At 44.3% G+C, this 288358-nt stretch overlaps 1 protein-coding gene across 2 annotated transcripts; it reads right to left on the reverse strand.

Moving 5' to 3' along the window:
• Positions 1 to 6095: 6095 nt before the first annotated feature.
• On the reverse strand, positions 6096 to 203148 carry KIF16B (kinesin family member 16B). Of its 2 annotated transcripts, XM_087818884.1 has the most exons (26): positions 203054 to 203148; positions 180010 to 180079; positions 177874 to 177987; positions 173179 to 173295; positions 171151 to 171248; positions 170307 to 170416; positions 167666 to 167808; positions 166068 to 166236; positions 165769 to 165900; positions 163475 to 163650; positions 160626 to 160691; positions 157689 to 157748; positions 104595 to 104714; positions 103666 to 103717; positions 101687 to 101824; positions 94982 to 95064; positions 93530 to 93618; positions 78802 to 78855; positions 76022 to 77404; positions 72816 to 72965; positions 70853 to 70949; positions 69787 to 69837; positions 56110 to 56232; positions 48940 to 49029; positions 32929 to 33012; positions 6096 to 7239 (listed from the first exon to the last, which is right to left on the reverse strand). In XM_087818884.1, the coding sequence occupies exons 1-26, from the start codon at positions 203098 to 203100 to the stop codon at positions 7081 to 7083; spliced, it is 3975 nt and encodes a 1324-aa protein (XP_087675010.1). In that variant the 5' UTR covers positions 203101 to 203148; the 3' UTR covers positions 6096 to 7080. The 2 variants fall into 2 exon arrangements, with proteins under 2 accessions (XP_087675010.1, XP_087675009.1); XM_087818883.1 differs by lacking the exons at positions 6096 to 7239; positions 32929 to 33012; positions 48940 to 49029; positions 56110 to 56232 and adding an exon at positions 65931 to 68522.
• Between the last annotated feature and the right edge of the window lie 85210 nt (positions 203149 to 288358).

A 288358-nucleotide genomic window follows, 5' to 3' on the forward strand; every position in this document is an offset into this window, starting at 1 on the left:
TAGCAGGGGTTTTTCAGGAAGCAGCAATGCCCCCAGGCTTCAAAAGATGCACCCTCTGCTCACAACTCTTCCACACTGGGGCGCAAGGAAGGCCACCAGGCCATTCTGGTGCTCTCTGCCCTTCTGAAACATCACTTCCAGCTCACACACAATAAAAGGGTGGGGGGCAGCAACACAAATTAGTAAATTCTGAACTAGAGATTTTTGTTATAGGGGTGATGGAGGAAGATGAACCTAAGTGCTTGAACAAATTTTCTGAATTACCTCTATTTTGCCATTCCCAAGTGGATTGATGGCTAATTTTAGAGATTGCTTGAAATATGTTTTATCTATTCAGACTTCCCCTTCTAAAAAAAAAAAAAAATCACTTTTATTTGAGTTTCCTTAAATTGGTAGGTATGATTTTGGCTTATCTCCACTGATAGCCCTGTGACAGCCTGCATCTCAGATGGCAAACTGTTGTAACTCATGCTCCTGGCACCTTTCCAGGATGAAGCTTTCTCTGTGATCAGATGTACTCTCAGCCACTTGTCATCCCCAACACTGACAAGCCAATGGTCTGTCATTGACACCAGGAGCTATAATGAAAACAAATGAAGTTTTTCCAGCTTCCCAGACAGCATTCATCTTAAGAGGAAGACAGACAAACGCCAGCCCAGCTATTGTGGGCTGGCTGGAGGGGTGAAATATAAAAGCAAGCAAGTATTAAATGTTCATTTCACTTCTTGGGGATTTTATTATGGCCTTTGGTAAGTTTCAGTCCCAGAGCCAGAAGGCTCTTCTATGCCATCGAAGTTATTTCTTGTAATTCTGGGATCTTTGGCCGGTTCTCTTCCAGAACTCCATTCTTACCTGATTCCTCCACTTTCCAACCCTGCCCGCTCCCTTTAGATCTACCTCCTGGCATAGATGAGCAGAAAAAAGCTCAAATGGGAAGACAACCCTGGGTTCCATGGCTAAGCAGACCTGGCTTCCACATTAGAAAAGCAGTCACACAGAAAGGCCAACCAGAACCTGGGAGAAACAAGACCAAGGTGACACCTGTCCCATCTATGCTCATGGGATGTTACATGTCTTCAGGAAATAAATATCCCCAAGCTCTGAAGCTTCGAACAGCCCAGAAAACAGCCGTTTCAGGTCTCTGAAGGTCGTCGCTGTCATGGTCCAGTGCCAGGAATGTTATGCCTGGTCTTGCCTCGCATGGGGATAAACACAGAGAAGTTATGTCTCAGGTGAGTAGCACGTCAGATCAGTCCAGCAGAAGGGATGAAGCTTCCCACCTGGAATGAGGAGTCCATGGGGAAGAGAGGCAATTCCAGCACAGATTAGTGAGGGTGCGACTGCCAGGTGCGAAATGGCCACAAGGAGCCACTGCATTTAATTAACAGCACATAAAGTCTGGGTCCCAAAGCCCTTGACCATAAAGCTTACTCCCCTGCCAGATGCTCTAGAAACATTCTTACCTTTGCCCGAGGGGCCTAACCAGACTGCAGCTCAGCCTTACACGGCCATGGGCTTACAGTGAATCCTCCCCAATCCATTTTCTGAGTCATCAAAGCAATTTTCTTGGTCACTTAAGGGAAGAATTTAAAAAACTAATTATTGTTCTTGTCCAGGGATGGGTGTCCTAGGATGTTTTGGTTCCTTGCCTTTTAGCAGTTTTTCAACAGTCCTTTCCATTTCCGGAGAACTGGCCTGTGGCACAGCCCAGGTGAGGCAGGAGATGCTTGCAGCATCTTTCCCATCTGACGAGCACCGCGCTACGCAGGCACCGCATGGCTTCGGCTGCTTCGAGAGAGAAGATCCAGTCTCTTGGGCCACCTAATAAGGTTTGGAACAAATTTTACCCTTTCAGGTAAGCTCCCAGAGGGAGAGGCCTTGCAGACTGACTCCCAGGTTAGAGTGGCCTTGCCCAGCAATTGGCATACAACTCAAGGATGCCCAGGGAAGGGCTGTGGTAGGGGGCTGGAGACACAGATTCCAGATTGTTCTCCCAGAATTGATAGCTGATGAGTTTAGGTCCAGGCTTCAACTGCGCTCTGGGGTGCTGGGGCTGGGACTCTGCAGACTGCTTTCTGCTTTGCCAGCTGCTCCCAGCTGGGCTCTGCCCAGATAGGGCACTAGAGGGAGATGGCGAGGCTGGAGGAGAGAGAGGGCCTTGTTCCTTCTGCTTTCTGCTCCTGTGAGCATCACCCCAGCAGCACTCCTGTCTGCCTCCTCCTGCTGACTGGATGACTCCCTGTTCCTTCAGCATCACCTCGGCCTCGCTTCTTCCCCTTGCAGTGCATCCTGGTAGCAGTGGCTCAACCCAGTTTGCAGTTTTCCCAACATTTGCCAACAAGCCTCGTTGTGGCCTGACCCTCAGAGACGTCAGCACCCCCTCCTCAGAGACCTGGGTCCCAGCCCCTTTCCCCATTTCTGATGTAATTAGTTCTGTGGCCTTTCCCCCAGCTCAGAGACACCAGCACCAGCGCGGGCGCCCCTCCTCTTTGGGGGGGCGCAGTTTCAGCCCTGTGGGGGGCCTCTCCTCAGTGATTCTGTTTTAACAATCGCAGCCCCCTCCTCGTGCTCCCCCGGCCCTCAGTGTGGCAGCTGCTTCAGTTCTCTGTCCTCACACCTTTGAGTTCTCATTTTTACTCTCGCAGTTAACTATAGTAACTTTTAATTCCTTTATGAAAACAACTCCCGTTTTTCCTCCAATCCAGGCAATGGAACGAGTTAACACAGGACATTGAGACTCAGGCCCCAAATCGCTCTGTGACTTGGGTAAGCCACAAGCCCCTGCAAGTGGCTTTACCTTCAATAAAATTAAGAGATCAACTGAAATCAGAGGTGGCAAATAACAACCACGGGCAGCATGCAGCCATAGAGGTGACAGGCTTGCCCGCGCCTGCGTGCGGGCTTCTGCAGCACAACCTGAACGTGCTTCGGTGGTGCCTGTCCTCTCCGTGCACATCCGGACGGTCGGTCTAGCTCCTGAAAGGATGCTAGATCCGTGTTCCCAAGGCTCCTTCCAGCTCTGATATCCTTTCACCTCCAGCCAGGTGCAAAGCTGTCCTGCCCCTGACCTGCTGTTTTGCTAGGAGTTTAGGGAATGTCCCAGGAGTTTCAACTGCTGTAAGTTCTGCCCGGCCAAAGGCATAGAAAAAATTCAAGAACCAACTGCCCCTCTGTCCTGGTCCCTAGGGACTCCCTGGAGGTATTAAAAGCATGTTAAAGTTGTGCTCTTTGGGGTCCGCATGGATTGTAACCCATTTCTCATCCATAATAGGTGCTGCCTTCCTGGCGGCTTTGCCAGAACAGATGGAGACTTCCCTTGTGTGCTTGGAATGCGTTGCCCGGCCCAAGGATGCAACAAGAGTGGAGACCTTGGCCACGCTGCTCACCTGTGTAGGGCCGTCCTGCGTGGGACATAGAAGATGTTCCTGAGGATGTGCTGAACGACTAAATGGTGAAGTGTGGGTGCCGCAGGGCCAGCTGCTCTCTAACACCCAGGAATGAAGACACGGCCAGTTGCTCTCCATACTCTGCCATGCTCCCCCTCAGCTAGGACCATCACACACCTGCGGCCAGTGGGGTCACAGGATGGCCAGAGTTTGTTCCGACCGTCCCTTTACCCTCCCCACTGCAGGTGGGGGTGGGGACGGGGGCTGCCACATGACAGCAAGCGTTATTGCCACCTAGGAACTTCCCGAGGCTTATCTCACTCTGCCCATCCCTCCCTCAGCCCAGCCCCCCAGGAGTACAGAGCAAAAGGGGTGGGAGGGGAGGAGAATGGCTTATCCTGGGTGCTATGAGGTGAGAGGCCCTGCGTTGGTGGGGTACACAGTGGGGGCCAGCTGCTGGGACCAATGTTCTGATCAGATGTGCACACGGACATGTCCAGCAGAAGTGAGCCCAGAGGACCGCCAGCTCTTCAAATGAGGGGTCACCTGAGAACACTGCGCCTGGGACCCTGAGCACCACTGCACCCTTTGGCCATGAGCTCCTCACTAAGAAATCCCAGGCTGCAGCCCTCGGTGCAGAGACTTGGAAAGTCCTTTACAAATGCAAATGACCTTCCCTATCTGCTTATGGCAGATAAATAGCCAATATTTTAATATTACTTTGCACCCAAAGCCTTGCACCCTCTGTGAATCGACCTTTCTTATTATAGTCATTGAAATTATGGCTTAAAACACTATACAAAAAAGGTCACGTAAGGTGGTAAGCCACCCCCCCGCTTTTCCATGGGGTCCACCTTGTTTTCAGGAGAAAAGCTAACAGATTTTAGATTCAACTGAAGTGCAGACCTTGACGAAGGTCTGGGGATCTGCGCTTCTCCCCTGCAGGTGATCCCCTGGCAGCTGCCCTCCCTCCCGCCCTCCTGCCCCCCAGGCCTCCTGCCCTCCCTTCCTGCAGGGCTGAGGGGGAGGCAGGGGCTTCAGGGAGAGCGGGCTGCTCTTTAGTGAGACGCTCTCAGGCACAACTTTAAGTGATGCTGAAAAGACACAAACACCCGCAATTATTAACTGTGCACAAGAGTTCGTGACACTTTCAGGGAAATCACTCTGCTTTCAAGTAGGGAAGATGTTTCATTACATTTTCACGTTTTCCCCCCTGTACTTTTAAATTCTGAGACCCGCCTTGATGGTACCAAGCAGCGCTGCGCAGCCAACCCCGCGGCTCTGTGCAGTCCCCACGCGCTGTCCGCTGCGTCTCCAGGTCTGTACCGAGCGCAGGCCCCTCCTCGAACTTTAGAGAGAGATCGCTCCTGCATCTTTTGCAAACACATCTACGTGTCTGTCTCCGAGGAAGAAGCAAATCCAAACTGGTGCATCTCAAATTCCCACAGAGGAGCCCGTTTTTGAAGCCCTTAGTTAAAAAAAAAGTTTCATTATTACATTTTCAAATAAAAGAGTACCCAATGAATACAGTCAAAAAAAAAAAAAAAAAAAAAAAAAGGACATGTTGTCTTCATTTTGCAAGAGATGCACAGAAGGAAGAACTTTCTAGAAAGGTGTGGGGTAACCCGAGGAGACAGTGCCAGAGCTTAGGGTTTGTAATAGCTCAGGGAGGACTGCATGTAAATGCTACTTTCAGGGAACAAGGGTGAACTCACAGCCTTGGACCCTTTCAGTTCAGGCAACTGCCCTTCTGCCCTGTCCCTCCCATCATTTAAAAACGTAACAGGGTTCTCCTGGGTTCCCAAGTGAAAAAGACTTCTACTTGTAACCATGGGCTGGAATGGAACCCACAGGTCACCTGATGCCACACCTTCCTTTTCAGATGGAGAGACTGAGGCTCAGAGAGGTGAAATGACTCCCTTATACCCGGCCTTACCCAGAGCCAGCCGGTACCTGACCTCTAAACTCAACCCTAATTACTTAAGATGAGCATTGGAATCAAAAGACCCTCCTGGTTCCTGCATGTCTCACAAAGCTGTCTATTTATTCTTGCTGAGTTACTGTTGTTCCCTGTGTCACTTTAATGAAATGCTTGCCGTAAGCCTGGCCTCCAAAGCAGGTCCCAAAGGGCAGGAGATAGATTATCTAGCCAGTTGAGAAAACTATGAACCATTCAGTCACTCAGCAAATGAGGGACAATCTTTAATTCCTTTTAAATAAATGACCTCTGGTTAATTATTATCTCCTAGCTTTAATCTCTAGGTTTAAATTCACCAGTAGAAATTGCCCCTAAACCTATGCCTGTAATCCCAACTGCAGACAAAAGCTAGTCTTTCTGTAGCAATTAAAATTTTCCCTCACTTTTTCCATATTAAACTATGATATCTAATTAGTGCAATAATAGTTTTTCCCAATCAGGATAACTCCATCTTTAAACATATTTTTCTAGTTGGCGAGCTCTGTCTCACGGGTGTATTCTGGAAGACTGAGTGTAAAATGTCTTGTTACCCATTCATTTGTGACTTCAATCATTATTATAACTGCATTTTCTGCAATGCAAATGCTAAATTGTATATTATGGATTTTCCCAAGCACATTAGGTAAATTTTTAAACAGGCCTGTCAAATGATCATGTCACAAACTTAAAATAAACTGAGCTACATGTACATTCCAGAACTTCATTTAATATTGACAGCAACTCAATTTAAATTTTGTAAAGCAAATACCTTTAATAAATTTGATGTGAATGATTATATACTTCGATAAAACTATTGTACAGGAGTATGTACATATATAAATCTATAGGTAGAATTATATACATTTCAATATAAGCCACATATATATTTTTCTGCTTCCATATTTTTCTCTTTGTTAAAGCAAAGCGATTTTACTTTACATAGATGTGCAATGCTACAGGAAGTCCTGAGTAACTTAAGGGATCATGAATAAGCCACGGCAAAATTCTAGTTTTTCAGCTAAAGATCCAGTAGGTTCCCTGGCCAAAAATGTGAAAATTATGTTTAAAAATGTGCCTTCAGCTATGCACTCGATCTGCGATTAGAGGCGAAAGCTCAAGAATGCATAGTAGCCATTTACATTTGGGAAAATTTTTGTGAATATTCAAGATTAAACAAATATCCTGTTTGTATGGATTTATAGAAGTTTTAAGTGATGTCACCTGCATCCATTTGTCAAGCAAGGAAGACTCCAGTCATGATCAGGCTGAAAATCCCTTTTGCAGAATGTGAAATTCTGTGTAAACATCAGTGTTTAGGTATTATACAAAAATTCTGGCTCGAACCAGGTGGAAGTCATTTAAGGGAGGTCTGGTGAGCCACCCACTTTGGAAGGTCCCATGCTGGCTTGTCTCAGGGAAGCCAAGATCATCAAGCCACATCCATCTTGCCGCAGGGGACAACTCCTCTGCACGAGAAGGAAGCACTATGGGGAAAAGGCCACAATTCAGCCGCAATGGGACAGTAACAGTCACCCGTAAGAAACACCGTCAGCGAGCAAAGCACGCCACCCCAAGCTCAGGCACTGGGTGCGAGTGGTGAGGCCGCGGCTGCTGTGCATCCGCGCACAGGGCAGGGGCAGGGGCAGGCCCAGGCCCCGCCCTGCCGGAGGCTGCCCCGCACCCGACGGCCGCGTCCACGAGAAGGCACTGCAGTGTGGGTCCTCTGTCGCCCCAGCTCTACCCTGTCCCGTGGCTGCTGTAGTCGAAGACTCCTTTCTTGAAGAATGGCGAGAACTCACAAACGGTGTGTTTGGAAAGCGTCAGCCCCACCTTGTTGATGTGGAGGGGCGACGAGGCCGACTGGAGCATCACGCTGAAAAAGTCCCTGAGGTATTTCTGAGGGAAAGACAAGAGTTAAAAACACGGTCAGGGCGTTGCTGGGAGTAGAAATATCCAGAATCAACTTCCCATCCAGCTGTCGCCGTCATCAGGAATTGTGTTTGGGAAATCTCCTCGGGGGCCTTTGCTGTCCTGTCGTCAGAGCAGCCGAGGACATGAGGACCCAGGGCCATGGGACCCACCAGGCAGGTGACAGGGCTCTGGCTCGGGCCTCTCATTCACAGCCACCCGGCCTCCGGCCTAGAGGTGGGCAACACCCGGCGCCTGGCCCACGGGTCTGCTTCTCAGCAACACTGTCACTAGGTAATATCTTTTTTCTTTAAAAGTCATTTCCCCCAATTACTCAGTAAGGAGGAAGGTGATTAAAAGGTAAGACAGGCCAGCATCTGCGTAGAGCCGAGCACGCTGCAGATGGGAGTTTTTAGGAGGGACAGCCACCGTCTGCTTCGGATCCTTCTTACAAACAAGGGGAAGAAGTTCTGGGGACAAGAGGCTCAGTGCCAAGCACTGGTATTTACAGAGCATTTTGCAACTCCTTTAATCACCAATGAAAAGAAATTCTGACTCAGATTAATTGCTCTGGACCCTTTCTCTGCCCTTGCCCCCCCTCCCCCCCCCCCCCCCCCCGCTGCTCCTGTCTGTCGCAGCATTGGCGGCCTTTCTGGCACCGAACAGCAAAGCGCGTCTGAGACTAGGGACTAGGGCCTGAGGTGCTGGGGATGGAACCAGACTGGGTGCCGGGAAAAGATGACCCACAGAAACAGTCACTACCTCTCAGGGCAGGCGAATCTATCCACAGAAGGTGAGGCAGGTGGTTGGGGTGGGAGGGAAGGGGGAGAGGGGCTGGTTGGGACTAAACCTTTATGACTGTCTCAGCTTGTTTAAAAGATATAAGCAGTCCTGTCACAAGCTGAGAATTGAAACGTACTAATTACAGACTCTGAGGAGCAGAGACTCATCCAAGCGGTGTGGCCTAGGCCTGCAGCCGTGATCTGCTCCACGGGAGACAAGCAGCAGTGTCCGCAGGCATTTCTGAGTGTCACTGGGGGACAGTGGCGGAGGGGGGCAGAAAGCATCTGGTGGGCGGAGGCCAGGGATGCGGCCACCGTCCTACAATGCACAGGACAGAATCACTTGGCTCCAAATGTCAATAGTGCCCCAGCTGAGAAACCTTGACCACAGCAAGTTGGATTCAGCCGCCTCTGTGAATCGCTAACCTAAAACTGACTGCTGAATGAAGACACATTGCTCGAGGAAAGCTTCTTAGCTACCTTCTTAAAAATAATGACTAATTGATTGCTAATAATTAAATTTGCATAGTAACTTACGGTTCCTGAAAGTCTTCTAACATCTGGGTTTTTAGGTTTTATGGAAGAATAAATGACAAACAAAACCGGCGCATTCTTCAGATGTGCAATCTGAAGTCCTGACACATGCACCCCTGTGAAACCATGGCCAGAGCAAGATAAACATTTGCACCACCCCAAACGTTTCCTCAGTCCTCTAATTTCATTTTATCATCATACTGTGCCTAGAATTACCTTTTTATTACTGTAATGTCAATTTTGGGGTGAGGAACCTGTTGTTAGAAAGGTGACCAAGGCTAGTAATCAGGACAGGAAGAGTGATTTAACTGACTGTTTCCCGTTCAGTATCCTAACTTGCTGGTCTCATGGTCATCTCTCCTGAAAGGTTTTCAAAATAGCCATCGGGTGGGGGTAAGAAGGTGCCAAAACCAACTGCTAAAGAATGAAGATCCTACTCCAGCATCAGAGGCAAAAGGGAACCTGAGCTCAGCTTTCCTGGGGGAAAGGAAGCTGAGAATGAATATCCACTTTACAGGGACCCAAACTCCACCCAACACTTCTAGTCCTTAATGCAGACCACGCCTGACCGGCCAGTGCTTACAGTGACATGCGTGTGCGCGGAGGACTGATTTGGGGAGGGCAGGAGTGAAATGCTCTGGAAGGAGGGAGATGAGGGCTTGTCCTCGGTGCATGGAGCCGCAGCAGCTTCGCAGAGCTGGGCTGCCTCGCAGGCGTCATCTCAGTAGCCCCTGAGCGGTTCCCAGTTGGGGCTCAGGTCTCCCGCAGGCTACATTAACTGGGGACTAATGCTCACCGCAGAGCTGCCTTCAAGATGAATTCTGACAGAATGGAAGGTATTTAAACCTGCGAACAGGTGCTGCATCAACATTTGTCATAATTAGTCCACAAAGCAGGGGTCCCTGGAAGGGCAATAAAGCCTGAGGGCGATAACGAAAAGAGAAATGAAAGCTAAAAATTATAAATAAAAGAAAAAGAGAAAGTGTTGGAGATACCTTCCTGGCGAGGGCACTACCATAAAAAGAGAACAGTAAACGAGCTGCAGGTAATGCCTCTTTCTTTAAATGAACTCACCAGCATGCCTCGATGAAAGAGCCAGGCAGAAGGATCTGCCTCAGTTACTTATAAACATTACAGAAGAGTTTTTTCTTTGCTTTGTAGAATTCAGCAGCGCTGACCTCCCCCTTTTTAAATTGATTTCAGAGAGAGGACAGGAGAGGGAGAGGGGGAGACAGAAACATCAATGATGAGAGAGTCATTGATCAGCTGCCTCCTGCACGCCCCCTGCTGGGGATGGAGCCCAAACCTGGGCACGTGCCCTGACCGAGAATCGAACCTCGACCTCCAGGTTCATGGGTCGATGCTCAACCACTGAGCCACACAGGCCGGGGGCCTTGCTTCCCTTTATACACACTGCTTCCTTGGTCAAAGAAACGGTCCGCGGAGAGTAGGCAGCATTCTTTGCAGCGCCCTCCAAGTGCTCTAAAGTGTATGAGGTGAGGTGTGACCTTGGTCGGCTGTGTCCAGAGCCACCTGCTTGACGTGGGCTGGGCAAATTCCTTCTGCTGAGTGACAAAACCAAAGCCCTAGGTCTAGGGCTGGGGGCAGAAGACAGAACTGAAATTCGAGACGGTGCTGGGGGTCACAGACAGCGTCTCATTCGTCTTCATAACCCCCCATCATCCCGGCACACTGGCCTCCTCACACTCGCTCACAATCCCTTTCTCCAGTCGTCCGTTCGGTTGGCCAGGTTTTGAACTTCACATTAACGGGCTCACACCGGGCCCGCTCTTTAGCGTCTGGCTTCCTCTGCTTCCCACGCTGTTGGTGAGACCCGAGCACAGGTGGTGGAGCTGCACCGCGTTCGCTATCGCTGCCGTGCAGTACTCCGCGTGCGAGCATCCCCGGCTCCAGCAGAGGCGCATAAAACCATGGCTGCTTTGGTTCCTCTGTCTGAGCTCTGCTTCAGTAACGAAATCTACTCCCATGTTATGGTGTCTGGTGAGTCAAGTTTACTACTATTCCTCCAAACAAACAAACGAAAATAACCGGCAAAAAACTCTTAGGGTTTTGGGCTCAATCCAAGATCAGCCAATGTACTCAGACTCTATTTTATATACAGGGTGCCCCCAAAACACATATACCCACTTTAACAAGCTGATGGCTCAATTGGTATTTCTTTCTTTTCAGCCAGACTAAGCTTTGAATAGAGGAAATTCATCCTGAAATGCTACTGGAAGTTTGAAAACTCAGTTGAAGAACAAACACTGCTTTTACAATTATTTAAAGTGCGTATATGTGTCCCCCCAAAATATATACACACTTTAACAGCTGATAACTAACTTAATTTTCACTCCTTTTCAGATTTAATGGATTTGAAATAATGGGTGAAGCCAGACTAAGCTTTGAACAAATAAAATTTATCCACCAGACTTTTTTATGGGGATACATGAAAGATAAAGTTTACGGTAGAAAACAGGCAACAGCTGACGAATTGAGGGCTCACAAATACCAAATGAAATGATTCTTGATATTTGTGATTCCACTGCTTTGCATTATCAGCAGTGCATGGCCCAGAACGGTCATCAATTTGAAAACAGGCGTTGACAAAAAAATTATTCATCTCTGTAGATTCTTTTAAATTTTGAAAATAAACTGTATATTAATAAACACTGACTTTATAATCATTCAAAGTGTGTATACATATTTTTGGGACACACTTTATTTACTATATAGAGTAATTACATATAAAACACATGCTTAAATATACACATATTTATATTAGTAATTTTTGTCGTCTGTGCTCACAGTGTTTTCCACAGCATCTATCGCTGGTGGGGAGAGGATCCGAGTTCTTCTTCTCTAAGCCCTCCCTTTACTGTTGCACCAAAGACATGCCAGCCCTCACTGGCATGTGAGAAATAAGTCCCGATGCCACGCTGCATCCCCAGGGCAGCACACTTTATAAATGAGTTTTGCAAAAACCGAAGAACATTAGGAGTTTAAATGACTTATCAGGGTTATAAGGGCAAAGTAGGAAGAGGGTTTGTAAAATCCAATATCCAATTTCTGTTTCTTTCATGTGGCATTTTCTCCATTTAAAAAAGAAACGACAGCAGGCATGTTTAAGTATCTGCAGCCAGTAGGGACCACAGAAGGCCTGCCACCCTGCCCACCCTGGTGATGGGTGTCCCACCTGAGCCTTTGCTTGTTAAACACTCTGGATCCGGGCCACCCAGACCTGCAGTCACGCCCCCTGGGGTCCTGTAAGGCATCAGGTCTGCCTCAAATACTTGGGGGATGAAAGTCGGATTAAAACAAATGCTCTTTCAAGAAGACTGCAAATGGGAAAGGGAGTGGCAGAGCAGGCAGGGCATCTGGGAGAGGGGCTGTCGGAGGGTGACCGATGGGGGGAAGGGAAGGGGCCCAGAGGAGAGCGGGCCATGGACTGATGGGAGGGCTGGCGGGGGAGGGAGAGAAGAAGGTCTGGGGTACTGGGGAGAGCAGAAGACATAGGGGAGAGAGGAAATAGCACAACAACGTTGGGGACAAATGTCCATGAGTTACTTGTTTATCAAGTTGGCAAAAGGATTTAAGAATATTAAGAAATATTAGATATTTATCTAGGGTATTTATTTTTTGCTACTTGGACCAACACTAAATTATAAGGTGTTTTCTTATCAATAACTTCAGAAAATCAAACTTAGATGGCTAATCTTTATGGCGAGTTTCAGTATGGATGCTGTGTACCTTGTGGTCATAAAGTGCCCCTCGAGCAGGCTGCAGGCATATTTTATTTTAAAGTCAATCTACACAGGTACAGTGAGCAGGTGGTGGAAGTAACCGGGAGACACCAGCTCCAAGGGTCTTTTCCAAAGTGTTAAGCTGGCGCGTGCCTTTAAAAATAACCACGTCACAGGCTAAATCTTGTAGGGACCATGACTTGTTACGGGGAGGCCGAGAGACCAACGGAAAGATGAGAGGCCTACAGATTGTCAGAGACACCCCACCAGGCTCCTGATCCCTCTTCCAAAGTGGCGCCTTTTCCTCCCTAAAACTCTTACCTGCCAAGACCCCTGAGTATTTCCTCAGGCCTGTGACCCTCATGCGCACACCAGCCTGACCAGTCAGTCATCTCATTAGTCTTATGCAAAGGCCATTTATCAAGGGCTTGCAAAGTCCTGGGCACAGTGAAAACTTTTAATGGTACATCTCATTTAATTACCACCACAACTCTATGAGGGAGGGACCACGCTTATCTTAATTTTCTGGATGAAGAAACTGAGGCCCAGGAGATTTAAGTAATGTCCCCAGGGTCACAGAGCACAGAAGTGGGAGTCCCAGAACTGGCATCCAGGTCTTCTAACTCCAGAGGCTGGGTCTCAATCACCAGGCTGCAGCCCAAGGGCCTACCTTCCCCTTTCTCCAGCTGGGCACCCCTCTCCTGAGCAAGGCCGTCTACACTGGACACCTCAGCTGCTTGGGCCGGAGATGCTGCTTTTCCTGGGCCTGCTGGTGCTCTCATGGAGAGGAGGCCGGGGCACTGGGTTCCACAGTTAATGTCCACACAAACATGGGCATTTCCTGGGAGGTTCTACTCTCTACACGGAGTCCCAGGCAGCTCTGCCCATGGTCTGATATCTTACCCACTGTGCCTTGGCCATTTGACTGCCCTGCCTCCATTTCCCTTTCTCTTCTGAAAAAGGACCTTTCCCTTCTTTGAGATTGCTTATCTGGCTGATTTAGGGCAGAGAACTGGTGAACTTTTCCCCTTCATATTCTGGGATGGGCACCTCACAGCCAAACTAGTCATGGGTTCCTGCTGGAACCAAGGTCTCCTAGGGCAAGGCCCTCCCACACTGAGGAGCTGCTGCCACAGGGCATTTGCAAGTGTAAGTTCAGGGGCCTGGGGGGCGGGGGGCAGCTGCAGGAGAGCCTCTGGTCTGCCCATCCCCAAGCCTAGGAGTTGATGTGGGTGTTTGCTTACAAAATGGCCACAGGCATTTTCTACCCTCTGCAATCAAGTAAAAGGACAACCCCTGGGGAGCTGGAAAGTGGCAGGAACCACTCAGGAATCAGAGGAAACCTTCCATCTGCACCACCCTCAAGCTCCTGGGGGGGGGGGAGGAGGGCTAGTCTGCTGTCAGATCAAGGCATCTGCCCAGGGCACCCTTCTCTTAGGAAGAAGTCAATCCGAGGAGACTTTGAATAGCCTTGCAATGGGTTCAGCACATCCTAGTGGTACATCTCAGCCAAGTGTGAAGCTGGGAGGCTCCTGCCCCAAACCCTGATAGAAACACAGACCAATCTTTAAAATTCCAACACCACTTCAGAATGTAACAATGAATTATTATTAAGCTTTGAACCAAAACACAGGCTAACATGGTCTATTGGCTGTTACTGAGTTCTGAAAGGCAAAACATTCCCCACAGCAATACAGGGTAATTCAGCCAAAATTTAGTCAGTTATTTTAGAGCTTTAGCCTGGTACCTCAATCAATCCACTGCAATAGAAAAAAAAAAAAAAAAAAGAATATAATGTGCTGGTACACGCCATTTCATTTTAGACACTCTTGGTGACGGTCATTTTGTTAACATGACTCATATGTGACCTACAGTACAGTTTCTGTTTCAGCCCTGGCTGAAAGGACAAGCACTGAAGTTACTGGAACAGCCTGGGTAACGCTGGCCTTCAGACAGCCCAGGCTGGGTGCTTCTTTTCACCTCTGGAGCTTCTAGACGACATTCTAGTCTGGTCGCAGGGACTGACCCTATGTTCTATAGCCCATCCAGGCAAAACCCTGTGAGGTTCGCAGGGTATTAAACGGTGTGGCCCTTCCCATCCTGCAGTCATTTCCTTCAGGTCTGGGATCTGGGAAGGAGGGAGGGGAAGGAGTGTGTAAGATTAGCAAACTCTGTGAAAAGGGAGCCAGGCCAGCACGCACAGGGCCCTGTGGGGGAACAGGGGGACCTGAAGGAGAGCGCGGTGGGCCTTGAATCTGGATTCGGGTCTGCAGACACTTTGCACAAAGCTTTCCCTAGATCATGAGCGAGTATGACCCTTAAGACCAGCTGAGGAGCAGGAGGATTGGTATGGGTATCCTGTTTGCAGATGAAGAAACTGAGGTCCCAAGAGGCAGTGACTTAGCCAAGGTCAACAGACCCTAGGAGGCTGACAAAGTGTCTGGTTCCTCATTCAGGAGAAAGTCAGAAGGGCCTAGAATTCTCACAGTGCAATCCTTTAAGCATGAAATGTAATGTGACGACATAAAGGCAGCCCCTATTTGAGGCTGCCCAAACCATGCTCATGTGGGCTCTCAGGATTTACCTTGAATTTCAGTCAGCCACCGTGTGTGTGCGTGTGCGTGTGCAGAAGGCGTAGTTATGAAAACAGGGCCTTGGAAACATTTGGGAGACCGTACCTTCTAATTTTTGGCTCCCTTCCTTCTATTTTAATTAGCAAGGGGATAAAATGATGGCCATCTTATGTTATTAAAAGTTTGTTTTAATAGGGCTCATGACTAACTGCAGTCTCCTGCTTATTTCATGTGCAATATATCACAGTTGTGTCATTCGAATGATTTTTCCAGCCATCTCATTGTTGTAGAGCCCTCATTATTTTTCCAAAATTTAACATAAATCCTTAATTTAATTTAAAGTTATTGAAATTATTGAAAATTTAATGGTCTTTAAGACTATAATAGGGCTTTAGCAACCTTTCCATGGTGACATATGAACAGGGAAGACGGTTCAGTGGCATTGCTCATTTCCAGAAGTCGTTAGCCACAGTGGCAGCTTAAAGACAACTATCAGTCTAATACAACTTAGAGGTTTCATTTACCTTGAAGCACTCGAAAAATTCATCATCGGCTGATGGGCTCTGAAGGCAGGTCAGGCCTTGATAAAGGCACACTAGGATATTTCTAGACCTGACAGAGTCTGGTTGCCACTGGCCATATGGCACAAATCGACCCAGTGGACTTAATATCATTCACCTGGTCGAGTCTTCCTCATGACAAACTCTCATAAATTCTAGTCTGAACACCTGCCCCTGGCTATCCTAAAATTTGTCTCCACTGGGTCAGAGATGCTGGATTGCTTTCCCAACATGCCCCAAGTGTCCAGCATGCTGATGAAATTAGGACAGTTTGGCGTATCAGGATGATGCTCTACCTGGCCAGGGTTAACGAGGACGGTTTGATTCAAGCAACTCTTTCACCCCGCACACTTTTCTGCACACCTGCTCTACAGGAGGCAGTGTGCGGGGCACCGGGCGCCCGGTGTTGAATGACACGGACAGTGCCCGCCCTGACACTGAGCCCGGGCTGGCCTGCCTACTCCTTCTTGCTCAGGATCCTTCCTACTGGTGCTCTGCTTCCAGCACCTACAGTCTGCTTATCTTTTAAGGACTGGATAAAGGCTTGTTCTTTGCTCTCTACTCTCTCTTCACACTTCATTCATCCAACAATATTTACTGAGAGCTTTCTGCATGCCCGCGCCGCTGGGAATCCAGTGGAGCATAAGACCAGTTCCTGTCCTGAGAAACCTGCAGGCCTTTCAGGGAGATGGACAGGTAAAGCAGCAACCAAAATACGGCTGCAAGAAGACAGGAACAGGGCGCTTTGGGAGCACATAGGAAAAAGGCCTCCAGCCTAATCCTGGAAATGGATGGCACACATGCCAACACCCTAGGGGTGAGTAAAGATCGAGCAGCCCGGCCGGGCGTGGCCCAGCGGTTGAGCATCGACCTGGGATCCAGGTGATTGGGGTTTGATTCCCAGTCAGGGCACATGCCTGGGTTGTGGGATCGATCAATGACTCTCTCATCATTGATGTCTCTATCTCTCTCTCTCCCTCTCCTTTCTTCTCTCTGAAATCAATAAAGATATATTAAAAAAAAAAAAATCGAGCAGGCAGAGGTACTGGAGGGATATGCTGGAGAAGGCCTGTTCGAGACAGTGGGGAGAGCATGTACAAAGCCCCGCGGTGGGGAAGCCGAGCTTGGGGCACCACCAAGAGTCCAGCATGGCTGGCCTGGGCACCGTATGTGGCCACTCAGAGTGGGTTATGCGCTCCTGGAACGCACTGCTCATTGGATCAGCTCTCTACCAGTTCTCACACCGGGGGTCCTGCCTGTGCCCTGGTGACATTTCTTCTCTGGGACCAGTAGAGTACTACCAGGCCTTCTGGGTAGAGCTGTTACTTGTTTTAACCAAGAGAACACACTGGAAGGTAGCGCTGAGAGTGAAGAAATCGCCTTGCAGAGTCCAGCACCCCAGCTGAGCCCAGTCCTCAGTGAAGGCAGGCTCAGAATGCAGCCATACAGGTGGCCTGACCTGACATACCTGGAAAAATGAGCCAGCCAGCTGAGCCCTGCCCAAATTCCAGAAGCACAGAATCCATAGCAATACAATGGTGGCTGCTTTAAAGGCTCTAAGTTTGGGGTAGTTTATTACACAGCAATAACCAAAATACATGTGTTTTGGAATAAAGTAAGACATGAGGGAATAAATGACATTAGTCAAAGGAGAATGAAAAAAAAAAAAGAAACCTTTCTTTGGTTTTTATTTATAATTTATGACCAGCCATAAATTACAATCCTATTCTACTTTATGCCAACCTCTTCCAACCTTTTTAGTATTTCTAATGAATAATTCAGTCTTAGCAAGTAATTCTTTTCTAGCTATCCTAGGTTTTAAAGTAAATACTTGAAGTAAGTAGTCATCATGTAAAATATGGCATTTATGTCTTGATGTTTTAGAGAATTCTGCAAGCTCCCAGTTAAAACTCATCAGGGTGAAATGTTAGTCTGTGATTACAGAATCAGAACTACTCATTCCAGCGATGCGGAGAATATTCTTTATGAGTTTAATGACATAAGCATATTGTATTGAATTATTATGGTCCTGCATCAATTGGACTCATAAATTTAATATACTCAGTCTGGTTCAAATATTCTAATAAAATCCAGCAAGCTTTAAAATTTTATAAGAGATGTGCATTTAAAGCCCACGTGATATTCAGTTTTCACGGGTTGATGCTCCAGCTCGGGGTATTAAGTAGCTCAACAGTTATGATGATTCAGCCTGGCCACTCAGCAAGCTTAGGGCGAACCCCGCAAACAAGCCCCATGAGAAAGCCCCAGATCTGCTTAGATTGTGAGGCAGATTGAGCTTTTCTCCACAGCACAAGTCAACAGCAGGCTCATCTCTTCGGCTCACAGAAGGGGAGAGAAAAATTGAGTTTATGCTGCACCTGGGAGCCAGAAGTGACAATATCCATCAGCTATAACGGAGCAGTAGACAAATAGCTCCCAGACAGTATGACAGGCCCTGCTCTAAACTTCATTTGTTTGAAGCAAAATATGGAAGGACACTGTGGGAGAAGCCCAGTTCCCAGGCCTCACCCCAATTCTGACTTTTGTTTATTGGATCTAGGTAAGAGATGGGTAACAGGCTAGGCGCAGACTCATAGCAATGCCCACCGTTTGAAGCACAAGGTCAGTGCAGTCGATCAAGGCTGGAGCACTGTGCGCCAGCTCCGGGGACACTCCGTCCCTCTGCAGCCACCATGCTGGGCACAAGACACATCGCAGCACAGGGGTTTAAGTAAGTCCCCGAACTCTGCTGCACTGTGGGTTTCCCCATCTGATTATATTATCATTTCAGGATTAGACGAGTAAATGAGCTCCTCTGTAAAGTGCTTAGGTAGATCCCAACTCACAGTGTGTACTCTACACAGCTTTCTCCTCAGGGAGTTAATCTGCAAATCTGTTCATTTCCCACCCCACCCCACCCCACCCCACCCCCTTTAAGTTGTTTAAAAACACATGGGCTTAAAATGTGGAAATATTTAACTTGAATGCTCTCCCCTTCAAAGGAAAGTAGAAGATAGCAAGAATCCCCAAGTCGCCTCATATACTATAATGACAGACCCCTTATTGTAAGAGTTGCTTTAAAATAAAAAATTGATTAATTAACCTGTTTTTCAAAATGGGGAATCATATTAAAAATAAGTTAAAAATCTAGTCTATATCAGGGAAATTAATTATCCCAAGATACATTTTGGATACTGAGATTCTGAAAAGTGCCATCTGGAGAAAAACAAAATTCTCTCCTTTGTTTCCAAGCTCGGTGATTCCTTCCTCTACTGTATAAACCTTCAACCAGGCTCCTGACATCTTGAGATAGAATGACTGCTTCCAGTGACCGATTTGACTGACAGACTTTCAAATGACAATCTTGCTGTGTGGTACCTCTAGGCTATAATGTACTTCAACTCAAATTCAAAGAACTGGGTCCTGAAAAACCTGAGAATCAAGAAGTCGTTGCATATTAATTCCTGGCATCTCCAAGTTTCCCTGTTAGTGGGACTCAGAACTGGATTCGCTGCAATGCTGCAGGGACCCTGAATGGCTGTCTTGATTCTTTCCCAGGCTGTGCCAGTGGCCGAGCAGAACAATCCTTCCCCTCGCTGGCTGACCTAGGTCATTTGCACATCAATGGCAAGTTTTCTTTGTGTGGCCTTGCACTGGGCCCTCAGAATAACACTCCAGCTGAATTCTAGGGCAAGGGGGCTTGAAAGAGACTCTAGGAGAAAAAGACCCAGTGTCCCTTTTTGTTGTCTGGGTCAGGGGCTCCTGATGATCCCTGTGGGACTATTTGCCTTGCGGATTACCCTCTTGCCTGGGGAGTTAGTCCCCATTGTCCACACACTGCCCTATGTCCTGCGGAGCCACAGGCACACCCCAGGTGCGATGAGAACTGTGGCCCCATGTGGTGGGCCTATGATCCCGCCCCACAGAGAGGATTAGCTGGGGATTTGGATCATCTACACCAGTGATCCCCTTCACCGGGGACAATGACTGAGATGGACTATGTCAGGGAAGGTGGAACAGGGAGAAAAGCCGGCCCAAAACTTCTCTAATATAACATCTTTAATTCTAAAAAAAGATGGGCGAGGCGTAGATTTCATCCAGAAGAGGTACATGAAAAAGTTCCTTCACCAAACAGGTAATATCTCCAGAATTAAGCATCTAAGTTAAAAAATATATACACTGAAACCATGCACTTTCTGCACAATACTCTGCTCATACTAAATCATGATAGATAACAAGAAGCATTAGTTTTCTTTCCTTAGGATCTCACCTTGCAGCAAAGCTTCACAGGTTTATAGTGTCTCCTTTCTCCTAAACTAGGGAAGTTTGCTGAATTACTGGAAAGAAGAAAAGTCTATCGAATCTTAATTTTCGCTTCAAAGCCAAACTTCAGAACCTTTTAAAACTGTCCCTCTGTTACAATCTGAGAGGTTGCTACAGAAAAGAACTGAGGAATGTAGCTGACCGGGCAGCTGGTCAGTCCTGTGCCTCCTGGGCACTCAGGCCTGGCCGCGCTAAACACCAGGCGAACCGGAAACCGCGCAAGCATCAGTCTTTCAGTCGCCAAAACTTTCAGCACCCGTTTGTTTTCAAGTGAAAGCCTGTGAAGGCAGGGCAGAAAGAGCTAAAAAGAAGTATCCGCAAAATGTGGACAGAAAGAAGATCTGGAAGATCAAGGGAAACCCCACTAGCTAGGGGATCTTGGAAAATGCTCTGAGGCATTTAACCTAAGAAATAATGGGCTAATTTGACATCCACAGTTTCTGCCGCAAGGAAACAGCCTTTCAAAGTAAGAAATGACAGTTTATATTGGCTGAGCTATTCCTTAGATATGCCCAGAGTCTTTCAAATGAGAAACTGCAAATAAATGCAATTTTGTGAAGTGGAAGATAAGCACTATAATGGAAAAGAAACGGTGAATCCACAGTGACATGTACCAAGAAGCATAAATACCCCAGACTGTGGAGTTTAGAAAGAGCAGAGTCCCCTTCTGCTCACAGAGCTCTGAAATAAAAGCGCAACAGTCCCCTGCCTCTGTCCCAGTGGCTAAAACATCCATCTAGTAAAGGTGATGGCTTCATTTATTACCATTGCAATTCTGATTAGTAAAGGCTTTCTGATTTCAATATCAGTTTCCTAACTTTATATAATATATATTATACATATCATGTATAATATATATTATATATAAAACAGGTGGCCTAAATTAGAAAACAGATTAGAGAAAGTCTTAATTTCGTTTTTGGCTGCCTGGAATGCATATCATACATGTAAATGTAACGGCATTGTAGTGAATTCCGGGGAATAAAAACAAGCCTAAAAGTGAATGGGAGCTTTACACAGGCAAACAAGAAAAACAAATCGTTGTCTACAATTGAAACAATTTGTTTCAAATTATCCATTTTCCCCTCAAAATTGTCTCCAAGGGCTGCAACATGTGCTGTATTTATTACCATTATGAAATACAGGGGGGAAAAAAGGGTTGTCCAGGGAAAAAAATAGCTGAATTCTGAAATGTAAATGTGCTTAGAAAGGCAGCCGAGGGCGACGTGAAGGTGCACTGCAAAGGCCACCAGGAGCACCTTTTATCTCAGAAAAAGCACAGTTTATTTGGGAAACAAACCTAAATTAATGGAGTTATGGGAATAGAAGCATCTTAGAGCCAAGTTCAGATTTACATGACAAAAGATGATTCCCAAATGCTGATGTAAACGGTGAGCAGAGAACTCAGTGGAAATAACAGAGCGACTGGTTCTTAAAATACACGAATCGTAATAATAATTCCGAATGTGTCTTTCGGGCTGTTGCAACAAAGGAAGAGTATGAAGAGAAACAGTGCCAACATCATGGAAATAAATGCAACTGATTATTTCAGGAAGCACGAAGCTAGGCCTTCGGGTTTAAACCGCCACTAGGAGTAACAAGGGCGAGGTTCACCCAGGGGAGGGGGTGGACCACGGAGCACGGGCTCCCCTAACAATCTGCAAAGGGCCAGCAAAGGGCGGGTGCAGGGAGCGGTGGGGGGCGAGGGAGAAATGGAAAACAGGACATGAAGCAGAGAGTAGGTGCGCGCCAGGAAGCTCATCCCGAATGAACTTCCAGAAAGGAGCGACAGGAAAAACCCGTAAGAGAGGAAAGCATGGAAATCCCCGCCACGTGAAGGGCGTGAGAGAGCGCGCACGCGAAGCTGAACGGGTGGGGTGCTCCCCAAAGCCGAGCCGGGGCAGCGGGAACAGAGGCCGAGGGGAGGCCGCTGGAAGGGCTGAGAGAAGCAGCACGTCTCTCACAGAGGATCAAGACCAAAAGGCTTGGAGCTGCTCGGCAGCCCTGCGGTTAAAGGACAACGGAGCGATCCCTTTGAAATCTGAGCGAAAATGATTCCCAAGGAATAGGCTCTGTCCAGCCAGGTGCGGGGAAGAGGGACATTTTCAGACACGTCTCTAGGAAAGGATTTGCCTCTTACACATCCCCGGTCTGGAAGCTTCTAGAGATGCGCTCCATCAAAACGGGGAAGTAATGCAAGAGAGAGGGAAACTTCGGGCGCAGGAGGCGGGGGTAACAACCAAGGGAAAGCAAGGAGGATGGCGGGGGGAGATTGGGGTACAGGGGACCCGTCTCACTGGAAGCGGCCAGGCGTTTCCAGGAGTTCGTCAAGGAGGCTGAATTCATGAATCCCTGAGGCTCGGACAGTTTCTGGGGAGATTTGTAAAGCTCGCCACGCATTTGAAATAGAGCCAGCGATCAGTAGGGACAAGCCAAGCAAACAGGCCTGAAGACCTGGCTCTGGGCATGTCTGCAGAGGGCGGGGGGGGGGGGGGGGGGGGGGGGCGGGGACTGGGGGTGCATGGGCAGGGCTGGGTGTTTGCAGACGGCACCTCGCAGTCAAATGAAAATCAAGAAGCAGCAATGCATGAATGCAATTGCAGTGTGAAGAAAAATACCGAAAGGCACTGGAAGAGCCGCTGCTGGGGCAGGGAAACGGGGGTGTAGAGGAAGGCAGGGGCTGCGTCTCAGAAAGGCCTCATAGGACTCGGAGCATACCCAAAGCTGACATTTAAAAGCGGGTCTTAGAAAACATACACACAAGAAACAGGAGCGAGCACACATCTCTCTCCCTCCTGCTCGCCCCCTCCTGCTCCCTCCCCGCAAATGGTCAGAAGGATGTACGTCTAACTCTTAAGAGCAGCTGCCTCCGGGCGAGTGACTCTGTCTGAGACCTTCTGAAAGCAGAGACTGAGGTGGCTGATGTGGGGGTGACCCTGGACACAGAAGCAAAGGGGTGGGAAAGCAAGAGAAGGAAAGGAGAAGTGCCAGCAGAGGGGATCTGTGCGGTGGGTTACAGCTGTCCTGCTGGGGACCCTGGGAGAGACATGCAGAATGCGCTTCCAGACCATCCCAGTAAAGGATGGGAGGCAGGCACATTTATCCATGCCCTTCCGCCCTCAGAGTTACCTCCAGGACCCCACCTCCCTCCAGCTCTGGCCTGGTGCATCAGGACTTCGAAGGCTGAGGGGGGGAAAGCTGGGACACCCCGTGGGACACTGGGACACCCTGTGGGACACTGCCAGCACACACTGTAACTGTCCGCCAGGGCCACAGCCAGTATCACGGCAGGTCAAGGGGACGTGGAATGGCGTCACTACTGGACAGGGCTGAGCTGGTGGTGACTAAGGGGAATCCCGGCTTTAGCTGTAAGGAGGGAGCCCTTCGCTTCGAGGTGCCTGCTAAACACCCTGGGAGCCGGTATGACCGGGAGTTGATCTCTGCTCTGGGCTCTAGCTGCTTTGTTTCCTCCCCCGTGTTCTTACTGTGTCTTCAACATCCAATTTTCTAACAAGGGCTTTTTGATCCACAACAAGCTTATTCATTATTTTCCTAAAGATAAATAAGCATTTTAAAGTACTTAAAATGCAAGTTTTATTGCAACTGCTGGTAATAAGAACTCAGGTAAATGTGGCTCATACCCTGGCCTAAGAGAATCCATCATCAAAATGATTCCAGGGCATTCAGAAGATGAAGAGCCACCAGTAAACTCCCAACCTGCCCCACTGTTTTAGCTGATATCCCCTCAGCCAGACCGGGGCGTGTCCATGGGAGAGTGAGCCAGATGGCTACCGGTGCTGAGGTCCCTGGGGACTCGGTGACACTGCGGGCATTTCAAAGATCTCCTGTGTTTTATGTTTTACAAGAGTGGATTCTTACCTCACTTTAGTCTCTTATATAATAACTCTATCTATATGTCTATATAATTATACATATATAATAATGAATTATATCTATAATTGGCATCTCTACCCATAGCTATAACCTATAGAGCTATAATCTATATCTATGTTAAACTTATATAGCATAACTATTTATAATTATACCTATAATTTTATCTGTTATCTATAGAAATTAAATCCATATAATATATTATCACAGCATGCTTAATCTGATTTTATAATTAATATATCCTTGCATATCTCCTCCTTCAATGGGTATTTTACAATTCTGTGACTGCACTTACAACAATGCAACCTGGGAAGGTCTAAATGACAACCCAGTCACCTGACAGTTCCAGGAAGGGACTAAGAACTTTACTGGTGGGCACTCCCTTTATCTTCACCCAGGACAATATGTGCACACTGGGGGGGGAGAAAAACAGGAGGCTCTGGCAGAAATGAGCAACTCTATCAGAATAAACAGGAATTCTAGTTAAAATTAGTGGCACAACCATAACACTATTGTAAACATGATTCAAAATGGTCACTAATTCCAAAACCATTTTAATAACTCGGGCATCATTCAAACATGGTCGGTGGTTTTCCTACCATCAATCACACATCTCAGGTAGGGCTATTCTTTTTCCCTTTTAGCTCTGTTTCTACCTGACACTTCCCCAGGGGCCCACGAGCTAATTAAGTGCTTCAGTTTAAAAGACCTCTCCTCACCCGTCGTGCCGCACCATGAATGTGAGATGTAAGGGGTGGCAGGCTGAGAAAATATTAAAATGGTATTTAATTAAGCCGAGTAAACAATAAGGTCAATAGTGACTTGAAGCTAACATCTGTCTCTGAACAAGGCAGGCAAGCTCCCTCCAGGTGCAGGCGACAGAGAAGGGAGCTAATGCTGCATGTACCTTTGTCTATGACACTGGTGATATCTACATCTGCCGCAGAGGCAATGAGACATTTAATAAAAAGAGACAAACAGGGGTGCCTGGCTGTATCTAGGAGGAGAGGAGGAACAGCCCTCCAGCTATTCAGCACTGCAATGTTCAGGCTCCATTTCATTTTGCTTTTACAAGTAACCAAGGAAATAAAAAAATGTTCTATACCACCTCCATAAACAGAGCATGCACAGCTCTGAAGTCTCCCATCTTGAGCTGTGCTGTGAAACCCTCATCTGATGCTATTTCCGTAAGTAGGAAAGGGTTGGAGAACCTCTGTTATGTATCTGTCAAGCCCTAAACACTCTGTAAATGAATATGGGAGTTGGGGAGGTGACAGATGTTACAGTTTTAGTGCTAGGACTGCACAAGAGGTTGGACTGTGATTGGGCTTGATATTAGAACATCAAAAGCCCAACAAATGGCAAAATTGCCACTATCACTATATCTAGGGTGAACAGAAATGGTTTCTGTCATGGTTAATTGCATGTGTCAACTTGCCTTGGGCCACAGGATGCTGAAACATTATTCTGGTGTGCCTATGAGAGTATTTTTGGATGAAATTAACATTTGAGTCAATAGATCAAGTAAAGCAGATTGCTCTCCCTAAAGCAGGTGGGCCTCATCCAATCAGTTGAAGGCCTCGAGTGAAAGGGAGCTCCTCCTGCCTGACAGTGTTGAGATGGGACATCAGTCTTTTCCTGCCTTGGGACTTGAATGGAAATACTGGCTCTTCTTGGGTCTCAAGACATATGGTTTTCATACTGTAACTTACACCATCAGTTCTGATTTTCAGGCCTTTGGACTTGGGTTAGAACTACATACATATCTGGGTCTCTAGTTGCCAACTGCAGATCTTGGGTTATATGCAGAAATGCAAAATTCACAAATATATTTAAAACCAGATTTCACTGTCTTGTTCAGATGAATTTCTAGGGTCTTTGGCATCCATACTAATTCCATCACTGTCCCTGGATGCCATTCAGTTGAGTGAGAAGCCAGGCTGATTCCACCTCCTCTGTCTCTCGAACCCACCCAATATTTTCCATCAAAACTGCGATCACATATTCCCTCAGGCCACTGTCACGTCTTACCTGAAGACAGCCTCGTCACTACCCTTCCTACCTCCTGTTTCCCCTGCTCCCACCCATTCTCTCTACAGTAGTAAAATGTCACCCCTCCACTTGGCTTAAAAGACTCCACTGGATCCTCACTGTGCTCTGAAGCAGGCCCAGCGTCACGACGACAGCTTCGGGATCTGGCTTTCCCTTCCCTGTCTTCCGCCACAGCAGCCTGATCTTCCACTACCTGGGTCCCGTCCTAGCCCTGCCGAATCAGAATATACTGGAACAACGTCTGACTATCTGTATCTTCCAAAAAGTTGCTCCAGATAATTTGAAAGATCGGCCAGACAGGTTTAAGGACCACTGCTTTGGGAGTCATGTCCTCTGACAGCTCAAAGGTCATCCGTGACCATCCGTGTACTATGACAGTGGCGTGTGCTTATTGCCTCTGCTCCGACAGGATTCGGAGCTGACTGTCGCACGCAGGGCAGGCTCCACCCCAGCTCCCAGCCGTCCCCGCAGACGGTGCCGCTTTGCAATGAAGAGAGACGGAGAAAGCGGCAGTGAGCGAAGCTGCTGGACGGTAGAGTGGGTGCTCCCTTCTCCTCCGGGCCTCCCTCTGGGTTTGGAAGTTGTTACTCACCTTGCAAACATTTGTTTCAATCCCGGTTTCTTCTTGAGCCAATAACTTCTCATGAAAATCAAAGTGGGATTCTCCTTGCAGTTGGAGACTCAAGCTCTGTGATGTGATCATAAAGCGCCAACCTACACTGATGCCGTAAGTCCTGTTGTATAAAATGCTTTCTTTGCTGGCACTTTGCCTCTAGAGTTCCTGTCCTCACACTGCCGTCCCCCCTCCATGGCACTGCCTGCTTGGGGTTCAGTATGTGTGCTTTCTCCCGTAATGCCAGCGAGTCTACACAGTGGGTATGACTTCTGCCATTTAATAAGTACAAAGCAGAAGCAACCTGCTAAGGTCACACATACACCGGTGTACCACAGAGCTGGGTTTCAAGCTCAGGTCTCACTCTAGAACCTTCCGCACTGATCCAGGACCACACTGAGTTTCTCCCTCCTGAATTTAGCCCCAGGATCACGGCATTTTCAGCTCCTCTGACTCCACAGAGCAGAGATGGAACAGCCCCCAGACTCCAACTGAGGGTCCTCTAACACACCTGCAGTCGCCTAACTCCCGTCACAATCCCCGCGAACGCGAAGACCAGATGACCAGAAAAAAACCACAAAGGAGGAAGAAAGTGTTTCCTTCTGTGAGGTATTTCTTAAACCTCTGCCTGTTTGATGACGGTTCTACCATCACGCATTCTGAAGGATGGGCAGAGTACATAGAAAGTTAAACTAAGCGCAGAATCACTAGATATCTTTCAGACGGCCCAATGAATGAAAAACTCAAATATCTTTACCTCCTGAAATTAACTTTGAAACGGAAAGGGCTCACCCTATAAAATGTCTAAATCACATGATTCTATTTTTGGAAATTTAAGGTTTCAAAGTGACATAAAACTAAATTAGGATGAGGCACGTTAGTCAGAAAAGCACAAAGCTGTACATGTCACAGGCACCATAAGCCAGAGAAAGGACTCCTGGTGTGTGTTGGGGGGGGGGCTGAGGCAGAGATATGTCAACGCTGACAGCCCCTACTAACACCTATAGTTGGCGGGTGAGGCACTGGAGCCATCAAGACCTTACTCGGGAGCAGCTCTCCATTGATTTCCCTGCTCCTGCTACAAGGAACGGCGCCTGCAAACCCGCATCCCCTTACCCTTTATTGCAGGGAAAGGGCCGAGCCGCCGGAGCCGTCCTGGAGCTCGGGGCTCAGCTGAGGTGCCCTCCTGCCCACCTTACACCATTTCAGAGAAGCCAGCTCCAGGCAAGGTTGCTCTGTGACCATGAGGGAGGGTGACCAAAAAACCCCCCAAAATCCATGGAGAAATCAAGTCTGAACAGACGACACACGACCACTGCACAACCCATGGACAGGATCAAACATCCCCTATCCTGGCTAATGAGCGTCTGCTATGGTTTTTAATCAGCCGTGGCTTTAACCTCACTCTGCCTTTTTGCCTCCTATATAAGAATTACTAAAACAGCCAGTCACAGAATTAGCCCAGCATCCCATCCAGAGCAAACCCCACTTCCTTGCCCTCATCTCAGCGCCACTAAAACTAGCCCAAATCCTACCAGACGTTCTTTGTTACACCTTCTTGCTGAGATGCCCCTAAGCTTCCCATGCTATGTGGTTCTCCCTTAGTGCTGTGAGTCAATAAATCTAACACTGTTTTTAAAAAATAGGTGTATTTCTGGGGGTCTTTGCTGAAAGAGCATTGGCACTTTTCTGTTTTCCCCCAGGGGAGCTGGGGGCTCTGTGGTGGATGGTCTTGCAGTCAATGGCCTGAGATACGTGCAAAGAGAATTAGCCAGCTGCGAATGGTAAATGCGGAGGAGTTACGCTCCATTTCATAACAGCCCTGAGCCTCTGATCTTTGTTACCAGGAACAGAAGCTCGACCTTGCTCAAATGATCAGGAAGCATTTCCGCTTCTCAGATTACAGCTTCACAGGTGGAATAGGCTGGTATTAGAGCAAGAGATCCTCGGTATCTTCCAGGAGTCATCATAAGAACACTCACATAATGTTAGGGTCTTTGCCTTCTGAAGCTGATGTGCCCAGCCCAGCCAGCGTGGCTCAGTGGTTGAGTGTCGACCTATGAACCAGGAGGTCACGGTTCAATACCCGGTCAGGGCACATGACCAAGTTTCGGGCTCGATCCCTCATAGGGGGTGTGCAGAAGGCAGCCAGTCAATGACTCTCATCATTGCTATTTCTATCTCTCTCTCCCTCTCCCTTCCTCTCTTTGAAATCAGTAAAAAATATTCCAAAAAAAAAAAGAAACTGCTGTGCCCAACTGAGAAATGCATTGTTGTACTTTATGCCACTGGTGGGCAGTGCCCTCGCCCTTCCTTGGCTCCTGCACTTCTCTCATGGCTGCTGTCATCACCACCACCACACCCACCCTCTTCACTGTCACCACCTCACCACTCAATGCTTTTGAGTGATTTTCTCTGTACCAGGGTCCAGGTTATATACATGTTCTCATTGAATCCTCAGGCCAACTCTAGGAAGGTGGTGGGGTAACGGATCCGATCCTCATTTTACAGGTAAGGAAACTGAGGCAGAGACAGTAAATAATTGCAAAAGAGCAGAAACAGGATTCAAGACCGGAATGTTCTGCTCCGAGGCTCACACTCTTAGCTGCCACAGTAATTTTTATCCCTTTAAACAATGCTTTAGCTCATGAGATGAAAATGGAAAAGTGGCCTAGGGTAGCTGTGTGCTCAAGTGCTTTCAAGAAAACTTCCTAGAAATGTGTCAGGTTCAGTAATTCCGGCAGGAAATAAATTTGTGTAGAGATAATGTGACATCAAGTATAAAACTATGCTTTAAACGTAAACAAAGCCATAAGCAATTGAGATTCAGAACCTCTGATGAGCCATAAAGTGAATATTTAAAAATCAACAATTATAATAAGCATGTTTCCCTAATAAAAATGATGAGATTATAATGAAAAACCATCCCTTCAGCCATGGTCTGTTACAAGACGGGGAAAAGGGACAGGGACACCGTGTTGCCACAGAGCTTCCTCAGTTCCAGATTACTGCCTGGCACAGGACAGGTGCTCAATGGTTGCTGAATGAATAAATGGTATTTAAGAATAAATAATCAGGTGATGGGCCCTGGTTAACACTGTGGTGGTAATGCTGGAAGATGTTTCTTCGAGAAGGAGCATTTTGTTGCAGGAAGACCCAACTTCATTTCACACTCAGAGTGTGCTGATTATTAAGAGGGGGCTTGCTCTGAAAGACCCTGGTATAAGCTCAGCCTTGCCACTTACCAGCGACAGGGCTTTCTTTGCTCTCTCCAATTCCCTCACCTATAAAATGGAGGTAGCAGAACTCACCCCACAAGCTAGTCAGGCGGAGCAAATGACATGTTGTAGGACATATTTTGCTCATGCCTGGCACTTACACTGCCAATATGCCACCTCTTCGACATACACTGGCGGTTTCCTAGGATTCAACCTAATTAACCGTAATGGGATCTGGCTTCAAATATGGTAAAAAGCACCTTTCTGCTCAAAATAACTCATGAGGCAGAGGCTGATGTATTCTTTCCTGCTACCTCCACAGCCTCATCTGCCAGCCTCTGTCTCCTGGGCTGTTGTCTGGGTTATCAGAAGGGGGGTCACACCTGGGAGTGTGGCTGCCATGATCTTCCAACTGCCTGATGGCAGGATGTGCCCACGACATGCACTCTTGCACTGAACCGGCTCCGGCGGGCCATGGTAGCAGCGAGAGGAAGACATGGCCACATAGAAACCTTTAAAGACTCTGTGGCATGATTCTTTGATTTGAGCATGAAATGCAAATCAATAACTAACAGGCCAGATCCTGGCACCGCTGGCCCTAGGTATAAAGTTGGCTGATAACTTGGGGTGGAGCTGTTGCAAGTTTATCAATAAGAGGTCTGGAGGCCCAGGCTGGACTCCTTCATTTACCCTCGTCATATGCTCATTTGCTCCTGCCTTTCATGGCACAGTATGTTCTAGTCCTGTGACCACACAGTGCTAGCACCACCACCGCTACACGCATAACTAATATTCCTCTCTCTAAGGCAAGAAAATTAATCTCCAAGATAGCTCATGGAAATTTCTGCTGCTACCCATCATTTTTACAAGTCATTATTTTAACATTTAATTTCTATAACTTGGTAAGTGCAAACGTGTTATCTGTGTCTTTAATGTGAAAACATTTTATACTTTTTGGTGATAAACACAAGGTCAAAATCTTGGACATATTTTAATAGCAAAGAAGATTAAAACAACTGAATGCTTGCTTAAAACTCTGCTTTATAGCTGACTCAAGGTGAGGAGGTTTATAAGGCTGTATTTCTGGACTTTAAAAACTGCCAGGTAATTCCTTTTGAGCATACTATGTGTACCCGTGTGCACCAGTGTGTGTTCTGATGACACCCACCTTTCTGTATGTGTGGGTGTATTAAGTTTTACCTCTATATAATTTCATGTAGGAATTTACGTATATGTTCTTAGAGGAAAAGCAATGTCCCATTTATATTCCATATAAAGCCTAGTGCTGTCTTTAGCATGTAATAGGAATTAAATAAATGTACAAAGAATTGAATTAATTAGGAAGTTCAAGGAAAATAATTTTGTTAATTTTCACATAAAATGCACTGAAACAGTGATTTCTGGTGTCAGAGTAAAAAAAGAAGAAAAAAGTAGCGATAATTGCAGGAAATTAACCCAAGAATTTCAGATTAATTTTCCATTAAAGCGAAGCTGAATTATCTTTCTTCTTGGAAAAAACAAGCCATTATATTCTATGATTTAACCATCAGTAATAGATGAAATATATTTAATTTAAAACGTAAGCATCTATTTCCATGAGGTGTGTGTGGAATTCATTCTATAAGGGGTAACGCCACAGGTAAGCAAGTCACAGGCAACAGACGGGATCCTTCCATTGTAGAGACGTTAACATAGAACTCTGTCCATCAGCAGCTGACGGCTCAGTGATTAAGGAGACACTGAAAGAACAATCGAGGTACCAGGAAGGAAAGACTGCCCTGAACTTTGCTCTGACTCCAGAAGCCAAAATGGAAAGACAAAAAGTCAGGGAAAGCTATGCTCACAGATGCACAGCATAAAAAACGCCCGAGCTGTTGTGGCACAGCCGGGTACCAGGTGAATTTCTTTAGAGCCCTGAGTAGCTACGAAGGACAACAGTCTACTTTCTGTTGTTTATAAACTTGTCTTTATACACGATCATTCTCTGTGTTTTCATTAAGGACAAGTCTAGATCACTGAGGCAGGTTAGGGCTAGGTAAAGAAAATCATCACTAGTTCTACTAGTTATGTTTACATTTATTGTATGATACAATCAAACCTCGAAGAGAACTTGATTAAGCAGGCTCACCATGAGAGTCCTTACCTTGAAGGCAAGTCCTTCAGCTGGACAGTAGGGTCATGCCAAATCATGGGATGATTTTAGAAGCCTGCAGTGACTATCCAGAGTTCAGCCTCAGTAGTTCCAGGACTTCTTCAAAGGTGTAACTTAACTCAAATGCCTGCCTGGAAGCATGGCCACACCCTGACACTCATTCTTCCTCAGAGCAGTTCTGTATTGAGGATCTCAAACCTCTAAAATGCCCTCATGGACTGCAATCTCCTCGTCTTCAATTTCTCCATGGCCCCGACTTCGCCCCTTTTGCTCTCACTGGAATCTCCAGCCTCTGGAAGATTTCCCTAATCCTTGGCTCACTTGCATTAGGTGGCCCCTTGGGCAACCGTTTCAAACTGGCTGTCACGGGAATGAGAATAATACCTAATTTTTATGTGGCACTTTACAATTCAGAAAAGACTCTCTTAGGCCTTCTTTTATTCGATTTTATTTGCAGTAGGTCTTAATATTATTCCTTGTAAAGAAGTAGCAAAGGGGGCTTTAAGAGACCCCCTGAAAGCTTGCTGACACATTGTAGTGAGCTATTTGTACCCTTGCACTGTCTTGCCTCAAGGGCTCACAATGGCAAGAGTAGCCAACGGCCTAGGACTGCCTGTGGCCATGCCTCAGCACACAGGCTCAGATACTAAGCAAGCAGGCAACTCTACCCTGAAAAGGAACACAGACTATATAAAGCCATCCACTATGTATATCGGCAGCGAGGCCACCAGAAAAACAAGTTGTCCTGAACCGAAGTTCTACACGTGGCTGGCTCAAAAGACTACGTTAAAATAAATCTAACAAAACCTAACCATGGCTAAAATAGGTATGAGTCTTTTTGCTTCCAACTATCTTAAAAAAGTAATGATGAAACACTATCTTCAGTTAATTAATTCAAGGTTTTTTGCAGCAAACTTCATGCCCTCATCTTGTATTACATACCATCTGTCTACAGTGAAGGCTGTTCTCACCTACAACCTGCTTCCTAACCCTTAAAATAAAAGCATCTCCTTAAACACCAGAAAAGCGTTCTGCTCGACCACAGGGGGATGAGGGCTTACGTTTTAAACCAACAGGTATCATCCCTTTAGAATCCACTGCTGCCATCTTCTGCGTTCATGAGGCAGCACCTTCGTGCTCAGAGCAAGGTAAGCGTTTAATAGGAGCAGTGCCCACTGGGCAATATCAGAGGGCAGGATTCCTACCCCCAGGGAAAGGAAGGCTTCGTTCTGTTACCTCCAAGTGACTCCGCCTCTCAGCAATCACACGTTCATCCTTGTTTCCAAACAGTTTCTTTGGAGGGAATTCAAGGGTAGCGAGCTGAAATACACGTTTTACAAGAGATGCATTAATATCACACCTGTGGTCCCCAGGCCATTAGTAACCTATCACTTGGAATGTCTATCATGGGGTGACAAGATGGGAGGCCCTGGCTTGCTTTGCCACCAATCGACTGTGTGACTAAACAGATCAGGCAAGGTTTCCCAGTGGTCAAGTGAGAGGGCGGGACGATGGGAACTCAAAGGAAGAACAGACACGAGTCTCAATTTTTTGTCTCAGGCATTAGGCTCTTTGCCAAATGGTGTTTCACAATTTTTATTTACTTAATTTATTTTCTTTTTAATACATCTTTATTGATTTCAGGGAGAGGAAAGGAGAGGGAGAGAGAAAGAGAGAAACATCAATAATGAGAGTCATTGATCAGCTGCCTCCTGCACATCTCCGACTGGGAATCAAGCCCGAAACCCAGGCATGTGCCCTGACGGGGAATCGAACCTCAACCTCCTGGGATCCTAGGTCAGTGCTCAACCTCTGAGCCATGCCCGGCTGGGCTCACAATTTTTATTTTTAAAACATAAGCATGTCCTTCTTTTCATCTCCTACTTACACTAGGATTCAATTATTTTTGTGTTGAGAAGATGAGAACTGGGAAACTCAAACTGCATGCTACCTGAGCATTGTGTGCATTACCTGTTTTTCAACTACTACTGCAAATGAGGACTGCTCCTGTGAAAAGAGGCCTTCCTTCAAATCCTTTCACCTTGTTTCCTAAGGATTAAAGGTTCAGGACTTGTTTTAGCCTGGTCTTATAACTTCATAGCTTTTTTTCCTTATGCTTTTCTTCTTGGCGGTGTAAACATCATAATAAAAAGGTAAGTTTCATTTTAGGCTCTAAGGAAAGAGACTCTACACTCTGGTGAAAACTTGACCAGTCAGTGTTGCCTCAGTTGAATGAATGCTAAGAGACATAATTGCTGGTGTTCATGGAATTCACCATTTCCTTCCTACCTCACCTTATAAGGTTCAGACAAATTGAGAGTCCAATGAAGCATTATCAAGAAAAATTAACAATCTTTCTCCCACACTATAGGTCCACAATATGCCACACAATTCTTATTTTATACATATGCAAATCCCCTAGTTGATTTAAGTTTATAATGCCACAGCACAAGTCAAAAAATAAGAAATAGCACTTATACATATAATACTTCAAAAACTTAGTATTAAGGTAAAATATACATACAGCAAAATGCACATATCCTATGAACAACTTGATGAATTTTCAACATCCCAATACACTGTAACCACCACCCAGATGGAGAAACAGAACAAATCAGCCCCCCAGGAACCCCTCAATGCTCTCTTCTGATTGTTCCCTCCCACCCCCCACACAGGCTGACTGGCCTTCTAACAGCTTGGTTTCGTTTTTCCTATTTTTGAACTGCACATAAATGGAGTTACTATAGCATGAACTGCCTGCCTCGCTCTACCTCATGTCTGTGAGCTCCACGCATGCTGTCATGGGTAGCGATACCTTGCTCATCCTGTGGTTGTACAATATTCCTTCAGGAACGTTCCACCGTTTATCTGTTTAGTCTCTTGTTATTGGGCTTTTGGTTAGTTTCCAGGTTCTAGCCGTTAGAAATTGTGCTGCTATACACATTTTCCTATAAGTCTTCTAATGAACATATGTAGGGTGCTCATACTCTTAGGAGTAAAGATGCTGGGTCACATGGTATGCAAGTGTCTGGTTGTATTTGAAACTATCAAATGGTTTTCCAAAGTGGTTTTACTTAGGGACACTCCCCCCCAGCAGTGACTGAGGGATCCAGTTGCTCAGATATTCACCTACACTTGGCCCTGTGGCCTTTTTCCTCTTAGTACTTCTGGTGGGTATGGGGTGATTTCTACTGTGGTTTTAATTCATTTATTCTAAGGACTAATGATGCTGAGCATCTTTTCACATGCTCATTGACCGTCTGGCCAGTCATTTTAGGGAAGTGTCTGTTCAACTCTTGGCCATTTTTTATTCAGTAACCTGCCATTTTCTTATTAAGGGTAATCCTCCCCTTCACTCTGTTCAAAGTCTCTTTGATTACTTTATGGTCCCCTTTTAAAGTGACATGAAGTCAGGCAGACGTTTGCCGCTTCTTACTTTGGGCTCTTTCTGCCACAGCGGAGAAGTCCTGGGGGGGGGGGTGGTGTATATAGCCCTTTATCCGTTTCTCACCCATGTTCCAATTTTGTTGCTGACATTCAACTTTAAAACCAGTACAGGTCACGTGGAAGCCCATGAGTACTGAAGTAAGTCAGACCCAGTGTGAATCCTGGATTGACCAATAACCAGCCAACTACCTCTCTTTCTCTCCACCCAAATAGTCTCTGCTGAAAAAAGTGCAGAGAGTAACACTGAACTTCGCTGGGGTTCTGTGACGATTCAGTGAAGCAATGCCACATGGACCTCAGCTACTGCTATTACTTGTTAGAGATCTGGTAATCATAAGAAAGCAGCGTGCCACCTTTTCTTGCACCCTCTCCCCACCCCTGGACTGGTGATGTGGCTTCAGGGAGCAAACAGCTTTCTGGAATCCTGGCCTCACTGGCAAAAACACGCTTCCCCTGCGTTGCAGCTTGGAGAAGACAGGTCACCCAGAGCTTGTCTTTGGGGCTTCACCCAGCCTCAGTTTCATCTTGTACAAATGTTTTCCCACTCAACGCAGTGAAGCTGTAAGCTTGGCAAGCAGCTTTCACAGTTGGTTGTTTAGTCATTTTCTTATGTGGCTGATGAGGTGATGTGGTTTTTGTCAGGGAAACTTCTAGTCACACTTGCACACTCAATCAGAAATGGTGCCCTAGGAGGACTTCAGGGAGCTGAGCTGGGTGGGGGCCAAGCATTTATATATCTTGGTAGTCCACAGTCCTACTCCATCCTGAGATGGAGGCTAATATTTTATGCTATTTATACCCACCCTGTGAAATAAGGATTTATAAATTATGTGTAATGCTGTTGTTCAGATTTTAGGAAAAAAGAGGCAAACTTTATTCGGCTTTTAGGCATATAATCACAGGACTCTGATAGGCAGCCATCTGTCTTTAGAGATGAACACAGGTCCGGATTTAAGTGACTTAGAAAGGTTCAAAGTCATGGATAGGATGGTAGACTCCAGATGAGGAATCAGAACTCTAGGTTTTTCATAATAATGCTGTAAAAGATGTATGCAGTGTACCGAAGAGGCCCTTCTGAAGCCCTTGGGATCTAGGATTCAGAGGAAAGACAGTAAACGCTCCTTAAGTGTATGAAACCAGAAAAATGACGCATAGTTGCTAGGCAGCGATCGACAGTTCCAACAAGAGCTGTCAGTGGAACCCCACTGAGGCCTGCACCCAGTAAGGGGACAGGAGAGTGACGGGGGTCAGCCACAGCAGTGGGAATGACAGGAAGCAGGGTGGGTCTGGAGGCGGGCTCCCAGAAGGCTGTCCTGGGACATTTAAGATTAGCTAGTTCCTATCACCTTATGCCTCTCATCATAAAACAAAGGGATGGCGGTAGATATCCTTATACAGAGCCGGAGCACTGCAGGGAGGGGGGAGAAAGGTGGGAGCAGAGCTTCCTGTGCGATCCACGACAGAAATGCATGCTACTGGGTGCCCGTCCTATTGGTGAGGGTAGGACACGGACAAACCAAAGTAGAAAGGCAAGGCCACGAGGCAAAGTCCAAAAAAAAATATATGGCCTCCATTAAAGTCATTACATTTATGTCAGAAACAGCTTTCCAACTCTCTTCTTCTGATAGAACGGAAACTACCTTCATTTCTCCTCCTTAGGGACTCTTAACAGTGCTATTTAGGCCTTGCTCTCTATAAACTCTTAGGACGAACAAAATGAAATTTCCAATTTTGTAAGTTAAAAATGGTTGAATATCAGCAATTTCATCTAGTTAAACCCTGTATAAACTTTGACATTTTTAAGGAACCATTAGGGCAAAGATACATTTCTACCTGCTTTACCTGCCAAGTGTAAATATTCTCAGTTGACAGATTATTAGTTGGTTAAATCTAAACCAATATTTGTTCAAAGGAATTATTTCTTGGAAAGCACTCAAAAATAAAAACTAAAAATACCTTAACTTAAAAATATATATGAAATTGAAATAGCTAGAGTTGGGAATGCAGGGGAGGTGGCACATTTAGGGACTAATAGTTGCTGACATAGAACATGTAGTCACACTCAGCCATCTGAGTCAGCCCATCTTCCAGAAAGAAAAGACCAGCATAGTGTTTACTTGGATTAGAGAAGAGAGGGCAGGAGCTGCTGCTCCGTTCTTGAAATCGTAGTATTATAAAATCCTCAGGAGGGTTTAGAAACCTGATGTAGAAGAGGCTTGCATCTTGTCTCTCCACAAGCGCAAAGCAACTGCTTCAGGTATTTTAAAACAGGCAGCAAAGCAATCGTCTGTAAGTTTCATTTCTGGACTATAAATAATTTCAACTGTCAAAATATTTTGAAAAATGGACAATTTACCAAGGTCGGAAGAACCACTGGTCAGGACAAATAATGTGCCTGGAGAGTCAAAATTTTTAAAAATCTCTTCCATTTTTGCTTAAAGTGTTGCTGTCTGAAAAGTAATATTTCCCACAAGTCAAGAATACAAGAGGCTCACAGAGACGGTGATTCACAACAGTCCCTGGCCCTCCGCTCACGGCCTACATACATCAGCATCTTTTGTTCATTCGCTTGGTTGCTTTCTCAGGGTAAACAGAAATGTAAAAATCAAGCATATTGCCTGGGTATTTTCATTTCTCCTCAAGTGCTTTCTATTTACAAATTTTCATTTTTACACCCTCATTTTTCAGTCTAGCAGATGTTCTAGATTTGATTTCCATGAGAGGCACTGCCAGGAACAGTAAATTGCAATCTGTAGGTGGAGAAGAGACCCCTCTTTGATTTCCTTTGTAACCTCTGACAAAGGAAACAGTGTGTCCTACATTTCTAAAAATGAAAGTTCCTGGAGTTCTATATTCCTCACAAGAAGTACATTCTAAAGGGGCTCAGGTAAATATTTCTGATTCACGTAAAAGTTACCAAGATACTTGGGATTCAGTAATGAGAGAAAAATAATTTTCTTTCCTTCCATGAGATTTCATTTTCATAAAGAGCAAGCGCCCTTTCTCCCCTCATAACTTGGAGAGAGAGAAGCATGGTGAACAGTGTGACTGCAACCGAATAATCTTTCCATATAACGTCAAGTTTGATGGACCGGCTCTAGCTAAAGAAGGTGGAACTTTCTTTGCTCCCTTCATCTCCTTCAAAAGCCCCAAAACAACAAAAGAGATGCAAAGTAAAGGAAACACTGTCTCCAAACTGGGAAACTTCTGCCCCCACATCCCAGGCCAGGCAGCACCCAGGTATAGCGCTGTGGGGAGGGGGTGGGGAGCAGGGCTTCCGGGGGCCCCCTCTCCGCACCTCCAACTGCGGCACGTGAGCTGTCCCCCAAGTTCAGCATGTAAACTCTCATGCCTTCCACTAAGCGGTAATTAAAGGGATGAAATCTGGCGACAAGGACGATGTAGGGGACATCTGCTGCCAAGAGAAAGGCGGGAGGGGGCTGTGGGAGGAAGAACCCAGAGAAGCTCACAGTGTCCAAGGGAGAAAAGGCCAGAGGGCAAGTATTTGGCCTTATGGCCATAGCCAGTGGTCCTACAGCCCTTCTGACCACCAAAAAATAGGAAAGGATTTGTCTCAAAATGAAGGAAAAAATTGGTGGGAGAAAATTCAGAAATATTCCTGGCAAAAGTGTAGGCAGGTAGCAGCTTGCAGCCCGTCTCCTCCCCGGCATCTGTCCTCTCGCCGGCCCCATGACACACCGGTGTCTTCTCCCAACAATGAGTCCACTTCACTTAAAGATGAAGGGTAACTGGAAGCAACCCAAACTGGAACTTGAATAAAAAGGGTGGTGTGAGGAGAGCTGGATGAAACATAAGCAAGAGGCAGAAAAAGAACATACAGCCCAAGGATTAGTCCAAGACAGCAGGAAAGAATTCAGATAAGAAATGATTCAGACTCTTACAGGAACCACAGAAAACAACTCTGAAAAAGAGCCAGAAGAGGAAAGTGATACACAGGTTGAAAGAAGAGAGTACGCGGGTGAACAGGGTAGGAAAGCAAGTGAGCTCCTAGAGAAATAAACGGCCGATTCTAGGACTGGGGCGGGGAACATATAAAATAAGCCCGAAGCATCTGTGGCCCCAGAAGTAAAAAGTGCGCAAAACCAAAAGTCCACTGATGGGAGTGCTGGAAGGAACACATCTGACAACCGAAAGAACTCCTAATGGCCACGCTGTAATAATTTGAAAAACAAAATAAAAAATAATAATTTGGCTTATAACTCAAAAAATAATGATTTGGATAAACAATTGAATAAGTCAAGAAATGGGAAAGAACTGACAAGCATCCCATGCAGAAGAATTTCAAAATATTTATGGAGACACTTCGCCCTGGAGGAGGTAGAGCGTGTCTCCCCATTACTAAAGAGTGTGCTGTGCACAGTAACTTCCTCCAAAGAACACAGTAGAGAAAGAGGGAAAATCAGGAACATTTCCAGTGGAGAAAGCTGAGCCGGGTGACCAAGGTGAGAACGCACAGTGGAAAGTCAAACTGACAGTGCTTGTATCTTTACGTGATGTGATGACAATGGCACTTCATTTACCTCTGCGGCATTCCTCCCCGAAACCCGTAACTCTAATCCAATCGTGAGGAAAATAACAGACAAATCCCAGTCGGAGACATCCTCTAAAACACCTGACCAGCACTCCTCAAAACTGTCAGAGCCATCAAAAACAAGGAAAGCAGGAGGAGCTGTCCCTAAGGAGACACAATGACTGAACGCAATGTGGTGTCCTGGGTGCGATCCTGGCATGACGGGCATTAGGTACAAACTATGGAAACCTAAAAAATATGCTTTAATTACTAATAATGTTTCAATATCGGTTCACAATGATGTAGCAATCATTGTGACAAATGTACACAATGACTAAGTTGCTAATAATAGGAGACTGTGTATGGGGAATATGAAAACTCCCTGAGCTAACTTCACTTTTTTCCCCCTGTAAATCTAACACTATTCAAACAGAACTTCTGGTGTCTGGTCTGATACATGAAGAGCTAAGAAGCCATCACTCCTGTCTTCAGGACAAAAAAGAGGAAAAAAAGCTGAACCAACAAAAAAATCAACAACTCTGCCTAGATCCGTCAGAGAATTGAGGTCACGGGGCAAACTGCTATCCCAAAATTGGAGGGGCAGACAGGCGAAGACAGATAATCACAGCTTGGCGAGCATAGCCCAAGCTGGAGCCGTAAAATGTGGATGACCAAAACCAACCAAGAGACACTACAATATAAAGATCTCGGGAAGAGGAAACCACAGTAAAGGAAATACTGCCTCTACTTAAACCCTCAATTAAAATGCAATGATGTCTAATTTATATCTAGAAGTGTGAATGTTCTATATCTTGACAATGTAAAAATAATAATATAAAATAATAATATAATTTTTTAAATGAGGGAGATGGGAGTATATAAGGTATGCTAATGTTTTCTCTGTTAGGAGAGTCAACTGATCATTTATAAAAGGAAAACACAATTGATCATTTATAAAATGAAAACACTGAAAACCAGCAACTAACATATTAATGGTTTTGTAATCTTTTATCTTAAAGTCATATATTTTAGAGATCTTAATACAGATTGTGGAGAAGAAACATTTAATTTGAAGTTCAGCAATTTCTTCAATTTTACTGTATTTTCTTTCACTTCTGTGACATTCAAGTAAAATTAAATTTAATGTTTGTAATTTACAAAGGTGTATCTAGAATGAACACACTGCTATAAAGCTATTACATTCTTCCTAGTCTTCTTTTCCTTATTTTAATTTTTTATCAGTCTATATATCTATGCTTTTATCTGTGCCTAATCACTTAAGAACTTAAAATAATGCCCATTAAATGGTAACACTGATTGTATTTAAAGAATTATTTTGGATAATCTATTGTTTTCTTCTCAGATTATGTGTAAGTTTTATAAATAAGCATGCATCGTTTTTACAGAAACAATAAAAAGTGATTATTCTTTTTAAAGATCTAATGAAACAGTATAATTAATACAATGTCTTTTCATTTTAATAACCTGGGGCTGGGGCAATCACATTTCAAGGCTCAGCTCAGCAGCGAGACGGTTGTATAATCTTGAACAGTGAGCAAAACCTCTCTAGTTTCCAGTCCTATCATCTGTTAAAATGAAGGAGCTGAACTAAGACGTTTAAGTTCCCTTTCAGCTCTGAAATTCTATAACTGAGGTGCTGGTGATTCAAATCTCTCCATCTCGAGTCAGAAGCGGGCACTTTAGCGACCGTGGAGGTATTTCACCAATTATCGTGGCCATACTGCTTTTGAGGAATGCACCTTACATCCCGGAAAATCTTCACAGCATTCTTATTTGAAGCAAGGTAACGATGGGTAGAGGGAAAATAGAACCCAACATAGCGATAAAATATTAACTTTTAAGAGATTGTGGAGTAGAAAAAGGAGAGACACAAATAGGAATGCAGCACACATGAGAAAACCTTAAAATGATCTATTTTCCTTCTATAGCCATTACCTTTACAGCAGGAGTGGGAAATGATGCAAAGATGTTTGAGCTCTTATGGGAAAATTGTACATTAAAATTAAAAATGATGGCTCGGGTCAAATAAATTGGGTATTTGTGGGAGACACGAGAGGCCTGGAGAACACTGGAAGAAAATTTAAGAAGAGCCCTGTGGTCTACTTTGTATAATTATGAAATTTGATTATGCAGAGTAAAACACAGGCAACAAACAAGTATTAAGAGAGCACTTTCTTTTTGGCCGAAAAGAAACATAATGACAAGCTTGTTCTGCAAATCAGTAAATAAAACACATTCTAAAGACCAAAGAACTGAAAGAAAAGCCATTAGGAAAACATAATAATTTGGGGGCTACTGATTTCCAGTGAAATTTGTCTTCCTCTTTTTCGGTGCCTGTGAAGTCTAAAAACCCAATTTATTAACTTGACTTTGCCTGTGAAGTCTAAAAACCCAATTTATTAACTTGACTTTGAGTGTTCGACCAGCAAGCCTCTAATTTTTGAGCTGATAATAGAGCTGTGTGAAAAATCATCCAGAGTCGGATAAGAGAATTAGTAGCCTCTTATAACGAACACAGGCATTTTACAGAATCATCTGTGAGTCTCGGTTTTGGGAAAATGAAACATTGAGTACCCATCCACTCGTCCATCAAGCTCGCAGGCTGCGTGCATATTAGAAATGTAGTCAGCATCCCCTGTTGCTTTGCAATGTGTCTTAACGATCTTAATGCTCTCAGGGTGAAGTCTCCATCTACGAGCTGGTTTTTCCTTTCCTGGTCCCAGTGAACTATGCAGTCAATTATCTTTTAAGAACCATCACATTCAAATCCTGACTACAATGCTTATTGCATTATAAGATAGGTCAGTCAGTCTGTTGCTGTCGCAAAGATAAACTAAATGTAATGGAAATGTTTGCTCCTATTAGAAGCCTTTCTCTCTCGGCCAACTTTACTTTTAAGGCTAGACAGACCCCATATAAAGTCCAGGTGGTCTCAGAGGTGACAGATAGCACAGGTTTTGATAAGTGGCAAGTTATTCCTTTGGATATAAATAATGACAGCTCTAATATAGAAAAGAAATTAAAATGAGCAATAAAAAGCCTTGCCTATCTTTTATGCTTGTCTAACAATTAAACAGCTAAAACTGGATTATAAATCACCGAAAGAAAACCGAGAACAACTAACAAAGCTTTACTAATAAAAACATTTGACTTCTGTTACCACCTGATAAAAGTGTACTTCCCTGGCATTCCTCATTCACTAGGCATTTGCTTTACTCATGTCATACTTGACCACCTAACTGGTACCCCGTTTTTAAAGATTAGAAGGAATAATCCTATATGGCACTCTGCCTGGTCAAAAACCCAATTTGTTAACTTTACTTTGAGTGTTCGACCAGCAAGCCTCTAATTTTTAAGTTGATAATAAACCTGCTCTAACCTGTCTTTTGCAAGTAGGTGAACCTACATGATAACCAGCAGCGCTGGAACACCCACACCCTGCAGGTTTGTGGCTATAAATTCCAGCCACTCCAGCTTTTGAGAAATGCAAATAATAAAAATTCATCAAAGGGATGCTGTAATTCTCACAGCTGACGAGATGGAAGCATTTCTGACTACTCAAAATTAATAGCAGCTCCCAAGGCCTTATAAGAACAGCTGTCACCGAGAAATACACTCACAAATAAGCAATTCGCCTCCAAGTTTGATTTGTTAGAGGCGCGAAGCAGCAACTCTTCGGGACAACCTGGGTGGGTTATTAAAGGAGCAACGGGCTACCTTTATACCTCTGACACGGTAACCCGAGTGTACCACACACTATGAGCACCTGCTGTGTGCCTAGCCTAGAGCTTTAGGCTCTCATGATTCTGCTCAATGAAGGAGGCAGAATTCTTTGCTGGTGGTCCATGCAGAGCAGCCAACAGTTACAGCCAGGACACACCAGGGATGGAAGCTACTGTCCTGATGCCACTGAAGTGCTAGAACTTGGAGTCATCCCAGGTATAAAACCACAGTTGGAAATGCAGTTAGGGCTGCACTGACTTCCTTATATTTGGTATACAGGTAGTAACTTCTCCACATAAAACCTCACTCCTCCCAAAGCCAGTGTTGATTTTATCTAGGCACGAGCCAGTGAAGACAGATTACAGGCCTTTCATATATGTCGCAACAGTTTTTGGAAGTGACATTTTAGATCTCTGAGAATTAACATTGCATTTTTAAAGAATAATTATGCAGTTGAACTAATTCAGATGCTTGCATTTCCCATCTCTTACGGTGATGTTAACCATCTCTTTCAGGGACTGAGACCTCACAGGGACCTGTCATTGTCACAACATTCAAAACAAGGAACCCCATGTCTAGGTACCGTCCATGGGGTCTAGCTATTCAGCAGATTTTTACAGGGACTGTATTTTCCCCTCTTTGGTCTCATGTGGAGCACTCTGAAAACTCACCTTCCCCGAATGAAGCCCTAAAGAGGGAGACTCAGGACAAGAAAGGACCAGGAATCAAGAGACATGAACCTTGTCTATGCCCAAGTCTCAATGAGTTTTGAATAAAACTCCCTCTGCGTATATGATTTCTCATTTCTAAAAGGAAAGCCTGGGCTGCCTATCTAAGTACGTCCATATCATAGCACACAGATGGCCCCAGACCACTGCTACTGAAGTCCCCTCGCTGGCGCAGAGGGAAGCCTGACACAGTCCGTTTCACAGTCTTTGGTGATCAAAGAGACAATCAAAGTGTTTTCATTGCCTAGGTTTAAACTAGCCTGTCATTAATTCTGACAAGATTATTTGTCACTGGAAATCACCTTCTAGGTTTGGTGACACATAATAATGAAAAATCGACTGATGCTCCCAAGGTGGGTGCAAAAGAAACGACAGGCAGTGTCTCAACCAGTGGTCCAGGAAGCTTTTTCCCTAGCCCCACATTCTCAGGCCCCACATCAGATGTACTAAGTCAGAATTTCCTAGTTGAGAGCCTGGATCCACATATCTTGGAAAAGCTGCCCAGCGAATTCTGATGCATTCTGCAATCCCTCATCCACCCTTGAAAACAGTGATTTACATACTGTTTATCTGTCAAGTGGAGAGAACGGTGAGGCAGAAATCAGACAGTGAGATAGCTCGGCCTCTGATAAGGAACCAGGTCAGGAAGCTGGCGGCAATCTATTCTTGCCTACATAGCTGTTTGCTATTTAAAAATTCAAGCAGGCCGAGGGCTCGATGCAGCTAAATTTATCTGAAGCTTACTGGATGCTCCCTGTGGCTATGGTTGGTAGCGTTATAATTTGGGTGGTGAGGAGATTTGCAATTTTTATATTAAATTTGGAATGCTGTTTACAGAACTGTTTCAAACGCATTTCAGTGATGGATGGTAAGTAGCTGTCCAAGACAAATACAAGGCCAGTGGCCAGTTTCTTTTCTTCCCCTTTTCCGGGTGCTGCTTTGGGGAAATTACTTGGAAAATAAAGAAGACGAGAGATGGTTCTGTCAGCACAAACTGAAAGTCTCATATACAAATTACATAACCTCTCGCCTAACCATTTCCTTCGGCTCACTGGTATTTACTGGGCACCCAGGCACTGCCAGATGGGAGACAGAAGAGTTGCTCTCGCACAGCAGTCTTTCATGTTTTACTTAAAGGCTTTGAAGATGTTTCCCCTCAGCCCTGCAGGAAGAAGCCCCCTAGGGATGCGGCTGATGGAGGCTGATCCTGTTTGAAACTCGGGGACTCTCATGACATCATAGCTGAGTCGCGATGCAGAGGCAACACGGCCTGTTCCACTAGCTTATGCTCTCACCACACAAGGCCACTAAAGTTCCCTTAGCATTTATTTTGTTTGCATGTTTTACTGTACAAAATATCCCGCTTGCACGGCTCATCCTCTTGACTCCAGAAGGACCAGCGCACACGTGCTTCGGGCTCATGCTCAGCCAAGGTTACAAAGGGCCCCCAACGACGATTCCGGCGCTGTGCTGCTTCCCCCGTGAGGCGATGCTCCGGGAGGGGGTGCCTGTTGGGCCCCGGCACTCAGAAGGGAGGCCTCCTTGTTAAATGCACTCAGAGTCCTCTAAAAATCAGGCAGAGGCTGGCATCTCGGAACCTCTCAGTGCCCCTCTGACCTTCCCGCCCCAGGTCCTCCGACTTTGTTAAACACGTTCACAGCCTACTCGACACTCACTCAAAAGGGGGGCAGGGGAGAGGGGGCACTAGGTCTTCACTGTTCATTCCAGTGCTTGAAGGGGATGTGGTTTTAAAAGTGTTTCTTTTCAGCTTCTTGATGAGCAATGTTTTTGGGTTTACAGACTCTCTATGATCCAGATTTCATGGGCACTGAACATAATAAGTAGAAACTCTGCCTCTTCTATCAAGAGAAGAAGACACTTAGGCTTTATAGCAGAGCATGTACCTTTACTGATATTTAAAAGGATTATACTGATTTTAATACAGTAAAAAATTACATAGTTTCATATAGACAGAGTACTGTGGAAATGGTCTGCAGGAGAAAATTTCAAAGACACCCTCTCTAGCAGATGCTGTGTAAGACTTCATAGTGCTCTCAGTAACATACTTTATCTGAGCCTCTCCCAAGTTTTACAAACTAGCTGTGGTATTATCATTTTACAGACCTGGGATTTGAAAACACAGGGTTTGATTTGATTAAGATTCCATACAAGCTCATTGAAGGGGAACAGAGAAAAAAGACAGAGGACCGATTCTTTTGCACAATACTTGTCAGTGTATCAAGAAGACAAATTAATTCAGAACTAAAGGGAAAGCTACTTAGAATCCAGAAGAAACTGCTAAAATTAAAGAAAATGAATACATAAATATAAAAGGATAGCTTTAAAAATCTTGAAGAATGCAGTACATCTGGTGAGAGCTCAGCCCACGTACACGGTGGGGGGGTAGGGGGCAAGCAGAACAGCAGTGGACAGCTGCAGGCACCGAGCAGGCTGCTCGCAGGCACTGCTGGGGAGCAGGGGGCCCTGTCTCACATCCTTCCTGGTCTCTCGACGCCACCAAGTATGGCCTGTGGGAGTCCTGGAAGACTGAATGCCTAGTTGGACCCAGGAAGACCTTCTGAGGGCACTACAAATGGTTACCCCTGAGGGTTAGATTAAAAGAAACTTTCACATTCTATGCACATGTCTTTGAAATTTTTCAATCTTTTATCATAAACATGTAACTTATCTGAAAAAAAAAAAATATTGAAAGAAAAAAAAAAAATCTCCATAGAAGGAATATCAATCCCCCAAGAGAACATGACTAAAATTCCAGAAGGAAATGTGAATGAATAGGTATAATTTTAGACTAAGTTCCAAAAGATTATAAGTTATAACCAGAACTGAAGGTGAACAAAGATTCTCTTTCTTGGTAAGTATATTACAAACTCCATATATTTTATACTCATATGTGTTTTTTCAATATTTTTTCTGGACTAGCAATTTTATGAGTAGGTAATTTTAATATGTATCATGAAAAAAATGAACATTAGCCATTTTGTTACCCTTGAAATTAAGAGAGCAAGAGTTCTCTGTTTTCTACTCCCACAGAAGTACTGAGCCCAATTTGGAAAAGCAGCGAGGTAAGTAAAACACGTTCCCCTTGGCTAGGAAACAGTCATCCACAAGAGGAACTTTCCAGCACCCTTCTATATGAACCCTCTGCTTTCTGAAGAAGGTATGTCCTTAACAAGTTCAGTGATTTCTAGGATGTTATCAGCCCAAAAAGGCTACTTCAAGGTAGTTGCTTACCTCAAGAAGATTAACATTATCTATAGAGCCAGCAATGGTGAGTACCTAATAAACACATTATTGATCTCAACTGCCAATAAACACTTAGCAAGTAAGACTATGTGAAGTCAGGCTACACAAAAGAAAAATGAACTTTACAGAAAAATATAGCTGATATCCAACTTGACATATAAGCTTCATCTTGAAAATGTTAAATGGGCAATGCTGTTCTCTCTCTGAAATAAGATTTAGCTAGATCTAGAATGAGATGCTAATGCATTTTTAGATATTTCCCCCCACATTTTTATTTGTATATTATTGTGTGCTTAGAAATAGAAAATAGAGTCAAACTTCCTGGGATTCTATACTAGCTTCTGCTAATCTTTCATAACAAGATTTTTTATTTGTATGAGAAAGAAATTAAGAGGTCACAAAGTTGGACTCAACGTGGAAAACAATGTTCAGTCTTGGTAATCATTTAGATCATGAGTCTGTCTTCAGGAAAAGGGTTTCTATGAGAAGTCATCTATGAATAGAGTGAAAATTCCAGCTGAGTTTCAATGCTCAGATCTTTCAGTGGTTTCCCACAGCACTAAGAATAAAATTCATGGACCTGCATGGGAACCCTGAACTGGAATTCATAGCAGAAGCTTCTTCCATTTCAGGTAGAATACTATATGATAGCTCAACAACAGAATTCAGGGACGTTGAATTTTACCGGGCCTCAAGCTTTTTCTACCCATCAAGGAACCACTTTACTTACCAAAAGGTATTTCTCTTTATACTGTGTATCTTATAAGAAAGAGTGGAAGGCATGGGAATGTCACGGAAATCCTTAGGAAAAGCGGCCTACCTAGGCAGTGACTATTGATTGACTTGCAGGCAGTTTAACCCCAAATTCCCAAAGAGCTGTGCCTTACAAGGTTTCGTTTAGTGGAAGTAAAAAAATAAGTAATAATAATAATACATTCACTTAGAAGATATGCATTAATTTTAAGAATGACTTTCTTTGTTTAAAAGTATTTTAAAACTAATCTTTGCCCCCCCAAAATTACTACTGTCTCACCCTGGCTATCTGGTCTAATGCATGCTGAATCTACTACCTAGCTCCCCGTCCCTGTCTGAGGGCAAATTAATTTCTATGACTTTACTTTTCATTAAGAAGTCTAAACATTAATGTAGTCTTTTTTTTAAGAGGAAAAAGGGGTAAATCTATACCAAGGAATTTATTAATATTTCATTTTAATAGGTGTCACTAACAGTTGAGAAGCTATAAACTGATTAAAATATTTATTTAAAATTGATCATAAAATTTATGGAAAATAGTTCATTTACTGTCACTTTACTATCACTTGCAAAATTTTATATTCAGAAAATGTTTAAACTGTAGAACAGAAAGGAAACAAAGGAGAAAAATTAAAAAGCTATCTTTGACAGATGAGTAACTGAAATAAAACTTGGTGACACATAAGCTAATGTCTAAAGGCGGGACACTGATAATGCAATCAGCTCATTTACTCTATAAAATCAATGTTCTTAATTGGAGATAATAACTTCAGAACTCACCTCTGCATACTTTAACTTCAATGTTTTATGCATTTCTCGGAAACGACTATAACGCCTGAAGACAGTCCATGTCTCATCGAGGACAGTAATCTATTAACCAGGAAAATCAAAATAAATCAGCATTAATTAGAGGAAAGTCACTAAAAAAATTGTTTTAAACGATTTACGAATTATCAGAAAGTGATTAGCATGTCAAATTTCTCCAGCTGTAACCTAGATGAAGACAATGATGATGAAGAATGAAGATGGAGGGCAAGGCAACCACAGGTGTCCTCTCTCCACAGGACACGGTCAATCTCTTCTCTATAACAGAGACACCTCATACCTAGAGCTGGAGAAACAGCGCATATGAGGTTTGGAAAAACTATACATAAAGGGAAAGTATGTAGTAAAGGCCTGTTTTGCCCTAGATTAAAACTGGGCAAGGGATGAGCAGTGGATGCAGAGAACAGAGACAGAGGATCGCTGTGACAGATAAATCAGATCAAAACACTCAATTATTTCCTTCGATGTTGAGACTGTAGGGCATCGTTACTACATATCATTGAAGAGCAAATTCATTACTTCTCTCTCACTGAATGGTTCTGCTGACACAAACCCATCTTTTCTGGGCCATAAAATGATCAAGCACAACTTAAACACCATAAACACAGCCAAAGATGAACTGCATTTACTTATAAACAATTCTTAATTGAGTGCTTTCCACAGACTTATGTTATATACATATTCTGCTGGTTTAAGGATTGCCGATTTTAAGATCTGTCCTCGGTATATATTTGCTGTGTATATCTATCTGTGTAAGGAGGAAATAACAGTTTTTATACAAAGAAAAATATTCTGGCTCCAATTTAAACAGTTACTTACAGAGTTCCCTTCAACAACATTTATTTATATTTAATGTTTTTTTAATCTTCACCAGAGGATATATTTATTGATTTTTTTAGAGAGACGGAAGAAGGAAGGGGGGGGAGAGAAACATCAATTGGTTGCCTCCATACGTGCCCCAACTGGGGATCAAACCTGCAACCTTTTGGTGTATGGGGCGATGCTCGAACCAACTGAGCCACCCAGCCAGCGCAACAACATTTATTTTTAACAACATTTGAAGGGGCTATATCAAGCATACAAAAATAAATTTCCTTGTATTTAGCAATACTTGGGAGGAAATGGTCTAAAATCGACCGAGTATATACCAAAACAAGTTTTGTCAGATTTTTCCAAAATAGAATCTTACGGAGCAACATAACTATGAACGTGTTTGAGGAAACAGGAAATAGTTTCCAAATGTTTAAATCCGTTTAGCAACATTCATTAATGCATTATATTCACTTAAAATTTCTTCAGAAAACTGTTGCACGTGGAACCCCACGGGAAGTGGTAAAAGAAGCCAACGCCCCATTAATGTCCCCTAGATATCGCAGGCTGCCATTCGGTTACCCCTGGCTCTGCTCAACCTCTGAGGCCACCAGGCCTCTCTGCGGACAGGCGACACCGGCGACTCTGGGTTTGCAGCAGGCGCGCTCGCCCTGCGTGTGCTGAACCTGCCGCCTGTCTTTGGTGCCTGCCCTGAACCCCCCCGGCCTAGCTCACCTCCAGGCCCCGGCCGGGTGCCCGGTCAGCCTTCCCGCCCCTGGGCGATCAGCGCCTCAAACCCACCAGCTGCCTAGGCCTTCTGGTGGGTCCCCATCAGGACCTGCCCCCAAATCAGGCAGCCTGCGCTGTTGGCGCTCTCTCCCGCCTGCTGCCCCTTGAGGAGCACCCCCGCCAGCACCCCTGCCGGGGAAGGCGGGCCCCCTGACATGAAACGGATGCAATTTTAACTCGGCAGGGTCACAGGCGCTTGGAAAGCCTTCCAAATGACGTTCTCTGTGATGCGTAAGCAATGACAACCCACAGGTGAACTAAAAAAATGGGCCGCAACTAGCAGAGTGCTTGGCTGCTCAGTAAACGGTAGCTCTTGGCACCGTGTCACGTTCCTAAAAAGAGGCCTTTGATTCTGCACCAGGGAAAGGCAAGGGCATCCACGGACGGCAGTTGCAAAAAGGGGAGTCAAACCATTTTGTGGGTTATTTTAAAAGAAATTTATTCTAGGAAGAGATGTAAAACTGCCAAAATTCTGAAATTAAGAAAAATATTAATATACTCTTATAGAAGAAAAGAGACTGAAGTGGCAATTGGAGGTACGGCCACAAGGTAACAATTGAGTCTTCTGTGCTTGCGACTCAATCTCCTTTCTTCCTCATTTCTCACACGTGCGGGAATTACTCTGCGACGATAAACACACGCTCATGTGACAGTAATAAAAGACAGTAGCTGCTCTGGTGAAAACAGGGAAAAGGAATGCTTTTTTCCTTAATTTTTTTCAGTGAAAGACAAAGTTCTCAAAGAGATGGGAGGGGCACTTAAAAAACACACAACAAAACATGAATAAAAGTATGATTCTCCAAATCCCAATGTTATTTCCTTCACTTGTTATTTATGTTTAAAAATAATACACAAACTGAATACTTGAGTCTAGATGGACCACACCCCATGCAACCTTTCGTCTACCCGGGCTACGCTAAAACACGTGCAGGGAGACAATCTATCAGGGTTCTAATAAGCAGGGACTCCGACGCCAACTCACAGATCCTTCTGAACATTCCGCCCCATCAAGTCGGGAGGATTCCTAAAAGGTGTATTAGTGCACCGCTTATCTAACAGGCTGGGGTGGCTCTCGTTTCTGTCCTGCCAAATAAGTAGAGATTTCTCTGGCTGTAGGTGTGATTGTTTTAACTCCCAAACTGCAAGTTTTCTGGGCTTTTCCCTTCATGCTTCCTGGCAGGTCTATCAGCCATCAGATTCCCCAGGTGGGTCAAAGCCTCAGCCATCGCCCCAATTTACAGAGTGCCTGTGACGCGGCCAGAATTTAAGATAAGTTAAAACATTCGCAAAAATGACAGCAAATGCTGAGAACAGGCAAGGATTTGGAAGCAGCCACCACCTTTAGGACAAAACTAAAATATGGCCTCAACTTCTAAAATGTGCAGAAATCAGTATATGTAGAAGGTCCATTAAAATGAGTAAGTAATGAATCCAGTGTGGCTCAGAAGACTTAGATTTGTTTGACAGATGCTAGTGTCCACCCTTGAAGAGATGCTGCAAACCCAGCTGCCTTCAGGAAGAAAACCCCAGGAGGCCCGTGCCTGTAAGAGGACAGGGGCACAGCGGGTGTCCGCGCCCTGTGACGGAGGATGGGTGAGAGCGTGAAAAAGGCTAAGCGCAGCCCATGGGTGAGCTGGAAGCTAATGCAATGGGGCGAATCCCACAGAATGTGTAAGATACCGAGTAAGCCAGCAGCTTGTGAGACCCAACAGGATCCGTAAGATGTGCTAAATACGGGCCTATAACCGGTAAGACACTGAAATAAATATAAATATGCCAAACTTAGAACAAACAGGACAGAACCGACCAGAATGCTCCTTAGAAACAGACAGGGCTAAGTCGTGATCATGCCCACTCTGGGCTGACATTATGCCAACTCTAAATTGACTATGCGCAGTGACAACTGGCCTGGTCCCATGCTGGCCCGACACATGCTCTACACAAGAAATGCACGTGAGAACCAGAGCTGCTCAGCGGGCCACCAGCCAGCCACTCTCCTACAGAGCAAGTGTGAGTTGCTCCAGGCACCCTGTGTCTACAAAGGCTCTTTGCTCAAAACTCTGTTCTGGCCCTAGCCAGTTTAGCTCAGTGGTTACAGCGTTGCCTGCAGACTGAAGGGTCCCAGGTTCGATTCCAGCCAAGGGCACATACCTCGGTTGCAGGCTCCATCACAGGCCCCAGGTCGGGGTGCATGCAGGAGGCAACCAATCAGTGTGTCTCTCTCACATCGATGTCCGTCTCTCTCTCCTTCCCACTCTCTCTGAAAAGCAATGGAAAAAATATCCTCGTGTAATGATTAAAAAAAAACTTTTTTACACTCCATCCTGGAAAGCACAACAGGAAAGGCCAAGGCAGGTGGCAGGGAGAAGACAGGAGAGCATGGTGTGTCCCTGGGTCAGGCAGTGAGCTCTGCCCACCGCCCCTCCCTCCCCCGGCTTCTCTGTGTGAGTTTAAACTGATGAGGAAACTGCGTGATCAGAGACTTCGTTTGGTTTATGAGCCCTTCTGTAAAGTGCTTTGGACTTTGTGGGAAACTAGAAGCCACCCCTCTAGCAGATGACTGCCTCGGAGACAGGGAGCTCTGAGGTGAGTGGCAGAGCAAAGGAGGCTCAAGCCTGAGGCCAAGGGGCCACCGCTGCTCCGCTCTGGCCAGTGCTGCGGCCCGGGGGGTCGGCCCAGCCTAGGGTGCCTGTGTTTTCTGATATTTTACAGAAACTTGGAAAAATCTGGATTTCCATGCCAAACCTCCCAAGTTTTAAATGTTGACAACTTCTTCAAATTTTAAACACCTGTTCAGGCCTAATAATCAACAATACTCACCACCAGTTTGCTCCCACTGCCTTAAGAAGTGCCACCAGACCCAGTAGCACCATCCCTGTCATTTGGTCCTTCAGTTAGAAAAGCAAGATACCAAAATTTGAAGTTTACAATTCACAGCATCTCACCTCCAGGGGCTGCTCTGTTGGGCAGGCCCAGCAGCTCTGAGAGGGCCCAGCGTCTCCCCGGCGCCAGGGCCGCAATAATGGGTTTAGAAGGGAGGGCTCGCCACGTGTCTAAACCCCCGTGAAAGGACGGGAAGCCTGTGCTGGAAACCTCCTCTAGGTTCTGCTTTCCTGCTGTCACTCCTCATCCTTGCTGTCTCTGCTTCTCCCCTTCTCTTCAGGCCGCTGACCAGGACTTACAGCCAAACGAGGTGGCATTTTGGGGCAAGAGGAGACTGTCACTATGGCACCTTCAACAACGGTCGCATGGTTAGAATTAGGAGCAGGTGGGTTTGGATGTCATGTATTCGAGGTAGAGTGGGGAGCTCTGGTCAGCGTGTGGAGTGAACCCCGTGGTGGGATGGGGGGGAGAGGCTAGAGCAGAGGTCACCACTCCAGGAAGGGAACCGGAAGACAACCTTGAAAGATTACTTTCAGTTTTTACAGGAATAAAAACTCAGGAAACAAAATATTTTTAAAAAAACACCAGTGTTGGCTTGTTTCCTTATTTTACCATGTTGATATGTAAATTAAAAGGCAGGGACTTTAAAACAATGCTGGAAACATCAGCTTATTTCTATAACAAGAGTATGACATCCTTCATTAGCCTTAACCACTGAGTTCCTAGGCCGGTGTTTTGGATCATGCTGAAATGGAATTTAAAAATTAAATTCTACCCACTCTGGTCCCAGTAACTGGAAATGGCAAGTGTAATGTGGTCTAATTGATTTCACATACCAATCACCGAAAAGCACTTGGAGCGGGAGTGTTAAAATGACTGCTGTAAGCCAGCTGGCGGTGCTACCTGCCATTTGGTGCAACATGTATTGTCCAGGTGCATTCTGCTGACCAGGGGGGACATTCAATGATATTCAGCACAGAACATGCTCTTCTCAGAGAGCAGACAGACTGGCACGGCCTCAGCTTCCCAGCCTGCCTCTGACATCGGCTGGCAGGACATACATCTTCGGAGGCAAATACAGACACAGTCCCAGAAGGGACTATGTGCTATTGGGATGCACTGGAAGGTGTAGCTTTACACTCCCCAGAAAGCCACCCCTGCAGATTGCTGGGGGAAGGGACTGGGCAGGAAGGGGAATAGACACATGTCTTCCAGTGCTGTGAGCTCTGTTTTGGAGAATTCACATGTTGAGCTAGTAAAAGCCAGTCTTTACCCTCTACTTAGAAATATGGATATAATACAAACACAGCTTCAGAAATTATTTTCATATATGCATAGAGCAGTACATGCATACACAACAGGAACTCTGCATACACACACATACACACAGTTTCAAATGGCTGAAAGAGGAACTGAGCAGAAGCGAGGCTGTAAATCGGGGGGGGGGGGGGGGAGGTGCTGGATCAAGGACACAGGATAACAGCAGTTACCTGCACTTTCTCCAGGACTGGAAGGATGTAGTGTCTAAAGGCGGGGGGGTCACCTAGGGGTTCTGGAGGCAGGTGCACTGGAGCAGGGCAGTGGGGAGGGCTGGCTTCAGGCTCCTCCCCTGCCACGCTCCACCAATAGCTGCTCCACAGAGGGCTCAGCTAAGAAGAAATTTGGAAAGCAGAGGTATTATCCAATTTCCTCATTTTACCCATGAGGAAACTGAGGCTCAGAGGGGGTGAAACACTCAGGGTCGCTCAGCAAACTGCAGCAGGACCAGGGCCTAAAGAAGCTAGCACCCAGGTCCCCAGTCTGGTGTTGATCCGACCAAGACCACCTCTGAGAACACCTTCACGCAGCCATGTGCCTGTGACTTTGGTGAATGTCATTACATCAATACCCTCGTCTATCCTTGAAAATGAGGAAATGTGATTAATCATTAATTCCTTGAGGAGGGGATGGTGGCCAACAATATTAATGAAGTGTTTGTTATGAGTCAATGGAAATAAATTAGGAAAAAGATGAAGTCATTATTTCTCAAAGTATGCTATAAGGAAATAGGCACATCTCTTCCTGAAAAGTTGTATAAATAAAATAATGCCTAAAACAGATTAGGAAAGTTTCCTAATCAGTAATAATAAAAACAATAAAAACAGCAGTAATAACAATAGCAATAGCTATAATTGTTTATCACATGCCAGACACGAGACTCAGTGCTTTATATGCATTAGTATCCCTGTGACATAAATATTATTATTCCCATTTTTATAGTTAAGAAGATTGAGCCTAAACCCCTGGGCAGGGTGACCAGCTGTCCTGGTTTGCCTGGCACACAGGGTTTCCCAGGGCATGGGCTTCCAGTGCTGAATGCAGGAAAATCCGGGGCCCCCCGGGATGGCTGGTCACCCTGCCTGTGGGGCTGGGGAGTGACAGCAACTTCCATGTGTGCCTGACCCCCCAACGGCCACTACCTTCCACAGGACAACCTCTCTCCGTGCGCTACGCAGTGAGGGCTTTCACACGCTGGTTTAAAGAAGGGCGTGACCGATATCTTACAAAACAAGATTTGCACAGGTAGCTTCCTCTCCTTTTACAAAAAAGACAGAGAAACGCACTGCCTTGGCCTCAAGCCTCCAGCAAAGAAGGGGCACTTACCTTGACCTCAAACTCAAAGTGCTCGTCCTTTCCTTGCCCGCAGAGAACATAGCGTGGGATGCTGATTTTAATTGGGTCCTTCAGGTCATCTGGATTTGCTCGCAAAGACCGAGAAACCATCCGCTATCAAAGGCACATCAGAGATGGGGGAACAAAGAGAACCAAGATCACTCAACTGCAAATACCCTGCCTGGGCAGGCAGGAGGAAATGTGTTTCAACTAGAGAAAAGAGCATCAAACCAGTAGAATTCATTTAGAAAAATGATGTCTGCCTTTGAAAGGAAAATGCTAAGTCTCTCTCACAACCAAAGACCAGTTCTTTAGGTGCACTGTTCCCCAAAGGCAGGGCAAGAGCACTTCAAAATGTTGCTTGGCTTTGAAGTTCCTCCCCATTTATAAGAACAAATGAAGACAGGGACAGATTACATGTCCCGACTTTAAAAAAAAAATTGGTCTAAGCCAGATTCCTCTCGGAAAAGTCTTATCACCTGCCTTCTTTTTTCTTCACAGACCCTCTGACTGTGGTATACAATGCTCCAGAAGTTGGGAGATTTTACTCAAATTTACTTCATTTTTAACATGCAGGCATTTTTACAAGCCAGTGTAGCATGGAAAGCTCTTTAAACCACAGTTAAAACAAATCCCAAGCACTTCCTTCAGGCTCCATTTGATTAATAACCTCCTTGGCCCTGACCCATATGTATGGTCTGGATGGTGGGATGCCAGAAGGGTTGGAGGAACAGGCATTATGAAAAAAATAAATCTTCCAAATGAGTCCTCATGGGTGTGAATGGGAGGAAACCTCTGAATAATCCTTATCATCTGTACTAACCTGGAACTTTAGAAAACATTAGAAAATATGATTTTTTTAAGCAATAGCAGAAATAAAACAATTATAATCACACTTAGAGTTGCATTTATTGAATACCTATTATATACCAAGAACTGCACTTAATAGTTTATATGCATCGCTGCACTTGACCCTGGCAGCACCCTATGAGGCATTAACCTTTGTTAATCCTATTTATCAGACGAGGGCCCAAGACTGAGAGTTCAGCAACCTGACTGAGGTAAGCGGTAGGGGCAAATTTGAACTGGGGATAACCTAAAGCTCAGCTATGTCACCTCTGTGCCATATTCCTACAGTGAAGCTTTACAATTTCATCTGCCTCAGATAAGCTGGGCTAAGGAACACTTCAATATGCTCAGAATTTAAGATGAAAACTCCATAGTTATGCAGCGTAAGCCACTGTGACTAAGAAGAAAACAGTGGGCAATTTGCTCCCTTTCTCTCAGAGAGAGAGGGGTCCTGGCTCATTGGACCCTCAGCCAGGTGTGACACGGAGGGTCCCACCTAACTCAGTGTGTGTGTGTGTGTGTGTGTGAGAGAGAGAGAGAGAGAGAGAGAGAGAGAGAGAGAGAGAGAGAGACAGGGAGAGAGCTCTGATTCCTGTATGATACAGGGCTAAGCTTCGTCTCATCAGATTATTGCTTTCACCTCGCAGACGGTGTAAAGATTTGGGCAACACATGACGTTACCTTGGCCTTTCAGAGCACCTTACTTTTCCCTGCGTGGCTGGCCGCACAAACAAGAACCTTTAATTTTATCCCAGTGGCGCACCTCTCCGGTTGTCCCAGATGTCAAAAACCCTAGTGGAAATTCTTCAAAACCGAGTTTCTCAACACGTGGGTGCCCAAAACCTTTCAATTCCCTGAGAGTATGTTTCCAAATTACTTTTAAGTGGAGACATTTCCTGAAACGTGAAATACGTTTTTCTATTTAAAAGTGTGAAAAGGCAGAGAAATAATTTGGTGGTTTTATTTCCTTTCAAAGAACACATCTGATGTTAAGAAATGTTTCTGACGTACAAATGATGGTTTACCCACGAAGTTCCAGCTCGGCGGCCTAAGCCCTGAAACCTTCTGTGTCACGCTTAATAACTGTGTATGTCAAGTAGGAACATAATCTCTCTTTGAAATCAGACACAGTCACTTGGCAACTCAACTCGTGTGTGTGCACGCGAGAGTGTGTGTGTGTGTGTGTGTGTGCCGGGGGCTGGGCTGGGGGCAGGGAGCACACGGTAGACTGGAACGACTTTGGCAAAAGGGAATGCTGCTGAAGGGATTTTAAGCAGCAGCTAGCAACTTGAGACCTGGGGACCACATGCTCTGCCTTAGAGGAACCTGGGGGCCAGCACCGCAGCTGCCGCAGGAAGAGCCACCTTTGCACAGTCACGGGCTCTCTTCCTAACAGGTGAGAAGACGGGAAGGGAGAAAGGCAATTCGGTATTTTCCCTTCGCTCTGCTAGCAACAGTGTATTACATGCGCTTTAAGGTGCGCATGACACTATGGACAAGGGTAACACACCTGGCGCTGAACATCTACCGGGACCTGCTGCCCGGAAGCGATCAGCTGGCTTCAAAACCTCAGAGCAAGAAAGAGAGACCCCAAACCAGATGCCACCCGAGGGCGAGGTCTCCGAGTTACACTCTCCCAGCCCCTCGGCCCCTCAGTGTCCCTGCGTCTATGGAAAGTGCATATTCTCCAAACCCCAGCGACACTGCAGGATCCCAGCTCTGAAGAGGCCGAGCCGCCCGTGGCGCTTCCCCTGAGGCAGATGCTGACAGTCCGCTGCTCATCACAGCAGGGGACAGAGCTGTGACGGGGCGCTGAGGGAGAAAGGCTATGAATCGGTACATTGCGATCCAAAGGTCGTGGATTCTGCTGAGGAAGAACTGCAGTCAAAACGGCCCAGGTGTACTGTTAACCAAGCAATGGAGACCTCACTTCAGCTTTCTAAATGCCTTTTCTTATAGGCACCCCTAGGACACACGATCAACACTCGTGTCTTTTATTGAGCACCAACTACGTGCCACACACAGGGCCAGGTCCTGGGAGCACAAAGTAACTTACAAAGAATCTGGGATTTCTAAGTCTTTAATTTTTTTCAATTACATTGTTTTGAACAAAGATTTGGTTTTCCCACTCTAGATGGGTTTCATTCTAAGGTTAGTAAGTGCCACCTTAACTTTCTCTTTTTATAAGTCAACTTTCAAAGTGAGATAAGACTGTGTTACCATATACGCCTCTCAAGACTAGAAAGTTCTCGGTTTCTAAGAATATATAATTGCAAAATCAATCCCTAATGAAAAGAAAATTGTTTGAAGCTCAGGCTGATAGATCCTTTAAAGAAAAAATCCTTTGTAGTTGTGGCCAAGTGGGTAAGGTGATGGACTAGAAAAAAATCCCTGCCTTGGATAACTGGGTGTATGAATTAAGTAGGGACCAGTGATCAAAAGTGGATCTTATCATATTCATGCAGTTCTCCTGAACCTAGGATGAGATGGCCCTTTGCATACCAGCACTTGCACGAGTAGCTGAGGAAATGGTTCTAGATGGGCTACAAGAGATGCTGCCAGTTGGGGCCAGACAGGGAGGTGTGACAAAGCCCTGTTACTCTCTTCTTGATGGCACACATTGGAGACTAAAAATACTGTTAGCAGCCTCTGCTCTCGCCAGGGGTCACAGTTTGCTTTGACCTCACTGATTCCAAAGTAACAATATTAAGTGTAGAGAAAAGAAAAACTGCAGAACTGAATAACTGAATAACTAGAGAATAAAGCTAGAACTCTGATGGCATCAGAGCAAAAGTATAAACAGAAGAAAAGTCAAAGGAGTACATGTCGCCATCTAATCACTGCTGCAGCGTAAGTTTTAGAAATTACTTTCTGAGTGAATGGCATGAGAAATGCAGAAGTCTCAGGATATAGTGTGAAAGGTTCCTGACCTTTTCCTGAATGCAGGAGGGAAAGCTCACCTAACTGTCCCCCAAATTTATTTTTTTATTTGGAAGTGGCTATATCTTGACTATCTTGAGTTTCATACGAGACGAGTAAGTGCGCAGTATCATATTTTATCCCATTATTTAAAGGAGCTTTTAAACTTCTATGTAATTATTTATTTTGGAATCAGCCACAGTTTCTCTACATGTAGCAAGGAAGATTGCTAGACTTGGAAGGGAAGCTGGTGACACATCAGAGGGACATGAAAGGCTGTGTGTCAGAGCACTTCTTACAGCAGAGCTGGCGGGGACACTTAAAGGGATTTTAAATGAACTGTGGAGCTATTGAGAGGTAAAAGGTCAAGGGAAAGCACATAAGTAATGACTTGGGTTACATTTCTATACATAAGAAATATCTTTTAAGATAAAAGGAAATGTTTTTCAGAAGCTTTCAATGAAGTAATGCTCTGTGCCCACAAATACGCTATTTTTCAGTTGTTGGGGAAACACTATAGTCGGGTCCTCAGAGGAAGGCAGCAGGCAGAACACAGCCTACATTGTAATACCCAGATTAGAATCTTCCTGCCCGCTCTCCTCGGGAGGGAAGGTTCAGGAAGTTAATAGCAAGGGGCTTTAGCATCCACTGGGATCACTGTCGGCGGTGCAGAGGGCCCGAACGGACCAGTCCTCCGGGGGGGCCACCAGATTTCTCCCTGAACACCCTAATTATGCACCAGATGGCTGAATTCAGTATATGCTCCGACTATGTCGATGTCAGACCTAAGGGCTGTTGTCTGATAGCTTAGAGCCAAAGATCCAAGCTTTGCTTCTACAACACAGGTTTTCACCAGATCTAACAAAGCTATTAATTCTCCCTTCTCTGTCCCCAACATAGCACATATTTCTAATCCCCCCTTTTTAATAGTAATAGTTCTAATTAGGGCTACTACGTATCAGGCACGTACAATGCCCTAGCAGCTTGAAAAGGGCCTGGGGCAGGGCTGGTAAGGACCTGTTACATTCTCAAGTACACGCCATGGTACAAGGAACAGGAAATAAAGGTGACCTGTGTGAGCAGGTGCAAAGTATGATTACGGTAAGGGGCCAAGATATTTATATTTATCTCCCCGAGGTGAAGCCTGCCTGTGCCGTGAAGGAACCTGTGCTAACACCAAGCTACTCTGAAGGCTTAGTCCATACAGCTGAATTGGATTTTGCTAAGACATCTGGCCACACAGGCTACAGGTACCGCTGACCAATCTCGGCCAAGTGAGGCCTGGATGGCAGCCTGGCATGAGGAAGTGATGTTAACCTTCATTTATTTTAAAGCGAGTTCAAAATACATCAGGAGACAGAAATAAGGGTTTTCAAATAAGGAGTATTTCTTTAATTTTGATATTTATCTTTAAGGATAAATCACCCAGAAAATGATGCTTGTGGAATATCTTTTTTATCCTAGTGGCCTTTGGGTAAATCCAAAAGGTTTGGCTAACATTTCAAATTCATGATTCTTACCACAATAGGTTATTCCACCCATATACATCTGAGTTGGTCAACACTGTTTCAGGATTTGGAAACACTGGATATCTGATGAATGTTTCTATTTGAAACTATTAAAAATGTCGCCATCTATCTCTAGATCACCAAAGATCAGTCCCTTTAATGGTCATCATTTCCAGATAACTCATCATTAAGTAGACAATTTAAAAGATTAAATTAATGGGTCTAGAGAGACTGAGAACATGGTGACAACTGCTATGTGGCTCTAATCACCAAACACGATTACAGAGTTTAGAACCCGTAGAAGGAAAATCGAGTTCTCCCTTCCAGTTCTACAATGTCTTCCACTAACCATGAAAAGTCCCACTCAGTGGCGCTCACTGGTTTTTGCTGAGACCTGGTTTTGGTTCAACCTGGGCTGAAGTTTAAGCAGAAGAAATGACAGTGGGGAGTAGAGATTCTCTTCATTGGGTTTCTGTAGAGCACACTGTTTAACCTTCTAGTTAAGAAACAACATTGACCACACAAGATCATCACAGCCAGGTTATGACTGTATCCAGATTTTCTTCCATAGCAGTTAAAAATGTATAGAGCCGGGGGGAAAAAATTAAAAAAAGACTGACGTCCATACAAGGAAAGTATGGAATTGCAAAGAAACTTATAAGGCAACTCTTGAAAAAAAAGTCTCCAAAACTCATGAAAAGAATAATCTTTAACATCTAGAAATTCCAAGAGAAAAACGTACAAGTCAGAAAAGAATCAACTCAACAATTCTTCCAAATATTCATTCCTAGTACATTTTCATTTTTAAAAATCAATTAAAAAATGTACCCCATGTCAAGAATCACCGTGACTAGAAGGTGACGTTGGCATTGTGGAAAGAACATACATATTCTGGAGAAGGTCTGGGTTTGAGTTCCAATTCCCTGTCACGTGATCCTTTCTGAGTTAAATTCCAAAACATGAAACTGAGACTGATGATGACAATTCCTCCACCCCAGGAGAATCACTGTGAGCTCTCAGGAACAATACATGAGAAAGAACTGTACCTTGTCAACCACAATATAAAGGGTGCTTGGGGCTATTAATGCTATAATCCACTGTATCTTCAGCAACAAAAGATTTTAACCAGATATTAAAGAAAAAAAAAAAAAAGGCAGGAGGAATGATTTATAATGAATGTCTTTCCTTCCCACAAACTGGATTATTCAGCTCTATTCCTTATAAAGGCTTTACAAAATTACCAGGGTGCAATCTCTGGTTAAGGAACAAGAGATTGGATGGTGGTGGCTTGGAAAGTGTTGTGCAAGAAATAGCAGAGGGACTGACGGGTGTTGGAGGTAAAGTCAAAGGAGAGGAGAGAGAGATGACTGTCTCCTCTGATGGGCTGTGATACAGTAGATTGTGGAACAGACTTGCTCTGCTCTGCTACAGATGAGTGCCATGGACAGACAGATTCTGAAAATGGGCATCACAATAAGGAAAGATTATGGAAAGAATAGTCTAACAATGAGAGCAGTTCCCAAAAAATGAGCTGCTTCAGAGGTAGACAGTGGTCAGCCCAGCCATGGCAAGGTCAAGCAAAGACGGAACTGGAAAGCAAGTTGAACTAGCTAACTTTAAATGTCGTATAGCCTATGTTCTTCCTGTGACTGACTACTTCTGTTAGGAAAAAGTCTAAAGTTTTATGTGAATTTTATCTTCAATAGCCTTGGGAACCTTGACATAGTACATCTGTGGTAGATTGAAGTACTGGTCCCAGTTTTTCTCTCTCTTGTAGTATGTAGCCTTAGTCATGTCACGGCTTCTTGGTAAATGGAGTGCATTGCCTTCTCCTTGACTTTGGACTCAGCCATGTGACTTGTGTTAGCCAATGTGACATTAGCAGACATGAGGCATGGTTGCCCTTTTCTTCTTCTGTCATCATTGTGATGGCCACTGGCCCTTCAGCATAGGCCCCACAATGCGACACGTGGAGCACACCGACCCTCGCTGACTGCAGATGACCTGTAGTTTACAGCAGAGCCGCCTCAACCTGTTTGTAAACCATCAGTGAGAAATAAAATGGTGGGGTTTTTTTGTATGTTGCTGAAATTTGGGGGGGATATTTGTTGTTTGGCAATAGCTGACTGATGTAACATCTGTTACAAAATATATTTTAAGGAATGATGCAGAACTGTCCAAGATGCATACTGGAGGCTGTGTAAGTAAGTTAAAATGACCTCATTAAAAACTGGTCTACCAGTGAGACTGCTTGACCATTGAAGAAGCATTAATAAAAGTGCTCTAATCTATTTATCATTCAAAACATTACATCATGTAGGAAAACGAATGAAGACAAAAATTACCATAATTACTATTGCTGGAAGGCATAAGTATTCTCTTCAAAGGATGCACATACATTTTTTTTAAGTAACGAGAACAGGGAGACAACCTGTTTTGAAAAGTTTTTCAGCAAAGCCTAAATAAATTCATCTTACCACAAGTCTGCAAAATAGGGAGCTGTGAGCAAAATGGATTTTAATCAAATTCAGATGAAATCACTGTTTCAAAAGTATTCAAAGAGGTTTTGTGTTGAATGCATTAACAAGCCACACTGTAAATGTTTATGCCTCTATTACAACAAAGCAAAATGCTACATAAAGTATGTATGAACCTTTTTTCCCCCTGATGCAGGAACACATTACAATGGAGATGTCGCATGAAGCTGGATGCTGAGACTCTCATGCCCGCTCCACTACAGTGGTGCCGAGGGCACTCCCATTCCCGAGAAATGAGCCAGTGGAGCCAGAGGGAGGCTGCTGGGATGGAAGCCACAGTGGATAATGGCACCGACACTATTCCACTGGCTTCTATAGGCATTACGACAACCTTAACACTCACTCCATGGACAGTAAATCAAATTCTGGTATCAAAAACCATATTTGATCTCAAGGTAAAAAGCGTGTTTAGGTGAGAGAAGTGACATGCAGAATCTGAATGCCAGAGGTTACTTCTTTTACGTGGTGGGCTCCGAATGTAATCCTCATGGTGGCCTGCTTGCACCATGAAGCGGACTGAGGAGTTATAATAAGGTGATTTTATGCAATGCTTGCATTTGCTGCATGCTCCATGCATGAGCAATGCTGAAGACCGTAATTTATCACATGAGAGAGTTCTGCGTCTTAACCTATGAGGACAAGTAAGTCTGTCAAATATTTATCACTCCTTGTTAAAATTTTGTACTACTTATGTATTGTTTCCTTTCCCACCAGAGCGTCCCTGTGCTGGCTTCTTAAATTCTACTCTCTCAGCTTGTTGTGATCATGAAGAGAAAATACTCAATGGGACAATATGAAGAAAAAGGTCATGGAAAGTACATTAGCTGAAAAAAGTAAAAAATATGAAAAAAAATTAGGAGACATATTATTAGGATATTAGAAGACTACTGTGGGGTTTTTATTAATTTTTTATTTTATTGTTGACAGTAGTAGAGATGAACCCCAATTTCCCCCACCCTCACCCCACCCAAGACCATCACCACACTACTGTTAGCTCTGCCTGGGCAAAGAGGGAAGAGCCTTCCTTCACCAAAGAGAGATGGCAAGTTTCTGGATGGGTTAAGCTTTGACACTGTCTCCATGATCAATCAGGAACAGAAATGGGACGGGATACGACATTGTCACTGCCCGTTATCCAGAGATCTGACCAGAACAGAAAAGGACCCCCCCATGAAATGAATGGCTTAACGGAACAGCTGGCTCACTCAACTGCGTGCATCACTCGATGAGCAGCTACGGTGAGCTGGGCACGATCCCAGCTGGAAGGGGAAGCAGCGCGGATGGAGGAATGAAGGCATCAGCCCCCTTCCCTCTAAGGCTCGCTAATTTAGTAGAACACACACACCCGAGACACAGGAGCACGCTGGCAGGGCAACCCAGGGTCAGATGACATCATGAAAAAGACACAAAACATGCCACCGGATTCCTTATTGAAATGTTCAACAGAGGTGGGCAAAAAGGGTCAAACAGGAGACAGGGAAATTCTGAAGAGGCTGGTTTTAAGCCTCTGTAGAGGAGGAGGGCAACTCACAACTGGATGGCACTTCGTGAGGAGAGACCAGAGGCCAACATGGGCATGAATTCAAGTCAGAAGGGAGGCCAGCTCACCGACCAGCACGGCGCCTGGTCAGAGGCCACGGGCGATGGGTTAGGTGAGGGGCGAGAGGGAGAACAGCGGGGAGGGGGGCTGAAAGCCGCCTGAGTGGGCCTGTGTCTGATAAGACAGCGCAAAGGAGCAGACACGGCGGTGGACAGCCTCTAGGAGTGAAATGCGAGGCCCAGAGAAAGGGTCGGGATGCGGGGCAGGCTGCAGGGGGGCGGCAGGCAAAGCTAAACCGACAGGTAAAGAGCTGAGATCACAGAGGCTGGAAAGGGACAGTCACAAAGTCTGAGAGGAGAAAGGAGGGAGGCAGGTAGCCAAGCGAAGACGCCGCAGGGCTCGCAGCATCTGCATTCTACCTACGACGGTGAGGGGAGGGCGCGAAGCCCCCGGGGCCTTCGGGACGCTGGGCCGTCACTAACGGGCTCTGCTACGGAGCTGTCCTAACCACAGCGGAAACGGGGGGCCCATGAAGGTCACTGCCAGGCTGGGCACCTTGCAGGCTGCACAAATTAGCCTGCCAGAGGCCGGCAGGCAAAGAGAGACTCCACACCACCACGCTGTGGGTCACCATGAAGCCAAACCATCAGAAAGGCTTTCATGGCCTCACAAAAAATGAGGCAGACCCAAATTTACAAGGCTGGGGTTCAAGAAAAAGAAGGAAGGCGGCAATGCGGATATCCGATCAGCACTCAGCCATGATCTGCTTTTGTTTTACTGCAGATATTTAATATATTGGGACCCTTCACTTCAGACATCTGCCTTTGTCCCGTCTCAAATCAGTTAGCTCCACTGAGATACTGGTAGTCCTTGGCGGCTTTCCTCAAGTTCATTTTATTGCAGATCTCCAAGAATACGCAGAGTGTTTTCCCAGGTCTCCCCCTAGAGCCTTGTCAAATGTGAGATCAGCCACAGAGCCTCATCCTGCGAGTTGAGGGTCAGCTTCCAGACCTCGGGGGCCCCGTGCCGACTGCCCTGAAGACACGACTGGCTGGTGAGCAGCTGGATGCTCCGGGTGTCTTTCGAGGGCTCAGAGAGACTATTTCTTGAATCGGACGGAAGTTTCCGCTTTTGACAGAAGACCAGCTGTACTGCTGGCAATGCCTCCTTCTCTGGAACAACAATGCACCTGAATTCACTCAGAGCACGAAATCTGAGGACATCAAACTGTGTTCGTGGAGGAGGTGAGTTCAGAGACTGAACGTGCGGGTAGAAGACTGGATCCTGTCTCACGAGGGCGATGTGCGTGTTCAGCAGGGCCAGGGACTGACACGGGTCTTGGCCAGAACCGTCCTCAGCCCGGACGGTCGTGTAGAGCAGTAGCTGAACCTCTGCCAGAGAGGGGATGCTGACTTGCATGTTTCCGTGGAGAAAGTAAATCAGGTCAACCATGGTGTTCTGGAATCTGGATGACAGCCGGACTCCATTCGACAAAACTAAGTCAGAGGTTTCTGCTTTCCAATCAAGGGACAGCTGGACCAGATCTTGCTGGAGCAAAGGATGGCTTGTGCAAGCAGCAGCCTCGGACTCGGGCACCAGGACACGCAGGAGGTCGCGGCATATTTGCTGACAGAGGTGTTTGTTGTAACCAAAGACAGTGAGCAGGAGACTCTCTGAGGAGCCCAGGAATCGAATGCTCTGCCCACCGAAGCCGATTTGAATCTCCCGGAGTCCAGAGAGAGGCAGAGTGTGAAAAATGCCCATGGGGCCCGGGGGGGTATCTGACAGAACCAGAGCACACAAAGCTGAAGGGAGCAGGAGCAAGCACGCTGGCCGGGGGTCGGGCTGTGCGCAGTTGGCAACAGCGAGCCAGTAAACGCCTCTGACTTCAGGCGTGTCGGCCAAAAGTTCTGGTGGGAGGCAAGCCACGTGCTCAAGAAAGTCTTCTACAGGGAGCTCCTGAAGTTTCAGCATCTGATCTGGGAACTGCACAAGCGTCTGCTTAAACGCGGGGATCCTTCCGGCCCCTCCAAGTTCCAGGCGGACAACTGAGCTCGGCGAGGAGCCTGGCGCCTGGGAGGCCGAGAGGCCTGGCGCTCGGTAAGGAGCCCCGCTCTCCGCTGGCCCGGGGGCCCCGGCCTCCTCGCTGCCACCAACCTGACCTTGGGCAGGAAAAGAATGAGACTCTGAGGGTGCCTGGTGTGACTGCAGGGGCAGGGGCAGGGGCAGGTGCAGGGGCAAGTGCTTCACCAGTGGCAGTCTTCCGATGAGTGTTGCCACTTGGGAGGTGAGCCCGCTGGGGTCCCACAGGCTCCCCACGTTCCTAGCTTGGCTGATGGCCTTTGTGCCAGCCTGCAGCAGGTGACTGCTCGTATCTTTATAAAGGTTCGAGAACCTGTGGTAAAAATATCCCAGCCCACTGTTCCCTTCTGCCCTGATATTCATCAGTGACTCTGGAGGGCTAGCTTTTTGAGAAGCTAACTCTTCCTCAGTGTGCTGCTCGCTGCAAAACTCTGAGGCTGGTGACCACTGCGACATGCTGGCAGGTGCATTCTCCTCACTAGAAACACTTTCAGAGAGAACACAGTAGAGTAACTTGCTCTGCCTGGTCTGCTTGTTCCCACTGTTCACAGACACTTCTCGGCTTGTATGTTGCAGCAAAGTCCAGGTGGACTCGATTCCCAAGCTGCGTTCACCTTTATGAGTCATCAGCTCAGTGATGTTTTCTGAATTAACCCAAAAATGGTCTGCATTGCTGGTGTTGTTTTCAGTAAGAAAGGTTTTAGATAGATTGAAGCCTTCTGACCGACAGCCACCTGTGTGCTCAGGAGGAGGGCATTTGCAGTCACTGTTCTGTGGCATCTCAGGTGCTGAGGGCTGATCCCTTGGCTGGTGGGTTCTCTCTCCTGATACTGAAGAGGAAGGTGCAGGGCCTGAGAGGCTCCAAGCCATGAGATCACTCTGGTGGTTGTTCTGACCCACTTCCCTCTTCTCCTCTCTGCTGAAAGTGTCAGTGACATCTTTGGGCACCAGCGGGGCAAGACGCCCTTTCTGTTCAAGATGTCAAAAAGAGTTGAAATGGGGATGTGGTAGCAGCTTTTGTGATTCTTTTTCCCATGAACACTCTTGCGGTCATTGGTTTCATTGTGAGGACTGATTTGGAGGTTAAATCAAAAGCTGAAGCCATTCGTATTGATTGACACATGATTTAAAAATATATGATTGGATTCACACATGGAATATCTAATAAGCTACTGAGTAATTTTACAGAAGTACCTTGTATGGAATTGATCTACAGTATCCATTTCTTGGTCTAATATTTCATTCACTCTAAAATAAATCCTAAGTCCTTTGGGTCAGTTTTCCAAAGGTCAAATTTAGTTGTAAAAATGAATCCATGACCATATGTCCAAAATGTAAAAGTAATCGGGCCATATTTAATGAAAATCAGACAGTGAGGCCAAAAGAAATTGACAGGCATTCCAACCTGAGTCATATTTCTCTTGCCTCTTGGTTCATTTCATGAGATTCCTTAATTTTATCTGCCCTGGATAGATTGTTATTACCATATCTACAAACCAGCACCGTGAGAGGCCAGGCACCATGGATATAAAGAAATGAAAGGCACCATCCTGCTCTTCACAAGGTTATCAGCGAAAGGGACGGATGCCCATTACTGGATGACTGGAACACCCGGGCTTTCGCCTTTCACTCTCTGTTCAGTAATTTAGGATCACCGTCTGGAAGATTTATATCACCTAGCAAGTTCTGTTTCTTTTTTTTTTCTTCTTTTAAGGAATATATGGGAAGGACAAGCCCCTCAGTGGAGAAAAATACAACTAAACCCCTTACAAATCGTATGCCCAATACACCTTGGTTTGACAATCCAACAGAGAACTAAGCTAACCAACCAAGACTTATTTCCTTTGTACTACTGCCAACTCAGTCTATGAAATAAGCAGGGTTTTAAGATATCGAGAAGTACTCAGTTTCACTTCCAAACCCCGTATCTGATTCTGATTATATAATTCTGCCTTTTAAATGCAAACCAAGGGAAAGGATACTGTTGCCAATGAAAAACTGGGCAAAGCACCTCCACCCCAGCTACATGCCATTCAAATAAAGTCAGAGCGGTTTTGAACCTTCAGGATTCCATTTAATTTTTAGTCCATATAATAGCTTGCCTTCCCCATTAGCCATTAATCTCCCTGGGACTTCAAGATTCTAATTATGCAACTAAACATTAAGAAAATTTAATCACATGAGCATGCCATAATTTAAGGAGACCCTATCAATCTGAAAAGTCATTACCTACCTCATATTTTAGCTTGCGTTGAATGGTACCATTGTGAAGCTTCTCATTATTCTGAAAAGAAAATAAAGAGCCCTCTGTATTAAATTATAGTGTGTTCATAGAGGAGGAAAAAAACTGATTTGATTAGAAATATTTATGGGAGCAAATTTCTAAAGAAACATACTTGTCATTCAACAATGACAACCTTTCAATAGAATTTATACTCCACGGTAAACATGACTCTATCGATCCCTCTGCTTGTAAGAGAACTGAACCATTTACTCTGAATCTTAAAATTCTAAGAATATGAAAAGCAAGATTTCCTAAGGACAATTCTTAAATCTGCAGGATAGAAATGCAATGCTTTTAGTTTGATAAAAATCAACTTGTTGCAAATATGTATTTTCTCAAAAGCAAAATTATATTTCTATTTGGGATAATTTATCAAGCAAATTAAATACTTAAGAAAGCTGGTTGTGCTTCTTTATTTTTATTTAAAAAATTTTTTTTCAATGACAATTTACATTCAATATTATATTGTATTAGTTTCAGGTGAAGCTTGTTGTATTTTTGGTGAAAACAGAAAAATGTTATACGTAGAATTTTTATATCTATTTTTTAAATATATCATTATTGATTTCAAAGAGAGGAAGGGAGAGGGGGAGAGAGAGAGAAACATCAATGATGAGAGTCATTGATGGAGCCCGCAGCCCAGGCATGTGCCCTGACCGGGGATCAAACACGATCTCCTAGTTCCTAGGTCGATGCTCAACAGTTAAGCCACGCACGGCCGGGCTATATGTAGAATTTTTATAAATCAAACAAAATAAAACATTTTAGGAAACTTTATATTCACTTAAGAATTTCTGCCAGAAGTTCAAAACCTTCAAATAAATAACGTTACCTTTGAACACATACTATTTGTTAACTGTTAGGCTCCACCCTGTATTTAATTTTTCTAGCACATTGGCATCTCAATTTTTCCACTGGAAAACAGTAACAGAAGATGCCACCTCCACCGCCACCAACCTGTTGAAAGGCGATCTTAGAAGGGAGGGGCTGCGTTACTTTTGCTCCCCCAGCTCACCTTCGTCGTATCTGTAGCTGTGCTGCCGTCACTGAAAATCACACGATGCAAATCCTGGAGGCGCCTCTGGACCTCTTCTTCGATGTAAGCGCTGACCCTGGGAACAGGGAGGCGGGGGACTTGAACACTTCTAATCGGAGCATTTGAGATACTTTTCTACTATGCCCTTCATAACAGACAACGTTCTCATTCTAAATGCCAAACGTAACAGCATCTCCGGACCTTAAGCATTTCTCTACTTCCTAAGAAATCTAGAGCCACGTGTCACTATCTGTGTTTCCCCCGGGAGAGAGGACTGGCCAGACAGCAGAATCTGAGAACGGAAGGGCAGCTCAAGGATCCCACCCAGCTCTCTCCCGGGCATCCTGCCTGGAAGCCCGGCTGCAAGGCGGGGGGGACCACGTCCACTGGTGTCTGAAGGGCCCAGCCTCCAACCATGAGTCACGGACTGAGACCCAACACTTCACTCACTGAACCCCAGTTTCCTTGCCCAGAGAACGGGGATGGTCATCACTCACATCACAGTCATTTAGAGGATTAAAGGTAAAAAAAAAAAAAGACATAAACAAAAGCAGCGAATGTAATCTTCATGAATTTCACTATCTGGTAAAACAAGGCCTTGCACTGTTCCTGTTCCGTCTTTTCTCTTCAACTGGGTTCCCTATACCTGGCCAGGATAGACCATATTTTAAAGGTCTCTATCTTCCAAAATGCCTGTCCCAGGACCAAGACAGTGGAAACCAGAAACAGGTGACTTCTGAGGCAGTTGTCAACTGAACATTTCACACCTCATAGAATGTAGGTGAACTGTATGAAGTATAACCATTCACGCAGAGAAACCAAGGAGACTGTGAGTTTCATTTCCATCTAAAGTCCTTCTAGTGCTTCCAGCCACTCAGATGGAAGTCTTACTCAGCTCTAGGCTCTCCCTCCCCCAGCTCTACAGACATTGATCAGGTGGATTAGTTCAAATGAACTGCTTGGCATGTTTTTATCTTACCACATTAAAAAGAAAATCTGGTTTTACCTTTCTAAACACATGCATAGTCCCATAAGTATTTTTTGTAGTACTGACCACAGCAAAATGATTTTCTGAAATGCTAAGTAACGAGATTAATATTTCAGGTAAGAGAGCCCAGAAGAATGCAGTCAGGGTAATAAAGTGCAGTATTTACCTTTCAGTATTGAAAATAAAGTCATGTGCAACTCAACCTGAGCCAGGGCCACTTACAAATATATTAGCTCCCTGGACGTGACTTTAATTTTTAAACTAGCCCCGTGGAATATGCAGCCCTAGCTTTAAAGGGCTACAGAGGCTCATGCTATTCCGAGTACATTTTGATATCCAAATATACACCTCCTGATACCCAGGGCTCAGCACTGTCCAATCTGAAATGTCCCGATGACATAGATGGGGCTGAGAAAAATAATCATATTCCTTATAGCTAAAGAATGACTGTGTCAATTTATCTGAGAGTTCTGAGCCACAGAGCAATTGGCAGTGCCACCCAAGTTGAAAGTCATTTCACTGTAGTAACATCTGGTATATATTTATGCTCTTCATGATCATTCTGAATATACTGGGACAGCTTTTGTAACCGACTCCATCTATTTGTAATCAATGACTCCTATTAACGCTATTTCTTTGTTCCTCTCAACTTGGCCTTGCAACACTCTTTCTGGATGAGCTGGTTTCCCAGGACCTTTTATTTCTACCTTCTCACACAAACTACTTGCGCCAGCATTACTTGGATTTAGCTCGGTGGTTCTCAGAATTTTGATTCCCTTTAAATGAAACTCAACACACCATTGGCCAGGCAGTGGTTGATGGAGACAAAGCACATCTCAGCGTCATGAATTGTCACCTTTGGCAGACCCCTCCATAAGGAAACTGGCCAATATGAGTGAGGTACAGTGACTCACTGAATCACAACAGAAATGGCATCAGTTTAACGCCCAGTACCTGGCATCCATCAGAGGAACCGGGTGAGGTTTTTCAGCATTGGATGAGCTAGAAGGAGCAGCCTTTCCCTCCAAAGTACCAACATGCCCCTTCTGAACATCATCAACCTCATAGATCTTCTGTTTCAACTGCTGGATTTCATGTTCCAACCTGCAGAGATGGAAGTTGCATGAATTCATTCATTACCAGTATTTCCTGAGCATCATCAATGATTGGGACATTGCTCTAAAAACCATGGAGGATCCAGACAAAAACTCTGTGCAAAGAGCTTTACCTTCTCATAGAAAACAGACCACATACCTAAAAGATAAGGTATATGGTATATGGAAAGCAATATAAACACAGAAGCTAAGCCATGAAAACCAGGAATCTACTTTAGCTAAGGCAGAGGGTGTGAAAAAGGCAAAAAGATGAGAGATCTAAGAAATTCATATAAACTATAAACTCTGAAACCAAACATTTATTTCCTATGATAATCATGCACTTAACATGAGGTCAGGTGTCTGTAAGGCTATTCTGCCACTTGGATCCAGGGCCGTCAGGCTAGAGGACCAAGTTTGCCAATGAATTTTGTCCCAGGAAACACAAGACCCAGCTGGGGGCCGCAGCCCACGTGGTGTGTGAACTGGGGCAAATTAATGAAATCTGGGTCTCTATGTCTTCAGGTATCAAATGAGAGAGTCAACTAGTCTCCCTTAAATTCATTCAGCTCCACAAATCAGGGATTCTAGCTTCAGACGCTGATGTCACCAGCAGCAATCTGACTGCTCTGTCCTACACGTGAAAGCCATGTTGTTAACTGATGAGATGGGATTATGGGGTCACCAGGGTTAGCACTCACAGGTTCCATGGGAGGCCATGCCCTGCTTAACTCAGCCCTTCATCTGTCCACTGATTAGCAAGTACTTACTGAGCATCCTCTTGCAGAGCACACAACATTTTCAAAGGACGAGGGAATGAGTATAAGAGAGTGATATTAGGGGCCAGGTGGTAGGCCAGCAACCAGGGAACAATATTAACAGGGTCTCAGAGATCGTAAGGAAAATGAGCCGGATATAAGCAGGTAACTACCAATGTTTGTAATGAAAATGATGGCCAGCGGAGTTGTTCAAAGGCATCTTTCAGGGCTGGGACCATGGAAGAGACTCCACAGAGCAAAGGGATTTGAGTGGGTCCCTGAAGGCTGAGCTGGATTTTTAGGCAGGGCTCCAACACATGTGACGAGCTGCCTGCCCATGGTACAGCTCTCGTCAGCGGACAAGAGGACAAGAGGCTAAGAGCTGGGAGGAAAGCGGCCCTAGGTTCAAGTTGCAGCTCTGCCACTTTCTGCCTGACACTTGTCCCCAATGCTTATATAACCATGGGGTAGAAAAGAAAAAAACACACAGAAAATGGATTAAATTTTGTTCACAAAGCAACCGCCAAGTTGTCCAATCTGGAATTTAACATTTCACACTTGTGGATCTCAAGTCAGGCTGCATGGCAGGCCCTGGCTCAGCCATGAGAGCAGAGAGATAATGAAACACTAAGACACCGCAGGAGCATCACAGCCAGAGCAAAGAGCTCAGATTTGTGGGCCTGAATTAGGTTTTAGCAAAGTCTACTCCATCAAACACATGAAGCTAAAAGCCTCCTTTGTGTGGCTGTTAGAGGAATGCTGACTGACACTGGGAAATCACTTCCATGGGAATCAAAATGCTGTATCCGCTATAATAGAGTATTAATACTAAATGGCCAGGGTGCGAAGCCCGTTGACAAAAGCCAGGGACATCAAGCTGAAAGCTCACGCTGCATTCTTACTGCACACTGCAGGATGCAAATTGAGAGCGTGCTCTCCACTACTTTAGATTTCCGGGGGCTGGAGCTTTGTCCAGCAATTTCGTTTACATAACACACCTGCAATCATATACTTAAACCTCCAACCTATTTCCCTAAAGTAATAGCATTATGGTTTTGACTGTTATTTGTTGCTGTTTTGCCTGCGGGAATTACCAGAGAGTAATTGTAAATAGAATTCAGAGTATAAGCAGATCATTTGAAAGGAGGTTGTCCTGACCTTTTCAGGCAAGATGATGGATGGATGGAGGCTCCAGCAACAACTCAGAGTAGGCCTTGCCTGTCATTAGCATGGACCCCAGGCCTCCGCCAATGTCAAGCTGGGCTCCTATAGGGCAGCAGACTGGGCTTCTGTTGCAGCCCCTGCAGAAGGCCTAGGGGTGGGAGGAATGCTGGGGAGGGGATGGCGCTCCAGGCCCTCCAACCTGGCTTCACTAAGATCGCAACTGACCAAAGGCCTGGAGCTAAGAAAATGCTCAGACCCCTGGTCTCATCCGCCCCTTCCTATAGGGTGAGGACACTGTGGCTCAATGATGAAAGATTCTGCCCTAGATCACCATGGCAGAAAGGGCCAGGCCAGCAATGAAGCCCCCTTGCAGGATGACAAATCAGGTGACGTGAGTCTTGGCATCATGTCTGCAGGGCACCAGAGAAAGCGTTCTCGAATTCGTGTCTTTCCTCATTTTGAGAACCTACTGTACGGGAATTAGTGAGAGGGGATAGGTGAAGGAAGGGAATATTCTTTGTCATGAAAATAGTGCTAATTCCCAGTTTTACTTTTCACAACACCAACAGTAATATCAGTAAAAGATGGTCAAACATACTTGAACATACCAGTGTTCAGAATCATCTGGTGAGTTTTGTTTGGTTGTTTCTTTTAAAATACAGAATTCTGGGGGCTCCCCTTCAATACTGTGAATCATCGGGGTGGGAGAAGCACTGTTCTGTTCCCTCCTAGGTGTGGAAATCAGTACGCCCCGCAATCTGTGGGCACAGGGGGTGCCTTACTGTAACTTGGACTAGTCAGGGAGAAGGGAACCAAGGCTGGAAGCTTTCAGTCCTCTGCATCTACCAAATGCCAAAACCTACACACTCCACAGGTCAGCGGGGGGATGAACAAGGGCTTTGTTTTTGTTTGTGCCTTTTCAACTTTCGGCCAACGATTCTAAAACAAAGATCCCAAAGAGGAAGTAAACAACGTCGAGGGACATTTTTTCTAAGGCAGGTACACATTTGCCTGTGTAGTAGAGAATACAAAAGCTGAAGGAATCGCTTTTAAGAGACAGAGGGAGGCACAGTGCGAGGCGCTGACAACGCGCCCTCTGGGCACCGGCACCAGCGCTTGGCCGCGCTCCCCCTGTGCGCCTCACCTCTCCCGGTCCTTCTCCAGGGCGTCCCGCTCCGCCTCCAGGCTGGCCTCCAGGCTGGCCTCCAGGCTGGCCTGCACCCCGGCCGGCTCGCCGCCGCCCAGGGTGGCCAGCCTCCGCCTCTGCTCCTGGGTGTCGGGGCCCGGGGCGGCGCGCCTCTGCAGGGCCGAGTGCCTGCGCTCCAGCCCGGCCACGGCGCGCTCCAGCGCCTCCCGCTGCTGCTGCTCCCGCGACTCCAGGATCTCCTTCTCCTTCCTCCGCACCTTCTCCTCCTGCCGCGCCACGTTGGCCGTGAACTCGAAGGTGGCCTGCAGCCTCTGCAGCTGGCTGGCGCTGGCCTGGTACCGCGCCAGCTGCTCCGCCTTCTCCTCCATCTCCTTCTCCACCTGATAGAGCGTGTTGTCCAGGCCCAGGGGCCCGCGGCCCAGGGTGTCCAAGGCCCTCTGCTTCTCCTCCTGCAGCGCGGGCAGGTGGTCCTGCAGCAGGGACTGGAGCTGGCGCTCCTTGTGCTGCAGCCGGCACTCCGCCGGCTTTATCTTCTCCGCGTCGGGAGCGGCCGGGGCCACGGAGGTGACGCTGTCGCCGCCGCTTCCCGGCAGCCTAAGCCCCTCTCCGGTTTCAGATCTGAGGCGCTCCAGGGCTGCCTGCTCTCCTTCCACTTCCGTCCTCAGGAGGTCCCTCTGCTGCGCCAGGTCCCTCTCCAGGTTGGCCAGCTTCACCAGCTGCCTTCTCTTGAACTCCAGGAAACGCAGCTGGGCCCTTTCCAGCTCCTCGTCGCCGCCGTCGTCGTCGCCCTCGGCGCGGGCCTCCTTCGCCCGCAGGAGGGACTCCCGGATGCCCTCCAGGTCCCGCCGCTCCTCCTCCACGCGCTGCACCTCCCCTCGCCGCAGCAGCCGGATCATGTCCTGCTTCTCCCGCAGCTGCTCCTCCAGGTGGGCCACGAGCAGCGCCTGCTCCCGCTCCTGCTCCTCCAGCCGCTGCTTCTCCAGCGCAAGCTTGGCGTGCTGCTCGTGCTTCTCCCTCTGCAGCCGGTCCAGCTCTCGAAATATCTGGATCTTCTCGGCCTTCTCGTGGCTGCTGAGCTCCTGGAGGCGCTGGAGCTCCTCCTGCGCCCGGAGGAAGCGCGCTTCCTCCTGCTGCTGCTTCTGCAGCTCCAGCTCCTGCTGCTCCCGCAGCCTCTCCTCCTCGAACTTCTCCTTCTCGGCCAGCAGGTCCTTCAGCCGGCTCTCGATGTGGAAGCTGCGGCGCTTGAGGCTCTCCTCCTGCTTGCGGATCTGCAGCTGCACGATCTCCGTCTCCTTGCGCTGACTCTCCACCTCCTGCTGCATCCGCTCCAGTTCTGCCTTATCTGATTTCTGCTTTTCCTCCATCTCTTCTATGAGTTTCCTGAAACGCAAGATGGTCACCGATCGTTACGGGAGCACCGTGTTCAAACGCTGCTCTTTCCCCTGACTGAGATGCCCTGAAATGAACACGCGATATACAGCCAAACCCTCTGCAGCAATGCCAAGGAGGGGGAGCTGCTGTCCCCGGCATTTCCAGTAGCAGACTGTTTGATTTCTTTACTCTGTACCTGTCCAACGTATCATTTGCCCAAGCCCTTCAAGTAGCCTCTGATACCATTTCTTTGTGGCGTCTATAAGCATCTTGTGTTGTGCGTGATGTAATTTTAAAAGCCCCCTGAGCTCAAAGAGAAAGAACTGTGCCCAATTTAAATTGAAATGTGAATAATCTTATTCAGCCCAATGGTTAAAATGCAACAAAGTCAGTTACGAGATGACATCAAATAAAAATGCTTATGCTGTCTTAAGCTCATTGGGGTCAAATATCCAAGCCAAGATAATCGACAATCCACTGCTCCTGCTCATATAACTACATGTTATTTAGCATTTAATCACCAGCTTAGGAAAAATGGTAATCACCAAATGGCCCAAAATATTCGCTTATTAATACATGACATTGAAAATAACACAGTCTTCATTAGAAAATGTAAATGCGTGACTCCAGGGGTTATGTCGTGTTTTGTCTAGTGGAACAAATGACCCCCACTGGGTGCTAACTCAGTGTTTCCAGGGTGGGGTTGCCTCCGATCTTATATGATGCTGAAAACTAATTCATCTGTAACACCTAACCTCCAGATTTTAGAAAATATTCATTTTGTAGATTTTCTATGGCCTAAGTTCCTACTCCAATATCTTAGTCTATTTCTTGGACCGTTAAATAGAAGAAAAAAAGGAGATTTTTATCAAATAATTACATTCAGAACATATAAAAACTCTCCAAATCAATAAATTAACCAGACACACACACACATATACCAAAAGAAAAGTGAGCGAAGACTACGAAGCAGATTATAGGGGGAAATACAAATGGCCAACCAGGGCTGGAAAAGATGTTTAAAGAGGGGGGAGGCATAGGAAGGGAAACTGTCCTTCTTTCAGCTTTTTAAAAACTCAGCTGATATTTTTAAGGAAGATATACTTTTGAGTTCAACTTAAACAAGTATATATTTGGCCTATTAAATTAAATGGGTACATTAAATTTGTCTACTGACTCTGGTTGTCCTTTCTCACAAGTATTTGAAGAGGAACTATTTAAAAAATTCAGACGTGAAATAAAACTAACCGGGTACAGAAAAATGGCCCCCAGTCATTAGACAGGTAAATAAGAGACACAGAGTCAGAGGGGGGCTATTGAACAGACAGAGATGAAGTCAATCTAGACATTAACACAAGAACCCACAACCACAGGAGCCTCAAAACTCAGTAACCCATGTAGCTTACCTTTTGCTTTCTAATTTTTCAAGTTCTTCACGCTGTTGCCGCTCAAATTCCAGTCTAATAAAATCAAATGAAAATGAGTCACTTTTCTAAAAGAGCTCTTCTCTCTCTCTCTTACTCTTTGTATAGGTAAGTAATTACAAAGGGCATCAGTTATTTGAGTACGATTTTTCATTACTATGGATTAGAGAGTTTAAAATGTATACATTGCTCTATGACTATGATTAGAAATGAAACATACTTTTTTAGGTGCTTAAATTCAGACTAAAAGGAACATATTTTACTTAAAGGGAAACAAACAAAACACCACGGTACTGAAAAAGCAGAGTTAAAGGAGAATTCTAAATAAGCATGTCTACTCCATGCAGCTTAGTCACCGGTGAGCATATAAAAATGGAGAATCTCTACCTTAGACAGATGGGTCCTTTTATAGGGAAAAGACTGCCAGGGAGGTAGAGAGAGAGAGCACAGACATCAATTAAGAAAAGAATTAATTGAGAAAAATATCAGGAGAAAAGCAGTAAGATACAACAGCCAACAGCCATGCACAAACTGAAACATCTTTTTATAAATACCACATTTCCCAATAGTTTCTCGAAGCAAACACTCCCATACTCCAAAGAGTTAGCTCTGTTATGTTTTGCACACTTCCCATGATAATTAGAGCCTAATAATAACTGAGTATCAATAATTGCAAATAGTAGTCAAATTCATACTTTCTACTGTACAGATAGTTATATTGCAGGAAGTTTGTCAAGATGCTCCTTAACTAGTGTTTCACTAAAATATTGATAACAGAAGCTGATTTTTTTCTCAAGTACTAGATTTAATTACTGCAAGATTTCAGTATTTCTATGAAATAGCATGAACTATAATTCGCACATTTTCCTGTTTTGGTAGGTGGCAGATATATCTAAAAAGTTGAACTATGGAAAAATTCAGCATGAATTATTTTCCTTGGGTAACGTGCAAGTCTAAATTGACCACAGTTACTTTTACAGTGAGTTAACAAATATTTCAAGCAGATCTGTTACCAATTTAATTTGTCCTGATATTGAGAATAAGCTGTCTGAGGGACTTTGTGCTGAGTGATTCAGTGTTAGCTTACACTGTGTTCCTCGCAAATCCTTAAAATAGCAAATGGTACCTTCAATTCACAGATTAGGAACCAAAGCTTGGATATGTGAGTGAACTTGTCCAAGGTCATAAAGATAAGATGTGGTGGAGCCAGAATTTGAACCCATGACAGCCTACTTCCAAAATATCCTCAATTCATTTTATAAGCAATGCTCAGGTTTGTGATATACTGTAAGGAGAGGCAAAGCATGGGAGAGGCAGATGCCAGAGTGAATGGATCAGGAGTGCTCTACGGGTCGGGGAAGGGTGGCCTGAGAGCAGCAGGGGAAGACCTAGGAGTCTCTGGGCTGCTGAGCTCCCCGGTTCCCCCTCGGGAGATTTCATTTTAGAACATGTGATTGGGTTGGGGAAGGGAAAAGTATGTGAATGAGTGGTGCTGTGGCCCTCAGATGTATGAGCCACAGCTCTGATCTCTCCCGAAGGGTACCATCTATTGAAATGTAAAGTTCTGAGTCAAGAAATCAGAACTATGTTGTACCCCTGAAAGTAACATAAAATTGTATGTCAACTGCAATTGGAAAAAAGTTTTAAATATTTTAAAAAGTAATCAGACAGAGATTCCCATTTTAATTCTTAATGAAAAAAATGTATGACTTCATTTCCATGACCTGTTTCTAAATAGGAGCAAGGTTTGATTGCTTTCTACTAAAAGCAATGTCTTTGATAAATAATGACTCCCATTTCCTCAACAATAAGAGCAAAACAAAAAACCATAAAGATGCTCATTCTTAACCTAAAGCCCCAGTCTGAGGAGAGTGTCATAATTACAAAGTTAGGAACTATATTTTAAAAATGAGCTGATGTGAGCTCTGGCTGCTACTGTATAACCTCTGTAAAATATTACTTATTTACTAATTATACTTTAAAATGTCCCTTTCCATAACCAATGATAATTATTTCAAATAGCACATCTCAATAGATTGTAAGATATTAATGTGTGTTAATATCAAGGAAAAAATATCAACTGTAATTGTATTTTAATGTGGCTTCATTTTCAATATGTGTCACTCACTATCTTACTTTACTCGAATTAACTTGGCCCCAAATGCTAATTTCCTAAATGTCCCAGTTAAAAGGAAAACCACAAAAGGATATAATTTTTGCAGCTGTTTTTAGCATTTTAAAATGACATTTGGAAGTACTATACTGTGTTAGGGCCAACAAAAAAGCATAGTTTACTTTTGCTTTTTATGAGAAATGGCTCTTTGTTTTTGCATTCAAAGATATCTAGCATTTTTAGGTCTAACTGCACATCTTACAACTTATATTCCTGTTCCCATTGGGAATGAATTAGCAAGCAGAGGGGTGGGGACTTCTCAGCTAGCACCGCTGCACTGAACTGAGACTATGATTAACAAAATAAGGAAAGGAAAAGAAAAATTTAAATGAGACGAAAGCATAAACATTTGAGTCCTGTGCCATCCCAGTGGCGGCTAGTTTTATGCCTCTGAAGTCACCGCACTTTCTAACGGGGGAAAGTGGGTCCTCTAGTCCAGCCAAGGCCTGCGCTGGCAGCCGCAGAGGGCGTGGGCAGGGGGGTGACGGAAGCTGAGCTCCAGCCGCGAGTGGCTGGGAAGGAGCGTTCACCCGGCCGCGGAGGGGAGCTGGAGGTCGCAGCCCCCCACGTGGGTATCTTCAGTAGGTATGTGGACAGGCAAGGACAAAAATCCGGTCAGTGGGCAGGCCTGGATCTTTCCTCTGGGACCCAGGTTTAATCAAACATAGGAACGCCTGCATGCGTGTGCAGTCCATGAAGTTGCAGGGCCCTGCATTCACTTGATGCCCTTTGAAATTCTTAACATGGGAACAAGAGGCCCCACGTTTCATTATGTACTGAGCCCTTCAACCTATGTAGCTGGTCTGGTCAAGTATATGTCATTTTTTAAAGAACTCCGGCCTGTTCCCTGGAATGCTGGGTGACGTTGAGATCCCGATTCCGGTAAGGGGTGGATGGAAAGGAGCTAGAGAGGACCGGAACTCAGTGTCAGATGGCCCAGCTCTCCCCCATCCTTCAGAAGGGATTAGGTTCTGAGCCCAGTGGATTCTGTCATAGTTTAGACAGAATGACTGACCTTCTCACCACCCTCAGAAACTTCCAGTCTCGCGTTGCCTTCTAAATGAGCAAATCCCAAGGGGGAATCTTAAAGACTAAAGAGAAAGCTTGAATTGGGATGCTGGAGTTGGTTCAGGTCCTCCCTGACCTTGACAACTCTGGCGCCAGGTGTTCTTTAAGGGCTGAGCAGAAGCCAGGTACCACCTACCCCAGGGCAGGCACAGGAAAACCTGAAAGAAGACGCGGCCATTCATCCAGACTCCAACTCTTAGGCAAAGGCCTTGCAGTCTCACTGTGTTCATCCGTTCGCATGAAAGCTTTCCTTAGAAAGCTAAGAACAGCTGCTCTGTAGAGGGCTGTAAGTGCTACACCACTCAGCCCCGTCTCCTTTCCCCCCAAATCATGACGGAACACATCCTGATACCCTACCGCAGAGTGACTGACATACAACTGCACTCCGAGGTGTGCATAACAAGACGGGGGCTCACAAATCCAGGAGGTTGTAAAATGAAACCCCGTTTAGGTAAAAGTCAGAGTTTATAACACAAGGATCCCGAGTACTCTGGGAATGGCTTTCTAACAAACTTTCAAGTCCCTGGTCTAGCAAGCACTCACTAAAGACTTCCCAGAAACCAGTCTTAAGCCTTTAATATTGCAAATGAAAGTCCTCAAAGAAACAAAGATCATTTTTGAAAAAAGGGTAATATTTGATACCACAAGCATTTTAAGCGACTTTCGCTTTAGCGTATTTTTCCTAACAGTGCTCCTAAATTGCTCTAATAAAGAGGGCGAGGACCACATGATAAACCCAGGAGACCCCCCATCAAGCCATAGCATCACAGGCAGTTATAACTCCATGGAGACTCAAAAGAGCATTCACTGAACTCAGCACACACCCTACATCCTGCTCCCCCCTTTAATTTTACAGGACAAGAGACAGAGGCCCCGAGAGTTTGAGAGAGAGGTGTCAACCAACGCAGCACTCTCTTTGCCTTAAGAAATAACAACTTTTTGTGCCTCCCACGCTCTCAAGAGGAAAGTAATTAACAGCAGCAAATGCAGATAAAAGCAGCACACCCCTCTCCATGAATGCCCCATCTTGGTAGACAGCCTTTAGCCTTCGCAACCATATACACACACACGGATGAGAGTCTACAACAGAGTCTTTTTTTTGGTCATCTTTTTCTCTTAATATATACCTTGAAAAAAAATCCCCAAATCATTAACTGTTATTCTACAACATAGTCTAACATCAAGCAGTTCTGCAATATGGATGCACCGTGATTTATGGAAGCAAACTCCTCCTGCTGGAAATGCACATGGTAGATGATTCTGACAAAACAGTCCGGTGGGCTCTACACTGGGAAGCCCAAGGAGAGGTTTGTTCAAAAAAAGAAAAGCTGTGCATGTTTGTGGGCAGAGAACACAGACACCAGAGAAGGGAAGTTTGAAGATGCAAAAAGACCAAAGTGCCCCACAGTTCCCCTGCGTCCATACATCCTGGAAGTGAAGAGCTTCACAAGTCTGTCCCACACATTTGTACTCCTTTGACGTTGCCTGTTGAGGACCAAATGCTGACACACTCAGCGAGCAATGTCTGAAATGTGCACCTGTCTGGGACTGAGGCCAGCTGAGGTCTGGGAGTGCCTCTCGGGCCTCCAAGGGCCGCCCGACTGCTCCCAGCTCTCCACGGTCCTGCCTTTCCTTTGCTGGGCCTTGCACCCTGCCTTCCCCTGACTTCTCTCCATCTCTCTTCATTCTTCCCCTGTTGCTGGAACGTAAGCCGCAGCTCCATCAGGTAAAGAATTCAGGGAGGTGTGGATATAGGTGAAGAAGTAACCAAGTGGAAAAGGCTTATATACGTGGATTAACTGCAATGTAATCAACAATTTGTGTGTGGGGGGAAAGGAAATATGCCCCAAAGTATTTAATAATTAAGCAAGCATTATATTATGATATAAACAGAAAAAAAGGCATGTTCAATGGCATGGGAAAAGTTCACAATAAAATGGTAAGAGAAAAAGCAGAATACAGAACTGTATATCTAGTGTGATCTCTATTTATTTTTTAATACTCTATATAACACATAATTACAATATCTGATGTACAACTAAATACATATACTATAAAATGTAAGTAGATGTTACAAATGTAAACCAATCATTATTTCTTGGTAGAAGGACTATGAATGCTTGTGATTACTTCGTTCACTCCTGAATGCTTTACTTTTTGTAATAAGCATTTAAATTTATAATGAGACAAACTACCTGTTTCAAAATTTTTTCTTAATTTACTGTGATTACAGCAACCATTTCACTTCCTTTCTGCTTCTATGAATCTCTGATTCATTTCCATTTATTCCCAACAGTGATGATGATTAACCTTTAGAAAATCACAAAATATGGGGGTTGTTGACAGTGACAAAACATCTGACGTCACTGATGTGGAACATAACTATTCAAGGTTATAGAATTATGGTCTGTGATGAAAAAAAAAAAGGTGAGGGATGGAAGTACCTCATTATGTGGTAGGCAGACAAACATGTGCAGAGCAAGGGCCATAGGCCAGGTACAGAAGGTCACCAGGGTGGAAAGCCCCGGTGCCTAGAAATGGGCAAACAAGGCCCTCATCCCAGGATAACCTTTCCTCCCCTAGCATGTTGCTAGTCATGCAGTTTAGACCCCCTTAGAGGGGGAATGAACATGGTGACTGGGCAGTATCCCTTAAGCATTAAGCCCCCAGGACAATAAGGCTCTGACTGGCATCAAATACATCTAGGCCTCAGTAGTGTTTCAGTTCGACGCCCAGAAAAGCAGCAAAACCAGACAAGTGACACCACAGCTGACCTCAGGACCAGGTGCACTGACTAATGACCCCCTGCTCTGGTGTCGACCAATCAGTGGAGACCATGAACCTGAAAGGACACACCTGGGAAGCTGATGAATATTCTATTCAGATCCTCCCCTGGGACCGCCCCTAATATCTCCACCCTTAAAAACCCTTATAGGACCTGAGAGCACACCCATGTCTTTCCCCTTCCCTCCCAATTTTCTTCCCCCCCAAGGCATGGTTTCCTTGCCTTTCTTTCCCCTAAGCTCCAAGTGCCCTGCCTTTGCTTCTGTAACTTGTTTCCTGAGCCCATTTCTTCTACCACTCACTTCTTCTACCTCTGTGACTTTCTAAATAAACTTTCTATTATAGTTTAGGTCTTGGCTCTGAATTCTTTCTTAGCCAGAACTCTAGTGCGGAGGTTGTTGAACCGAAGTCTAACACCTGGTGCTGTTTCGCCACCAACAGGACATAACAGTTCTCTCTCTCTCTCTCACACACACAGACACTCGCACACACTCAATCAACAATTATTTTTCAAACCAACCTACTTAGAAGCGGGGATACAGTATTAAGAAAATCAGATCCTTTCAGTTTACCACAAAATATACAGACGAAGAGTCGACCAACAGTTGCACCAGCAGACAAAATTACCTACAATTTAACGTGCTACTAAGAAAAATAGAGGTTGTTATGAATGAATATCCAAGGAGATGAAATTTGGATTGGGGCTGGTAGGGCCGCTACGAGGAAGTAAGACTTAAACCGAGGGTTTAGCCGTGTGAAGCGCCGGGAGACCCATGCTGAGTCCCAGGAGGAGGAAACGGCATGAACAGAGACCTGGAAGCAAGAATGGACAGGCACAGCTGAACCCTTGGCTAAATCTGCACCAGGCTCTAATCAAAGAGTTAAAGTACAGAGAGCTGGTGGCACGTAATTAAGTTAATACAATATGTTCCTTGAAAGAAAAACTGGGCTGTCACGTAGGACTAAGAGGAAAGCTACTAACTATAACTACCTAGCCCATAACTACCATTCATCATTTCACCAGGAAAAGTCTCATCTCCTCAGCTGACCTTTACAATCCAGCTTGACACTGTCTGTGCACAATGCAAACCTAAAGTGACTGAATAAAGACTAATTATTCTTTGAATCCTATAGCTCACTTTTCTGTCCCCTCTGAAAACAGAAGACACAGGGAGCTCATCGCTTAAAGTGGCTCACCGTGAAATAATATTTAAGGACAAAAAAGAAAAGAGCAAAGCCAGTAATTAACACTGATCTGTTAATGGGAGGAAGAAACTCACTTCTTTCCTCTGCTTTCATCACAAGCTCCCCATGACTGTATGTTAACAAGCTATTTAAGGCACTCTCTCTCCAGCAACTGTAAAGCCAGTACACGGTCCATAAAAAAGCAAGACAACTGAGACAAAGAGCTGGAGAAGACATCAGCCTTGCAGCAAAGCAGACTTGTGAAAAATGGTAAGGCCCAATAAAATAAACCGGCAGAGATAAACATGGTAAAAAAAAAAAAACCATCCACTAAAGCTCAGGCTAACTTCCTAATCACCAGCAGCATAAATATTGCCAGTCACATATAGAAGAGGTTCATGCTTGAGGTCAGCAAGGAAAAATAAAAGGGATATCACAATGTATAGAGTAGCAAAAAGGAGAGAGAAGGAGAGAGAAAGCAGACCTCGCAGGGCGCTGTGTTTATAGGCAACGTGACCTCGCCTCCCAGGACCTGCAGTCAATCCTGACCTCACGCAGACCAGAGGTGCAAGGTCTCGCCAAGACCCCCTCCAGCTACGACCAGACTGATTCTGAAACCCCTTGCTCATTGGTATGAATTACGGGGGAACTGAACTCAGTTCACATTTATTAGATGTCTATTAAGTTCCAGGTACGAAGCTGGGCAATGATGAACAGCAAATTAGATTCTGTGTTTGTTTTCTGGAAGCGTCAAGTCATCTCTAGTGAAGCTAAGACTCACTACAACAGAGGATGCAACCCTGTTATTGACGCTTTCTCACTTCCTCCCTAGTGGGATGTATGTACCCATTCAAATGGAGGGAGGGAGGCAGGGAGGGGGAAAGGAGATGGGGAGGGAGAGCTTGAAGAAATAGGAAGAGGCAGGAGACAGGAAGGAAAAGGAAACTTTTTTTTCGTATCTTGAGAGCTTTATATGCCGAAATTCCACCCCTCCTCTTAGTGTGAAAGGACCAGCAAGGCTGCCGCTCACAGCGTGCGCATCCCAGTACCGCTTTTAGCTCAGCACAGGACAAAGGATGGGTCCCTGGTATGAGCAGGGTGCCCAGGACACACTGCCAGGGAGCGCGCTGCTAGCAGGGTTCCCTAGGCTCTGGTCCCTGTGCACACAGCTCAGAGCTGCCTCCAGGAGGCACAGTCTACACTTCCAGGGGATTCCCTTCCAGCCTGCAAGCGGATGGGAAGGCTCAGTGTCCCGGTGGTGATATGCACAACCATTCTACAGAGCAAACTGCAAAAATGTATCAAGACAGCCTTAACACCGTGCACACCCTCTGGCCTGGCTATGCCATTTCTACTTCTTTTTCCTTCCCTGAGGAAGCAGTTGTGGATAAACACAAAGATACAGCTACAAATACGTTCACCCAGTTGCTTGTGATAGTTCAAAACTGGACAACACAATTGCCTAATGATAGAAGTTAAATGGTTAAATAAGGTATGTAACAGCCGTACAATGGAATGTAGCAAAATATGTATGAAAAGAAAAGATCTCTAAATGTAAAAAACTCTTAAAAGTCCAGTTTGAAGCCATCTTTGTAAAACAACACATATAAATATATATAAGTATAAATGTGTGTATGCACATATATGTATATGTATACATACAAATGTGTGTACATACAGGGTGGGGCGTAATAATACAAGAATAAACTGTATTTCACATACACTGTAAAGCTACTTCTGCGCCACCCTGTCTACACACGCACATGCATACAAAGACGGAGAGCGATGACTAGCTAGTGGAACAGGCAGAGGTAAGGCTATAATATACAACATTTTTAACTCTGCAGTAATTTCTTCTTTTTTGTTGGTGATTTCTAAATTTTCCATACTGAATGCATTAAAATAGAAAGTTACGTTAAAAATAATTATCACTCATCTGCCTTCATCCCCTGATTGCTGGTGACTTCGGGCCATCTGGAGTCAGGGGCCTTCCACAGCTACCAAGGTCTGTGTTGGCCAAGCAAAGGCCATCTCAAGCAAACGTCACCTTCTTGTCACACTCCAAGAAGCACTTGGACGGCTTACCAAATACGGGTCTAATTTTTTACTTTTGATTTTTTTGGGGGAGGGGTCCAATTGGATTTGAAACCTGGGTGTTTCTCCTCTTTAGAATTTAATTATTCAAATATATCCATTTAAATGAGCTGGCCACTGGTCAGGGTTTAAAGGAAAACAGTGCACAAGTGAAAATCCCTTCCTTTATTTTCAAGACTGGAATGAACTTGGATTGTAAATAAATGTGCTGAGAGTACTTTCGTGAAGCTGTAAGAGCTTCCACATCCTGCCAAGTTAGCTGCCTGTTTGCAGTGTCAGAGCAAGAGAAAGGAGGCCCAAGGAGTGGGCCTGGTTTCTTCTCAGAGACACTGCTGGTCGAGGAGGAATGTTTCCCTAGCAGCAAGATTATTTCCTGGCAAAGACCCTGGCTGGGCTCTTCTCCAAAGTGAAGCTAAGTCTCAAAGGAAGTCACCAGGCTGCTTTGCCTCATCCAAAAATTTTCTGGCACCAAGCACCACACATGTGTGCATACAAATCCCAACTTCCAGGGAGTCTGAGATGTGGGCCAACAGTAGGTTCCAAAACTATGTTAGAAACGAAACACCCAAATTTATGTGCCCAGTGGGCTGATGAAGTTCTTGGGTAGCAAGGAGTTCACTTTTATTAACTCTAACTCTTACTATAATTCAGAGCATGGTGGGGTTTTTTGTTATTTTTTAGCTATTGTTCTTTGGAGATTTAGTAGGTTGCCCACTAAACAAAGATTAAAAAAACTGGTTGCTTTGAAAATGAGTTGGATCTTACTGGATACATTATTTTGTAAAGTAGACCTAATTCTTCAAGGGAGCTTTGCTCTAAGAGGAAGAGACTACTAAGCAGTAAATTTTTAGTCTACTGCAAAAACATACTTGAGTGTATATGGCACCAAAGAAGCAAAAGATAAACTTTAATTCCCAACATTGAAGAAAGCCACAAAACATGTATAAAGTACATCTGTGTGAGTGAGAAACAAAAAGATAGGGACCGGCCAACCTGGAGACCCTAAAAAGTGCACAGGACCCATCTGGAGTGCAAGGCACCTGGAGACCTGTGAGCAGACCCCCGCTGTGTCCTGAGAGCACATCTGCTGGCCGGGACCCACAGCTCACTGCCCACTGTGTGCGAGCCTCGGGAGACCCAGAGGGAAGGAAGGGATGGTTCCTGCCCGCAGGATGCCTCCTGGGAAGGCAGGCAGGACCATCAGTCAAGTGCATTTGGAAAAGGCGATAGTAAAGGTGTGCACAAAATGCCTTCCAGGGAATAAAGAGAAAGCATTTAGCTCAGACTGGAGGTGCACAGAGCCCTTCCTGAGGAGACAATCCCTCCACTCAGCTTAAAAGATTAAGAGGACTGACCAGGGAAGACGAGTGGAAAGGTTTTGTCGATGGTTTTGTAAGATTGGTTTTACCCATAGGCTTGACCTGCAGAGAGGTGGAAAGGACCTGTTTTGTTCACTTAAGCCAAAGCATGAAGTTCAAGGTGGAAAGTGACAGTAAACGGTGTCAGAGAACAAAGTCATGGGTGCCTGTGTTGGAGTCTGGAAGTCATCCCACAGGTACTGAGGCCCCAGGCCAGATGCTGGGAAGAGAGGGGTCAGCATGAAGGGCTAAGGAGGTGAGGTGAGCTCCACCCTCCGACTCAAGGCTGGGACAGGATTCCAGGGTCAGGTCCCCAGGTCTTTCCTGTGTCATCTCACAGAGGAAGTCAGGAATCAGTCAGGGTCATGCCTCGCCCTCAGCATGACTCTCTCCTTCCAGGGCTCGTCTGGCTTGCTCAGGAAGGAGTCCTCTCCCAGACTATCCTCTCTGCCCAGCCTGCCTCTCCTGCTTGGAAACATCTCAGGGCCCAGAATCCAGTTGATCTGTGAGAATTGAAGAGAATTTTCAAGCAGGGCGAGGCGAGTAAGAAAGGGTTCCTCAGGGGTGGGTGCCAAGAGCCAGACCTTTGGCTAATATTCTTCCTTCTAGCATCTTCATGTCCCCAACTGCAGAGGAGAAAGCGGAGACCAGAGGCTTCCGAGAGGAAGGCTCCTTGTACGCCGGCAGTCGCCCCGGGCCCCTTCTCCTGACATGGACTCTGGCCACCCACTACGGGCTGTGTGTGCTGTGGCCCCCAGGGGGGGCCGGGCAGGGTGGAAGCTGGGCAAGAGGCCCAGACAGGTTTGGGGCCAAGTGGGTTCCTGCGAATTAGGCTTATGACAGATTCCATGATGCTCACTGGAGGTGATCTGGGCGTCAAGGAAGACTCTTTCTGGAAGTCTCTGGTTCTCTGTTACCCCACACATTACAAGACATGGCTACAGGAAGAAAATCCTTCCTACACACTTCAACGCCCACCATTTCCTTCTGGCTGGAGACAGACCGTCTACACCACCCTCTGCCCTGAGTCACGGATGGCCTTGCCTTCGCTCTAAACAGGTTCACAGACACGTGTCCGCTTCCCTAGGCACAGAGAACACTGTTCGACACTTACAGGCTCTCAAATACGTGCTCAGCTGTGAAAGCATCTCAGTCCCAGTTTTCCATCCTGAGAAACTAACATGCTCCTGTGTCTAAGCTGCTTATTACCTAGATTTCAGTGGCAAGTATTTAGCCAGGGTCCCTATTTCTCTCAGTGTTCCTCCAGTTCATCGCACGGCGCTTACTTTAGGCTGAGGGTGTTTACACCTGAAACATCAAAACGGGTACGAAGACCACGGCTACAGGTGGAATTCTGCTTCGCTCTGCAGGGTGCTGGAGAAGGGCTGCAGGGGCGTCGCTTCCTATAAATCAGAGTAGACACTCTTCCTCAGTTACGTTTCAATTCAGGGGCAATTGTTTGCTACAGCAGGTGGCAAGTTGAGGGGAGCATGAAGCCAGGGAGATGAAGTATTAAGTAATTTTAACCTGAATTTTTACAAATGAGCACTGCAGGGGTGGCAGAGACAAAATGTGTCTGTTAACTGAAGGCAGGGAGGCATGATAGTATCATCCGGCGCCTCTAAGCATCTCCCCAGCCAACCGTGACGCAGTCTCAGACGGACTGCCTCTCACCGCAGCTTTCTCACCGCCTCGGCCTAATTCCTCACTGTTTCATGAGGCCCTCTTCCTATTCTTGGCTTGAGGATCCTGAACATGGCCTTGAGATTATTCAAAAACGACAGTGTAATTTGGGAAGTGACCCGTGCTCCAGAAATGCATTCTTTTGTGCAATATGCCATCTTCTGTTATTTAGAACATCGATACCCAGGGAAATTAGTAGGAAAACCTTTCCATAAGAGAAATCCATGGGTCTCATTAAAATTTCACTCTTAATCTGTTGGCTAAACATTTACTAAGCAGGTTTTGAGAATGATACTTGAAGATACAGAAATTAACAAGACAAGCCCTTTGATCTTGAAAAACTTCCGATCTAATAGGAAAGACACTCACGTAAGCCAAATTCTTTCCCAAACGCCAGCCCAAGCTGGTCCCGCCTGTCTTGCCACATCAACAACGACATGCCACCTTTACGGTTGTTTAAGCCCAAACCTGGGAATCACCCTGGATTCCATTATACGCCATGTCTATGGCTACAGCCCACATCCAAGCCACTGTCCCCTTTCACTTGGACTAAGGAAATCGCCTTCTAAATGGTCTCTTGCTTCAATGCTACTTTCTCCAAATGACACACATCCTGTTTGCAATATGCACATCTTCACATAACTCTCCTTCTCAAGGCCCTCGAAGGGCCCCCCAGCGCATTTAGAAAAGAGGCAGCTCCTTCCAGTGGCCTTCCAGGCCCTACATTAGCTGTACTGACTCACTCTCATCCACTCTCCTCTGTACTTACTGTCCACTGTCTACCCTGACCCTCTTTCTGCCTCTCGTTTTGAAGCCACTGTGCTTGCTCTGTACTCTGCCTGAAATACTCTCCTCTCTCCCCCTTTCTGTTGAGCATCACCTACTCTGCACTCAAGTCTTGGATTAAATATCCTCTCCAGGGGCAGCCTTTCCTGATCACTGCATCACACGCTTCCTAAGACATTTTGTGTTAATTTCATTTTTACTTTCTGCATTTATTCATCAATTATCTGCCACTGCTTCTCTCCTGCAGCTAGCTGTAAACTGACCTTCTTGGTGTTGTTGAGCCACTGTGCTAGAACCTGCCTGCTCCACAGGACACGCTCAGAGGGACTTGTGGGTAGACGAGTGTCCACTACAAAGAACAAAATAAAGATGACAGAAATGGAGCAAAGTACCGTGAGGAAGGGTCTCATTTTTCATTGGGGGACAGACGCTGCAAACAGCTTTCAGAGGAGGGATGGTCTGCACTAAGCCTTCCAGCACAAGAGGGTGCATCTCAAAACACAGTCCAGGCTCTGAAACTAGCAAAGGAAGAGCGCCAAAGGCATGACTGGCCGGGTGAGTCTGAGCTACGACCGGGGTACCAGACATGTGGAGGGAGGTGCTGAGGAGAGCACAGCGGGTGGAGGAGAGCCTTAGTGACATAGTGAAGGGTTAGAATTTTATTTTTCAGACCATGGAAAGTCACTGAAAAGTTTTGAGGATGAAAATTAGTACACTCTGACTTACATTTTATAAACACAGAGAAAAACAAGCAAAAACAAAAAATTATCTCTATGTGAACCAGGGAAGGAGTCATGAGAATTAAGGGATGGAAGTGAGGTGCTTAGTACAGTACTTGGCGTACAGCAGCTGCTAAAACCTGACAGTTCTGAACGTCGCTGTCAATTTTCCCTCATTTATTTAGCTATTAGATTTAACTTCATTGTTTTACATGATACTACCCTTATAGAATGATAAACTTATAGAACCTCACAAAACTGGGAAGGACCCACACAGTCCTTTCCTTTAGTTCCCTGTTTTAGGACATCTTCATTATCATGAAGCACCTGAGTAGTTAAGCCCCTCGGCCAAGGTCACCCATCCATGAAGTCCACTTGAAACACACCGTTTATGTCCTCAGAGGCCCCCAGTGCTTGGAGGCTGTGAACAGAATCTCCTAGGCTATGCCGTGCCCTAGGAACCAAAGCTGTCTCTGTTACCACAATAAATTTATAAGATGAGATCAAAGTGCTTCAGCCAAAGATAGATCGTGCACGGAGTCATCGAAGTGCCAACTCTAAAATATTAGACAGTTAGGAAAATGCTAATGAAGCTTGTAACAACCCTTAGTAATACTTATTATGCTGTTTAGAAAAAAAAAAAAACAAAAACGGAATATATAATCTCATTTATTTTGTGATTATAACTAAGTAGAGTTATGTACACATATAGCAAGGGCTGGAAAATGGCTGCGGCTGATTGGATAAAGAGGCATGACTGCCGGAGAGTTATTTTTATCTAGTGACTGACTGGAACAGAGTTGACACAAGAGACACCACCAGTGGGGATCACAGGGAAGGAGAAGAAGCTGTCCACTCACCCCGGGTTGTATAACATGACGGCGGAGAGGTTCTCGCAGGACTTGGAGAGGTCGGTCATGGACAAGCTGAAGGAGGTGAGAAGGCCACTCTAGGGAGACACGGGCAGAGCGGTTACCTTGGCGGGCAGAGGCCAGTGCTGTGGACTCAATGGTCTCAACTTAGGAGGAGCGGTGAAGAGCATTCGTTCCTCAGTAGCACGCACACCAGCTGGTCTGCCTGAGGGCGGCAAACCAGGGACAGTCCCAACCCGAAACCCTCCGCTAAAGCAGCAGGGCCCCCGCATGCCTGAACTGGGGAGACGAGCCAGAAACGGGAGACCCGGCGGTCTCCCCGGCCAAGCTGCATTAAAGTCAAGGGAAGGGGTCATGACATCTGTCACCCTCATTCCTGGCAGGAGTACTGTCCGGTTATCAGCAGCACTCACGGACACTTACTGGGTGACACAGATGGAGGAGGGACAGGGAAGGGACACCAAGAAATAAGAGCTTGACCTGTTTTGCTCCCACGGAGAGCTATTGGCAAACATATTTTCTGCAGCTGTGAATCAAAAAGGACCCTCCAGGGAGTCCCTGGGCTGGGACAGATCAGAGGTTTCAGGGGCTGGAGCAGGCAGCCTGGAGCAGGCTGAGGTTTGCAGCTCTCCTGTTCTTCCCCGTTTACAGCACTGGCGCCTCCGCAACCCTTCCCAAAGCCAGCTGAGCCGTGGGGCTACGTCGCTCAGAGGCGAGGGGCGGGGCAGGGCTGCACCCCGACTCCCCACCCACTGGCTCAGGGCCGGGTGTGTCCGTCTCTCACCTCCGTCATCTGTGAGATGGGGACGGTAACAGGTGCTGCACAGATAAAGCAGTAGAACATATGTGGGAGCTTCGCGCAGTGCCTGGCTCAGAAATGTCAGCTGCAGTCGTAACTATCTCCCTCAGTCTAAGGACAGCACCATGTCCCCACACAGGTCTCCCTCCCTCTCAATTCTTCCCCTATCTCGCTGCTCCTCGGCCCACCTCCCCCATGCAGCACCTTAAGTGCCCTCGGGATGTCCCTGCCCAACCAGGATGAGGTCCCCCCGCTTGTCCTAAACTCACTCTCTGCTTCACACCCCAAGAAAAATCCAAATAAACAAAGAAGCAAGCTTTTGGATGAAAGTGATTCTGATACCGGGTCAGCTCCTCACAGAGCTGCTCCTAAGTGGAAGCCACTCTCCACTTAACGCCCAACGACACCCAACTCCTCTGCGGGCGGCGGGTGAAGAGAGGGCTCTAGAAGGAGCTCTTCTCCTGCCCCGCACTTTACTTGCTCGCCCTCCCACTTCATCAGCCGGGAAACGAACTCCCCAGAATCGATCCAGGCTACAGAACTCTTGCGGTTCTGTGCTCCAGGACATCAAACTTCGGGAACCAGAGCGGGGGCGCCGGCTGCAGCCCTGCCGGGCCAGGCCCGGGGACTCCCCTGCTTACCTTCCTCTTCTCCCTGAGCTTGGCAGCCTCCTTGGGATGGTTGAAGCGAAACATATTGGTCCTCCCCAGGAGAATCACGGCACCTGAGGGCACGACAGGAACGAGTTCAGTGAGCAGCCCGGGCAGTTGGTGCCAGAACGCGGAATTTTATCGCGGAAACGCAATTTACGGTGGACAAGACAATAATAATAAGGGGAAGGTTTAGTCTCAAACGCCTGCTTTCATAAGTTACTCTTAAATGGGCAAACGCTTTTGTTTTTACAGCCAAGCATCACAGTGCTCGTGTTACCCACGGAAGAAGTGATGCATGCAGGCATTAAAGTACGTTATGACATGCAAAACTTATACTTTTGATTTTTGAGAAGAAAAAAAGGAAATCAGTCCTTCAAAGAGATGTAATACCAAGCAAAGCATATGATCACAAATTTAGGAAATATTTACTAATGCCGGTACAGGTAGAAATCTCAAAGGAAAGTCTTTCCAAAGAAAATATGGTAAAACTGACAGAGTACAGGAAACTATTACTAAAATCTTCCTCAGAATTGGAGAGAAAAGAAATTGTGTACATGTAGTGTCTATTTCCATGTAAAAACATTGCTTCCTGTTAAAATTGAGATGGTCAAATTAGACACATACAAAAAACAAACTCTTTTGATTGACTAAGGTCCTGCTTATTCAGAAAATGACTGCACAAGGGGAAAAAGAATTCAATGTAAATGCCTAAGGGTAACGAAATCGCTGGGGCTGGGAGGCAGATTTCAGCTCGATTAGGCAAATAAGCCAGCAAACACTTTGGATGGTCAGAGTCGTCCAAAGCTGTACAAGTACCAGGGAAGATAGTGAGCTACTGGTCACTGGAGGCATCCAAGGGAAGTGATGTTCCCGAAGAGATTCACTATCTTATCTGGTCCCACTGACACCTATGAGCCTACCATGCTCAGAATGAACCTCCATGTTCAACCTTTGCCCTAAAAAAAAATACAACTTCTTTGGGAAGATAAGACACACGTACTAGATGTCAACCATGAAGGATGCCCTGTGATGAGGTGCTGAGCACCTAAGTGATGAGTGCAGGCTGCAGTAGGTGGGGACAGGCTTTTGCACTAAGGACCTAATAATCTGGGTCTCACCGGACAGCTAGAGGACAGAAGAGAGGTTCCACTTTGGGGTAACCACAGGGAAGGGCTGGGACTTAGACAGGAGACCAGCCCGCTATGTCTGGAGAGGGGAGGGAGTAAAGTCCACCCAAAATGCAGGACACCTGAGACAGCAGTAAGAACCAGTACGGGAGAGATGACACAGAAACAGACCATGAGGACCTGGACAGTCAGGAGGGAGAAACTGCACCCAAGCTCAGAAACGGTGGCTAGAACAAAACTTCAGCTCATAGACCTGTTCTGTGTGTTCTGTGCAACGTTTAAAAAACAAATTAGTTGCCAACAGTTAAAAGCCCGCAGCTTTCACTAAGTCTGAGTTTCTTTCTGGGTTCCCTTCAAAAATTGGAAGCTGTGGTATCAGTAGGTCTGTGATGTCACTTGGCAAACACGCCCGGGCTGCTGATGGCTGCTTCCTTTGGACAGAGCATGGCACATCTGGTTGACCACAGCCACCAACTTCTCACCAGGACCCTGCAGGTAACATCATAACCCCAGACAGCTATTTGGAGCTTCACGCCAGCACATCTCGACCTGCCTATTCAGCATATTACCTCAGGTTCTCCAAAAGTTTCAACATGAAAAGGAAAACATGCTTCTAGGAGCCTGAGGAGGGTGGCGGCGGGTATTATCCACTCTACACTCCGCTCATCCCCTCATATAAACCTGCATTCGCACAGTTTCCTGAGGAAAGGCGCCACTGCCCTAATGAACAAAGGTGTTTCCCGTGCCTTTGATGACTAGGACTCAGAACTGTGCTACCCAGAAAGTCAGAAGTTAAACCTTGTCTAGAATATACGTATGTTTGACACGCTTAAAGTGACATTAGAGATTAATAAGGCAATCGCAAAACCCAACTTTCTTCGCTTTAAGCAAATGCCCAGCCATGCAAATTGAAAATTGCTAAAATACATTAATGGAAAAAATGAACAGTATTTCAGAAACCTATTTCATATCACATTAAATCACTGAAAATAATCTTGCCACCCTTGTGTTTGCATGAAATACATGTAAAAATCCCTTTAAGGAGTTATAAAAGAAAGCAAAACTACCCATGGCCATTCCTTGTTTCCATCTCAATAATGCATGTAAACTACCTGGGGCACAAAAGAGGCTCTGCTAAGGCTGGTTTCCCTCTATTTCCTCTATGCGTTCCTTCACTCAACAAACCTACTGACTTTAAAAACGTGCTTCATTTTTACATGACGCTGCTGTTCATTCGTTCATTCAACAAATAATAAACACCATATGCTAGTCACTGTGATAAGCACTGGGGACACAGAGTTGAACAGGTCAGACATATGCTTTGCCCTTCATTATAAACAAGTAGGCGAGAGAAGTAAATAATCAATAATTCCACAAATAAACGCAAAGCTACAGCTGAAGGAGAGCTACTCTGCCCAGTGTTCAAAGGGGGGGCGATAGGGTGGAGGAGAACCCTATGTAAAGGCTCTTTGGCAAGTAAAGACGATGACTGATTAGAAGACAGTTGCATGTCTATGGCAGAGGGAACAAGAGGGAGCACTGCGCAAGAAAAGGCTTGAGAGAGAGGGAGCAGATGACCGAGGATCTTCCAGGATACAGTAAAGCACCTTGTACGTCACACGGGTGCAACAGAAGACACTGGAGGTCTTTGCAGCAGCGTTACGCAATTAGATATGAGTTTCCGAAAGGCCATTCTTTCCACTGTTTGAGGAATGAATCAGAGGGCACCAGTAGATGTAGATAAAGAAGACAGGAGGCTGCTGCAATGGTCCAGGTCAAAGACAACGGTGGCTCAAAACTGGGTAGGTGGGGTAGGGAAGAAAGGAAATAAACAAATCCGAGGATATTTAGGAATTAAGATTGACAGGACGCAATGATGGGCTAGATACAGGCACCGGGGGGTAAGGAGGCTGGCTCCGGGGGATTGGCCTGCAGTAAGTGCTTGGGTGCTGAGTTGCTCATACAGACTGAGAACGCTAGAAAAGCACTAAGATTGGGTTAGAGGAGAAATCATAAGTCTGGTTTTAGACATAATGAATGTGAGATGCCTTTGGCAGCAAGAAATATGGGTCTGAAGGTCCAGAAGAAAAGCCTAGGGTACCTATCTATCTGTCTACCTACCAACCTACTTACCTACTTACTACCTACTTATAAAGGTATATAACACACACATATGTATTCATATCTACCTAACATCTGTGTTTATAGGTATACATACATATACAGGTATCATATATGTGTGTACATACATGTGTGCATGTAAGAGTGTGTATATCACTCTATAGTTGAGAGTCATCTCTAATAAATGAAGCCGCAGGTGTGGGAAGTCACCTGAGGAGAGAAGAGAGAGATGGAACAGGTTGGGCCCCCTGAAGAACACTGGCTTTTAATGGCCAACTAGAGGAGGGGGACCTGCAAAGGAAACAGAGTCGGGGCCATCAGAGAGGGAGAGAGGAAGCCTCAGAAGCCAAGAGAGGGAGCGGTCAAGGATGAAGGACACTTCAGAGGGATCAGGCAAGGTGAAAAGACTGAAACCCGCCACGGGGTATGGTGGCATGGGGGTCCCGAGTGAGGTCACGAGTCGCCTCTGTGAGAGCATCTGCACAGCGGTCAGAAGCCACACTAAAGGGGTTGAGGAGTCCTAAGGATCTGAGTGCAGACAGGCAACTCGTTCAAGGAGTGTGTGTATAAAGAGAAAGATGGAGCTGGCAGCGGCTGGATTGGGGTCATGGATCCCATGGGATCCCAAAGGAGGCTCATGAGTATATCTTTAAAAGCAATATGAGACCTGAAGGAAAATAAAGAAGTGAATGAATGAGAATGATTGACGGTGTGAGGCCTCTGGGTGACACCCAGAGCATGTGTATTGCCCGGAAATCTTGGTGTGGCCAAGGTCGAGTCACTGCTTAGCCTCTCCAGAATTCAGCCTCTTCATTTAGTCATCAAACTGGACAAGGCTCCTTCCAGATCTTAAGTTCTCTATGACTATAAACTGACTACTCCTTGATCTGAGGTCAATGTCATTAAGCACAGCAGATGGACTTTGTGTGATGCCCTTAATTTGTAAGCGCTAGAGTATGTTTAAACCTTTTTGAAATATGCGATGCCTTCTTGGAGATGACTTCAGGGCCTGATAAATACCTGAAGATGGACACATTCCAGATGGTCTTAAAAGGGGAAATGACGTTGTAAAAGGGTAGACAAAGACACTTGTTAACAACAACAAAAAGGCTTCATTTAAATCTCTGAATAAAACCAGTGAAGGCTGGTTTCACCTGAGATTTCCTATTTTAATATTTCAGGTACACTGGAAAATATTAAACATGCAAGCATTTCTAGTGACTTTCAAAGAGGTTAGTGAAAATAATCCTCAGTATCACTATTCATTACTTTTTCAAATTTTATGTGAGGTTTTCCAATTCTGCTACTACACGAATTCCTCACTTTTTTCCCTATTAAATATCATATGAATATTTCTGAGGTGGTGATGTATGAATATTTCATTCTGGGTAACAATTAATACAAACATAAAAGACAACTGTATTCTCAAAAGTGCACGGTTCAATGTAACATGAGCTTAGAAGCCAAAAAATGGGGGCCCTTTGAAATTATGCTTCAGGGCACCACATTCGAAATTTAATTTCTTTAGATTCCTCAACCCCCCATTTACAGAGACAAGATATAACACACTGCTAAAGTATGCTCGGTGGAATGCTACTGAGTAAGAGGCTGGGGTGAGGTAGGATGTGTGAAGTTCTTATTTCATTTCCTAAGTCAAACAAAAAGAAACTTACTTGTGTGTGATAACTTTCTTTCTTATTTAAAAATGTCTTTAAAATAGCTGTATCACCATAAGTTATGATGATGGCAGTATTTTGGGGACCTGATAAAGACAAAGTCTAATTTCCACTAATATATGCCAGTACTTAAGAAAACATTAAATATGTTCTAGGGCCTTGAACTCTTGTGACACTGACTTTATTGTTTACGATAACTGAATTATACCAATTTTTCTCTATAAATTATAGAGAAATTATGTAATTTTTCTCTATCATTGGATTTGGCCAGGGATATCAGGAAGATTAAGATTTGCCATGGTATTTGTGGCAAGTAAGAAAATTTCATGTGAGTACTAATGAATTCACACAGGACAGAAGGCTGGCACCCCGACAGGCACTGGGAACCAAGGGTAGTGGTGTCAGCATCAAAGCGGCCATCAGGCCATCAGCTGGCACTTGTGAGTGATGGAAACGTACATAACATCTTACCAAACAGCCACATGGTAGCCAACATACTGCTGTTTGTGTCTATGAATTTTTTGTTTGTTTCATTTGCTCTTTTCAGTTTCATATCAAAAATGCAAAACAAGAAAGTAACGTCACAGTGAAGAAGCCTAGCAATCTCTACTTTAATCAAACGATCACCACGAGCATCATTAAGATGGCAACAGACACCGTGTAATGGGAGGTGAGAAAAATACAGCATCGTTTCTCTGGCAGTCTACTCATGAGGAAGCATCAGATCAGTCTTACACCCTGTGGAGGAACATTCTATAGCATACCTGACGTGCAGTTTTCAAAACTGTCAGTCATAAAAGTCAAGGAAATACAAGGGGTATCTTCCAGAAAGAAAGAGACTAGAGAGACATAGCAACCAAATGCAACCCAGGGTGCAGGACTAAACACTGGACCCATAGGGACATTGTTGGGACAGATGGCAAAGGCAGGCTGAGAATCAGAAGGTAGGAATGTATCAGCGTCGGTTTCCTTTGGATGGCTGCACCGTAGTTACCTAGAAGACGCCACTGTTTAAAGGAGATACACACTGAAGTATTCAGGGGTAGTGGGGTAGCATGTCAGCAACTTACTTTCAAATGCTTCTGAAATTAAAAAGTTCTTTCTTGGTACTATTCTCGCAACTTTTCTGTAATACTTGAAATTATTCCAAAAGAAAAAAAAAGATATGATACCATATCCTTTATGCTAAGATAACTTTTCATTTAAAAATATAAATAAGGTAATAAAATTATTAGAGGAAGCCATTGTGTTAAGATTTTACACTTGAAGGGTATTTTTTTAACTTAAAAAAAAAAATCTGCCCGAGCCAGTTTGGCTCAGTGGTTAGACGGAAGGGTCTCGGGTTCAATTCCGGCAAGGGCACGTACCTCCTCCGTTGCAGGCTGTCAGGGCACAAGCAGGAGGCAACCAATTGATCTCTCTCTCTCTCTCTCTCTCTCTCTCTCTCTCCCCATTCCACTCTCTCTAAAACCAGTGGGAAAAATATCCTCGGCTGAAAATTTTTAAAAATCTGTTAAAGTCATATTTCCACCACAGAAATAATTTCTAAGAGAACTACATACAGATTCCTGTTTAATTCAAGACAATGGATATTATAAAGAAGTCCTTCGGCACAATGAAAGAATAAACAGCATAAGGAAGCAGTCTTCACTTTCGATACTCTTATCATCAGTAAATAATTCTAAGACACACATGTTCCCCCATTATGGAGCCAACTTGTTTTCTAGCAACAATATATGCAAAAAACTCTAAAAACCAAACCCAGGTACCTTGATTCAGGTGTGTGGCCTCCATGATCTGAACGCCATTCACAGAGCACTGAGAGCCACTCAGGGGTATCAGAGTAACTGTCCCCCCGGCATTTTCAAAGATGCAGTGCTCACTCTCCAAGTCGAGGCCATGAAGAACTAAGTTGGAAAAACAGAGAAAGAAAGTTTTTTCTTTGGTATCTAGTGCAATGATCCCAAAACTTTATTTTTCCACAATGAATACCTTTCCTTTTCCATGTAAACATTGTGAAGTGAACATTCACGTTTAGTGAGGAAACTGAATTCCAGGAGTTCCTGGCATGAACTGATAGAACTGAAGGTATCCCTTGAATGTTACCTTAAAGGGTCTGAGTATCACCTGTATAAGGAAATAAGTTCTGGGATGTTTACCTCATCTTCAGAAAAAAAATTATTGAGTAACTTGTCTTAACTGAACACCTTTGAGTCACTCTGATGCTGAATAAATTTCCTTCATCAATCAACCAAAGTTCACAGTAAAATGGAGATAAAGGGGCTCCAAGGGTCAAGAACTTATTGTGACCTCCACAGTCACAGACCCTGTGTTCCAGGAGCAGAAATCAAAGGTGAACTTGCCATGGCATGGACCTTGGGAGGCCCCAGAACGTCTCCAGAAGCTGTACCTGGGTGCACAGGGCCATGGCCTGTGCCAATTCTCAGAGAACTTGACCTCACAGACCTCTCAGAGCACGTGGCTGCTAAGGTTTCCCTAATCACACATGGCCATCCTGAGCTATTCTCGTCTAGTGAACGGCCAGGCATGCATGTGAACGCCTATCGAATAAACCTGCATGATTCTAGGCCCAAATCTTGGGCAGCTTCTCAGGAGTACAGACCAAATGGCTCCCCGCTTCTCCACAGAACTGCACAACTACACTTCTCTGCTCACAGGAAACATGGTCTTACCTCTCACAGTCACTTACAGCAGCCTCAAAGGTCAGACACATGATTTAACAATTAGAAGAAGGGGCCCAAGGCCCAGTTCTACTCAACAGCAGTTGATCCTAAGGACTTCTGGGAACTGGTTTTCAGCTCTCCCAGTTTCACAGGCACACAATAAATACACATAGGAATATGCTAGGCCTGGCTTGAGTAATAGCTGACACTGGCGGGAAAGCAAATCCATCGCCAGCAATTCTAAAAATAGCTGAAAAGGTATAATTCTTCCCCTGCCAACCCCCACCTTGCCACACACACATACACACCCCACCACCGCCGCCATGAGTTCCCTAAGTTACGCCTGCAAAGCCTGGCAAGTCCTTACCCTGCTCGGGGAGAATTACTGAGCTATCTGTGCGCCTCGTGCAGACTTTCGGAAACCCAGGGAGCCGTGCCTCCAGGTGTGCATGCTGTGTGTGTGCACCCTACTTTCCATTAGCACCTTAGTGCAGGTACAGGTCTGTATTCTCCCCATTAACTGGTCCTATCGCCTTTCCCTGTGTCTGTTGACGTATTTCCATCAACTGTTGTCCCACTGTGACAAGAGCAGAGTGATTAAATAACTGCACTCTTAAAAGATGTGACAAAGTGTAGAATGCATGTAGTGTGAGGGGAAAGGATTCAGAGTTTCACTTTATTCACTAAATTAATCGTTTCATTAGTTTGAGTTCCACATTATAGAAATACACATACGGATTAAATGCTGTATTTTTAAAAGTTTCCTTTTTTACAATTACTTCCTGTCTGCCATTCAAATGAAAGGTCTCCGTTAAATGATTTTTAAAATCATTGGGGTCCTGGCTGCGTGGCTCAGTGAGCTGTAGCAGCACCCTACACACCAAAGGTTGGCGGTGCAACCCCGTCGGGGCTCATACAGAAGGAAACCAATTGATGTTGCTCTCACATCGATGTTTCTCTCTCTCTCCCTTCCTCTCTCTCTCAAATCAATTTTTATAAACATCCTTGGGTGAGAATTAAAAAAGAAAACTCACTGGGAAGAGAAAACTGATAAAGATTCTTACCAATATCTTGTTCTGTTGAAGCATCTTCTCTACCAACATATGTCTGACCTTCCTGGGAAGAAAAGACAAGTAAAATTAATTAGTAAGGACATGAGAAGCCATCTGTGTCTCCATTTTTCATTTAAGCCCAAGCAGCCTGATGACCTGATGAGCAACGTCCCAGGGAAGGCCACAGAAATGTCCTGGGAAGACCACATGTGTGATTAGAGTTCACTGAGGCTCTGAAACGATAGTGAATGTTATCTGGAAAATGACAGCTGGCTGGGGCTTACTGTCCAACAACGGGTAGGCTCCTACTTCGGCATGTATCATAATCTGCCCACGACAGTAATCTCAATGATGCTCCTAATTCTTACAGGAGAGTTTCCCCTCCAGTGGAGAGGGTTTTGTTTATGTGTAAACGTTGATGGGAGCCCACAAAGCACAATGCGATTCCATTTTCATTTTAAGCCCTGGATCAGAGAGAGGATACTAAAAGTCAAGGTTACAGAGGCAGCCACTGATGCTGAGGTAGAAATTCTGCTCTCTTGACTTGAATAGCCTGTTCAGGACCAGGAGACACAACTTTAAAATTAACACAAGGGCCCAGGAAACTGTACGTACAGCCAATCCCGGTTTCAAGTACTTGTGACTTTTCTTCCCTAGTCTATCTGCCTTTTTGTTCCTTAACCCCCTTTACTGAGTCTACAGATTAGAAGGCAAAGTAAATGGATCTTCATTTACTTTTAGGACTCCATAAAAATGAGAACTTCTAATACCACAGAACCCCAATGAACTGTGGAAAATCCCCCAAAGGGCTCAAGGATTTGTTGAATATTGTTTAATGCAATAGCTGTGTTTGTGGACACAGTGTATTATAACAAACCTTGCTAGTCTCTAAAGGGAAAAGTGAAAGCAAAATTAGAATGTTCCACTCAGGCAGTTTTTACCTTCAAGTGATACAAGATTATTCCAGTACTCAGAAGGTCGTCATCAATGCCAATCAAATGAGGCAGTTCAGAATCCAAAACAACTCCAATCCCTTCTTTCCTAAGGGCTAGAGTTTGTTCCTGAAATCAGGAGTGAAAGAAAAGGAAAAGGTTACTTTGAGGAAAGAGAACATCTTATTAGGTGTGTGGGGTTTTTTCCAGGTGTTCCTCAGAGTGTTAAAATGTTTTCTTTCTCATCAAAAACACTGCAAGAAAAATGGACCTTAAATTTCATGTTGAATTCCTGGCATATGGTAGGCAAAGTGAATCTGAAACATAAAAGATCAATTAAAATGAATTAAACGTATTACCTGATTTATACAGCCTCTTTGAAACAAAGCTGAAACCTTGCCTTCCTTAGGGAAGGTTCTATAACCACCTGACTACAAAGGAATCTTTCTCCCTCTTCAAAACCTTTATTTCACTTAATACTTAGATGTCTCCTGATCTGCTGGCTCTTCTCTGCAGTTACTATGGAAAAACTGTGCATGTTCCTAAGATGAAGCCTTTCCTGTGCACTAGTTACCCCTGCACTACACACATCTCTGTCTCCTGCATCATCATCTCCTATCTAGGGATCCCTCCCACCTACACACAAATCTGCTATGAATCTCCCACCAACAGCCACTACCACCACCACTTCCCTTGGCCCTGTATCTCCCTCTAGCTGTCACCAATTTCTCTCTGCCCCTTTAGAGAAAATCACCTCCAAAAAGATCCCTACACTTGTGGTTCTCCAATTTCTCCCCTCCTGCTCTCTCCTGAACCCATTCCATGGGGTCTTTCATCCTTGGAAGTCTAGTATCTACAGTCATCTCTTGATGATCCCCTCCTGTCTCGACTTTACCTGCAATCTATATGCTGATGACTCTCAAATCTAAATCCCTAGGCAGACCTCTCATACACACACACACACACACACACACACACACACACACATCTGCCTACCTCAATATACCTGTGAGGATGCCAAATAGGCAGCTCAGACTTAATGCATTGAAAAATCAACCCAATCCTGTACATGATCCCTTCTCAGTGAATGTCAACCTTCCTTACAATTACTTGGATCCAAAACTATGGCTCTACTTTGTTCTTTTCTTTCTCTTAACCCTACATAGCTAGTGTTGACTCTGGCATCAAAATATGCCCCCAATCGTGTTAACAGGGAATGGATACACTATACTTATATAAAGCTACCCACATTAATCTTAGTAAAGTTAAACTGAGCTTGTTACTCTAACCTGATTTTTCTCTCAAGACTAGAGTTTACATGTTAAAAGTTTTTTTGAGTATTCTTCACAATCCAGCAGTTTCAGTTCCTGCGTGAACCTAAGGAGAGCCTGATCTTCAAGACTCTGGCTAACGCTGACCACCCAGACACTGATGTTCACTGATTAAAAAAAAAAAGGCCACATGGCCAACTCAAGGATGCTGACCATGAAAATCCATATCAGGACCAGCAAGGACACTGCCTGCACGTCCACAGCCCCTCCCCTGATCTTTTAGTTCTGCTTTCCCTCTACCTCCTTATAAAAAACACCTCTGCCTGCACTGAGATTTTAAGATGGGTTTTTGAGGACTGGGGAAAGTCCCCCATCTTCTCGAGATGCCGGTACTTGAATAAACCTCTTTCCTTTTATCACACCTGTCTTACAAGTTTGGTTTTCCATACAGCAGGCAGCAGAATCTGCATTTCAGTTACAATCTGATAACATCAAGCCACCTGTTCCACACTCCTCCCGGGACCCAATCATTAGCATCTTCTACCTGTATCACTGCAATGATCAAGGATACTACCACTCAAGCCCCAGCTGTTTCATAGTCTACTCAACAGCCAGAGGGATATTAGGGCAGGACACGCCTCTGCTCAGATCATTTATGTGGCCTCCAGTTTCTCTGAGATAACAGTCAAAGTCTTTGTATCATTCTACAAAGCACTACATGATCACATGCCTTGCTGACTCTAGTCTTCTGCCACTCTCCCCCTTCCTCACGCCTCTCTAGGAACCTACAACTCCTTGCTGTCCTCAAACTTGCCGCCTTACCTCACCTCAGGGCTTAGTCATTGCATTTCCTTTTCCTTCTGTCTCTTGTATCACCTAGTCCTTCGCTTCTCCTACCTCAGCACTATTAACATTTTCAACCAGATGATTCTTCATTATGGGGAGATATTTTGTGTATTATAGGACGTTTAGCAGCATCCCCAGCCACTAGATACCAATAACACACTCTCCCTCAGCCAAGGTTGTGAAAACCAAAAATGTCTCCAGACACTGGCAAATGTCCCCTGGATAAAAAAAACAGCCCCAGCTGAGAATTCCCTATATAAATATATAATGGCCCTCACTTCCTCAGGTCTCTGCTCAAAAGCCACCTTCCCCCATCACTCCATACAAGATAGTAATCACCTTATCCTCATTTGTTTCTCTCCTTAGCAATTATCATTATATAACATATATACAAGTATATTATAGAAACACTGTCAACCAGTACCTAATTTCATTCCTGGCTCACAGTAACTCCTCAATTAATATTTGTCAAATGAACTAATATTTAAGTTCCAATAGCTCCCACTCAAACTAGAGTGAGTTCAGAGAAATGCAGGAAGGAGGGTCAATGGCAGCCCCTCAGGGAAGAGACTCACTCGCAGGCCTGTGTCTTAATGTCCCACTAGACCCATCTGAGCCAAGATAAAAACAAACAAACAAAAAATACACACAAAAAACCTCTAAAATCAGGCTTTTGGCAAGTCTGAGGGAAAACAGACAAATTCCAGAAGATTGAAGGCGAAAATTCCAGCCCTGAGGGTGGGCTGTGCTGAGTTCATGCTGAGTCACATCCAACAGCATGACATTGTGCTCTGTGATTATAGGACTAATAGGAGCAACAGGGGAGCAAGTTCCAAGCTGTATTCTCCTAGTGAACCCCTTCGCCACCCCATCTCAACAATAAGACAACAGTGACCAAGGCACAGCTCTGAAACTCCAACACCAGCAATGCCTAAAACATAGTGGCTAAATGCATTTTATGTCATTTAAATATTAAAACAATGTATAAAATCTGCCATTCTCTAGGTGAAGGATTCAGAGCTTCACAACCTTGCAGATGAGCTCTTAAGAGGTTCTGGGGAAGGCCAGTGAAAACGGAAGTCCCTCAGGCCTTCACGTCTGCAGGCATTTGGGTCTCAAAGGTGCAGAGCTGGAGTCACGCAAGAAGGCAAGAAAATGAAGTGGTAAAAAGAGATGGTTAAAAAAAAGCGCTACCACTTAAAAGAAAGCAATTTAATTTAACAACCATTAAACAGATGCAAAGAAAATGGCCAGTGCATAACCTAGATTCAAGAAAAGGAAATGAAGCATGTCAGTGTTCTTCAATTACTCGTATCAGCCAGGTTCCCATCCTGGGCTCAGGCCTCAGGCTTCGAGGTTGGAGCTTCAGTCATCTTGATTTGCTACACTAAGGCCCTTGCAATTCTTGGCTGAAATGAGCACTCTAAATAAGCTGACCCTGCTCTTCCCTCTGGAGTACTATAGAATTCATGCTTTCCCTCCTGCCCATGGAATTCAAGTAGAAGTTAAAAAGTATGTGGTTTTTAAAAATATACATATTACAATGGAGAATTTACTCATATAGTTCCATTTCATAAAACAATGTCCTCACTGGAAGGTCTGGTAGCCCAGCACTGTGACTGTACTGCACACCTGGTAAGCAGGTAGCCTCCTGGCAATGAACTGTCCCAGGTCTCCAGGTTCATGAGAAAAGGGGAGGGAGTGTTCTCCTAAGTCCAGAGACACATGTACTTTCTGCAAAAAAGTGGACAATAACCTCCCCCCTCCCAGGGCAATATTTTAAACTCTAATAGCTCCCACTCAAACTAGAGAAATTGTTTTGGACTACATCCCAGTTTAATTTTTTTTAACTACTGAAAAACAATTTTTTTCCTTCCTTGAAATAAGTCTCAGAGACTCTGAAAATCATTTGAATTGATAACTTTGGAGCCATTAGATCAAAAGCATTACTTGCCCCCACCAATTCCCAGCATGCATGCTCAGGCACGCACTCACACACACTTTCCGTACGCAGAATGGGTAAAGCCTGAATTAAGACAAAGTTTTCCAGGACTGGTGGGGGCGGATGAATTTATGATGAACGCTGCCCCAAAGCTCTATGACATTCAAGCTGCATCCACTACATATTATAAAAGTGTCACCTCATAAAACTAAAAACAAGGGTTTAAATCATTGCTCAAGTGAAAAAGTGATTTCAGACAAAAATACCTATCACATATGAAATATTTATTGAGTGGCATCTACTGTTATGCATAATTTATGAAACACCTCTTTGATAAGATGGAATATTTAAATAGCAGAGCTGGTGATCCTTCCCCCAACCCCAAGCACACTGTGTCCCAAATAACAAAAGTGATAAAATATGTATAGCTGCACATATTTTGTATTGAAACAAATCTTTTGGCAACCAATATTTGCATTAAAAGGAAACTGTGGCCTGACTAAAAGTGTCAAAACATAGAATCAGCTTATTTTAAACAGTATGTTCATTACATTTGCAAACAATATGTTCAATATGTTTCCCTTCAACCACTGAATTTAAAACATGTGCGCTGTGCCGGGACAACTGCAGCATCCCTTCTGGCAGACTCCAGTGGTGCAGGTGAGCTGCAGGCAGGGCGGCCCGGATGGGAGGGAAGAAAGCAGGCCACAGGTGGGCTGGCTCCCCGTGAGCATCCCCTGCAACCGCTATACTCATTTATAAGATCCACAGCCAGCAGGGATTCGACCTCTTAGTCACGGCCACATCCTTTGTATCTAGCACTGTGTCTGACAAAACTCAACAGCTTTCCTGAAAAGGGACAAGTGAAAACCAATACAAAAATTTCTCAACAACAAAAAATGATTTTTTCCCCCTCAAGAAGCTTACCTGAGAGCTAGATCTCGCTTGTGAAATGCTGGGAAAACTCTGGGAATGTGTCTGTGGCACGTAAAGTCAGAGCTCTAGAAACTGTGTTTGCTCACACTGTGTTAGGTGAATACAGTTGCACTGGGTACGCAGCAGTCACTCAATAATTGCTGATTATTTGGCACTGCAGGGAGTACATGATTATAAGTGGACTTTGGGGGGGGCGGCTGGGGGAGTAGCGAAGAATTAAATATCAGAATCTCTTTGTGGAGAATTAATTATGTGTTTCACTAACTAGTGGGCTTTTGTAAAGGGCACTTAATTTCTGCCAACCTGACTACAACACTCAACAGAACAGGAGGAAAATGCCACGTTCGGGGCTTGGAGCACATGCCCAGTACGGGTGCGAGGAGGCAGGCAGGAAGGCTCATAAAAGCATCCTCTAGCAAAGCTGCTTTTTTTATTATTATTATTTTAGATGCATGTGATGTTATCTGAATTTAATATTAGGCAAATACTTGTTGAATTTCAACGAAATGTTTCTCACTACAAGAGATACTTCCTAAAATATCCTTCTACGTGAGGCAGTACAAAACATATTCAGAGGCTGACGGCACTGCATACATGTATTTTCACACGCGTTTTGGCTGTAAGCAACACTGCTGGAGCTGGTCCATGTTTGAGACCACATGCCTGCGTCACCGGGCCGCAGGCTGGGCACCTTTCCTTTCTCTGGGACCAAGGCAGGGCTCCGCTGTCTTCAGCAACCAAACGCTGCTCCAGGAAACACGAAGCTAGTCTGACTTTTAGTCCACGGCAGGTAACTTGGCTTTTGGCCTGTATCTTTGAAAAAACGTTTCCTTTACCCTTGAAACCCAACAGTTTAACTAGGTTGATCCCGGTATTAAACACTCTCTACTCTAAATTTTCCTGGAACACAATTCACTCTTCTGATCTGCAGGCTCGGTTCCCGTGTTTGATTTTCATTGCATGCAAATTCTCGTTTTTGTATTTCATTTTCTGTTTTATTTGTGGACGCTCTTCCTTGGGGACACCAATGATCCTTGTATACACTGTCTTGGTCTTCTTTCTCTTTCAGCTCCTGATTGCTTTAATATCTTGATCATTTATTTCATTTGTGTGCAGTGAGGTTATCAAGCCTTTAACGTGCAGTAATTTGATTTCAATGGCATCTATTGTTTTCCTTGATAGTTCTCATTTTATTTATTAGTCCTGCAACGGGTGCTGCCTTAGACCTCAGAGTCTATCGCAACCTCTCTTTTCTCATCTCTTTTTTATTGAATTCCTGTTTCTCATTAACTTGTTCCACAGAACGAGGCAATTGTAAGCAATTCCCTTCTATGCCTTGAGGCATGTTTTCACCTAGATCTGGACCTTTTGTCTTTGGCATGCGTCACTCCTTTTCTTGCATTCTGTTTGTCTGTCTGTCCATCTATCCATTTGTCCATCCACTGCAAGGCTACGTTTATATGACTGCCCTGCTCTTCTCACTCACCTCATGTATGCTTAGGCGTGTCTGGCCGGAAAGCCTGCATGCTCGAACACAGGATGGGCAGGCCCTGGACTCCCGCCCCGCCACAGCTACCACCCTCCCGGCTCAAAGGCTGAGTGCCTGCAGTCTCCCCATCTTCTCTAGCCAGGTGGAATGGGACAGGCCCGGAGATCTCGCTGGTGGCCTAGAAAGACAGTTCCTAGGCTCTGCCCTGGCTTGACAAAGGTGGTTAAATATCTTCTGCTGGCGCCTTCCCTCTGCTTGAGAAGAGATCCCATTCCTCAGGGAAGGCTGCTCTCACCGTCACGGTTTCACCGGGCCTCCTCTTCCAGAGACTCGGCTCTGCTTCCCACGCCATCCCCGCTCCCGCACCTGCCAGCTCTGACTCCTCAGCAAGGACAGGAAAGTCAGCTTGCTCCTCTCGGAGCTGAGGGGACTGAAGGGGCTGTCAGGGACTCGCTCATTCAGCTTCAAGGCAAAGCCGAGGCCACCCCACTGGCTCTCCTCTTCTCGTCCTCGGCACCTGCCTCCTAGGAGGGATTTCACAGGGGCACTTCTGCGGCACGGTGGGATGTTTGCTTAGCTTTTTATCTCCTCGTGTCTTTGAAATCCGTGATGTCATCTCCAACTGCCTATTTAACATCAAAGTCAGGAACAGGACTTCAGCAAGTTACAAGAGGGAAAGAAGACACACTTGGGGGATTTCCTGAAAACATGGAAGAGTAGAAAACATGGGTCTGTGCACGAGGAACTGCTGGACGCCCAGCTTAGCTGATAAACCTGGGGGAATGATCTGAAAAGCCAGGCATGTGGGTCACTATTTGAGTCAGAAACCAGGAATTCTGAACACGGGAAATGGCTGGCACTTCAGAGCATGAATCCGGCAGGATGACTGGAGACAGGAAAGTGAGGTTCAAGATGAGGAAGGAGGGAGCAGCTTGAGAAACACTAGCCCCCAGGCGACAATTACTGTAGGCTGGTGCACCCTAAGCAGAGGCAGTCTTCTCAACTGTTTTACATACGCTTCTTAACACGAAATACGAAAACTGGAGAGTTTGCAAGAATTGAAAAAAACTGATAAATATCCAAAAGATTTTTATTGCTAGGGGGAAAAAAATCCTGACTTTCCTAGCTATACTTTGTAGACAGCTCAGCAAACGGGTATTGCTGAGTTACTACTCGCCAGTTTGACTAGCAAGAATTGTCAAGTAATTTACACGTTTCCTTTGCAATATACAAACGATAAGCAGTCATTTTCGACACAAATCAATGAGCCCTGAAATCCTGGAAATATACCACAAGCTGGCATTCACCCCAAAGTGAAGCACTGTCTTCTGTGCATCTCTTTGCACAAAGAAAGAGGCCTGTCCGTCCAACAGAGAGAGGAAACAGCTGCCGCGGTGACCGGGAAGGCAGTGAGGCCACACCGGTCAACCGCCTCCGCCACGTGTCCCATCTCCTCCACCCTCTGCCCAGGCGGCCCGAGCGAGCTACGATGAACAGGGACAAGCACTTCCCTCTGTCCCTCCGAGAATAAGAAAATAACCTGATTTTTGCTGCGTTCCCAGAGAGAATGATGAAGTGAAGGAAAACCATATTTTCTGGCTAATGGCACGTTCCGTGTCCCTGCAAAGCTGATCGGTAACATGGGACCCTTCAGGTGAAAGCTCTATTAATTATGCTCTTGGAATCGGAATCAGATTAAAACACACACGGAGAACAGGGAAAGAACAGTCTGTGAAAATTAAAGCCCGGAAATCTACCTAAACTGAAAAGGTCTGCCAGATACCACACACCTAGGGAGGCGAGGGAGCACCATCAGAATGAAGCCCCGGGAAGAAGGATCGGGTGGGAGGACAGATTCAGCAATCCACAGGAAAAAACATAATCAAATGGGTAAACCTAGAAGCCGCCGTTGATCCCTCTCTTTGCCTCAAACCCGTAACTACACCATCAGTGGTCCATCAGCTCTTCCTGAAGGAGAGTCTGAATCAGCCACAGCTTCCCGTCTCCACTGCTGCTCACCTGGCCGGCTAACAACGTCTCCTGCCTGGAGTCTGACATGCCCCAGTTGGTCTTCCTGCTCCCTCGCTTACTACCCTACACCCTCTTCTCCATATGACAGCCAGAGGCATCTTTTCAAAACCTTAAGAAGTCATGCATAGGCCCCGGCCAGGGGGCTCAGTTGGTTAGAGTGTTGTCCCAATATGCCAAGGTTGTTGGTTCGATCCCTGGTCAGGGCACATACAGGAATTAACCAATGAATGCATCAATAAGTGGAACGAATTGATGTTTCTATGTTTCTATCTCTCTCTCTCCCTCTCTCCCTTGCTCTCTGTCTTTCAAAATTTTTTTTAAAGTCATGCATAGAACTCTACAATGCTTTCCCATGCACTTAGATTGAAATGGCCCCACATCTCAATCTGCCCCCACCTACCTCTCCAATCCTATCTCCCTCCACTCTCCACTTGACTTGCAATGCGCCAGCCAGTGGCCTCCTCATTCCTGTTGCAGGGCCTTTGCACATGCTGCTCTCCCTGCTTGAGAAATTCTCCCCCTAAATCTTTGTGGGTCCAGGACAACAAGTCAAGACCAGGGAAAGAGAGATCAGGTTGGAGTCATCGAGAGCCAAACTAATGAACAGCACCAATACCTCTGGCCCCCCGGCCTGTTTTCACTCTCCTTGCTAGGCAAAAACAGCTCTTAAAGCTCAAATGACTAATTAAAAAGACCAGAATAAGTCAGGTTTATAAGGCAATCTTCTTTAAATGTGAACACTGGATCCTAAAACACTATCACCACAAATAATTTACGTATCCTAAGTATCTGTCCCTAGTGTCATAAAGTTGACGTCAGATTGGAACCTATTACATGATAACACCTGAAGCAGGGATACAGAAGCCTTTGCATTTTCCCATGACTTTGAAAGAATCTACATTTCAGTACCTGTGGTCAAAAGAAACACAATTAGAACAGATGATGAACAGTCCCAGACTCACCAGGGCAGGAGTAAGAAACGAACCTGGCCACCTCCTCCATAGTACTAAGAAACCTCAATTTCCTGGCATATTGGCCCCTAAGCAGTAAATAGAATATTTTCCTATTAATGAACAGAAACTCATGGAGCAGTTCAATTTCCACTACACTTCCCACTGCAGAAATGTGATTCTCTAAATGTCGCACAAGCTAACCATTGGCAGGCATTCGGAGAAGATGCCACGTGGATCTTTCTGATGAAACAGTCCTCTCTGCCCGGTGAGCAAATCACCCAGATGTCTGAGTTTAAATTATGCAAAATGCATAATACCCATTAAAGAAATTACTTGTGAAAATATGCAAGAGCAAATTTCCTCACATTAATATTTAACTAGACTCTTTAAGTAGAGCAGGGTCTTGTGATCACAAGTAGCTTGGTATATCTGACCTAAATGAAAGCCCAAAATACTCAAGAGTTCATGAGAAGGTCGTACAAGGACATTTCTATATATTACAAGCTAACATAAGGTAGGGAAGCTAAGCAAAAGGATTACCGTAAGAGGCACGCTGTAACCTAGAAAGCTTCAATCTGACATTGACCTTAAACTTTGGTCTGTGAAGCTGACCTACTCCTGTTTCTTACAGAGATGTCACGCCTATGTCCACCTCCCAGGCTTTGCTCAAGTGACCACGTCCACTTGGGACAGCCATCCAGTTCCTTCCTCTACCTGAATCTTACCCACAAGTCTCCCCTCCTCCCCCCCCAGGAAACACTTGGAGCCTACTTGGGTCCACAGTGGATCCTTCTGCACTGAGCACAGTTATCCGGCCTAATCACTTGCATCCATCAAAAACAGACTAGTATCTTTACATCCGTACACAGCTTGTTTCTTCTGCTAGACCAGTGGATCACCCAAGGCATTTTTTAAAAATACCACGCCTGAGCCCTGCACCAGGCCCTTAAATGAGCATCTCAGGGGCAGGGCCCTGGCTTCGGTATGTTTTTAAGCTCCCAGGTTTCTCACATTCCATAATTTTCCGTAAACTCCAAAGGACTGACACCTCTGTTCTGCTGGGTGCATTCTGAGGATGCTTGAAGGAGTAAGTGCTGCTGTTTATCAAACTGACCTCCACACCCTCCACTCAGCTTCTTTTGCAACTCATTCAACTAATAGTTAATGAGCATTTGCTACTTGCCAGGTGCTAGCTCCTATGCTGGTGATGTTTCAGTAAATAGCTCAGACCCTCTCTTATATATTAGCTCTATCTATCTGTATATCACCTCTATATCTGGATCTACATCTATGTTACACGGAAAGATACATCTGTATTATTTAAGCATATCTATAGATATAGTTATGTATCAATCTGTTAATTTTTAGATAAATTTATCTATATCTACTTATCAATATTACAGATAGTGGCTACTACTACTAACAGCCATATCTTGCTACCCTCCATTAGTATAATAAGAATTACCAAAAAGAAAAAAAATTCAAACAAAAAACCTGAAATTCACAACTAGCATTTCTGTTTAACCCAGAAGTTTCAAGGTCCTGGTATATGACAGTTATTCAAAAGAGTACAGTAGATTAGAAGGAGGTCTTCTCTTATAGGGGAAAGAAGGGTAGAGGCTAATTCCTGGGCTTGGTGCAGAGAGTTCATTTGTTTCTCAGCCACCTGAGCCAGCATCGTGACCAGAAGGGAATTTAGGAAAAAAGGGAGAAGAGCGGGAGGAACAGGAAAAGGAAGGAGCAAACGTCTGGCCTCGGTTTCCTTCTGGAAGGTGCCTCTCCCCCTGCGAGTGGGCTCAGCGCTGCTCCCAGTTAGTAATAAAATCTGCTTTTCATGGAGAGGTCAGAGCGTAAACCCCCTTTCTTCTGTTAAACTAAATATCAACCCCAATCGCCACAACCAAATGAGTCTTATGAACCAAAGTGTTCCGACGGCTGCTTACACCACAAGGGGCGATGGCTCGTCAGGGGCACACAGCAATGCAGACGTGAGCTTCTGCCCACCCCTGGGGGAAGGTATAAAAGCCCAACACGGGGGACGCGACCCGGCTTCTCCATGCATGACTAAGTAGCTGCCCTCTAGGAGCACAAGCGGTTAATACTTTCCCACCATCTGCCACTCAAACAGGACCCTTAGAGAGTCCCTGTCATTTACATCACAGCGCTTCAGAAGAACACCAAAGAGCAGCTCCTCCTCCCCCAATTAATTTAGCAGGAATATAAATGTACGCCTTGGTTGTATAAATACTGTTATGGTCAACGATATTTTACACAAGCATTCCTGTAAGTGATACATTACTCTTTGAAACATTATTAATATACCTTTAGCAAGATAAATTGAACAGTAAATCAATAGGGCCCATTCACTGAGATTATACAAGAGGAGAGCTTTCAAAAGCCCAAATATAATTTCAAACGCTGACCGCACATGGCCCCAATAGTTTATTAAAATAGGAAACATAATCCATTTTAAAAAGAGAAATTACACTTGAAAGCTTTTTACAAGTAGAGCATGTGTGGCTAAGGTTACAGAACTGTTCAAGGAAACATAAAATTCAAAATAAAAAAATAAACTGTTTCCTGATCTGGTCCATTAATAGCAAAGGATAAACAAAATAAAAGGTGCACATGCAACACTTTCCAATCACACATTTTAATTAATTTTGCTAATGAGTGCAGTGCCAGTCAGTTATCTAAACATCGAACTTCTGACGATCGCAACCAGTGGGGAGTCACAAGTAAACCATCACAAAATCCAAGCACTAAAATCCACATCCTCCGTTCATTAAAAAAACCATTTACATGTTGTAAACTGGGTACAGTCACTTTGGAAAGCTGGCAGCATCTTCTTTAGTCAAATAGCATCGGGTGACCCAGCGCTCGACCCCAGGCACATGCCTGTGGCAGGGTCGGCCAGCTCCAGCCAAACGCCAAATCGCTGGCTGCCTGTTTTTGTATGCCCTGGGTGCTAAGACCGATTTTTATATTTTTAGACAGCTTTTTAAAAAAAATCAAAAGAAGAACCATATTTCATGACATGTGAAAACGATATGTAATTCAAATTTCAATGTCTGTAAGTAAAATTTTATTGACGTATACATTTCATGTTCATTCGTTTACGTCTTGTCTGTTGCCTTCATGTTTTATACAGTTATATAAAAGTCCCTTGTATATATATACACCCTAATTTATTTAACCTGACCTCTATTCATAAGCACTTAAGTGGTTCTCAGAATCTTACTGCACTTACAGTGAACCCTTCCGTCCTGGCTGAGGGAAAGGACAGCCATTCATGACTGATTCTCACTTACACATCAGAACAGTGCCAAACCTTCTCAGGGCTTGGGTTCTAAATAAGCTAAGTTCTATACCAAAGGTAAATGTGGCCAAAACCCTCCTCTCTTTCCAGCTATCATATGTGCATTTATTAGGGTTTTTCTGAAAAAAAAAAAGAAGAGAAAACAAGAATGCATATATACGCACATATATTCATTCATTCATATATATCTACATACATTTATAAGTATTCATGTGTGGGTGTATTTTCTTCCTTATATCTGAGGCCATTCCAACCAGGGGCAAGAACGAACTTAAATATACTTTTAAGTGAGCAATTTGAGCAACAAACAAAAGTCACAAGTAGCGTAGAATCCCAAGTGCTCTCAGATGTCACAGCCAAGGAGCAGTTTTGACGGATATTTTCTGAAAATAAGGGCCTTAAGGGAATGTCATGGTTTTGCCCATGTCAGCACTTTTAGTGGGCGGAGGTGTGTCAGATCCTTTTTCACAGAATCTTGGGGTGTTTCTCGGAGAAATGCAAGTCCGGAGCAGTAATTCAGAGAGTATGGTCTGTAAACTCTTTGCTACCATTCCACAGTAAGTACAGAAATTAAATGCAAGTACTTAGAAATTTATTTATTTATTTGGTTAATCCTCAAGGGAGAATATTTTTCCCATTGATTTTTAGAGAGAGTGGAAGGGAGGGAGAGAGGGGGAGAGACAGAGAGAGAGAGAAACACTGATGTGAGAAAGACAAATCAATTTGCCCCTTCTGGGGCAGGGGATCAAACCTGCAACCCAGGTACATGCCCTTGACTGGGAATCAAACCGGGGACCCTTTGGTGCACGGGCCCACATTCTATCGACTGAGCTATGCCAGTCAGGGCACAAGTACTCAGAAATTTTAAGAGCAATTGGACAGAGTAATTTTATGACCATTGAGTCTAATAACAAAACGCTGGGACTTACATTTTGTGTATCTCTCATTTTTCATTTTGTTATTCCAGTAATTCATTTGTGTTATATTTTACAGACGTAGTATACAATGGATTTAAAAATATGTATACACCTGGCCCTGGCCGGTGTAGCTCAGTTGGTTGAAACATCACCCTGTACACCAAAATGTGGTGGGTTCAATTCCTGGTCAGGGCACATACTGGAGTTGCAGGTTTAATCCCTGGTCAGGGTTCATGCGGAAGGCAACTGAGCAATGTCTCTCTCTCACATCGATGTTTCTCTTTCTCTCTCCCCCTTCTTCTCTCTAAAAATCAATGACAAACATATCCTCAGGTAAGGACTTAAAAAATAAATTAAAAAAAAAAAAGATTTTCAAAATAAACAAACACACAAATAAAACACCTGCATTTGACCATCGATAGCGTAGACAATCTCCTACTCCTGTGGAATTGTGCCAGACTGGGCAATGTATGAGAAAGTAGAAGCCTGCCATTGTGTCATCAAGGCCCCATAAAGAGTGGGAAAGATGAGGCAGGGAAAATGAGGTTGTCACCTTTAATTAAAAAAAAATTAACCGTGTGTATCAGCTAAATATTGAGAGAACAGTCAGGGATGCTAAACGTCTTCTTTGTTAAAAGGCAAATTCAAAAGTTTATGAGAAACCATAAGGGCAATTCCATTGTGGTTTTAATGAGAGCAATGTCAAACATTTGGCTGATTCCAACTTTGACAGCACTGTGGCCGTTATCAAAACACCGGATCAGGGTTAGTTTGTATTTTAATTAATCTAGTGAACTGGTTGTCTGGCTTCAGTAGACATTGTTTAAATGTCACTGCATACCTGCGGGCTGTGACTGCCCCAGTGGTGAGCTCCCCTGCCCCATCTTGACTCCATTAAGGTTTCCCTACAGGAATGTTTCACATCTGCATCTCATATGCCATGATGATGTCGGCGATTTATGCTTTATTAACCCAATTAAAATATAAAAATGTTAATGGAAGTCTGCAAAACTAGAAAAATTCCTTAAAATAGACTATACCCTTAATTCAAAAGATATATATTTATAATATAGCTCTCAGACCTCGGTTACCTAAAAGGTTCATGGATTCTAACTGCTAACCAGGAAAAATGTTCATCTAATTACTAGACATGATACTATTTAAGTCCTAGGTATTATATCAATTTAGGCTTAAAACATCAGTAGGCACACTGGGTACAACAGTGGATTTCTGAAGAGTTTTGTAGACTGAGCAGTAAGTGTTCCTAAATAAAACTTGCAGACAAACTTGAGAAATATTTTGGTTTTCAGTTCCAGACCCAGCACAGGGCAGATACTCAAACACGAAATTAATGCTCCCTTGTAAACTAAGTGAGCACTTTAAATCCTTCAAATCATACACTGTACTGAAAAACTGGAAAAGAAGAAAGAGTTTAACGCATCTCTTTAGGGGTTTATCTGGTTTATATTACATGTGGGCCACTTAGAACAACTTTTCACTTTTTCTTCCCCTTGTTCTAAAAGACTTACTACGACCTAAAATCTCTACCCAAAAAGTAGACAGTGGAAGAAAGGGACAGATAAGTAACAAAGTACAGAGAGACTCATTCCGATGGGAAAAATATCCCAATGTTTTTGCTCACCTTCCTGGATTGAGATCAGAGACCTACTGCCAACCTCACTAATCATGGGAAGAGAGTAGAAAGTGGTCCTAGAGGGCGACCCTGCAGTTTCATTAGAGAAAGGAAAGGGTGACAGAAACTTACACTGGGAAAGGCCATTAAAAAGGTGACCCCAAGCTAAGCTCTAGTAAAAAATTCTAGCCCATGATGGTGATGGGGAGCAAAGGTTGCCACCCCCAAATATGCTTTCTTGGGGGGGGGGGTACTGATTATATTGAGCTGGTTATTTTTAAGAAACAAAAGATGCATGAAGAACCTTTGACTTTCTCCCTAACTGAAAAGAATTTAAGACAGAGGATCTGCTCCAGGAAAGGAAATATCAATACAAGTAACTAACTATAGGTTAATATGCACTAAGTGTGCTAGGGAGGAACCTACAAGGCCCTCCTCTCTGTGTCCCATTGTGAAAGACAGCTCAGAAAACATTTGTTTGCCAAACATTTGCTTTGCCATCTCCATGCAAATGGCCCTTTGAAGTCTCAAACCACAACCCCTCCACCCCCTCATCCCCTAATTCTTTTTATCTCAAGATGGTATATACGCCTCAACTGCCTGTAGTTGAGAGTATGGAATATGTACATACAAAATGCATTTGGTTATTTTCTCCTATTAATCTCTCATATCAATTTGATTATGGACTAGTCAGAAGAACTTAGAAGGATAGGAAAGATATCTTTCCTCCCCTACAATAGCAACTGCTAAAACCAGTGGCAGTTATTCCACTCTCATCTAGTTGTGCATTAAAATGCTAATGAAAATGCAGAAAGAAATACAAACTAGCAAACACTTTGAGGTCTGGAAGCTTGAGTGATAATGAAACAGATGCTAAGAGATAGTTCCATCAATAAACCCATGGACAGGTAAGTGTCTGTGAAAACAACAGCAGGTAAGACAGAAAGACAGATTTCTACCTGTGCCTCTCCATACCCCTATTGCAGAATCTTCTAGGAGGGGCCTCCTTTTGGAAGTAGCCTAAAATATTTCATCATCCCAACCCAACCATCCCCATTGCTAGTGTCCTTTCTGCATCAACTGTCACTCACAGCCAGGGTGGAGGGAATAGGCCATTGCACACTGTCTAGGCACATAAAGGGGGTAACAGGGAGAGGCAGAAGGAGGAAGAGCTAACACAGTGTCCTGTAAAGAAGACAGTTTTTCAGGCCACATTTATGCCAAAGTAAAAAATGAATATGTTTCTATTTATTGTGAATAAATCTTCCTTTACATAGTCCCATCAAGTGCAATGGGAATAGGCCATCTCTCTTCAGAAATGCAAGCTGAGCTAGACAAATGACTGACAGATACCAAGAACCTGGCAAAGGGCAGTCCACTTAGACCAGTCCTTCAGCCTGGGACCTGGCAAAGACTTCTAACAAGAAAGAAGGTAAGCACTGTTGGAAACCAAAGAAAACGCCCAACCAGGTAAAAGCAACAAGCACAAATAACCACAAACATAAGCAACAACATGAACAAACATCAGCCAGCATCACTAACAAGCAAGCAAGACCACTAGCAAACAATTTAAACAAGCAACAGCAGTCCTCAACAAAAGCCAACAACAGGGGCTCTCCAGGGAAAATGATTCTGCAACGGAAAACAAGGGGAACAGTGTATTCAAGACGCCGGAAATAAAGTATTTGACTGTATTACTTACTGCAATCGAGCAAAGAATTAGCTTCTGTGGAGTAAGAGAAGTGAGAAAGAGAGGTGTGACGGCTGAGATGTGAGTGCAAACTCTGAGTTAAATTCTGTATTCGAAGAGTAGGAACAAAATCTATCAGCCAAATAAGCAGAGTGAAGGAGGGACCAAGGCGGAGACGCAGTCATCAAACGCAGGCCCTGAAGGAAGGAGAGAGGAAAACGGGGTAGGAGAAGATGGCCAACAGAGGACAGAAATGGAAAGTGGGAAGCAAAGGAACAGGGCAGAGGAGGGCCAGAGGACAAGGGAGAGGAGCTACGAGGACGCCCATGGATGAAGCGGGCAAAGGCCAGCATCCGACAAGGAAAGGAGTCTCCGACTAGGAAGGCAAGCGAAGAAGTCAGTTAAAAACGTAAAATTTGAAAAATAAATGTTAAAATTCTATAGGAATCAAGATAAAAGGGTAAAATATTTACAAAGAAAAAGATATTAATGAGACTGATCTTTTCCTTGGCAATACTGAACCAGAAAATAAGGAAATGACACAGCTTTCTGAGGAGGGGGAAAGATCGAGAGCAAAAACATTCTACACCCACATGGTTTTCCATTTGCAAAAAAGTAGCAAAAACACCACAAGACAGTCTGCAAACTCGCTCTGAAAGGAATTACTGTGAGGAACCCAGGCATGGAGGTGGGCGTGGGGCCTAAAGGGAGTGGCAGGTCAGCACTGACACCATCTGCAAATAAGCACCGTTGTTAATAATTGTTGGAAATAAGGTGAGAAAAATTAATGTAAATGTCAAAGTAGAGAGGACAAATTAAATAATATTAATAGCATATAAAACCTCTCATTACATCTGCCAAAATGGTTGGCAGATGGGTGAGATAATTACTAGAAAAGTAGCAGCTAGAATGGAACTGAGTTCACACAGTTTGGTTCAACAAACATTCACTGAGTAGTTAGTGCCTCTATGAGTAAGGCGCCATGGGACACAGAGGCGAACCAGAAACATAGTTTTTAATGTGAATAATTATAAGCCTCAACAGCAGAAATACTGAAGAAAGTTTAAATAATCAAGGGGGCGAAGAAAAAAAGCTAATTTCTACCTTTCAGAAAAGTCAAGTTTTATAATTGAGCGATTGGGAAAGGCTGGGCCATGGTACAGGAAAGGCAAACGGGGATATTTTTTTTTTTTAATTCTAAATGTAAGCCAGCCTACTTCGGTATTAATCTATGGTAAAGTTTACTTGTGTTTGAATTTCAGTCTCTTTCTATTTTATAGATCTTTGCTCATCTAGATCACAATGGAAATAAATATGAAGCCAGAAGGGACCCAGATACACACACACACACACACCCCTCAGTGTTGGTGCTCATACAGCTTGGAATGGGCACCACAACAGAAAGAGACTTTACAAATGAGCTCCAACTCTACCACTCAACATTTGCACACAGAGCTCCAAGACCCCTCACCAGGTTTCTTCCAGTTCAAAATATCAAAACGCTAGGTCACTGGCTCCAAGTTGGCAGAGTTTTCCTGCAGAAGCTTTCCCAACAGAAGGCAAAGGAGAGCCAGAGAGGATGTGAGAACTCAGCTCGGTGACTGCACTTGCACCCACACACCCACCCACACACACACGCCTGCCCAGCAGGCTCTCCCCGTGCTGAAGGTCTCCACATTGCACTGTCGCTCCTGTCTGCCTGTTATAATCATGGGCTGTCTCACTCCAGGGCTCTGAGTCCTGTGACAACGAGGGCAGCATCTCACTGAGGTTTGCAGCCCCCGCACCTAACGGGGCCTGGCATGTGCAACACGCTCAACAAATGATTCGGGGCTGAGCTGAGCTCGAAGCGAGAGGAAGCACGTGATATTTGCAAACAAACATATCACATTTCGGGTCCATATTTTACTTGACAGGATCTCAATTCTGAAGAGGCTTGAATGCACCACTCTCTGGAGAGAGAGCGATCGTAACATGGTGTGAGCAGGTTATATCTTACCATTGTCCGCCAAAGAACGCTGCAATTTGTTCTCAGTGACAAGTGATATGAGAGCGTGAACAGAGCGCAGGGCAGCATGGGTGGTGACCGTGTCATCTGCATTCTGCATATTTTCAGACAGGTCTGGTCAATCAAAAATCTCTGTATCAGTGTTTCCTCCACATTACATAGAAAATAAACTTGTCAGCATATATCCTGCGAGCTGCCTTCCAAGCTCACGTAGAAAAAACACGCAAATGAGGAAGACTGAAATAGAGTAAGTCATTTAGCATCTCATGTGGCTAATGTCTTTAGAGAAAACATTTCTATAATTGTAACTTCCTTATTTGGCCTTCTGATGGGAGACATTTATAGCAGCAAATGCAAGATGCTGTTAGACTTGGGAGACATAAAAGCACATTTCATAGAATGAGGAGGAACAGGGAGAAAAATGGAGCTCCTCCAGCCACCAAGAAAGTCCAAGGAGCACACACGACCCACCTCCTTAGTATTTCAGTGTTCACTGATGGTGATTCTTAAAAAATCATAAATGACCCAGTAGCTTTCCTAAGTAACTTGAAGACTCCCTCCTTTGGATCACTATGCCATTTCCATTAAACTGAAATAAATACTACCCTGTCCGACAATCATTATTTCTAGAATATTTCAGTCATTTAAATCCCTCTCTTGTGAACTTAGCCAACAGAAGTCAGGAGAGGACGTCGTAATTAAATAAACCTTATCTCGTGTTCGCACTGCCCGGTTCTGGGCAAGGTTACATACACAAAGCACGTGGGACATGCCCACAGGTATCTGTCGGAGGATTGAGAGAGAAATTGGTTTCATTTACTTAAACGGTCAGAATTTTTAAAATAAGCTAATGTTTACCTCTTTTTCAAAGGAAGGCCTAAGATCTACCCAGGTTCTGGTAAGAATCTTCCCACTTCCCCTTAAAACCGTGAAAAGCAACCAGAAGAATAAACAAAACCTTTCGTGATCCCTGATTCAAATAATGTGAAAATGCGGGGCACACGCGCCCGGCGGGACCCGTGGCAGGGGAGGGGGCAGCGGGACAATGGGCGGAGTGAAGGGCACTATCAGGGGCACTGCAACTCCCAATGAAATCATCGAGCCAGGCGAGAGGCACCAACCGTTATCAAAGCCAGCAGGTAAACACCTCATGGGAACGAACGTGCAAACATCCAGTCTTCATTATTTCTACTCCACTGCCCCAAACATGCAAGAAAGATAAAGCCAAAAAATTAAAGCGTGAAAGAGAAAAAGCAAGACCCAAAAGCAGGAGGGTAAATAAAAAAGCGAGGAAAGGCTACAAACCACCCGCCTGCAAGTCCTACATACACATGCTTTTCGGGTGGACAAACCCCTGACCCTAAATGTGGCTGCCAACACGGAGACGGGGCCTGCCTGTTTACCTGTTTACGTGATTCACAGTGTCTGTCATTTAAAAACAACACTTTTCCTCAACACAGCTGTGATCCTCTCTGATCCCAAGACAGCTGCCTACACAGGTTCTCACAAAGAGGCAGGACTAGTCCTAACAACTCAGATTAAACATGGCAGCCTGCTTTCTAGGGCATGTCCTTCAATATAGGTTAATGGGCTGTTGACAAAAGTTAGTTCAATCAAAGCAATTCTGCTGGGATCTGTTATGACCCAGTCCAGGCATGCAATTCTGATAGTCTAATCTAATCTAGGGAAAGATTTCTGGGTATCTAAAATCCAAATCACCATTTTTTACTCATAGGACATGCAGATTCATATTTCCATTTTGGAAAACACAGCTCCCCAATGTTTAAATTCTCAAATTCAAACTGACATTAATGTCTTTCAGTAGATCACTTTCCTTTGAAACAAAAAATGCAAGCCAAAAAGGGACAGAAAAGCCCTTCCATGATCATGCTAAAAATAGTGTCACTCTTTTTATTTCAAGCAAGGCCTGCACACACACATTTTATTTCAAAATATACAAAAACGTACACACCTTATGTGCTCCTTAACCAATGTGCTGACGGAAGGTGAGACCCTCCAATGCCCATATACTAACCCCCAAGAAGAAAAAGCACTAAAAAGAGCTAATATCCTAACAGCTGAAATGTAAGCTATCTTGCCCAAATCACACGACTAATAAACGCCCCTAGGACTGGACCTTCAGTAACCGGCCTTTGGAGTCCAGGACATTAAATACTATGCTCTACTACCTCTGAATTGCATGCGCTCCTCCCCACATCCTTTCCCATGTTTTTTTGTTTTGTTTTGTTTGTCCCACTCAGCTGCCTTGAAGAAGAATATCAAGATGGACCTGAACTCTCTTATCATTTTTAGTGACCTAGGAGCGCTGTAGAGCACACAGGGCCTGTCCAGCCCTGGGAGGACCGGCCTCTCCGCACTGCTCTAGGCCTCAGGTGAACCTGTCCACTTCTAAAGCCTCGGGGTCGGAACAGATTCAGATGCCTGAAAATTCCATCCATGTACCAAATCAAGACCCAGAAACATAAATAAGGGTAAGCCCCTCTCCCCATGCTATTCTCCAACGACTCTCATTTACGAGCCGGTCCAAGCAAGACAAATAAAGTGGTTTCTGGGTTAGAATCCCAGCAACTCCTTCCTCTTGGTGACTTCACGGGAACAACCCTTTACTGTGGTACATGTTCTGGGAGACCTCTGGTCAAATCCCGCTTGTGAGAAATGCCATGCAAGTGCTTCCTTTGTCGTGGAAACAAAAATAAATGAATAAAACTTAAGTTGTGCCAGCAGCATAATATTTCTAAATCTGAATTCACTGCTGTCGAAAAACAAATTACACATATTCTGAAAAGGAGAGAAAACATGTAATGCTGCAAAATTTCTGTGAGCAATACCTCAGCCCAGAAATCCTACTGATTGCTGTTTACCTGATAATGAAAACTGAAACTCAAAAGAAGTTACGGATTACAATTTAATGTCACTATAGCCCTTCATTTCTGTTCCAGATGTTGGGGGGGGGGAGTCCTGAGCCCCTGCCTTATGAAGCCTTCCCTGCCTCACCCCTGAAGAGCTCGCCTGTGCTTTGTAATCCAGTAGTCAACAGCTGAGCAGGTCACCGGTGAACGCTGACTGGCCTTGAGGTACACAGAAAACAAAGAGGGCTATGAATTGATGCCTGGAAAGGTCTTCGCCTCGCGGAATCTTGAAGCCTCCAGCTCAGGGTGGCTCTAGTCACAATAAGGCCTCCCCCAGGTAAAGAACTGACCTTTGAAACGGACAAGGACCTGGAAAGGGGATCATGACAGCAGAGGAAAGCTGCACTGCTAAGCCACCCCTGCCTGCATCAGCAGCTCAAGGTCACAGTAGGAAGGATGCAAAATCTCTTTACTATTTCGGGAAGAAACAAATAGACCCTGCACTTGCCCAAGCAAAGCACAACCAGGAGAAAATTTCAGAATCAGTGTTTCAGGAGGTGGGGGGGGTGGGGGATACAGTTTGCTTTTGGCTTCCTGAGATCCTACTACTTTAATCAATCAAGAAATCCATACGAGATTCTGCCACAACCCAGATCAAAACTGTCGTTTTACAGTGAGCCAATTTGCCAAAAAGCAGCTGCCGTGAGGGCAATCCACAAAGGCAGGGATGGCTGCAGAAGATGAATATCAATTAGAAAAAAAATGACAGCTGCAGCGTAAACAACTGCCCAAACGAGCAAGTCTGGCAAAGAAACGAGGAGGATGGAAAGTTAATACGGGGCCTCTCCATAAAATGTGGAATTAGGGATATCCTCACCTTCTCGCAATTCTCCCTTTTCCTATCAATGACTTGCTTTAGTCACTAGGCAAATGCTCGTTCGAGGGTAAGCATGAAAATAAAAGCAATTATTAAGAAAACACTTTCTATTATAAGAGTGAAAACAGGAAGCTGCTGCTTGAATTCACATCCTAACCGCATTTCTGACACCAATGTTTGATTAATGGTCTGATGCGTATGGTTAGCATATGCTGTACTTTTTCCCCCCAGAAAACTCCGTCTTTATGAATAAACGTGGCTTAATAGTCTAAAAACGGTATGCATCTGTTTGAAACACGACGCTTAACAAAACGGCAAGTTCCAGCCAAGACAGATTCAGAAAATAGCTTAGCTCAGAAGGAATGAAAACTGAAGGGAGAAAGAGAAGGAGGGAGGAGGGAAATCCACGTACAAATACACACACACACACACACACACACACACAAACACACGCCCCACTCCTGACCAGCTGCCCTGCAGGAAAACCGGAGAGTAATTAGATGACTTCTGGAAAGCGCTTTGACTCTTTGAAAGAAGGGTGCTATATAAATGGAAGGTATTAGTTTTCTTATTATTCTAAAAGGCATTTTCATTCACTTCCGGATGAAACATCGCACAGCTAATATCCAGTCTGCTTTCTTTTAACAATGACATTTAATTAAATCACAAGTCTTCTTAGAATTTTTATTAAGCAAACGCCAATTCCCCATTCACCGACTCTAATGCTGATATGAGTATCATTTTTTAACAAGTTCCTGGAGTCGTGAATTCTTGACAAACTATTTTAATATAAATTTAATTACAAGCATACAGATATTCCTGACTTTTGAGAATTACGCCCTCAGTACCAAGACAACCGTGCACAAATATTACACTGACTACCTACCCTGAGCAACAAGAGGACAAAACGTGATCCCTGACCTCTGCAAATATAGGAAGACGGTGTATACATAAAATATAAAAAATATCCACGAATATCATACTGATTCACCAACACTGGCTAGGAGTGGGTGTCGGGTGTTTTCCACAAAAGAATTTTCCTGAAAGCCTCGGCCTTCTTCTAAACCATTTGCTAAAATGGGATTATAGTCCAGGGAAATTTTCCTGAAAAGAACAGCGCACTATACTTCACTGGCTCATGAGCTGAGCGCACTGTCATCTACCCCTGGGCTCCGAGTCATGATTACGGCCTCAGATGACTCGAGTGTAACAGATCTCAGGCTCTGCAGAAGGCGGCGCATCTGAAGGTGCTGTGGAAGCTTCTTTCATCCCAACCAAGGAGCCATCAAAGTGCCTCGGTTTGTTTAAATTATTCTGCCTCTTTTCAAAGCAGCAGGTTGTCATTTATCCCTACTATCTGGATCTGCTCCCCACAGCTCCTATCCCACTTCTAAATTGCCTTTTGCTAATCTCCTGTGGGCTCGCAAACTCAGAAACCCTAAAGATGTGTGCACAGAAGGAGCTCTCATATAAGTTCCTGAAACACTCCAAGTCCTCTGCAGCCTCTCTCTGACGTGTGACCTGTGCTCAAAGGGCCTGGCCTGAGTTAGAGCTCAGCTATTTTCTAGGTAACTGAAACTGTCAAATTCGCATGTCGCACCACTCCACTCAAAAATGCCTAGTTTAAAAGAATAATGGTTCTTGCCTGGTCGGCGTGGCTCAGCAGTTGAGCATCAACCAACAATCCAGGAGATCACAGCTCGATTCCCAGTTAAAGCACATGCCCAGGTTGCAGGCTCAATCGCCAGTAGGGGGCGTGCAGGAGGCAGCTGATCAATGACTCTCTTATCACTGATGTTTCTATTTCTCTCCCTCTCCCTTCCTCTCTCTGAAATCAATAAAGACATATTTTAAATAGATAGATAGATGATAGATAGATGATAGATGATAGATAGATAGATAGATAGATAGATAGATAGATAGATAGATAGATAGATAGATAGATAGATAGATGATGATAGATAGATGATAGATAGATAGATAGATAGATAGATAGATAGATAGATAGATAGATAGATAGATAGATGATAGATAGATAGATAGATAGATAGATAGATGATAGATAGATGATAGATAGATAGATAGGTAGGTAGGTAGGTAGGTAGGTAGATAGATAGATAGATAGATAGATAGATAGATAGATAGATAGAGATAGATAGATGATAGATAGATAGATGATAGATGATAGATAGATAGATAGATAGATAGATAGATAGATAGATAGATAGATAGCTAGATAGATAGATAGATAGATAGATAGATAGATAGATAGATAGATAGATAGATAGATAGATGATAGATAGATGATAGATAGATGATAGATAGATAATAAAAAATAAAAGAATAATGGTTCTCACCATCCCCCAGCTCAGCTTGTGGCCTGCCCCACTGAGATCAGTCCCACAGGGGAATCAGTGCCATGCAAAGCCAGGATCTTCAGAGATTGTCTCCCTGGGAGGCTCATGTCCAGGACACAGACAGACACTGGGTTGTGTGGCTACAGCCCCCAGCTATGGCCCCACAGGGGCCATTCTTACACCACCCTGTGAGCTCAGGCATGCAACTCCCCCAAAGGGAGACTCATCTACTAGAGGCCCAGCCCAGCTGAGCTAGCTGCTGCAAAGGAGCTGGCTGGATGCACCCAAACTGAACCGATGGTGAGCTCCTTCTAGGGGAGCTAGGGTCGGAGACTAGTACAGAGACTGAGTGGTATGGCTCTGGAATAGGGGCCACTTTCCCTCCACTGAGTGCCTGACTACACTGCCCCCAAGCAGGAGACCCACTAGCTCATCCTTCTGACCCTGGTCACCCCACCCTATCAAGTTCATGAACTGTAGAAGGGTCTGTGGACTGTGGCCAGCCTAGGCCCATTCCACAGCCTTCTTATGGAAGGCTCTCCAGGAAGACGAGGCAACCTCAGGGGGGTAGGGGGGCAAAGCGGTGGACAGGTAGAGGTGGACTTCAGGGTGCCTTGGATCTGATTCTGGTTTAGAGCTAACCCTGTGCACAGCTTGGCCCCTCCCATACACATCCAGGTCCAGTAGAGGCAGCCACAGAGAATTGCATGGTAACTCCAGACAGGTAGCCCAAGGTCCATTACAGGCAGTACTGGACATCTACCTGCACCAGAATCCCGCCTGAATAGACCCAGAACCAACACAACCATAGGTGGGCTTCAGACCACACCAGAGCTCAACCCAACTAACCACACAAGTGGGACACTTCCAAAGAAAGGCCCCGGCAGGCACCAGGCTATGCTGGAAACAACTCCATCTCATGGGGCAGCCCCATTCAACTATAAGAATGATCTGGAAGATTGCCCCACTGAGCCCCACAGGACACCTACAACATAAAACCACCATAACAAGTTTGAAAGTCATAGCGGATCTACCTAATACACAGAGACAAACCCAAAAAGGCAGACAAAATGGGGAGACAAAGAAACATGCCTAAAATGAAAGAACAAGAAGAGAAATCCACAAAAAAAAGAATTAAATGAAATGGAAGTGACCAAGATACCAGATGCAGAATCCTAAACAACGGTTAGAAGGATGCTCCAGGACCTTAGGAAAAGAATAGATGATCTCAGTGAGAATGCATAAAAAAGGGCATAGAAACCATCAAAAAGAACCAGTCAAAAATAGAGAACATGCCCTGACCAGTTTGGCTCAGTGATTGGAGCATTGGCCCGTGGACTGAAGGGTTCTGGGTTCAATTGCAGCCAAGGACACATACCTTGGTTGCAGACACATACCAGAATGAAGCAATGAATACATAAACAAGTGGAACAAAGATCAATGTTCCTCTCTCTCTCTCCTCCTTCCTCTCTCTCTAAAGTAAGCAAATAAATTTCAAAAATTAAAAAACAATAAAATTGAAGGCGAAATAAAGAGCTTCCCAGACCAAAAAAAAAGCTAAAAAATGTCATTATCACCAAACCAGTATTACAAGAAATATTAAATGGTCTTCTTTAAGAAGAAAAAAGAGAGAACAAGAGAGAGAGAAACATAGGTATAAAGAATAATATGGCAATAAATAAATACCTATCAATAATTATTTAAATTATAAATGGATTAAATGCACCAATTAAAAGGCATTGTGTAGCTGAATGGGTAAGAAAACAAGATCCATATATATACTGTCTACAAGAGACCCATCTCAGAACAAAAGATACACATAGACTAAAATTAAAGGGATGGAAGGATGTATTACATGCAAATGAAAACAAAAAAGGAATGCTGGGGTAGCAATACTGATATCAGACAAAATAGACTTCAAAACAAAGGTGATAACAAGAGACAAAAAGGACATTACATAATGCTAAAGGAATCAATACAAGAGGCTAAAACCCTTGTAAACATATTTGTGCCCAACATAGGAGCAGCTAAATATATGAAGAAAATCTTGGTGGACATATAAGGAGAGATCAACAGAAATTCAGTGATAGTAGGGGGTTTTAATACCCCATTGAAATCCATGGACAGATCTTCCAGACAAAAAAAAATCAACAAGAAAACAGCTAGATCAGATGGATTTAATTGATATTTACAGACCATTTCATCCCAAAGCAGCAGCGTATACATTCTTTTCAAGTGCACATGAAACATTCTCCAGGATAGGCCACATGTAAGGCACAAAACAAGTCTTAAGAAATTCAGTGACAACAATGGTATGAAACTAGAAATCAATCAAAGTGAAAGATGCACAAACACATGAAAGCTAAATAACATGCTACTAATAAGCAATGAGTGGGTCAACGATGAGATCAAGGAGGAAATCAAAAGTTACCTTGAGACAAATGAAAACAAACACACAACACTCAAAGTCTATGGGACACAGAGAAAGCGCTTCTAAGTGGAAAATTCATAGCAAACAGGCCTACCTCAAGAAGCAAGAATAATCCCCCCCAAAATCTAACTTAACACCTAAAAGAACTAGAAAAAGAACAACAAATGAAGCCCAAAGAAAGTAGAAGAAAGGAAATAACAGATTAGAACAGAAATAAATGACATAGAGACTAAAAAAAATACAAAAATCAATGAAACCAAGAACTGGTTCTTTAAAAAGATAAACAGGATTGACAAACCTTTAACCAGACTCATCAAGATAAAAAGAGAGAACCCAAATAAATATAATCAGAAATGAAGCAGAAAAAGTAATAACCCACACCACAGAAATACAAAGGACTAAGAAAATATTACAAACAAGTTTATGCCAACAATTTGGACAACCTGGACAAAATGGATAACTTCTTAGGAACATACAATCTTCCAAAACTGAGTCATGAGGTACCAGAAAACCTGAATAAACTGATTACAACAAATGAAATTGCAGCAGTGATCAAAAATCGCCCAGCAAACAAAAGTCCTAGACAGGATGATTTCACAGGAGAATTTTACCAAACATTCAAAGAAGAACTAACCCCTATCCTTCTCAAACGATTCCAAAAAGTTCAAGAGGAGGGAAGACTCCCAAGCTCATTATCAAAGCCAGCATTATTCTAATTCCAAAACCAGATAAAGACATTACAAAGAAGGGAAATTATAGGCCAATATCCCTGTTGAACATAGATGCTAAAATCCTCAACAAAATATTAGCAAACCAGATCCAGCAACACATTAAAATAATCATACACCATAACCATGGGGTATTTATTCAGGGGATGCATGCTTGGTACAATATTCTCAAAACAATAAATGTGATACACCACATAAACAAAGTGAAGAATGAAAAGCGCATGATCGTATCGATAGAGGCAGAAAAAGCATTTGATAAAATCCAGCACCCACTTACGATAACTCTCAGCAACGCGCAAATAGAGAAAACATACCTCAACTTAATAAAGACCGCAGATGGCAAATCCGCAGCCAACAGGCAAGAACAAAAAGTGTTTCCCTTAAGATAAGAAACAAGACAGGAACTTCTGCTTTCCCCCCTCTTATTCAACATAGTGCTGGGAGTAATAGCCACAGCAATCAGACAAGAAGAAATAAAAGGCATCCAAGTCGGAAAGGAGGCGGTAAAATGTCATTATCTCAATATTTCAAGATAAGTAAGCCAAAGAAACTTCACTTAAACCCGCTGTGCTGTGAAACTATGACTTAACTGCTCTGCAGGTCCGAAGTGTGTGGCGTGAGACCCCACCCTTTACATCTGGATCCTTGCTGTATCGCCTGTTCAACAATAATTACTGTGTGCCTACTATGCTCCAGGCAGGGTCCTAGAGACTGGGGATGTGGAGCCAGGCGGATCAGGGCTCTGTTCTCATGGAGCTTTCATCACTCTGATTCTCTTACAAAGTCCTTAGGTCCAGATAAAAAGAAAAGAGAGAGAAGTGCAAAAGGAATGATTCATCTATTCACTAAGAATTCCACTTAGAATTTTTTTTTTAAGTGAGAGAAAAGAGAGATCTGCTTTGTTCAGCCTTGGCTACGTATGTGATATGATTAAATAAATGTTATGCACGTATATAAATGTGTGTGTTGGCTTCTTGTTGGAAGACTTAAAAACGATTTCTTTCTTTCACCTTTAGCTGTTAAACTATGTAAAATAATTAATGCAGTGACTTTGCATATGCATGTATGTTTCTGTATAAGAATGTGTCTGGATGCAGCTGCATATTTTAAAATAATATGAATTAAAATGACTTAAAAGTAAAAAATAATGCAGAAAGAGCCGCGCACACTTTGGAGGTGTGTGGACGGGGACTGCATGAAAGACTAAGGTTGTCAGACCCCTTCTGATGATGTGAGAAGCTGCAGGTCTAAACTGCATTAGCAAAGAACCTTTTCTTATTAAAGAACCTCTTGAATTCCCATTCATTATGATGAAACACCTGTGCTGCCCCCCAGCTTTGTGTGGAATTGGTTTGCTCTGGCTTTATCTGGAGGCAGAGAATACCCTGAAATAAACGAGTACTTGAAACCCTTTCTTGTCCCAGTGTTAAGCATTTCTCTCTTCTAGGAGCTGGAAATGCTTTCTAGGCATATATTAATCCACTTGAGGCTGCTTTTACAATAGAGCAAGAGTTCTTATCTCTTCTACATTTATTTTTAAATAGATGGAAACCTGTATGAAGCATCCAACAGTTAAATGATTTATCAAAGGTCACTCCTAGAATTCATGGTGGTTAGGAACTCAACTCTTGGCCTCTTTCATATAGTCCAAAGTTCAATCCATCTGATGATCTCTTGTGTCTGATAAATGTTCAGCTTGAACAGGTTCTCAAAGAGCAAGGAATTACTCTCTAACCTTTGGTAAATGCCATTTTATTTCACTTTGAAAGCCAACACGTTTTGCATGACCGTCCTGTGCCGTCGTGGTAGGCAACTGGGATGGGGTACTCTGAACAAGCAAACAAAGGAATTCAGAGTCCAGTCCATTTGAAGAACTTAGCGGTGGGGGCCAGTGTGCCACAGAGAAATGGTTCATTTAAGAGGCCGATGTAACTTTTATTTTAAAACATCAATATTTAAAATCCACCAAAAATTCCATCTTATTAGACGTTAAATGTGTAACAAAAAGTTAGACACCAACTTACAAATGTGCAAGAGAGTGGAGTTTTTCAAAATTCCTTTAGACGTGCAAGTAAGAAAGTCTGCAGGCCGCTGTCCTACAGTTCCCAGCAGGGCTGCAGCTTCGGACAGGCACAGAACCAGTCACACACGGCAGGAAAGCTGGAATTTCCACATTAGGACTTCTTGAAAACCATCAATACTCTAAGAGCTTTAATTTAAAAAGTAGACAGCATGCAAGAACCCTTCACAAAAATTAACTCAAAATGGATCATAGACCTAAATGTAAAACTATAAACCTCTTAGAAGATAACACAGGAGAAAACCTAGGTGACTTCTGGTACAGTGATAACTTTTTAGATATAATATCAAAGGCACTATCAATGAAAGAAATAATGGCTAAGTTGAACTTCATGAAAATTAAAAACGTCTGCTCTGCAAAAGATAATGTCAAGAGAATGAGATGAGCCAGACTGGGGAAACATATTTGCACTCTTGGTGTTATATAGTCCACGGGCTTTGGTAGTACCCAGAATTGTAGCATAGTTTCACTGCCCTAAAAATCCTGTGTTCCAACTACTCACCCTTCCCTGCCCGCTAATCTAAGACCTGGCAACCACTGAACTTTTTACTATCTCCAGAGATTTACCTTTTCTGGAATGCCAGGTAGTTGGACTCTTATAGTATGTTGTCTTTTCAGATTGGCTATTTTCACTTAGTAACATGCATATGGTTCTTAAAAGAGTTAAGAACGTTTATAGAAAGTTTGCCAACCTTGCTTAGGAGCACTGTGCAAAGCAGTTATATGCATTACCTCTTTCCATATATTATTCCAGTTATTCCAGTGAGGTAAAGAAGATTATTAACCCTATTTTAAGGAGGAGGAATCTGACGCTTAACAAGGTTAAGCAATTCTGCCAAAGTTGCAGGTTGTCAAGTGAGGCTTCAACCCCAAACTTACTGGCTTGGAGTAGATCCTCTGAACCACCAAGCCCTAGGGCAGGGATGGGGAACCATTTTTATGCCAAGGGCCATTTGGATATTCATAACACCATTCATGGGCCATACAAAATTATCAACTTAGCCCTGCCGGGCGTGGCTCAGCGGCTGAGCGTTGACCTAGGATCCAGGCTATCGGGGTTCGATTCCCAGTCAGGGCACATGCCCGGGTTGCGGGCTGCAGGTGATCAATGACTCTCATTGCTATTTCTATATCCCTCTCTCCCTCTCCTTTCCTCTCTCTGAAATCAATAAAGATATATATTTTTTTTAAATTATCAACTTAAAAATTAGCTATGAAAAAAGCTCCTATATTTATTGAATTTTGAGTCAGTTGCCTTGGGAGGACCAGCCTATATGTTCCCCACCCCTGCCCTAAGGGGATAACAATCCTCATGTTACATAAGCAAAGAAATCTTAATTTCACTGGTACAGAGGACAACAGCTTAAGCCAATCTCTGGAGTAGAGAGACTCTCACACACCCTGGGGAAACATTTCCTAAATCCCATTATATGGCTGACATCACAGTGTTACCAACTTTCCCGTGACAAAGCCATACATGCTCTGCTCTTGCTACTCAGCAGATGGAGCCAGACCCTCCCAGCAGACTGACCACCAACCTACTAACTTTGCACTCTGCCCTTGCCAACCTATTTTATGTGCCGTGACCATGCCGATCCCTTTCTCTAAGCACTGCCTAAGTCACGATCTCAGGGCACCTCAATTCCCTGAGCTAAACAGACTTCGGTGGGCCAGCCTTAGAATCTACCCACAACTGAATGTCAATACTCAATGGACAAAATCAAGTTCCAGGCCCTGAGGAAGTAAGCACGTCACTCATTTTTAGCATCAAGGATGCAACTACTTCTAAGATAATGGGTTTTTGTAACAGAAAATTTGTCACTATTTTAATACCAAAAGACCAAAAGGCAACCTAAAAAGTATAAAAATCACTCTTGTTCTAAAGAATCCATTCAGGCTACAAGTTTTCCTAAATTCTGAACACCAAAACTGAAAGGGGACATTTGGCTTAGAGCCGAACAGGAATCCCCAGAGCTCAGTAAATTTGAAGTGAGCAGCTTCCTCCTTACACCCAACCTAGAGCCACAGAGCACAAGGCCAAATTCCTAGTTAAGAAGCCCATTTAATCTGGTTTAACTCAGTATTTCTCAGACTTCTTTGCACAAGGATTCCTTTCTCTCTCAAGGAGCTGCATTAACGCTGGAAAGTCCTGTCAACAAACAGCTCCTAAGTGTCTGCTGTACGTCAAGCTCTCAACTAAGGCCTGGAAGTGGAATCCAGGGAGGATTCGAGTTAAACACGTCATAGCAAAGTATTCACTAACTATCAGCACCGGTGAAAGAGATAGGCAGGGGCCAGAGAACACATTTGGGGAAATACTAGAACAGCAGAGAGACACTGGGCAGGAAATCAGAGAATTATCTGACCCAAATGCGAACAATGACTCGCTACGTAACCCCCAAGATCTCTCAGCCGGGGAACCCTGAGTTCAGGCTCAGACACCCCCGGGGAAGACAAGAAAAGGTGGAGTAAGATCAGCTCTGAGGCGCCATTCATTTTGAATATCCTGTGTCATTACTTCTATAAGAAATGAGAGAACACGTAAGAAATTTCAATGTCCTACTTAGACACTTCAAAAGACAAACTGATGGCTCAGATAATAAAACTAAACTGGAGAAATGTCTTCAGAATATGTGTTTGGAATTTAAACAAGCTCTGAGTCTTTTTCCTGAAGCAATAAAGCAGTAAGAGCTTAAAGGGGAAGTTAAGCTCCTGCTCCAGGCTTGGCGCCTCCATCTCCCACCCTTCGCTCCAAAGCTCACTTGTTTACCCCCAAAGCCCCAGTTCCCCAGGATGATGGGATCTTCTGCACTGGGGACATCAGAAAGCCTTTACTGCCCAGGACTCTCAGCATCAGCTCAGTTCTATGGTGGCTTCAAGGTCAGATCCTCTCTGAACCCCTCCTGCCAGGCTCACACCTTCCAAAGGCTTGACCTGCTGGACCAGGCCCTCCTTGGTGTCTCCACCGATCCTCAGGCTGACTTCTGGCCAGCCTGGCGATTTACTAACTGGGCGACAAGTCCCTTACCGACTCCAGCCTCCGTTTCCAATGACAGAAAGATGAAGACTCCACAGGGCAGCGTTGCTGTGAGGTCCTAAGGTGCTCAGAACAGTGCCTGGCGCACAGCAGGGCCTGCGGTCGAGACGGCGTCCTATTCTCCCTCTTCCTCCTGAACAGAAGCCCCGCTAAGAAACCATCTCCTAGCCTCCGCTGTGACCTGACGAGGCCACCTGACAGTTCTGCAATGGGACATAAGCAAAGTTGTTGGGCAGAGCTTACCAGAGGGGCCAACTCAGCTAACCTGCGCCCTCTGCCCTTCCCCAGCTCTCCCGACTGAACCTCAGATGGGATCAGGTGGCTGCAGGAAATGTCTCGACACCATGAGGAAAAAACAAGAAAATTACACAGACCCAGCTGTGGCCATCATGACCCACTGAGTCCCTGCTCGGCAGTGCTCATCCAGGGAGGGGAAGGGGCCGCTCTTCCTGGCTTCAGGTACCTTTTCTCAGGCTGCCGTTATCTGCGGCCAGGTGCACCCCTGGTACAGTAAACTCTTAAGGTTATGAACCCGGCACCACAACAGCGTATTGCATCATCTGTTTAAGTCTGTTTTCCCCAACAGATGGAAAATGTCTTATTCATATTCATATAGTCTCCCTCCAAGCAGGTGCTTTTGTAAGGAAAAAAAAAGATTTTTCTCTTCTCTCCTTCATTAAACTGACTATACTTTAGATTATTTAGCATTTATAAAGTCCCCACAGAATGTCTGAAACTGAAGTTCTTGATTTAACAAGCCCTTAAATAAGAACACGTTTTGCTAAACACTACTTTTAGGTGCGTTCACAAAAAACACATTTAATCTTTCATAACAGCCCAATGAGACAGGTCCTATTATCTCCATCTCACAGATAGGGAAGCTGAAGCACAGAGAGGTTACATAAGCCACCCACAGTCACACAGCTGGCATCCTGCAGAGTGGGCCTTGCAGGATGTTCGTGAGCTTAACTGTTACTCTCGGCCATCTCTCGGTCACTAACTGGGACGGTGCTCCCTTCCTCCTACTTCTACATAAGCGAGGAAAGAGCTGGAAGAAGATTCCATCTGAAATCCGTGAGGATTCTTGGCCCCACAAACCAGCAGACACCAAGGAAGAGAGCTCGGCATCGGCTGTGCCAAGGCCAAGGTTACCTACCTGCTGGAGTAGGTATCAAATGTCCGACTGGTGATAGAAACAAGGGATTGTACGTTTTAATTCTCTTAAGAACTTCTAGAGTTAAATATGAGGAAAATTCGAGGCGAAAGAAGAAACGACATAACAGGAAAAGTCTTTTAATTGGCAAATATAAGTAGATGACAAAGAAAGCTTTGTAGGGTCTAGCGAACGAAAAGGACCGCCTGAGACCCAGGTGAGGAAATTCTTTCAGCCGTAAGGTGTTCTCCAGGTGTTCTGCTCTCCAACCACTACTTTTAAAGCCGAGGAAAGGAGCTCCAGAAACATGAAAGTACCTTTACATCTTTCGACAGCAATCCTCAAGTTGCTGCAGGAAGACATCGCTTACACTAAATTCTTCACAATTTATCTCTCGCACAGAAACAGCATCCAGGCAGGACTCAGGAACCAGGCCTGGGCCCACTTAGCAGAACCTGTCAGGTCCTTTCAGACAACTTCACTACCTAGGGACCCTGCAGTTAAACGTCCGTAGAGCCTGTGTTTTTTTTTCTATCTGCAGCAACATCTAGTGGTAGGAAACTAAAACGCACCCTACAGCACATTTATTCCAGTTTTTGCATTAACTGCGTATTATAAAACAGAAATACGTAAACTCTAAAATAGGTGGCGTTTTCCATAACTGGAATTGCCAAATGTTAACTGTCTCCTAATCCAAAATTTAAAATACTTCATAAGATGAACCCATGGAGACGATGCATTTGTTTGGTTGAGATAAATCATTTGTGCTCCAATTTTTGTTGTCTGTTTTAAGCAGGAACATATCTCTATTTACTAACAGCAGATTGAGATATTAGGAGATTCTTCAGGAATTAAAACATTTCCTCTTAAACTTAACCAAAAGCACTCTGGCTAAATAAAATCATAAATTCAAGCTATTTATACAAAACCAACTTTCCAAATCTCTGAGTAATTTAAATGTAGATAAAGCTCATTATAGAATGGTTTGCTGATTTAAGTATGACATAGGCTAAATCTTGCCTCCAGATTTTACATATTAAAATTCTATTCTAAAAGACACAGGCTGGCCATATTCTCTTCAAAATAAAGTACCATTGTGGTGCTAAGAATCTGGGTGTTTGGAAACCATTTTAAAACAGAAGTAGTACGGCAGAAAGAATACTGCATTGGGAGTGAGAAAAACAAGATCTAGCCCTGGTTCTACCTCTAGAGCTTTGAGACCAAGTCATTTAATTTCTCTTGGCTTCCATTTCCTCATTTAAAAAAAGGTGGGGCTGGGACAGGGAAAGGGTTTAGCTTAAATTCTTTCTTGAGTCCCTTGTTCTAACAGTCTATGGGCTATGAACAAAATAATCTTTAAGGTCTCTTTGAGCCTTTCTTTTACACTACTTATCCCCACAAAATGACACAGCACTTTGAGGAAAACAGTGTTAAGACTCGGGCTACAAAGGAGATTTGAACTGAAATCGGTGTGAGGTACACGAAAATCTCTTTAAGATATTTAGATGGTGACTCCTGGCCTGGGTCAGACACATGAAATCGCATCCACCATGACCTTGCATTCTCTAAACCATAAGTATTACCTAAAACCTTTTAGTAAAGATCCTCAGAAATCATGTAATTGAGCAGTGGGCTTTGTTACTAAACCAGGACATTCATAAACATACTGGGTAGGAGAGGTTTTGCCACCAGAATAAGTTTAGGCCTTGCTTAGTTTACAGGGAATGTTCACTGTGAAGGTTTTCTAAAATAAGGAAAGGCATTTAAGTAATTTAAAATATGCTTGGAGTTTTCTATCATAATTTGACCTAGCTACAAGAAACAGCTATAACTTAGAACAGGTGAAAAGAGATGGGGGGGCGGGGGGAGGGAGCCAGCAGAATGAGGGCCCAACTCAACAAAGGAAGGAAATGAGGTTAAGCTGAATCCAAAAGACCCACCAGGTTTGGGTTGGCTCCAGATCACTGCCCCGAATGTCCTAGATATCTCAGCAAGTCCCCTTGGGCATTCGGGAAGATCTGATAACTGAGTGAGAGCTCCCCAAAATGACTGGGGTCGCACGTTCACGCCTGAACGAAGTGAAGGGAGCTGACGGGAGCTGGAGGAGCGCCCAGTGACCGAGGACATTCAAACACTGGGACATTCAAACACTGGGACAGCTCACTTGTTGACAAGGTCTGAGGTGAAGTCACTTGGCAAATAATGCTAATTAAAAATAATGGCAAGTTTTTTTATACCATCAAGAAATTCAAAACAGAACCACAATGTGATGCCGCTACACACCCAACGAAAATGGCTAAAGTGGGGGGAAAAAGAAAACGGGAAATGCTGGTGAAGAGGAGAAGCCAGTGGGCCTCCCCTCCACCGCAGGCGGGAGTATAAATGCCTCACTGTAGAAAACCATTTTCCGTACCTACTACAGCTGCATGCGCACCTGCTCTAGGACCCAGCAATTCTGCTGCTAGTACAGACCCAACAGAAACGTGTACATACGTTCACCATGTGTACACACTAGTCTACAATGAAAGTGAATACAACTATGCGCAAACACATAGATGGATCTCACAAACATAATGCTGAACAAAAAAAGCCGGTCACAGAAAAATGTGCTCTATATAAGTCCACATGTATCGAGTTTAAAAGCAGGATAAATAAAGCTATGCCGTTAGCAGTCGGGTTAGACATCTCCCTTGGAGAAGTGAGTCGAAGGGGATAGAGCAGGGACCCCGGGGGGCTGATAATGTTCTGTTTCTTCAGCTGACTGCAGGATATATGGGTGTGTTCAGTTTGTGAAAACCCATCAAGCAGTACGCCCATGATTTATATAATGTTCTGTATGTATGTAAGACATAACTGCCCAGACTGAGAACAGGCTCCCAAGGCATATTCAAAAATGAAGAATGGTCACTCACACACACACACACACATGCAATCCAACAGCAAAGGACAAGAAGGAAATGGTCACTGAAGACCCCTGAAGACAGAGAAACAGGGAGGGTCCCCACACCCAAGATGCGGGCCCATGGGATAATTCCACACAGTAGCCTGTGGAAGAACTCAAGTCCTTCCCAAATAGAAGGAATCCTTAGAGCTGACCTAGACCAACCCACCCCATTTATGATTGAAAAAACTGAGACTGAGAGCGAGAGGGTGTAACTTGGTCAAAGTCACACAGCTAGCCTAGGACTAAATCCGACTGTAAAAGCGAGGCTGTCTCAGTTGATAAGACTTAAAATAATTATTACAAAGTCAAGCTATTTAAAAAGAATGAATTATGGGACTACCGAAATGGTTACAAACTCAAGAAAAAACAGGGCTTTCATCCACTGCATTCAAATGAGATAAGCCATGGAAAGGTTGAGATGCACACAGCACCCACAGAGAGAAGGGGGACCTCAGAAGGAGGCAGAGAGACTGCAGTGGCGGAGAACCCTGGGAGCCGGGCACACTGAAGGTAAAACACAACAAACTATCGCTCTAGCTCCGCATTTCCTTTCTTCAAATGCAGCACTCAAATAACAGTACTGTGGAGTCAGAGGGATCTGCGACCACAGGAGAATGCTCAGGGAGAGGCACTGCTGGCCTTGAAGATGGAAAAGGGGGACCACCACCCAAGGAACGCAGTTGCCTGCTAGAACTGGGAAAAGGCAGGGAAACGGAATCACCCCTAAAGCTGCCAGAAGAAAAGCAGCCTTGTTGACACTCTGAGTGTAGGCCAGTGATTTCTGAGACAGACTTCGGACCCACAGGATGGTATTTACTCGGCTATAAAGAAGTTGGGCCCAGCCAGGCCTGGCTCAGCGGTTGCGCATCAACCCGGGATCCAGGAGATCGCAGTTCGATCCCTGGTCAGGGCACATGCCGGGGCTGCAGGCTCGAACCCCAGTTGAGGGCGTGCAGGAGGCAGCTGATCAGTGACTCTCTCATCACTGATGTTTCTATCTCTCTCTCCCTCTCCTTTCCTCTCTCTGAAATCAAAAAATATATATTTTTTTAAAAAATTTTTAAAGAAGTTGGAAGCCTGTGAAAAGTCACAAGTGAGGCCCTTGCTGAACGGGGCAGGAAGTCTTCCACCTCCGCTGCACATTCCTAAATGGGAGGATACTGACTGTTCTCAAGAAGCAGAGATGGTGATTTCTGATGGACAATGTTTTAAAGATGTTAAAGCGATGTCAGAGGAACGGCGGTAAGGAGAGATCTCCTTGGTCTCTCCCCTTGCAGTTTCAACAACTTGAACAGCTATAAAATCTGAAAGATGCACACGGAAATCATTAATATAAAAACAAATGTCAATAACACATTAGAGGGGGAAAATGATACCCGGGGAAATAACCATGATTCTTTGCTTAAAAAAAAGGCTAGAAGGGAGCCAAAGCAAAAGAGAAGGTTAAGCCCAACCTTGGTGGAAATTAAAAAACCAGAATCATTATTAAAGAAAGCATTACCAAACACAAAAGGAAACTTGGGCCATTATTTCAGAGAGCAAATCTTGCCTTGACATTTACACAGATAACAGAGCAGATGGTGTTTTAACAGTGGGCCATCGCCTACTTTGGTTTTTAAAACACCAAAAAACCACCAGATTCACTGCAAATACACGGTCACATTTGTTTTTTCAGTCCTCACCCAAGGATACGGAGGATACGTTTTTAATGATTTTAGAGAGGGGGAGAAAGAGAGAGAGAAACATCGATGTGAGAGAGAAGCACCAATCAGTTGTCTCCCCGACCGGGAGTGATTGAACCCTCAACCCAGGGTTTGAACCCTCAACCCAGGCATGTGCCCTGACCAGGAATCGAACCCCAAATCCTTTGATGTACTGGGCAATGCTCCAGCCAACTGAGCCACTTTTTAAGACCACTTTTTTCCATCAGTCATTATAACATGAAAAAGTAAAAAAGACAAAGATCAGAAAAAGACATAACAAAAGCCAATGCGTTTGAACATGAAAAATGTGAGGTCGGTTTCAGACAATGAAGAACTAGAAAGAACAAGGCAACACAGTGGGGTCCAGAGTCCAAACCTCGAGACAGGTTCAAAATCCAACCTCGCCTCTTCCTTCCTTAACTGTGCACCCTCTTGTCCTCAGTCTCCTTGTCTGTAAAGTGAAAAACAATAATATAGCCCACAAGGCTGCTGCATGGATCAAATTAATCCATATAACACATCTGTGCAGTGCACCTGGCTACTGAACACTTGAAATGTGGCTAATGCGGTGGGGAAACTGAGCTTTTCACGTCTTTGGTTCGAAAATTTAAACTATATTCAATTAAGTTACTGGAAAACTTCTAATTATATTTGGCACAAACACAGCTAATATAAGAATCTACTTTTCAGCTGTAAATTTTATAAAATCAAAATACAGATCACGTGTGCCTGATGTGAACTGAGTATCTGAGTTGAGATGTGTGGTAAATGTAAAATTCATGCCATGTCAAAGACTTTTTAAGAAAAGAAGATTATAAAGCATCTCATTAATAATTTTACATTGATTACATATCAAAATCATAATTTTTTTACATAATAGTTAAGTAAAATACGCTGTTAAAATTAATTTCAGCTATTTCTTTTTACTTAAGTGGCGACTAAAAAATTTTAAAGCCCATATTTGACTTGCATTGCATTTCTATTAAACACGGCTGATAAGGGTGCAATAAGTATTATCTGTTATTATCCCTACTCCCATTATCATTATGGATTGCAGGATACGAGGCAGTTGGTGTGGGGGAGGGGAATCCAAAAGCAATTAAAACATGTCTCTGGACCTCAGAGTTTAGCAAAGAAAAACCAGACAGGCCGTAACAGCTTTATAGGACACAAATTAATAAATATCTAGCTGTGGGGGAAAAAAAAGTCTGTTGGTAATCCCCTCCCTTATCGAAGTAATTGGTTTAGATAACCCAGGCCGAAGCTAGTCAGCACAGGGCCCCAGGGGTTGGTTCAGAAATGCACGGATCAGTGCAAACCTGAGAATTTTGCTGGGGACTCTGAAACACAGACTCTTTGAATTTAGACAGTGAAGAGAAGCAGAGTTTGACACCCCAAAATACGCCTTCTGGGGGTATTAATGTTAAGCTAGTTATTAAGGAACAAAAAACTTCGGGAAAAAACCTTTGACTCTCCGCCTTCACCTGCTAAAGGAATTTAGAGGACCTGCTCCAGGAAGGGAGATGCCACCACAGATAACTACAGTTTAATATAAATGAGGGTGTGATACAGGGGCACCTGGCAGGACCCATTGCTCAAAGTCCCCTTGGTGTCCCATTGTTAAAGATGGCCCAACAAATACTCATTTACGGAACATTTGCTATTCTGTCTCCTTGTGAGTGACCTTCCTGCCCTTTGAAGTCCCAAACCACAACCCCGCCCCTTCTTAGCTCCACATGGCATATGAGCCTCAACTGCCCAGTGCTTCCTTGTGTCTCATACCTTACGGCACCCCGAATGTGCACCCGCAAAATAGATGTCGGACATTCTCTTCTGTTAAATCTGTCTCGGGATAATCTGATTATTAACTCAGCTAGAAGAACTTGGAAGGTGGGAGGAGAGCTATGTTTTGTACCCCACATGGTGTGTTGAGTAAATATAAGCTGCAGTCGCTGCTCTCACTCTGCCATTCTGAGGGCAGAGTGTTGAAGATGAAGTTGATATATCCAAAAGGCAAGACCAGTGAGAATCCCAGGGAGCCAGAGCCAGGGCGCTGACCACACGCTGCCTAACCACCCCCCACCTCCACACCGTTGCTCCTCTGTGAGCTACTGAGCCCCTTCACCAGTTAAGCCAGAGAGGAACTGGGTTTTCTGTTCTTTGAAATTAACAAACATACATAAAATGCTATATGATGAAATGTCTTAGAAGTAACACCATGTTGTAGCTGCATAAACTTATACTTTTAAGAGTTTTCAAACACATATTTTCTGGATTCTCCTGCCCAGTTGGGAAGACACATTACTGCCAACCCAGTTTTACATGAAGAGGATGGATTCAGAGAAAACCAAACTAGTAAGAAAAAATGGTCACTTATATGTGGAATCTAAAAAAAAGCTCATAAATATGCCCTAAGAAACATCCAAATCTATAAAATATTTTTATGAGAGTTTATTTGAGCCAAATGATGACATATGCCAGGGATAAGATCACAAATGCTCTGGAGAACATCTGAAGCTTCTTTTATGCCTTTGAAATTAAGGAGGGAAAGTAAGAGAGATTGCTTGGAGGTGGGAGAAAGCAAGGTGGGGATTTACAGAACAGTTAGCACTATGTGCTCTCTTGAGGGTAGTTACGGCTTATTTCAAAGGCATGTTAAGTCAGATGCACAGAAACAATGGAAAGAGTTTGCTTGAGGCAAAGATAAGCCTTCACAAAAGAAGTTATATGCCTGGGGTGTGACTACCCACCATGACCTTGACCTGCCCACTTAGTAATCTGTGATCAGATCACCTTGTGAGGTTACTCTCCACACAGCCCTTTCCTTCATCCACAGATATAGAAAGCTGATTGGTGGTTGCCAGAGGCAGGAGTGAAGTGAGTGAAGGGGGTCAAAAGGAACAAAATTCCAGTTTTAAAATAAGTCACAGGGATAGATTGTACAACATGGCAACTTAATTAACACTGTGTTGGGTAAATTGCTAAGAAAGTAGATATTAAAAGTTCTCATTACAAGTAAAAAAAAACTGTGTAACTATGTATGTATGGTGAAGGATGTTAACTAGACTTATGGTGATGAGCATTTTGCAATATATACAAATATCCAATCATTAGGTTGTATACCTGAAACTAATATAATGTTATATGTCAGTTATACTTCAATTAAAAAAATAGAAAGAAAAAATAGATAACATTGCCGTAATGCTTATAACCCTATGTGTTGGACACAGTTCTAAGCACTTTACAGGTGCTCATTCCTCACCTTATATGACAGGTATTATTATTACTTGCATCTCGCAGTGAGGTTCTAGGAAACAGAAAGGTCAATGTGACCAAGGCCAGAATAAAGGTCAATGTGATGGAAGTCAGAATAATGCACAGACAGAAATCATAGGCTAGGGAGGCTGAGAAGCATCTTCTGGCTCCCAGGCTCACTCCACCCCACCCCATCCTCTCCAAACTCACAACTCTTAGAGCCCCTCCAAGGTGAGTTAAACGTGTCCCTGGGTGATAAGAACAATAAGCTGACTATACCATAAAAAGGTCAGTTTTTAAGCTTCGCTGCCAACTAAACCAAGTTCCTCGAGTTTAGCACACCCACTGAATCAGGTGTACATAAAGCACACTTCCATATGACCGGGCAATCTCTTGCCCCCTGACCATGGCAATAAATATGCAGTCAGAGCCTGTCAGCTCACAGGACTCACTGCAAAGGATCAGAAGGAAAATCCCACATGTATTCAAAATAATTTACTGCATGGTACCAACATTTAACAGGATGCATTTGACTTCTTTCTGAGCCTTTTGCTCCAGAAACGTTATTCAAAAGTAAGAACCAACATAGACTTGCAATGCCTTTATTTATGAGCAGTTCACTCAAAATGAAAACTGCCCTGGAAAATATGGAGGCTTGGCATGATTAACAACATCAGAGCTGGTGCTGTGAACAGTTCGCTTGGCCTCCGACCCTGCCAAGGCCTTCAGTCAGCCTCCAGTGCCGGAGCGCGGACAGTCATCTCCTATTAATTATCAAGCCCCAGTTTCAAAGAACAATGAGCTTTATTATTGTGCCTTTCATCTTAAAAAAACAAAAAATACAGTTGCATGAACAGAACTTTAGAAAAGAAAGTGCATACAGTTTGACGGAAATTAACAGCCAGAGTCTAACTTTAATGAGAGGCTGACAAATTAACAACTTCTTACTATATGAAGTGCAGTAACAGCTTTTTTTCCCCTTGCCTCAGATCAAGAAAGAGCCAATAAGATAGTGTGTTTGGATGCACTAAAAAAAGACAAAGGTCTTTGCACATCGGGGGCCCTGAAGGTGACTCTGGTTCAAACAGACACGAAGTCATCCGCATTAGTCTGCAGAACAAAGCAGGGAGACAAATAATTTCTCATAATGTCCTCTCAACTCGTCTTTACTGCAACCTCTTCCCCCCCCCCGGCCACAAATCCTCTCTCCTTTCAATACTCTCTTCTATGGAAAGACAGGAACACACACTCACATGTACACACACAGTTGGAAATCATTAGGGCAAGTTGGGAAGACAAAGAAGCACAGAGAAAAAGATTCTGTGGTTGATTTCTTTGCAAAAAATGGAAAGAATCACAGCTTTCCCTCTACCCACCCACCATGCCTCTGGGCGATTCCCTCACTCCTAACCCCTAAGCCATATGACTAGCTTTGGACAATGGAACACTAGCAAGTAAGGTGCAAGTGAAGGTTGGAAAATGCTTGGATACTGGGGCTTATCTCCCTTGTCCTTCCTATGACCCTGAGACCCCATCTAAATGTGCCTGAGGATGAGACCTGAGGCCAAATCACCCCCACTTAATACTGAACCAACCACCGGCCACGAGAGTGAAGCCATCCTGGACCATCCAACCCGAGGGCGTGAGCGAGGGCAGCCGAAATCCACTGAGCCAGCCTGGTCCACAGAATCATGTGAAATAAAAACAGTTTCTTTAGGCCACTAGGTTTTAGGACAGATGGTTATGTGGCCTCAAACTTGTCCTGAAACATCTCAGAAATGAAGGAACACAGTTGAGTTCAACAATAATTCACTTACTGTCTATAAAGAACTAGCATGCGAGACAACAGAATGTATGAGATGCAAAGATGAGTGAAACGTGTTCCCTGACCTCAAGGAGTTTATGAGCTAACTGGGAATGATGAGTGTACAGATGGCTACAATGCCACAGGAAGGAGCCAACATCACCCCCACCCCAGTTCCAAGAAAGCCTGATACTCGCATCACATTTATGAACTCATTTCTTCAAACAACTTCTCCTGTAACATAGAGCCATCTGGGGCCTTTATAACCAACCATCCATCCATTCTCTCAGTGTTCAGACCTACTGAGCAGTGAAGAAAACTGATAGAAACTGTGCCCTTAGACTTTATATCCTAATGAATATAAATTTTAAAAGTTCTATGTTTCAGGGACTTTCAAAGTGTTATAGTATAGACAGATATATTAATTCATTTAGCATAAATTACCTTTTAAGTAAATTTAACTGATAAAATACTAGAACTGAAAATGTAAGACATTTATTTTATATAATCTCACGCCTCAAACATCGGTCTGAGAGATGAATTATACTGTTTATTAGAAGATACATTTTTAAAAGGAAAAGAGAAGAGAGGAGAAAAGGGCGAGGTTATGAGAATTTTACAAAAATGCCCAACTGCATGAAAAACTCTTCCAGCTTTAGGATGAGGTCTCCAGATGGCAGGGATTTTCTTTGCTCACTGGAGACGCCTGGTGTCTAGAGCTGCATCTAATACATAAGATACACTCAGTCTCTCAATAAGCATGTTTGGAGAATTAGGGAAGGAGAGAGGGATGGAGAGATGAGTAGGTGAGTGAGAGTATGGGTGAGTGTGAGTGTGAGTGGGTGCGTGAGTGTGAGTCTGAGTGTGAGTGGGTGAGTATGACTGTGAGTGGGTGAGTGAGAGTGGGTATGACTGTGAGTGGGTGAGTGTGAGTGGGTGAGTGTGAGTGGGTGAGTCTGAGTGTGAGTGGGTATGACTGTGAGTGGGTGAGTGTGAGTGGGTGAGTCTGAGTGGGTGAGTCTGAGTGTGAGTGGGTGAGTATGACTGTGAGTGGGTGAGTGTGAGTGGGTATGACTGTGAGTGGGTGAGTGTGAGTGGGTGAGTGTGAGTGGGTGAGTCTGAGTGTGAGTGGGTATGACTGTGAGTGGGTGAGTGTGAGTGGGTGAGTCTGAGTGGGTGAGTCTGAGTGTGAGTGGGTGAGTCTGAGTGGGTGAGTATGAGTGTGACTGGGTGGGTGAGTGGGTGAGTGGGTGGGTGAGTGGGCGGGTGGGTGGATGCATGAAACAGATAAAACAAGGCGAGCTGGGTAAACCATCACGGGGGATATTTCTAAAGTCAGCAGGGCTAGGAATGTCTTTGCCGACATATACAGCAATCCTGGTTTGTTGGAATATCAGCAGCCAAAATGATGCTCGCTACCTTTTACCTTTTCTTTGTCAAAAAGCTTCCAGAAGTTTGAAAATAAAGTTTCTTAAAGTTACAAGAATGAAACTCAGGAGGCAGATGCAGAGACCCAAAGGCATTGCTGTACGTGGGCGGCAGGGGCCGAGCTGGACGAGCACCGCAGGGGGAAGAGCCGCCTCCTCAGAGGCCCCCTCCAGCCCGCCCCGCCCGGAGGAGCACTGGGTTATCTCCACGCAGCCCAGCGGGCTCCAAAGGCAACGCTTTGTATTTTTAAGACGGCTACACCTAAACAAGAAATGGTCTGTGTGACTGTCTGAGGTCAGAATTTTGAACCAGCAGATGTCCCACAGTTGCTGATACAGAAAACAGTACCCCATGGTTGAAAAGGAAGTCTCCTCCTTAATCCAGAAGCTGGGCAAAACTGATGTCCATAAACAAAATTCTATTCTCGAGCTACAACGTAGGTTCAATTTTTGTGCCAAGAATAGGTCAAGATTAACTGATTCTAAAGAAGGCACAGGCCGCAAAAAACTGTGCCTCTCCTGTGCTTGGTTCCTAGGTTATCTGGAAACCAGAGGAGGCAGTGCCTGGGCAGCGAGGAACGCAGAGGACCACACAGCTGGCCCACCACAGCCCGCCAGGCAACAGCGCCAGTCACTAGAGCTGCTTCCAGGTCAGGGGCGCTCCCCAGTACACGCTCCTCCGTGAAATGGAAACCTGCAGGTAGCAATCATCCAGAGACTAAAGTGCAGAGGACTGACTCTATCATAAAACAGAAATAAGTCGGTTTATAATGCCTCTCCATGAAATTTAAACCCAGAAAATCTTAAGTCAGTAAAGAATCCCAATTTCATTTTACTACACTTTTTATTAGTCAAAACATTCTGAAAGAGTAAAATAGTTTCTTCCATCAGTGCGTCACCCACTCCTGCCATGGCCGGCCTGCCTGCCTCTTCTGCTGCCCAGAAATGGAACATTAAGACACCAGCACAATTTAAAGTTAAATCATTTGCACTAGGATCCTATGAACACATGGATTCACATATGGTCCATCCTCTAAGTCCAATTCTACAAACACTGTTTACTGTGTTTAAGAAAAAAATCCCATATTGGTGTCTGGAAAAAACAACTTTAATTCAACTTATAGCTGCTGCACAAATAGCTCACTGATGCTCAAGGACAAGTCTCTCCAGTTACAGACCCTGCACCTGAGCAGCCTGCTCCCTCCCTCCTACCCCGGGGCCCGGCCACAGTCAAATGTCCTGAGCAGGACAATGAAAACACAAGAGCAAGTGAGGCACTGGAGTAACCAAAGGCTATGTTTCCCGTAAGAAAGGGACCCTATGTATTAAGAAATGAGAAAACCAACGCTGGAGGGATTCGGAGGGAGAGCAGTCAGGGCTGCAAGCCCCACTCCGCCAGTGGGCTCTGGGCTGGCACCACCCACACTCAGCTCCCCTTCTGTCGCACCATCTGTCAGTCACCTGAGAGCTTGATGCTGTGGCCCAAACTCTGTGATTCATTCGGAACATAGAGCTTATAGAGCTTAAGGAGTTATCTGGAAGTCAGATAACATATCTTTGAGTTTTTGTTTTTTTTAATTGTTTATAAAAATCCTAGAACAGAGAAACCAAAATGTATACAGAGCAGACAAACCAAAAAGGTGCAGAAAGAATGGGGTGGGGGGGACAGGGAGTGTGGACAAAGAATCTGGGTATTCCTCATTACAAAAACACTCATCGGCAATAAAACATTGATAAAAATCCAGGCCAAAGGGTGCATGAGAAGGGCACCTAGTAGTCCCTTTATAAACCACTTCAATCACAAAGCAGCGGTGCAACACTGAAGCTAAGCAGAAGGGGAGCCAACAGTAAGGCCTCAGGAATGCATCGATCCCAAGGCCCGGAGCAGCCGGATTTATCACAGCGTTAAGTTCCAAGTCCCTAGAGAGAGATCGCAGTTTAACGCAAACCCGCAGGATGAAAACACACTGGGGCAGCGTTCTGAGATACTACAGAGAGACAAACCAAAAAGAGATGTCAACACAGGCTTGGAGGAGCTGGCAGCGCGTGTCGAGGCTCCAGGATATGGACTCTGACACAGCACAGGTCAAGCCATGGAACAGAAGCTCCTCCAGGGCTCAATCCCAGAGGCTTTAATACGTGGAATTGGTCATTCAGTCGAAGGAAGACGGGAAGCCATCTGGGGGGTGAGGCCACCCACAAAATGACAACAGCAGGAAGCCAGCATCACCCCGAGGCAGGAGGGACAAAGAAACTAGAAGTGTTGGGAGGCCAGGGCTGTGTCACCAAGCAGAACTGCTCAGGGGATGGGCTTGAGGATGCAGCAGGAGGCCGCTGGGGGCAGGGTCTGTTTCTCCCCAGTCTCCCCCAGTGTGTCTCAGGGGCCAGCCCCCAACTCTACAAGGCAGAGCAGGAGAAGGGGCAGAAGGGATCTGAGCCCAGGATGACTCCACCTTTCCTCAGCTTCTCTACTTCAGCACTCAAACTTTAAGGTGCAGAAGCATCGCCTGGGACTCCTATTAAAATGCAGGCCTGACGTAGGAAGCCTGCGGTGGGGCTGAGAGCTTGCATTTCTAACCAGCTCCCAGATGAAGCACTTTGAACAGCAAAGATCTGACTAACCTAAATGAATGACTGGGCTACATTCAACAGGAACCCAGCCACATTCTTTTTAAGAATAAAAATACACAGGCATATATAAGCCCTTCAACTAGGAATGAGAACAACAGGATGGAAAGTACAGGGTGAGCACTGCCGGGGCAAGCCTGCTGTCTGCACAGCACTCCCTGCTGCTCTTCCCACTGGGTCATGAGACTTAAACGTTCAAGGTCCTTATGGGCTGAAACGTGTCCCCCTAAAATTCACATGTTGAAGCCCTACCCCCAGCACATCAGAATGTGACTGTATTTGGAGAGAGGGCCTTTGAAGAGGTAATCATGTTAAAATGAAGCCCTGAGGGTGAGCCCTAATCCAATCTGACTAAGAAGAGATGAAAACACACAGAGGCTGGCTAGGGCTGCGGCAGGCACAGAGAAAAGGTCATGTGAGGACACGGAGAGAGAAGCGGCCATCCATGAGCCAAGGACAGAAGCCTCAGGAGAAACCAACCCTGCGGGCACTTGATCTTGATTTCTAGCCTCCAGAACTGTGAGCAAATAAATGTCTGCTATTTACCCACCCGGTCTGTGGTATTTCATTATGTCAGCCCTAGCAAATTAAATTAAGGTTTGGTTTTTGTTCCTTGATACTACTTTAATGCATCAAATTTTCACCGCATGCCTGCTTGGTGAGAAGCAGAGTTCCAGGAGTAGGTACACAGAACGATGGAGCCAGTCCTTGCCCGGGTGCTGCTCCTGTTTAAAGGGAAACGCCAAGACCACCAAACTCAGATGATGCAAATTCAACATGAGATGCTGAATACTGTGACAGAAGTAAAACCAAACGCTGCAAAAGCCAGAGGAAAACAAAATCATTCTACCTGGGAAGTGGGAGAGAGAAGTGATCACAGAGAGCTTCAAAGTGGATTCTGACAGGTACAGAAAGGGGAAGTATCTCCAACGATAGAGAAACACAGGTAAAAGCCCAGAGATACCAAAAAGCCCACTGCCCAGGTTCAAGCAGGCAGGGTGGAAATGCCGGGAGTGCTGGGGCTGCGAGAACTGTGAGATAGGACATGTGAAACTGAGGAGATCACTGCCTTTGGGGGCCAGGCGAGGAAGTTTGGACTTTAATTTCTAGAAAATGAAGATTAATGAAAAAAAGGAAAGTAGATTAAGGGGCAAGAGACTACATTGTAAAAGATAATAAAACTCTCATTATCTAACTGCCTAAGAATTGCCTCTTGAAGATAAACACTCTTCCCACTGTCATTAGCTACTTGCAAAGTGACCCTGAGCACTTTATTATCTCATACTCTGTTAACTGGGGTGTAAGGAAGAGGTTGCCATCTGCTGATTTCCAAACTGGGAACTAGGGGGTGTGACAGCTCTGGATTAGTGGCACCACCCAGGGAGTCAGAAAGCCACCTGAAAACTAAGATGCAAGTTCCTTGGAACAAAGCCCAAAGGCCCATTCTTACCATCACTGTGCCACCAGCTGGGCTGAGAACAGCCACAGCCTTTTGTCAGAGCACATGTCCACCCAGCAGCTTTCCCTCGCCCTCTACCCCTATCCAACAGGACCTTGCATTTCACTCATCCAGAGCAAGCAAAGCCATCGAGGAGATTAAAAAGAAGGGAAGGAAGTCATTCCTTGGCTTTTGAGCATCCAAGAGCTCAAGATCTGGTGATTTCCGGGGAACCTAAGGGACTTTCGAGAGTAATTCTGACTTTAAGGTATCTTTGCCTTACACACCGACTTGAAACTCCTACTCCTGCATGAAATGGGTTCCCCTATATTCCTGAAGCAACTGCTCATGATGCATGCTGGCAAGCTAATCTCAAGTCTCATAACTGCCAGGCCGGTGTGGCTCAGTGGTTGAGCATCGACCTAGGATCCAGGCGATCGGGGTTTGATTCCCAGTCACAGCACATGCCCAGGTTGCAGGCTCGATCCCCAGTAGGGGGGCATGCAGGAGGCGGCCAATCAATGACTCTCTCATCATTGATGTTTCTCTCTCTCCCTCTCCCTTCTTCTCTCTGAAATTAGTTTAGAAATATATATACATATATATATATCTCGATATATATTGTTGACAGCTCAACAATGACTATCACTCTCGTGACTGAGAAGACAGGCTATATTCTTTCCTTAGTAGTCTCTTCAAACAATACCTATGAGTCTCCTCCTATGACTTGGGCAGTAATACAAAATAATATTGAATGTAAACTGTAATTGAAAAATAAAATTTAAAAAAAATTAAAAATGTTAAACTATAAAAAATAATAAATTTGGACAAGAAACAGCAACAGGGCAGGTTCTCACTGTGCCCAAACCACCAAACTGGCCTCGTATCTCCCTTCAGTGCTCTGGCATTTTACTCTCTTCAGTCTTCTCCCCAAAGGTCTCTCCCTGGGTGTTTAGGATTTGGGCTTGGAAGGTACATAATTAACAAACTGGCAGAGTAAACAGCCGGGTCCTGATGAAGAAGCTAACCCTGGAAATGCACTGCTTCCTCGGCCTGTCTCTACAAAATGGGCAAATTAAACAGAAGAGCAAGTTCCAGGAATTGAGAAGATTCACATTTTAACAGGGGCATGTACAGAGTAAACCACTGACCTCAAAGCAGCCTTATACATTTACCCCCTTGCCGGGGCCTTATTATGGGTGAAATATACTTCTTTCCCTCTTGACTCACAGTCCAGCCAAGTGATTTGCTACGGGATGCTAGCAGGCATGATATAAACAGAAGCTGGAAATGTGCTTGCGTGATGAGGCCTGTCTGCTTGTACCTTGGCCAAGACCATGAGAAGAGTATGCTCCGGACAACCAGCTGGTTAGAGGAGAGAGACATGTGTGGCAGCCCTGGAACCCACCCACAGCCTGGATCCAAGCCCAGGCAAACCTGCTCGACCGGCCAGCCCACAGCCAACCTATACAGCCATGAGAAAATAAATGTTGTTTTAAGCTACTGGGTTGGAGTAGGTTCTATGCAGCATTATTGGAACAATAGCTGGCTGAAGGGTCAGATGGCAGAAATATGGGAAAGGGTTACACAAACCACACAGATACAAACTCGTCCAGTAACGATCTCTTTCCCCATCAATTGCCAAGGAATGTTTCCAGAGGCACTGGGGAGGCCCCCTTCTTCGCCTCGGCCCTCAGGCACTGTCTTCCAGTGGGAGCTGAACACCGCCCTTACCAAAGGCGAGCAGAAAACCACCTCGGATCTAAAGCACAAACACCGCAGAGAAATCTAAACGGGGCTTGCGAGGTCAAAGGAAGGGAGTAACTTGAAATATCACGAGCCTTTCCCATAACCTTGAACACCTGGCACACACCGCATTTCTCCCTTCCTTCTCTGAAAGGTTAAAAGAATAAAGATAGTAAGATTTATGAAAAATGGCATTGGAATCGGAGAAGGATTTCAGCTTCGGGGCCCGGAATTACCTTACGAAAAAATCAAAAGCAAAAGTTGCAGGTCCACCGTAGTGGGGCCCAGTGTGGGGGTCTGTGCAGAGACTGCGACCCCCGCTGGTGACAGGAGAGGTGAGGCTGGTCTCCCAGCTCACGGCCACGCTCCCGCCTGTGCCAGCAGGCCTGTGTACACTGGTGACTTTTCACACAGCTGACTACCTTTCTCTCTTCCTGCACAAAAATCTCTCAGCCAAGGAAACGCTGAGGAAGTGCCTCAAAATAGTATGTTCTCATCAGAATCAAGAGGAGAGAAAAGAAAGTCTAGGACCATCACAACCCACCACCACTAAGAACTCTGACTTCATGAGAAACAGTCTTTTTAACCCCCCGAGCAGACTGAGCTGCTGAAATGGTACAAGGAGAACTTGACATAATATGACACTAACCCCCCTTTCCGAGAGATGGTTAGACAAGAACTGAATGGCTAAGCCAGTCCTTCAAAAGTTTACCCCTATGATACAGTAACTCAGTGTCCCATTTTCATGTGAAGGGACCCAAGTTAGGGCTTCTGCCAAGATGTGCAGCTAAACCCCATCTGTCAACCTCGCCGATATCAGAGGGGGATTTTAATTCTTTTACCTCAACAACCCTCAAAAACAAGCCTAGGACTCAACAGCCTCTGAATCACAGGCCCTCATGCATAAAGTCAGACAGACTCCATCGAAGAATGAAATTCAGTTCTGAACCTCAAACCCGGTGTTGCTGACCCTCAACAGACCCCACAGGTTTTCAATCAACTCAGCAAAAAATGGGAACATAAAGAAACGTGTATTTTGAAGCACAGAGTATGAGAAATGGTGTCCTTTCACGAGTCCTGCCAAAAATGCAGACCATCACTGTCTAGCCCTTGAGACATACAGGAAAAATTCCAATAAGAAATTACTAGTTCAGCAATTTCTGAAGTCTGGCCATGTATGCACACATATTCTACAATATTGCCAGGGGAAGTTGTTTTGTTTTGTTTTTTCATTTAACACATCACTTTATACCGGGCATAACCAAAGCAGAAAGGCAAAGTGTATCCCCTTGAATATTACCTAGAGTTTAATATATGACGAGTCAAAAGTGGACAAACTCCAACAACTGAAAGCAAACACCTCAGGTCAACATCACCTCTACGGGTAAAACGCACAGAGCCTTAGTGTCTGATAGCTCCCCTTCCATTTCTTCAGAATCAAACCAGAACCCTAGTCCCCCAAGAGTCACTAAGCAGTTCCACGATCTTACCTTAGGCAAAGCACATAACAGCCACATTTGAAGGAAAAAGAAAACATTTTACCATTTAAACCAGCACAGTAAAATCAAGGCACCTTTGTATAGTCCTTACTTTCAAAATATTTTGGGTTTCATTCCACTTATTTGTCCATTCCTTGGTCAATTCTTGAACCTGAAAAAAAAAAAAAGTATACATTTGTGATCGCTCCATAAAAAAATATCATGATTTTCTTCTAGAAAGTTTCCAACTCTCATAGCTTTATGAAAAAAGGTGCACTAAAATTTTTTTAATTAGACAGCAATTTCTATCCCTGAAAGAGCCATCACCAAATATGAACCCAACGGCTGAACTCATCCTACATCCTACGTTACGGCAACAGAAAGAATAGAAAAAAAATTTGTCCTCAAGTTGCCTAGAATTTTATAGGTCTTTTTAATGGTGTACTTAAAGAAAAGCTTCTGCCTAGGAATATTAACCAAAATCATAAGTTCAAGAGTGACAATGTCCCTTTAAATGGGTTAATTTTTCCTGATTATACTTTAGGTCCTAAGAAACAATGACTTACTTTCCTCTCTCATTACAAGTGTGATTAGATCACCTGGGATGCTGCAGTTTTCTTTTTGGAGATAATCTGCTTCTGTCGCTAATTAATAGGGTTTCTAAATCTCATTCTATCTTTAAAAAGGGGGGGAGCTCTTTAATTGACTCTCTTAGTAAAAGCAAAATCTTTTGATAAATCTTCCTTCTAGTCTGCTGAACTTAGGGGAGAAAACATATCCGGCCGTTGAACAAAGCACGACTGGAAGCTGCTTCTCCAAGTTAATGAAGATATCCTGCTAGTTCCATAAAACTTTAAAAATAATCCTAGTGAGTAGATCATTAAGAAGCAAAAAGTGACTCCTTATGAAAAGGTAGGGAAAAAGTAAATAAATGAACACTGTGTTCTATGAAAAGGAGTATACCTAGGGCTAAAAGAGAGTGGCCTCTCGAGGCAGAGTGGGGGGAACTCTTGAGTCACAGCCTTTCCCCCCTTTACCCTGGCACCCCAGCCCCCTCCACTCCAACAGCAGACCGTCCCACCGGCCATGCCCCGGCTTCCCTATCTCATTTAACCGGCCAAAAGGCGGCACGAATGCATCTGCTTGCACTCTCCCTGCTGAGAGGGACATGCTTTCCTTACACTGCACATCAGGTATAGTGACGGGAAAGGGCTTAAATAACTCATGTCTGCAGCCTTCCTAACAGTGTCTGTGACTGGCAGAGATGGAGGAACTGGGCTCTCGGTTTATCCCAGAGGAAACCCAAAATCTGTCTCCCCCACCGAAACTGACCTGGTCATTCCTTTTACTCCTCAATTTACTTCTTTGTTAAAATAATATTTCTTCTCTTTCCTAGTAATGTCAAAATCTCTCATCTTCTTGGTAAAAAGAAGAAAAAAAAGAAAGAAAGAAACCTGACAACCTCTCTAATTTTTTTTTGCTTGTTTTTAATGGTTTGGGAAGGCTGTCCTGTCCTGATCTACCTGGAACCGGTCAGACACTCCAATCCTTCATCACCTGAGTGATGCCAACCCCTCAGACTACAAAGACATAAGTGAATGTACATGGTTCTCAGGGTTTTTGTTTTGCAGAAGCTTTCAGAGAGGGAGTATTCTTACGCCTTCTCTCTGCACAGAAGGGGAGAGGCTAGTGTAGTCAATTTAAGAGATTCTCACTGGCAACCTATCTGAGAAACACAAAGCATTCAACAATGAATGTTTCTGTATGTCACCAACGTATATGTTCTCCCTGAAACGTAAGCCAATTAGCCCTTTTCCAATTCAATCAAATGATTCCAGCTTTAAACAAATGGTGTATGCCCTGGGTCTATTTTACTATTGAATATAAAGCAAATAATTTTAATTTACAAAATTAAGAAAAATGCAAACATATGATATCGCCTCTAACAATGTGATCAAGTAACAAAGATTTATAGCCAAGCAGGTGGCAAACAATTTTAAAGGGTCAGCAAAAAAATAGGAGAAAATTTAGGAAATGTTATGAACAAGATAGGCAGTCATTTCTGTCACAGCAGGTGTAATGCATTCAAATTAAAACGTTTATTGGTTCTGATTAACTTGCTAGGTATTCCTGGAAACTATTATCAAGAAACAATTTAAGACTATATCCAGACATTTCAAAGCAATCAAAATTAGAATCTGAACTACTGTACTAAATACAAAATTCCATGAGAAATACAGAGATTAAGAAACTGATGATATTACTAGTGCTATTATCAAATTATTTATCATAATTACCCAGGGAGGTGTCAGCAAGTTCCCAACAACCACTCAATTTATATCTTCAATACTGTGTATTCCTGAAAGAGTTTCGCCAACAGAACCCAGTTTCCTTTCAGTCTGTTTTAACCATTCAGAGCGATGAACAACATCCAATCCCTAAAATGTTCTTAAAGACCATTTCTCTTTTCAAACAGAGTTATTTAAAAAAATAAATAGTGTAGAACCAGGTCAGCCATGAAACTGGTTTTCAAAAAGCACCGGCGCCAATGCTGGCTTCAGCCACAACATCTCCAGGGACAATCTCTCTTCTGGTCACTCCCTGCCACTCTGTCCCTGCCTCAAACCTCACCTAGATTAAGAGAAATTAAGCCTCTACCTAGAGTATTTCAAGATTCCCCAAGTGCTACTGAAAATGAAGTAAAAGAATGGGGAAAAAAAAACAACGGTGGACATGGTTGAGCCGGGGCCCGCTGCTGGGTCATGAACGCCGAGCACGAAGGCCTGGTGTGGGTTCCAGGGGCGCTTAACCATCCTGTGCCTGACAAACCCCATCATGTGCCTGACAAACCCCACTCATTCAGGCAGAGAACATGACGAGGTACATAAAAAGCCAACCACTGTGCTTGTTTAAAAATTATCACGGGTGGGGGTGCTGGGCAGTGTTAAGTGCAATGAAGAAAGAAAATAAGTCTCAAATGCCAAGAGCATGTTAAAGTAATAGTGAAAGTTATGATTTGAAAATAACAAGACATCAAGGTATCACTTACTCTGGCCTCGTTCTGCTGAAGTTTCTCCTCCATACTTAAGGCTGTTGGGGAGTCTAGAAGGGCAATCTAGGATTTAAACCATAAGAGGGCAGCAGTTAGAAAACAGCAATAATCTAGAGCGAGGATTGCTCCGTGATATAGTAAATCACCACAAACTGCCAAATAAACTATTAAACAGAGGTAAAAAGTATTGTCCCACACCCCCACCCCTACCCCTCAAAAGTGTCAATCACACCACTAAGTCTTTACTCCAAGGGCTACATATCTCATAATACTCAAAACCATGGTAGCCGGTAAACCTACATTTGCACTGCAAATCAGCAAAGTGAAGAAAAGACAAACATGTCATATAACTGACATTTCCCCAAATCAAGTACGATCTAAATACCTAGTCCTGGATCCTAAAAAAAGGGTCTGTTTTGAATATGCACAAGTTATAAGATTCAAAATGTAAAGAGCTTAAGTCTTGCTCAGCCAAAGGCTTCTGAAGCCCATCCACGTGGACACATGCAAAGCAAACTCCTTTATTTTCACTGCTGGGTGATATTCCTCGTATGGGACGGCCACACCACAACCTATCCACTCCCCCGCCCAGGCTGCAAAATTATAAAGACCGACATGAGAAAGATAAGCACCAAAGTCAGGTTAGAACTAGGATGGCCAAGGCAGATTGCGACAGGAGAGGCAGATGAAGCCAGGCTCATAACTCATGATCTGACAGGCAGGACACGGTGCTCCTCAGATGTCCTAAGAAAAAAAGAAAGGGGGACGTGCTCCCTCTCCGCCCCACAGGGCCGCCTCTATCCAATTTGCCCTGCAAACCTGCAATTATTGTGGTCATCGGCAAGCATGCTTTTGTTGTTTTTTTAAACATAAACAACATGACCATTATTCTGAATATTGTCTTTTTCACTCAACAATATATCTTGGGAAAAATTCAACACAAACAAAACCACTTCATTCTTTCTAAGAATTCCAGTTCCACCACAGAGTGGAATTGCATGGATATTCTATAATTTTCATCAGTGCTTTCCTATTAGCAGAAATGCAGTTTTTTCTAAACTTCTGCTCTATTGACAATACTACAATGACAATTCCTCTACTAGTTGCCTGCAGTACACGGTTGTAGCAACACAATACATTTCTAGGGGGAAACTTGTGCATCACTTATATATATGATTTCTTTAATATCCAAGTTGTCCTCCTCAGAGACAGTATTTTTTTCATTACTATTTACTTCTCAATTTCTATTTGAACAAATATAATGCCCATGAGGTGACCTTACTAGGCTCAGTTAAACACTCAGACTGACAAGACCACCGTGGGCCACACTTGACATCTGTCTACTCAGCAGGAAGCAGGGCGGCCAGCAGGGAAGGGCCAGGGAATGGGGTGCTCTCTGCAGTGGTCCCCACAGCTCCTGGAGGACTGTCTCTGGCCCTCTTGAGGGGTCAAGGTATGTGTGGGTCCCACCTTGGCTTAGAAGCCCACACCCACGGGAGCCAACATCTCTTGTAACAATGCCATAGGCATATCCTCCAGGGTCCCCACCAGGGACACACCTATTACAAGAGTCAATGCTCTGAGGGAAACCCAAAGCTATGGCTTCTCAATAGCACCTTCATAGCTTAAATGTTTACTTCAAATAAATAATGTTTTTAAAACATTGCAAAAGATCCCAAAAACAAGGTGTATAAATAAAAATGACTATTGGGGTTCATATCATAAGTTCTATGAGCCTGGTAACCTCACATACAGCTGGACTATTTGTTCTGACAGCTTCCTTTCACACACAGGACAGCTCCACATCAAAGAGTAAATGGATGCGGACGTGTTTTTAGCGCAACGAGCAATCCCTAAGCACCTACTGTCCCCATCTGATGGGAAAGAATGTCAGATATATTTCAGGACACAGGAAACAGTGAGATTTTCGCCTTGTCAAGATTTTCATACGTTAAACCACAAAGGGGATGTCTAGGGCCTCATGGGCCATATATTCCTAGATAGAAAGGTGCTGTAGGGAGAGCACTTTGCATTTAAAGAAAACTAATTTTTAAATGATACACTTAAGACATCTATTCATAGGTTAAGAAAATGGGAAGACGTGTATCTTAATTTAGGTCTAACTCCAATCTAACTCAAACATTTTGAAAGGCTATCTTTGATTTTCTTTTAAGAGTGGCCTTCGTTACAAGTATCTAACCCTAGAAGAACCTAGCTCACACTATGGAATGAAATTCTGAATGTAAGCGCTGCAGATTATAAGTAAGTTTACTGTGAAAAACACAAAGGGACGAGGCTCCTTCGCTAGAATCCCAAAAGATCCTGAAGTGAGACTGTTTCAACACTGAGCAAGGATCTCAGCCAGGCCACAGGTGTGTCACACATGCCACTGTACCACCGTAACCACCTCTGTACAGGGCAATGCAAAACAAAAACTCAGAAAGGTGCTCAAACTAGTCTTTCCTTCCTTCTGTTAAAATACATTTTCAAGTCACAGAATGCACAAACAGAATTTTAAATGTAACTCCAAGCAAGCACCTCAATTTCCTTCCACTAAGAGAGATTATGCTAATCCTACTGCATGCTAAATTTCCATCCATAATTGATAACTATTAGTTAATCATTTCAGATTTAGCGGATAAAATCTTACTTACACACAGAGCACTTAATAAATGTAAAGCCAAGGGAAGGGTGATGTAAAGGAGAGACCAGGTAACTCATTCAAGCTTTACTTAGTACTTATTTACTCAAATCAATACAATAAGTGAGATAATTGCCTCATTAAGATCTAGAAATAGATGCCATTACTCAAAGAAAATTATCCATAAGTCGCGGAGAATCCCAACCTGATTGCCTTGAGCGAGCAGCGTTTTCAGCCTGGCTATCTCAGCTCGCAGCTCACGGATGAGCTTGACGTTGGAGTCCTCATTAATGGTAGGCTTGTTGATGATATTTTTGGCTCTATTTGCATAGCGAAGAGTGCTTAGGGTTTCTCCGTAGTTGACATCAGCAGGTGAAATGGCTGTGAAGAATGAATTAAAAAAATAATTCATCCAGCGCTCTGGATTTCATTTAACACAGAGTTGGTTTGTAATTTAAAAATCAGATCAACCCCAGGTCATTGGATAGCCTAAATATTCATTGCCACAGTAATGAATATTAAAAATTATCTAAGATTTATAGGAAAAGCACTCATTACACTAAATTAAATGTTATTTTGCACTTCTTAAGTATAGAATCAGCCACCTAAGCAACTCTAAACTGGGATGTGAGATACTCCACTGTAGGTTAGGGAGCTTGTGCTGTTAGAAATACAAGAAAAAGAGGACTTCAGGACACAGTAGTGCCCCCCCTTCCTGGGGGATATGTTCTAAGCCCCCAGTGGCTGCCCGAAGGCGCTGATCATATCACACCCTCACCAACTTCGTCACCTCTGCTGGGAATGTGGCCGCAGCTCCTCCAGGGGCAGACGCAGCTTCAGCAGTAATTTTTATATTTTTCAGTCCAAACCTGTTCCTGGGCTTGTGTAACCATCCCTGACTTGCAGCGAACGGCTGGCGTGACTCGTTTCGGGGGGCACCTTGCTGAAGTCTGCCCAGAGGCTCGGTGCTTTCTGGCGCAGCACGTTGCTACCCACCGAAACACATTTTCGGTCCACGTCTTCCAGCCACAGCTGGACGCCTTTCCCCTCTTAACTAAGCACTGATCGCAACACTGCGGCCGTGACTTGCCTTTTAGGTGCGAGAGCAAAAGTAGCATGAATTTCCTTTTCTTCCTCACAATTTCACGGCGAGAAGACCCCTTCTTTCCGTGGGTATTAGCAACATCAACACACAATTTTTGTTTCTTATTAAATTGAGAAGGTTCACTTCTCACTTAAAAGAAGCACTTGATGAAGTCAGTCTATCTGGCATATCCAAATTACCAGCCTCAGGACTCTTGCGTTTTGGGGCCATTATTAGGTAACATAAGAGTGACTTGAACGCAAGCACTATGATACCAGGACAGCTGATCTGATAACCAGACAGCTACCAAATGGCCTACAGGCGGGGAGCATATACGGTGTGAAGACACTGGGCAAACGCAGGATATTCACGACCTGGCTAGGACCGAGCAGGATGGTGCGCAATTTCATCACTGCTACTCAGAACAGTGCACAATTTAAAACTTACTAATTTTTTATTTCTGGGATTTTCCATTTAATATATTTGGACCAACGTTGACCAGGGGTAACTGAAAACGCAGGAAGCAAAACCACAGATTAGGGGGACTACTGTATTTGTACTTCTCAGTATTAAGTAGAAATTAAAATATTTTTTATAGTTCTTTTATAGTTCTGGCAAAGTCTACCATCTATAAAAATCCAGAGCGTGAATACTTTGGAAACAGTCAGTATATCAGTTCGTTTTTTTCTTCATAAAGCTGTTGGTTAACTGCACCCTCCACCCCACCCCACAAACTTTAGGGCTTAGGTGGCTACATAATGCATCTGGGGTGCGCACCCCGGGGTAGATCCCTTGCCCAGTTAATACATGGCAAGGGGAGTCGGGGAGACATGGAGGCAGGGGAAGGGAAAGGAGGGAGAAAAGGGAAAGAAAAGTGGGGTCAGGAGGGAAACAGCTTTGAGTTCTCAACAGTCACCTTCTCTTTGTATATTTTTTTCTGTTCTGCTTCTTTTAGTTAATTAGTAAAAATACAGAAGTAAAATATATTACTATTATTACTATTTGTTATATTTCTTGGGTCTTTTCCCCCTCAATTCTTAATTTTAAAATTCCACATTTACTGCTTTAAAACTTTTAAGTTGGGTTACTTTAGGTCCCTAGAATGATTTTCTTCTGCAAGTTAGTGGAGTTAAACGTTTCTATCCTGCTCTTTAAGCAGAGGAAAGCTGAGAATTGTTCTGCATGTACCCCAGCCTGCATCACCATGAACATGGCAAGTTTATGGAACCAGTAAAAGAGAAAAAGAGCAACAGGACACTGAAAACTAGATCAGTTAGTTGTTTTTTCATGATAGAAAAGCTATTATTTTTTAACATAAAAAAGAAGCGATTTCCTAATGAGACTCCTTAAACGTAAACATTTACAGTTAATTCGCATGCAACACTCTGTTGAGGAAAAGAATTGAAAGTTCTTACTGGCAATCATGATAGTTTTAGAGTTTCCTCCAAGGCTATCTTTCAACAACCAAGTCAAAACAGAATCCCTGTAAGGCACGAAAACCTGCTTCTTCTTTACAAAAGGGGCTGCTGCATCCTGAGATAAATCGGCTGCAGGGAGGGGGAAAAAAAAAAGACAATTATTAAAGCCTTTCTCTCTAATTCAGCTCCAGAAAACCTTGAGGATATAACCTGAGTTTAAAACACAAACATAATTGCTTTGTGCTAATACAGGACCACAACAAATAAGAGGAGGCAGGAGACCGGTATAAACCTACCTAAGGCAGAAATGACGTTTCCCAGAGTCACGAGGGACTTGTTAATGTTCCCCCCTTCCTTGAGTCTCACCCCAGTGGCACCAGTGGCATCGGCGCGCTCACTTCCAGCAAGATCGACTAAGTGGATCTTACTCACGGTTTCGCACGGCATTTCAGAATCAAATTTGGCCTGTGGTGAAACAGAAAAGCAAAACCGACGAAGCATAAACGGCTCTGATGTTGGTAACGGTACACGTGCTGATTATTTTCCACTTCTCACTATGATCTCTCAGCTTAGCTTTGGTTTTGGTTTTTAATTTGGTTGTTTCATTGGCCTTCTCATTGATCATAAAAACTCCCAAACTTAAACTGAATACCATAGGTGATTGCTAAATTTTCTGGAGCATATTCCATTGCTGAAATCACTCACTGTTTCTCAACAAAGGCTCACTGAGTCTGACTGCAGCGGGGTAGGAACCTAGGCACTGAGAGGCACAAGACAAAGAGAAATACAAGTAAACAATTAGCTTTGTTTTCATCTAGAACCTTCAGCATTCAGAGCATGATGTCTCTCCAAAACACAATGAATGTAAACAGTTATGTAAAAGATTATTTGACCATTATTTGATATTAAAACATCTGTTTAACAAATTATTTAAAAAGTGATCATCTGAAATACTATAGTTCTTGATTCCAAATTCTACCAAAACCTTACTTTCTCAAAGACTTTTAACCTACACTTTACAGTCTGAACCAAAATGCTAAAAAGAAATTGGCATGTTTTGACAGAAATGTAAGCCTCTTAGAAATTAGCAATAGTCACATCCTATTCTGCATTAACTGGAAAGCTGGGGGGAAAACCACTAGAGTAAATTAAAGCAAAGGTCTAACAGAAGGTAAAGATGTGGAGAATTTATCAATTGACCTAAGAGAAGTTTTCTTTTTTTGCTCTCTGATTCCCTCATTACAAAATGCTACCTTTTGTATCTGATGTGCTCAGTGGTCAATATAAGCCAGGACATCCCCAAACTCCAAACATACTATCAAGCCCTGACAAGACCCTACATTTTTGCATTCATCTGTTCTACTAGCCTAGGTGTCAAAATATGTACCTTCAATAATTTCCAGATATATTCAAAATGCCCTCCCCTGCCTTGATCGGATGAATTATTATATTAGTACATAAAAATGTTCCTTGTCCCTGAGTATCACTCTGATAATCAGAATCAGCATTGTGGGGTGAGCTCCATGGAGCCATAATGCACCCCAACGACTTACATACCTTGGCCTCTAACTGGTCTGACTTGCAATCCACTATCTCCCACAGAGGTTACAACAATGAAAAATTTTGCTTAATTAAGCACAAAGCAAGATGTCTTGTGTTCTGTACAGGGCAGGAGTCCGCTAAATATTTCTTAAGAGTACATATCAGGACATTTCAAATCACTGATCGTAACCACAGAGAAACTCAGCACACAGCACATGTTCACGTCTAATTAACAGGAACATGACAGTCAGTCACCTTTGCCTGCAGGCTCCTGGTTCAGCAATTAGCTGGTGCTAATCAGCAAGTACAGACCTCAGGGACAGAGCCAGCTGGTCCCCAAATCTGCCCTTACCTGAGTGAACTTGATGGTGAAGATGGCATGAGACCTGCTACTGACGTCGTTCATCCCAGTCGCTGCGGTCGTCCGATTGATATTTCCTGCATCCATAAGTTCTTCTACGTCACCATAATTCTGTACTAAATGTTTGGATAAATCTGAAAAAAGGGGGGGGGTGAAGAAATCTTCCTAATATACAATAAATGGAATAAGAAATTTACCTCTATGAAATAAGACATGACTGGACAAATGTGTTGTTTGGAGATCTTAACTTGTTCCTAGAGAGGGGCAGCTGATAACACACTCAGGAGCGGGGCCTCCGGGGATCAAATCCCAGCTCTGCTGCTCTCGAGCGACTTACAGGGTTAGGGCCGAGTCCCGCAGCCCCCCGGGAGCCAGGCGTCCGATCTGAGTAACGCCCGCCTAACACAGAGATAAATGGTAGCTCCTACCGTCAGCCTCCGCACCAGCCTCCGCACGGGGAAGGGAGACGTAAACACTAACTTCAGGCAAAGCCAGAAAGCAATTTTTAAATCCTCTTTGAACACTTTAATTCATTTTCTTGGGAACATTCCTATAGTTCCAAAGTCAAACACTACAAAAGGTATTCTACGTAAAGGGTGTCCCCCAACCCTATCCTATAACCCTAACCCACACCCCCTTCTGCCAGGCAACCCAAAGGTAGCAGTTCCTCCATACCCTTCTGGAAATAACCCATACATAAACGGGCAATAAATATTTTTTTAAAAAAACATTTCCCCCCTTTAACACAAATGGCAGCATACCGAAAACATAGTTTTGCATCCTGCTTTTTTCTATATAATAATATATTGAAGAATATTCTGTATCCGTTAAGGTGACTCCCGTTCACTTGTATGGCGGCAGGGCATTTGCCGGCACGCATGAGCCATAACCAATTTAACCAGTTGCCCATCGAGATTACAGAAGTTCTTCATATTTTGTTTCCGATTACAAGTAACACTGCTACAGTCTTGTACACAGGTCTTTTCAAATGTGTGTAAATATTTCTGCAGAATGAATTCGTAAGAGGTGAAATTGCTGGATCAAGCACATTTGAAATCTTGATAGATATGGCAAAACTTGCTCCCCACAGAAGGCCATTAACACCCAGCAGGAGCAATGCATAAAACTGCCTGTCTCCCAACGCTGACATATCAGGCTTGCTTACATCTGCCAAAGACAGCTAACAAGTGTAATATTGAAGCATTTTTATTTTGCTTTTCTCTATGAGTGAGGCTGAGCATTCTTTCCTCCATTTAAAAATCATCTGTATTTCTATTTCTGTGGATAGCCTATTCACACACTTTGTTCATTTTTCTACTAGGTTGCTGGACTTGTCCTTACTGATTTATAGGAGCTTTTTATATATTAGGAACATTGGTCCTTTGTCTGAAACTTGAATTGAAAATATTTTCCTCATTTTGTAAGTTGTCTTTTTACTTTGCATATGGTTCTTCTGCCAAGTATAAAATTTTATTGTTTTACCACTTCAAATTTAACACATTTACTTCATGGTTTCTGGGTTTTAAGTCCGATTTTTTAAAGCCTTCCTTTCTCCAAATTTCTGGAAATAATTGACTTAATAACCCATATTCCCCCAATGTTTGAATAGCAAATGTATTAGAAACTAAATGCCCATGTGTACCTACATCAAATTCTGAATGTTTTAGCCTGTTTGACCATTCTGTCTCTTCATAAACCAGCTTTATAATATGTTTTAACACCTACTAGCACAATAAGAGGGAAAACATGAAGCACAGTTAGGCTAAATCTATAACAGCTATTCCACACTCCACAAGCAAATGCATAATCACACACCTTACTTTGGGCATAAAACGCAAAAGTTCAATTGGAACTTTAATAAATGCAGATGGGGTCCTATTGGTTCACCTGATATCTGCAAGTAAAATGAGTGACCGTGACTGGAACATCTTTAACACCATGACCAGTTCTCAGCCTTGCCTCCAAAAAGACACACCCAAAAGATGACAGCCACACTCAAGCACATTCTTCTGTGTGGTTCCTACAGACTGGCCACTACTCAGATGCCTTACTCAGAATAAGTGAGAGTAGCTTTTTTTTTTCTTTTTAATAAGAAGAGCTTTAAATCCAGCCTATATTTAAAATAATTAGCAAGGGACATCCCCTTACCCATCTATACTTGTGACATGCCTCACAATCAACTGTGACACAGCCATCAGACCACAAATTCTGAGAGTCACAGCACAGGAAACTCTGTAAATGACCTTCTCAAAAGGCAAGACGTCTTAGCATCTCCTTCTGGTCATGTGTTACCATTAGTGTCAGTAAAAATATACCGCTAAAATGCAATGCCATTAAAAAAGACAGGTCATAGGGTTGCTTATCCTGCCTGAGAACACTGGAAAACAAATTGCCAGAGAGTTCTTAAAGCCAGAGGAAATCTATTGGCAAGCCCCAGAAAACCAGTGAGTGCCCAGTGAAGTATGAGTTCACTAAATAAACATTGTGTAGAAACAGCACGGCATTTTTACTATATTAAGCTGCCAAATAAATTAAAAAATTGTATCTCACCATCGTCCTACTTTTTTCTTTGCAACTATTATTTTTGCACAAATTCCCAATAAGAATAGGGCTGTGAAGTATTCATTCTTACCCTCAACATAAGGTCCTTCTTTTGGATGCTCACGGACTCTTAAATTGAAGGTTTTGGATGACTTCCGCCTAAGTAGATCTCGTACACGTTCATTATAAATCTCTAAGTAGCTAAAAATTTAAAATAGAACTGAATTCAGAAAAATTATTTCAGATATTAATAATAACAGTAACAACAGCAGCAACATGCATTTATGGGCGCTAAGGATGCGTCAGGTGCTACACCAAGCACTCTACGTGGAATGTGTCATTTAATCCCGACAACAACCCAGAGGTAAGGGCTCCGATTACCCCCATTTTATAGGGTAGGCAGTAGAGGTTTCGGGGGATTTAGGCAACTTGTCCAAGGCCATGCAGCTACTGAGAGCAGCCATGAGAAGAAGAGCTCCTGATTGCTACGTCTGTCCTCAAAACCAATGAGGAGACAGGCTCCCAGAAAGGCTTAATTTCGAGGAAAAAACACCTCAACCATGCAGATATATTTAAAGATGACATTTTTAGTGATCCTACCAACATAAAGAAAAACACACAGCACATTCAGCTACAAGAATAAGGTAATTAACTGGGTATGCTGTTAAAAGTCAAAAGCTCACGGCATTTGAGCAAAACATCCAAAATTAGTGTTTCTGATGAATCTGGGTTATTTCTACCAGCCTCCCAAATCCTAATTCAAACTGTGCCCAAGAAAGTCACTGAAAACAAACATGTTTTCAGGTCTATATCCAACTACCATAGGTCAGGAGATAAAGGCAGACTCTCCCTCAGGAACCAAGGGCTCTATCCATTCCTGGTGCCTTAAAGGTAAGCTCCAGCCAAGCTCTTGCTCACTCGGGTCCGGGTCCTACCTGACTTCAGTTCGAAAAGATGCTTCGTCCCATCTGGTGGTTTCACTTATACGACTGAAGAGCCCTTCACATATCCGAGGTATTAAGCCAGAATCGCCCTACAGTGGGGAAGAGGAAGGACAACAGCTGTCACTCGAAACAAAAGCAACGGGTAACTGCATATGTAGTTGGCTGGAGTGGACTTGGACTCACAGGCCGGCACACCAACCCCAAGCCTATACCACCCGGTGCCGAGACACACCACTTGCTCCCCAGAGCTGCTCCCTACTCTCTGAAATAAGAGGGTTGGGCTTTCTGATTTCCACACAGTGAGATTATCAGCTAAACTGTGGCATGCAAACATAAGAAAACAAGATAGTCTACAGCTATAGAATAAATGTTAAAAGTCAGATCTGGACAAATGACCAAAGAAGTTGAAATGTACACTGTGCAGAAAAGAAACACCAAGGAAAACTTTGTAAACTCTCAAAAGAGCTAACAATGGTCTTAAAACAGGGGTAGGAACACATTAAAACACGGAGGACATCCCTCCTTTGATGCACTAATTCCTCACTGGCCTTCCCAGACAGGAAGACTTAATACATATTACTTATAGCCACGTGCAGGCATAATCAATAATTTTCGCGTTCAGTCAGCACTAACAAGCTGATGAACGTCAGAATGACACGAAAGATGAGGCAAAACGCTGTTAGAAAACTGAAACTTCAGAGCTTCAATGTTTGCTTCTGAAGTCCATCTCCAGCTTCCCTAGATCCCCTGCCCAAAAAACAAAAGAAATGTCATCACAGCTTTAAGAGATTTTTTTTCTTTATACCATTAAATCAGTACCAATTTTTACCAAGGAAAAAGAGGCCTTTTACTGTATTTTTAGTTCTTGCTTTAAAAAAAAATTTTTTTTTTTAAATATACAAACAGTACTCAACTGTAATTTCAGAGCAAACAGCTATAGTTTATGAGTGCTTTATTAATGTTTAACTTACATAAGACAGCTCCAGGGAAATTTAATTTTTAGATAAGGTTAGTTTTTCAAAGGCACAGGAGAGCAGGAAGAGAAAATTAGTGACAAACGGAAATGCGTGTGTTGGTTCTTTCCTATTTGCTCTTCCCCGCTTTTGGCACTGAGGACTTTCTGCCCAGCATCTATCTACTGATCACGTCAAGGAAAAGCCTGGAGTTGGAAGCCAGGACACATGTACTGAACACTGTCACCTGGGGTGACCAAGCCTCCTTTACTGCACTACTTCCCTGCACCGGCGACCCGTCAGCACTAAAGGCACTGCTGTGCCCGCCGCAGGAAGCAGCGATCCTCTGCTAGCGTCTCCATCTAGAACATGCCTTAGGTCTGAGATCTGAGAACCAGTGAACAGTTTCACCATGGCATAAAAAACGTAAAACATAACACTATCTGGATCTGGAGAAAATACAACCAAGGTCAAGTTCCTGCAGTAATGCCTAGTTTTCACTCCATATTTTGGGGCAAATATAACTTCCACGTTTGTTAATTTATATAGCATAATTACTAATTTCTACATACTATGTTTATAAACATATACATGCTATATAAACTGTATAATTCTAACCCTTTTTATGTATTTGTTGGATTTATGTAATACCTTTCTACCAAAGATATATATATTTTTTTTTACATTTTTCTTGGGGAAAAAATGTTCTGAATAATTTTAAAAAGAAGATAGTTCAGTAATTTTATTCAAACTGTTGTGTTGGCAGAAAAGAAGAATAAATTACTTGAGGGCCCCGGATGCTTCTGTGATAAGATTATAAAGCCTTTAAAAATGGGAAATGAGCTGAGGCTGCACCCAATACTCATGCTTATAAACTTCAAACTATTTCCAATTTAAAATCTCTGAAATGAAATTCAGTGCAACCTATTACTGAGCTTTATCTTATTGCTAAAGAATGGTCAGAACATGAAAAGCAAGTTAGTGCAGACCAAATAGATAAAGAGACAATGTTGTTAGTCCAGAGAGAGATTAAAAAAATGCTCCTCCCACAGTGTGAACAACGAACCGAATTCCCCATCATCGTGTACGACTTTCCCGATCCAGTCTGTCCATATGCAAAGACACAGGCATTATAACCTTCAAAGGCGGACTTCACGACATCTGTGCCAAGGGTTTTGAAAACCTGAAAGCCAAAAAAAACACAAAAGATATTACCATGGATTTTAATAGAAGCCCCTTCGGTGTTCACAATATTCTTGAATGCTACTTTTATCTCAGAGGGATGACACCACATCGATAAACCACTGCAGAATTAATAAGAGAATATATATGTGTACCCCAGTTTCTAATGAAAAGGGGACTTTTTTAAGCGAGCAAAAAGCAACCCTCATCCCTTTTCCTACTTACATAGACAAACAAATTCCTTAAATATAAAAATGTAAGCAAAGCCAAGTGACAATCATGTACAGAAGCAAAGATCATTCAAAGCATCATGATTTACCATTTCAGAATTAAATAAGCTTATAACGTTTTTCATTCTTTCGGGGCTTCCAGAAACTAAATATTCAAAATCTGAAAGTCACAGCAGCCAGAGGTTACTGCCCAAACCACGCCAAATCAATGCGATCATTTTAAGGGTCCAGCTATTCATCAAAATAAGTGTCTGGAGGTGAATGAGGCACGATGGCTGGGCTCCCCGGAGTCAGTCCAGATGCTTTTTCCTATTTGGATATTTGCCTGCGATGGAGAGGACATGAAGCCGCGTGGAGCTGTGCGGGGCTGTGTGAAGCTGCGTGGGGCCTGTGTCCGTGCCTGCTGCACCACACACCTGCAGTGGGACACTCTGGGGTGAAGGGCAAACACTTCACCCAGAAAACTGATATAAATGAGGCAAGTCAAGATGAGTGGTCATCCTAGTTCCACCAGCCTTGCAGATGCCCAGCAGCCTCACGCTGCCCCGCCCTCTCGGACTAGCACGCGAAGGGCACGTAGAGCGCCTCCCTGCTTTAAAAATGAGGCACATCAGCAGCTGAAGAGATGCCATCAGGTCCTCAGTCAGAGTCAGAGGGGTCACGCCATCCAAGGTGGGAACCTCGCCACCCCTCCGGAGTGCTCGGTCCCTGGAAGGGATGCCCGGCAAGCAGACCCATCGCCCCCCTGCAGGGATCTAGGGCCCTCAGGCCCGAACACCCACCCCCTAGAAAGGGCTGCTAACCACTGGCCACGTCGGCCTCAGCTCCTCAGAAGCCACCCCGCTCACAGCAGCCTGTCAGCCAAGGCGGAGATGAAGATACAGCCAACTGGACTCCACTTTCTCCAGGCACCATTTCCCTGCCATTTTGCTGGGACTCTTTTTCCTCAACCTTGTCAGTCAAAGGCTTACGAAGTGTCATTTCAATCGTGTCATTTCCACAAATGACCATGTCACTCATTCTGAGTTCATTTTTATCCATTTCGGCTTTTAGGAGCTGATGTTTTCTGATCTTATTTTCAAATTCTGATGATGGACGTACTCAACTCTCAACAGCAGCTCACACTGTGCTCGTGCATTAGGCCTCATAAAAATGCTACAGGGTGAGCAGTGTCGCTGGAGCCATTTCTCAGGGCAGAGGTTAGTTCACTGGGCGAGTACAGCGAGTGGCAGAGCTGGGACTGGCACCGGGGACCTTCTCACCTAAAAGCCTGTGCATCTAAAGGCCTCAGAGCCACATGTCCTCTGCCCATATGCCCAACACCAACCACAAGGCCCCCATCCTACCAGGGAAGATACCTCCCCCCACCCCCCAAACTCCTCTGAAGCAGAAGCCAGGAACCTCAGGGAGACTCAGGGCTCCAGGCCACCCATGGGAGGTTCGTTTTCACCACTATATATGGAATGTGAGGAAAAACTCTCAATCTTTCTTCAATTCTCTCTGATCAAACAAAAAGTATGCATCGTTTTTCCATTTCACAGAGTGCCAATGGGCAGGAAGAATAGCCTTCCACAAAGTTCCCAAAGAATAAAGGAAGGAGCTCCTCTTATACTTTTGCCTGGGCTAAAACAAAGTCATGGAAAAGATGTTTAAACCAAACTCAAACACCGTCAAAATGAAATTCTTCTCCAGGGTTATAATCCACACCCACCGTTTTGCTATTACTTTACTTTCCACTGAGCTAACAACTGGAATTCTCTGACAGATGGTGGGGTGGGAAGCTGGGGCTGGTAGACAAGACTGCAAAATAGGCCTACACAATGCAGATCTGGAGGCGCTGAGACCCAGGCCGGGCTCAGTCTCAGCTTCAAGTAACCCACACAAAGTTGGCTTGGGACCCAGGGAAGCAGCCAGACACTGCCCACATCTCCAAGGTCCTTGGCAAGGAAAAGAGGCTACCTATCTATCTACCCATCGCAGATCCAAAAAAGGAGATTTTATCATCTTTTACCAAACAGCGTAGGGAAGGAAGGGCTGCTTTAAGAAACTGCTCTCCCCTCTGGCATCAGACCCCACTGAGGTCCTCGCCTGGCCAGGTTATCCAAAAGCCACCTTGGCGCCTGACTAAGCAGACTTAGAAGCTGATTTCCAGAGTAATCCCAAGTATCACGGGGCCTCACTTGAGGGGAATTGCCCACAAGAGGGCACTGTTAAAACAAAAGACTCTTCTACCCAGCTTGTCAACTGGGAGATTTTAGATTTCAAGTTTCTCCAGGGTGGAATCAAGAAACAGGGCTGTGTGAGATCAAAGCCTCCCTCTGGAATTTTGAAGAATCATTAAGAAAATTAGACCTTATTGAATGGACTTTAATTTACATGAGTTTAGCTTTAAATAGCTCATTGATTTTTTTTTCTTCTAAATCTAAAATTAATTTGGAAGGAAGAAATATTCATGGTCATCTTACTTGGTATTTGTTTAGCATTAAGGGGAACTTGAACTATAGTAACAGGCATAATATATTTTCTCAAGATGTCTTTAATGCTATTTATTAATTTATTTTTTAATCCTTACCTGAGGATATGTTTTTATTGATTTTAGAGAGAGAGGAAGGGAGAGGGAGAGAAATATCTATGTGAGAAACATTGATCGGTTGCCTCCATAAGCACCCAGACCAGGGACCAAACCCACAACCTGGGTAGGTACCCTGACTGGGGAATCGAGCCCAAGATCTTTTGGTGTACAGGATGACGCCCAACCAACTGAGCCACCCGGCCAGGGCAAGATGTCTTTATTTTTTTGTATTAAATTTGTTGGGGTGACATTAGTTAATAAAATGATATAGGTTTCAAGTATATAATTATATGATACATCATCTGTATATTGCATGTGTGTTTACCGCCCAAAGTCAAATCTTCCGTCACCATATATTTGACCCCCTAGACCCTGTACTCACCCCCAGTCCCCTTCCCTCTGGTAACTACCATACTATTGTTTGTGTCTATGAGTTTTTCTTGTTTATTGATTCAAAAGGGCTGCCCTATCCGCCTGTCATTTAGAACACACCAATCCTTTTATACCCTATATATCAGCCCCAGGATCTCAGCTCTGCTACTGTCAAGTCGATTCTGTCTATGGACTTGAGCAAGTTATCTGAGCTCACTGAGTCTCTTTGATAAAGAAAAATGGAGCTAAAGTTGACCTCATTTGGTTCTTGTGAAGATTAAGTGAGACAGTGTACCTGAGCACCACCCAAAGTTTCTGACACCAATATAAACTCGAGCAGCATTGGTCCATCTTTCCTCTCCAGACGCCGCCTTCATACCAATCTCTTTCACAATCTGTTTCTAAACCAACTATGTTTCTCAAATGTTGAGGTACGTGTAAATAGCCTGGGGATTATGCTAAAAAATGCAGTTTCAGATTCAGAGGTCTGAGAGAGGTCCTGAGATTCTGCATTTCTAATATGTTCGTCGGCAATGCCATGATTCAGGTACATGGACACATCAAATTGCGAGAAACCAGACAAGATGCCATCACATGGATCGCAACCCAGCACAGGCTGGAATTCTTATCCTTGTAACCCATGAAGACCTGAGGCAGTTAACAAGCCAAGAAGAGGCCGAGCCATGAAGCCCATGTTCTTCCCCCCACACTGGTGCTTCCCATATCCCCACTCAGCTCAAACACCCTCCTTGACCCACCTACCTAGAGAAATAGCCTTGTCCTTCTGCTCACATGAAGTGTCAATATACCATAGTTTCCTGGGAAGATCTTAGAGTCTGTTCTTTCTGCCCATGTCATATCTACATTTCAGACTATAAAGGCCTATAGTACAGGTTTCTTGGACAAACTGCAGCTTTACTCTAGGATGTATAAATCTTTTGGACAAATGTTCTTTCTTTCTAGAATCCTTCTTTCCAGAACCTGTAACGATCCACGCCAGCAGGGGAGATGTGGCCTGTGTTTGAAGTCTACTTCCAAAAGCTCTGCCCTGCACAAGACTCAGAGCGAAGTGGCTCATTTGCCAAGATTAACAGCACAACAATGTCCCCCCAGAAATGTTTTATTTGCAAAGCTCCTTCAAAATAGTAGCGTCAAAGTTTTGAAATAAAAGTTACAATCATCATGCTTAGAGGTTAAAAAAAAAAAAAAAAATCAACCTTTTGGGGATTGAATTCTCAGGCTTAAGATAAGTGGTGCTATATAACAACCAAAAAAGCTATGTTAGCCAAGACTAATTTTATATAAAGTATATTCTTCAAAAATTGGATGTTTTAAGAAGTTTAGGGTAGGCATGTTTTCTCAATATGAAAAATAAACCAAAATAAAGATTTTGAAAATATCTTACCATTTCTTGTGAAACATAATCTGGACTTTTTGTATCAGCAGAATAAAAAGAAAAGTCGTAAGTGAAGGTCTTGGTCCGTTCTCTCCCTGAGTCCCCTGTCCCTCCTTCTGGTATCTAGAGAGATATAATTATGATTATGATAATAATAATAATATAGGAAGTAAAGAGCACTGTCAGTTGACAAGTAATCTAAAAATTTTTCTTTGTAAAAAATGTACAATGATCACCATTTTTCATATTTACATCCTGAGAAGCATTTAACTCCACCACCACCAAGAATAAATAAATCCAGGGTCAATCCATGATATGACCCCAGGCAACTTTCCTGGACATTTTATCATGATTGCTTTATATAAACCCAACACTCCAGCCAGACTATTTTATCTGGTCTTCAGGGCTTTTCACTGTTCCCTCTACCCGAAGCCACCAGAGTTGGGGTCTGCACAACTCCAGGGGGTGCTATTCAGATGATGCTGATGTGACTGAAGTCTCCAAGAGTTTCATGATTTTGTGGCACCTTTGAAAACTCCAGTTCAGATGCTTCCTCTTCCATGAAGCTGCCCTTGGGCACTCTATCCAGTACTTCCTCCCACCACCGAAAGCCTAGACTCTACAAGACGTATCATATTATTACAAATGTTTGCACATATCTTGTCTACCTTGCTCCATACCTAAACTGAACCAAAAATCATGTTTAAAAATATTCATATGCCACCACAGCTTCCTGGACACATGCTGAATAAATTCAATGAGCATCATATTTTCCCAACATAATTCAGACACTATAAAGAAAATTTGTTAAGGTTCTTGTTATTAAAATGTTAAAAGTCTGGGCATATGTTCCGGTTATATCAGTTGAGGAAATGTCTGTAATCTCAAAAAGCAACAGAGTAATTCAGGAAAATAGATTCCACTATGTACGAAGAAAGAAGGCCTCTCTGTTTCAGTAAATACAATTTTTAATGATTAAACTTTTTTTTTGCCAATTACTTTTTTTTATCTTTATTGTTGAAAGTATTACAGATGTCCCCTCCACCCCCAGTGATCTCCAAACCTCTACCACAGCACTGTGAGTACACAAAGATACATGAAGCAAAGCAAAGTAACTAAGAGGAGGGAAGGGCTAAGTGGGGACTGGCAGGAATCTGAGATGTGGGAGGTCAAAGGAGGGAAAGCTAAGTGTGGGCCAAACAGAGCTAGAAGGTACAAGGATTGTGGCCAGTGGGCATTCCACTGGAGAATGCCTTGGGCAAAGGGCCATCAGAGCTTCAAAGGAGGCCTATCAAATTATCTAGGGCGAGGCCCAACTGGAAGATACAGCATTCCCCAGCTTCTAGCACTGGAGATCAAGTTGCACCACTTTGAAATTAGATTTCAAAGTGTCCGGTCCCTTGAGCCACAAATTAAGAGAAATCCAACCTGAGACTGATCTGCACTTGACCAGAGAGGAGCAGGCTTCAGAAATGCAAACCTGCACATTTATGACAAATATCTGAGAAAGGGGATGAGTCCGTAAAGCACATGACTTATTATTAACATTACACCCTTAATTCCTCCCCAAGTAAAAACTATTCAGAGACTTAAAAATTCACTGATCGAACAAACAAATAGGATATTTTAAGTGCAATAGGAAGAACCTGCCATCTTAGAAAATTATTTTTCCAATTTTTTTTTCCAGAAAACAAAATTCAGTGTTTTTATCTTTCATCCCCTGAATTTTGAAAAATAAAACCAGCTCCTCTCGCAAAGTTTATAAACATTATTTTTATTAAAAATAAAACAAATCTAGGGCCAAATCTTATTTAATAATTCACAAAATATAGTCAATGGCCCAGCTAACGATCCACTCCAGGACACAGGATAAAAATGCCTGGGTCTAGACTAAGCCAATGAGCTCACACACCAGAGCGACAGCTTGGGTCTGGTCTTTAGACCAAATGAAACCAGGGATGAGAGAGGAAACGGGGGACCAACCCTCCTGCTTCGTGACTGAGCCCCAGCCAAGAGCAGGCGGGCATGGCTAACTGACTGAGAGAGGAAGAGCGTGGCAATAGCAGTGGCATTTCATTGATCCACGATTTGTTATAACAAACACGGGGGCTCATGGGACGGGAGCAAGGTCAGGTTGCTACTTGCCTTTAAGTTTGTGATTACTGTTTTGCTTTTCTCCATTTGAATAATGAATTTGGCTTCCAAGTCCTTTTCCCTGCAATACAAATAATGCAGTATGGTTAGGAGAGAAAGGTTTGTTATTAAAAAAAAAAATTGTGTTACTTACATTTTACATATGGGAATTTGTTTTTAAATGGCATCGGAAGCACAATCACTGATACAACTCCTCCCAAATCCTTACTAATATAATCATAAAGCCGTGCAAAAGAGATACCACCATCAAAAACGGAAACAGGCAAATAATGAGTTGTCAGAATCTAGAAAAATGTCTAACTGTAAGTCACAAGGAGTGTGAATGAAATGACAGAAACTACGGAGGGCTGTGAATCATGAAAAAGGCAGCCCCACTCAACTGGTTATAAAGAGAAAGACACTTTACCCCTCCACCCAGGGTGACAGCTAAAAGGGAAACTGGAGCGAGTGGTCACAACCAGAAGCTGCTTCCAGAAGCAGCCAGGGCACTGCCCCCTCCTCCCACCTTCTTTCTATATCTACTTGGAAGAGGGAGTCAAAAGGACGTCTAAAAAGAACAGTTCCCTAGAATAAATGGCCATGTCCACACAAGGGAGTGTTAAGTCATTGAAAAACAAATGAAGTGGAAGTGGGGAGTGCAAGGTGCCCCACCACCAACAGTGCCAGGGGCAATCAGCACAATCCAGCCTCTGGGCAGGCTGACAGATAAATGAACTGGTTTACTCAATAACAATGGCAACCAGTTGCAAGGAATGTAAAGATGCCAGGTAACCTATCAAAAAAGACTTTAAAGACACAACCAATTGGATCTCATAACTCAAACAGAAAAGGCTTTTTGAAGTTACATGTAGAGAAATGTTAACACTGACCAGATATTTGATGATATTAAGGAATTATTATCACTATTTTAAATGTGATAATGGTATAATAATGATTTTTTAAAAGTCTTAACCTTTTAGAGATACGTACTGAAATATTTACAAATAAAAATGATATGATGTCTGGGATTTACTTCCAAATAATCCAAGGGTGGAGGAACCAGGTGCTGACAGCTTCCTGGCCACCTCAGGATGACCAGAGAGAGAGAGAGAACACCTAAACCCAGAGAGCGTGCGGTAAACGCCGCTCAGAAGCCACAGCGGATTCACGCAGGCCCCACTTCACTTTCTCGAGCCAGAGTAAAGAAGGTGTGCCTGGATGAACAGAGCAACGCCTCTGAGGACCCAACAAATGAAACCCCTTCCACGTGCAAGGTGCTTCCACTCCTGCCCCTCAGGGACACCCCACGTTCATGCAGTCCTAAAGCAAATACTGCACAAACGGGCCCCTTTCCTGCAGCATCAACTACTGAAAGTACATCCTGCGCAGCAAGAGAACGGCACGGGTGAAGCTGACAGCACAGCCTGCCCCATCTAAATGCCTCCCACGCCCACCTGGGCCTTTCTCAGTCACTCATAACCTAATTTGTCTAGATCTCTCATTCTAAAACCACTATTATCAACAAGTAGCTGTGGGGGCCCAGAATTACCCAGGGATCTAAGGAGATTAGAAGCAACCCTGATAGGTGACGACAGCACTTGTCAATTCCTGTTTATAAAACACAAAGCCACGCAGCTGCTACTATGCCTGCCGCCGGGGCTGGAAGCCAGAGGCTAAGTAACGCCACAGCTCAGGGCCTGACACCTGCAGAGGTGTAAGGACCCCCCACGCAATCGTTTCTTATAACCTGTTGGTAACCACAAAAGCGCTTTCCTACCTTTATATTAACATCCATTCTATAAAAAATACGAGGAGAGATGCTGATGAAAGACCGCTGTGTAACGAGAGCATCTTTCTATCAGCACTCCTGAAATCAAAACTGAAGATGCCAGGTGGGTTTCAAAGCATTCACCGCCTCCCTGACACTGTGTGACTCGGGTGTGGTGGTGGGGAAGGGGGTGCAGACAGGTTCGCTGTTCTGAGGGTCTCTAGCTTTCCTCAGTTTCTCAAAAAGCTCTGTGTCCCAAAAGACAGGCACCCCAGCTCAGACCCTTATTAGTAGCCCAAAGTGTAGCCCCGGACCCAGCAGCAGCAGCAGCCCCGGGGAACTCATTAGAAATGAGGGATCTCAGGCCACAGGGCAGACCTGCTGAACAGGGGGGAAGCTGCACTTTAACAAGAGCCCTAGGAGATGCCGATGAACACTAAGGTTTGAAGGCACTGCTCTGACATTATATTAACACAACAGAGTGATAACTGGCCTTACAATTACTCTCATGAAATAAACTCCACAATGCTCGTACTCCGTACACTTGGAAACTCACTAACTTTGTACGTTGACCCTAATAAGTTTACTTTTTAAATCGCATGGAAGAATATGGGTATAACCTACGTCAGCTGATACTATCTCCACCCTCTGCTCTTAAAATGTACATTAGCTTCTGACCAAGAGCAGTAAATGTCTGACATACTGGATCTAAGAAGTCACCTGAGTGTCATCACATCCAGCTCCCCTCACTCTCAACACTCGGCCCAGCTGTCAGCTTCCAGCCCTTTCCACCCCAGACCGATTCCCGCGTCAGTGCAAGGTCGCTGACAACAGCTTGAAGTCATTTTTAAAGTAATCACAGGCCACCAAGATTAGACAGAGGCCATCTGCTTCAGAAAGGAAATTCCACAGATAACAATTTCGGAGAGTATCTCTTCTTAAGCAAAAAAAAAAACTAAACGAAAAAGTTGTATCTTTACTCCAAAAATAATTGCTAAGAACAATAATTATAACAAAGATGCTAGCTAGAGTTTTAGCCATAGAGAGCAAATCTCACTCTAGTTCCTGAAAATACTTATGGAAAAGCCAATGTAATCTCCACAAAGCAGTTATGAAGGGTGGAGTTATTAAATGTTGAAACTAACCCTTTGGTACATTCAACAACCCTTATAGATTCCAGGAGAGCTGTCAAACTTTTACATATTTCAAAGACGAAGGGAAGAAGAAAGTCTCCAGGCCCCTCTTCCCCCCCACACCCTACTCTCCAATCCTGCTCAGCCCTCTAAACCAAGGGAGACTGGTGACTGCTCATGGCCTTCCCTTCACCCCAGGTGACTTCAGGGTCCATCCAAGAGCCTTACCTCCCACTCCCTCACCCCACCCAACATTCAGTTACTTAGCCCTGTCCAATCTACCCCCATTTACCCCACTCTGTAGGCACTGTCCATGTCGGATCACCATCACCTCTCCCTAGTCTCTTTGCGTCCAGCCCTGTCCCCTCCTATCTACACTTCACTGTGTTGTCCGAGAGATTCTTTCAAAATACGCATTTTACCATGCGGCTCCCCTGCTTTAAATTTCTTCAGTAACTTCTCAAAGGCTATAGGATAAAATCCAGCCCTCTGTGGCATACAAAGTCCTTCGTGATCTGACCCTAACTAATGTTGACATTCAACACTGTCTATCCTAGCTGCTATCCTGGCCAACTCCCAGCCATCCGTCCAGACAGCTGAGACGCCACACCTTCGCATGCCCTCTGCCCTACCCCCTCGTTAGATGGCCCACCTGCTTGTCTCACCCACCAGGTCATGAACTTAAGAGCAAGGACTCTGCCTGCCTGGGTTCACATCCCCAGGCCCCGACACAGTACCTACAACTGAGGCGCTCATAAAATGGTTGTTGAATGTGATGGGCTGACGGACTGAAAGGCTGAATGAATGGTTCTCACCCCAGCCTACTCTTCCCCACGTGCATCATCTACTTAACACCAAGTCCCTCACTAGGCCCCTAGCATCCTTTGTTCTTGCTCCCACAAACTACAGTATCTTCCCATCCACACTCTCAAGCAAGGCTGCTCTCGGGTCCGGTTTGACTCACCGACCCTTCACACACCTGCTGCTTAACCCGCTCATATGGGTTTTACTCCTGCTGATGTCATGCCTCCCGTTAGTCTAGAGAATCTCAGAGAAGCAAGAACCCAGATTCCTTCACACCCCACAGCCTGAGTCCACCGAGCACAAGCGGGCAATGTTCACAATCCCCGCTCAGTGCTCTGTCTCAATCCTTCAGCTGAAAACTGTAAAACGCCAGGCACTGCGAGTCCCCCGGCTCAGGTCAATTTCCTCTGACATTTAAGAAACATGGGAAATAAATCTTGACATTTTTCTCATATTGAGGAAAATAAATAATCCTAAAATATTATTTGAACATTGATTCGATAATAGAGCGAAATGAACTACGTCTCTCCCTGGCCACTTTAGGGAATTGGGTCTCTCACCCGAAAAGCCAATTATGGCCCCTTCATATAAATAAGTAATTTACTTGAAAGGGCTGGAAACTAGATCATAAGATGCCACAAATGAACCAGCTGGAGTAAGTATATGGAAGTACAGGTCAAAATTGGGGTGGAGAGATAGAGGAAGGAAAGAAAAAGATGTAAAATATCCAATCTGAAAAAGAGATAAAAATTATATCAGCTCTCAGGTCTGTGAGCAGAAGAAAGCTTATTAGGAAAAACAACCCTATGTTAATTCAAATATTTTGAAAATGTTTTAAAATTATCCAGTAATTCTAATTGGTTCCATTTGCTCATTGCTGGTATCCTGGCCACTCCACAATAAACATCCTGGCTGGACGGTGCTGAGATTCCCTAACTGAGCCATTAGCTTGGAAGGTTCTAAAAACGGGCTTATGCACCCCGAGTTCTGAAGGAAATCAGTATCCCCCAATTCACCTTAAAACTTGCAAACTATGAATCAATATTTAACTGCCTTCATATTGCAGGACACTCAATAGCAAAAATAAGAAACTCTGTTTTAAAAAAGGGCATGTGGCCTCCCTGGGTACTACTGTGGAAAGAAGCCCAAGAACACTATTGAATGGGAGACAGAACAAGCAGCAAAACAGCATGCAGACCATGCTCCAGGCTGCTGCTCAGTAAGCGCAGCAAGGCAGAATATGCACATTCATGCTTCCAGGCACGCGAAACATCTCAGAACATTCCAGAAAGGATGACCAGGCAGCATTAGCGGTGGTCACCTCTGGACCGCAGGGGTTGAGAAAATGAGCTGAACATCTAGCTGCTGGAGTTCATTCTAGCATGAGTTCATATCACTTTTATAATTAAAATATGCTTAGTTAATTCAAAGACAAAAATCACTGCTGGAGTTTATTTTAGCATGATTTCATATCACTTTTGTAATTAGAATAAACTTAGTTAATTCAAAGACAAAAAGCCCCCGAATTAAAACTCTGGGTGGCTCCTTAGCGCCCTGGGGCTGAGCTGAGTCTGTGTCCTTATGTGGCATGTAAAATGAGGGCTGGCTTACTGGCGTCCTTTCCTGACTGTCCAGCCATACAGAGGACACCTCACCCTCGCCTGCACCTCCACACTGCCCCCGCCGTAGGTATCCTCGTGCACACCCAGATGTGCCTGTCCCTTCCCAACCTCTCTGCAAATGGTGCTCAACATTCAAAACCAGGCCCAGATGCCCCACTTTGGTGAAGCACTGCTGATGCCTTACGCTCGGTGGTTCACTCAGTCCCTCTGCTCGACCCAACAGCATTTCTCTTCTATGAGGGCTCCAGATAAAATATAGGATGCCCAATCAAATCTGAATTGCAGGTAAACAAATCAATTTTCAGTATAACTATGTCCCAAATATTGCCTGAGACCTACTCATACCCTATGTTGGGTGCGAGCCCTGACGACACCATCTCTTAGCCAGGGGTGTGCACCCAGCGGGCAATTCCCGTGGAATACATTTATACAGGCCTCCATTCCTCAAGCCAGAGAGGGACTGAGCCGAGTCTCCAATGACACCCTCAGCACCCAATGGAGTACAGGGGGCTCCATAAATAGGTGTCACCTCATTTATGTTAAAGTGTGGAAACCCACTCAGCGGGAGCTGTTCTCCTGAAGCCTTATTTCCCGTACCCTTTACGGCTGGTTCTGAGCACTCACAGATCCGGCTGCTGACCACACTCAGCTGCTCCTCGTGGAATCCATAAAAGCCCGCAACTCAGTTTTTGAGAAAAACTCAGGGGAGACAGATACTGAAAAGTATTGCAGAGTGGGTTTTCCAGGCAATCACCCTGACCTGGTTTCGGCTCCTCAGGACGTGCCTCCCACACAGCAGTCGGTTGAGGTCAGGAGCACATCCCACGGTAGAGGTCACGACCTACATCCCAATGCCAGCCGCAGGTGGCAGCCAGTGAGAAGGCTGCGGGCCTCACTCCACTCCCCGTGGGCTCCCACCACGAATGAGCCGAGGGCAGCAGGGCTGTCCGTCTCGGATGCTAGGAGAGCCTCATGCTAAGAGAAATCCTCCACCGACCCCTGAGAAAACAGGAGGGAGCTATTAAGCTGAATCTTTTGTTACCTTCCCCGGTCTAGAGAGGGAGTAATAAACCTAAAACATCAGGCAAAGAGCCAGCTGTTATGGGTTGGGACCTGGGGAGGCAGACAATCCGGGGGAGTTTAGCATGCAGGGTGCTCATTTAGGGGTGCCCTTGGGATACACCTAGAGAGAGTGGGGACAGAAGTGGGACTGGGCAGAGGGAGCAGTGCAGCTGCAGGCCCACCTAAAGGCAGCCTCGGCAGACCCAACAGGCAGTCTTTGAGCTATAGCGGCCTTTCAGAGTTGCCCAGGTTGGAACAAGATGACCAGGGCTTTATATGCCCGCAGTGAGCGGTCAGGGACCCTGGGCTGCCTGGGGCCACTGAGGGGCTGACAGTGAAGGCCGAGCCGACAGCACTCCAGCAGGAAAAAGGGTGTGCTTGTGGCCGAACGTCTTCAACATGCTTCTCCAAAACACACAGACAACATATTCTTGAAAGGAAAGTGGGAGCTTAAGAGGGGCGGTGTAAATACAAATACTGAGAACATAAGAACACTTATTAATACATCCTTTTGCTCTTCTGTGTTCAGACATTAGGCCAACTACTGAATGCCCTAGATATTCCAGTTTAGTGCTGCAGCGCCACGAAACACAGAGAAACGAGTGTTCCCTGCTCTTACCCACTCCATCACCACAACCCTCCTTCCAGATTTGTCTGGGTTAGAAAAATGTTCTCCGTGACAGCTTTTAAAAAAAACATATAGCTGGCCTATAAAAAGAAAATGGATTCCTTTTACTACATTGCCAGCCAAGTATGCCAGATAGGAGAAGGATATGCTTCAAAATACTAAATTGCAGGACTTTTTCCTCAAAAGGCTTTCCTTCAAGTCAGAGAGCAACAAGATGCAATCATGGTCTAACGTAGCTTCTTCAGTGAGCACAGCACCGATGTTGCCAAGCAGACTGGTTTAATAATCTGTGGGGGAAGCACTGTGCTCTGGGGACCTGGGTTCCAATCCTGACTCACAACCGCTCTGCGGCTTTGGCACCTTATTTAACTTTGCCAAGCCTTAGTTTCCTCATCTGTAAAATGACTGAATAAAACCTATTGAACACGGCTGCTAAAATGTACTAATTATGCAGCAATGCTGTGAGTAGTAAGCTATCCTGATGTATAATTTTTTGCTGAAAGATTTGACAGAAGAAAGCAGGTAACACAAGGCCAGATGTTCAACAGACAATGAATGCATTTATTTCCACCACAAATCCAAGATCCATCCATTCATTCAACAAATGCTTACTGTGCCTCTACTGTACGAGAGAGTTGACATTCACCTATGAACAAACCAACAAAATATCCCTGCCCTCTTGGAGTTACATTCTGGTGGGGAGATTTATTTTCACAAAACCTTTCCAGGGCTTTCCCAAAATGGGTGGAAATGGAGGGAATCCAGAAAATACATTTTGCCAAATTTTTTAGCCAGCTCTCAAAAAAATGAAGAACCACCATAGCGTTGATCTTCATAAATTTTGTTTATGAATCCTTTATCTTCATCGACACAATCCAGAGGCCACAGTTCATTAAAAAGATAATATCAGAAACTCCAAAATTATTTCACTTATTTGTAAATATCTGTGGCTTATATCTGGTAATTCTGACTATATACTGAACGTCCAGTTTGAAGATATGTAACGCATGCTGTCCAGCACCCAGCCTGACAGCCCTCTCCCTGCCCTAAGACAAGCCTGCAGTGTTCACTCCTATGTTAATTAAAGAGAGTACCAGTAGCCAGAGGCAGGAGTGGGCCAATGGACAAATGCAGATGTCTCCCCTTTATAAGGCTCCCTGGGGGATACAGCCCACGATCACCCCCACACGGGTGAGAACAAACAAGCTGTAAAAGCCCATTTTGGGGTGGGATGGGAGGCCAGGCATGGGAGGCCAGACCGAGGAGAGACCTGATTTCGGTTGGCCTGGTAGCTGAAACACAATCAGTACAGAAGGAAGCCCAGCCAGCGCCTACTGCACACCCACATTTTGTATACGGGAAGAAAAGGGCATAGGTCACCAGAAAGTTCCAGGATACTCTCGGAACATCCAGCTGAGCCACACTGCCTTCCTCGGTGCTGAGCAGCCCCAGCCTGGCGAAGAGCTGCTCCCTCTGCCCTTTCTCTCCTTCCCGGACCACGCTGGTCAGACGCAGAGAATGCCATTCCCAGCGGTGCTTTCTGAGCAGCGACGCAACTCACAGCAGCAAAGAAACAAGAGGAAGAAGCCACATTCTCCACTTAGCAGCTTTTCATTTTCCTGTCACCTGGGAGACACCGTCCGGAGAGCACGCGGACCATTAGCGAGGGCGCGCAGTGCCTGGAGCATGTCCAGTCAATCCCACTCCCAGCAAGGAATCCGGGCCCAGGAGTCCTCCAGCTCGACCGCACACAGAATCTGCTGGGGGCTTAAAATTCCTGATGCCACCCTGGCCCGGTGGTTCAGCTGACTGGCTGGAGCGTCATCCAGTTCCCCAAAGGGTTGCGGGTTCGTTTCCCGGTCAGGGCATATACCTAGGTTATGGGTTCGATTCCTGGCCAGGGCATGTACGGAAGGCAACTGATCGATGTTTCTCTCTCACATCCATGTTTCTCTCTTTCTCTCTCTCTCTCCTCCTCCCTCCCTCTCTAGAAATCAGTGAAAGCATATCCTTGGGTGAGCATAAATAAATACATACAATACGATACAATACAGTTCCCGATGCCCTGCTGTCCACCACACCAGTTAAATCTGACTCTGTGGTGAGGAGCCATCAGTTGAGACATGAGACCAGTGTCCTAACCTCCTGGTTTCTCCACCTCCCCATGTTAAAAAATGAAACAGGTCCAAAGGGAATCACATATGCTAAGCCCCAGGTCAGCAAACCAAGACTTAATACCTAACCTACCTAAAGTGTCGGCATCTCCCAGGAATGGAGTCTTAAACCAGTCAATCTGGAGTTTCCTGGTCAACAGCAGTAAGGCAACCTGCCTGAGAGAACCCTGCCTGCCACCCTGGCCTCCAAGGACAGGTGACTGGTACCTGAAACACTGCCGTAGCTTCCTGGTCCCACCTGCTTCTGCCTGTAAAAGCCTCTATTGCATTTCGTGAAGCTCCTTGGACCTCCTTTCAATTTCCGAAACGGGATCCTGCCTGATTCATGAACTGGTAAATAAAGCCCAAGATCTTTAAATGTACTCAGTTGAAGTTTGCTTTTTAATACCCATTAAATGTCTCAGAGGGACTACCTGGGGCTCCTGCATAGTTAGATATGACAGCCAAAGCCCAAAAGAGAAAACAAGCCATGCCGTGGACCTGGGCTAAGTCGTGCGAGAGGGAAGGGCAAGCCCAAGCAGGCCACCAAGGCCACCGGCAAAGGAAGCAGGCAGCGTACACGGAGCCACGGTCCCACCCAGCCCACTCCGGTCAGCTGCACCCCACCTGGGTCCTCAGACACTTCAGTTAGGAACCATCTAGGAATCTGAGAGATTTCAGAGAAGGGATTATGCATACGAAAAAAAAAAACTTTTTAAAATGACTACCTGGCAACAAATGTAAAGGATCTGATGGTCGTTTCTCAAACTTCATGTACTTTACCTTGAATTGTTATCGTCTCAGGCCCGTGGTGCCTCTAAGGGACAGAAAGCGATGAGAATGCTGGCTGAGGCGAGGAACTAATCGAGCTGAATTTTAACAAAAGGTATGAGTTAACCCAGCCAGGAGCAAATAAGCTTTGACTTGTTCAGGTTTTCTAGTTTCTTGTTTAGGATTTATTCAAGAAGCCAGCAGTGAGGGGCTTTCTCTCTCACATCTTTGTCTTTTCAGGGCGGGCTACACCTCCCCCGTTTGCAGTCCCTCAGGCCCCTTGTCAGGGCCTTACCCTCCTGAGGCCCTTTGAAGAATGAACTGCTACTGCCCAGAGCAGTAATGCAGGGGCACTATACCATTAGCAGGTTCTTACACTCCAGAACTCACCCATCCCAGACTCCTTGAAATTGAATACGCTACCACAATTTACAGGCAGAAATAAAAGAAATAACCTTGTCACCGAGCCAGAAGGCCCTGAGGCAAGAAAGCCCTCTGGTATCACCAGGCTCTTTGCAATAAAGCAGAGGCAGGGCAAAACAGTCTGGCCTCATTTCTGCGGCTCAACTGACCAGTCTCTGCACAATGACGCAGGCCCCTCCTAGGACAGCCCGTGAGGGCGAGGGAGTCTCCGGTTGCACCCGGCATAATACTTACACCTCTAATTTGGACCTCATTTCAGAGGAGGAGGGGAGGAGGGGCGGGAGCCGGTGCATAAAGCAATGGCCCGCACTGTCTGGGGCCAGAGGCCTCCTCTAGAGATAACAAGATGACATCAAATGAGCAGTTCTACTTGTTTCACTCATCAACACTCAAGTGTCGATTAGTCATGCTTTTAATTCAGCCTCCATTCTCCGAAGACTGAGCCCCTTCACATTTGGTTTCGGGGCTCTGCTCTACTTGCATTTCCAAAGCTTGACAAACCCAGTCCAGCACCTGGAAGAGAAAGTTCTCCTACAGGAGTGCAAGGAAAGGAGACCCTTAAATCCCTGTAAGTCACACTGGCTATGCATGCGTCTAAAAAGAAACAAGTGGATAAAACCACATCCCACTGAAGCCACACAGAGAAAGCAAACTGCTGGCATCACTCTAGCAAAAGGCAATCTTAACAGGGAGCCACGATGATGTCCTTCTAGCCCCAACTCCCACCACAGGCTTCCGTAGTACAAGACCTGGTCCAACAGAGGCAAGGACTGTGCCTGACCTGTGCATCACTGTATCCCCAACATGCATCCCCAATGGCTTTTAAAGGTTTAAGGGGGGTAAGGGGGCATCTGCAAGGTAAAAACCATTTTCATAATGATAGCAGAATATTACCCACCTCTTTCACTCTCATACTCTCATGAGTGCACAGTGGACTTGTCCACAGGCTACCAGAGTGTGAGGACGAATCATTCTGAAGGCTAAGGGAACGTGTGCTTACGTCTTCCTATGTTTTAAATTTTTCTGTTTTAATTCTAATGTGGAAAATATATGTTGATATAACTCACAAAAGTAAAAGCTTTTGGGGGCCCTTAATAATTTTTAAAAGTATAGGGGTCCCCAAAACCAAACACTTTGTGAACTGCTGGTCTAGTACAAGGTCTGGTATATACCCAGCAACGTTTAAACACTTTTCAAATAATCAATCAATGGTCGGTCAATGGAACTCTTTCTATCAATAGACTAATGTCTGGTTAAAGGTCTGTTACAGATAAAAGATGGAAAGAAGAGGTTCCCAGGGGTCAGTTCACTTTCTCTCGGCTAAGAAAGAAAAGAAATGGATTTAAGGAAACCATCAAATGAGAAAGACCCAGGACCATCACCACAAGTCCATGACTCCACACCAGTCCCTCCCATGGTCTATCCAGAATGTTCTGGTGTGGCAAATACTACATTCTGGATTATTTAAAAATTGGCCAAAGACGGTATTACCCAGCCCATCCCCCAGCCACCCAGGAGTTGTCACCCATTCCTTCCCGCACCCTCCATCTTATCAGTCACTATTAACTCTTAAATATCTCTTGAAACCTTCGGGACTAAGCTTGGATGTCCTTCCTCCAGGCAGATTTCCTGGGCCCTTCTCCCTCGCCAAGTATAGAAGTTTTTCCCTTTTCTTCCAGAGCACTTCCCTCAGCCTCTAAATAAACACCCATCTGTGGGATTTTTGTGTCTGCCTCCTCAACTAGATCACAAGCTCCAGAAGAGCTGGAACGTCCTGGCTTCGCTCACCATAGTATCCCAAGCAACTGCCACAAGGGTCTGGGACAGAGCAGGAGTTTGAAAAATAATGAATGGATTATTTGTTGGCTTGGTGGGTAGGAGAGTGATGGGATTTGGGTGACTGGACAGGTGGCTGGTTGGCCGAGTAGGTTGGTAGTTGGGTGAGTGAGTGGGTGGGTGAGTGGGTGGAAAGGGGTGAGTGGGCAACGAAGATGGGTAGTGGGTGGAAAGATCACTGACTTGCTGCCTGAGTAGGTCAGCAGGAAAGTGGATCCACTCCAACTGCAATGTATTCGCTCAGGGCCCTGTCTGACCAGTTATATCTGATGACCTCCCAAATAGGCCTGGCAGCTATCTCACTCCCTGGCTTTCTAATACACAGATCTTATCGTGTTACACCCATTTATAAGATGGCTTCCATTACCTATAGAATCAGTTTAAAGTAAAATATTTTTAGAACAATGGATAGGAAGAAACAGTAATAAAATTCAAACCTCACAACTGGTCAAACCAGACAACCCCACAATCTGAATGTCGCACTTCTCCAGCCCCCACTCTCACGAGCCATCTGAAGTTTCAGCCATGAAACTAGTCTACAGCATGATTAGGGAGCTGCACCCTTTCTATACCTTTTCTGCTTAAAATGCTATTGCTCAACATGTCTGCCTGGCTGACTCATTCTGCAGAGCCCTGCCCTCAGTCGTGATATCCTCAGAAGTCCTCAGAAGGAGCTACTGTCAACACCTCCCCACCCCCACACATCGTGCCTGGGGTACACCATTATTACCTAGAGAGCCTGTGAGGGTCTCTGTTCCTGTTGCCCCACCAGATCATGAGCTACCAGAAAGCAGGGATGATGCCCTCATGCATCTCTAAGCAAAGAAAGGGCAAATTAAAAGCTGGGTGGCTGGACGGATGTCAAAGCCACCAGGAAAGCACCTGCTCTTCACCAAGCTAAGCCTCCTGGGGCTTCAAAGCTTAACTTCTGCCATCACACCTTGACTGTAGAATTCAACTCACACTGATCTTCCTTCCTTCAAACACCTCTGTACTTTATTACCTACACAGCAGAACCTAATACTTGGTGGACTAGTGGACTAGCGGACTTTGTCCACTCATTACTGAGTTATCATTACAATATTCATGTAAAATCCTATTGTAAAAATACAATAGTTACTACTGATTGTACCTACTCTGTGCAAATATTTTACAGCCACTAATTCCTTAAAACATCAAAATAACCTTATGAATGAGATATTATTATCTTCACTGTACAAATGAGGAAAGAAGAGATCAGAAGACTAAAGTCTCCTTTAGAAAACTATGCTGATAACTAGTGGCAATGCCAGAATAAAAAATTTTAAAAAAGGCAATTTCTCATTTCTCATGTGCAGAAAGCACTTAATGTCTACTGGATGGACGGATGAATAAATGAGTAAGAAATGACAAATCAATAACTACAAGCGTGCCTCAAAGGCTAAGGAAGATGGTACAGAAAATAAATCAGATTTATCCAGGACCAATTAGCAATAGCTACCTCCCAAAAGTCAGAGAAGAATAAAAGGAAATAGTGAAAAGGTGGCAAAAGCAGAAACAACCACAAAATCCTCCGACTCCTCAAAATTCGGAAAGGGATTCTAGCCAAGAGCAAATTAAAGACAATCAAATCAGTTCCATGAGGAATTCCGTTTCAGGAAAGGAAGACTAGATTCCTTCCACCAATTCTTTAACTCATTTATCAGTCATCAGAAAGAGCAGAAAGTCAGCAAACTATTTGTTAGTAGAAAGTGCAGGCTAAGTTATCACTGAAGATCAGGTTGCCCTGAAGAAAAGCCTGCCTCTGGAGGGTTCTGACCTTCCCTTCTTCCCATCTTCATCCTTCCTACGCTGGTCCGCTGACCACCACACACTGAATATCGGCCCCCATCTCCCCATCTCACCTTCAGTAGCTGTCCACTGCCAACAGAATAAAGGCTGTTGATCTCAGGGCTACAAGGATCTTACAGGTCACTTAAGTGCAAGCTCTTTAAACCTGACATTCTAGCCTAGTGATCAGCTCAGGGAAAACAAACCAAAAAAAACAGCACAGCCAAGGTGGCATCACACCTGCCTCCTCAACAGAATGGCTCCCTGCCTTCTCCCACAGGTCCTCTACTCAGCCTTTCAGCTGTAAATCAGCTGGTCACTCACTCACTACCCTGAGCTTCCTAAGGACAGACACCATGCCAACTGGTGTCCCCAATGCCTAACATGACGGTTGGCTCTTTGTAGGTGGCTAATCAATGCTTGCAGAGTGAATGATCATATGAATGACTGATCAGGATCACATGCATTCCATGCCTCTTGTCAAACCACCCACTTCTATTCTTGCCCACTTAGAGTCCATTCTCTACCAATAGCGCAAGTGACCTTTGGACAATGATAGACAGATCAGGTCACTCCCCTTCTCTTAACCTTCCAATGGCCCTAACCACACTTAGAATAAAGCCTGAGACCTTACCATGGCTTACGGGATCCTACATGATCCACCATACTTCCCTTCCCCCACTGCACTCAACTGACTCTAAACTCAAACCTTTTCTGCCTCATTGAGGATTAAAGGTCCCACATGCCCTTTTCATCTAACCTGTGGAACCAAAGAACCCAACCAAGGTGTTCATAGCTCTAAGTGCCTAGAGGACACCAGGGCCCTAATTCCTAAGTCTCTGGACTGAACAGAGCTATCATGGAGGAAGTGTTATCTGTTCTTACCCTTAACACCTTAGCAGTGTAGGCAAAGCTCCCTAGGAGCAAGAGAAGCTTGGTTAAGAAGGAAATGCTTTACGAGACAACTAAATACATTGCATGACCTTGGACTGTATCTTGGGCCAGAAGAAAAGACATTATTAAGGCAATTTGAGAAATCTGAATAAATCAGATCAGCGAATAGTACTGTATCGATGTTACTTTCCTGATTCTTAATTATACTAGTTATATAAGCTTATGATACCTAGAGAAGTTGGATGAAAGATACATGAAAACTATGCACTATTTTGCAACTTTTTGTAAATATTTCAAAGTGAAAATTATAAAAAAGAATAAAAGAGAAGTGCCTTAATCAGCTAATCATATCTGAGCCGCAGCCCAGGACCACTGACATTTTTCTTACAATTGCCCTTCTATTGATCAAGCAGAGACAGCTCACACAACAACATCTAACTTGAGGAAAGGAAAGAGAACAGACCAAAATCTACTTTTAAGAGCTTCGTCTCTGCAACTTTTTTCACTTTTGAGCCAGTCTCCATCACCTTGAGTCATTTTATCTGGAAAACTCCCTGGAGAACTTTTAAGTCCCACTCGGAGAGAGCTGCAAAGTGATTTACCTGTGCCCAAAGCAGAATTTCCAAGCAGAACCACTGTGATGGCTTAGACCCTGTTAACAGAAGCCTGAAAATAAGAATCAGCAGATGCAACCAGGTGACAGAACATGAGGCCACAAGAGCTCAAGAAAGCAAGCTCGTGAGAGAGAACATCCATGGTGGGTTCAGGATCCTAGACTCTTCAAAGGTTAAAATTCTCATTCAAAGCTTTTCCTCTTGGGATCCTGAGCCCCCACCCTTTACCCCCAAGAGGAAAGAGAATTGATTCACCCTAATGACAACCTAATTTCCGAGTTCTCTCACGTAACAAAAGCCAATTTTACCAACTTCTGCTCTGGATAATAACTTCACTACATTAGTGTTTTTCAAACTACAGATCATAAAATCAATTCAGTGGGTAAAACCATCTTTTCTTTTTTAATGAAATGGCAGAGTAGGAAATATCAGCGTGCACTGAGCTAATGCACATCTTACTGTGGGTCATGTTTGAAGTACACAGTCCTGTACAATCATCATCAGCCCTTCAAATCACAGACAGCCTTCATTTTAAATAATATGAAAATCCTCTCTTACTAAAAGTCAGAGGGAAAAAAATGTTTTAAATTAATCATATATTCACGATAACTTTTATTAAAATGTGCTCTCCATGGGGGAAAAATTCTCTTGCAAACGAAAGTCAAAAGCTTCCTACAAAGTGTCTCCCCCAAGATATGTATTAATTACAAAGAGGAAAAATGTATAGCATTACAGAAGAGAAACCCAGCAGATACCACCTTAACCAAGTCATCAAGTTCAACATCACCAGTAATAAGACATATTGATGTCCTATAACCCCTGAAATGATATCAGGGAAAGAGCACAATACGACTTACGTGGTATTCTTGCCAAAATTGCATAACTTCAATTTAATCATGATACATCATCAGAGAAACCCAAACTGAGGGCCATTCTACAAAATGAATTAAGTTAGATAATGATGACATAAGATCTACCAAAGTTTCTAGTAAGTGATTGAGTGGCTAGAAATAGTCATTGATGACAAAAGTTACTTATCAACACCATCGCAGTGAAAACTCAAACTTCCTCAATTGCCTCTAAGTCGACTGGCATTCCCCTGAGACTGAGAAACTGTCCCAGAGCAGAAGAGATTCAAGGGACCTGGCTACCACACGCAATGTGGAACCCTGGGCTAATCCTGGAACATTAGAGGAAAAGCTATAGTTTAGTTAACAGGGAGGCACTCATGTTAATTCCTGGTTGTGCTAACCCTACCATGTTACTATTAGGGGAGGCTGGGTGAAGCACGCATGGGAACTTAACTGTAAATCTAAAATTACTTCAAGATTAAAGTTTTTAGAAAAGCTTTTTCTGAAGAAAGAAACAAGAATGTTCTGTCCCATAAACTATGTATCATTTAAACACAGTAAGAGAGGTGCGCCTCCCATTCTCTAACCCTACACATTATGAGCACTGGATGTGTAATTTACTTATTATTAACTTAATACGCAGGGAAGGGGTGAAGCTGTGAAGCTCTTCCTCAGCTCTCTTCCACCTCCCCCATCCTCCGAATACCCAAAAGGCAGATCACCAAGATGCCCTTTTCCCCCTCAGAAGGCTCAATGCGAGACATCCTATAGGAAAAGAAACTGAGCCTTAAAGAGTAAAATCAACTTGCCCAGGCCACTCAGCCAGCCTCCTGAAGAGCTCCGTCTTCACCCAGGTTATGCAGTTCTGCTGTCCCCTCTGTCCCCTTTGTGTCCCCTCGCCCTTCCCTCTTTCTTTACCATAGTCTTCCTCGGAAACAACGATCATTCCCACATCTACCTTCATGTTCAAGTGACCCACCTCCAAATGTGCATCCGCACAGCCGATAACTCACCTGAGCTCTTACCTCCTGGATGCCCCACCAGCACCTGAGCCAACTCAACTGACTACCACAGCCCTCCACTCTGGCCCGCGCGTCCCTGGCATCCCGACTTTCTGAGAAAAGTCATCCTTCCACTCACTATGGCCCCAAAGCATCCATCAGCTTTGACTCTTCACCTCTCTATGTCTTGCTGACTGGGCTTCAGAATGTCTTCTGCAGACACAAAAACCAGGATATAAAAAAGTGTACACATTATGTCCCTACACAAACCAAGGAAAAGAGACTGGATTCAAATGCACCAAGACTTTGCAAGGAACTATCTCTGGAAGGGGGAATTATGAGTGACTGCGATCTGATTTCTTTACTACACTTCTGCATAGCACACATTTTTTCATGAGCATACGTTACTTTCACAATCACAAAATACTGTACAGTGAAAGCTTCCTCCGGCCTTGATTTGTTGGTTTCACCCCCTGACCATGCCCCTTCCTACTATAATTCCGACCTGGTCCAGAACCACACTGTCACGGGTCATGTTTCAGTTCTCTTTATGGTCTTCCTGCCTGGCCTCTTAGGCCTCCGGGTCTTACATCACACAATGTGGCAGGAAAGTCAATGGGATACTGGTGCATAAAAGGCACTTAGCACAGGGCTTGGCGAATAGCAAATAAATGTTCATTATTGCTGTTAGATGCAACTGCTATTAGATGAAACTTCTGAAAACACTAGCTGGCAAATGACAACCCTATTTTGAAACCATCAGGAGCTCCCAGTGCCTAATAATAATTGTCAGTATTTATAGAGCCCTTACTTTTGGGCCCAGCACTATTAGCAAGCATTTCCTCATTCAATCACCATCTCAGCCCCATGAGGTGGGTTCTGTGAGATCTCCACGTTACAGATGAAGAAACCGAGGCACAGAGAACGGAGCTAGGATGTGGCAGTTCGGTCTTTATTGTCCAACAGAACTTTCCATGATGATGGACACTTTCTATATCTGCATGATACAATGCGTGGCTATTGAGCATTAGAAATGTGACTAGTGCAACTGGGTAACTAAATTTTTACTTTAATTCATGTTCATTTAAATGGGTGCGTGCAGCCAATGGCTACCACACTAGCCAGGATGGACTAGAATATAAAAGCACAAACTCCCAAGCTTAACAAATAAAAGTCCTCACAACACCCTACCTACTTACCTCTTAACTAATTCTTACAAAAAGCTGCAGTAAGTCTAAAAGCCCTGGTATCTGCACTCATTCCTGCCTCCAGCCAGCCCCTGCCCTCCTCTCATCCAAGTCCTCTGTATATGGGGGGCCTTTAGAAGTTAGAGTAAGAGGACTTGGGTTCAAACCCAACTCCACAGAGACCTGGCTGTGGGACTTGGGGCAGCATGTTTTAGCCTCTACGACCTTACGGGGACCCATGAACCAAAAGTTCTCCGGTTAGATTCCTGGTCAGGACACTTACTTGCCTGGCTGGTAGACTAGATACCCAGTAGGGGGCATGCAAGAGGCAGCCAATGGATGGTTCTCTCTCATGGATGTTTCTCTCTATCCCTCTCCCTTCCTCTCTAAAATCAATAAAAACATTTTTTTTAAAAAAGAAAATGTTTTAAATAAATAAATAAATAAATAAATATCTGCTGGTAATACACCTTCAGGGCTCAATTCAAACCCTTATCAAAGAGGCCGGTGGAAGCCTAGAGATGTCCCCCCCCCCCCCACCCAAGCTCCATCTCAGCTGCACACAGATCCTGCAGTTATTCTTGTACATTGTATGTCTGCACCTTCCCTGCCACTAGCCTAGCAATCCCTTGAGGCCAAGGATTTCTGTCATCAGTGATCCTCCAGGCAACAAGTCACCAAAGGCCTCCAGAGGGAACAGGAGCCAGCTCAGCCAGTATTACTGTCTGAGGGGTCTCTGATCCGCTCTTTCAAATGGGGATAAAAAGCCCTCACTCAGTCAGTCAGCTGGTGGGAGGAGGGAACGAAGCTGCCAATGTAAAGAAATGAGCACGGTGCCGGGGGCCGGCAGCACCTCAACAGGCGGCTCCCATCCAGAGTGCGAGTGACGTCTGCAGTCACCATCACAGACCCAAGCGGCAGACCATGAGCCGTTTCTGCTGACACCACCTGCTCTCAAAATGGGGAGACTTCAGTACACCCTGAGGATACCACTCCCAGTCAAAATACCTCTGGCGTTTTTCTTCTCTTTTTAATCTGGCAGACAGGACACTGAATTCCACCTGAGAGGCTAGTCGGGAAGAGGTGAGAAGAGTCAGAAAAAGGAAGAAAGGGGTAGACTTGCCTCACAGATAAGAAAGCACATTATAAAGCTGTCACCTGGCCCCTAGCCAGCACTCCATAGATACATAGATAGATAGATGATAGATGATAGATAGATAGTTGATGATAGATAGATAGATAGATAGATAGATAGATAGATAGATAGATAGATAGATAGATGATAGATAGATGATAGATAGATAGATAGATAGATAGATAGATAGATAGATAGATAGATAGATGATAGATAGATATGTTTATTTTTTAGTAAAACATTTTTAAATACTTGTTACTGATTACATTGTAGAAACAGTAATAACAATAACCGATCATTAGAGAGCCCTTGCTAGACATCAGTGTACGGAGAGCTTTATCTGCATGTATTACCTCATCTGAATCTCACCATAGTGTTTTTCACACTGCCATCTGCAACCCCTCAGTGGATCTTGGAGTCAATTTAGTAGATCTAGAAACAGCATATTTTTAAATGAGACAGAACAGAATAGGAAAGAATAGAAAATATAAGAGTAAACTGCAGGAAACACCCCAAGAATCTTTTACATTACCTATAGTCTCAATTTCAAATTTTTCTTACTGTGAGTCACAGTAAAAACTATTTGAAAAAAGACCTCTTCTCACAATTTATAAAGTATACACAATTATTATCACCATTTTACAGATGCAAAAACTGAGGCTTACAACAATTAAGGTCCTTGCTCAACTGGACCCAGTTCATAAATGAGAGCCAAAACTGGAACCCAGGCAGGCTGCACTCAGGTCCTGACCCTGTGAACACCGGCAGATCAGTGGGACAGGACACATGGCCCTGAAGAATCATCTAGCGCTGCCATGGAAAAACAGGAGCAAGTGAAACCCACAGGAAGTGGGCAAATTAGTTACCAAATTATTACTTCGTTGTCTCTTCAGAGGGAAACAAATTATATCTTGTAAAATTGTAAAAAATGCCCAGTAAGAAAACTAGGTACAAGAACAATGGAAGAAATCAAAAGGAAAAGGTACACAGATGATACATAAATGTGAAACTTCTGCCCATAAAGGATATGAGTGATTACATTTCTGCTAATGGTTGACTCATTTTATAAAGCAGAGCTGCGTTGCCCTGGCAGGTGTTGTTCAGTGGTTAGAGCGGCAGCCCGACCACTGAAGGGTCACAGGTTCGATTCCAGGTCAAGGGAACGTAGCTGGGTTGCAGGTTTGATCCCCGGCCCCATCAGGGCACATGCAGGAGGCAACTAATTGATGTGTCTCTCACATTGATGTCTCCCTCTCTCTCTTTCTTCCCCCCATTCCTTTCCATTCCCTCTAAAAAAATCAATGGAAAAAATATCCTTGGGTGAGAATTAACAAACACACAAACTGTAATCTATGTGCAAAGACTTCCAAATGTCAATCCTCGGATCACCTGAAACCTAAACCCATGTGCCTGTCTATGAAGACCAGCAGAGAGATGGATGTGCTTACCGCGCTCCAGATGACAAACAGGGTCGACACGTGGGCAGCCCTCACTCTGTGCTGGATGCTGTACTTGTCCTTGACACTTTCTGTATCTCACATAACGCCACATATCCAAGAGAGAACATGCCAACCTCACTGTCCACCTTCCCAAACCTCTTCCGCTTCCCTGATCATCAAACCTCAGTTAATGACTATGCCCTTCCCTTTTCCCCTCCTTCCCATCCAGTAAGTGTCCTGGTGTATCTACCCAGCCTTCCCATATCCACCTCTGGCCTGGAACCACTGCTTCCTTACCTTTTGCCCCAACCATGATGTCACCACCAGACATTGTGTTCTCTCCTGAGAACACAATATCATCACTTCAATCTACCTCCTCAAAGCACATGACTTTTGGACATGTTCCCTGCCATTCCTCTATAAACCTGGCCCAGGCCTACAAAAGCAAGCCTCTGCACTTGCAAGCACCCCTCCCAGCCTCCCCTCACCAGAGTAGGCTCCAAGAAGACACTGGTCAGGTCTCCTGCATCCTGTCCCCCAGACAGCACCCAGCACAATGCTGTGCATTTGGTAGGGGCTTAATAAATGCTTCCTAAATTTACTCGAACCAATCTTCTAGCAGGTGCTCATATTATTCCCAAGAAGGGAAGGAACTTCCATATAGTACATGTAAATCCAGAACAAAGAAAACAATTTTAAATCTTCTAAATGCCTTTGGAGTCTGTTTGTCTTGTATGACTGAATATATATAGAAATATACATATTCTCTTAGAATTTACAGAAAGGTAAATCTCCTTCCCTAAAAAGCTTAGAAATAACTTGAAAATCACAAAAGTACTGTTTCCCCCTAGTTACAAACCATAATAAAAAGTCCCTATTTATCAATAGAAAAAGAGATCCAGATGAGTCAAAGAAGGTTCTTGCAATCTCCTCCTGATGTTATGATCTGACGGCCCAATCATCTGTCAGAACTACCAAGCAATGACCTCCACAAACAGATATGATGAAAGAGGAAAGACCACATGGTAAGTCAAACATCCAACAACTTGACTGAGAGCCAATATAAACAAATGGCTTTGTGTGAACTGTGCCTATGGACTCGGAGGAAACAACGATCTGGGCCTACTTCATTCTTTAAAGTTAAGACAATTTAAAAGTAACTCTTCCAACGCATCTTTCTAAACTGATTATAAAGAGGCCATTGAAAAGGGAATATTTGTCAGTCAACTAAGAGTCAAGTCATTCTGAAAAATATTACTTTGTAGAAATACAGAAGGTGAGTTCCAACTGTGTTTGTAACTCCCCCCCTGTTGATGTCAGCCTTCTTCAGCACCTGCACTTAAGTGTCCTTGGTTTTTCGTGGGTGTGTGTTTTCCTCCAGGACTCAAAACTTTGTTAAAGTTGTCTTAGCCACTCTTTAATCTTAAGTTAAGAACTGTAAATGACTGATTAGAAGTTAGGGTTCATATTCAGGGAATCGAAATCACTTCTTCTTAAGAGATTAAAAAAAAAAAAAAAAGTATCACTGTTCGTACTTAAAGTTTAACTTCTGCGTTGGCACAACTGAGGAGCGTTCACCTGACAGCCCGTGGCGCCCCGTGACCACTCTCACGCGCCCTGAGGGATCTTACACCTTCATGAAAGTGATCCCTTGATTTTTTTTAAGGGGAGCAAATGGGGAAGAGTTCATAGGAATCTTCTCCGTGGCCTCGTGAACTCTCCACCCCCGGGGCCTCCTGCAGCGCAGCGTGAAAGGGACAGCGAAGCATAGTGTGCCCCACGCCCCCAGAGGCCACCAGCAGGGCCCCGCGGGCCGGAGGCCAGCCCGTGCCACCCAAGTCCAGGCTGGCCACGGTGGGGGCTGAAGACCAACTTCCTCCAGGGAGGGGGTCCTCGGGGGAGCCGCCTGCGCCGCCCCCCACTCACCTGCGGTTCATGGGCCGGACCCTCACGGCCACCTTGACCGATGCCATTGCTCATCCCGGCCCAGCCCGCGCGGGGTCACACCTGCTCCGCGCCCCGCGGCCGCCGGGGACTCTCGCGACTCGGGCGCCGCTCCCGCCCACTTCCCCCTGCGCCCCCGCCCCCGGCTCCCGGCCGGACCTAGCGCCCCGCGGTGGCCCCACCTGCGAGCCACTGAGCATGCCCAGAGCGGCTCCGACCCGCGTGATCCGTGCGCGGGGCTGGGCAGCGGCCCGGTGGCGCCGAGGGGCGGGACCGCGGGGCCTGCGCGCCGCCAGCTAAGGTCGCGGAGTCGGGACGGTCCTGCGCCTGACGGTGGCCTGGAGCGCGACCCGGGCAGAGTGATTCCAGGAAAACTGCAACCCCAGCCGTTTCTCATGAAACACTGGGGAGAGGGAGGAGCAGGAGGTGGTCGCAGTCATTTAGGGCCAGAGCCAGGACCACAGATTCCTAAGGACAGCGTTTCAGCCTTAAACGGGGACCTGGCTGTGCCCCGCAGCGCGGGAGCTGCCGAGTCCCCGTGGGAGCGGGAAACCGAGGCGCGGGGGTTAGCGCGCCTTGTTAGTGGGGAACTCCCCGGGCCTTCTCTGCTGCTCAAAGGCTGCCCAAGCGTGTGTTTTGGACCCCAAGATTCAGGGATACCGGGAAATGAAAATTTAAAAAGGTATTAGATGTTTTTAATGCCTGCGAAAATAGCTATTTTGGCTGAAATCAGATCTTAATTGGGATTTCTTACACTTATTTACAGTTTAGTAGTTTAGTTTTCATCATAAGGGATTGAAGAGAGTGGATGACCCTCTAGGTTAGGGCCTCTAGTAGAAGTGAGGTCCTACCCAGCCTCTTTTAGTGAGCCCCCACCCCCACCCCTACTTCCCCAGGATGCAAATTCATTCATTCAGCCAGCCAGCCAGCCATGCATGCATTTGTTCACACGCACCCAAGAGCCCACCTATGAGCCACAGGGTTACCTGCAGCCCATGTGGAACCAAGGCATCAGCTCTGCCTTCCTCCTGTGCCCTACGCTGGGAGGCTCAGCGCAGCAGCCCACCCCACCCCCACCTGAATCTCGCACAGCTCCACCGATGCAGCTGACAGATGGGGACTGGCAGGTCCGCTGAATACAGTGCTCAGCCCTCACCACCCGCTTTGGCCCCCAAGTCCCTAATGAGGCCACAAAGGGATGCTCTGCCCTCACCCATCCCTCTCCCCACCTGTATCTCACACCCCAGGACACCCAGAGCTGGCTGGCCGGCTGCGGCCCTAGTTCAAATGAAAGGGGCAGGGCCGGGTAAGAGGGGCTGCTCCTCCAGGAAGCCAACCTATTAATAGAAGCCAGAAGAAATGCAGGCTGGGCTCCAGGGTTTGAGCCCCAGCTCCACTAGCTTTGGGAGTCCTGCAGTCTGAGGCTTTTGCCTTTACTGCAAATCAGCAGCAACTCCATGGAGTTGGTTAATGCACTGAGGTGATGCAGCAACTCCATGGAGTTGGTTAATGCACTGAGGTGATGCCTGAAAACATGTGACCCACTCAAACCCCCCAAATCACTGTATCATCAGCTTCCCTAGAGCCCCGCGGCTAGCCCAGGGTCGGCGTCCCTTGGGTTCCCAGCGCTCTGAAAATTCCGAGTACTGTTCCCTGCCCGGGGCGCGGCGCTGGGTGCGGATTTGAGCACCGGGCTGCGGTAAAACCAGGAGCGCCGGATCCTGGAGCGCCCCGAGCATGCGCGGTAGCCGCCGGCTGGCTGGGAGCCGGGGAAGGGGCGGGCACAGCGCCTTCGCAGCCCCGGGCAGGGGCGGGCCCGACCTAGATGGGAGCCGCGTGGGGACAAACCGCGTGGGCCGCCCTCCAGGCCCGGCGTGACCCGGCACCCCAGCGAGCCACCCGCGTGGGTCGGGGGCCTCAGCGCACGGAACCCCCGAGAGCCCCGCACCCGGCAGAACTAGCCCGATTCTAAACGACAGCGAGTCAGCCGCAGGCGCCCCAGTTTTCCCGCTGCAGCTTCTGGGGCTGGGGCTTTCGCGGTCGTGGGTGGGAGAGAGCACTCTCCAGCAGCCCGTCGGTGTGTGCCCAGCAGCCCGCGCGTGCCTATAAACGCCCTGCCCTTTGCCATCTGGCACACAGACCCTCGCAGACCCGCAGGCAAGGGAACCCCGACGGCGCCCACGGGGCTTTTGCACGGAGCTGGCTGCAGGGCTCCGGGTCCCCGGGGGCGTGGGGCACCCTTAGCCGGGGCGTGTTGCTGAAGGGGAGCGAAAGACGGTTTTGAAACGGAAGATGAATGACACGAAGCGGGGTTGGCTCATCTTCTGAGACTTGAACGTGCACCCTTTCCAGTGCTTTGCAGACCGTAACTTGCAGGAATCGCCTCGGGCCTCGTGGAGCTGCAGGTTGCGCTCTGGAGGTGCGCGGGGAGAGGCCGAGGGTCCCCTGCCACCCGCGCTGACCCAAGCGAGGGGCTGGCTTCTCCAACCGGTGCGGGAGCTTGGAAGCGCTAACAGCGAGAAGCACTCGTGGGTCTCAATCCAGAGTCCAAAGGGCCAGTGAACAGAATTCAGGAGTCTTACCAGCTGTGTACCCTGACCCAGGAGCCCAAAATTTAGCGGCTTGGAACAAGACCCTTTTATTATTTCTCACTGTTACGTGGGTTGCTGGTCTCCCCTGTACTAACCACTTCTGGGCGGGGCAGAGGGCTGGAGGCTGGGCTCAGCTGGGGTGACTGGGAAGCCTGTGCCCCTTTCTTTCAGCATAGCCTTCTGGGGGGACATGCCCACGGGCCAACGGCAGCAAGCCTAGCGTCGGTGTGGGGGGTGTCACCCACTGGGAGGGGGGACTCATGGGAGCCACTAAAGTTACAAATTTATCAGAAGGTGCATAAACTTGGATGGGGAAAAAAAAAATGTTTTTCTGTAATAGCCTCTAAGTAAAATGTATTAGTTTTAATACCAGAGATTGTGACACCTGTAAATATCACAGATAGTCTTCTGTTAAGTTAGAATTGCTGCATTTTTCTGAAACCACATGTTATTCGATCACAAATTTATTTTTCTTATATCTTGATGATTGTATTTCGTTATAATTTTCTTTTTAATCTTATGGATTTTATTTTATACATTTAAAAATGTTATCCTGAATAGGTTGCTTCCACCAGACAACCAAAACTGTCCATGGCACACAAAAAGCTTAAGAACCCATAATTTAGAAATTCATTTGGATGAGTGAAAGGCATTTCTATTTTCCTAAAAAAGGTTGAATGGTACCCTGGCCAGTGTGGCTTGCTTGGTTGGAGTGTCATCCCCTGGGAAGGTTCCATTCTGGGGTCAGGGTGCCTGCCTGGGTTGCAGGTTCAGTCCCCGGGGGTGAGTGTGGGAGGAGGACAATTGCTGTTTCTCTCTCGAATTGATCTCTCTCTCTCCCCCCACCACCACCCCCCCAAAAAAATCAATAAAAATAAAAATTTAAAAAAGGTTGAATGGTGATAGAAAGGGAAAGAAAAGATTCTGAGCCTGGGTTAAAAACTAAATGGTATTAAATGAGACTGCAGTATTAATCCAGACACCAATAAGGTGCACGTGTTTGTGCTATTTTTATTTTGTTTGCTTGTTTTGATGTAGTTCGAGTCTTCATTTATTGTTGAATTCTTTTTTCCCCTGATGTTTAGCAATCTTACTACTGCCAAGCAGTTGTGATTTAAGCTCCCTGAGCCTTAGCTTCTTCATTTCAAAGTGAGATAGCATTGGAATAGAATGTTCACTGCACCTCGAAGTGTTTGAATCATCTTGAAATACCATTATCAGGAAAAAAAGACTATATCCCTATCAGCTATATATACAGCTATGTATTTCCCCCCTAGCCTCCAAGGAATAAAATTGATTACTTTCCCATGAGCATGACTTTTAAAAAACCTTGATAAACAGCAACCTGGCACACTTAAATTGGAACAAATGATACAGCTGCCATCTCAGAAACTCATCTGTTTTCCTATGTGCTGGAAGCACAGACCTCAGGCATTATATCAGACAGTGCACTTAGTCTTTCCTTGTTGGGGTGCCTCATACCATGAGACTTAATTAAGTTGAATTCGGGAACTATGAAGTGAGCCAATAAAAATAAGTGGCCTCCTGGTTTTCAAACAAATGAATACTAGTATCAAAGACAGGAATCATAGATATTAAATCCAATTTTTGTTTTCTAAGTCATAAAATTTAAAGGTGAATTTAGGATCTTCTAAAATACTAAACATTAAAAGCAAAGATAATTTGAAAAGTGCTCTTTAGGGCCTGAGAGTGAATGCTGAGCTCCAATGTAACGGTAAGGGTAATCACGAAAGTCATACATAGTAATTTTGCAACAAAGCTAGAGGCAGGCAGCGATGGGTGCCAGCCTCCTTTTACAGCAGAAGTAAATGAAGTCACAGTAGGTTCAATTTAATAGAAACTGTCACCCTAAATCATAGTCATTTTATATACTAAGATGAAAAATGATTGTTTTCAAATTGCCTATGACTATACCTATGGTCACAAATAATTCAGACTTGATGGACTTGCAGAGTCTATGGCAGCTTTTCAACTTCTTCAGACTCAGAAACCACAGTTGGTTTAGGGTATGTGTGTATTATTGCTTGCATTCAAATGGGAAAGGTTTTAGATGGATATAGGAGTTCAGGAATCTTTTTAATCATGAAGAAATATGCGTGATGTAAGAAAAAAAATCCTTGTGAACTGGGGCCTAAGCAAGGCCCTTTAGAGTTGTAGTTTGGTGTTGAAAGGGTCTTAAAGCTCATTTCTTACGTTAGATATGAGGAGACCAAGGTTCAAACAGGCAACATGACTGTGGATGCTGCTTTCGTAGGCGCCCACCCCGATCAGTGGAACTCAAATCAATGAGGCGGGTTTATGGAAGAATGAATTCCCTCTGAACACGTTGCCTGCGCTCCCACTGCCACACGTTCACTTCAGCTGTGCATCCAGCAGAAATGCAGCCCCGCCTGCTCCTCTTATAAATCCACTCCTTCCCTAGCTTTTCCCTACAGCGCCAGTCGCTCCCTCTTCATAACACTTTGTAGCATGGTCCATGCCACTCACTTGTTACTCACTGGAGAATTTTAAACTTTGGTTTTCTGTGTCTCTTTTCCAATCAGATTATAAATCTTCTAAGGGTAAAGAGCAGGTCTTATAATTCTCTGCTTTCCCGGTAGTGCCAGATTGGTCAACACTGGTGTGGACAGTTAGCAAAACCAGTAAACTCATTATACTCTTCGGTTTCTTAGACAGCATAAATATGAATTTCTATGTGGTTATTCTTTGACCCATTGTGTCTTTTTTTGTCCCTCTAACCAAATAATAACATAAAGGTTATGCCATTTGTTGCTATCAAACTTAATTAAGCCCATTATAATTCGTTAACCCCTGTGCTTGCTTTGTAATGAACATCAATGAACACAAACAAGGACCAAATAGGCCATAGCACTTTCCCAAAGTGCTGATTACAATTATATCAGTAATTCAATACACTATAGAAGATGAGGTGTTGTAGTTTGCACTCTCTTTACACAGAGACAAGTGGTACCAGGCAAAACTAAGCCTGGACACAAAATACTCTGTTCACCAGATCACACGATTAAACCTTCACCTGGTTAAACCACCCTACAACTGCTAAAACCTTGGGGTAGGATCGCTGAAGGCACAGCTCCAAATAGCTTGCTTCATGGCATCACTGGACCAAAAGAAGAAAGTGTTTCAAAGCTGACAGACCGATGGGTCGAGTGTCCAGTCACAGCAAAGCAGCTTCCAAGGCTGATGACAAACAGCTATGGGGCCAAGATCGCTTTTTGTTCTGAGATAAGCGCAGGGTTTTTATTGGAGCAGGTTGAAGATGCACAGCTTCTCCAAAAAGCTCAGAGTGACTAATAACCTTGAATTCTATCTGCTACTCAAAATACAAAGGACCAAAAAAAATTCACCCCCCCCCCCAATATTCTAATATATTCGAGTTTGTGTTTAGGTCCCTTTCTCTCTGACCTCGGAGGTCAGGCCCCTGATCTTGACTTCCATGCTAAGAGGAGTCTGCCATGCTCACAGGTGACTGTGGTCGACTACCAGTAGGGATGGGCGCACGTTTGAACTTTCGCTCATTTTTAGAAATAAAGCTGGGGTGCGTAGGAGCTGCAGCAGTCTTGGGCCTGTATAAAATAAACAAGTGGGACTCTGCGCCACGGCACTCCTGGGAAGGATCAGCAAAACTGATATGATCCAAATCAACCGGTCCTGTGCAGATGGCTTGATAACAAGGCCATGAAGTCCTTACAGTTCTCTATTATTGCTCCGGAAAGTATGCTGTGGAAATCATTTCAACCCTCTACAAGGAGTGTAAGTACAAAATAGGGTGTTTCAAGGTCGTTGCTGAAAGATTTGTAATTTTCATGAAGATTCCTGAGATACCAAGACTTCTGTACAAAAGTGTCAGTAACAGAGAAAAAAAATCTGCCAAATGGAAAAATGATGGAGAAATTTGCTGAAAGTCCTATAGCTTCTAAGTATTGAATCTGGGAGTCTGAACTCAAATTTCTGGGGCTTCACAGCTAGGCCTTCTCTTCTCACCCCCTGCTCCTCAGCAGAGGATTTGCTGGACAAAGTGCTAGGAATAAAAAAGCAGCTGTCAAGCCCGGTCGGCGGGGCTCAGTGGTTTAGCATGGACCTGGGATCCAGGAGATCGCAGTTGGATTCCCAGTCTGGGCACATGCCCAGGATGCGGGCTCAATCCTCACTCAGTAGGGGGCATACAGGAGGCAGCTGATCAATGAGTCTCTCATCATTGATGTTTCTATCTCTCTCTCCCTCTCCCTTCCTCTCTCTTAAATCAATAAAAAATAAAAATAAAAAAAGAAGCTGTCAAAAGCACAGTTGAATGGATAGAAAACCAGAAAACCACAAACACACATTGATACCATTGATGCAAAGGGCTAGCCTTAAGCAAGACCATGACATTGGTGACATTTGCCTTTGGTGTCCATAACTTCCCTTCCTTCCATTATCAAACATCATACTTAGGAGCTAATATCAATCCCACCAGAGTTGTACTTATACAGTCATTTACCCTCTCTCTTCCAGTATCCTCTCTCTCTGTCACTATAGGTATGCCCAGACATTTTTTTCTTCTTTATTTTTAAAAATAATATATAAAATACATTCAGCAGGGCATAAAGTATACAAATCTTAAATGTACAGCTTAATGAACTCTTTTATATATATACTTGTGTAGCCACCACCCAGAGGAGATTCAGAACATTTCCACCATCCCAGAAACCTCCCTCGAACTACAGGCTTCTATTTGAAAGGCAGGTCTATGAGTTTTGACAAGTTCTGTGGTCACCAATACAATCAAGGTCTAGAATTGTACCTCCCCCCCCCCCCCCCCCCCCCCCGCGGCAATGCACAGATCCTTTCCTCCATCTCCAGCCCCTGGCAGCCCTAATATGCTCTGTGTCCCTACCTGCAGTTTCTCACTTTTATATACCATATAAAAGGACTCATATAGTACGTGGTCTGTTAAGCCTGATTTCTTTCACTTAGCATAACACATTTGCGATTCATCCATGGGATCTTGTGTATCAATAATTCCTTCCTTTTCATCCCGAGTAGTACTTAGTTAGGCCACAGTCTGCATAACCATTCATCAGTTAAAGGACATTTGGACTGTTTTCAGTTTTTGACAATTATGAAGCCACTGTAAACATTCACATGCAGGGTTTTGTGTGCATCTAAGTTTTCATTTTGAGGAGCAGGGAGTAGAAACCCAGGAAGTGGATTCCTTGGTCTATGCTAAGTGCATATTGAATTTTATTTTTTAAAAAAACAGCCAAAGTTTTTTCCAGAGTGCTTGTGCCATTCCACATCCCCGCCAGCTGCGTATGAAACTCTTAGTTGCTCCACACTCTCACCAGCGCTTAGCAATGCCAAATTTTTTAAAAGTCGTTTTACTAGGCGTGTGGCACAGATTTTTAAAGCTGAGCAAACATGTTCATAGGATTTATTGCTGTCTTCAGAGTAGACTGAAAATCAATCTTAAACATCTAACTATATATACGAGAGCTACTTGGCTGCATACTAATTAGGCAGTTAATATTAATGATCCTCGCTGGAGCTACTTCTGGTTCAGTCTGATTCTGACTAGCTATCTATATTTCAAGCACCATTGATGCCAATTTCCTGAGCACACTTGTTAACGGCAAGGGTCCCGGGTCTTACCTGCAGCTGCCCTACAGGTTGTGCCTAAAGGTTATAGCTCCTCACTTCCTTTGGGGGCCTTTAAAACAATCAACAACCTAATTCGCATGACCTTAAGCGTGTTTTCTGTACCCATAAGATCAAACATTCCTCCAGCTTCTACCTTTAAGAGTATATTTATCAAAAAACACTCTAAGCTGGAGGAAGGGAGGAAAATGCTTCATTGCGATAAACAAATTGTCACACTCGGGATTGCTAGAGAATTCAGCCGCTTTCCTGCTCCGCCCCCACTAGCACAGGGCCGCACATTACCATTCTCTGGAAGTAACCGCTGCTGATTTTTCTGACTCTGCAGAACGCACAAGCCCGAAAAATGGTGCTTGAAGGTGGCTTGAAGGTAGCCAGAGCCTGGTCCTCTCGGACTTGTCACGGCGAGCCTCCCTGGCCTGCTTTCAGTCTCTCTGATCTCAGCGCTAATGCCTTATTCATTCGCATCCGGCTGCCCCATCTGCCTCTAAGGCGGTGCAGGCGGCCACTAGGCTGATCCATGTGCACCTCCTACAGGCTGCGCATGTCCCTCCACACCCCCAGCCTCGCTATTTCCATCTTTCTGCCTCACCCCCAAAGAGAGGAACGCACCAGACAGCTTCAGCCGTATCTTTTCACTTTTCCTACTTTAAATAGATAAATGCACACAGAGAATAAGTTTAAAAGGACAAAAGGACACAGAGCTAGAAGTCCCTTTCATTCGCTCCCCAGTTCCCCGAGTCCCAGGCCCAGAAAGAACTACTGCGGTCACCAGTGTCTTGTGCCCATCCAGAAAGACACATTCGACACATCAGTAAATATACGATCTATTTTTACTCTTTGCAGAAACGGTAACAAGCTATAAAACCTTTTTGCACCTAGCTTTTTTCACATAAAACATACATCCTATAAAGCATTTCATCTCAGTATATTTGCATGGGCTTCACTAGATTCACCTCAATCTTTTTAAGAGTTGCTTAATGTTACATGTTGTGTATATATACTATGATTTATTTTACCACAGTCTTTTTAAAGTATGTAAAATAATGGCTTTGTGGCCTAAATGAGACAGAAGCGTGTACCATGAAAAAGATGCATGGCATTTCGTGGCTCAGGGTTCGTGCTGGTAGCTACAGCCTCAGAGACTAAAGAGCCTTCTCTCCTATTGTTCCTCTGTTCTTAGCGTCTGAATTTCCCTGTGCTTGAAGGTGGCTGTTTAAGCACCAGCCTTCAATTCTGCATTCCAGCCTCGAGAAAGATGGACACATTGCCCCTCACCTCAGGAAGGACACTTTCCAGCTCACAATTCCCTTTCAGTTGTATCCCATTTTCCAAAACCTAGTCACAAAGCCACACCTAGCTGCAAGAGAGGGTATGGAATGTCGTCATAATCTGGGGAGCCTGTTAAATTTGGGGGGCTCTCTGCCTGGCCGATGTTGCTCAGCGGTTGAGCATCGGCCCGTGAACCTGGAGGTAATGGTTTGATTCCCTGTCAGGGCACATGCCCGGGTTGCAGGCCCGATCCCCAGTCGGGGGCGTGCAGGAGGCAGCTGGCCAATGACTCTCTCTCATGATGTTTCTCTCTCCCCCTCTGCCTCTCCCTTCCTTTCTCTGAAATCAACAAAAATGTATTTAAAAAAAAAAAAAAATTGGGGGTTCTATTGCGAGGGAAGGTGGGTGGAATGGTGATTGAGGTACAATAATCAGTTTCTGTCCCAGAATTGCCGGTCCTTTTGCTCCTAGTAGAGGTGATGCTGAAGTAAAGCTTGTGAACAGTCCATTTCAGACTCTGTGGGAAGCTTTCTAGACTTCCTGATCACAGGGTATGTGCATTTTCACTTTCATTTATTTTATCAATTGCCATCCGTTGACAAGGTAACAACTCACACCTGTACTGACATATGAGCCAGCCTGTTTCCCCACACCCTCCACAGCGCCAAGTGTGCTCAGTTTTTTTAATTTTTTTGTTCTTTACCATCTGAGAGCTAAAATACAGTATCCCAAATTGTCTTAATTGGACTCAATGGAACTTTCTCTTCTGTTTAGAGAAGTTGGGTGCATTTTCCATTGCCTGGGAGCCATTCATGTTTCTGTATCTCTGAACTGTTTCCACCACTTGCCCATTTGTTCATTGAATCATTTCCTTGTTAATCTGTAGAAATTCGAAATCGAGGAAATTAGCACTTGCAATAGCATTCATTATAAGTAGCTTTTCACACTTTGGCTTTGTTCATTGTTTTTGTTTCTATGCAGATCTTTGAAAGAGCAGTAAGCCTTTATTTCTTTGTTTCACAAATAAAGCTGGCTGAGTGGGTTGCTTTTTGGTGATGAGGCAGAGATCAAATCCCAGCTCCTCTCCCCGCTGCTCACGCTCTTCCTTTACTCCAACCTTGGCCTGGGCATTGTGGGGAGCAGCCACACATGCAGACGCATCAGCCAAGGAGGTGTGACGTTTACAGCAGCTGGAAAAGTGTAATCAGTCTCCACAGACAAACCAGGACCCATTCGTACCCATTGATGAGAGAATGGGGTCCCGATGCGACAGGTGAGTAGCCTGTCTGCAGACACTTGTAACAGGGCAGACACCCTCCATGACGTCAAGCACTTCAGGTTGTAGATGCCACCGTCGTCAAACACCTGCTGGATGGTCAGCCAGATTCCAGCCACGTAGGCTCCCTAAACAAAGATCAGACACCAGTGAGGTTCCAGAGTGGGGCACCCAGTCCCTTCTTCCTTTGCTCATTACAGAGAGTGACATTTGTCCTGGGACTAGGCAGAACTTGAATGGAGGAGAGAGTGGCGAGGAGAGGAGAGGGTTAGGAGGAAGGGGTTTTGCATTTTGTCCCATTCACCTATTTTTAAAAATTGATCTAATTCCAGCAACAAGATGTCAGCTACACTCCCACACACAGGCACCTAGAGGGATGGCTTCTGTGGACACTTCTCAGCTTGCGAGTGTTTCCTCTCCGAGGTCACACGAATAGCAGGTATGCCCATGTCCCTGAAATAAATGCCATCAGGGAGGTCCTCTGGTCTCTGTCGGAGGTTATGAGCAGCCTCGATGGGGTGGGGTAATCACATTGCAGAGTGACTGAAAGGGTCTGGGATGTGATTTCCTATTTGGTACAGACAAAATAAAACCATTATCTGTGCTTCATCTTTTTTAAAGAGATTGTTTTCAGAGCCCTTTCATGCTTGAAGCCTGTTGCCGCACAAAGAACAGTATTAGCCTGTCACAGTTACAGATCAGCTCATTGCCACAGCCAGCCTCCAATCTCCTCGAACACTTTGCCAGGGAGATGATTTTTCTAGGTGCCTTTTGAAAAAGATGGTGCTGTAATCATCCATTGGCTCCGCAGAGCTGTTGGAGAGCACAGACCCAGGCACCCTGGGAACGGGCAGGAAGCCGTTTAGGGAGACAGGGACCTCCCTTCACTCAGGGGTCAGCAGAAATGAAACACTCAGACATGTGGGTACAATGAGGGCAAGTGTTTGCTCAAACAGGTCGAGAATATATTAATGTTGAGGCACATCGGGTCCCCGGGTGCATTTCTTACCCACCATCGCTAAGGCATGCCCGGGTCAGTGGGCTCCTGTGGCCAGGCCACAGCAGGGATCCCAGGAGAGCCCTCAGTAGCCTCACTCTTACACTCCCCCCCCTGCTAACCCAGGAGGCCTTGTCATCAATGTCCTGACCCCTGATCCCGCTGTACTCAACAGCAGCCTGTCACTAGGCCTACTAACTAGTTTTCAGGTATCAGATTGCTGACTCTACACTGTGATGAATTTTACCTTTGGTAAAATTTTTTACACAACTATCATATAAATACCTTCATCATATGGCCATTCATTTGCTTACTGCATTTCTTCATTCACTGAATTTTAATTGAGCACCTATTACACGGCAGGGCATTGCTGTAGGCCTTGGGTATAGATGCTGAATGGAGACAAGGTTTGTCCTCGTAGTCTTAAGGTTTAATAGGGAAGACAGGCATTAAAAAACTACAAACAAACGCACAATTGTCATTGTGACAAATCCTCTGATGGAGAGGTACCTGGTGGGATAATAGAAGCTCCTCTAGAGATCTTTCTAAGGACTAAAGGAGATAATATTTGAAAGACTTTTAAACCCGTTGGGCTCTTCACAAATGCTAATGGTCACTCATATTTGGGGCTGACCTGGAAGTCAGTTTTCTTTTAAATCCAGTCTTCACAAAGTGCCGCAATCACTAGCACTTTTTAATAGTTTCATCCCATCTCTTTGGCTGGACACCCTTCCCCTACCCCACTGCCCTGGAAACTTTAGATGCTCCTGCGCACCCACACAGGCAAATACATGCAGCCCTGCACCCACACGGCCTGGGACATGCACTGCGCAGAAGCGGAGCCTGGCACAGGCCCCTGAAAAACTGGCTTTGGGTTTTCTGAGCAGCTGGCTTCCCTCACGGATTACTTCGGGGCGGTCGGAAACCAGCTTCTTTGGAGGGCCTGCTAGCTGGGGAAGATCCAAGAGCTTTTGAGGAATTGCCAAGTTCAATTTTCAAAGAGTGGCACATCTGCAGATACCGGCATCTATTCCCAAAGAAGAAATTTGATGCTTTCCTAACACAGAAATCCCTTGGGACCCTCTGTGTGGCCAGATCCATTTACATTTCAAACAGGGAAGTGACTCTCAACACCTAAGCTGAGGGGTAAGAGCCACACACATGGGTCGTAATTCAGGGACCGACGTTACTGAGCATGAGAGGACAAGAAATGTCAGCGGGGAAAGACAGGTCTCCACGGGGACTCTGGGAGATACACCATCATTAGATAAGAAACAGAGGACTGAAGGATCTTGGGGTTAATGGGATCAACTCAATGTTGGAGGTGGGGAAGTTGAAGATTAGTCTGAAATTCACGCCATAAATGGTGATGAGAACAGGAGAGAAATAGAAGATGGGCAGAGGGAGATGATGGTGTCGTCCTCCTGAGCTTGAAGGGGTGGGCAGCATTAGGTAGAGGGGTCCAGAAGACAGCTGGCCGCTCATACCTGAAACTCTGACAAGGGGCCTGAGATGAGCGACATCCAAACAGAAGAGGCTGTGGAAGCGGCCGCAGCAGTCAGGCTGGCTCAGGGCGAGCCAGGGGCCGCCTGGAACCAGTAAGAGCCCAGCCTCGGCTCTCCCAGGCTCACTCTTGTGGCACAGACCCTTCAGCACCCCCTTGCTCCCTGCGTCTCCGTATAGGCCCCCCACTCCTGTGCCTTCCTCGGGCTCTATTTCTCTCCCGTGCCTGAGAAGGACAGACAGAAGCAGAGGGCTGAAGAAGCCAGCTGCCATGCCGGCCTAGGACAAGGCACTGAGCTCGCTGCCATCCCTCATCTGGAAACGGGGATGCTGGCAGTTTCTGCCTCACAGTGTTTGGGGGAATATTCAAGCTTTTAACACAGTATTTGTTAGTGCTCAACAGACGTTAGCTATTATTAATAGTTGGAAAGGAGCAAGAGAATTCACACAAAGAAAGAGTGGTCACCTTTTTTTTTTAAATCTTCACCCAAGGATATATTTTTATTGATTTTTTAGAAAGAGAAACATGGGTCAGTTGCCTCCCATACATGTCCCGAATGAGGATCATACCCGTAACCTAGGTATGTGGCCTGACCAGGAATTGAACCCGCAACCTTTTGGTGTATGAGACGATGCTCCAACCAACTGAGCCACCCAGTCAGGACCGGTCATCTATTTTTATACCAATGTTACATAAAAATAGTAGCTTGATTTAGATTGGAACTGCTAACCAATAACATTCATGAATCCCACATTTAAAAACACATGGACATTTGTGTATATAAATACATGTATGCAAGCATAAACATGTGTGAACACACACACATGCCTATATCCACATATGTAGATATACATATGCCTTAGCTCTTCAGGAACCATTACTATGCCTGTTTTTCTTCAGAGCACTGGTTGCAATTTTGCATTTCTTTGTGTGATTCTTTGGTCTATCTTTTCATTAGGTTGTAAGCATCAGGAGGCTATGAAACATGCATATTGAAACACGCACGTGCTTAGGCAGCACTATGGACCTGTTGCCAAGCGCTGACAGTGGCACACAGTAGGAGCTCAATGACACTTTAGTGGGTGAATGGATGGGCGGGTGGAGAGGTCAGTAATGAGTAGAAAATGGCACACAAACATTAGCTACAATAAAAGACTTTCTGAGACAAATATTATTCCAGCATCAAATAACTTGAGGGAAAAGTAGATTTGTTTACTTCTCTGATTCCCTAATAGACTTTTAAATTGAGTTTTGTTTCTAAAAACTTGAATAAAATGAATCATGAATGAATCAAAATATATTTCTGGATCATGAATGTGTGCTGTAAAGTCTAAAAAAAACAAATTTTCCCCTGTCTTGCTCCTTTCCAATTTTACATGTAAACCAACCCCTTGAAGGGGGTGTTAAACTCAACCAACTTAACCAACAAGTGTTTGCTAAGCATTGTGTGTATTTCACTTGCACTGTGTGAAAATAGCAAGATGCATACCCACAAAAAAACTATAATGTTCTAAAAGGTACAGGCGTTTTGAAAATTAGCTGACACTAATTGAATTCCTTTTATATTTCCAACACTGTTCTAAGCACTTTTCAAGGCTGATCACTTTTAAACCTCATGAGGACTCTCTGAAGTAGGAATAAGTTATTGCCATTTTATATTAAAGAAACTGAGGCACAGTTACTAGTTCAAGATCACACAGCTACTCAGAGCCAGACCTTGGGAGCCTGTGCTGTTTACCACACCATACTTCATTTTTTCTCAGAAGAGCAGCTGAAGGTGGCCGCAGGATGGGTGTTCAGAAATTAAGTGTACAGTTTCGCTTATCTTTTCTGTTTTTAGTTCCCTTTGGGACAGTGCACCCAAGAAATAAAAATAATCTCATGCTTGCTTTTAGAAATTGCACAGCCTTGTTGGAGACTCTGAATGTAAGATGTGTCAGATGATTGGAATGCAGAATGAGACATTAACCCAAGAATGTTATTTTTATCATTATTTCTGATTACATCAATAATTATCGGATGCAAGTCGATCCCTTATGATGCAAGAAGCCAGAACACTATAAACCCCAGGAGTGCCCATTCAAGGTGTGTGCTTGTCTCCACCTGGGGAAATGCAAATACTCTTGGGACTGGGACTCTACATTGCCCATCAGCAGCCAGTAATAACAGCCTCGTGTGGTTCTTATACCAGATTTTTCTTGAGAACAGGCCTTGACATCATCAGGAAAATATTCATGGAGGCTAGAAGGAGACAGTGACTTAGATCCCAGAAAGAAGACATCAGAGAACTCTCGCCAGGAGGCTGCTCAGAAGTAAACAGAAAAGAGATCTTTCCGTTTAGGAGGGGCCAGACAATGACATATGAAATGCTCTAGTCCCAATTCTGCCTCTACATAGCTAGAAGTTTGAGGCGTGTGCTGATCTCCACCTGTTGAAATGCAAGTACTCTTGGGACAGACCCTTCTACTTCTGCTTCTCAGGGTCTTGGTTCCCAATCAGTAATCTAAGGCTACTGGAGGGTGTTCTTTCTAAACCACAGGCTACCCGGCCAATATAGTAGATAATCAGACTCATCGACAAGGAAACTCACGAAGAGAGGGAGACAGAGGGGGAGGGAGAATAGGAAAAAGGGAAAGGAGGGGGGGAGAGGGGAGGTAGAGGGAGGGGGAGAAATATGGCAAAGCAGTAGATTGTTTGCCCGCAAAGAGAAAGTTAATGTATACTTTTGAGGCAAGGAATCACCATCTTTCCAGTCCTCCCGGTTTACCACTGCCCACAAGGCACTCAGCCCTACAGGATTTACACCAGGGTCCTTGCAAATATCAGGTCAAGTCTCAAAACATTTTTACTGTCAACTTAACAGAGAACAAACCTTCATTCGAGGTGGAGAGGGGAAAGAGCCAGCTCTCTTTACACCTAGGGCTGCCCTTGGAAATATGAGCTTATTAACCTCTGAATAGGTGAGGGACAGAATAAAGGACTCCTAGGACCAAACTCAACCAGGAGGCACTCCGAGGGTGGGTTTTACTAGTAACATAACCTCTCCCTTCAGGAATTTTATGGGGAGCTGTCAGGCAGCGTGGACCTTGGCAGCAGAAGCCTCCCGACACGAGTATCTGAAGGCCTTCGGTTGAAAGCATAATCTCGGCAGGGTCTTGATGTATTTTTAAGACGACAGGCGGGGACTACTTATTCCTCCCAGTGTATGGTTTCTCATTTTTCTTCCAGCAGAAATAGAGGATGGATTGCTTTGGGATTTGCAGGCTTCCTAAGCATTCGAGAAGCTGGCAGTTGGAATGACAGTAATGACCTAGGTCTCCTCCGAGGGTGGTCCCTTCATTACCGGGACAGCCTGAGCCCTGCCTGCATCATTCACACCCTGCCACTCTATCCCTGCTCCACTTCCCATTCTGTCCATCGTGGCTGTGCACCCTGCAAGCTTGGCCCCTCTCTCTCGGGCAGCCCGTCAGCCTCACCTGCCACCCGCCCGAATGAGGCACAGGCTGGGCAAACCCCACTGAGCTCTCTTCCCCTCCCACCCTGCCAACACACATGCACACACTCACACACACACACGTGGGCGATGTGCCCACACAGACTTACAAGAGAACTTGCACTTAGGGGAACACTGTAAGCGACCTGAGAAGTGAGTAGTCTTAGGAGAGAGTGGGGTGAGCCAGCCCCCACCCATTTCAATTTGGTGAAGGGCAAGGAGCCAAGGTTCTTGGTTAATTATATGTACCAGGACTGTAAAGCCAAGGAAGGAACTGAGTTTCATGATACACTTATTCAAATCTTTGTCACATTTTCCTTAGAGACAGTTCAGTGAGTGACCAACTACCACAGTACACAGCAACGAGGAAGGATCTCGCACATGGACTGTCGAGCAAAATACAGAAGACACAAATGAGTACTACATATTCATCTTTACGTAAAAACAAAACAACAACAAGAAAAAAACCCCAAAAAACAAACCAAAAGAAACACCCAAAGGAGTAGGGGCAGACAAGTCATGATAATGGTGGGCCAGTGGCTGAAAAAAGACCTGAGGCACTTCTGGGGGTTGGTTTTATCCCGTTTCTTGATCCGGGAGCTGGGTATGTGAAAATGGTGTTTTTGTGAAAATTCATCACTTTTATACATAAAATAACAGAAGTCTGATCATATCACTTCCCTGTTTCAAGAGGTTCTTCGCTGGCCTTTCATTGTCTGTGCATGTGGAACTCACGATGTAATTTCTCATAGAAGCAATGTAATGAGTGTTGGCTGTAAGACCCAAGTTAAGCCAAGTAGGGGCCGGGCTGCTCCATGTGTGGAATCACTCTTTCTGGTCGTCCCTGAATCTTGCTACATCCTATGGGCTGAGCTCAGGAATCAGAGGGGCCACTGAAAGACGTGAGGGGCATGGAGTCAGCCCATGGCCAGCTCCCGTGGTAAGGAAAATGGGGTGTGAGTAGAGTCAGGGAGTCAAGGGCTCTGGGCTGGATGCTCTGAGGGTCATCATCTGTTGTTTTGCTCTACAAAGTACATCCCTGCTGCTTCTGGTCCCAACACCTCATTTCCTTGGGACGCTGCCCTTTCCCCAACCTCAGCCCACTTAGACTAGGTAGAGCTGTCCCATCCCCATTCAGTAGCCTGGCTGAGCAAGTGACTCTGGACTAGCCAATACAAGCAGACCCTGGCCAGAGGTACTGATGCATGAACCAATCACAGCCCAGGAAGGGCTCAATTCTGGGACCTTTGATACAATTATTAAGAAAGGAAACTCAGTTGGAGTTGCCTGAAGGCTCCATCTGGTCATGATGAGGAAAACTTACCTGGAGATGGAGCCAATCCTGGGGGCCAGCTGGGCTCAGAGGTACAGAGAAGGGGGCGGAAGCCTGGTGACATCATTTGAGCCCCTATAGTTGTCAGCTCCTCTGCAATGTATGATTATGCCATCCTAGGCTGAATCACCTCTTCTCCAAAGCCTTCCTAGCACAACCACCACAAGCACACAGCCATTCCTCTCTCTGTCTAGACTCTCAGAGGCACTGCCTGGAGCTCCCAACTTAAATCTTAAAATGGACAGTTAGACGCCTTAAACTTCTCAATCAGTTGCCACCAGAAGGCAAAACTGAGCAAAATGCAGTCACTGTGCTTAGCCCATAGCCTGGTAAAAGGGAGAGAACAAACAGCTGTTTGAAGAAACTGAAGTACAGAGATGTAAAGTAACTTGCCCAAGGACACACAGCTACTAAATAATGGAGTCTGTATTCAAACTGAGACTCTGATTCCAAAGCCTGGCAAATTTAACCACTACTCATGCTGTCTCTCTTTGAACTGTGGGAAATGTGGGTATAAGCATTTCCTCAATGGATTTCCTAGTTGGGAAAGAGTTTCTAGCTGGGAAAGCTTTGCCCAACGTCAGACAGAGATGTGGGTGAAGGTGGAGGCTAGAAAGGGATGGTCTTTACCCAAATCTTTCTTTCACTGGCCTGAGGCTGTGAGGTGGTTCCTAGGGACCATTGTCTGTTCTGCTGGCCTACACCTAACAGTCTAAATGGATCTGAAGACTTTCAGCTCCCACTTGCCTTTGCCAAGTTCAGCTGACAGTCAAGTTGGATGAATGGCATTTATGACCTGAACTCTAGCCCTTCCCCACCCCAGCACGGCTCTTCTCCTCGAGGAACTGAGAGAAGCCAGAGCTATTGACTCTGGTTTCCTTTGGCTGTTACTTAAAACTCCATCATTTCTCCAACATTTTCAATAAACTCACTCTACCCTTCCCCTTGCCCTGCCTTCCCTCCAGCATGTCACATCCAGACTTAATGCAGCCGAGCCTCTAGATGCTGGCAGAGTGGTACAGAGAGGAAAACCTCTCTGGAAATTCTAAGTTGGCAGAAACCTCGGGACCAGCTCCCTCTTAGGACTTCATTACCTAGGCCAAGAGGAAAGCAGTCTATCCTAAATCATGCCTACTTCAAAGCTGCCATTTTTATATTGCCTAGACGTCAATAAAAAAGAAAATTAAAACAATGTCCTTTTGATTCTGGGTGGCACCCAGGGAGGCCAAGGGAGGCCTCAACCAAATATCAGGGTCCAGGTTCTTGTCACAGCCTAAGAAACGACTTGGGAGCATGACAGAAGGATTTAGCAAAGCAAAGTACATTCATTAAAGTGATAGTACCCACTCGAGGAGTGAGACCAGGCAGCCTTGGAGAACCAGATATGCCCATGGGGTCGGGTCCCTCCTCTCCAGACAGTGATGTCTTTGTTGGGGCGGGGCAGTCCCAAACCGTAATGCAAATTTATTATAAAGATATTATAATAGCCCTGTTGGCCACTTGTAGGCTGCCGAATCCGGTGTGGCTGCCGAATCTGGTATGGCTGCCGAATCCAGTTGAGACTGGTTTTGTTTATCTCAGTTACAGGAAAGTGGGGAAGGGGAAGCGGGCAAACAGGCGGTCAGTGATGGTCACGTCTGTGATGTTGCAGCCCAGACAGAAAAGGGGAGCTTGAGGCCTTTGTTTCCTTTCTAACTATCTGCCTCACTTTGAAGAATGTTACTAAATTGTCGCTTAGCCTCTGTAGGCCAAAGCAGCCAATTCGATCTCCTTCTATACATGGAAATTGTTTCCCCATTGCCTCAACAACAGCTTCTCTTGCCTAGAGAGTTCCCTTGCTACTCAAAGTGTGGCCCATGAGCAGCAGCCCCTGAAGCTTTGTAGAGCGGCACTCTCCACCCTCACCAGATCTCCAGAATCAGAATCTCCACTTCGCAGGAACCTCAAGGAATGCGCATTTACATCGGAGAGACACAGAAATAGACCAGTGGGACTCAAACTTTAATGGGCATTAGAAGTCCTAAGAACGCTTGTTAAAACCCAAATTTCCGGGCACATAGTAGGTGTCCCACGCATTTGTTAGTGGAGTGGTTGATTCTGGGCTGGGGTGGCAAGGGTGAATTCTCTTGGAAACCAGCTAAATCCCTTGTGCCTAACATCCCTGCCATCATTAGCAAACATGGCTGTCCACCTTCATTTCCCTCTGCTCACATTGTTTTGGCATCTCCTCCTTTAGCTACATGCCCATTGCCCCTGCCCTGCCATTATCTTTCCACGAAACTTCAGAAGTACCACCCAGTGAACAGAGTATTGTCCCCAGATGTTCCCTTCACCTCTGGCCCTACTGAGCCCTCCTTGGCTCGGCCCCAGGCTGGCCACTCCCAGAATGCTTCCCTATCACCGCTTCTCCTTCTTGGACCACCCTTCCTCTTCAGGGCTTGGATGTGGTATGACTTCTGCTCCCTTTCAGACCCTTTCCCCTTCGTAGGGACTCTGTCTGTGCTCTGAGGCTCTTGGCTGCCACCTCCTTTCTCCTGTGTGACAGAGTCGGTAGCTCTTCGCCCAAGCCTCTTCTCCCCATCCATCCTTCACTGGAGTCGTAAAATATACTGACGTGCAAATGGACCGCTCAATTGTCCTAAGGATGAAAATCTGGCTTCTTACTTTGGTCACAGCATTACAATTTGCACCCCAAACCCCATCTTCTATAATCCCTGTCCTCTTTCTACCCTACTGCCATTCTCTGCTCCAGGCCTTGTAAGCTGCCTCTCCCCAGAACCATTTATACTCTCCACCTCCTTTTGTCTCCCTAATCCTCACTTGCTTTTCATGACTCAACCCAAATGTTGTCTCCTCTAGAAAATCCTTTCGGATCCCCAGGCGCTTGTGGGTTGTCCTTGAAATATGTGCCCAGAAAACTAGGTTACTCCCTACATACTATTAATAGCACCATTGTATAATTGCCTTTTACTTACCCACTTTCTGCCCATATACAGTGTAGGGTTTAGACTCATTCTCTGTTTGCACCACTGAGGATTCTGTTGAGCTGCAAGTTACAGAAACCGTTGGCGACGAAAGAGCACCAGGTGTTAGACCTCAGTTCAGCAACCTCGATATTTGAATTCTGGTTAAGAAAGACTTCAAAGCCAAGACTCAAGCTATAAGAGAAAGTTTATTTAGAAAGTCACAGAGGTAGATGAAGTGAGCCGTAGAAGAAATGGGCTCAGGAAATGAGTTACAGAGGCAAAAGAAGGGCCTTTGGAGCTTAGGAGACAGGAGAGAGAGAGAGAGAGAGAGAGAGAGAGAGAGAGAGAGAGAGAGAGAGAGAGAGAGAGAGAGAGAGAGAGAGAGATATTAAAGAGGGAGGAAATGTCAGGGCATGCTCTGGAAAAAGAAAGAGAAAGCATGTATGGGTGGAGTCCCTGTCTTAAGGGCTTTTATCTAGAGGGATTAGGGGAGGATCTCAATAGAATATTCATCAGTTTTCCAGGTGTGCCCCCTCACAGTCCTGGTCTCCCTTGATTGGTCGGTGCCTGGGCAGGGGGTCATTAGTCAGTCCAGCTGGTGCTGATGTCAGCCTTGGTGTCTCTCCATCTGATTTTGCTGCTTCTCTGGGCCTGAGGCTAAAATACAACTGAGGCCTAGATGTCATCTCCAGGGGTTAATGCTTAAGGGTGTGGTCATGCAAGGGCTTATAGTTTGTCCGGTTGCTAGGCACCCGAGGCTCTCTGCCTTGGTGACCTTCTGCACCTGGCCTATGGTCCTTACTCGGCTCATGCCTATCTAACTACCTACTACAAAACCACCCAAACAGTGGTTTAAACAGATTAGGAGATTTGTTTTTCTCACATACCAAGAATTTTGAAGGAGGCCCATTCCAGTGATTTGATAATGCCTCCAGCAACTGATATTTCAAGATTTTTGCTCCAACACCTTTAATATATGGTCTCTGTTCATTTCCTGGTCCTATGGTGGCTGTTTGTCTCCACATCCCATCTCCTATCCAGAGATGGTTACGGGTGAAGGACAAAGGTGCCTGCTAATGGAATCACCCTCCTCCTAGCTGCAAGAAGGGCCGGGACTTATGGTTTGTAACCAGACACCCTGGGGCCCAAACAAAATCAGGATTTTTTTTAACAAGGAAAAATAAGAGAATGGCTATTAAGAGGCTACTGTTAGTGCCTGCCATATCCCAGAATCCTTAGAATTTAACAGCTTTAAGGCCTAGCTAATACTGAGCTCAATTTTTATCATGAGATAATCTGAAAATGAAAATGTTCAAAAAAGATAAAAACAAAATTCCTGCAAACCAGTCTTAACATTTTGATACAGAACCACCTAAGCTTTTTCTATATGCACATTTAAAAATAAATAAATGTGTAATGCACACTGCTTACTGTTTCATAATTCTTTCATTTACCTTATCATAAACACCTTTCTATGCCAATTAACAAAAGTTTGCCACAATTTTAAGTGTTGCTACCTTGGATTCCATTGTAATGTCTTGTTTGTGCTTGATCTTCACTTTCTACCCACAGCTTTACAAATCAGACCTCAGGGCTGAAATCCAACATGTCAGCTTGGGTTGTATGAGAAGCAGATGCCAGGATGGAGTGGGACGTACAAGGAATTTCCTGGGGGAAATGCCTTTGAAGGATAAAGGGAGAGGAAACAGGAATAGGACGGTCTTCAGAGCAGATCCAGGCCTGAGCTCTGTGACACGACGGAGGGAGGAGGGGTGGGGATTGGGTGGGCCGGCCTCAGACTATAGTGCAGCTCCAAGAAAGTAGCAACCTGGCCAATGGGGAGCCTGTGAGCAAGGGTTGCCCATTAGGAGAATCCTGGCAGAAATAACATGGGTCTAATACCATCACCATGTGTCATCATTTGCTGGCAGCAGCATGGCCTCAGCATGAACGCTTGCAGCAGCTGGAGGCTCTCAGCCAATGCCATTCCTCTCGGTAGGTTCTTTGAGAAACTTCATGGATGCCATATGCATGCTCTTGGAGATTCAGTCATTTCCAGCAGTGTGTGAGGATGGAGCATTACCTAATTAGTCTAAAATAATGAGCTAGCCATTCTGTGCGCAGAAATTAAATTCTTCTGCTAAGGCAAATATCAAGGAAGGCACCCCCTCCATGGGCTGGCCCTTCCTGGTAGCAGTTGGGGGTCATGTTGCTCATAGTGTTGACCGTGGATGAGCTGTTTGCTTTCCTGATGACAGAGGAAGGACACCCAAGTCAAGTTAAGCAATAATTAGGAGATAAGTGAGCCCATGGTGTATGGCACAAAGAATCATGGGCATTCTCAGAACAATAACTCCTGCAGACCACTGCAGGAATGCATTCTGGGTTCCTTATGATGTCCATCAATCTGATAGTCTGTATTGATCTCTGAAGGTTGGCTCTAACTACTTGAAGCATGCCTCTTCTGGGTAGCTTGGTGGAGAAGTTCTACCATAACTGTTTCAGCACACATCAGGTCTTCCTTTAATCCTTGAGTTGAGAACTCACATTTTTACAAGGGCTTGTTCCCAAAAGCTGAGCCTGGTTCAGGAACTTTGGTGCATTTGCTTTGCTGCAGGAGCACTCTCAGGAGAGTGAGAGATGCAAGAGAGAGGAGGGAAAGAAGCTGAGCTAGGAGATGGCCTCAGCTGGAGTGGAGCTCCAGCCTGTTACCACAGGGAGCTCTGGGGTGTGAACTGCACCCAAAGTTGTCCCACCTTAAAGCAAGGAGGCCAGGCTTTTCTGAACCTGTGCCAGCCAATCATTGGCTATGAGCTTACTTTAATGGGAAAGGGCATACAACCTCTCAGGGACGCAGCTCCCATTTGGCTGAAAATAATGATCTGTAGTACTCAAAGGAGTGGGGGATGGAGAGACTCGATTAAGTCGCATCCGGTATCTAATAACCATCTTTGAGTGAGGTATACCCATAGTTTAAAAACCGGGGGGGGGGGGGGAGTAGGGGGCTGTGGCAAATGGAGAATATAGGCCCTGTCTGAAGGGGCCACCTCGACCCCCTCCTCAGCCAGTAATGCTGGCTTAGCATTGCCAGTTCATCTGATATTTTGAAAGAAGCTGAAAGCCTGGGTTATTGCTGATTTTTAAATTTTGAGCAAACACTGGGAAGGCCAAACAGAACCTTGATGTGGGTCTCCAGGGCACCAACTCTGTGAATTCGTCCTGCTTAGCACTGCAGAGCTGCTTTGCTTTGCCCAGCAAGCTCACTTCATCAGGGCTAGGAGCTGAACAGGACACGTGGTAAAACACAATATAGGGATCGATAAGAATTAGGTTCTGCTACAAGGGGCCAAGAACCAAAAGTAGAAGTAAGCTACGCACTGCTGGGGGGTCAGTTCCATAGTATTCAGGGACTCAGGCTGTTTCTACTTTGGGATCAGCCATATCTAAAGCACGGCTTGTTCTTGTGATCTATAACTGTGCTATCTGATGCAGTAGCCATAGCGTAGGCACTCTGTTGCAATGTAGCTAGTCCTAATGGAGATCTCAAAGACTTAGTATCATAAAAGAAATATATTATTATAACATAATTTGCCTGTTTATACTTTTTAAAATGTGGCTACCAGAAATTTTAAAATTGTGTGTTTCGCTCAGACAGAATTGATTAGTAAGTAAAATGTGTCTCTAAGTTCTGTGAACTGGTCTAGCAAGTGAATGGAAGCTGAGCAGGAGTGGGTCAGAAACACAGGTGCCAACCTGGACTCGTGAATGGCATCTGAAGGCAGAGAGGGCAGTGCTGTGGGACAGAGCCCTTAACGTGTGGGATCTGAAGCTATAGCTCCGTAGATAGTGTCAGAATTAAGTTCGTTGCTTGATGATGCGAAAAACAGACACACATTGAACTTGGTGGCTCATCCTTTATTGGCTTATATCTCTTCCCTCTTTCATTTTTCTACTTACGAGCATTTTCTGGGATCGACCCACAAATACATTCCTTGCATTATAATCCTGCCTCCAGATCAGCTTTTAGGGAAACAACACAAAACAATGTGTGACTTTTACTAAAGATAGGTTGGTGCCAGTGGGTGACTGCACTTACTGGCTGCATTAGCCAGTAAGCTCCTTTAAGCAAGGACTTGGTCTCCTCTGGAGTGGGGTGTGGCTGGAGGGTAGAAGGGAGGAATTAATTTTATTTCTAATTTTACATACATTTTTAAGTGGGGGGACTAATGAATGGTTTTACTTAAATTTTTGTGGGCTTTCTGTATTTTTAAAAATAGAAATCTTAAAAATTCATTATGAACACACTTAGTAGAAGTCCTTGCTCGCTCTACCCTTAAGTTCCTGCTGTTATAAAGGGTTTAGATAAATTGAAAGCCATGTGTACCCGGTGCTGGAGCTTTGGGCCTTATTTTTATCATGAGGAATGTTTGTCACTTAAATTAGACCATTAGTGTTAAGTTTCCTGAAAGAGAAAGAAAAATCACCTCTCTCAGCTTTCCAATTTCAGGCCAGAATGTTGGCTGGTGGAAAACACTACGGGGATAAATGGAGACCAGGCGCCCGTGGTTGGCATCTAATGGCTGCAGAGCCGGGGAGCAGAGGAATGAGAATGTCCCCGAGGAATCTCTCCCTTCTTCCCCCTATTCCCTGCCTCGCATCAGCTGAAATGGATCAATTTGTTGGTTTTCTTTCTTAACTGTACCAGGGAGATGTTTTAACAACTCTTTGCTGGTAAGCTCTTGGTACCCCCCCCCATATATTTCCCCTATCAGCCAATTGTGTCTCTATTGTTTGCAGAACTGTTGCTATGTCTTTTGAGAAATGGGAAAAGCGTATAGTTAAGTAATAAAGAGATAATGCTGGGTGACAAATGCCTGTGGCAGCAAGAGCCAGAAAGATTTAATAATACCCAGTGAGTTATGACCATAATCAGGTTTTCTATTTGAAACAAAGAAAACTGGTAGCAGGTCTCCCGTAAGCAGATCTGCACTCCCTCTCTTCTCTTTCTAGCATGGCCTGCCTGGTTCCTGACTCTTAAGATCTTGACAGGGAGGGACCGCTCTGAGGTCGAAGGTGTTGGGTGGGTTTGGATGGTATCTCAGTTGAGTGGCTCATGTCCCCCAGCAGAACTTGAGATAGGGATTCCAATGCACCGGGTTGCTTCCCCAGTGGGTGACCAAGGCTCAGTCCTGTGGGGGACATCTGGGAGATGGTGGAGAACATGCCTCAGAATCGACATATCCAAGAGGCAAGGAGACTGGGGCACTTATCCTCCCAACTCTCATTTCTCTCGGCTGATGGCTGCTCCTGAGTGTGTCCCCAGCACTTCCACACAGTCCTGTGGGTGCACGGAGCATGCCAGAGAAAGCCTGTAGGGTGCCCCCGGCTCCCAATGCATGCATGGAAGAGGCGGGTGCCCAGGGCATTCAGGTGGACACAGCAGCTTTCACAGCAGCTTTCATAAGGGGCATGCCTGTGATGCTTTTACAAAATCCCCCAAATTGGATGAACTTATCTTTCTATTTACATTGGAATAGAGCTCAGGAAAAGAGGGGTGAAAGAAGGAAGAAGAGGGGGGACAAAAGAGTAATGAAGAAGGGGGGGAGGAAGGAAAAGAGGGGACATACTGAAATGAAGGAAGTCCCAAGTGGCAGGTGGTATTAGGAAGTGTCCTTGTACTGTAGGCCAGTTGTACTGTCAGTATTTGTCCTCACTTATACGAGAATAAACTAGGTAAAGCAGACAGAAGGGTGAAGACAGTGCTTGCAGTTAAAGCAGTTGTTGCCCCTTAATAAGAAGCTACCATGCTGATACTTAAAAAGAGCCAGGCCTCATGTTGGTTGTTTCACACAGATGAATTGTAAGTTTTGCAAGAAATCTGTGACGTGGGTATTATTGCCCCATTTTACAGATGAGAACACTGAGGCACACAGAAGTCAAGTGATTTGTGAGCCACTATGTGTATCAGAACTAGCTAAGAAATTCATGTTCTTTGCCTTACAGAGTATTTCACAACTTAAAATCACTATGAAAAAGACTGTTATGTTTATATTGTTTCTCACTTTTTAATTTACATACAGCAAAATTGACCCTTCCTAGGTATGGTTTTATGAGTAACCCCCACTACAATCAAGATATACAATAGTTTCATCACCCCCAGCTTTGGTACTCTCTACCTTTGCGCACATGGGCCTCAGTTTCCTTGCCTGTGAAGTGAGGATAATTATAGGATATCTACATTAAAAGGTTGCTGTGAAAGTTGCATGAGTTAATATTTGTAGAGCATAAGTGTTCATTATTATTGCTATTATTTTTCTTAGAGCTGATCACTCTGCTTAGCTATGTGATACCCAAATTTGTATAAAAACAAAGCTGAGAGGTCATCCTTTGGCCCCAAATATCAGATCCTGAGCCATTCGATTGCATCTTCATCTTCTCAAATTGCTGCACCACAGTTCTTTTTAGAAGCCATTCCATGTATAATGCAACACCCATCTTTACTTAGTAAAAGTCCAATTTTAAAGACAGCATTTGAACTTCAGTGATTAAAGAAAGCATTTGAATTGTTGAAGATTTCCATCTCTGTTCAAACAATGTGCTTTTAATAGAAACACAGCTTGCGATTTGTATTATTTCGCTTGGATCTGCAGTGCGGTATGCATCATCAACATTAGGATGAAATCACTCTGCAATCACACACAGAGCTCAGACTTGCAGTAATTGCACAAAGAAAACCTCATTAGACCGCAATCGGCACTTCAAAAGCAAATATACAACCTTTCCTCCCTCTAGTGGTACATTTAGAAAGCGACCTCAAATATCACAGAGGCCAGCCTTGCGCATTAAAACCAAGGGAAACGGATAGTTTGCACAAGAGTTGGGAGACCCATAATATTTGCTTAATATTGATTGTGGTGAAAGTTTGCATTTTATTTATGCAAAGTGATATTGCTGTCAAGATAACAGGCTGGCTCATTGCTGTAGGAATTTTGTGATTTATTCTCACTTGGCACTTTATTTTTTATTAAAAAAAAATAAACCAGAAGTCTACAAATATTGGGTAGTCAGGGATTCTGATTCCTGGCTGCCTCTGGGCAGAATACTCCTTCCTTGCCCTTTAAGTGTTTATGAGAATCAGAGCTGAATGATGATGCCTGACTGCAGTAAGCTGGACAGTGTGACGCCCCCAAATTCCGATCCACCTGGAACCTCAGAGTATGATCTTATTTGGAAACAGGGTCTTTTCCAATGTGATTAGTGGAGACGAGGTCACCTTGTTTAGGGTGGGCCAGGAATCCAGTAATTGGTGTCTTATAAGAAGAGGAGAGGACACAGAAATAAAACCTTGTGAAGACAGAGGCAGATATCGGACTGATGCATCTTCTGAAAAGACAAACTGAGGCATATTACAAATTTGAAGAGTTTATCTGAGCAAAAATTGATTCCAATCAGGCAGCACCCAACTGGAAGTGGTTAGGAGCACTGTGTTTATGGGGGTTGGGAGGGGCGGGAGGCTCATAGAGAAGGTGCAGGAGCAAAGAAAGGAAACTGTGTGGCTGGCTAGAGATTAAATTTAGTCCGGTTGGCTTTTGTGATCGGTTGTCCCTACATTCCCATTTCTTAACCTTGGGTTCTGGTCTGCTTACACAGGCCGCCAAACCATTAGAGCCACTTCAGTTTAATGGCCTCCTTGTTTATTTAATGCAGCAGTCTACAAAGCAAGGAATGCCACGCCCCAGAAGAGAGAGAGGCGTGGGACAGATTCTCCCTCGGTCTCCAGAAGAAAACAACTCAGCAGACACTTTGACTTTGGCTTTGTGGAACTGTGAGAAGATAAATTTCTATTGCTTTAAGACATCCAGGTTGTGGTCATTTGTTACAGCAGCTCTAGAAAACTAATACACTTACTGTGATAGATAAAAACAATGAATCTCTCCATAATGACTATTTTGTGCTTCTTATGGGCCAAGCACATAGTATTGTATATAAATTAACTCATTAGTTCTCACCATAATACTAAGATAGCGACTATTATCATACCTATTTTACAGATGAATAGAAATGGTTTCAGAGAAGTTGAATAACTTGCCTAAGGCCACATGACTTGAAGTCATTCAGGTGTGGCTGCCACGGGTTCTCTCATACCTTTCAAGTGTCTGAGATTGTTACATCTTTTATCTATTTCACCTAAGTTGGGTGCTTTTTAGTTTTAAACTTTGTTTTATTGAAGAATAAACGACATACAATAAACTGTGCAAATCTTATGTGTATAGTGAATTTTTATATGTAATGAACTTCTGCATATGTAGATATCCATGTAACCACCACGCAGATCAGTGCCCCAGAAGACCGGGCCATGGTTCTTCCCAGCTGATATGGTTTCACGACTTTTAATATTAAAATATACCAAAAAACCACATAGAATCTTTATAAAACTTTCAAGCATTATAAAGCTATAAAAATTGAAAACGTCTCTCTCACACTATCCCTTATTGCTACATCCAGAGTTAATCATTGTTAGTTTAGATCTTTCTATGTTGTACTTTTATTTATGTATGTGGATATGCAAACATAATTCTTGCATAAACATATGTTTTTGTGCATGTATATGTGTGTATATGCTCACATATGCACAAACACACATATATATACACACACAGTTTTTCTAACATGGATAACATATATATCCTGAAGTTTGCTGTTTTTTCACCCAATATAGAAGAGCTACTATTTTTTATTCTCAGTTCATAAAGATCTGTCTGGGATAAGTGACTCTTTGGGCGCCATCAGTCATTTCTACTTCAGTGGGAAAGACATTTCTAAATGAAGATGTCACTGAGCAAGAAAGGAATGTGGACCGGACCTCCCACTTTGGCCCACTCCCCGCCATCCCACCCATGGCCTTGTTGCTAGAAGGTGGCAAGGAAAAGCTCACATTCACCCGGCTCCCTTGCGTCTGGGGGAAGCAATGTGCTTCCAGGAGACATCTGCGGAATTTGGAAGGCAGCGGTGACAGAGACTGTCCCACTCCTTCTTTCTCCTGACGTTTCTGCAGGAAGTGTGGTCATGGCAGACTGTCCTGTGCCTCCAGCTGTAGCTGCTGAGGCCAGGCTCTCAGGGGGTGGGGCACTGAAACCCACTCATCAGCACGGGTCACAGGTGAGGTGACATGTTCCCAGAGTTAACGGTCTGATGGTGGTTTTCTAACCCCGATCAATACAGAGACTGTGCGGTAGGGTCTGTGGCTTCCTGACCGTGGCCATGGCAGGAGCTCCTCCGGAAGGCCTTGTCTGGGAGCCATTCCTGCAACTCAGCCGAGAGCCGTCTTGCAGCCCTCCCGGTCCTTACAAGCACCGGCTCCTGCAGTAAGCCCCTTTCTATTCAGAAGAGGGTGGCTTCTCACAACCACAATTAAACTGCTTCTCGATCAGAAAACAAAGGGGGAAGAGCAGAGAAGGGCAAAGACTGCAAAGGTCTCTTGGGGACAACATCTCAGCTATTCACACTGCATTAATGGAGATGAACCATTTCAATTCATTAATCGATAATGAAATGAATAATAACCACGAGGGCTGACCTGAAACATTTGTATTTGGCTTTTAATATTGTGTCAGAACTTCTAATTTAATATAAATGCTCATGCTGCTGTTGGGAAATAACAAAGCCACAGTGGGGATGTGTGACATCCTGTCTCCCAATGCTTTCCTCACCGAGCATCTCCCTGGATAAAGGCGGCCAAAGGCAGCCCTCAGACTAAGTGCTCAGCTCAGTGAGCCTGGAGGTAGATTTCTAACAACCGTGGTATCCAGTATCCCAGTATCCTAGGTGTCTTCTCAGACAGTTCTTTTTGTTCCTTTAAAAAAAAATTAAAATTAAAATGAAGTCATTTCCACACCAAAACACCTAGCTGGGGGAATATGTCAGATTCACAATCTGACCCTCCTTTATTTCTATTTCTTCCAGCCCTATACAGAGGAGAAAGGGGGGAGAGAACTTGCTGGACCAAACTTGAAGATACTATAAAGTGGGTTCTCCAGTCAACACACGTGCTATCCACAATAGCTTGAAGTGCTTTTGAAAACCTCTTGAGTCCATTTACATTCCTGTAGCTTTCCAAAAGAGTGTTTTCCCCTTGTCTTAAGGTGTGTAAGCAAAAACAATTTTCCAAAAGACTAGCCTTAGAAAGTTAATGCAATATAACAGCAATAGAACTGCTCTCCATAAGAATTCTACGTGTGCAGGATTTTGTTTATTGTGAATCTCACTTTCAGAGAGAAAGTGAGAGCAAGAGGTGGTGGGGAGAAAGATATAGATAGATCATAGAAGATAGATGATAGATAGATAGATAGATGATAGATGATAGATAGATAGATAGATAGATAGATAGATAGATAGATAGATAGATAGATAGATAGATGATAGCTAGATGATAGATAGATATAGATAGATAGATAGATAGATAGATAGATAGATAGATAGATAGATGATAGTGATAGATGATAGATGATAGATAGATAGATAGATAGATAGATAGATAGATAGATGATAGATAGATAGATAGATAGATAGATAGATAGATAGATAGATAGATGATAGAGATAGATAGATAGATAGATAGATAGATAGATAGATAGATAGATAGATAGATAGATGATAGATAGATAGATAGATAGATAGATAGATAGATAGATAGATAGATAGATAGATAGATAGATAGAGATAGAGGATAGATCGACAGACAGATACCAGGCCCTAGGCCTTCTCTGTCCAGGTGCCTTGCTTTGAGCTATAGAACTTCTGAGTGCTCTGTTTCCTGCACAGACTTTGAGTCAGATCTAGACTCACACCAGAAAGGAGGAATCCATCTTTTTACTGCATGGCCCCCATGGTCATCTCTGAAGCCCAGCCTCCACCAATCTTCTTTCTTTCCTGGTTGATTTCCAAGGCTCAACCTTCCCTGTGTGCTTTGGCCCTGCCTTTATCCATTCTGTTTGGGGGCCCCTGCCTGAGACTGTGGGTAGGTGTGGGGGAGACATTTCCTTCTCAGCCCTCTTCTTCTCTGGTGCCTTTGAAGACAAGAACGTAGATCTTTCAGTAGTTTTGCCACTGATCTCACAAAAGAGAAACCAACAAGGGAAGACAAAAGGAGTGTCAAGGTTAAGTTGTTGGCACCATGGTCTCTGGACCACGGCTCCTAGCTTTTCCATTGACATGCTAATTAGGATGGAAGCATGCTGACCCATGAGCTTGGTGCTCACCGACCACCCTCACTCCCCTGTGTGGGGCTTTAAATGTACATTCGGCCAAGTTCTCCATGGAGGCCCGTAGGTCTTAGCATCCCCAGTCATGGAAAGCACAAAGTATTCCAAGTTGTTCCTTGTGTCTTGCACCAGAAACACATTGCCTTTTGTTTAGCTTTTATTGACCAGAGTGTTTAAAAATAGCTTTTAAAATTTAGAGCAAGGATTGAAAATGGATGGCTGCCAGGTCAATTTGGGGACAGCCTGTTTTTGTACAGCCTTCAAACTGAGGATATCTGTAGATATAGATATTTAAAAATATATTTTCTAGATGCTTAAATCTTTAGATATATTTTCCAGATGCCTAAATCTATCTAGATATGTATGCCTCAAAGATATCATCCAATGTGCCAATGCTAGTAATTTGGTAGTGGATTTTTGGAATGCTGTATTAAGTTGTGTTTTGGCTTGGCCTGCATTGATCTGGGATTGATTAGTGATGTCTGAGAGTGTCTGTCCTCCTAGACAGACCCTGTGAAAGGCATGACTTTGGAAGTTTTTTCTCCATAATTCATTCTATGGGACTGGTTGCCCAGCGACTTTGCACGTTAGGAAGCACTGGATGCTGACAGTCGCCCCAGCGTGACCGAAGTCATGGCTCTGAACTCTGCTGGCTGCATTCACCTGGGAGAGTGACCCCCAGGCACTGCCAAGAGTCCTGGGCTGACCCTGCGGGTGTGAGACATTGCAGACTGTTCTGGCACCGTGATGTGCCCAGGCAGGCTGCGCAATGCTTGCATATTCTGTTTTCCCTTTCTTAGTAGGATGCCCAGGGCACTTCCAGTGCTCCACCCGGTCCCCTCGGTGCTCCCCATTCTGTGCCAGGAGACAGATCCCTACTTCCCGTGACAAGCACTAGGACTCTCTCCTGAGGGCTCTCCGAGGCTTGAAGAGCAGGTTTGGCCTCCACGCGCAGGTGGAAGCGCTGGGGAGTTACGGCCTCAGGGGTGACCCAGAGCCAATAAGTACCCCAGCTTCCGCGCCGCCTGGTGGGACCCACTGGGTGTGCTCTACACGGTCCCCCAGAGTGCCGGCAGCGTGAAGCCCCCTCTGCCCGGGGCAGCGACCCGCTCACCCCCCGCGCTTTCCACTCTGAGCTGGCTTCTGTGCCGCTCATGAAAATGCACGTCCCTGAGCTCTGGCTGCGCGGAGCGTGACAGGCCCGCGGGCAGCTAAGCTCCCCGAAATCCGTCGCGGTGCTGGCCGGGCGTCTGTGCCTCCCCCGGATGCTTCGAAGGCCCAGGCTTGGGAGGCACCAGGCTCCTCTGACCGCCCACTGTGGCTAACGGACTGGCCATTGCCTTTGCCAAAATTTTCTTAGAAGAGCACTGCAGTCTAGGATTTTTTTCAACCAATTCTCTTTCCTTCCCCCTCTGCCACAGGAGTGAGACCTCTCCCATCTGCATTTTTACCACACGGGTGTTTTTTCCCCAATAAACCTCTTGCAGGTCTAATCCTGTCTTTCTTAGAAGACCCGAACTAATGTAGCTTCCTTTGTTCCCTCACCTCACCTCTCCTCTCCCCTCCTGATGCTTCCTGTGGCCACCTTCCAAATAAACTACTAACATCTTGGGGTTGGCTTCTGGGGGACTCTGACCTACGTGACATTCCATGAGTGTTTTTCTCATCAGATTTAAGAGGCAAGCCCAGGACGACCCAAAATGCAGTCTGCTATACTTCAGATGCCCAACCCAGGCTTCCGCTGGGCAAACCACATGTTGATGACCCTGATGAGACAAACAAAACTAACAGCAGTCTGAGGTTTAGTGTCGCAGTGTTTCTTGTGGTCTTAGCTTCAGGGTTTGCACGAACCTATTAAATCAATTGTGGCCCTACTGCCATCTTCTCGTGTGAATTGAATATCAAAAATAATTATTAATAGTTGACTTACAAAGTACTCTTCTTCATATCACACTAAGTAACTGAATGACAAAAATCCATTGTCCATATATGCCTGGCATTAAACTCATTGGCATGGGGCAGAGAAGCCCAAAATATTCCATACAGGACTGACCTGTGAATGTTAAAAATTGTGAACATATTCTCTCAAGAAACTCATGATTACTTACCCCTCTTTCATGGTTCGTAGAACCCTGGCTTAATTGCAGACATAATAAAAACTAGCTGAAAAGCTATTACTCTCGCTGTATTATGTTATTTCCTGTTGATTTACCTTTGAGCTTTCTCTCAACACGCCTGTTTGGTACTCAAAATGCCAAGTGTTCTGAATAAACTGAAATATAGTCAGCAGGAGCATAAATCTTGCATGGTATAGAAACCTCTAAACAAAAAAGGAATTGTAACTCATGAGAAAAGTGGTTTTTAAGTATCAAAATATTATCTGATGTTAAATCCAATAACTTTTGGAGTTATTGTTAATTCTCAAGCACTTAGCTCCTAATTCAGAGAAATCGATACAATTCTCTCATGTGAGAACCAAATATTCAGCCTTGTGTCTGTGGGGAGAACATAGGCCTTATCGTGGCTGGTTTTCTCGGTGGGTTGGTTTGATGGTTTGGCCAATTAGCTTCTCTTTGGTGAAGTGGCAGTGCCCTTAAGAACCAGATACTCCATTAGAGCTTTTGGTTACGTGCGTGCATGTGTGTGTGTGTCTGTGTGTTTTATTAGCCAGGATTGCTTTAGTCACTGACAAGGTGATTCCCCTTCCCCCGCCCTTTGATGTCACTCGCCCTGTGTGCATAGTCTTGCAGAGAATAAATTCCAGAATAGATTCAGTGACCTCGATCTAAGGAAGAAAGGGAGGGGAGGGAAGGAATTAGGTAAAGAACCAACAGCTGGGTCTGGAATCCAGAGCCCAGGAACCTTCGAGACGGGAGCAAGGTTTACTCCAGCTTGAGGATAAATTCAGTAAATGTCACTGAACAATGCTTTTGGATGATGAGGCTGAGATGTTTTCTGAATTGCTGAAAAGACTCAAGGCTGTCACCTAGACTCTCATCAAGAAGGCGCCACCTAACAGAGAACGTTTTGACGGTTGCCAGAGGGGAGGGGGATTGGGAGGCTGGGTGCAAAAGGGAAGGGCCTGAGAAGTACCCATAGTGACAGGACAGTCACTGGGCTGTGAAGGACAGCGCAGGGAATATAGTCAACGATACCGTGATAACTAGGTACGGTGCCAGGTGGGTGCCAGACTTATTGGGGTGATCACTTTGCAAATTATATAAATGTGTTATTGCCGGGTTGTACACCTGAAACTAATAAAATATTGTACATCAACTGAAATTGGAAACTAAAAAATTATTAATAAGTAAAATTAAAAAAATGAAAAAGAAGGCATCACTTAACAATTAATTTGAGATAAACTACATTCTTGGAGGCTGTAGCAAGTTTATGATGAGGAGCTCTTCAGGGCTGATAATACATTTGTAAGTGAAAGAGTAGAAATCCTTCTAGGCTTCACCACGTGAAGGACAGAAGTGTGCTGACCTTATTGGCTCCAGGTCTGTCCCCGGCAAAGGGCTTCCAGGGCAGACTGAATCCGCCCGCCTCTTCCCTGTGCAGCACAGATGACTGCAGAAGAACTCCCGTCCCTCTGTACTCTGATGCTCTTGACCCCCACAGTGTATACAGGCAACCTTCTAATGACTGCTTGGGCTTCCCAACTACCTGAATCCTGGGAAAGTATGGAGTTTCCTCAAAAAATTATAAATGGCACTGCCATTCAACCCAGGGATCCCACTGCTGGGAATATATCCTAAAAACCCAAACACCAGTCAGAAAGAATATCTGCACCCCTGTGTTCACAGCAGTGTTATTTACAATAGCCAAGATCTGGAAACAGCCCAAGTGCCCATCAGTAGATGAGTGGATTAAAAAGCTGTGGGACATTTACTCCATGGAGTACAATGCAGCTGTAAAGAAGAAGGATCTCGTACCCTTTGAGACAGCATGGAGGGACCTGGAGAGTATTATGCTGAGTCAAATAAACCAGGTAGAGAAAGACAAATATCACATGATCTCACTTATTTGTGGAATCTAATGAACAAATGAATTGACCAACAAAATAAGTCCTGAGGCATAGAGGCATGGAACAGGCTGACAGATCTTGGGGTAGGAGGGCAAGAAGAGGTAGAGAACTTATATACCTATATGCAAAGCCTATGGACACAGACAATAGTGTGCGGAAGGCCTGGGAGGAGGGGAGGGGCTGGGCAGAGGGAGGTAAGGGGGGAAATGGGGGGCATCTGTAATACTGTGAACAATAGAAAAAAAAAAAAAAAAAAATATATATATATATATATATATATATATATATATATATTTAAACAAAAAAGAGGACAGAACTTTGCAAAGTGTTCCGAGGATCAAGAGCAGAGACCCAGCTCCCTTTATCCCTGTATGAGTTACCTTGTCAGACAGTGTCCCTGAAAAGGCAAAGCTGTGCAGGAAACCTGGTGGGTGTCAGCTCAAGAAATATGGGCAGCTCATCTGCATATCTTTTAGTGACCTTCCGGAATGACAGCCAAGCCACCAATGCTTCCCTGTTTGCAAATGATAGAGATCTCATTTCTGGGGACGGCAGGATTGATGTGGCAGCCGCAGTGCCATTAGACCTGGAAGATGCTCTGTTCTCATTACTGTCTCCTGGCAACATAGCAACAGATGCCGCCGTGAATATTAATGCCCCTCATTCGATAACCTTTCGCGCCGGCCTCCAGCTCCTCCAGGCTGCAGCCGGGGACGCTGCAATCTGCTTCTGCGGTCTTCATCTCAACAAATCTTTCCTTTTTCTCTCCCTGGTTGAGAAGATGTTATTAATGAGATTTTTATCTAAGGAGAGGGTTGCTGCTTCTCTATGGAGATGCTCACTTTCTAAGCCATATCCCGTTTTCTAAGAAAGATAACAGCCCTCACACTCTGCTGAAGCTTGTCGGTGATCGCTTTCATTGACTTGATCTGCTGGGTGGAATATGTAATTTGTTTAATATCTTCGCTTCTTCATGAGCAGGTTTTAAAAATAAGTGTGGAAGTGGGCAAAGGGGAAATCAAATATTACTAAGCTCTCAATGGGTTTCATAGTTCTTACCAGCTTGCAACCAGTTCAGAGCTGGAGTAATGTGCGTAGTAGCAGCAGTCACGCCAGGCTTGCCTGTCTGGCTTCCTTTGGCTTCTCACGCTAACAGGCATACCCTTGAGAAGGCAACATATATTTATATATATAAAAGAGAAAGGAAGGGGGAGGGAGAGAGAGAAACATCAATGATGAGGGCCATCAATTGGCCGCCTCCTCTGCTCCCCCTGCCCACAACCTGGGCATGTGCCCTGCCCTGGAACTGATACACAACCTGGATCATAGGTTGATGCTCAACCGTTGAGCCACACCAGCCGGGCTGCTTTGTTTCTTTAGACCAGATATGGACCAGAGGTTGTTCCTGAGGGTGGTCCAAGGCACTGCTGAGAGTAGAGTCCTCACCTGCCCTTTCTCCTCTCTTCCTCTAATATTTAGTGAGAGGCGCACGAACTTTAGAGAAAGCCAGGACGACGCGAGGCTCCTGGCTCTGTTATTTGCTACTATGGAATCCTGGGCACGTTGCTCCATCTTGCTCGGCCTCAGGTGCATATCTGTAAAATGCAGCTAAAGCCAGCAGCCTCCCCAAGTTATCAATAAGTTAAATGGTATCATGCACACGAAGTACTTAGCACAGTGTCTGGTACATAGTAAGAACTCAATAAATGGTGGCCTGTTATGGTTGGTTGTTTTTTTCTGGTTTTTTGTTTGTTTTTTGTTCATTTTAATCCACACCTGAGGGTATTTTTTCCATTGCTTTTCAGAGACAGTGGAAGAGAGAGAGAGAGAGAGAGAGAGAGAAAGAGAGAGAGAGAGAGAGAAACATCGATGTGAAAGAGACACATTGGTTGCCTCCTGCACAAGCCCTGACCAGGCCAGGGATAGAGCCCGCAACTGCGGTACATGCCCTTGGCAGAATCAAACCCAGGATCTTTCAGTCCGAACAGGCCGATGCTCTAACCACTGAGCCAGACCGGCCAGGGCATTGTGGGTTGTTTCATCAATGGCCTCCAGTGAAACACGTCTCCAGGTATGGACACCCCTCACAGTGACTCTAGATGTGGCCATGAGACATGCTTTCACTAAAGGGATATCAGCAAATGTGACTGAAGTAGAGGCTGGATAAGTGCTTGTGCGCTGGGGCTTTCCCTCCGGGAATGCTGCCACCACCATATGAGGTGTTAAATAACAACTGAACTGAGTAAATTTTAAAGATCCAATTGGCTTTTTTGAATGACTCATAAATCAGGCATTATCCCATCTAGGAAGAAAAAGGAGCTCCCTAGAGCTGCAGAAAATGGAAGGTTTTTAAAGGCAAAGAGGGAACAGGGTAAAAAAGGAAATTATTAGCAAAGAATGCATTGTTTTAGGCAAGCTCTCCATTCTAAGGGGATGGGATCTATCAGCAGATTAGCTCCTAGTGCTCACCAGGAAATTCCAGGTTGGCTGGTTAAAGATCACATTCCTGGGGAAGGTTGAAACTAACTAGGTTAGGTATTAAGTCTTGGTTTACTGCCATGGGGCCTAACACAAATGACTATTTTGGGCCTGTTTTCTCTTTTCTAACAGAGAAAGCCCAGTTTCTCTCAGAATGAAGGATCACATGGAAAGAGAGGCCCAGCCAATCCTGAAGCTGAAAGCAGCTCCATGAGTGAGCCCAAGTGAGACCAACCCAGCTCAGAAAAGCTGTGAGGCTAACCATGGAATTTTGAGAAAAAATAATTTGTAAGTCACTAAGTTTTGAAATTATTTGTTACGCAGTAGAGCTAACTGATATACTCAATGGCTGTTGCTTTCATGACTGTTGTCTTATTTAAACTGCATAATACTCCCATGACGTAGGTGACCTTACTTAATTCCACTCTACTGATGATGAAGCGAAAGTTCAAGGACATTAAGTAGGTATCTCCTTGATTGTCCAGATCCTTAAAATAGTTGCTGAGAAAGAAGTGCAAGGGACAAAGCATAGTTAAACACCTGTTCTCAGGTGAGAAAAATCTTGTCACTCAGACAGACTCCTATGTTGGATCTCTTTAGGCTAAACTTTGTAGTCTTTAAAATCTCCTAGGTATAAATTGCTATTTACAAAATAGTCCCGGAGATGTAAAGTACAGCATAGGGAATATAGCCAATAATATTGTAATAACTGTATACAGTGCCAGGTGAGTACTTGAAATATTGGGGGGACTACTTTGTAAATGATTATCTAACCACTATGCTGTTCCCCTGAAACCAACACACAATAATATTAAATATAAACTGTAACTGAAAAATAAAATTAAAAAATAAATAAGAGTCTCCTAGAAAATTCAAATATCCCCCAAAGGACAACCTATCAGTCCAGTTAATTCCTCACTGTGAAATAGGACATGTGACAGACATATTGGTGGGCAGCCAACCCTGATGCATTGGTCTACAGCAGCGCTGTCCAATAGAAATATAAAGGGAGTCGTAGATGTAATATTAAATTGTTTAGTAGCTGCATTAAAAAGTATAAAGAAACAGGTAGAATTAATATTTTTATTAATCCTATTCCAACTTTTTATTTCAATATATAATCAATATTAAAATTTTCTGATAAGGTATTTTACTTTTTTTTTAACCAAGTTTTCTAAATCTTGTGTGTTTCAGACTTATAGCACACCTCAGTCCTATCTCACATTTCCAGGGTTCAGCACCCACACAGAGCTAGTGGCTACTGTGTTGACAGCATAGGACTGGAGACCCAGCTTACTGGACCGTCGAGTGGGGACAGTCCGCTGACCTCATGGTGCTCTGTGCACATTGAATCCGATCATGTGTGAAGGTTGTGTGTCATCCCTGCTGGGCCGCGTAGGTTGTCCCAGGAGCCTTGGTGCAGTTTTAAGCTTGAGTGACCTCAGAAGTGTCAGTGCTACAAACCAGCACAAAACATCCTTGGACAGTTTGATTGTTTAAATTTACTTTACACTAATGTACTTTCCCACATTTTAAATAATGCATTTTAAATTTAATTTTTTATGCTTTAGAGTTTCTGGGTGGTGATTTCTCAGGCATGGATCTGTGGCGGGGTTCTCTTGCTGGGCAGTGTCATCACCTGGTGTAGCTTTCTCATGCTGTTTCCCGTGAGGGTCACGTCAAACTCTCATGTATGGGATGAAGCCTCAGTTGTTGGATGATCACTGAATAGCTGCTGATTAAAGTTTACCCTGTCCAAAAATTGACTAGAGTGATACATAGCACAGGATGGTGGATATGTTGAATTTAATAAGAATATATTACTATTTTACAATTTTATTAATTAACCTTTCAAATGGTATTGTTTATAGCAATTATACTCCTGAAGTAATTAAACCTTAAAGTGCCACTGGCCTTCTGGACATCTCTTATTTGTGTTACTGTCCACTTTAAGGTGGTAAGAATTGCTTTTCCCCAACCAATACTAGCCTGTCTCCACAGAATTGTCCCCCACAGAGCTGTGCTGCAGAGGTTGTTGTGCCAGCTCTGTGGGCCAAGAAGCCTGCGCGGATGGACCGTTCTTACATGGCCTGGAACCTTCTGCACCCTGGCTCGTCCATGAGAATTAAGACCTCCTACCTGCCTCAGAGATCCAGCGGGCATTTTTCCTGCAATACGAAACAACTCAACTGCTTTGCATTTTTTAGAGGCATCAAGGGGAAAGGGCCGTGCGGCAATGCACAGAGAGCCTGGGTACTATTACTTATAGACTGTCGTGTCTTGGAAATAGTAAAAATGAAAGTGCTGCCAGGAATGCCTAAATAACTTGGCTTCCAAATTAGCAGAATCCATGCCTTTCGAAGTCTATGGCTAAGATTTTTATTAGTCCATTTGGCCACCTTTATACTTATTAAGAAAAGTGTTCCTTCCTCTGAGACCGAAGTAGCCCTGCCCAGTGCACAGGACTTGGCAAGTGGGGTGTGGCTGGAGTTCAGTTATAATTCAACCCTTCGTAGACAACCTGAGCAACTGTGCATGTGGCCCTGGCACTGTCTGTTCACATTGCCTCTCAAGACAGAAATGGTACAAGTGGGGAAGCAATCTAGCTGGCTCATAGACCAGCTATGGATTGTTGTTGGGTTATGCTCTATTACCCTGCCTTTAAAAATTAATCAAATAGGAGACTCACCCTTTAGGACAGGGGGGAAAAAGACTCCAAATGTCCTTAATGCTATTTAGAAACAATGAAAGTCAACTTCCAACCTCTGTCACTCCACAAAAAGACATTTCACTTTATTAATATTTTATGCCTTTTCCCTAAAGCAATTCAATATATCACATGTCACAAGACCAAATTACATTCGTTCCCAATAATTTAAAACTGGACTTTGAGCCAAGAGAACCCAGCAAGGAAAGAATGATTTCTGATCACCATCTAAATGAATTGCTTTGTGCCCAGGTGATGCCATGACCCTTTGGACGAGAAGAATGCACACATTTACCCAAAAAATGCAGAAATAACACTGAAATTAGGTCTAGCTCGTTTTCTCTGGTTTTGATTAGAGATTCAACAATTCCCAAAGAATGGTAAAAGCAAAAAAAAAGTATACATTCCCCATGTGTTAGAGCAGATGGTGTATGAAAACTCAATGAACTGATGATAAAAATACACACCCATAGTATTGACACTTATTGGTGTAAAGAGAATTTCGAAAATCTAATTGGCCTTGATGATGGAGAGACAATCATTTGGCTTTATTATTCTAACTGAAAATAGAAAGAGAACTTGTTCCATAGTTTGAGGAAGAATTTTAGAACTACCCAGACACTTCCTATAACTGCACCATTGCTTTTGGTGGAAATGACAGGTCCGGAGATTTCATTTTCTCATAGCATTTCTGGAATAGTAAACAATGCCTTGCCTCTCTCCCTGCCGCACACACAAACACACACTCTTGAGTCTGTCATAATTTAATGTAACAGTTCGTTTCAGCCTAATTTCCTCCTTCACAACCTGTGGTCATCATCTGAACTCACCAGAGAAATGAGCAAAGACAAAGCTGCCTTTTCTTCTAACTTTGCCCTCAGAAGTTCAGAAAAGCTCCAGTTCTAGCTGCTGTATGTAGCAGAGCCCATTGGTGTCCTGCCCGTGGCCCGCTGCACTCACTGTCCCAGTACTTGCTGAGAGCATTCTTCTGCAAGATTGCTGCTTTCTGCCTGGTGGCTTTGTCTTAGCCTGTGCCTGTCCAAACTGAACATGTCAAAGTTGCCATTGTCTACATCTCAAAATGCTGCCTCTCCCAAAGAAGCTACCTCGCCCCACTGACCCTCCTGCTTGGGCACCAAATCTTCAGGGAATGGGCATCAGGAGCAGAGGGCCAACAGGCGGGGCACTGATGCACCACGTGTTGTTGCACTCAGTTGGGACGGGGCAATGCAACCTGGTTATGGTAGTGCACTTGCAGAGGGCTTGGGACACAGCACACACTAGATTTGCTGGAGCTCAGTCACCCCTGGATCAGGTCAGACACAAAAGAGCGACTAGCACTCCCGGCATCGGAACCAGGCAGGAACAGGTATTGTGCCCTTGAGTCTTCAAGTGTCCCTTTGTGAAGACAGACTTGATTCTAGAGGCAGCCTTTTGGGGGACTGAAGGCATAGAGGCGGGTTTTCAGAGAAGATTTCTTTTTCAAAGGAAAAGGTTCAGAGTATTTGATGTGGTGCAAGGTTTGGGTGGGTGTGCATGCAACCAAACCCTGAGCAGCCAGGGGCAGCAGGCAAGCTTGAAGTTCAGGGGCACGGGGAGGGGGTGAAGACTGGGCAAAAATACAGACCCTAAAGCAGGAATAAAATAAGGGAGCATTAAAGAGAAAGCTCAGAGTCGATCACTTTGGAAGATTCTTCAATAGTATCCATGAAAACTAAACATTTGCATAGTCTATTTTCCAGAATTCCACTCCTTTTTATGCCCAACAGAAATGTAATGGTTCAGCAAAAGTTATATACAGCAATGATCACAGCAGCAGGATTCGTGATAGCCCCAAACGTTCAACAGTAGAGCGGATAATTGTGGCATATCCACATAATAAAATGCCACACATAGATAGAAATCTACAGTTACAGGCAACAGGGATGAACCTCACAAGCATAATATTGAGTGAAAGAATCCAGGCACCCAAATTACATACTTTATCATTCATTCACATAAAGTTGCAAAGGCCGGCAGAAGTGCTAATAGTGCTGCTCGTGGGCATGGGCGTGGGCGAGGGGCCTGTTGGCCGGCTGGTGATGTTCTGTTTCTTGATCTGGGTTTTGGATACTTTATAGCATTGATGAGTTCAGTTTGTGAAAATTTGTGGAGCTGTACACTTAAGATTTATTCTTCAATAAAAAATTAAATATAATGTAAAACTAAGAACTATGGAATAGAGAAGACGCAATTCACCTAGGTCCTAACTTTGGTAAGCGGCAAACGGCACCTCAACCTGTCAGTGTTTTCTGCAGGACCTGCAAAGGGGGAATGTGAGATTGAACTTAGGTGTTCAAACAGCCATTGACTTTAGACAGGCCAAGTCCTTCCAGCTCCCTGCAAAGCAGACACCCCCACTATGTCACTCCTGACATGTCATTCTAGGGATGCATTTAGATCTTCTGTTGTTTTAGGGATAATCACTGTTTAGAAACCTGCACAAGCAAAAATGCAGACTCATAAGGCAGCCCCAGAGACGCCAGCAGCAGTTTTCCTCGATCTCTATACTGTCACTAACATGACTCAGTTATGTTAATTTTCTTCATATTTTCTACTCCTCCGTAATTTCTGCTGGAACATGGCCCAGTAAGGCTTCTTTGGCCTTAGTTCTACTTTATAAAATAAATGTTTCTCTGGGGTATTTTCTTCAAATTCCCAAGAATCCCCAAACTCAACTTCTCATAGGTTGACAACAAGCCCATGAGCTGACAGTCCTTGAATCAGGAGGTTTCCCCTGGACTCATCAGCTGGGGTGCTGGTAAGCCCTAGTCATGTGATAGAAATCATCTGGCTACTTTAGCATCATGGGCCCGTGGCAGTTGTTTTAGAGGAGGGTGCTGCCCAGTACTCAGACCCACTACATCTCCATCTTTCCTTCCCCCTTTAGTGTCCAAAGTCAAGTTCTCAAAGCAATCACTTAGTATAAACTTACTTTTTGTCTGGCTGGCCTGAGTCTTGCTTGACTTCTGACCTATGCATAGTCAACTGTTAAGTTTCCATGAGACAGTTATAAGATGAACCCTTAAAAATTTCAGAATGTCCAGAACCCGGGGCATGAGTTTCCACCTCCCTTTCAGCCCAATCCGTCATCAGTCTACTCGGCAATGTCAACAATGGTGCGTTCACAGTTTAACTCCTGTAATTTCCCCTGCTGTCTACCTTCTGGTAGCAAATGGTCAAAAAGTGGCAGAGTGGAGGCAGAAGCCAGGGTGCTGAATAATAAGCCTTTGAATAGCAAGACCTGCCTGAGCCAGGAGCTTCCTGAGCAGACTGGAAGGGGAGCACAGGCCCCTGGGCTGGGAGCATGGGTGCCAACCTGTGGGGGAAACGCCACGGGATCCATTGGCCTTGGCAGGGTTATAAAGGCTCTGCTTTCCCTTGAATAAACTCTTCTTAAACACCATCTCCAGTGCATTTCCACAAATCTGTTTTCTCAGAGTGTTCAGAATTTATTCTCTTTTTGTTCTGCTGATGTTCAAAGCAAGTAAGAGCCCAAGGGATCCAGCTTCTCAGTGTAAAATAAACACAATTCTTCCTGGACCAGCTGAGCCAGAAGAAAATGGGACCAAAAAATGAAATGAGATACAAGGCTAAAGCAAAGCAAATTGCTATGAGTCCCCTCTCACCCTCCTCTCTCTGCCTGGTTGAGAGATGGATGAACGCATCAGACCCGCTCGCCTCAGTTATCAAGAGTTGGTCTCTAGGCTCTTACCTGTACACTCTTGCTTGAATTTTCTTATAGTTTTGCCTCTGAAGGCTTACCTGTCCAAAATAATTGTTCCTCCCTCCACCTACACACCTCTGGGCCTTCTTCATCTGCCCCATATCGCTTCTAATCTTGGCGATGATCTATTACACATTTGCATGCAAAGGTGCCCGTGGCTGATGATGTTATAAATGGTTACTGTTCGGGGTCACTTCCAGCATCCTGGCACTGCCAATTGCTATTAATGATGAGCCTCCACCCTCCAGCCTATTCCAGGCCACTCTAATGACGCATGCGCTTAGGACAGAGCCCACTAGAATGCGTTGCCAGCCACAGCTGGGATTCAGACGCCAGCCAAGCTGACACCATGCTCCCCAAAACCTGAGTATCACCCCCTCCACCACAGACAGCGCCCTCGGACTGGCCTCCCCTGCATCTCATTTGCCTCATCAGCAGCTGAAAGCTGACGTCTGGAATCTTAGGTGCAGTGACTCCCATTTCCGGAGCCGGTCCTGACTGAGGGCAAACGGGCTGTGAGCAGCCGCGTCCCACCAGGGGCGTGTGGTTGGTTTTGTTGTCCTGGCCACGTGTAGCTGGAGGCAGCGCAGCACCCAAAGTGGAGCGCACTGGTGACAGTGAGCCAAAGAGACGTGCTTCGGCCCTCCTGGAGCTCTCTGGTGTACAATCTGTTGAAAACTTGGACTATGAAGAGTGGTATGTGGTAGTAAGGGGCTTTTGAAGAGAAGGCTTTGACCTGCTCAGGGAGATTAGAGGGTGCTTTACTGCAAAAGTGGAAATTCAGCTGATATTTGAAGGAAAATGTTAAAAGGAAATATGAAGGAAATGAGAGCACCAAGCAGAAGGAAAAGGCTGCCCTGTGGAGGGATGGACAGTTATTCCAGAGACTCTATCTATCATCTATCTATCTATCTATCTATCTATCTATCTATCTATCTATCTATCTATCTATCATCTATCTATCTACCTATCTCTATCTATCATCTATCTATCTATCTATCTATCTATCTATCTATCTATCTATCTATCTATCTACCTACCTATCTATCATCTATCCATCCATCCATCCATCCATCCATCCATCCATCCATCCATCCATCTATCATCTACCTGTCTATCAAAAGCAAACTTAGCCCTGCCTGGCCTGGCTCAGCGGTTAAGCGTCGACCTAGGATCCAGGCGATCGGGGTTCGATTCCCGGTCAGGGCACATGCCTGGGTTGCGGGCTCGATCAATGACTCTCTCATCATTGATGTTTCTATCTCTTTCTCTCTCCCTCTCCTTTCCTCTCTCTGAAATCAATAAAGATATATTTAAAAAAAAAAGAAGCAAACTTATATGCAATTACAGTATTAGATGGGATTACTGATCTCTACTATTCCATGTGATAAAGATATAACAGAGACAGGTGGCACAGTTCTAATCAATAATCAAGGGTGAGTTAGACTTCCAGGGCCAATTTAAGACTAGCAGACTTAAAGCTGTTTATCAAGTACCACCTAGATATTAAAATCTATGTAATACAAGGGGATCAAAATGAAAAGATGGTAATTGTGAAAATGAATTCATTTCACTGGAAAATAAAACAAGTTATTGACTCTGAGCTTTACTTTTTTCTTATTACTTTATTAATCTCAGCAGCAAATACAGAGGAAAAAAGTCAATTTTCTCTTTTTCTTTTCTTTCAAAATGACTTGCAGGGATGTCGGTTTATTAAAACAATGCCAGTGGGTTTATTAATAATAGTACGAGTCGCGTTTCCAAGTCATCAAGATAAGTACGTTTGTCACCATTTTACGCCACATCTATTGCTTGTTCACATTTGGTGTATTGGATTGATTGATTTTGGATGGGTTTTTCTTTTCTTTTTTTTATAGATTATAATGTCTTTTAATTTAACCAGAATAGCAATATTTAATAGGGTATTAAAATGAGCATCTCTGTCTCAAGTTTCCATCAAGGCCTCCACACACTTAAAACAAAGCAACACATGCCAAATTCTCCCCATTTCACAGTGAGATTCTAGGTCATCTATGCAAAACAACTGGTTGGTGATCCAGCCAAGAGCCACCTCTTGGGTATAACAGGAATGTGGTGTTTTTTTCCTCCCCATTTTTCACCAACGCCCCGGGAAGGGGGGTGTTACTTGCCCTCATCTCCAGCCTAGTGAGAAGGGCACTGAGGGGATCCTCTGAGAACTTCACATCTTCCGGAGATTGAGGGTAATAAACACATAAATTATGACTTTAAACTCCCAGTCCTGGCCATACCTCTCTGTTGATACCTACACCTGAGGGCTCCCTACTTCCTAACTAGGGGGGCTGTTTTACCAATCCACAAAACATGCGTCCAGTTTAGGGCCCTGTTTAAATAGCGCATTTTCTTTTCCACGTCTTAACTTGAAGGTTAAAATAATGTTACATGTGGTGTCTATCCTGCACCCCCCACACAAACGTACACATGAACCCTGCCCCAATGAATAGTCGAGCCAAAAAGAGACAATGGTCATTGCTTCCCATTGAATTAGCAGCTAGGAAGACACTGTAAAAAATGATAAAAATCTTCCTCAAAGCAGAAAGAATAGTACAGAAATAGAAATCACAAGGAAGAAAGATTTGGAGGCCAGATCTAGGAGACCTAAGTGAGGCTAATAGGCATTCCAGATGGAGCAGGCGGAACAGATGGGAGTTAATCACACACACAATTGAAAAATTGGCTCGTTTGTCAAAGGACTTGGTTTGCAGATAAAAGTGCTCGCGCAGTTCCAAATGTGATTAATGAAAAAAGACACACATTCCAGCACATCCTGGCAAAATTATGAATTAAAGATAAACAGTAAAATGTTACTTTTCCAAGCAGAGGAAAAAGGAGGACATCAGCATCAAACTGGGGCTCCAGCACTGACATAGGCTGGCCCCACACTCCCTCTGAATGACGTTTCTCTTCTATTCGGCCTCACTCCGTGCGGTGGATGAACAAAGGCTACAGATTCTTTATCGCTCTCTTTTGAGAGGTGGAAGTTGTTCTCCCAGGGGGTCCAGGGGCTGATTAACCAGTAGAATATGACAGAGTGACGCTGAGCCCATTCCAGGTCTCACCTGTAAGAGGACCAGCTGCTTCTGCTTTTTACAATGGTTTCACTTGGGATAGCCATTCTCTGAACCCGGCCACCATGCTGTGAGGAAGCCCAAGCCACCTGGAGAGGACACTAGTTGGATTTCCTCTTGACAGCTCAACTGAGTTTAGATTCTGGACAAGATAATGAGTGACCAGGATGAGGATCCTCTTTAATGGGCTGGGAGGAAAAATTCTGAAATAGACTTTAATAATCCTATCAAATTTCACCACCTTCATTACCAAAGCGGGGCCCCTTAAAGGAGGTAACCAATAGATTCTCTATACTTAGAGAATTGCCTCCTCTTCTTAGTTAATCCTTTATACTGGAATTAGGAATAGTTATTTCTTTATGCACCTCTGGAGTCCCTGTGATAGCATTCAATCCTCTTCATTGCCAAGACCTAAATCTTCTGACTGAGTAATACAAAATGTAGTTTTGGGGCAAGCAGCCAAGAGATGCCCTTGCTTGTCTAAGACAAAGGAGAATGTTGGGCTTATTAGACCATGAAATGGCAGAGTTATTAGCTGAATGACTAGACTGCATGAGGGTTGTTACCATAATGAGATCCTAAAAAAGCCTCACGAAGGACATGGATCCTATGGCAGTCTTGTATTAATTATGTCTTTTATTTTCTGTATTCTGTTGCTTTGCCAATTCCTAGAGATAGAAACTCACTCATGAGTACACTTTTCAAATATAAACCAACCAAATCAGAGCCCACACCACTACCACCTCCCTTATTAGGCTCTCACACTCCAGGCCTCTATCCACCTGGACCAGGTATCAGACAACCACAGACAGCCCTTATGTCCCAGAGTCCACAGAAATTATTCAAACCATTCAACCCTAAACCTGCTTACCTTGCCTCTCCTATGGAAACCACATTAAAGGCTTTTGCCCACAGTTCTCTTCACTCTCTTCCTGTGACCAATCTCATGTTTTCTCCTGTGGTCCCCTATGATGTGCCATTTCACCTCTACTTGGGAACTGTGAGTAGCAATGACAATTGTCTTTTGATATGTTAGCATTTCTATATCTCAAATTTTTCATTAATGCACTATATTTTAAAACATGTCTCTTGATATTGGAGCCAGGCTATACCTTCTTCTGGATATTGAAAGATTTTTTTATCTTAGTGATCATGCTGATGGGATGGCTCTGTCACTGATCATTTGATCACTGTACAAACATGTTTGAAGTGGTCTGTGGAGGCTTATATTTTTCAAAGATGGTTACAATGCTATCTTCCATCTATCATGCTCTTTTTAATAATGTGGCTTTTATATTCCTCCCACTTATTTCCTCCCCTTGAATCTTGTGATTATGGCAGAAGTGATGCAGTATGACTTCCAAGGTTAGCTCATAAAAGGCACCATAGCTTCTGCCTTGGCTCTTTTATGGAACACTCAAAGAACCCAGCCACCATACTGTGAGGAAGTTCAAGCAGCCTGTGGAGAGTAACCAAAGCTGCCAGCCCACCACCCTGGCTGAGCTCTCAATGGACAGAGAACATCACTTCACCAGCCATGTGAGTGTACCATCTTGGAAGTAAATCCTACAGTCCCCAGGTAAACTGTCCTAGCTGACACTGATTGGAGCAGAGATTAGCAGTCCTTGCTGACCTCTACCAAAACTGCAGATTCAAGAGCTCAACAGTATTTGTTGTTTTAAGCTACTGAGCTTTGAAGGTAGTTTATAATGCAGCATTATATAATGAAAAACAACCCCAACTAAAGGTTCCTTTCAGCCCACACTAAAATACATAGGAGGTTTGTGGAACCTGCCAATATGTCTGGGCCTAGAGCTGAGGCAGATTTGCTAAATCAAAAACCCACTCCCAGAGAACCTGATTTAATTGGTTTGTGATGGCTCTAAGTGATCCTAATAAAGCAGTTAGGTGATTTTAATTTGCTTGAACCTAGAACAATTAAATTAGGAACTGTGAGGTTGGGACTCAGGTATCTGTATATTTTAAAGCTCCTCAGGAATTAAGGTTTCTTCTAGCTTGAACACTGCCAGTCTCAGTCCATGCCTTCAAGGGTCTTCACACAAGGGGTGGGAAGAGTGTGGAGAAGGCACACCAGATGCTTCCCCACCTAGTCCTGATAGTGACATATGTCACTTCCTCTCCCATTCCATTGGCCCAAACTAGGCATATGGCCCTATCTAGCTGCAAGAGCGCCTGGGAAATATAGTTTTTGGCCGGATAAGTCTCATAATATAATGTTGTATAAAAGAAACCAGACACAAAATAGTACAGTTGGTATGATTTCATTTATATAAAGTTAAAAAATAGGTAAAACTAATTCCATTCTGTAGAAGTTTGGATAGTGGTTACTGTTAGGTGGGTAGTAACTGGAAGGGACATGAGGGGGCTTCTGGAGCTCTAAATTTCTTTTTCTTTTTCCTTTTTTGAGCTGGTTTCTGAGAACATGAGTGTGTTAATTTAGTGAAAATCTACTGGGCTGTGTACTTAAAAATTTTGCACTTGTCTCTTTGGTATACTTCATTAAAACATTTATACTAAAAAAGTAATACTAGACAGGATGCTTGGGAAATAAAGGGAAAATTGACCCCTAAACTCACTTTTAACTCTTATACCATGTGTAAGTCTCTTAACCTTAGTTTTCTCATGTTTAAAAAAGAGGTAATAATAGTTAGTTTGCTTGTTGGGGGTGGGGAGACATAAGGTCATGGAAACAATGCTTAGAATATGGTATAGTAGAGATTCTCAGCTGCTAGAGCCAGGACAACTTTGTAAAGAAAATGGTCAGGAGAGCACTACTCAGGTGGCTCAGAAAGGGAGGTGAGAACAGGGGGAATTAAGGCAACTTTTTGCAAGAATCTTGATTTTGAGGACTTCAAGGCTGATTAAGATTATATAAGTGGGCTTATAATCTAAGGGGAGAGAAACATATAGTACATAGAAATATCAACTATAACATAAGAAATTTTATAATATTATACATCATATTTGCATTTCATTTATGTGAATTCGACTGTGCACATTTGGCAAATTTGCACAAACACAGAGCTCTAAAAGGGAGCATGAGTTAGGAGATGCACATCATCTGTTCCCAACTCCCATTCAGCTCTCTGTGTGAGACCTATGTGACAAGTGTAATTCCAATACTTGAAGAAAAAAGTATTTTCATACCACACAGCCTCTACGTGCACACCAATGACTCTATTTCAATCACTCATGGCCAGGTGGAAGCAATGAATGGGCATCACTGCCTGGTGCATGTATCAAACTTGCAGAATTGGTAAATAATAGAAAGTTTCTCTTTATAAAAACTCTCAGCCACTAAGTGAAGAAAAATTATAGATTTGAAATAGCACTTTTTTTGCAACTGCTAATGAACAGGTGGGTCTTGGCATTGAACATCAATGGCTACTAACATCACAAGAATAGACCACCAGACAAATGTGCCTTCTGATGGAAGAATCCAACACTACCTACAGAGTGTTCCTGACAAAAAAAAAATCAAACCTATCTGTGATCAAGCTTTTAGATCAAAAAAATAATTTACAGGAAATACAAGGGACAAAGGGACCTTTTAAATTACACCACAGGGATAAAATCAACAAAATTCAGATGGTGACAAGCTCTGCAAGAGCAAACAATCCAATTTCCTCAAAAAATAAATCACAAGAAAAAAACGGAGAGAGAAGGAATGGGAGCCTATAGATTGAAAAAGAAATCAAAAGACATACCAATAAACTACCATGTGTGGACCTTATTTGAATCTTTTTTTTAAAAAAATAAAAAGTTTTTTAATAGGTTATGACATTTATGAGATAATTTGAAATTTGAACATTGCCTGGATATTTGGTGATGCTAAGGAATTATTCATTTTCTTTGTGTTTGAAAAGGAATTGTCATATTAAAAATAATCCTATCTTTTTAAGAGACACACTTACAGATAATATAGATGAATCTGTCAGACACGTGTCAGAATGAGGTGTCATGTGAAATGATTTGTGAGATGTGGGTTTGAAAAGTATACAGGAGGGGAGGAAGTGGATGCCGGTGTGGGTGGGAATAGTGGTGGTTGACAGTTGTTGGGTGATGGGTACACAGGAGTGTGGTCTGTTATTCTATTCTGTTGCTTCAGTATTTATTCAAAATTCTCCATAATGAAAAGTAAAACCAAACAAGAAACAAACCACAAAAGAAACCAGCCAACCTCATCATATGGTGTGAGTGGTGTGGAAGAAAATCCTGTAGATGGTAGTGGAGCACACGGTCTAAGCAGGGCTTCATCACCATGTTCTTGGCCCAGAAGCACTGGTAAAATGAGGTTGAAAGTGAGAACCAAACTCCAGATGTGACGTAGTCTTAAGAACACTTTACACATTTTTCCCGTTTACTTTCCTTTTCTCATGCATGAGATACATGATAAAAATATGCTTTGGTGAATCCAATTCATTTAACAAGGATAAAAATCCCCTTTCATTAGGATAAAAAAAGTATAATTGCTGGGATGCATCATGTCTGAGGAAGAATTGGTGGGTTTCTTCTTGAGTGGTACACAAAAGAGTGTGCTGTTTAAGCCACCTAGTTTGTGGCACTTTGTGTTATGTCAGCCCCAGCGAATGAATGCACCTTTGACCAAGGGCAATTCTCTGGAAGGGAGCCACTGTGCACAGCACTACCCAGCAACACTCCCAGCAGCTGGGGGATGGCTGCTCTGGTTGGTAAAGGGGTCTACTACCTAAGGTTATGGAGCAGTACCATAGGGACTGCAAGCCTTAGGGACCAGCCTTGATTCAGCGTCTACCCTGGGCCATCCTCAGGGGATGCAGAGGGAAAAGGGGAGATGGGGATGGATCACTTGATTGCTGGGATCTTGTAGCATAATGATATTTTTTCCATTGCTTTTTCAGAGACAGTGGAAGGGAGAAAGGGAGACAAACATCGATGTGAGAGAGACACATCCATTGGTTGCCTCCTGCACACTCCTGAACAGAGGCTGGGGATCAAGCCTGCAACCGAGGTACATGCCCTTGGCCAGAACTGAACCCGGGACCCTTCAGTCCCCAGGCTGACACTCTGTCCACTGAGCCAAACCGGATAGGGTGGTATAGCTCTTTTCTTAATTAGGAAGTAGCAGAACCTAATGGGTAAAGAGGGGCTTCTAGAACAATCTGCTGCCTCTCTTTAGATCAAATATAGCATGAACCATATTAATGACATGAGTTGGGCTTTATGGGACAGACTGCCTTTCCTCATTACCACCATCCACTCTTTCCTCTAATGTTTTTTCCATGTTTTTTTACTCCTGCCAGCTGGGGGAAAATTTTTCAAGAAGGCGAATTAAGTTATGGCTATGGTTTATCAAGCTGATTTTTCCACCCACTCACTTTCTGTGCTTAATACAGTGAAGGGAAGATTATTGATTACAAAACTTCTGCAGGACACTTTATGAGCAGGGGAGTGAAACATAACTCTTCTTAATAGTCAGAAAGTTGGCTCCTTCAAGCCTGCCGTGTGATTCTCACCAGTGACACGGAACCCACCTTTTCAAGTATTTACTCCATTTGACTTTCCACCAGCTGTATTAAATTGCTACAAAGCAAGAAAAATTCCTTCCATAATTTGGATAGCATATTTTTGGGGCAAGATCACATCTATCTTGCTGCAACAAGGAAGCTTTCTTCCCCTGATGTTGCAAGGCCATCATAAAAGGGAAGACAGCTATGGCACCCGAGGGGGAGAATGCCAAATGGCTACACCAAACAGAATCCAGTCTTCCAGTGTGCAAATAAAATGAGCAGAACACTAAAACATTTCCTATATATTCAGAAGCGGATCTACTATAAAGCAAATAAAACTTAAGCCTAGGGGTCCCTCACATGATCACTTTCAAGGTTCTATATCTAATTTTGTGTTTATTAAAGTTTTCTTTTTTTCCCTAAAATAGACCTCAAAGTGAATCACCACCAGTCCCCAAACTGGAACTGCTCCATATTTTGCCCTACCCCCAAAAAATTGTTATGGGTAAGACACACAGACCAGTGCCTTTGGGGCACCACAGCCTGCAAGGGGAAATATTCAGTAGGTGCACCTGTTGCTTTGAGTACACAAGGCAAACTCCTCTTAGCCAAAGTGCCTATTGTGTGGAGCCCTCTATCAGCCATTTGCTGGTATGTGTTATAAATTCATTTAGGCAGCTATGTAAACATAACACTTCCTAAGATAAGTTTATAAATACTTCATCTATTTGTTGACCAGTGTTTCCAAAATTGGGACGATTTTGGTTTTCAGGGCACATTTGGTTAAGCTTGGAGACCTTTTTGATCACTATGACTGAGGGGGTGCTACTGGCATCTAGTGTGTAGAGAGAGGCCAGGGATGCTTCTGAGCATCCCGCAGTGTGCAGGACAGATCTCTGAACCGAAGAATCATCTGGTTCCAAATGTCAGTGGTGCCACAGTTGAGCAACTCTGCTGTAGACAGCAGAAGTGAGATATTTTCACCTGTAAGCACAAACAAATGTCTGAAGCCTTTGGGTAAGACAAAAGATAGCAAGGGACATCTTTTTCCAAGGAAGTTGAACCAGTTTTTATGTGAAGCACAATAGATTCAGAGAGAAAAGGACCTCATTAAACTGAGTCTGGAAGGGGTGTCCTTTATCTGGATTCTCTCGCTCTTGGCCAAAATCTTGATTCTTCTTTGTACAGGAATCACCTCATCCAGGTAACCATGTAGAAACATACATGCAATGGTTCCTTGACCCATGGATTGTTGTCTGGAAGGAGAAATCTTCCTTGTGTTGAGTAAACACACACATCACTAAACAGAAAGGTCCCACAGTGGGCTCTGATGGGCGTCTCCAGCCTCTCAGCAGGGCCGTGCTCTGGGCTGAGCTGGACTTGAGTGCACATTTCCCAGTCCCACAGGTCTGGGCTGCTCGGGAACATCCGCTTTGTGCTGCTTATTGCCCAGGTTGAGGGTTGTGCCTGTGGCTCCAGGAAAGACTAACTGTGTCTGCTTTCTTTTTGGAGGGACAACTATGCTTCTCTGGAGCTGCACCCCTCAGGGTGCAATATTCTAAAGACCTCTGCTGGGAACAATTTCTTCTGCCTGAACACTGAACAGGAACAGATTCATACATTTGTGCAGAACTTGACACCTCCTGGGCAGCAACATTAGTTACCTTCTCAGCCACACTGGCTCAGGGGTTCTGGTCATCGGTCCCATGCATCATGCCTGGGGTGGCCTGCTTTTCATATTCATAGGACTGCAGCGAGAATACAAAAGGTCCTCAGCCTGTGGTCTGCCCCTTTCTCTTCTCACCCCGGCTCCATCCTGTACAGAAAGGGGTATTGTGCCCACAACTGTGGACACGCCAGCCTATAAGTCCAAGCCCCGTCCATACCCCCCTTTGTGCCTAGGGGTGCATAGCCTAGCATGGCCACGCTTGAGAGGAGAGACCAAGGGCAGAGGTCCATGTGGACCTTGAAACTGGGTTCAGTGCTATTTGGGCAAGAAATTACAGAAACCCACAGTCTGGATGAAGGCACAAGGGCCCTGGGTGGGCATGTTCCTTGAGCCCTGCACACACCCACTTTGTGGGAAAGGGCCAGAATAAAGTCTTCTAAATCACAAGGCCCAGGGCAAGGAACCCTCTTGCCTAGATCTAAGGATGGTACTGCACTCCGGAAATAAGGTTTTATTGTCCCTACTTTCTGCTTCTTGCTTTAGTCATTCAGCAACACCACAAGGAAATCCTTACATGGCATCTGTTATAATTCTAATTTGTTCTTCTTCACGCCTGTATAATATTTCATCATGTAGATGTGTCATAATTTAGCCAGGCATTTCTCTGTTAATGAACATTGATCTTGTGTCCAAAGTTTAGCTATGAACACTGCTTCTATAAATAGAAGCATTTGCATGTCATGGTGTTATTTCTTTGGGGTGCATTTCTTTGGAACTGGTACACCAAGAATATATCAGTTAAATTCTAATGGCTGCTACCAAATAGTCAGCAAGTTATCTTGTTAAGTTCTAATGGCTGCTGCCAAATCCACAAGTTATCTGGGAAATGCAAATTAACCTAACAAAGAAACATTATACCCTTCAGATTGGAAAACTGTAAAAAAGAGCTCTAACATCAGTCTAACTCTGGGGAGAAGCAAAATCTCATGCATTGCTGATGGAAATATGAAGTGCACCAGCCTTCCTGGCAGGCAGCGCAAAGATTATTTATAGGGCCGCAAAAATAAAACCGAATTCCCTCATCTTTTCATGTTTCTTTCACGTCTGTGAACTAATACCTACACGATGACACCACGAACGCTCTCCCTCATGGATTATCCCCTCCACTCGCGGGGGGAGATGCAAAGGCTGAGGAACCGTGGACCTTGTGGACCTTCAGCGGGCCTCCCCTGGGCTTTTGAGCCTCATGTGCTGGCCGTGGCTGATGTCGTTCATGCGGGACACAGGAGTGAAAGGAAAGCGAGGCTGTGGAGGAATGGGGACTCGACGGTTAAGCTCTGGGGGAAGCCCCCTTTCCTTCACTGTGCCTGGGTCCTCTCTGGACATGCTGAGGCCCACAGTCCTTTTCCTGAGGACTCTCCAGCCGCCTGGGGAATTTCTAGCCATCACCGAACAGTGCCCTGTGTTTTCCTCTGGGTCAAACAGGCTGCCTGCCTTGGAAGCCCCCACGGCCACCCCTTCCTAGACATGCTACTGATTTTCAGCATGGTTGATAAAACACAGAGACAAAAGGCCCAATTTAATTTTTATGATAAATATGGCTAATTAACTATAAATGTCAAGTATCCACAATTTAATTAATTCCAGTTTATTTAACTACTATAATTAGTTTTTTGGGTTTTTTTTACAAACAAAGCAACAGTCTGTTTTCGAAGGTCATAGGCTAAGACTACAAGGCATGAGGCTGAAAGGCCTGCTCTTTGGATGAAAAGTAACTGATGGCTGGTGCCTGTGGGGGAAAACACACACAAAATAAAAAATAATTGGAAGGCTGATTAATAGAGTTTGTTTAAAATGTATACATAATGCATCTTTGATTAATAGCACCAATGAGCACTTGAAATTAAACCTTTAAAAACTGTAGAGGCTTTCATTATAATGAGATTTAAAAAAAAAAAATCTGACTGGAATTGAAGTCAGATGGACCAACGAGAAGCCAGAATCACAATTAGTGAGAAACACTTCTCTTGTTTCAGAAAAGTAACTTAAATGGGCATGTTCTACTATATGTCAAGTCCTCCAGGACATAATCCAGATAGAGAGAAATTTAATTAAAGGAAGAGTTAACTTACTTTCCTAAAAAAGTAAAAAACTTTAAGAAGTTTGAAGAGGCTGGTGGGGACTTTTGGTGGCTGGGAGGGGGGTTTTGAGGGATATTTGAAAGAAGGCAAAGGAAGGGGGGATCTGAGCTCCATGGATGGGGCCAGTGAGAATCTACAGAAAACAGGGGAAATTCCCCAAGGAGTGAGTGTAGTAAAAAAAACTTGAAAATAGAGATATATATTATTTAATTTTAATTAGTTTGTTTTCTGGGCTTCTTTCTGCCACCATGTTCCTAAGAATTCAATTCAAGTCTCCCAAGTGGAACTGGCTTGGGCAGCGGTGTGTTTGGGGGAAAGAAGGAGGCAGGCTGTATCCAGCATGCGCTGTAGACATGTGGAAGGAAGGTGGCAGCTCTGGGAGCCGGGAGGAGCTGGGAGCATAGGCAATGGGGGGAAGGAAAAGCACGTGGCAGAGGGGACCAGCTCAGGAGGAAGGTCGCTCCCCAGCATCCTCAGAGGTACCCGGCCAGGATCCTGACCTCTACTTGGGCACAGGGCTTTTCATACGCCTTTATTGACTCATTCCCCTTATTTACCAGTTTTCAAAACAATGTTGGTTCGTTTCCATTCTCCAGTGGTTTCCAATTAATTTTTAAATGATTATGAACTCATGTATTTAAACATATTTGTTAAGTTTTAATCATTTGCAGTTATCATCTTATTAGTGCTCAGATTGTCCCATCTCTGGCCCCACGGGAGCCTCTTGAAATTGCACAAGCCATTTCTTTTAATATGAAGAGAAAGGGTAACTATAGAAAGCTAGAAACTCAAGGATATCAAGGCAGCAGATACTTGGGTTACCTTATTTTTCTGTGAACTGGAATTCTTATGGCTATTTTTTTTTTTATCAGATCTTTTATCACTTAAACACACACACACAAAACTACATCATTTGACCTTAGCTCAAGCATCATCCAATATGGTAGCCATTAGCCATGTATAGTTATTGAGCACTTGAAATGTGGCTAGAGTGACTGAGGAACTGATTTTTTAAATTTTTATTTAACTTTAATCAATTTAAGTTTAAATTCAAATAGCCACTGGTGGTACAGTATTGGCCAGCACAGTTTGAGACTATTGAAATAACACTGTAGATTCTTTTTTGTCTACCAGCAATAATAGCAATAGCCATACCTACTCCCCATATTTGCATTGCATGCTACAGTTTTCACAATGCTTTTATATACTCCACTCACCTCATATGATTATACTAATATCTCCAGCCGATAGATAAGGAAGGTAATATTTTAATACCCATTTTATGGATTTGAAAACCAAGATTCCAAGAGTTTAAGTGATTTGCTCATGATAATGGGACAATCAGTGGTACAGGTCCTAGAAACCAAGTCTCTAGGCAGAAGTAGGCCTTGTTTGACATTGTTCACCCTGCTCAGCACTGTGCTTGTTCCTCAGTAAATAATTGGCTCAACACTTGAAACTTCTGAGAACTTCAGAGAAATACCATCTCTCCTTCCTTGGATGCATTTATTTTCATAAGCACTTCTTTTCAATATTACACCATATTAATCATAGACTAAGCCTATATTAATCACATTCTCTCTCACATTGGTATCTGTCAGTTTCATGCATGAATTTCTTTCTTTTTTTAACCGGATTAAGTTGTGAGCTCCTTAAGTTTAGTAACTTTTCTTTCTTTGGTAACTTCCTCAGTTCCCAGTAGAGTGATTATTGTTCCAGTTTGCCTGAGAATGAGGGATTTCTCAGGATGCAGGGCTTTTAGTGCTCAAACCAAAATAGTCCCATGCACACTGGTTGAGCTGGTCACCCTGGGCAGCCTGAGTTTACAGGTTGAGTTGAATTGAATATTAAAATAGCAAAGATGTGTTTCAATCACAACCTTTATTTTACTATATCACCTGAGTATTATAGATACTCCATATATGACTTATTTTATCATAAAAAAGAAAGGGTAATACATCTTGCCTATGCTTCCTTATGTCCAAATAGCAAACTAAGCAAATGGATTTTTTAGAAACTCTGTGTTGCCAGTAGACCTCTCTTTTTATATTCCCACATCTGGTTTGAATGTTATTTCAAAGTCAAGAGCAAGGAGCAATTATGTACTGCTGATCTTGGATGTAGCAGACATTGTCAATACCATGTGCAAGCGCACACACACACACAAAATGAAACGGGCCATTCTCAAAAGCTTCCATTGACTTTAGAAATGTATTCTGAAGTTCAAATGTTTATTTTCAAACTTTGATGCCTTTCCCTTTCCTTGAAATAACCACAACCTTCTATCTCCCTGGGGAACAAGGCCAAGATCTTGCCTTGTAGATTTTTTGAAGCCTCTACTCTTATAAGCAGGACCAGAGCTTTGATTTTGATCTGTGGATTTCTTTTGGGGGAAGGGACTCATTCTCTATTGTGCCTTGAGTCTCTGATTGCCTCAGTCGCTACAGCATATTGATTTACTCAATTTCTTCAAATGAGAAAGTGCCTTTTGAATAGCAATAGGGTAACTCTTTGCCCACTTCCTGAATAACAATCTCCTTCTGCATTTGCGTGCAGAATAGTAATGTCTTGAGTGTTCCTCATTACAACAGGCAGCTTCACTAGATTCCACATCACTACCACCTAGTGAACTTCATGAGGACATCAGATGGCCAGCACTTTACCCAATTTTTTTAAAAACTGGTTTTTTGAAAAACAGGGGCTTAAACTAATTTATGTAAATCAAATGCTTTGGCCACATATCTTCAAGGATGTTGTGTAAGATAGTTTAAGTGGAATGAAGAGGGATTGGTCCAAGTGACTCCCGCCTCCCTCTAACATCTGAGATCCCGTGAGTCTGGGTCTCTTTTAATTATTTTACTGATAAGTAATTTTAGAAATGTTCTCTTTCATTCTTTAGTCATCTTCAATGTGCAATGGCCCCTAATACTTTAGCTTTAGTTTAGACTTATTCCCACTGTAATGCCCAGAACAGGATCACAATTAGCAAGTGTGTCATTCACATGTACAGATGGACATCTTTGATGGAGGAAAAAAAGAGTGTTGCCTGGATTGCCTGTCATGAAGTTGAAAGAGGCAGAATTTGCTTTCTTAGGTCCTTCCAACCAATCCCTAGTGTGTGTGGACATAAACATGGAGATGGGAAAGGAAATGGGAAGGCTATCACGGCACCTTTGTCCTAGGCCACATAGAAGATGCAATCAGAGTGCAATTTTTCAAGCAAAATGAATCCAAGCAATGTAGAAAATTGAATTGAGGCATAAAATTAAGACCCATTGAAGAGGCAGTGCATTTAAGCATTTTCAATCAGAATGCAAACCCTCCTTTGAGATCCAGGCTGAACCCCAAACAAACTGAGCCAGAAGCCCTCAGGTAGGGCCCTAACGTCATCATTATTATTTTATAATTCTTTAGCTGATTCCAAGGTGCAGTGTGTTGTAAAGTACTTTTGTTGCTACTTAGTGTAGGATTTGTCTGTGTGTTTTTCCAGCTTGGTAAAGACTAACGAGGGGCAGAGGGCTCTGAGTCCAGGCACCTGCTGGAGTTGGGAGCAGAAGCCCTGACCATTCAGGAATGGATGTACAGAAATGTGGACAGAAAACACAGCAAGAAGTCTTCAAAATAACTCCCAGAGAAGTTTCTTTGATGAGCTGAGGCAATCCAGCAACTTCTGCACTGTGCATTCATGCTCATAAATCACCAGGATTTGCAGGCGTTGCAAGACGTCTCCTACTCTATGCAGTTAAAAGAAATGAACTTGCTGCAGTAGCATTAAAGATCTACTGCCAGTTAGTTTGCTCAGGTACCTTACATTTTAAGGGACCATTTGATTTTTGTTATTATTGATTCTTGGGTGCACACAAGTTTAACAAGGCTAAATATTGAACCACTCCAAAAAGAGTCTTGGGGAAGTCATTTTCCCTAGAGAATATACCCAGGAAATTCTTGAAGACTTAAACGTGTTCTTTTCTTTAAAAATATTTGAATTTTCAATTACAGTTGATGTAAAATATTATATTAGTTTCAGGTGTACAACTCAGTGATTAGACATTTATATATATAAAGTGGTCACCCTGATAAATCTAGTACCCATCTGGCACCATACGTAGTTATTACAATATTATTGACTATATTCCCTGTGCTGTACTTTACATCCCCATGTCTATGCTGTAACTACCAATTTGTGCTTCTTAATCCCTTCACCTTTTTTAGATTCCACATATAAGTGAAATTATATGGCATTTGTCTTTCTCTGTCTGACTTATTTCACTCAGCAAATATCCTCTAGGTTCACACATCTTATTGCACTTGGCAAGATTTCATGCTTTTTTTATGGCCGAGTCATATTCCATTTTATACACACACACACACACACACACACACACACACACACACACACACACCACTTCTTCTTTATACATTCATCTATTGATAGACACTTACATTGTTTCATATCTTGGCTGTTGTAAAAAAAAATGCTGCAATGAACATGTGATGCATATGTCTTCTCAAATTAGTGTTTTGGGTTTCCTTCAAATAATACCCAGAAGCAGAGTTGCTGGGTTCTTCTTTGTCTCTTGTTATATATCCATTTTTCTAAAGTCTATTTTATGTGGTATAGTATTGCTACCTCAGCATTTTTTTTCTTTCTGTTTTCATTAAATATCTTTTTCCATCCTTTACTTTCAGTCCTTGTGTTTCTTTCAATCTGAAGTGAGTCTCCTGTAGACAGCATGTGAAAGGGACTTGTATTTTTATCCATCAGCCACCCTGTGTCTTTTGACTGGAGCACTTAATCCATTTGCATTTAAAGGAATTATTGCTAGATATGTATTTATTGCCATTTTATTAATTCTTTTTCTTTAATCTTTCTTCTCCTTAAAGAAGTCCTTTTAACATTTCTTGTAATACTGGTTTGGGGGTGACAAACTCCTTTAGCTTTCTCTTGTCTGGGAAGCTCTTTATATGCCCTTCGATTCTAATGATAGCTTTGCTGGGTAGAGTAATCTTGGTTTAGGTCCTTGCTTTTCACCACTTTGACTATTTCTTGTCAATCTTTTTGTTCTGGCCTGCAAGGTTTCTGTTGAGAAATCAGCTGACAGTCTAACGGGAGCTCCCTTCTAGGTAACTAACTGCTTTTCTCTGGCTGCATTTAAGATTCTCTCTTTGGCATTTTAGTAATGATGTATTTTGGTGTGAGCCTCTTTCAGTTCATCTTGTTGGGGAATCTCTGTGCTTCCTGGACTTATGTGTCTATTTCCTTCACTAGGTTAGGGAAGTTTTCTGTCATTTTTGTTTTTCAAACAGGTTTTCAATTTCTTGCTCTCTTCTCCTCCCAGGATCCCCAGGACTCGAATGTTGGTACACTTGATGTTGTCCCAGAGATCCCTTAAACAATCCTCATTGCTTTGAATTTTTTTCTTTTTGCTGTTCTGATGGGGTGTTTTCTGCTATCTTATTTTCCAAATTGCTGATTTGAGCATCTGCTTCATCTGATCTACTGTTAATTTCTTCTAGTGTATTCTTCATTTCATTTATTCTACTCTTCATTTATGACTGGTCCTTTTTTATGTTTTCTACTTCCATTTTTATGTTTCCTATTCTTTGTTAAATCCTCAGTAAGATCATTGAGCATCCTTATAACCAGTGTTTTGAACTCTGCATCTGATAGATTGCTTGTCTCCATGTTGTTTAGTACTTTTTCTGGAGCTTTGTCTAATTCTTTTATTTGGGACATGTTCTTATGTCTCCTCATTTGGCTGACTCCTTGTGTTTGTTTCTATATTTTAGGTAGAGCTGCTATGTCTCCCCATCTTGGTAAAATGGCCTTATGTAGTAGGTGTTCTGTAGGACCCAGTAAATAGCACAGCCTCCCCAGTCACTCAAGCAGGGAGCTTCAGGTACGCCCCTGTGTGCACTCTCCTATTGTAGTTGAACCTTGATTGCCGTTGGCACATCAGTGGGAGGGATAGACCCCAGGCCTATTGGCTGTGACTGTAGCGAAGGATCTGCTATGTGGGGGCCAAACCCATGAAACAGGATTCCCTTCAGTGGGGCTCTGATGCCCACTGAGTTCACCCCTTGAATGTGTTACTCATGGAGGCAGTTGGGTGGTGCTTTGGTGTGGCTGGAAGCTGTCCACAGGGTGGCCGGCTCTGGGGCCTCTGGGGAGGTACAGGCCAAGGTCAGCTGCTGCCTGTGTCCTGCCCAGGGCCACCCAGCATGGGCTACGAACCAATCTGTATATGGCTGCTGCTTGTGCTGAGCTTGGAGGTGCCCAGGAGAGGCCAACCTGCACACAGGGGTCAGCTGCCCTCGTATCAGGCTTCGGACTGCTTAGCAAGAGGTGCATGGCACATTGAGGACAGATGCTGCTTGTTTGGGGTTTGTGGACCTTTGACAGAGTTTAGAACTTCACAGCTTGAGCCAAGATAAGCTGTTTTAATGAAAAAGCCACTGGAAGCAGATTGGGGGGGGGGGGGAGCCTGAAAGCTGGGTGGAAAGGGTCTCAGTAAATCACCAGGATTGGTGAATGGTGTTAGCCAGGTTGATGGAGACTCAGATATGATGCCTCATTCCATTTGCAGGGCAAGGGCCCCAGCAAAGGAACACTGGCTTCTGCCAGCCCTCTGTCTGGGAGAAAACTAACCCCCAGCTCTTGCCTCAAAGTCAAACCATTTAGTTCCTCCCCCCATGTCCCTGGTGCCTTTGAGTGGCTGCCTCAGCGCTGGAGCTCAGAGGGGGTGAGTCTGCGTGAGCCATTGCGCCAGCTCTTTCAGAGGAACTGCCCGGGACTCCAGCAGCCTCTGTCTTACTCAGCTACAATCCCTGCTGGTTTTCACAGCCAGAAGTTATTGGGACTTCTCTACCTGGTACTGGGACCATGGGCTTGGGGCCTGGTGTGGAGCTGGGACCCCTTGCTCCTCAGTGGGTCCTCCCCAGCTGAAATAACCCTCCCTGATATTTAACTGCCACACCCGGGTGAGGGGCCAGCCTGTTCAGTATCTTCGCCCTCCTGTATGGCTTCCTCTGTACATCCTTAGTTATAGGACTTCTGTTCAATTCGACTTCGGGCCGTTTTCCTTGATGGTTGTTCTGTAGTTTAGCTGTAATTTTTATATTGTCATGGGACTATCTGAGTACTGCCTTTACTTATTCTACAGCTTGACCTTAAATGTCCTCTTTTCACCTGTGAAATGAGAGGATCTAACCTGAGCTTTTTTTTTTAATCCTCACGTGAGGATATTTTTTTCATTGCTTTTCAGAGACAGAGTGGAAGGGAGAGAGAGAGATGGAAACATCGATGTGACATTGATTGGTTGCCGCCCGCACTCTCCCCATCCCAAGCCGGGGATTGAGCCTACAGCCTAGGTACGTGCCCTTAGCCAGAATCGAACCCAGGACCCTTCAGTCTGGGGACTGATGCTCTAACCACTGAGCTAAACTGGCTAGAGTGAAATGAGAGGATCTAAAGTTCAACCAAGGATGTGAATGTGAATCAATCACCTGGAGAGCTTCAGAAATCCGGATGCCTGTGTCCCACCCTCTCAGAGATTCTGATGGAAGTGGTCTGGCCTGAGAGTTAGGATCTTTAAAAGCTCTCCAGGAGATTGTCATGGAAGATCAAGTCAGAAACTGCTATTCTGGAACCTTGCTTCTCCAAATTCAGTGGGTCCGTGGACCAGCAGCATCTGCCTCACCAGGGGGCTTGTAAGAGATGCAGAATTTCACCGCAGACATACTGAATCAATCCACATTTTTACAAGATCTCTAGAGGATTTGATTGTGCACCCAACGTTGAAACTGGCTGGAACATAGAAAAAGAATGCTAGAAGCTGACCCCGTGAAAGACACTACCTGTCTTCCTTAATTCAGGCTAGACGTAGTTTCCCTTGCTCATTCCCTATATCCAGTCAGGTACCAAGTCCTGTTGACCTTCCTTTTCAAATAAATCTTTCCTGTGTTTCACAAATCTGTCCCTCCCAGCCCCTTCCATCTTCTTTGAGGGCTACGGCAGAAAATCCTTTCATTACCTCTGCTCAAAATTTTTCAATGGCCCACTCTTTCCCATCATTTCAAATGTGGGTTTCTCTGCCTGACTCCAAGGCCGCCCCGCATCTGGCTCCAGGTGACTTGTCTAACCTGGTTTCCCCCATGTGTCTCTGATGCCGGCTGGTCTTTTCACTAAGTCACAAGAGGCCAGCCAATTCCTCTTTGCTTTGGCTCCTGGAAGGCCATTTGCTTTCAATCTTGCCTCTGCCTCTCCAAACCTCACTCATCTTTCAAGGCCACTTCTTTTGCTGTGAGTGCCTCCAGCACTTACAGTCTGAACCACTTAATTATTAGCTTCACATCTTCTCATGTTGGTTACCAGTTTTCATGTGCATGGAACCAACTGAGCCTGGAGCTCTATAAGAGGACTAGTTGCCCCGTGGAGATGAACCCAGAGTCTCCCCATTCATAATAGGCCTGGACTCCCCTGTCTCCCCCCAGGAAGGCACCCCAGTTGATGCCCTCCCATCATCTATGGTTACCCACTGCTCTCAGCACTTAGGTCAGGCCTAGTAGTCTTGCCTCTTTCATCAGACAAGGAGCCCTCAGGCTCAGTCCTGCAGCCTCTCTGGGTTCGGTGTTGTCATCCCTAATTCATCAGGTGGCTCCTGGTGTCACCTGCGGGCAGACCCTCATGCTAGGTGGTAGCAGCATGGGTAGTGGAGATGGGTAGAGAAAGTGGGGACAGGGATGACTCGGGGAATAATACTAACAGTAGCCCCCACATGTAAGCGAGATCTATATGCTGAGCATGATTCTAAGAGTTTCACATAGTATTTAAAAAAACGATTTACTGTAAAATAAAACATAGATACAGAAAAGTCAAACAAAGCAAATAAGGTAAATGGCCTTGTAAACACTGCCCACTGGGGACCCTAGAACCTTCTATGTGTCCATCCTCATGAGAACCTTTCTTCCTTTTCTCACAAAACCAAACCATTATTTGAACAACTTTTTATTGTGGTAAAATACATAAGCGCTATCCATCTCCAGAACTTTTTTACCTCTCCCGATAGAAACTCTGTACTCATTGAACAACACCCCAACCCCCCACCCACCCAGCCCTGGCAACCACCAGTCTATTCTGATTCTATGAACTCGACTACGCTACGTGCTTCCTATGAGGAGAATCACACAGTATTTTCCCTTTGTGACTGGCTTATTTCACTGAGCATAATATCTTTAAGGCTCTTCCACGTGGTAGCAGGTGTCAAAATTTCCTGCCTTTCCAAGGCTGAATAACCCTCTGTTCTATGTAGTCTGTACCATACTGCACTGATCCATTCATTCACCGGCGGACAATTGGGCTGCTTCCACCTTTTGAGAGTAATGCTGCTGTGAACATAGGTGTAAAAACAGGTCCTCTGACCTCTACAGTAAATACTTTATTAATAGTTTATCATTCAATTGTACATTTCCAAATGCTTTCACTTGGCCTTGACTATGCCTTACAATTTGATATACTTTTTAAAATTCTCTTTTCATCTACACTTTTAAAATGCTTTTATTATCCTGGCAAGCCCCATGCAGTAGGCATTACTACACCCATTGTGCAGATGGGGACTCTGAAGTTTCTCAAGGCCAAACAGCTAGAAGGTGGTGAAGTCAGAATTAAGATACAAACATATTAATTCTTACAAGTGTTTTTTTTTTCTCCAGCTACACTGGCCATTCTTTATAACATTGGGTTCATTACTTATCACAGCCATTCGAGCCCCTGGATGCACATTACAGTCACCTGGGCAGCTTGAAAATAAAATCATTAAAGGGTCCCACCCTAAACCAATTAAATGTCTTGTTTGCAGGGCTCCAATATATATGAAAAGCATTCCAAGGGGTTCTAATAAGCAGCCAGTGTTGAGAAACACAGCATTAGCACTTCCTCTAACTACCAGAGAAAGTCTTAGTATTATTTGACCAGCATGTAAATTTCTATTTAGGACCTCCAGTTAAAAAAATTCAGGTAGTACCACTTGCCTATGGTAAGTTAGAAGAAAAAAATCACCACCAAAACTGTCCTCCTGCACTTCAAATGTGTCCCTGTATATTTGATGGACCTAAGAGTCAGCCTTCGGTCTTGTAACTTGTTTGGCCATTATAAGGTGGCAGAACTGGGAGTATGCTAGTCCCACGCTGGGGCATCACTGGGCTTTGCACACTTCTTTTTGCTCTTTTTAGATTCTTTCCACCATCACAAGAGCAAATCCAGGCTAGCCGCCTGGAGAATGAGAGACCACAGGGAGCAGAGATGAGCAGCTGAAGCATCTCTTGACCAGCGGACTCAGCCGCTGAATGCAGATGCATAAGGAAGCCCAGCCAGGACCCGAAGAACCAAGCAGCTGAGCCCTAGCCTAGGGAGAGCCCACAGAACTATAAACCAAATAAATGGTTACTGTTTTAAGCCACTAATTTTAGGGTGGTTTATTACACAGAAAAAAAAACCCACATGGTACATATACATTCAGTAGTGAAGTCTTTATTTTCTGTTAAGTTTATGTGATTTCAAGCGTTTCCTGAGTGGGTGCTTACTCTGTGATAAAGAAATAAAAGATATAATCCCTGTCCTTCAGAAATGACTACATTTTTTTGAATAACGTAGCACACAGAGCCTTTTGCCATCTGGACAAAACAGGTCAGACTAGCTGAGGAGTTCTAAGAAAGATTCAAATTGCAAAGAAATGAAAATAAAAATAAAAATTCCAGCTGGCAATGACCTGATGGTACTGGAGAGATAAAGTTGGGATTCACCAGTAGAGAAGCAATGGGTAAAGCTATGGAAGTGCATGAAAACTCTGAGAGGCAGAGCATAGTAGGTCAGTGGGTTAAATTAACCATAATCTTAGTTCATGGAACATAGGTCTGTAGACACAACCTCACTTTTGTGGCATGCCTGCCATAAATACGGAATGATTCTCATCACGAGAAAACACCAGACAAACCCAAATCAGAGGGACAACCAGCCTGTACTCTTCAAAATGGGGCGGAGCTGCAGAAACCTGGTCCTTGACGATACTTTACATAGCACTGCACTGGGATCCTGGGGAGTCGGGTTTCAAACTCAACTGTTAAGGATAGAGCTCTGTGACCTTGGACCACTCCCTGGACTTCTCTGGACCCCCTTTTCCTCACCTGCAAAATTATCGCTGAGGTCCTCCCAGGTCTAAAATAATTACGACGCTTCAAATTTTCCAATTCAAGTCTCTCCTCGTGATACCACAAGATGTTGTAACCTGAGGATCATCCGTGAGCCGTGAAATCATCAGTTACTTATTGAAATACATGTTGATCAGATTCTATGTGTCCAGACCTGTTTACAGGGGCAAAATTTAGAATCCTGAGTCCAGCAAACCTACTTTCATTATTTCTGTTCATTATTTCTGTTCTTACTTGCTCTGGGAATTTGGACAAGTTATGCAACCTGCTTAATGCCTCAATTACCTCATCTGTAAAATGGGATCTATAATGGTACTTATTCTAAAGGGTTATTGAGTATACTAAATGAGATAATGCATACAGTGCCACATAATAAGTATTCATTAAAAATAGTATTTCTAAATACTATTAATAATATTCTACTATGAAACAGAATATAAGAAAAATCCCTTTCATCTAGAATATTCTAATTAAAGTTACATGACTGAAGATTATTTAATAAATGAACAACAGTGCAGAAAGGCAAGAAATTTAGTGATAAAAAATGTGTGGCAGAGACAAAGATTTTAGTCGATGAAAGAGCAAGGCCAGTTTGGGCTGGGAATAGACTTATTCCTGGCTTAAATATGTGAAAGTACTGTTAAGTATGGAACAACTTAAAATATGTATATAGATAGTTGTGTGTGTATATTTATATATAATCTTTTTATTTTAAAAATGCATTAAATGCAAAATTAATACATGGGCACACCTAACTTGTAAAATTAATTTAAAGTAGTACAGGTTTAGGAAAAGACTTTACCGTCTCACCAAAGCTCACTCTCTGCTACAATCACTGTTACTAGCTCAGATGAATATGTTAAAGTTTTTATTCTTCTCTTCAGTTTTGCTCAAATATTCTAAAGCTGCGAAATACTATGCTCAGTAGTATATGCATGGGAGCCTGGTCAGTGAAGAAACAGGACCTGGGTAATGCCAACTGCAGATTTCCTTAAGTTAGTGGTATTTTCAGAATACCAAAGTGACATTTCCTTATTGTCATCATTGTAAGGAAATGTCATAAAATAACACTCTGTGACTGTTACGGTGGTTAGGTGTTCCTTTTATCAATATAAAATGCCTCTTGTTTCTTTAATGCTTTCTGATTCTAATTTGCCTAGAAACGTCGCTCAATAGCTCTCTTTTGGTAGTATTTACCTGGCACAGCTTTTATATCTATTTATTTTCAACCTTTTGATGTGGTTACATTATAGATATATTTCTTGTCAGTAACATAGGGTTGGGCCTCTTCGGTTTGAATGCTGTTTTTCTCTAGTTCTGTGATTTCTTTTTCTATGTTTGCTCTGAATATTTGCCACTCACTCTATTCTCTCCTAAAATTCTTTCCTTTTTTAAGTCCTCACCTGAGGATATGCTTATTGATTTTGGAGAGAGGGAAAGGGGGAGAGAGAGAGAAAAAAACATCAATGGGTTGCCTCCCATAGGTGCCCCGATTGGGGAATCGGACCCAAAACCTAGGTATGTGTCCTGGCCAGAAATTGAACCTGCAACCTTTCGGTATATGGAATGGCGCTCCAACCAACTGAGCCACACTGGCCAGGGCTCTCCTAAAATTCTTAACAGATAGATGTTGCCACTTCCAGCTTGTTTCTTCAAAACCCTTGATTTTTTTCCTTATACTTTATAATTTTTTTGTCTTCTTGCCCTGGATTCTGGCAGAATTCCTTACTATAGTCTAACAGGCCACTAATTTATGTTACATTAATGTCTATTTTGCTGTTGAGCCTATTACTTAGTTTTTAATTGCAACAATGCATTTAAAACAATTTCTTATATCTTTAATTGATTTTTGTGTGACTACAATATCCTCTTAGATTTGCCTGAAAATCGGGATTATAATCATTCTAAACTCTTCTTCTGTTTGCCATATAAACTCTGTTTCTTAATTGTAGAGCTCGGTGGCCATGTTGTTGACCCACTCACGTGTTTGTCCTGATCCCCTATTGACCTGCCTCTGAAGACTCTGCCTGCCTGCCATGGCCCCCCATCAGTGATTATGCTGGATGCGGGACGTCTGCTTCTGGGTGGGGTGGACTGCGGCCACTTCTCCAGGTCTGGGAGTAGAAGGTAGGCACAAGATGTGTGGTTAGGCAGGGCATGCTACCTCTGGGCATGAGTAATTTCCAATATTCCTTTTGGTCACCATCTTCCTGAGTATTGTCCTGTCTCTCCCACCCAGGAGCCAGAGTCAGTTCTTCCTTTTCAACTCAGATAGTCCTATTGAGCACTGCTCAGCCCTTCAGAGAGGTAGATGGGGGAGAAGGGTCCACCATTTGGCCTGTCTGTTGGCAGTATCCCAACCAGTGATTCAGAAGCTACCCCACCAGGTCCTCTCTTCCTCTGGGCTGGGAGCACCCCTGAAGGCCCTGAAGGCCCCCTGCATTTTCTAGAAGTCCTCTCCTATATGGGTTTTCGCTTTGTATGATACAATTTCATTTTCTTCTGGTCTACAAAAACATCTCTTCTTGTTTTCTAATCTAATTATGTATTTATTTTTAAACATATATATTTTCTAAAATTTCTAAGATTATGCAATGGGAAAGAAAAGTTACAGAGTATTGTTGGGAGCCTATCTCTTTCTGAATAGACTTTATTATTTTTTTTTATATAGCAGCTTTTTAAATTTATTTAGAATAGCCAAGAACAAGTTGTGATATATCTATACAATGTAATGCTACTCAGTAAAAAAAAGAACCAGTTACTGATAAATACAGCATAGATGAATCTCAGAAGTAATATGCTTACTGAAAGAAGCCAGACACAAAGAATACATGCTGCCTGATTCCATTTTTATGGAACTCGGGTAAAGAGGAATGTAACTGTTTTAAGTTTTGCTCTCAAAGAGCACAGGAAATGGTGTTGCATTTATTTATTACAAAGAGTTATCTTTATATCCTATCAGGGTTATATTTCAGCTCCTTGAAAGCATATTGCATTATAGAGATGCTCTTGTTAAAAGAGAAATCTTTGAAGACTGCCAAGGGTTATTCTGGCAGAAATCCATAGTAAACAGAGGTCTGGCTCAGAGAGATCACAATATGCAGTCTCCCGGATGAATGACCCTGGAAGAGGAGCCTCAATTCTGTGCTTGCCAGCGTGCATGTGTGTGTGTGTGTGTGTGTGTGTGTGTGTGAGTGCACACTCACACGTGTACGTGCCTGTGTAGGCTTTTAGTAGAAAAGTTTAATTTGCAATTTCATGTTAATTGGTCAAGATTTGAAATTCAATTAGGAAATAAGTTTAATGAGAACCTGTATCTATTCCATGAAGAAGAGTCTCCTAGGGAGAAAAGATAAAATGTAACTTCAGCACGACCTTCATACAATAGCAAATTCAGCATTAAGGTTCTGCTGCTTTGTATATAAAGTTCAGGTTTCCAAAGAAACCTCTAGCAGTTTGCTCTGACTAGCAGCAGTGTTTCCTCTGGAACCCTCTTCTGTGCTATTCATTCTTATACTCAATGTATTGTTTAATTTTTGTTTTGCAATGAACCACCCCAACTGGTAGGGACTTAAAACAATAGCTGTTTATGTAGCTCAGCTGTTGACTGGTGTTCTTCTGTCTGATCTGGGCTTGACGGGGCTCAGCTGGGCTCATTCACGCATCTGTAGTCAGTGATTGGAACTTACTAGCTTAGGTGACAGGGGCAACTGGTTTGACTGGTCCACATGTCTCTCATCATGCAGGAGGCTCCTTTCTGCTGCTTCGCTTGGAAGCTGGGTTCCAGCAACAGCAAGAAGCCACGCCCCAAAGCATGAGGACCCCCGAAGCCTCAGCTAGCCTCCCTCTCGGAAATGTCCTGTTGGTTAGAGCCCGTCACAAGGCAAACAGCATATTCAAGGGGGAAGGAGTGAAAGAATTTGTGACCATTCTGAAAATGAACAAGTCAGATTTTAATTAATTCTGTTAATCTAGTTTACTACATGCTTAAAGGTTTCTCCCTAAACTTGAAGGTATTAAGAAAAAATATCCTGGGGAAGTTACAGTAATTACATGTAATTTCTTATTCTAAAGTAACACATGATTGGGTAGGAAAACTGAATTCCAGACCCAGTCCACCATTTTTTTAAATCAGTTTGAATTCGGGCAAATTACTTAGGTTTGGAGTTAGGCTTTTTAACATTTAAAATGAAGGGGTTGGGTTGGATTATCTGAGTTCCCTCTTCTTACTCCATTATTGGTAATGACAAGAAGAAAACATAAAAGGCATTCAAATTGGAAAGGAGGAAACAAAACTGTCATTATTTGCAGACAATGTGATATTGTACACAGAGAATCCTAAAGACTCCACCAAAAAACTACTAGATTTAATACATGAATTCAGCAAGATAGCAGGATACAAAATTAACACCCAGAAATCGATGGCATTTTTATACACCAATAATGAACTCTCAGAAACAGAAACTAACAGCAGTAATCAAAGGGCTCCCAGCACACAAAAGCCCTGGCCCGGATGCCTTCACAGGGGAATTTTACCAAACATTCAAAGAAGAATTAACACCTGTCCTCCTCAAATTATTTCAAAAAACCCAAGAGGAAGGAGCACTTCCAAACTCTTTTTACGAGGCCAGCATTAGCCTAATTCCAAAACCAGATAAAGACACTACAAAGAAAGAGAATTACAGGTCAATATCCCTGATGAACACAGATGCTAAAACCCTCAACAAAATATTAGCAAATCGGATCCAGCAAGACATTAAAAAGATCATACACCATGACCAAGTGGGATTTATTCCAGGGATGCAAGGCTGGAACAATATTCGCAAATCAATAAACGTGATACATCACAGGAACAAATTGAAAGACAAAAATCACATGATCATATCAATAGACACAGAAAAAGCATTTGACAAAACCCAGCACCCATTTCTAATAAAAACTCTCAGCAAAGTGGGAATAGAGGGGTCACACCTCAACATAATAAAGGCCATATACGACAAACCTACAGCCAACATCATACTCAATGGGCAAAAACTAAAACCATTTCCCCTAAGAACGGGAACAAGACAGGGGTGTCTGCTATCACCACTCATATTCAACATAGTACTGGAAGGCCTAGCCACAGGGATCACACAAGAAGAAAACATAAAAGGCATCCAAATTGGAAAGGAGGAAACAAAACTGTCCTTATTTGCAGATGACATGATATTGTACAGAGAATCCGAAAGACTCCACCAAAAACCTACTAGATTTAATAAGTGAATTCAGCAAGGTAGCAGGATACAAAATTAACACCCAGAAATCGATGGCATTTTTATACGCCAATAATGAACTCTCAGAAACAGAAACTAGAAGAAATTTGACATATGACGGATAAAAGCAAAGAGCTTTATCTGGAAGAAGTTACAAAAGACAAAAATTAATTCTGCATTCAGCAGAAGTACAGGTATTTCTATTCCAAGAATATGGGGTCTTAAATATTCCCAGATTGGGACTCGGGATATTCAATCCCCCCGAAAAACTTGTATTGCCTCTCAAACTTTCTCCTGTCTGTGCACTCAGCCTTTGACCAGATTTCCTACGAAGGGGCCAAACGGCAGCGGGGGGCTGCACTCCCCTTGCTGGGCTGCCCGCCGGCCCTAGGCCAGCGCTGACCTCGCTGAGGCAGGCTGTGCCTTCTTTTTGTTCCTAGTAGCCAGTAGAGTGACGCTTGTTGATAATCAGTAAACATCGGTTGAATGAATAGAATAAATTTGGCTTGATTTTCCTCACCGAGTAGAAGACGATGTCTCTTTGAGGGGGATAACAGCAGATATTTTGGAAAACTGAAACACAGTGGAGGCTGCGCCTCTAGCCCAAGTGAGAGGTTTTCTACTTTCAACAAGAGAGTGATTTGATTTGCTAATGGCCGTGACAGGCGGAAAGCAAGTTTCCGTATGAGGTGGAGGAAGCCGTGTGTCCTCCAGGACACAAATCAGGGATCCCAATCTGCCTCAAACAGAGAAGGTAGTAAGAAAATGAAAGCTCAGCCGCCACCTGGGCAGCGCTGATCTGGAATATTAAAGTCGCTTAACCCACAGCTCTCTAAGGTTGAGTTTAGAACGGGGCCAGCCCTGCCAGCAGCAGGGAGGCAAATCCATCCGTGTAGCCCTGTGGGCCTACATATGTAGGCTCCAGCCCCTTTCCCATCAACAGAGTGGGCACCAGGAGGGAGACGGGGAGGGAAACCGCTCCTTCATGTTCACCCTAGAAAACCAGCATTTGGAAACTCAGCAGGCAACCTGAGAATTTTTTTTTTTAAGTCATTGACTTTGCATCCATTTTTCTGTCTTGGGTTTGGCTAAGATGGTCTCTAAAGATACAAGATGGAAATAATCAAACTCATGTTGGACTATGGGATTTCTGCCATTTAACTTAAATAAGCAACAACAACAAAAATAAAACCCCAACATTAAAGAGCAAAGAAAATTCCCACGTCATTTTCATTGATTCACGATAGAACTACTAAATTTAACGCAAGATAACTTACCGATTATCCCAGTGAAGCAGGCCCTAGACATCAGTCTTGCAGGGGGAGAATACATGATTTGGGAAAAATTAAACCTCCAAGTGTGACTAGTGATAGGAACGTGAGACCCTAAGCTTCTGATTAAAATTGCTTTGGCCTGGCCCTACCCAAAGCTATGGAAATGCACCAGAAATCCTCGTGATCTCTGACACGTTTGCTCCCCAGCGAATTAACTGACCCGCCAAATACCTCAGGGAGTGAGGAGCCTGGGGAAGCGTTTTCGCCTTAATGAGAAGGAACACAGGCAGTGGGTGTGAAACCTGGGCTGGAGCTCGGCCCAGGTGGCTCCCCGCTCTCCCCCAAAGGCGCCCAGTGCACTCGAAGAGGGGGGGCGCCAGGCTCTGCGCCAGGTCACCTGCAGCCCTTCCCCACAAGGGGCCTCGACGCCAGGTGGTGCAGCACCTGGGTTTGCAAATCTCGAATATTCCCAAGGGGGTTGAAAAGGAGAGAGAAACGTGACTGTACAGAAACAGACAGTGACCTTTACCTTCTCGTGACCCGCTGCCTCTGAACTGCCTGCTGCCTCCTACAGGGACCTGGAAATCCAAGGTCGGGGGCTCGTTTTCAGAGCACGTGCAGGCGATGCCCCCTGACGGCTCTCGGTCACATTCACGTTCTTTCTAGACATTTTTTAAACGGTTCTTTCTAAGCCATCTTAAGGGGTTGAAGTAAATGAATGTTTGGGGGATATAACATATGCCTGGGCCCAAAAGCCCTTTATTTCGAGATTAAGAAGACTACGAGAAATTATCACCGGGATAAATCTGGAAAGCTGGAAGGAGTAGGGGCTCCTAATAAGCTGGCAGACAGACGGTGAAATCCCACCCGAGCAGCAGGAACAACTTGGCTTCCCAGTGTCGCCCTCATTCAGGTTCATGGCAGAGCCAACCAGCAGCGTCTGAGGCGCACAGAGCGAGCAGGAGCGGCCGGGCACAGGCGGGATTGCTGAGGGCTCCGTCCAGCTCCGTGGGGCAGGGTTGCTGAGACCCACTTTGTTTACTTTTGAACCACTCCGAGGAAAAAAAGAAAGAAAGATTCAGTATAAGCAGATGTTCCCTTTGCAATAGTTTCGGCAAACACTCTGGGCCTTTGGCCCCAGCCGCGTCCCTTGCTCCACGCATTGTATTGCAGTGGGTGGGCTGCTGCAGAACAGACAGGGTCGGGAGACGGCTCCAAGGGCGTTCAAGGGTGCGACCTTTGTGTGAATCCTGATGTCGTCTGGGAAAAGGAACCTTCTAGCCCCAGTTTCCGAGGGAATGATGTTAAGGTCCTATGATCTTGGTTAAGGAATGAAATTGTCTTCTCAGCTGTTACATGTTGAAGCTCTGAAGAGCCTCAGATTGTGGTTGTATTTGAGAAGAAGGCCTTTAAAGAGGCATTCAAGTTAAAATGAGGCCCCTAGAGTAGGCCCTAATCCAGTGCGACTGATGTCCTTATAAAAGGAGGTTGGGACACAGAGACATCAGATGTGCCCACACAGAGAAAAGGCCATGTGAGGACATGCCCATCTGCAAGCCAAGGAGAGAGACCTTGGGAGAAACCACATCTCTGAGGAGCTGCAGCTTCCAGAACTGTGAGAAAATAAATAAAATAAAAATTCTGCTGGTGGAGCCACCCGGTTTGTGGAACTTGGTGATGGCAGCCCGAGCAGACTGAGGCACCAGCTCCTGATCTTGCCTGCTGCTCAGCATTCACCGCATTGAGCGGACTGCCTGTGTCCAGCACACAGCAGGAGCTCAGCAACAATGAATGAAGGAAAGAAGAAAGAAAGAGAGAGAGAGAGGGAGGGAGGGGGAGAGAGAGAGAGAGAGAGAGAGAGAGAGAGGAAGGAAGGAAGGAAGGAAGGAAGGAAGGAAGGAAGGAAGGAAGGAAGGAAGGAAGGAAAGAAAGAAGGAAGGAAAGAAGGAAGGAAAGAAAGAAGGAAAGAAAGAAGGAAAGAAAGAAGGAAAGAAAGAAGGAAAGAAAGAAGGAAAGAAAGAAGGAAAGAAAGAAGAAGGAAAGAAAGAAGGAAAGAAAGAAGGAAAGAAAGAAGGAAAGAAAGAAGGAAAGAAAGAAGGAAAGAAGAAAGAAAGAAAGAAAGAAAGAAAGAAAGAAAGAAAGAAAGAAAGAAAGAAAGAAAGAAAGAAAGAAAGAAAGAAAGAAAGAAAGAAAGAAAGAAAGAAAGAAAGAAAACATTCCTCTCCTCCAGTTTCCTAAATATTCATCTTCATCTTTTGGTGGCTTTACAGACAATGGTCCTTAAAGCTGGCGGTGAGATACATTCTTGAGCAACATACGAATTCCACTTCATGCATTTCCAACAGCGCTCAGGTTGTTTTACTCAATTATACCTAATTGCTTTGTGGACCAGAAAATCACAGAAATTAGAAGTGGATGAGCCAGGTCCCATCACATCTGGTTCATTCTTTCATGGCTGGATTCGGTTATTTTAGAACCGTCTGGGGTGGGAATGGACTGTGGAAGGAACCAACTGATATTCTTGACTTTTCCTCACTCTCCTGTCCCAGTAAATGCCTTGGACCCAAAACAGGCAGGACTTGGGCCTGGACTGTGCACTGCAGGGTGCAGGCGAGAAAGGTCAAGTTCGTGCAATAATGCTTGAAGTATAATGAGAGATTTCCCAATCTTTGTCTTAAGTCTTCCACTACTTCTCTTTGCTGAAAAGTTTCCTGAGCTTCGTGTTAGTTATTCCCTGCCTCGGTAACAGTCCCTCCCCCACAGGAAAAGCCCCCAGGTGAAGCTAACAGAGCCGACTCTGCGCTGTCTCCCTGTTTCAGCCTCACGGAGCCGGCCCACTGCATGCCAGCCTCAGCCTCAAGCTGCACTGAACATGTTTCTAATTTCAGCCTGTCTGCCTTCCACGAGGCTTTGTTTATGCAACTGACACTGTCTCGGGGGCGCGTGGCCCTTTTGTGTCCTGCGTCGTTTCCATTTCATCACTGCATTAGTATTAACTTGTGATCTCCCGCTGCCGATGGCCTATACATTTGCCCACATGCTGCGGCCCCTTTCGGTCAGGAGCTAGTGCAGAGCGTGCCGGTGTCCTCCGCGTTTTCTGTGACCTGTCCCCACGTGTGAGCAGGGCGCTTAATCACCAAGGGATGGGAGGGGGTGCCGCTCACACGGCAGTTCCTGCCTCCACCCTCCTGCCCATTGGTATGGCCTCTTCGTTTCCTCCCCTCGCTCGTTTCCTTCCGAGCACTAAGTGTAGCTGGAGCTCGTTGAAGCTGGCAAGCATGCTGTTGAGAGGAAGGCAGAGAGGGGGAGGGCTTTAAATGTTTTATTTTAAAATGCTGTGTGCCGCCAGAAAAAGTAAGCAGGGCAAGTTCAGCTATTAGGTGAGTGGGGAACACATCACACAAAGAACGGGTGAGCTCCCAGCAGCAGCCCCAAGGAGAATTAAGACAGATGCCACGAGAAAAAAGGGTGCTTCTCCCGGCCCTGAGAGCAGAGGAAAGCTGCTGGCCAGGTAAGAGAGAAGAGAGAGCGATGGCAGAGAAGGCGGGGAAGGAACCTGGGAAGCACAGCCGCAGAGCGGCCTCCCGGCCTCGCACCTCTTCGGGGAAGGCTGCTCTGCCCCCCACAACCCATTGCCCCCCACCACCTGGGGCACAGGGACAGTCGGCTCGGGCACAGCAGGCTGGCTGGCCCCGGGGTCTCCTCTCTGGCAACTGGAATTTCCTATTGTGACCTAAAGTCAGAGGATTTTTCTTCTAGCCTTTTCCCAATGGGCTTTTAATAGAATTGTAGAACTACAGGATATTAGAGCTACAAGCCAGTTTGGAGCTTTCCTTGTAAGTCCTTCATTTGCCAGTGCCCAGGAGCACACTGGGACATTGGGGTGGGTGATTACATGCCATATGCCAACCACAGCGTCACATTTCTGTATTTGTTTTATAGTACACTTTTTATTGAAGTATATGTAACATACTCGGATAAAAATGCACAAAAATAAGTGTACAGCTCAGTTTGTGTTTCACAAACTGAATCTATCGTACTCATGTAACCAGCGTTCAGTTAAGAAACGCAACATCCCTGGCATCTCAGAGGCCCTCATTATGTCTCTTCCAAGAGTATCCCCTTCCCAGCTCAGGTAACCTTTATCCTGATTTATTTTTTTAAATTAAACTTATTGAGTGACACTGGTTAATGAAATTATATAGGCTTCAAGTGTACAATGCTACGTTGCATCACCTGTATATTTGTGTGTTCACTACCCAGAGTCAAATCTCCTTCCATTACCACATTTTTCACCCCTTGACCCTTTTATACCCACTCCCTGCCCCCCTTTCCCTCTGGTAATAACCATAGCGTTGTCTGTGTCTACTAGGATGATTAGTTTGCCTGTTTTTGAAATTTCTATAAATGAAGCCAAACAGTAAGGCCTATTTTGTGCTTGGCTTCTTTGACTCAACATTGCATTTGTGACATTTATCCATGTTGCCGCATGTAGCAGTAGTTTGTCAATTTCTGTTGCCACATAATATTCCATCGTGTGAATACACGCCTTGTTCCGTCTCTATACATTATACTGACAGGCAGTTTCCAGTTCGGGGCTATTATGAACAGTGCTCTAAACAAAACATGCTTGTTGTTTTGTTTAGATTTCTGTTGAGTATATAACTCGGAGTAGAATTACTGGGTCATAAAATATGCTTTGTTCAGCTTTAGCAGGTACGCTTAAACATTCTTCCGAAATGGTTGCACAACTTTACATTCCCACCCGCAATGTATGAGCGGGTGGGAATTATTCCACATTTGCTACTGTCTATCTGTCGTTTTAGCTATTTGGGAATGAGTGTTACACTCTTCTTTTAAAACTGAAAGATTTGGAGTAAGTTTGGTTTTTTTCCGTAGTGGGAACATTTAATAAGGTGGGTAGTATAGACTCCTCTGGGTCCTGATGCCTGGTGCCAAGAGCAAGCTACAGGACTCTGTCAACCTGGAAAGATGTAATGCCCAAAATGAAATGATACACAAAGTATGTGGCACTCAAAGGGCTCACACTAAACCTGGGAAGATAAGAAATTTACATATAACACTAACAGGCCACAGTGAAGTACTGAAGTGTTTGGGACCAATGGTAAATGTTCTATTTTTCTCATATTCACCCTATATGTTTTTATGAATTTCAGAGAGAGTAAGGAAGAGAGAGAAACACGGATCGGTTGTTTCCCAGATGTGCCCCGACTATGGATCGAACCTGAAACCTAGGTATGTGCCCTGACCGGGAATCGAAGCTTTTTGGTATTCAGGAGGATGCTCAGACCAACCTCATCGCCCTGCTGGGACTAAATGTTCTCTTAATGTCTGTTGAATGTTGGGTATGAACTGTTAAAGACAAAAGTAGACTCAGTCCCTGAACAGAGAGGGGACAGATGACGGAGCACTGGTGCTGAGAAAAGGAGTGAAATGGGACTTCAGCTGGGCCTTTAAACGGGGAGATGTTTGCAGGTGAAGAAAACTGTGTGGGTGGGTGTGCACATTTGCGCATACGCAACACTGAGCTAATATTTTATTATCCACAATTACCTAAATTGCTAACACCTTGAGGAGAGTCATGATTATGTCAGAAACACAAGGTGCAGGGATCAGCTCACTGAATGCTTCAGAGAATTAGCGCCATCCTTTACGTTTTAAATTGTCCTCTTACATCTTGCATTAGCTCTGACTCCAGACATTTAGAACCAGAGCCAAATGTGCTTTGAAATTAGGGGGGAGGTTGAAAACATGATTTGTATTCTGTCGTCAGCTGCTCACAGTGAGGAAATGGATTGCACAAAATCTATTTCTCACTTCAAATTTTAAAATATTAAAGTAAACCTCTCATTTCTTGTAGGCATTTAAAAAGCGTTCCTCTCCACCTCGGTTTCTTTCTTTCTTTCTTTCTTTCTTTCTTTCTTTCTTTCTTTCTTTCTTTCTTTCTTTCTTTCTTTTCTTTTCTTTTCTTTCTTTCTTTCTTTTTCTTCTCTCTCTCTCTCTCTCTCTCTCTTTCTTTTTCTTTCTTTCTCCGGAAGATTCCATTTTCAAAGAGGGTTGTAAAGAAGATCCACGTTTCACCGACGACCCAAGACACTGCAACTCCACAGGCAGTTTAAATATCCTTGAAAGAGCACCCCCAGGAGAAACAAGCTTGAACACGATGCCAGTTCCCCCAACCACCAAGTCAGCCATGAAGAAGACAGGAAACAATAGCACGTCACGTTCATCGTGGATGTCAAGGCCAGAAAGCATCAGCTCACACAGGCTCTGAAGCAGCTCTATGACATGGATGTGGCCAAGGTCAACACCTCGATTCGGCCTGGTGGAGAGAAGATGGCATCTGCTCAACTGGTGCCTGACTATGTGTGATGTTTTGGATGTTGCCGGCAAAATTGGGATCATCCAAACGGAGTCCAGCTTGCTAATTCTAAATATAAATGTTTTGACCATAAAAAAATAAAAAGATGGCCATAATACTATGTCCTTTACCTTCACTCCCTACAGTGTGAATTTGCTATTCCCACGCCAAGAAAATGGAATCCAGCTTCCTTCCCCTTGAGTCTAGGCTGGCCTATGACTAACCTGTAACCAAAGAGAAGCTGCTAAGAGTTTTGTTGTGTGGCTTTCCAGGCTGGACCCAAAACGGATATGAAACTTCCACCTAATTTTCTCGGGATGCTTGTTCTGGGGAACCTGGCCCCCTATGTAAAAAATCCAACCATCCAGAGACCATCAGGCTGGAAACACAGTGCTTGATGTTCCAGCTGATAGTCCCCTGCGAGGTCAGTCTTTCGGCCGCGCCTAACCACCAAACGTGTGAGTGCAGCTGTTTGGATCCTCTCGAAACCACCCCATCCGCCAGCTGAGTCCCACTGAGTGAGGTTACCCAGCCACAGTCTGGCTGGATTCCTGACCCTCGAAGTCCGCGGGGCATAATGAAACAGTCGCTGCTTTCAACCATTAAGCTTTGGGGTAGTCTGCTCTGCAGCAGTGGCAATGGGGACACCTCCACAGCGGCTATGCACGAGCACCTGCTTCTCAGTGAGCACTCCAGGGAGCGGCAGCCTGCCCGGGCTGCTTCCTGTGGTGTCTTCAGCGCCTAGCGCAGGCCCTGCTGTGCCGTGGGTGTTCAGTAAAGACAGGAGTGCCCCAGAGTCTTAGGATAGGTCTAAGCTATTTCAAGCTTAGTGCTGACACGGACACTTCTGGGGTACCCTGTATTAAATGAACAAGGGATGAGCTCCTCCAGCCTTGGCCGCTTGTAATGGAATCTGACGTTTGCAATATCAGTCACAAGGAAATGACTTCGGACTAATTTCTTTCAGGCTTCTAAACTGACCGGTTTTATTCAGCACCTTCTACTGAAATGACAAAATGTATTACAAGTTATATTAACATCTTTCAGGAGCTGAAGTAATTTAGTAACATTAAGTGTCAGAAAGTAGCTTCCTATTAAAACTGAGAAAAAGACTGTGATTATAGGAAGCCTACTCAATATCAATGAGAGATAAGCACTATTTCTTACTTTCACCATTCTTTTTAATAAACTCATTAACCCATGTAATGATATTTCCGCCAGTGGGTATTAGAGAAATTTACGATAGTTGAACTGACCCACATCCACCTTCAACAGAACAGAATGGGAAGGACCAGCCTCATCTCCGTAACTGTTTTGGATTCCCTAGACAGAAATGACTTTCAGGGTTATCTTGTCCAAACCAATTTGCATTTCAAACTAGAGGCTTCATTTTTTTCTTTCCAATTCTTTGTGATAAAAATCTAAACTGTCTCGTGATGTTAAATCTTGCCTGAAATGTTTTATATGTCTCCTGATCTTTTGTCGCAAGATGATGCTGACCACCCTAAATTAGAGTGTGAATGTGACATCTCTTTATCCATTCAGAACCCTCCTCGGAAGGTATGTGGAAACGCTCCCGACCATGAATTCTCTCAGCTAGGCCTCAAGGTAATGTCTTGTACAGTCATTTTACAAAGGTGCTCGATAAATCTGGGATTTAATTACTCAATAAAGGTCACTCAAAAGATGGATCATATTGATTTTCCCTTTAAAAGGCAAGAGCCATCTCAGATACATAACCTCTTATGCACTCAAAAAACCATCTGAAATTGGGAAACTGCTCACGTAAAACTCTTTTGAACTTTCTAAGAATTATTTCTCAGAGGTGGTTTCAATTAGTGTATAAGTCAGGGTGGCCATGATGCATTAACAAATACCCCCTAAATCTCAGTTTATTATTTCCTGCTTATGTTATACAACCAATTTGAACTGGTGTGTGTGTTGTGTGTGTGTGTGTGTGTGTGTGTGTGTGTGTGTGTGTAGGAGAGGTGTTCCCTAAGCATTGTAGTCACTCAGGGACCTAAGAGTGACAGAGGCTCCATCTAGGAACATATTTCCACGATCACAAAGACAGGAACAAGAGCACTTGGTAAATTGTGCACTGGAAGTGATGCCTAGCTAACATCCTCACACTTCATTGGCCAAAGCACATCACCTGACCACACCAATTTTCAGAGGGCATGGAGAAGTGCAAGCCCTCCTCGAGCCTGGCAGGAGACCAGAACCAGAACAGCTGTGCACAGCTGTAATGCCTACCACTAATTAGAGGGTGACCCAGGGCCTCACAAAGAACGGAGCAATCTCTTGTCAAGAGGGAACAAAAACTCCAGACTTTCTCACTCTCACTTAAGATTTCCAAATGCCCAGTAGAAGGCAGTTAAAATAAAGTTTTGAAAGAAATAGTGGATTTGTGTTTGCAATAAGAAGATAGTATTCTGCATTTGCTAGGAGCTCTTGGCTCCACAACTAACTATTGTACAACAGGCATTCTTAAACACCAAATGCTTAGAGTCTCGTTACCAAAAATATGGTGGGGGACCAGTAGCAGCAGTATCACCTGGGTGCTTGCTATGAATGCAGATCTTCAGGCCCTACCCAAGCTCTACCAAGTCAAAATTTGATTTTAACATAATCCCTAAGTGATCTGTGTGCACATTGTTTGAGAAGCACTGGATTAGGGTATCTGGGATATGCCCATAAATTCAATGATACATAATGCTTGAAATTGCATAATTGAGGGCCAGCATTTTAAAAAAGGTTCCTTTTTTAAATCTGGATTTTCAAATTGTCACAGGGCTTAAGACTCCAAAAATTTTACAGCATTGAATCATAGAGGCAAAACCTGTTGCACTTAAAAATTTACCTGCATAATTTTATCTGCTATACTTAATAATGTTATCTGCTTGTTAGGTGGGCCTCATGCCACTAGCATCTTATTTTTCCAGTTTTGAAGAGAATGGCAGTCATATGTGATTACTTTAGTAGACTTCAAGGAGGTCAGAGGGACACCGTGCTTACCCATATCATAATATTGAACAGTAAGACGTCCAAGTGCTCCCCTCCCCCACATCTTTAGATTAGTTATCAGGTCTTCAAAGGCAAACTACTGCTTCCAAACCTTATGGAATGCACACGTTATCACAGCCTATCTCAGATTCCACCTGCTTGGGGGAGAGAAGCATTCTTGTGTATGGAAAGGTACCCCACTATTAACATTAACACAATAGGGCATATCAGAAGTGACAGTGGCTTTTATTCTTTTTCCTCCTAAAACAGTATTCCTAAAAAAATATACAGAAGGACTGAAGTAAAAGAAAAGGAAATAATTGCACAAAATGATTTCCTCCCTGAAAATCAAGGGCTGGGGTTGCTTCTCAGGAAGTTTCCGCCAACATAATCC

This window comes from Miniopterus natalensis, chromosome 7, assembly GCF_054644295.1.
Source record: "Miniopterus natalensis isolate mMinNat1 chromosome 7, mMinNat1.hap1, whole genome shotgun sequence".
NCBI lineage: Eukaryota > Metazoa > Chordata > Mammalia > Chiroptera > Miniopteridae > Miniopterus > Miniopterus natalensis.

What these genes read in the sequence shown, in the direction of transcription:
- KIF16B (XM_087818883.1), bottom strand. Translation starts at nt 203,100, where the DNA reads ATGGCATCGGTCAAGGTGGCCGTGAGGGTCCGGCCCATGAACCGCAG. An exon ending in ATTATGTTTCACAAGAAATG is followed by an intron (nt 173,296 to 177,873) that starts GTAAGATATTTT and finishes TTTGGCTTTCAG; the next exon opens with GTTTTCAAAACCCTTGGCAC. An exon ending in CTGGAGAAGGACCGGGAGAG is followed by an intron (nt 72,966 to 76,021) that starts GTGAGGCGCACA and finishes CCATCTCTGCAG; the next exon opens with GTTGGAACATGAAATCCAGC.